The sequence below is a fragment of the Octopus bimaculoides genome, chromosome 9, assembly GCF_046866305.1.
Source record: "Octopus bimaculoides isolate indiv1 chromosome 9, ASM4686630v1, whole genome shotgun sequence".
Lineage (NCBI taxonomy): Eukaryota > Metazoa > Mollusca > Cephalopoda > Octopoda > Octopodidae > Octopus > Octopus bimaculoides.
This window is the reverse complement of record NC_142936.1, coordinates 68,164,959-68,453,260: the sequence shown is the minus strand read 5'-3', so window position 1 is coordinate 68,453,260 and position 288,302 is coordinate 68,164,959. Positions and strand designations below refer to the sequence as shown.

The window sequence follows — 288,302 nt, the reverse complement described above, 5'->3', positions numbered from 1 at the left end:
TATATATATATATATATATATATATATAGAATTTATATATATATATATATATATATATATATATATATATATATATAGAATTTATATATATATATATATATATATATATATATATATATATATAGAATTTATATATATATATATATATATATATATATATATATATATATAGAATTTATAATATATATATATATATATATATATATATATATATATATAGAATTTATATATATATATATATATATATATATATATATATATAGAATTATATATATATATATATATATATATATATATATATATATATATATATATATATATATATATATATATAGAGATTTATATATATATATATATATATATATATATATATATATATATAGAATTTATATATATATATATATATATATATATATATATAGAATTTATATATATATATATATATATATATATATATATATAGATATAGAATTTATATATATATATATATATAGATATAGAATTTATATATATATATATATATATATATATATATATATATAGAGAGAGAGAGAGAGAATGTATATATATATATATATATATATATGTATGTATGCATATATACGCACAACAGGCTTCTACTAAATCCACTCACAAGGCTTTGGTCAGCCCAAGGCTATAGTAAAAGACACTTGCCAAGGAGCCATGCAGTGGGACTGGACTTGGAACTATGTAGTTAGGAACCAAGCTTCTTACCACACAGCCACATCTGCACCTAAAAAAACAAACAAACGTGATGCAGATCAAACGTTATATTCAATAATCAATGGTCTTTGCTATTGATTGAGATATTTAACAAGTTCAAGCATATTTTTTTTTTTTGTACATGTAGGAAATTCTATGATTTTTGTACTTTTTTAAAATATTCTTTTAGCTATCATTATGTCTTGCTTTAATATATTTAATATTTGCTTTCCTGGCACGTGTAAAGACATTCGACCAAGATCGTTGCCAGTGCCGCTGGACTGGCTCCTGTGCAGGTGGCACGTAAAATACACCGTTTTGAGTGTGGCCGTTGCCAGTACCACCTGACTGGCCTTCATGCCCGTGGCACGTAAAAGCACCCACTACACTCTCGGAGTGGTTGGCGTTAGGAAGGCATCCAGCTGTAGAAACTCTGCCAAATCAGATTGGAGCCTGGTGTAGCCATCTGGTTCACCAGCCCTCAGTCAAATCGTCCAACCCATGCTAGCATGGAAAGCGGACGTTAAACGATGATGATGATGAATATTTATTCACTAAGAAGGTAGCAAGCTGGCAGAAGCATTAGCACACCGGGTGAAATGCTTAGCGGTATTTCACCTGTCTTTAATGTTCTGGATTCATATTCTGCCGAGGTTGACTTTGCCTTTCATCCTTTCAGGGTCAATAAATTAAGTACCAGTTGCATACTGGAGGTGGATATAATCAACTGGCCCCTTCCCCCAAAATTTTGTGCCTTGTGCAGAAAAGAATTTTTATTCACTAAGATTGTGGTTAGGAGTGCCAGTAACATTCCAGCCAATTATTTACATTAGAATCCACAACCAGGGAAATATTTGTTTAGTACTACTGATCATATAACTACTATCAATATTATCTTTTATACTGGTGACTGCATTTTACAGTGCTAATTTAAGACTTAGAGCTAAATAGAGTTAAAGTCGTGTCCTAGCTAACATCTATTCCACAGATAACTAACATACTTTAAATATATGCAGCTGTGACCCAGCTTACATCTGCTCTATTTCAGCTACTGCCTGCTACAAATCAGTTTATACTGGATTAACTGAGCTAATGAATGATGTCCCATCAACCATAACATTATCTGATGAATGGATGCAGAAGTCTTGCTATGGTCATTTGAATTGTAAGAAATAGTAATCAATTATCCTTTGAATCACATCCTACTTTTAAATCTTTTATCTTTTACTTGTTTCAGACATTAGACTGTGGCCATGCTGGGGTACCACCTTGAAGAATTTTAGTTGAATGAATCAACCCCAGCCTGGTACTTATTCTATTGGTGTTTTTTTGCCAAACTGCTAAGTTACAGGAATGTAAACACACCAGCATTGGTTGCAAAGCAGTGTAAAGATTCCATGGATTCTGGGTGTTATTTTAATTACAATTAAATATAGACAAGAATTTAAAAGAATAATAATCTCTCCAGGTATCAATTTCAAATAAAAATCAAAAATTTACCTTTGGTAAATTACCAACTTGATAAGCTGCTCTGGCAGGAAAGTCAGTTCCAGCAAAATCTAAAACAGAAATTTCATAACAGTATTGTAGTATCTCTTATTCACCTCCCCACATTTTCCCCAACACCAGTAGCAGGGATTTCGTCCCCGCAAGCCCTGCTAAAGTAGCATGAATTAAGTATTGGAGCAGGAACATAACACAACACAATAACTGAGATTTGACTTGATGACTCTTTTGGCTGCCATAGTCTAAAACAGTAGTTCTCAACTTTCTGTAGTTCAGTGCCCTCTCTCATTCAATGGCATTTCACAAGTAACCCTTTCCATTGTTTGTACCCCCAAGAAAAAATCCCAACAAATTATGTTAATCAAGCAGATGTTAATTTTGCACTGTGCCTTACAATCTATATTTTCTTATAGTATAATAGTATGTTCTTCTTTTTAGATATCTGCATGGAATAAATATCTTTTATATTAAATTTTCATGGAAATTATTAAAGAAAGCCAGTAGAGGGAAGTTGTGAAAGAGGGAGACCCAGGAAGATATAGGACGAAGTATTGAAGGCCAGTCTCAAAACACTGAACCTTAAAAAGGAGATGACGGGAGACTGAGATATGTGGTGCATAGCTGCACTTGAGAAGACCTGCCCACCGCAACAGAATTGGAACCCTAAAACCAAGGCGCTGCATAAAGAGCATTGGTGTAGGTGCTGGTCCCATGAAAAAAGCACTGGTGCTGGTGCCACATAAAAAGCACCCAGTACACTCTGTGGAGTGGTTGATGTTAGAAAGAGCATCCAACCGTAGAAACCAAGCCAAAACAGACTATGGAACCTGGTGCGGCCCACGACCTTGCTAGTTTCCTGTCCAACCCATGCTGGCATGGAAAACAGATGTTAAATTTTGTTGATGACAATGAATTGCACCTGGTTTATATATTTTATTTTTAAGAAAACTCACAGCCAATACATCCCTTGACATTTGTTACCTCCTTGTCAGCTTACTATACCCTCGAAGAGGTGCTACCACCCATATTAATAACCACTGGTTTAAAACAGTAGAAGAGTCTTTGATATACTTACATTTTGAGTAGATTTCATTAACTGCTTGGAAGTCGTTAATGTCAGCCAAGAGGACTGTGGTCTTCACAACTGAAATAATAAAGAGAATTACATCGTAAAGTTTTGGATGAAATGCACATTATTTTCATTATAATATATAAATAAAATAGAAATCAAAAAGCTCTATAATGTATAAATAGGACGGTGGATGGCGGAATAAATAAAGCACAAAATACTAGAGTTACGTCCCTTTATATTCTCCGTTCAGCTACTATTTTACGTAAAATGAGGATCAGTCATTGATATCACAATGTTAAATCGGTGGTTGCATGTAAAGACAACTGTTTTGTTAATCTGCGTAGTTTATATTCACATTGATATTTCATGCGACTTGCTGTGCTTGAGAAGACATGTGAAGCTAATTGTAGTTGTGGCTAGTGCTGGTGGCACATAAAAGGTACCCATGCCATAATCACCTAAAAGGCACCCATGCCAGTGGCACGTAGAAGGCACCCGTGCTGGTGACACATAAAAGGCACTCAGTACAATCTGTGGTGTGGTTAGCATTAGGAAGGGCATCTAGCTGTAGAAACCAAGTCAAAACAGGTTGAAGCCCAGTGCAGCTCTCCAGTTTACCAGCTCCAGTCAAGCTGTCTTACCCATGTTAGCATGGAAAATAGATGCTAAATGATGACGATGATGATGATGAAGAAACTAATTAAGTAGACTTAGCCTAGTAGTCATGTGCCTAAGATTCGCAAAGGCCAGAACTCAATTTGGTTTTCATGATGTATAAATGACTAGGATTACAACTCCAGCACAGAATGCCAGTCTATTGCAAGGTTAACTTCCCAGCTGTTACTGAGAGTCATTTACAGCTGAGTGGACTGATGCAAAGTTATAGGAAACCTTTTGCTCAAGAACTCAACATGCCAGCCAGTCTAGGAACTGAAACCACAATCTTAATACTGTGAATGCAACACCCAAACTACCAGGTCATGCACCTTTACTGATTAAAAAAAAAAGGAAAATAATTCACTTACCATTGTTTAGGGAAGCCCCAGCCTCTTTGAGAATTGCAGACATATTTTTGAGAGCCTGTAAAGAATCATGAAATTGCCAAATTGAAATCTTAAGTATTTTCATTGGATTCTCATTAAGATTGAAAATTGATAATTACAGAATACAATATAAATGCTATGATAAATATAAGATATAAGCAAAATATGTCATGATGAATTACAGCTCTTAGATCAGTGGTTCTCAACCGAGGTCTACATAGCCACTGAGGGTCCATACTAGATTCGGTGGGGGTCCTTATAATGATAAATTGGGGATCCACAATAGTATTTTAAGGGCCCCTGAAAAAATTTTGCTTTAGATGTATGTATTGGAAGAAACAGCTAGGTTTCTTTCTTTAATATTTTACATAGTTCAAGCTACACAAATTGTATGAAAAACAAAATAGGAATTTTAAAAGAAGTTTCTATAAAACATCAAATGACTATGGGGGATCCACCAGAATTAAATAGTAATCGAAGGGGTCTATAGAGAAAAAATGGTTGAGAATCCCTGCTTTAGATGATATTGTATTAAAAGGCAGGGCATGATTTCTGATGATGTAAAACAACAGTGATCAGTATATTCACATTAAAATTTATCAGAATGTACCATATTTTCCAGTATATAAGTCGACATAAAATATAGTGTAAACATGTGCAAATATTTAAACAGTATCACTATCTTTACAAATCCTACTGCATTTAACATGGAATTTTTGATTCTCTAAAGTTGTCTTGGTGTAGAAGTCAACCTAAAACGTTTTGACTGTAAACTTTGGGCTGAAAAATTCAACTTGTATAATGAAAAATATATTATGGAGAATTAATAGATATATTATTGTTTTGATTCTCACTGTTCTGCATGCATCGCATAGATTGTTATCAGTTTGGTAGATATCAGTATGAGATGTTATCATTTCTCCTGCCAACAAATCACCCACTGGGTTTGTGCCTTTGTGTAAGAATGAAATAAGACATCTCTTCCTTGAAAAACAGACATGGATTAGAGACAAGAAGGAAAACCAGCTGTAAAACAACAACAACAATAATAATATATTCTCATCTAACCCATGCTAGAATAAGAAAACATACCTGGTCAGCTTGTTCAGCAGCATTGTTGGAAGGAAACTCCATGGTGGTAGGATTAAGACCAAGCTGTCCTGAGACATACATAGTTTTATCAACCACTACAGCTTGGCTAAAATGATAATACATGTAATTATAAAAGAGTAGACAAGACAGGAATATTAATAACCGAATATATTAAACAATCATCAATCTAGAACAGCATCTAACACTATGGATTCTACCAATTTCTTCAGGAGAAACTCTGCTGAAGGTCATATTCTAAACTGGGGGTCAGCAAACTTCTTGTATATATATATATATATTATAGAACCTTTGATAACTTAACACCTATCATGTAATTTCTAAAATTAAATTAAGAAGTATAATTAATAAAACATTTATTGATTTAAAAACAATAATTCCTTTGTTTTTTTGTATCATTACTATTATTAGAAATATTAAAAGAAATTTAATGAGAATACTTAATGCAATTGATAAAGAACAATTCAGTCACATATTTATATAGTTGAAATATGTGTTTGGTGAATATAGTTATTGCAGCAATATTTGGATGCAAATTTGTGAATTTAGCCTTAAATTACAAAACTCTTCCAAATTCAGTTTGTTAATAGTTCAAGTTGTTAAAGGTTGTTTACTGATTTTTTGGATAGATACATAGACCCCTAGGAGTCAATACTGACCATGTTGCCTCTCCTAAAATTGCTGGTTTTGTACCAAAAATTTGAAACCGTATTATTATTACTATTATTTTTATTTTTGGCTACCTTAAGAGAGTCATAGTTACTTACCTGCCGTTTATTGTGTCTATAGAAGAAAGGATTATTATTATGAAGGCAGCAAACCGATAGAATCATTAGTGCATCAAGGCAAAATGCTTAGTGACATTTCTTCTGAGTTCAAATTCTGCTGAGGTCAACTTTGCCTTTCATCCTTTCAAGATCAATACAGTAAGTATCAACTGAGATCAACTGAATTGACTATCTACGTTCACAAAATTTCAGGCCTTGTGAAAGGATTATTTTATTATTATTATAATCATCATTATTATTATTATTATTAAAATGGGCTGACAACTCAAGTGTTATGAGAAAACCTAGATGTTTCATGAACAACTGAAAATGTATATTTTCTTATGTTAATCCACATTCACAATTTCTTTCTTGTTTCTCCATAATCACTCATTTCTTATAGTTTAATATAAAAAGTTAAAAAACTATCACTATTTCTCAAGTATCTATTTAATACAAAAATAAATCAAATTTTCAGTGTTAAAATGTATATCTTAAAGCTTAATTTAAGGTTTTAAAAATTCCAATATTTTTTCTTCACAGTAATGAAAAAATGTTGGTAAGAAGCTTGCTTCCTAACTACATTGCTCTGGGTTTAGTCCCACTGCATGGCACTTTTGGGCAAGTGTCTTCTACTATAGCCTTGAGCCAACCAATGCCTTGTGAGACAGCCTCAGGAGAAATACCTAGCCAAAGATAAACCTCCGTACCTGGCTTTCATTGACATGGAGAAAGCCTTTGACAGGGTCCCCCAATCCCTTATCTGGTGGTCATTGCAGAAACTAGGGATAGATGAATGGTTAGTGAGAGCTGTACAAGCCATGTACAGAGATGCTGTCAGTAAGGCCAACCAAAACCTTCTGAATGGATTTAGTAAATGGAAACTGAAAGAAGCCCATCGTATATGTGTGTGTGTGTTTTTGTTTGTCCTCCCATCATTGCTTGACAACCAGTATTGATGTGTTTATGTCCCTATAACTTAGCAGTTTGGCAAATGAGATTGATAGAATAAGTACCAGGCTTAAAAAGAAAAGTCCTGGGGTTGATTTGCTCCAACATGGCCACAGTCAAATGACTGAAACAAAAATAAAGGAATATATATATAGATGAAGAAGAATACCTCATTGTGAATCTCAACTGAACTTTCTAGAATGTATTAGCTGTTGTTGAGAGAGAGTGGTGGGGGCTGAAGTGCTTTCTGACCCAAAAGAGGAAGGCTGGTGTTTATGATGCCATTTTATCTATACAAAGTAGCCCAAAAGTAGGCTTACAGTTATTCAACTATCTCTTTCGCATTCATATATTAACAGTTTAGATCTTAATTATAAAAAAGATATGAACCCATTATTCTATGCTAATTTAGTTAATTTTGTCAAGCTCCTTTTTCAGTTTGTAAGATAGAAATTTAAATGTAATAAAATGTTTTACAAGAAATTTAAAGTGCCTACATGATAACTGTAAACTTACTTTTGGGCCACCCTGTATAGTGTACATGTACTTTTATTGGGTGTGTAGCTAGTGACCTTGAGGGTTCTAGGAGAGTGCTGTTCCTGCATGATGTAGGGTAGGAGTGAGATAATGTTTCTTGATTTGAATGGCAATTGCTTTTGTTGTGTTGTAGAAGGAGATAGTATTGGCAAGACTCCATTAGAGGAATTTATCAAGATTTCATTGTGTCAGTGGTGTGGTGTGAAGCATGTTGGTTGGATGGTTGGTTGGCTGAATGGATGGTTGGATAGATGAATGGTTGGTTGGTTTGAATAAACAGATAAAAAATAAGCAAAGAGAGAGAGAGAGAGAAAGACCTAGCTATCAGCACATACCTTAATGATATGTTCTGATAGGAAGCCACCAATCGCAGTGATGAGAGGTGAAAGGAGGCCTTAGCAGGCAGTTTTGCCATGAAATTCACATGTCAGACATTTTTTTGCTAATAGCGAATGCAACAATATTGCTTTCTCCATATTTCTCAAGGGCAAGGGCCCACTGATGAGTGATAGATACAGGAGAAAGTGTCTCCAGTAGCCATGAAGTAAAGAAAAAGACACAAGGGGTTAGAGAAGGTTGTAGTTAATGGCTGCTTCTAGGAAGTTTGTAATTTTGTAAGTAAGTGGAATTGAATGATAGGAGAGAATCAGAGATTGTCCTTCACTGGAATGGGACACACTCAGTGCTGGATTTACCATTGTGCTTAGGTGTACTTAAGCACAGGACCTCAATGACCAGGGGCCCCTAGTCAACGGGGCCGTCCATGTAAGGGGCCCTGTCTAAGTAAGGGACCTTATAACTTAACTAGCACAGGGCCTCAGTTGTCCTAAATCCGGCACTGGACACACTGTTGCATATTTCCAGGATGTGGTACGAGAGAGGTGGGGTGAGGAGGAAGACTGAAGTGCTTGGCAAGAATAAGGAGTAGAAATTTTGTAACCTTGCAGATATCAGATAGATGGAATCAAATAAATAACTCGAGAGATAAATTATTCCTCTTGATATCTTGGTAGTAGTTTGTACTAGTGGAGGCGCAATGGCCCAGTGGTTAGGGCAGCGGACTTGCGGTCATAGGATCGCGGTTTTGATTCCCAAACCGGGCGTTGTGAGTGTTTATTGAGCGAAAACACCTAAAGCTCCACGAGGCTCCGGCAGGGGATGGTGGCGAACCCTGCTGTACTCTTCCACCACAACGTTCTCTCACTCTTACTTCCTGTTTCTGCTCTGCCTGTAATTCAAAGGGTCAGCCTTATCACACTGTGTCACGCTGAATATCCCCGAGAACTACGTTAATTTCACGAGCAGGCTGTTCCGTTGATCGGATCAACTGGAACCCTCGACGTCGTAAGCGATGGAGTGCCAACAACAGTTTGTACTAGGAGAATAATTTCACTAGACAGTAGTGAGACCAAGACTTGGTTACTGGAAAAATATTTGTATTGTAAAAATAAACACTATGGTGAAACTACAGACTTGCCTCAAGGATAAGACATTAAAAAAAAAAACATATAATACATTCATTTTAAAAAGTCCTCCAATAATTGTCCATTGATTGCACATGGACCGGTTCAATTATGGTAAACATCACCTAGTCCATAAACTCTTTAACTGGAATACTAAGTTCTTAACAAGAAATAGAAGCTAAATTTCCCTCAAATCGCACTCAATGCAACAACAATTAAATGCATATGAAATCAGCCAATTTCAATCACATCTAACCATTTTAAATACAAAAGGACACATTGGATAATGTTGTCCTAGAAATACCCTTAAGCAGATGGAGTGGCCACGACTAGATTGCCTTTGATCATGAACTTTGTTGATCAGAGTTGACCTGGAACTTAACACACACACACACACACACACTAAATATCTCATTTCAGGTTATTTCCTCTCAAAAAGTAATTATAATAGCGGAAAAAACACACCAGAATGTAGAATTAGTGGAACCAAGAAATTTTGGCTTTGCTTCCTCTTTGGTCACTGGCTGTAATCAACATAGTCATAAATAGGAACAGTGAAAATATAATTGGAATATATTTTGGTAATGTGAGGAGATAGAAATCTGAAGGGGCTGTTTTTTGTTAGCAGTATTTTTTATCTGAGAAATAAAAGATTATTTTTTTCCTGCTGTCAAATGTTAAAGACATAAAGAAAGAGAGAATAAAGTATTAAAAGAAGACAAAGAGAAAGAACAATAAAAAACGAACGAAAGAAAGGGAAAGAGAGATAGAAATAATGAAAGAGGGAGAAGAGAAAGTAAAAGATAAAGAAAAGGAAAGTGAAGAAAGGAAAAAAAGAAAAAAGAGAAGGGAAAGAAGGAAAGGAAAAATTGATATATAAAAAGAAGAAAATGATATAGACATACAAATATTCTTTTCTACTCTAGGCACAAGGCATGAAATTTTTGGGGAGGGGGCCAGTCGATTAGATCGACTCCAATACGCAACTCGTACTTAATTTATAGACCTCGAAATGATGAAAGGCAAAGTCAACCTCGGTGGAATATGAACTCAGAATGTAAAAACAGACGAAATGCCGCAAAGTTTTTGCCTTGTGTGCTAACGTTTCTTATTTCTTTACTGCCCACAAGGGGCTACACATAGAGGGGACAAACAAGGACAGACAAACGGATTAAGGCGATTATATAGATCCCAGTGCGTAACTGGTACTTATTTAATCAACCCTGAAAGGATGAAAGGCAAAGTTGACCTCGGCAGAATTTGAACTCAGAACGTAACGGCAGACGAAATACTGCTAAGCAGGTCAAGCAACTATATACAGGTTTTGTTGCTAGATCAAGGTCATAGGTTTGCAGTTGACAGTACCGATAAGCTAAAGAAAAATAAGAACTGGAACTGATAAAGAAGCTGGTTAGAACCCAATTTTAAAAATCAGTTTAACTAACAGAGATAAAGCAGGTACAACTAATTTGTAATTATCACAATAATGAAATAAGAGATGGGTTTTACATAAAGTGGTTCTGACTTTAATGCAGATAATTTCTATGCCTGCTTTTCCATGTTGCCATGAGTTGGAGGGGACTTTTTGAAACTGTGTTTCATGGCTACCTATCCTTTCTGACACCAACCCTTTCACCTGCCTCTTTGTGACACGCAAGGATATAGTTTATCTCATCTAAAAACTGAGATACACATGGTGTATCTCAAGGAAATTCTTGCAAAAAACACTGTCACAAAACAACCATGCGGGCACAATCATTTCTTAACCCAAACATTAATCATAACCCATAGTCAAAGATTACAACTGAGGAGTTGAACTTCACTGATATTTAAGTGATAGGCCATGTACCCAGAAGACGGAGGGAAATGAAAATATTGGCTTCAAATTTTGGCACAATGCCAGCAATTTCAGGGGTGAGGAAGTTGATTACATTGATCCCAGTGCTTAGCTGGTACTTATTTTATCAACCCTGAAAGGATGAAAGGTAAAGTCAACCTCAGCTGAATTTGAACTCAGAACATAAAGACGAATGAAATGTTACTAAGCATTTTGCTAAAACACCCACAGAACTGCTTCACCACCTGATGAGACATTAACTCCTGCATTTGGAGAAGGAGTACAGCAGCATCTGCAGCATGCAAGTGTTTACCCTAGATATGAACTGACTATACTATACCTCTCATACACTGGTTTAACCCTCTAGCAATCAAACCAGCTATATCTGGCCTAAATATTCAACCTGTTTTATGTTCAAACCAGCCAAATGTAGCCTGTCACACCTACCTACATTGTCCTTCTAAAACTAAGCAACCACATCGTAAAAATCTCAAAGCTACAAGATGATGCATGATTAATTCAAAACAATGTGAATAAATAAGCATTTCATTTGACAGAATAATCTGAATGCTAAGGGGCTAAGGCTCTGTTTCAATATAAAAATTCTTCGGTGCAAGTGAAATCAAGCCTGGTTTGCAGACTGGGTGTCAGTCTTTTGTTTATCATGTATGATGAGTCAGACTCACCAATATGCGACGTTCCAAAGTAATTTTAGTGAAACTTTTAGAAAATATAATTTTTCTTATTTTATCAATGTCCCCAAACCCTATAGAGCAGTGGTTCTCAATTGGGGTCCATAAGGCCCTTGGAGTCCAAATAGGATTCTGTTGTTAAAATTTATTTGGAATAAATAGGTTATATTTCTACAATATACAAAATATTAAAATTTTTTATACAATACCTAACAATATTTAATGATGAAAATATAATATGATTAAAAAAAAAATGAATGGCTATTGGAGTTCACCTGAGTGAAATAGGATTCAAATGGTGAAATAGGTAAAAAATGGTTGAGAACAACAGCTCTAGACATTTCTACTTATGTAAAACTGATAATTTCATCTCACCGTTCCCCTACAGATGACAAAAACACTACAAAATGGTTTAACTAGCAAGAGACAACAAACAACCTTGTGACATTTACTATGCAATACTAACCCTTGTTGAAAAAGAATTTTTTAATCTCCCAAATGGTAGAAATACTTTTTTCTTTTGTTATTAACAGCAGAGGAAATATTAGTTCAAAACAGCATTCTGTATATTTGATTTAATCTGGATATATAGAATGCTATTTTGAACTAACGCTGCTTCTATCACTATTTGCAGCACTTAGATTTGCTAATCACTGTAGCTGTGTGGTTTATTTCCCAACTCTATGGTTCTGGATTCAGTCCCACTGCATGGTACCTTGGGTGAGTCTCTTCTACTATCACTTTGGGCTGCCTTGTGAGTGGATTTGGTGGACGGAACCTGAAAGAAGCCTATCATATGTATATGTGTGTGTGAGTCTTTGTGTAGGTGTTTGTTCTTCACCACCGCTTGACAACCAGTGTTGGTGTGTTTACATCCCTGTAACTTAGTGGTTTAGCAAAAGAATCTGATAGAATAAAGTACCAGGCTTTACAAAAAAAAAAAATAAGTACTGGAGTTGATAAGTTAGACTAAAATTCTTCAAAGTGGTGCCCCAGCATGGCTACAGTGAAATGGGTGAAACAAGTAAAATATAAAAGATAACAGTAGAAGCTAAAGTTGTCTAAGCATGTGGGTTGCTAGCGGATAGTAGCTACTGATGCCATTCAAAGAAGCAGAGACCCAGATACAGCTAGACATTTTATATTTACTACTGATATACTTCGGAGCTTTTTAGCACTATACATCTATATGAGATACTTTCTTGAGATGAATACTGTAGTTTTCTGGCTTTCTATAGTATATCCAGATATATATATATATATATATATATATATATATATACGACGAGCTTCTTTCAGTTTCCGTCAACCAAATCCATTCGCAAGGCTTTAGTCGGCTCAAGGCTATAGTAGAAGACATTTGCCCAAGGTGCCATGCAGTGGAACTGAACCCGGAACCATGTGGTTCGTAAGCAAGCTACTTACCACACAGCCACTCCTACGCCTATAAGATAAATTTTTTAAATGAAACAAAATTAACATTAAGATGGAAAATAATGTTTATTTTTGTATACTTCCACTTTATTTATATTTGGAAAGATCTCTCCTACTTATTAATTGCAAAGTCTTTGATCAGGTCCTCACAATCTTTCATAACATATCTGCTTCTATACTTAGTAGAGATAAGGCATCCCGATATTATTTCAGCAAGTTTAAAGTGATTTCTTTTGTGTCGTAAACCATTTACCATTTCTGTGGTGCCCCACTCCCTTGATGTCCTAAACACATGCTTATTTTGCTTAATGGTTAATCCAAAGCAGAGTGCATCCAGAGCTGAGTGCTTGTGCATTACCTTATAGCTTCCTTCTAAACCAGTGGTTCTCAACTGGGGTCCATATAAGATTTTTGGGGGTCCACACAAGCAAAATAGTAAATTGAGGAAACACAATAGTATTTTAAGGGTTACTGAAAAAATTTTGCTTTAGATGTATGTATTGGCATGTATTACAAAAGACAGCTAGGTTTCTTTCTCTAACGTTTATCATAGTTCAACAAGTGAATGAATATGTGATAAGCAAAACAGGAATTTTTGAAAGAAGTTTCTCCAAAACTAGTTTTTAAACCGTTATTGTATTTGGTTTGCAAGACTCTTTATGTGAATTCGTGTGTTGAAGCATATTTTATTGTGTCTGAGGGGAGTCATTCTCTTTTCGTGCCTTATTATTTAACACACTCACCAGTTCGATTTCCACTCATTTACTTATTTTTTTCTAAAATTTTCGTTGCAAGACGCAACGAAATTTTTAGAAGAAAAAAAAAAGTAAATGAGTGGAAATCGAACCGGTGTGTTAAATAATTATAACTCTCCCCAGACACAATAGTTTTTTAAACAATAAATGGCTATGGTGGTCCACTAGAATAAAATAGGTGAGAACCCCCCTGTTCTAAACAGAAGCTCAGTTATCATTTATTTAATTTCCTACCACGCTCTGTACAAGTCTAACGCTTTATTCCGAAGCAAACACACACAACATACATACGTGGACAGGTTTAGCAGTTAATATAAATATATATATATATATATATATATATATAATATTGTAACTTCTAATTGAGTATTGAAATATAATAACGAGTTTTAAAATAAATACTTCTTTTTACTCTAAAATACCATTTCACCTTTTACCCTGTATGTACCCTTTTAACCTAGAATTTCTATCATTAACTACAGGTTGGTGTCCCCTTTCCATCCGACTTTTGTTTCCTTGTGATTTTCGGAGAAATTTTTATTTTTGAATGAAATATTACAGAAATATGTCTTCGAGTTTTTACATTATGTATTGTTTAGGTTTCAAACATAATTCTAATAAATGAAAAAAAATGCAAAAGTTGGCGGAAATTGGCAGTAATGAATACGAGCCGAAAGAGGAAAAACGATCAAAGACTCTTCCATTTTTTTTTTTCTAAATTTCATTAACATAATCATAATCTATACCATCAAAAACACTTTCCTGCAAAATTTCATTAGAAAGTATCTATTTTTAAGAAACTTACGAAGGAGCAAAGTCGAGTGGGGTACTCAACTTTGGGTAGTTTATTGTGTAATGCCGATTTTCCCTACAGAGTTACAGTCCTCAATGCGAAGTTGAAAACTTTTAGAACTTCCTTAATTGAAATAAAATAGAAAGAAAGTTTCTCCTTTTCTTTCATAAACATTATAAATAAGGCGTAATTATTAAAATTTTAAAGACGGGTAATGTATTAAGGTCAATTTCCTTTTGTTTCAAGGACAGTAAAGGAGCGTAATTTTAACATTTATTGATATTTTACTACATCTTGGGGCGAAGGTAAAACATATATGCACACCCAGTTACACTGAAAACGGGTGGTATGTGTATTCTTTATCTCCGCCCAACATATATACCCATGTACCTGTAAGCGCATATTGTAAAGTTGTCGGGACCGCGGACAGAAAACAGAAAGGGATAAACGGTAACGACATGTTGCATTCTCCATCCAATTTACAAATAAATTATCATTTTTAACTTCAGTTAAATTATTTACATAAATTAAACTGAGTCAATTGTTGTTCTTTGGCGTATTTTATAAACAATAAAACAGATTCTACACATAGCAAAGTCAATGAGGAAACCTATGGCTAAGCTAACTTAATTACCATTTTATAATACATTTTATAAACAATAAAATCCTGTAATTTAGAATTCTTGAAGACATTAAGGGATTCCAGTAGGGTTTGTTTTTTTCTATGTGGTCCCTTCTGTTTTGTACTGGAGGTCGTTGATTACGTTCAGGTTTGGCAACTTTACAACGCAGCCCTAGATATCAGTTTTTAGACTAAGGCAGGTGCTAATGGTTGTAGGGTCTATAATCATAGGTCTACTCGATAGGGGCTGTCAGTATGCAGACACCGACATGTACCCAGCTGGCCATTTAACACACATACACATGGGTGTTGTTAGCCTAGACTTTCTACACGTTTGTCTAACTATTCACAAATGATTAACCAAAGAAATTAAGTTGGTTTTTACCTGTAAGCACCGATTGCTTTGGGTGCATTAACTGTGTTAATAATACGTTTACAGATACCAGCCATGCTTTCGTTGGTAGGGTATGTTCTGTCGGGGTTTTGGTACACGACACGGACACAATGAATCTCACTGGAGTCGCAGATTTGACTGACTACTGTCGTGTATGCAATGTTATTATCTACAGTGGGACGAGCTGGCAGAATCGTTAGATCAGTGGGAAAATACTTCGCAATATTGCTTCCTGTTCTTTACATTCCGAGTTCAAATCCTGCCGAAGTAAAATTTGCTTTTCATGCTTTTGGGGCCGATAAAGTTAGGTATTACTGCTCTCAAAGACTATTGGCTTTGTACTTAAATCAGAAACAATATTTCGTGCTATCGTGGGTAAGCTTTTTTTACTCTTCCCACCTGTCTTCTTTTCTTCGCCATTAACATCAGACGAGGCGAGCTATATAAATAGATATACCTATAGATTACAAGATTGTTGTTGTTGGCACTCCGTCGCGGGTTCCAGTTGATCCGATCAACGGAACAGCCTGCTCGTGAAATTAACGTGCAAGTGGCTGAGCACTCCACAGACACGTGTACCTTTAACGTAGTTCTCGGATATATTCAGTGTGACAAGGCTGACCCTTTGAATTACAGGCACAACAGAAACAGGAAGTAAGAGTGAGAGAAAGTTGTGGTGGAAGAGTACAGCAGGGTTCGCCACCATCCCCTGCCGGAGCCTCGTGGAGCTTTAAGTGTTTTCGCTCAATAAACACTCCCAACGCCCGGTCTGGGAATCGAAATCGCGATCCTATGACCGCGAGTCCGCTGCCCAAACCACTGGGCCATTGCGCCTCCACATATTACAACATAGACAAACACTAAATATACCAATTAACATCCTTCCAAAACTTTATATCCTTATTTAACAATACCTCAATAATGAAATCTGTAAAAAGGAAAACCACACAATGCTATATTAGAAATATTAAAAATAAAACTAGTCAAAGGTAAATTATAACTAACTCCCTTTAATATTCTGAATATCCTGAACAGCATTATAACTATGAATAATATTTCACCCACATATTAAGGCAGCAAGCTGGCAGAACCTTAGCAAAATACTAAGCAACATTTTATCTTTTTTTACACACTGCATTCAAATTCCACTGAGGTTGACTTTGCCTTTCTTCCTTTCAGGGTCGATAAAATAAGTGCCAGTAAAACGGTATCTGTGTATGTGTGGTGAATCGACTTAATCGCTGGTCTTGTGTCACAATTTCAAACCAAATCTCACCCACATATTAAGGCCACAAGCAGGCACTATCATAAGCATACTGGGCAAAATGTTTAGCAGCATTTTGTCTGCCTTTACATTCTGAGTTCAAATTCTACCAAGATTGACTTTGCTTTTCATCCTTTTGGGGTGGATAAAATAAGTACCAGTTGAGCATTGGAGGTCGATGTAATCGATTTACTTCACTTCCTTAAAATTACTGGTCCTGTGCCTACATTTGAATCCAATATTTCACACATATAAAAATAATAAAGCTTTAAATATGACATGAGTATATAAATGAATTAAAGCTAATAAAGACATTTTTGTATCTTATTATTATTACTCTCAAGGTCGACATTGCCTTTCGTCCTTTTGGGGTCAATAAACTAAGTACCAGTGAAACACTGGGTCGATGTAATTGACTCAATCCCCTCCCCCAAGCTGCCCTTGTGACAAAAATTTGAAATCATTATAATTACTCCCAACCATCTCAAATTAGACAATGCAATGATGCTCCTTATATCATACTCATATGATTTGAAAGTTTTTTGTTAGGTCATCTGAGAGAGATTACTCCATTCTAATAATAGTTTGGCTGAGATTTTGTACTCAGAATGCCCGATGTTGGAATGGGTGTCGCAAGGCGCCTTTTCTGACCCTATAACAATTCTGTCAAACAACTGCTTTGTACTGGTATCAGTTTTTTTTTTCTTGATCTCTAAAATACTGGTTTGAAATTTTGGTACAGGGCCAGCAACTTTAGGGGAGGGGTAAGTCAGTTACATTGACCCCAGTATTCAACTGATACTTCTTTTATTGACCCCCAAAAGTATGTAAAACAAAGATGACCTTAGCAGAATTTGAACTCAGAATGTGAAAACAGACAAAACACCACTAAGAATTTTGCCTGAAGTGCTAATGATTCTGCTAGCTTGCAGCCTTTTTTTTTTTTGATCCCTAAAATATTGAATGGAAATTTGACCGAGGCAGGATTTAGACAGTGAGAACAATGAAACATTCTGATGACTTTGCTCTCCTCCTCCTCCTCATCATCATCATTGTTTAACATCCATGTTTCCATGCTTGCATGGATCAGACAGAATTCAATGAAGTAGATTTTTTTATGGCTTGATGCCCTTCCTTTTGCTAACCCTCACCTGTTTCCAAACAAAGTAAACAGGTGAAGGGCATGTTTTTATGGAAGACTGGAAATGAACGATACCACTTGTATGATGGTGACACTCATTTACAACTATCACATGATGTCAAAGTAGGGCAACATGCATACACACACACACACACATAAATGTACATGTATAGCAACCTATCTGGGTGTGTATGTATGTATGCATGTATGGATGTGTATGCATGTACGTTTTCTTCAAGAACCCAAGTTCAGCCAAAGCATACTTGCTGAACTTGGGTTCTTGGAGAGAGAACACTAATCCTTAATTCATACACTACAAATGACCATGATATCTGGAACTATAAAACTCTGCAAGACTTCTTAAGATTTAAAAGGTGACAAACAAAACAAGATGCTTTCCTTCACAACCTTGTTAATAAGCAGGTAGCCAGTTGAAATTTCTAAATTAAAAAAGCAAAAGAGAACAGATACATACATACTCACACACACCCACACTTGTTGATAGATAAATAGATAGATAGATGGATAGATAAATAGATGGATAGATAGATAGATAGATGATAGATAGATAGATAGATGCATGCATGTACAAGGGGTTGTCGAAAAGTTCCTGGCTTTAAGGGTATTGTGAAAGGCTGGCCAGGCTGGAGGCCCAACCTTCCAAGTTATTTTACAGAGCTTAGAAAGACTGAAGGAATGCTACAATAAGTGCGTGAATCTGAGAGGGGAATATGTTTAATAAAATCATAATTAACCAATCCTTCGGTATGTTCTTTTACCCAAAGCCAGGAAATGTTCAGCATCCTCTTGTACAAGAAGCTGCTTTCAGTTTTCCTTCATCAAATCTGTTCACAAGGCTTTAGTCAGCCTGGGGCTATAGTTGAACATACTTGCAGTAGGACTGAACCATACCATGCAGTGGGCCTGAACCTGAAACCACATGGTTGTGAGGCAAACTTCTTATCAAGGTTTTTTAGGGCCATGTCTGGGACAACATTATCTAATGTGTCCTTTCTTTATGCAAGTGGATAAGAACTGCTAATGACCCTTCAGCTGATAACCCTATCAACTTAAATAGCTGGTGGTGGTTGAGACACAAAGAGAAGAAAGGAAGGTTAATTTTATATGGGAAGATTGGCAGGTGGTTTCCCCCTGTTAAATCTCAGCCCTCATACTTTTAATATTGTCTCTTATCAAAGCAATTTTTATAGGTGACTTTGTGTGATGGTAACTTGATTAATTGAGCCTACAGTTCTGTTTGATTAATGACTGAAACTATTTTAACTGACGCATGTGACAATGCTCTTAAGAATGGCATGAACATCACTGTTCTCTTTTCAGTGGAATTCTGGTTTAAGCATCCCTCATAACGCTTTTATTTATTTATTTTTTTATCCCTCATAACACTTATTTTTTATTTTATCCCTCATAACGTTTTTATTTTTTGAAATTTTCAGAAAACTTTTGCAAATTTGTGTTCTACACCTGGGAATTCATACAATATTGCAAAAAAAAAAAAAAAAAAAAAAAAAAAAAGGAAAAAATTTTTTGTGTGATTTAAAGGCGATTTAGCTGTTATTTTTAACACATCTCAAGATCACCTGATTCCTTTCTTGTTTCTTTATCACTCTGACACGTATTGATGTTTTTCAATATTTTTCTCTCCATAAATACATTTTGTGGAATGATGATGCACTCAAAGGTAGTCAATTGCTGGGATTTTTTAAGCAAAAACTTTGGACTGCCCATATTTTAAACTCTGATTTAAGGAAAAAAAATTGTAAATGAGTGGAATGTTTAGAATTTGAGGGAGGTGGGGTTAAAAAGTTAAAAAAAAATTTTTTTCATAATTGTATAAATTCCTGTGTGTAGAATATAAATTCATAAAAGTTTTCAGAAAATTCCCCAAAATAAGGAAACTACGAGGGGTTACATGGGGTGCTTAAACCCGAATTCCACCCTTTTTTCTCATTCTTCGAAAAGATTTCAAGCTCTGTACCAATGTAAGAAACCATTAACTCTTAGTCATGCAGCTCCTCTATAGCAAAAAGCCTCTTCTTGCAGGCTGCATGGTCACTTCACCTGTGCCAGTGGCATGAAAAAAACGCATAGTACATGTATTATGAAGGACATCCAATTGTAGAAACCATGCCAAAAGAAGACACTGAAGCATGATGTAGACCTTAGACCCATCAGATCCTGTCAAACTGTCCAACCCAAGCCAGAAAGGAACATGGATGTTAAATGATGTTAATAATGATGATGATTTCTGTTGAAAGATATTGAAATTAATGAAAAATTTAGTAAAAAACTTTGTTGCTATTAAGCATGAAATATTGATTTCAAATTTTGGCACTAGGCCAGCAATTTTGGGGGAAGGGATAAGTCAATTACATTGACCCCAGTGTTCAAATGGTACTTATTTTATCAACCTGAAAGGATAAAAGGAAACGTCAACCTTGGTGGGATTTGAACTCAGAATGTGAAGAAAGGTGAAATGCCACTAAGTATTTCACTCGAAGTGCTAATGATTCTGCTAGCTGGCCACTAAAATTAACCTGAAATATTGATGGAAAGTTTGAATTTTGATCCCTTTCAAACTGGTCATTTGTATCTTAGTAACAGAGGTGGTTTCAGGTGGACTGGTATCAAAAAGAATTAAAGAAAAATTTACTTTCAACTTGGCGATTATGATTGTTGTTAAGCCCCAGGTCAACCCTGATTCAACAGATTTATGATCAAAAATGTTCCAGCTGTTGTGACCATCCACTCTTTTTGTGACCATATACAATATTGTCCAGTGTATTCTTTTTCTTTTTTTTTTAATATGATAGGATATAAACTAACAAAGATTTGGCTGCTATTTCTACTAAGTCAAGGAACCACATTGAGGCTTACCTTTTATCTAAACAATACTAGTTACTGAGACAGTCATAAAATTTTAAGTTCATATCTAGCTCAAGCACTGATTCCTTGTCCAAAATAAAATATTTGTAATCATTGTTGGTGTTGTTGTTTAGCCGTGGGTCAGTCCTGATCAAGCTGTTGTTGTTGGCACTCCGTTGCTTACGACATAGAGGGTTCCAGTTGATCCGATCAACAGAACAGCCTGCTTGTGAAATTAATGTGCAAGCGGCTGAGCACTCCACAGACACGTGTACCTTTAACGTAGTTCTCGGGGATATTCAGTGTGACAAGGCTGACCCTTTGAATTACAGGCACAACAGAAACAGGAAGTAAGAGTGAGAGAAAGTTGTGGTGGAAGAGTACAGCAGGGTTCACCACCATCCCCTGCCAAGCCTCGTGGAGCTTTAGGTGTTTTCACTCAATAAACACTCACAACGCCCGGTCTGTTTGCTTGTAGCTAGAGGCTGACTCAACTAAAGTAAAATAACATTAGTCTCTATTATGGTATGAAGATCTCTTTTTTTTCTTCTGACAGTTAATACTAAACATATATGATATAGGGCTATAGTAGAACACATCAACCCAAGGTACCACACAATGGAACAGAACCAGACACCATGTAGTTGGGAAGCAAACTTCTGAACCATACAACTCTGCCTGTGCCTTTAGGTGCATAAAAAGAAATTCAAATTGGAATTATATTTGTGTAGTATAAACTCAAACACTTCAGTTGTAGGAAAAAACTGGCAATTTGAGAAATGGTCCTAACATTTGCATAGATTCTTTATCAGTTGGAATCAGGTTTCAAAAAGAAACAGAATATCATTTTACTTCTTATCCTCCAAATAAATAACAACAGCAATAAAACAAAAAAAAACTGAGTGTGTCACTTAAAAGATATATTGTGACCTTTCTTTAGAGAGGAGGAGGGAACAGAAGAAAAGGAGGAGGAGGAGGAAAGAAGAAAAAAAGAAATAATGACAATCATAGTATTAGCTGCATGAACCACTTATTGTGACCTAGTATATGGTTAACTGCCAGTGCACCATAAATTTTCCAAAGCTACTGTTACGTTCTAAAAATCAAAATTATATGCATATACATACACACATATAAACATGCATACATTTATCACCACCACCATCATCATCATTTTAACATCAACTTTTCCATGCTTGCATGGGTTGGACAGGAGTGGATTTTCTGCAGCCATATGCCTTTTCCTGTTGCCCAACACTCACCTGTTTCCAATATATATATATATATATATATATATATATATATATATATATATATATATATATATATATATATATATATATATATATATATATATATATATATATATATATATATATATATATCATTACATACCACTGTATATATGTATCATTACATACCAATATATATATATCATTATATATATGACAATGACAATTCTGAGCATGTTTAGGTCTTATTATTAAGTATGGTGAGCTGGAATAATTGTTAGCATACTGGGAAAAATACTTAGGGGCATTTTGTCTGTCTTTATATTCTGAGTTCAAATTCGGCAGAGGTTGATTTTGCTTTTCATCCTTTTGAGGTTGGTAAAATAAGTACCAAGTAAGCACTTGGATTGATGTAATTGACTTATCTCGTCCCTCAAACTTACTGGCTTTGTGTCAAGATTTGATGCTTAACAGCATTTCATTTGTCTTTATGTTCTGAGTTTAAATGCTACTGAATATCCACATATTTTCTATCAGCTAATCACACTTGCTGTACAAGTGGGATTAGCAAATGAGTGTGTAGGAGCGATGTGGGTTTTTGAGGCCAACGTCAAAAAGGATGATTGCATGCGAAAAATTGAAAGTCTTGAAATTTTAAAACTTAACTATCTCAAGCCACCCCATTTTCATGATACTTCAGCATCCCTTTGCAGTCTCCTAGAGGACTGCAGACCCCAGTTAGAGAACCACTGCATTAGAAGGTTCTAGAAAGTCAAATCATGTAATGGCTCAATGCTGACTGGTCGGTTAATTGGCTGATCATGTGAAACTATAGTGATCTCAACATGGCATTCAAATGGTTGTCCAGCACTTTGCTTTTGAATCTGCTACAATGGCTTAAAAGAATGATTGGGGAAAAATATATGCAATAATATTTATCTGATACAGGTATAATTTTGATTAATCAAAGTTATTGAACTCATCACATTAAATATATATTAAAATAATATTGAGCTTATTGTATATAGTATCAAGGTGTACTGTGGAGGCGCAATGGCCCAGTTGTTAGGGTAGCGGACTCGCAGTCATAGGATTGCGGTTTCGATTCCCAGACCGGGCGTTGTGAGTGTTTATTGAGCGAAAACACCTAAAGCTCCACGAGGCTCTGGCAGGGGATGGTGGCGAACCCTGCTGTACTCTTTCACCACAACTTTCTCTCACTCTTACTTCCTGTTTCTGTTGTGCCTGTAATTCAAAGGGTCAGCCTTGTCACACTGTGTCACGCTGAATATCCCCGAGAACTACGTTAAGGGTACACGTGTCTGTGGAGTGCTCAGCCACTTGCACGTTAATTTCACGAGCAGGCTGTTCCGTTGATCGGATCAAACTGGAACCCTCGATGTCGTAAGCGACAGAGTACCAACACACAACAAGGTGTACTACAAATCATCAGAAAAGGTTAAAAGAGGGGTCAGAAAACAAGCATATAAATTAAGTAAAGCAGCAATGAAAGCTTGAAGTATATGCTCAGTACACAGAGTAAAACATGAAAAGTAAGCATTAAGAGAGTCATAAAGAGGAAAGGCTGCATAGACGCATCAAGAGTAGTGTTGAAGAATTTTAGGAAGCCTGGAACCTCTGAAGGATGCAGTGCACTGATAGCTAATAAACAATGTAGATAGTTTATTTCATACTGTGACAATTCTGATCACATATAAAAAAAAAATGTTTGTATATTAGAAATTACTTCTTTCATATTGGCACCAGACATCTTGCTCCGGTTTGTCTTTGGATAATGTCAATAAAGTGGAGAGGGTCTATGAGGTGTTGTGCAAGCCTCACTGGACCTAAAACTCAGCACAGGCATTGCGGACCTCTGCTCGACATGTGAATTTTTTTCCTATATATATTTATCTTATTTTTAGTATATATTTATCTTATTTTTAGTATGTATTTTCTTCATTTTTAGTATATATATATATATTTTTTTTATCTCGAAGTCCTGCGGCGATGGCAAGGTGCTGAAGCATGCAAACCTGATGGGTTGGAAGCATGTAGTCAGCGACTTCTTTAATATTTATAATTGTTGTAATTAGCATTATATTTGAAACTGTTTTACAATAATACATTGCTACTGTAAAGAAAACATTGCAGTAATTATAATATAGGGTATGAGGGGGAAAATATATGGTCTATGACAAGCAAAGGGTTAATGGCAAATGTTGTAAACTACTAGTTGCTTATCAGAAACCAGAGCAGGTTGTTTGGAAAAGGTCACAATGTCATTTTGAAATGATTTGCTAAATAGAACCTTAGATTAGTTGTAAATGGTTAATGTTTCCTATCACATTATGGATAATACATAACATCCCTGCACAACACACAAAGATGTATCAGATTCTTTAGAGACAGGAATCATTAAACAGTGTTTACTTAGGCTTTTTAACATATTTCTGTGACAAAAATAGAGTGGCAAATATTTCTGGGTGCCATAAAAACTTCTACCAAGAGCAAACGTAACAGGCCTGATATAGTTACTTGGGATAGAAAGGAAGTCATGTAGAGCAGTGGTTCTCAACCTGGGACCATATAAGATTGTTGGGGGTTCACACAGCAAAATAATAAATTAGGGATCCAGAACAGTATTTTAAGGGTCCTTGAAAAAATTTTGCTTTAGTTGTATGTATTGCAAGAAACAACTAGGTTTCTTCCTCTAACATTTTACAAGTTAATGTGTTAAAAAGAAAATAGAAGCACCATTGCTGGTGGCACGGGAAAAACAACATTCGAGCAAGGTTGTTGCCAGTGCCACTGGAGTGGCTCCTGTGCAGGTGGCACATGAAAAACACCATTCGAGGATGGCTGTTGCCAGTACCGCCTGATTGCCCTCTTGCTACTGGCATGTAAAAGCACCCACTACACCCTCAGAGTAGTTGGCATTAGGAAAGGCATCCAGCTGTAGAAACTCTGCCAGATCAGATTGGAGCCTGGACGTTAAACGATGATGATGATGAATCTTGAAAGAAGTTTCAATAAAACTAGTTTTTAAGCATTGAATGTCGGTAAACTTCCAGTTTCAGGAGGTAAAAAAAGTAAATAAAATACAAAGGAAATAACTTAACGTCTTACTAGTATTATCCGTACTACTCTGAAATGTTTTTGTTTTTTTTTTAGCTGTTTATAAATAAAATCACACACGTGATTGAAGTTAACTGTTTATATATAAATCACACACGAGATTGAATATCATAGTACCGTCTGCACAACTTATGGTAATCTTCCAGTATAGGGAAATAACAGTCAAACTAAAGAGTTTGACCCGAGCTCAAAAATAAATTAGTGTAATAGGTGTAAAACAACTTGCTGTGAACGAATATGAAGAATGCGCGCTCGTGAACGGGTGGGGTGGGGAGAGTACGGATAATACTAGTAAGACGTTAAGTTATTTCCCTTGTATTCTTATTTACTTTTTTTACCTCCCAAAACTGGAAGATTACCTTGAATGTCTATGGAGGTCCACCAAAATAAAATAATAATAAAAGGGGTCCAGAGATAAAAAAAATGGCTGAGAACACCTGAGTCATAGAAGCTCGCTACCCTTCAGATGTGAACATGGACAAGAAGATTATCTATGGACTACTGCTTTGAAACCTGCAGTTCCTTTGCCTTGATTATAAATTTACATTTATACCAATAACAGTTGGTGCACTTGGTTATGTTAGTAAATGTTTATGTGGCAATTTGGAAAATCTGGGGCTTTCAAGTAAAAACAGCAATTCTTTGAGTGGGACAGAAAATAAATTATGTAAGACATTCTTAAAGTTTGATATATAACTGTAAAAGTTTGAATAGTTGTAATGGAGACTTTAGTCTCTCTCTATCACCTTTCAACATAAATATATCTTAAGGAACAGTAGAACAATTCAACAACATAATAAAAATAAGTTTTATTATTGATGATGCTTGGTTATAAAAATACTGTGTCACTCAGCTTAGCAGCCGTTGATTAAGTTGTAGTTGGTATTGGAAAGTTAAGAGCTTCCTTGATGCCTGCCAGAGAAGCAAGTAGCTATCACCATCGAAGGCATCGTGGTGAAGAGTGCTTCGTTGAGAAGCAAGAAGTTATCACGTAGAAGGTCTGTCGCTCAACTGGATTAAGAAGTGAAACAACTCATTAAGTACTAGTTTTACTATGCATGCGTACTCGAGGGGCTTCCGGTGGTGAAGTCCCTTGCACGTGCGCAGAATAGTACTTCCTCAATGGCGGCTATAATTTTGCGCCACTACATAATAATTATTGTTTTTGATATTCAAATTTCAGTGATAGAACTTTTGCTTCTTTGTCAGAAACTAGCACCCTTCTTACTTTTAAAAAAATTATGAATAAAAATGGAAGACATACATACACTTTTATTTATTCTTTTATATATTCTAACAACTTGTCTTCTCCATTTTTAACTAAATTGATGAGTTTTATGGGACTTCTTTCCATAAATTCACCAGACATCATATACACTTTTATTTATTAAGATTATTGATGATGATGATGTTGATGACCAAAGTGTAAGTTGTTTTTTTTAGAAACTTTGTCAACAAGCAGCTTTAAAGATGAATGCAAGGGAAGAGTTTTGCATCCATCCAGGTTGATAAAAAAAAGTATAAGTTAACAACTAGGATTGATTTAATATTCATTTAAGCATCCTACATGTGAAAGAAGTTTATATTAGAAGATTCGCTGTTACAGACAGTAGCATATCCAGAAATGGTTTGTCTAAGAGCCTTATAATGCCATAGAAATTGGAAATAAGCATCAACTTAAAAAATCTAGTAAAATCAGTGCTATTGTACTTGACATTGGCAAAGCATTTGACCATGTTTGGCATGTGAACTTCTTGTTAATCTACCCACCTTTGTACTCTGTTGTCTTTCATCTCCTGGATCAGTGACTTACTGTTAGATCATATGATCATTTTGTGTACTGATAAAACACTTACTGACCATCACTCTATCAACTTGTTTTCCAAGGTCTGTTTTTTTTTCTCTCACACCCTTCTTCCTATAGCATCTCCTTTAACAATGCAGACTCCTATGCAGATGATACCACCCTACTCTTCATTCCTTCTTGACTTTCCATACCCAAGCATCATCTGCATGTAAGCTAGGCACCTCCTGCCAAACCAACACTAATTTCTTGAACAGAGACCTTGAAAACAGCCTACAGCAAATTTTGTATCCTTCAACAGCAACATACAATTATTGTAATCACAAACATATTGTTCATTTTCACCTTCTAAACATAAACAGTATGTAACTACAACCCTCAGTGTTGCTACAAATGGTGGGCATCACCTCAGCTCATGATCTCTCTGAGCAATCATATATCCTTGACATAGCATAAACTCTACAATAATGACCGTCCCATCTCTTCAGGGTCAGAAAAAAGTCTAGCCTCCAGCAAGTGCTAACTCTAAGCTGTTAGATAAGCTGTCTCCTCTCTTCCTTTTCAACTGATACCACACTAGCTATCTACTCCTTGGTGTTGCTTGGTTTTGTATCATCTTCACTTAGGTACTCCTCCTCCCACAACCCATATGTGTAACTCACCCCCTCAACACCACACTATTATTACATTGTCCTTCCTTCAACAAGAGTGAACTAATTAGTTCTCTTATGTTGAAGTTATGATGAGGCGAGGAAAGCCTTGTTTTTAACTTTGGTTCACTCAGCTGAAAGTTCAGAGAGCTAAAATGAGATCTTCATCTATGTGAAAAAGTTCAATATAACTGGCTAGAATGACCTTTCTTTGCCTCATATTGGGAAGTTAAGTGGATGAGCTATGAGACAGAAGTCATGGAAGGTCAAGCCGAACTTCCCAATTGGTTGGAAGACACACAAAGAAAGTTTTCTTGTCTCTAATGTAAATAAAATATATCAAAAACAAACATAAATTGGGGATGCTGTGTTCTAATATAAGTAAATCAAGAAATTAATACGTTAGATTGTCGTTAAGTTTCCCATTACACCTTTTGGTGACAGCTTGTCTCACCTTTATTTTCAGTCACAACTACATGGGATGGAATACACAGTTCTTCATCATAATCTCTTCCAGTGTAGACTTTTGAATACTGTTCTCCAGTCTCCTGACAGACAATTGTTTCTTTAACAGCATGTTAATTTCAGAGAATTCTTGATTCTTGAAGTTATCTCTCATTCCCATTCAGAGTTGGCCACAATTACCACTTGAAGAGAAGGAAATTTCAATAAATCAAGACTTTACCATTTATGGTATTTAATATACCTTCATTAATCTTTATTGTCCATATTCATACCACTAATTACCCTGAGTTATTTCTCTTAGCTATTTATGTTGAAAAAAATATTGTTTTGATTATTGAGATGTTTTTATTTTTTGTAGAAAAAGGAAGCCAGGTTATAGACATTCCCACCAAGCCTATCAAAATTCTTTTATATTCGCCATTTATTAATTTTTTTCCCCATTTACTTTATGAGGGATAAGTGCCTCTTATTCCTCTGGCCTGCCTTAAAGGACAGATACATTAGTTAATGTAATCCTTGATACAACATATTGTCTGAAGGAAAAACAAAAAAAGGAAGCCGGACGGTCATGGTTAGAATACCTTCGCTCATTGATCTGCTCAATTAGAGCAATAATCCTTGTATCAATTTATATATCAATTGAAAAGCATTTTTACAAAAGGAAGCAATTGCTGATTGACACCGGTTTCTCACACTCGGTGACTGTCACTTTTTTTCCCTACCAACAAAAGGTTCTCATTTCAAGCCTACATTTTTACCACGTGAGTTCAAACATGTGTTCTAGAATTTTATTTTACATTTTTCTCTATTTCTCTTCCTGCTAGCGATGAGCATTGCTCAATTTCAAGTCAATATCGGCTTTAATTTTTAGGTGTCAACGATTATTTCCTGTTTATTTATATTTAACATTTGTTAAAGTTTATGAAAACGAACCACCTTGTTTTTGTTTGTTTAATGTTGTGAAACGTAACTTCTTGTTTAGGTCATACATTCGTAATTGAACAGGCCTATGGTTAAAAAGTTTTCCAGCCGTTACCATTCCGTCTTTTTATGCACATCGTTCAATGTGTGAGCCTTCGTTTGTGTAGAGGTATTATTTGAAGGAGATGTAGCTGCTGTGTGGTCGCTCGACTAGATAAGGACTATTTTGTTCGTGAAAACAAGTTACACGTGAGTGGCATTGGTCAGTGGGAAGCGACTGAAGTACTCTAGACATTTCTTTTACAATATTATCAATGAACTATGTCGCTAACTCTTGTACATAGAGACATGTGGATTTTACAAGCACACACATATCTATACGTACACAACATATATTATGTATGAGTTTATACATATGCCTGTCTACATAAACATTCCTCCATTATATAATTTCTGGTACAGATGGAGGTGAGGTGTACTTCGTGGTTCTTTAATATAGAACAGCAGTGGCACTGAAATAGATATTTATTTTGGTAATTTTTCAGATTAACACCCGCACGATCTTCAATAGGGGGTTACGGTTAGGGACGGAATTCCATAACCCAAACCCTAAAACCCTAACCGTAACCTCTAAGCCTAACCCAACCCTAAAACTAACCCTAAAACCCTCACCCTAACACCCTTGTGAAGATCGTGCGGGTGTTAATCTGAAAAATTACCTTTATTTTGAGCTGTCTGTTTAAACCAGTGCTCTACAACCTTTTTTCACTTGCGGTACACTTATATTCGTTTCAAAATTCGGTAGCACACCTGAACTAAAAATATAACTAAAAGTATAGGGAAAAAAATTATATTCAGGTTACACTGTGGCACACCAGTGTGCCGTGGTATACTAGTTGCAGAGCACTGGTTTAAACTAGTCTTGGGTAAACTGCGGCCCGCAGTCTTTCAGTAGCATACCAAACGAAAAATTGCCATTTTTTTTTTTAGTAGTGTGGCCCACCTAATGATGAGCCCTGACTCATGAGGTCTGCTTCTTGAAAAGAGTTGTGCATGCTTGGTTTAAACTATTCTCTTGGTAATGCTGTCAGAAATATTATACAAAACGGCGAGCTGGCAGTAATGTTAGCATACCGGGCGAAATGCTTAGCGGTATTTTATTTGCCGTTACGTTCTGAGTTCAAACTCTGCTAAGGTCGACTTTGCCTTTCATCCTTTCAGGGTCGATAAATTAAGTACCAGTTACTCACTGGGGCCGATGTAATCAACTTAATCCCTTTGTCTGTCCTTGTTTAGCCCCTTGTGCATTATGCAAGGTGTATCTGGCCACTCCAAAACAAAACAAAGAAACAAAGTAGAAAAAAAAATTCTCAGTCAAAATGGCATGTATTCAACTAGAAATAGACCATTCAACAAAACCACTCTCAACCTCAGTAGTTGTGCTGACGGGGCTATGGGAGCAATTATATGTTAATAATCAGCTGGTTTCGCTCACCATGGCAGCCCTCAAAGAATCCTGTGAACCGTAGGGCGAGAGGAGTGCAGGAACACCTACCCGTTCATTCCATTGCCAATGACACGTCAAATGTAGCAGTCCGAGGGATTCAAAGTATGGATGTCCATGATGCTGGGGTGGTGATGGAAGAATGTCACATAATCACACACATCTAGGTCTTGCTATTCATGAACTGAACTCTTCTCATCACATAATACTTGTTGATGTCCTCATGCCCTGAAGCGTAATAGCAGACTGTTCCACCTTAAGATGCTTGTTGATGGTCCTCGTCAACCCTTTGGGGTTGTCATTAATGATTTTTACCTGCCCTACTGGACAATTTCAGCCATATTAACAACATCTGATTATTGTAAATGTTTCTTTCTTTAGGCCACGGATGATACAGCTTTGTTGGAGGTCTCCAGCTCTTTCTTGATCTGAAGTATAAAGGATCTTGCTATATTCAAGAAGCTTGCAGTCTATGAGTTGCTGTGGTTGACCTTAAGCATGTTGAACCGTTTCATTTCCTGTATCAAATTGAGATGTTCCATGTTGATGCTCTCATTACATCTGAAAGAGAAATAAGGAAGTTGAAATATAGTGCATGGTGTGCTTTTTGTTAGGACTACTTCTGTTTATGGCCTGCTGAAGTTTACCCGCAAATATCCAGCCAGCTCTGTATATATGTCTTCCTCCATCAGGTTGTTGATGCTGAAGACAGTAGTTCATTTGAAAGTTCAGTTTTTTTTTTTTTTTGCATTATTATTTGTTTCTAGTAACTTTTTTTCACATTTCGAATTATTGTTTTTATTATTTGTTTGTTTCAGATAGATAGCTGATCAAAATGTGTGACAATAATGATAGGAAGAGAAAGTTTTCTAATGTTGAAGCAGGAAATCAATCAGATTTTGTATTGCCTTCAAGTAAGTATAATTAATGGTTTCTAGTTTTAGCACAGGACCAACAATTTTGAAGGGAAAGTGTTAAATGATACATCAGCCCCAATACCTGACTGGTACCTTATTTTATCAACCCAGAAAGAACAAAAGGCGAAGTTGACTTCTATAATATTTGAACTCAATATGTATTGTTGGCACTCTGTCGCTTACGACGTCGAGGGTTCCAATTGATCAGATCAACGGAACAGCCAGCTCGTGAAATTAACGTGCAAGTGGCTGAGCACTCCACAGACACGTACTCTTAACGTAGTTCTCAGGGATATACAGTGTGACAAGGCTGTCAGTATGTATTGGGTTGGTAGAAATGTTGTTAGGCATTTCAACTGATGCACTATTGATTCTGTCAATTTACTATCCTCATAATATTCTTTCTCATTTTGGTATGAGGCTAGCAATTTTGAGGGGAGGTGATAAGTTGGTAGCCTTAACCCAAGTACTTGACTGATATTTTATTTTATTGATTGCAAAAAGATGGAAAACTAAGTTGACCTCAGCAAGATTTGAACTCAGAACATAAAGCGCCAAAAGAAATGCTATTAAGATGGATGCCATTTGGAAAGCAAAAAAAAAATACATGGCATACAACAGTTCAAGATAAGCAGAAAGAACTGGATTTTACATGAAGCAAAGCACTGAGAGTCACTAAGAACTGGTCTGATTCTCCAACTGAGAAGAAGAGGATTAAATGAATAATAACGATGGCTTGTAATTTAGGCACAAGGCTAGCAATTTTCAGGGGAGGATGCTTGACTGGCATTTTATTTTGTCAACCCTGTAAGGCAAAGTTGACCGTGTCAGAATTTGAGCTCGGAATGTAAAGACCCAGAACAAATGCTATAATGCAGTTTTTCTTATTATTCTTAATTCTGCTAGCTTAACATCTTTAAATAGATAATGGTATTTATCTCATTCCAAACACATTTGAACTCTGATGAACTATTGTTTAATGATGGGACATTATAAAAATACCCCTTATATCAGAAATATAACAGCTTTCCTGGACATTTAGTATTTAAACATATGTATAATGTATGTAACTGAAATGTGTCATTTTAAAAAATTTTGATGTGAAACTGTATATTGAAACTGATGTACTTTGGGAAGGTGATACTGCCAGTCAACACAGGCACTGGTTGTACTTCACTTCAATAATTTTATAGTTAATAGGCATGGATGTGTTATTAAAGTCATGGGTGTGTTATTAAGTACCACCAAGCGGTTTTGTGCTCAGTCCCACTGGGTAGTACCTTGGAGAAGTGTCTTCTATAATTCCAGATTGACCAAAAATATGTGAGTTGATTTGGCAGACAGAAACTGAAAGAAGCTGGTTGTGTATAGATTACATATACACCCTTAACCTAAAAAATTATTAGCCTTGTGCTTAAATTACAAAACCATTGTCAATTATTCTGATAATGACGGAAATAATATTTGTTTTATATTTCTCAGGTTTGAACATTGTTCGATATGCTGAAACTCGGGCTCAAGAAATTGCAAGTTTAAACCTTCATGTCAAGACTAAAACAGTGAACAAAATGGTACTGGAGACTCTACCCAAACACATGAACAGACGAGCCATGAGTCATGATATCAGACGTTGGCCACGGCGTCTTCGGCAGTTGGTCAAAAAGCAGGTTTGTGTTCTCCATATTTTTGTAGTGTAATGGTTGTTGTCATGTTGTCCATGGTCAGTGCCAAGCAGACAGACCTACTATAATCAGTGTTATTACCTCTCTGACCATTTTGTAGTCTTCCAGTGGGTTTAGCCATGGGACTGGAACATTGTTGGTGAAGTGCTCTCAAAGGTTTTAGTTAATTAAATCAACCCTACGACTTATTTCAGCATTGTATATATTTTATCGATATCTATATATTGAATGGCTAAGTTACGTTATTTTAAACAAAGGGACATAACTTGATGCACCAATTTATACTGATTTTTTACAAACATTCATATACGAAGGGGTGCTGAAAAGTTCCTGGTGTTAAGGGTACTATGAAAGGCCTGGCTAGAGGTCTAACCTTCTGAGTTTTTCTACAGGGCTTTAAAAAACTGAAGGAAAGCTGCAATAAGTGTGTGCATCTGTGAGGAGAATATGTTGAATAAAATCATAATTAACTGATCCTCCTGTATTTTCTTTTACCCAAAGCTAGGAACATTTCAGCACTCCCTCATATGAGGTATCTGGCAGCTCACTGTAACTAAAATACGATGCCTGTCATCTTGGAAGTTCTCTTTGTCATAGTAATTCGTGTCTGTCTAGTTGATAGTGGTTTATGAAGCCTATTCTGACACAGAAAAATGACTTTAAGATAGGTTTCAATTATAACAGGTATTTGGCAGCTTGTTGCAACCAAAATTTGATGCCTATTGCCCTGGTAATTCCCCTTTCTATAGAAACTTGTTTCTGTTAAGGCAGCGAGCTAGTAGAAACGTTAGCACGCCGGACGAAATGCTTAGCAGTATTTCGTCTGCCGTTACGTTCTGAGTTCAAATTCCGCCGAGGTCGACTTTGCTTTCATCCTTTCAGGGTCGATAAATTAAGTACCAGTTGCACACTGGGGTTGATGTAATCGATTTAATCCCTTTGTCTGTCCTTGTTTGTCCCCTCTATGTTTAGCCCCTTGTGGGCAATAAAGAAATAAGAAACTTGTTTCTGTCTTGCTGACAGTGTAAATTGGGCTGACTCAAAAACCTGACACAAAATAAAAACTTCAAGTGTGAGGGTGGTGGTTGTTTACAGTTTTCATCATCTTTGATGAAAATGGATGAGGACTTGGCAGGTTCAGAGAAATTACTCTTCTCAGGAATGGGACATATTTCATGTTTGCATTGCTAAAAATATTTCTACCAACAGTAAGTCTTGCTGTTCAACATATTTATTCATATTACATGAATTAATACAAATGCTGGCATCTTCTGCATTGTGGAATCATTGTGCTCCTGAAAAATCTTCTTATAACATGTCGTTCTGTAAAGTGAAAGCTATTCTCCATTGATTGCACGTTTCTTGAAAGTCAGTAAAAACGTAAGTCATTGGAAAATATGTTATGAAACGCCACCGTACAGAAAGATTTTCATGAACTGAATGCTTCTGCTAAGCAAAGGATGCCTATGTAATACTTTAATAGGATTAAGAATGTTATTATATATAATAGATTTATTAATCTAGTTTTCTAAATCAATTGTTCATAGGCGAAGGTAAGGTTGTATGGCTAAGTACCAACCGTGTGGTTTTGTGCTCACTCAGTTCCACCCAGTGGGGTGCTGTAAAGTTCCTGGCTTTAAGGGTATCATGAAAGACCTGACTGGAGGCCCAATCTTCCAAGTTTTTTTTACAGGGCTTAGAAAAACTGTAGGACTACTGCAATAAGTGTGAATCTGAGGGGGGAATATGTTGAATAAAATCGTAATTAACTGATCTTCTTGTATTTTCTTTTACCCAAAGACAGGAAGTTTTCAACACCCCTTCATATATACATCCCTCACTTAAAAATTACTGGCTTTTTGCCTAAAATACAATATGATTAAGTATGTTGTATATATAATAGATTTATTAATCCAGTTTCCTGTACTGATTATTTTCATTTTAGTACGAGAACCAGGTGAATAAACGCCTACGTCGACCACCATCGAGAAAGCATCGCAGACAAACAAATAATCTGCTAGCTGACTATAATCGCCGTAAAAGAAAACAAGTTTGGCTTGAAACTCACATTTGGCATGCCAAGCGTTTTCATATGACTAAAAAGTGGGGATACCATTTAGCTAAGGAACCCACTTGCAAAACTAATCGAAGGACCTACAACTCTATTATGAAATATTGCTTATTACAGGTTGGTATACCATTTGGTAAACATTTGAAACATAAACAAGAGTGCATTGTGCACCAAAAGCTAATATGATAGTTTCTCATGGTAACTACTGCAGTAGTTTGTTCTAACTGAACATCCACGTTTAAATGAGGATAAAAATCAATTCTAGATATTTTATTGGTAGCATGATGATAATGATGATGATCCTCACTATTTTAACATCCACAACTGGCATAGGCATAGCTTTGTGATTGAGAAGTTTGTTTCTCAACTACATGGTTTTGGGTTCAGTCCCATTGCATGGCTTCTGGACAAGTATCTATTATATTCCCAGCCTACTTAAAGCCAATAAGTGCAGGTATAGCTTTGTGGTTAAGAAATTTGCTTTCTAACTACATAAGTTCATGTTCAGTCTTGTGTGGCACCTTGGGCAAGTGTCTTCTACCATAGCCCGAAGCTCACCAAAGCTAATAGCTTTGTGGCTAAGAAGGCTGCCTCCCAACCACATAACTTTGTGTTCAGTCCTACACTGTGTGGCACCTGGGGCAAGTGTCTTCTGCTCTTGCTTCCAGCTGACTCAAACCTTGTAAGTAAACTTCAAATTATTTATAACTTGTTTTTTCATAGTTTATTCTTTACTAAATGTATAAGTTCCATATTTACTCTTTCAATATATTGTTTTTGACACTATTAACAACTACATTTATTCAGACAAGTAGTGGTGGATTTATTAATATTTTTCTGGGGGTTTTTTTCTCTCTTTTTCAACCTCTCATATTTTAGGATGTGTCTTTTCTTTGTTGCATTGAAGTGAGTGGTCTTCAAAGTGAGATAACACTTGGGTTTTCTCATCTTTCTTCTCCTGCAACAGGTAAGTTTGGTAACATTTTTAGAAGTATTTATTAACTTAAGATTATCTGGCTTTTAAACTTTGCATTATGCACATCATCATCATCATCGTCATTATTTAATGTCCGTTTTCCATGCTGGCATGGGTTGGACGGTTTGACTGAGGTCTAGAGAGCCAGTGGCTGCACCAGGCTCCAATCTGATCTGGCAATGTTTCTACAGCTGGATGCCATTCTTAATGCCAACCACTCCAAGAGTGTAGTGGGTGCTTTTTACATGCCACTGGCACAGGAACCAGTCAGACTGTCCAGGCATCGATCACATTTGGATAGTGCTTTTTATGTGCTATCAATTTTAGAATTCTATTTAGTAAACAAAACAGTACCTCCTCCTCCTCCTTGTGTTAGAATTTTTTGAAACAGATCTTTGACAGCCAGATACCTTTCCTGTTGTCAACTCTCAACTGTTTCCAAACAAAATAATATTTCCTCGCGATCAATGCATGCTTCCACAGAAGAATGAAACAAACAACACTGCTTGTATCATGCCATTTCAAGATGAGGTATCTACACACACACACACACACACATATATGCATATACAATATGATTCTTTCACTTTATGTATGATTAAGAGGAGAAAAATGGAAAACTTTTTATTAATTTCCGGAAGCTTTTAAGTTAGATCATCATCATCATCATTTAGCTTCCATTTTCGATGCTGGCATGGGTTAGACAATTTGACTGGAACTGGTAAACCAGAAAGCTGCACCTAAGTGTCTGTTTCAGCTTGGTTTCTACAGCTGGATGCCTTTCCTAATGCCAACCACTCCATAGACTGTAACAAGTGCCTTTTACATGTCACTGGCATGGTTGTTTTTTATGTATTGGTGGCACTGGCTATAATTTCACTTAGTTTGACATGTCATCTCAAGCACAGCAAATTACCGAAAGTCTCGGTCACTTATCACCACTTCTGTGAGATTGGCATTTCTTTATACAGCTGTAAATATCAGTTCATGCATAATTAAAAACTAGATATTTCCTAAATACGTTTAGTCTAATTTATGCAGATATATTTATTGGTTTTACCATTCATATTTCTCTTTATAGGTCCTGGTATTGGTGCTAAATGTTATTTGAATGGAAGCCGAGAAGGCAGTATTGTTTTATACAAGTATGACCAATACCCATTTGATGCTATTGGTTTGGTAACATTCTTCTGGAAGCCTGTTTCTACAGAAGACAGCATCTCAAGCCAAGAACCTTGTGATACTGCAGAGTCTGAGAATATTCGATATCTCTGGCTGTGGTGCCATCCATCTTGTTATACTTTACTTTGGCAGGAACTCATAAAGGTATTCCAAAATGTTATTTCTACCCCAGAAGATAAGATCTTTGAGACTGTTACTGATAAAACATCGGATACACCAAAAATTAAAACATCAAGCAAACCTCATCGAGCCACTCAGACACTGAATGCTACAAGCACTAAAGAGAAAGTCTCTTCTAAACTTTCAAATGGTTATTCATCTGGATCAGCTACCAATACCAGTCAAGTCTTCTTGAAATCTTTGAAAGACAAATTAGTTCGATTTCGTTTAACTGGACCATTGACATTGAAAGTTTTAGGCAATGCTATTAGTGTGAGTTCAATTAATAAAACATCAAGTGACTCACCAGAGAGTCCTTGGTGGCACTCTTATTTTAATTCTGAAGATTGTTTGATGTCACATGAAACCAAAATGAAACTTTGGCAGAGACTAGGTGAAGCTTATGTACCCACAGAATTGCCCCAGCACTGGATACTGGGTTTGACAGTTATGGACCCAAGATTCCGATTACCACACAAGAAACAACGGGCAGAGCCCAGTTTAGAAGGTATGTACTAAAGATTATTAAATTTGCAAAAAATGAGTTTTGCACCTACTTTTCATTTCAGAACATAGTAATGTTGTGCTGGAAGTAGATAATAGAAAATAGACTTTCATCATCATCATTGTTGTAACATCCACTTTTTCATGCTTTCATGGGGCAGACAGAATTCAGTGAGGTAGATTTTTCGATGGCTGGATGCCTTTCCTGTTTCCAAACCTCGTAAGTTTTGAAGCAATGTAATATTTCCCTATGATCAGACATGTTTTCAAGGGAGATTGGAAATGAATGACATCACTTGTGTGACAGTAATGCTTGTATAAAACTCTCATGTAATACCAAGATGAGGAAGCACACGCATGCAAGTGTGTGATGGGCGTCTTTCAGTCCCTATCTACCAAATTCACTCACAAAGCTTTGTAAGGCTTGGGGTTATAGTTGAGGATACTTACCCCTGGTGTTACACGGCAGGACTGAACCCTAGGCCACATGGTTGGTAAGCAAGCACCTTAAACACTCAGCCATGCCTGTGCCTATAAAGCTTAGTTATTACACAGTTGACATTTTTCTCTTTGTCTTGCCATTTAAAAAAAAAATTTTTTTCAATATTACAGCACATGAACTCGACCAATCTATAGAAGCATCACCAGAATTGTCTACATCTCCTCTTTGGGATGAAGCGATCAGAACTGAGATTAAAAAAACCAAACTTTCAGAGCAGGAATTCAACAAGATGATCTCAGAAAGTCTAATTCCAGGTAGCGCTTTCTATTTAAAATTCATCATCATACCATCATTATTTATCATTCATTTTGCATGCTGGCGTAGGTTGTCATCAGAATTAAGGTCTCAATTTTTTGGATGATCAGATGCGTACCGTTGCATAGTTCTGGTGGTTCTACGTTTCTCAGCAGCATAACTGGAACACCAACCTTCAGTCTAAGGTCATGAGGTAGAAGTTCAGGATGTAGTTGGCTGTCGAGGAATTCAATAAGTGCAAATTTTCAACTCAATCCGACCACATTTAATAACACTTTTGCCTGCACAACTGCATGTGAGACAACGTCCGCCATTTTCACAAATATATATTAGAATAGCAGAGATACCTGACTTTGCTTGGGATTAAAATAGTTTATTATCGTTTTACTTGTTTTGGTATTATGACCCAATTTCATTCAGGTCTAGACAGGTCACATTTTAAAAGATGAGGAATTTTGCCTTTCAATTGAGCAAATTCAAAGTTGCCATGCAAACTCACCAGCACTTTGAACATAGGTGTGCAAATTTTCAGCTCAATCCGACCACATTTACTAACACTTTTGCCTGCACAACTGCTTGTGAGACAATGTCTGCCCTTTTCACAAATATGTAGTAGACTTACAGAGATATCTGGCCTTGCTCGGGATTAAAATGGCATAGTTTTTCATTGTTTTACTTGTTTGGTTATTATAACCCGATTTCATTTGGGTCTACTTGGGCCACATTTTAAAAGATGAGGAATTTTGCCTTAGAGGCCATGCCTTTCAATTGAGCAAACTCGCCAGCACTTTTAACATAGGTGTGCATATTTTCAGCTCAATCTGACCACATATGCACACATTATATGCACACATACACATTAAATATATATAAGTACATTATATATATATACACACACACATACATTTGTATACACATATATATATTTATATATAATATATATACACACATATATATAAATTAACACAAATATCTGATTAATAATATGTTATCATGATTGTGTGGTGGTGGTGGTGGGCGATAATAATTCACCATTCTAAAAGACCTGTGGCGGGAATATTTAAACTTTTGTGGCTGTCAATGCATTCTCTCTATAAATACACACAGACATAAAGAGAGAGACGGGGTGGGAGAAAGAGTGACAGAGAGGGAAAGAAGGTGGAAGCTGCCAAACGTCGTTATAGAGAGAAAGTGGAGGGAAGGGAGGAAAGAGAGAGATCGAGGAAGACGGTGATATCTGAAAGAGAGAAACAACAAGCACTTGTCAAAGTCTGGGTTTTGTTGCCCTAGTAACCACAGCTTTTGAGATGATTTCTAATCTAGTCCAGTCGCTTCCTCGCTTCATTTTACATGTCCCTGTAAATTTTCGCCGCCATCCGAGCACGCCTACTGCCAACGAACCCTGCGTAACAGCTAAATGAGACACGCAAGCATACAACTTTTGGCCATTTCACTTTTATATATAGAGATTAGGTGTGCTACAGTTCATTTTATTTATGACTGTGGTTTGGGCTTAGTTGCCTCCCTTTTGCTTGTTCACTATTGTTTTCACTACTACTGTTAGCCAAATAGTATCCTATTAGAATCATCATCATCATCATCATCGTTTAACGTCCGCTTTCCATGCTAGCATGGGTTGGACGACTTGACTGAGGACTGGTGAAACCGGATGGCAACACCAGGCTCCAATCTAAATTTGGCAGAGTTTCTACAGCTGTATGCCCTTCCTAACGCCAACCAGTCAGAGAGTGTAGTAGGTGCTTTTACGTGTCACCTGCACGAAGGCCAGTCAGGCGATACTGGCAACGGCTATGCTCGAAATGGTGTCTTTTATGTGCCACCCGCACAAGCCAGTCCAGGGGCACTGGCAACGATCTCGCTTGAAAATCCTACGGAGGCCAGTCAGGCGATACTGGCAACGGCCACGCTCAAAATGGTGCATCTTATGTGCCCTCCGCACAAGAGCCAGTCCAGGGGCACTGGCAACGATCTTGCTTGGCTTGCCGGGTCTTCTCACGCACAGCACATTTCCAAAGGTCTCGGTCAGCAGTCATCGCCTCGGTGAGGCCCAATGTATGAAGGTCTTGCCTCACCATCTCAGCCCGGGTCTTCCTGGGCCTACCTCTTCCACGGGTTCCCTCAACTGTTAGGGTGTGGCACTTTTTCACGCAGCTATCCTCATCCATTCTCACCACATGTCCATACCAGCGCAGTCGTCTCTCTTGCACACCACAACTGATGCTTCTAATGTTCAGCTTTTCTCTCAAGATACTTACACTCTGACGGGTATTCACATTGACATTACACATCCAACGGAGCATACTGGCTTCATTCCTTGCAAGCTTACGTATGTCCTCAGCAGTTACAGCCCATGTTTCACTGCCATGTAGCATGGCTGTTCGTACACATGCGTCATACAGTCTGCCTTTTACTCTGAGTGAGAGTCCCTTTGTCGCCAGCAGGGGTAAGAGCTCTCTAAACTTTGCCCAGGCTATTCTTATTCTAGCAGCTACACTTTCAGCGCACCCACCCCCACTACTAACTTGGTCGCCCAGATAGCGGAAGCTATCGACTACCTCTAGTTTTTCACCCTGGAATGAGATAGAAGTTGTTTCCTGTTTGTTTACAATCTTTATTGCACCTGAACATCTGCCACAAACAAAAACTAACTTTCTAGTTAACCTGCCTTTGATGTTGCTGCACCTCTTATGTGTCCATAGCTTGCACCGGGTACATCTTATAGAGTTACTACCTACTCTTTTACTACATACTGAGCAGGGCTATCTACCTGAAGGGGTTTGTGTTTTATCTACCTTCCTACTTATTAGGATTTTGGTTTTAGCTAGGTTGACTCTAAGGCCCTTCAATTCTAGACCTTGCTTCCACACCTGAAACTTCTCCTCTAGTTCTGATAGTGACTCAGCAATTAGGGCAAGGTCATCAGCATAGAGGAGCTCCCAGGGGCAACCTGTCTTGAACTCCTCTGTGATTGCCTGGAGGACTATGATAAATAAGAGGGGGCTGAGGACGGAACCTTAGTGGACCTATACCTCTACCCGGAATTCATTGCTGTACTCATTTCCAACCCTCACCTTACTGGCAGCATCTCTGTACATGGCTCGCACAGCTCTCACTAGCCATTCTTCTATCCCAAGTTTCCTCATTGACCACCAGATAAGGGATTGGGGGACCCTGTCAAAGGCTTTCTCCATGTCAACGAAAGCCAGGTACAGAGGTTTATCCTTGGCTAGGTATTTCTCCTGCAGCTGTCTCACTAGAAATAAGGCATCAGTAGTGCTTTTACCTGGCACGAACCCAAACTGCATCTCATCTAAATTGATTCACTCCCTAATTAGTTGGGCTATGACCCTCTCTGTAACTTTCATAACCTGATCTAACAGCTTGATGCCTCTGTAATTATTTGTATCTAAAGCGTCATCTTTACCTTTGTAGCAGTTGACTATGATGCTGCTACACCAGTCATTGGGTATGACTCCTTCGTGTATCACCTGGTTCGTAATACGAGTGACTAGGCTATAGCCAACACTGCCAGATATTTTGAGCATCTCTGCAGTGATTCCTGATGGGCCGGGGGCTTTCCCGGTCTTCATACTCTTAATTGCTTTATCTACCCTGGTACTATCAACTCGGATAGCTGATCCCTCTATTGGGTCGACATACGGCAGGCTCTCTTCCTCCCATTCATTCTCTTTATTAAGCAATCTATCGTAGTGGCATCTCCAGACCTCTTTCTTTGCATCCTCATTTAGTGCAAGCGTACCATCATCCATGCGAACACATTTCTCTCCTACAACATCACTATTTTCTCTCCTACACTGTCTTGCAACACGAAATACCTCGAGTCTTTGGTCCTCACGGTGCAGAACATTGGCAAATCTTTTCTTATCTGCTTCCCCTCTGGCTAAATAAACCCGTCGCCTAGCCTCCCTTCTGGCACATTGGTACAATTCCCTGCTACCACCGTTCTTCCAGTCCTTCCAAGCCTGTTTCTTTTGTCTAATAGCCCTGTCTACCTCCTTGTTCCACCACCACGTTATTCTGGGTCGAGAGGGGACCTTACACCAGCCACAGATCTGGTCGGTGGCTTTCAACAGGTTGTCCCGCAGAAATCTCCAATTGTCTTCCACGTTGTATGATGCTATATCCCCTTCTATTTCGTTAAATGCTTCAAGTAACTTGTCTCTAAGTCTCTGTCCATTTGCAGGGTCTTTAAGCTTCCACACCCTTCTTCTCCAAGCCGGTCTAATTCTGGGCACCCATTTTGCCTTGATCCCAAAGTCGCTAACTACTAATCTATGTTGTGGGGTACATTCTTCGCCAGGGTAGGTTTTGGCATTTATAAGCCGCCCTCTTTCCCTATTTCTGGCGAGGATGTAGTCGATTTGGCTAGAGTGTCTGCCGGAGCGGTAGGTGACTAGGTGACTGGCAGGTTTCCTGAAGTTGGTATTGCAGACCATAAGATCGGTTGCATCACAGAACTCCAGCAGTCTGGTTCCCTCCTCGTTGCGGGAACCGAAGCCATAGCCTCCATGTATGCCATGGAAGCCTCCAGCATGACGTCCGACATGACCATTGAAGTTTCCAGCCACAAAGAGAAGGTCCCTGTCACTCGTCGACGAGGTAGTTTGCAAGAGGGTGTCATAGAATTGGTCTTTCAGACCATCTGGTAGCCCTGGTTGAGGTGCATAGGCTGAGATGACAGTAGCTAATCTATGATGAAGCACTAGTCTAATCTTAAGTACTCTGTCACTTACTCTAACGACCTCGATTACCTTATCCACCCATTTCTCCGCTAGAAGTATTCCTACGCCCCCGACCCCGTCAGTGTTCCCTGCCCAGAAAATCTTGTACCTGTGTTCTTTGCCTGTGAGGAACCTCGCAGAACCTCCTCTCCACCTTACTTCCTGGATGCAGCACATATCTATGCGTCTCCGTTCAAGCATCTCAACAATTTCACCAGATCTACCTTTCAGCGTGCCGACGTTGAGAGTGCCAATCCTAACAGTATGGGTGTTGGGGGTGTGGGCCTGTAGCCTGGGAAGGGGAAAAGCAGTGTCGTGTACCTGAAAAGAAAACTTGCAATTGGAAGAATTCATAAGCAAAACAGTACCTACAACCTGCAAACATTACTCAAACTTTATGCGCTACCCAAATGTAGGGGAGACTATGGCCAAGGCCACTAGATGGGTTCCGGGAGACACATATTTATATTCTACATATCCACGTAGTTGTTGTTATAACCAGTCATATCATTACTATTTATGTTAGTTCTATTATTTGTGCTTATTAGGTTCCTACCAGTGAATTCTCTAATTCTCTTAAAATTGTGTCAAAGGATGCTAGGGCACTTATCTAGCAGAAACGTGTTGGATTGGAATTTGAGGAGAATAATGCTTCAATAAATAAATTTTTGGAGATGTATAATCCTCCATTCTCCTTTATGATTGTCTTGATTTAATTTTCTCTGTATGCAGCTCAGTGCAGATTCTAAATGTTCACACACATTCACACCTTTCAGTTTTCATCTATGAAATTCCATCACAAGGTATTGGTTAAACTAGGTCTATAAAGAAAAAAGCCAAGGTGTTGTGCGGTGAGATTGAGCTCAAAGCAACATAGTTGAGAAACTTCTAAGTCACATACAACCATTACTTTACATACATCAGACTGTGTGTGTTTTTATTGAACTGTCATATGTATTCTATGCTTAAAATATAAATTTTTGCTAACATTTTAAAATGGCTTTTAGAAAAATATTGATTTATATATTTTCTGTTTCAGGTTATCAGTTGCATCTTCTAGATTCTTCATCTCGAATTCCAATGCTTTTAATTCAGAGACCAGGAATACAGTCATTACATCAGCCTTGTAAGTCTACTTTTGCAAACCCTCGGCTTGGAAACGGCTGTGACATCATACTTCCGGCTGGATGGGGAATGGCATTTTGGATAGCTCTAGTGTATCAAGGTGCTCAGGTGGGTGCTCTTTCTGAAGCCTATCGGACATCATTAGAAGTAGGGGAGTTATATTTTCCATTTGACTATCCCGATACAGATGCTGGACTTGCTGAAATGTCTGTGATACAAACAAACAAACTGGAGGTTTATATGCAACGACCACCAAGTAAGCGACCCAATTTTGAGCGGCTTGGCATTCCCATTCCTTTTTATACGGATTATCTTTCCTTGGTACAAGGACTAAATAAAGACATCATTCAGAAGTTTTGTGTGTTGAGAGACCGTAAAAAACTAATTGCTCTAAGTAGATTAATATCATCTACTAATGATTCCAAATTGAAAATTTCAAAACATTTTGTTGGAGATGGTTTTTACAAGCAGGCCATAGTACCAGTAATTGTAGAAATGATATCTAAAGGGGTTCCAGAGCACTGTTCAATGATTTGTGTGCCCTTGAAAAGGGATCTTGTAAATCTGAAATCTCAGAAAGCAGCAGATGTTAAAGAACCACTACACAAAGTCAAAAGAGAGAGCAAAGAATGTGAAGAAAAGAAAATAACAAAGCCATCAAGATTGTGTGAAGCCCAACTAAAAAATGGGACGGGTCAGTTACTTCCATTGTCAAGTACATCACGAAAGATTATTGGATTTCTTACAACAGGGAGATACTCTTTTTTAAAGGCTTCTGGTGTTGGCATTGGATTTTGTTCTTTAGTTGGTTTGGAAGAGCTGTTACCAAATTCCAAATCGATAATTTTGGTCAGAAGTATTAAATCATTAGACTATCGTTATGCTAAATTATCTATTATTTCCTAACCTAACCACTTCCAATTTATTTTCTAAATCTATAAAAAAAAAAGAAAAATAATAAACATCATTTTAATAAACATATTTTTGGTTATATATATCTGACAAATGTGCTTTACACTTTGCATTTTGAATATATATGTTGTTTTTTTACTGCTGCAGCAATATTGATATGATATTAATGTACATTGGATTTGGTGAAATTGATGTGAGCACCTCTGATGAGAAATAAGTTTTAGAAATCGAGAAAGGCTGTTCATCAGTTTTCAATCTATGGAGAAATAACTTAATTAGCCCTGTTTATATATGTTCTAGGTACAGGCATGGGTATGTGGTAAGAAGCTTGCTTCCTAACCACATGGTTCCGGGTTCAGTCCCATTGTGTGGCACCTTGGGAAAGTGTCTTCTACTATAGCCTTAAGCTGATCAAAGCCTTGTGAGTGGATTTGGTAGGCAGAAACTGAAAGAACCCCATCATATATATATCTGTATTTGTCTTCCACCACTTCTTGACAACCAGTGTTGGTGTGTTTATATATGTATATACACACATGATGGGTTTGTTTCAGTTTCTGTCTACCAAATCCACACACAAGGCTTTAGTTGGCTCAAAGCTATAGTAGAAGACACTTGCCCAAGGTTCCACACAATGGGACTGAACCTGAGACCATGTGGTTGGGAAGCAAGCTTCTTGCCACACAGCCATATCTGTGCCTGTATTTTATAGCATAAAAGACACACTATCTCACTAATCTATCTTGGGTGTGTTTTACTCTTAAAGATATTGAACTCAGTAGTACAAGCTAATATAATACTCGTCAGCTATACAGTATCTGGTTGCTTATAAGAATGGCTGTTATGGTGACTTCATGATGCAAGACTATGGGAAGAACAGGTAGGATTTAGACAACAGTGGTCATGCTATCATCTCAATATAGGATATTATCAAGTAGTGTAGGAGTTCCTGTGACCATTGTCTATAGGCATTTGATAGCATTCATTGAGAATGTCTAATGGAGTATTGCAAAAACTTATGGTATCAAAGAGCACCACATTGCAAACTTCAGAAGCATTTATGTCTGACTACTGTGTAAAGATGGTAAAATGGAAACAAGATAGTTTGATTTTGCTATGGGGGTTCACTGGGGTTGTGACTTGTTGCTGTTTCTCTTTCTACAAACCATGGATTTCCTCATGTGAAAGGTAGTTGACAGTATTAAATTTGGCATCTGATGAAAAAATCAGAGATAGTTTGCTGTCTTGGACTTTATTGATGCTGTTGTATCGTCATTAGGATCTAGAGATGGTCTGAGAGAGCTGACTTGGTGCCTAAGTGAAGTAGCAAAGAAAACTGGTCTGATAATGAATGCAGAGAAACATGACTATGGAGACCAGCCAAGGAACAGGAAACCCCACCTTGATAGTTGAAGAGCAGGCTCTCAAAGATGTACTTTGACAGTGTTCTGTGTGATAATAGAAATGGAACCACTGTCAAATGCAGAAATGGAATGGTGACAGTGTTTTAGCGAATGTAGACAATCTTGTCTGTAAACACACTGGACATTATCCCATTATAAATATGCCTGTTTATTCGCACTGTTTTCATTTAATCATGCCTTATCTCTTAGTTTTGAGATTTTGATCATGTGATCACATGTTTTTGGAATGACATTGTAGGATAGGAGTGGCTGGTTTGAACATAAAACGGAATGTTTGGGCTGGATATGGCCGGTTTAAATGCTAAAGGGTTAATATCATGATCTACTTGTGCAGTACCATTGTACTATCAATGGTGATTCATGTGAGTCAAAATGTTGGATGCCTTCCATCAGAAATGCTTGAGAAATATCCTGAGAATCCCATACATAGATAAGAAATGAAATCATTCAAAGAAAAATATTGTTGGAGAAACTCCAAGACAGTAGCTACTTGAAAAATGTGAAAGGTTAAAGAATATGGTAGTTTGCTCATTCATAAGTGAAAGGAAGGAGAAAATGAAGAAGATTAGGGGTGATATGGCATCAACTATTTTAGCTGGAACTAAAGGCTGTGACCAGATACTAGCTAAACACGTGAGAATATGGTACTGATTAAGAACACTGGAGAGATATGACAGCTAAAATAAAGGCTAGATTTGATAATTTATGCCATTTTGGGTCAAGTACTGTTGGACCACTGTACTAACCTAGTGGCATTCCTGACTTTCGCATTAATTTTTTCCTAAAATTTCTTTACTAATAATGCCAAGTTCTGATTTAGCTGGGTTAATAAGCCTACATTTCGGATTAGATAGGAAGTTCTTTTTATGGTCTTTGATAGTTATAAAGGCCTCTTTTTTGGGGAGGACCTCTATTTTTTTAATCTAATTTAAGTCTGGCAGCGATATTACTAGCTTCTTTATTAATTTCGTTATAGGTTTGTGGTCTAGCCTTGGTGTAATTATTGACGATGCTGTTGTGTAGAAGTCGTGAATATGTGCCGTTTTCTACTAGGTATACGTTCTTGGTATTATCGGAAAAAAGTGCATTTTTTGGGAACTTTTATGTATATATGTATATATATATGTATCTATATATATCTATATATCTATATCTATATACATATATACAAACATATATATATATATATACACACACACACGCACACACATATATATATACACAGACAAACAAATTAGATAGTCAGACTGACAGACAGACATATGCTCTGACATAAAATCTATTACCAAATTATTGACAGATTTAAGATGAAAAGTTCACTTGACATCTATCCACTAATTGACAGGAATGTTATTTTCGTTGTGATTTTAAAAAACCATAACATGCCAAAGAAAATAACATTCCTGTCAATTAGTAGATGTTAGGCGAACTTTTCATCTTAAATCTGTCAATAATTTTGTAGTAGATCTTTATATCAGGGCATATCTGTGTATGTATATATATATATATATATATATATATATATATATATAAAGTAAAAGCTGTTTACCAACATAATGCGGCTGTCTCAAAAGAGACGATGTTACTGTTGTTTCAACCCCAAGAAACATCGTTTCTGGCTGGCTCTATGTCACACTATCTGTGTCCTTATATTTTCAAACAGGGAGCTCAGCGTTCCCATCAAGTTCAAAACATCTGCAGACTAGTTTATATATGTATATATATATAAACCATGATTCTGAAGTGACAAAACTAGAGCAAGAATTTTGCCAAAAAAATAAATGAGTAAATAAATAAAAAAAATAGAAATAAAAAAGACAATACCGTGCTCTCTTAAGAAAAGTAGTTTGGATAATATAGCATAGAACTAGATAAAAAAAAACAACAAAAACAATAAAACAAATCAAAAGCAAATATTTAAGAAATAAGAAACTTTTTTTGCTCTGTGATTTTATATCAAAGTTTTATTTTTTTACAGTTTTTTGGTAAGGAATGGTAAACAATATCAATATTTATTGATATTGTTTTTGATACAATATCTATATTCATTGCTCTTGTTTTCAGATTCAAAATAAAACGAGACTCTATATTATTTTATTTTTTTTATTCCTTTACTTGTTAGGTCATTTGACTGTGGCCATGGTCATGCTGGAGCACCAACTTAAAGGCTTTTCTTTTAGTCAAAGAAAGTGACCCCAGGATTTATTCTTTGAATAAAGAATAAATAGTACTAATTCTATTGGCCTTCTTTGCTGAACCACTAAGTTATGGGGATGTAAACACACAAACATTGGTTGTCAAGTGATGGTTGGGGGACAAACACAGACATAAAGACACACACACACACATACCCACAAATCCACAGAAAGCCTCTTTCATGTTTCTGTTTACCAAATCCACTCACAAGGCTTTGGTTAGACCAAGGCTATTGTAGAAGACACTTACCCAAGGTGTCACACAGTGGGACTGAACCTGTAACCATGTGGTTGGGAAGTAAACTTCTTTACCACACTGCCACACCTGTGCCTATCCACACAGTCATACCTAAAATTTTATCATTTAAGCAACAAAATATCTTTTACTGGTATGGTTGTGTGGTTAAGTAGTTTACTTCCCAATCATGTGGTTTCAAGTTCAATGTCCCCTTTTCTACACTTACATGGGTCAGATGGAATTTATTGGGGAAGACATTCTATATATGCACACACATTTACATCTATCTTTTGTCTGTCTGTCTTGGTCTCTCTCTCTCTCTCTCTCTCTCTCTGTCAGTATGGAGTCGTGTGCCATCATAATATACAGAATGGCTTGGGAATTTTTAACTTGTTGAGAATATCCCTTTCTAGATCTGACCACTGCTGATTTTGTTCTTTTTGTCCTTGTTAAAAAGAAAGACAAAGATAGATAGATAGACAGAGAGAGTGAGGGAGAGAGAGAATTGAACCTGTACTCTTTATCTATTGACTCTTTGCCTTCTACCCTACCAAAAATAAATAAATAAATAAAACCCAAAGTTGACTTCAGTGGGATTTGAAATCAAGGTATAGAGAATTAGAACAAATATTGCAATGTTCTAAAGACTACACCAATCCATTGCCTTAATACAGTCATATCTCTTCATTATAGTCAACTGCACCAATATTCTGCCACTGTTTTGTGATATCCAAGCTCCATTTTGTGTATAAATTACCTGAATAAATTAACACCACACACTCGTTAATCCATACCATAATAGAAATATATATAATAATTGCTCTGTTGCATTACCTTCATTGATTATATTCTTAATTTCTCTGGACATATTGATTTTTTGCTAATTACAGGTGTAGTATATTATTGATTTCCTACAAAAGCACATGGCCAATATTTGTGTGACATTGGAAAGATGTAGATGATTCATTCAACCTCAGTATATTACATATTCAAATTTTGTTGACCTTGGAGTGATGAATACTAAAGCCTGCCCAGGTGAGATTTGAATTCAGAAAGTAAAGGGAAAAACAACAACAAAAAACATCAAACAAAATAAAATAAAATAAAATATGTGTGTGTGTGTGTGTGTGCGTGTGTGAGTATGTGTGTGTGTGTCTTTTATCTTTTACTTGTTTCAGTCATTAGACTGAGGCCATGTTGGGGCACCACCTTGAAGAATTTTAGTTGAGCAAATCAACCCCAGCATTTTGTTGCACTTTTTTTTTAAGTTGGCTATTTATTCTATCCTTCTCTTTTGCTAAACCACTAAGTTATGGGGATGTAAACACACCAACACTGGTTGTCAAGCAGTGGTGGTGGACAAAAACTGACACACACACATATGCTCGCACACACACACACACACACACACATACACACTCACACACACATTCATATGATGGGTTTCTTTTAGTTTTTGCCTACCAAATCCACTCACAAGGTTATGGTAGAAGACACTAGCCCAAGGTGCCATGTTGTGGGACTGAACCTGGGACCACATGGTTGGGAAGCAAACTCCTTGCCATAAAGCCATATGTATTGGATCATCCCACAGATAATGCAGTTTTTTCAATTGCATGAACTAAAAGTCAGAGGGTGATAGGATAAACTATCTGCATTAACTTGCTATAAAAGCAGGTAGTAACTTTGCTTTGTACAAGTTGGTGTACTTTGCTTAGTGCAAGTTTTGAAGTATGCAGTTCGATTTTAACGATTATTTTTCCAAAGCTATAATGGAAGTGACAGAGGAGCATATTTTGCTTTATGAGTTTAATAATGGCCACAATGTAATGGAAAGTACAAGGAATATTAATGTAGTATATGGGGATCAGACAATAAGCACAACCCAATGTCAATGGTGGTTCCAGAAATTCCAAGCCAGAAACTACAGACTAGACAAATCACATCTTTGAAGATCTGTAGTGCTCTATGAGGATGTCCTGCAAACTATGGTGGAACAAACTGTTGAGGAACTAGCAGAGAAACTTGAATTTGGTCATTCAACCATTCATTGACACCAGCACTAGAAGACATACAACCATCTTTGCTTTCAAGATGAAAGGTGTTCCTCCATCAGGATAATGCTCGGCCACTTACAGAAGAAGATGACATTCTAAAGGCTGGAGCGGTTTGATTGGGAAACGATACCCCACCCACCATATCTGCCAGACATTATCCCATCTGATTATCATTTATTCCGCATTCTTCAAAATCATTTGGATGGTAAAAAATATGACTTCTGTAGACGACATCAGAACAGTACTGGACAAGTGAATTTTGGAAGAGGGACTTTGCAAGTCTACCCGATAGATGGAAGAGCATTGCAGAAAATGAAGGAGAGTATATTTTAGATTAAAAAAGAACTTTATCTTAATTTTAAAAATTAAAGTATAAATAAAACCCCACATTATTTATGGGATGACCCAATATATGTGTGTGTTTGTGTGTCTTGACATCACATGATGGTTGTTAATGAGCTTCACTGCCAATCATGTTTTGTTGTTTGTTTCAAGTCTTTCATGAAAAACATGGGGAAATATTTACCTTGAGTGGAAACAAGCAAGGTAATATTTTTCTATGGTAACCAGCAAAAGAAAACCTACTTCAACAAATTCCATCTGACACATGCAAGCAAGAAAAAGTGGATGTTAGAAGAAGATAGATAATTTTTTCAAATCTTTGTGTTGTGGGTGAACAATTTTCAGAGAATTTGCATAATGTCTTAAAACAAGTCATTTAATTCATATTATAAAAATTAACAAAACAAAACATGATAATTTACTCAGCAATGGCAACCAGCCACAGAAAATATACATCAACATATTCCATCTGACCCATGTAAGCAAGGAAAAGTGGATGCTAGAAGATAGATAATTTTTTAAAACCTTTGTGTTGTGGGTAAACAATTTTCAGAAAATTTGCATGTAAATATTTTGTCTTAAAACAAGTCATTTAATCATATATAAAAACTAACAAAACAAAACATGATATTTTTACCAAGCAATTACTTCATTTGTCATAATACAAAACCACGTGGAACATATTATCCAACTTGCAGACTGAATCAAAATCTTAGGGGTGTACAAGGCGGACCGTCACCACATTCACTTCCATTTTTTTTTCTACAGAAACCCAGGTTTTTATCTACAGAGATTCTGAATCTGTAAAAAAACTAGCATTTAAAAATTTCAATTCCCCCTCCAATTTCTTCATATTTCACTTTTTTCAGAAAGGAAAAGCATAGAATGTACTTGAAGGCTGCCTTTTGCAGATAGGCTGGCAAGAACCTCTCGGCACTGTTTATGTGCTTTTGTAGCATTTAAATCTTTAAATGTACTGTTATAATTATGTCATAATGACATATTAATGACATGCAAATCACAAAGAATTCTGCTGGGGTTCTCTAGCATTGTTTCAATACATTAACAACCGTTTAATACTCAACAATCAACCAAAATGAGAATGCTTTACATTGAGCTGTGACAAACATAATCAAAATGTAGTTCTGCCTGCAAAAGGGTTAACTCAATATGTGTGTGGGGGTGGGTGGGCGTATGTGTGTAAAATGAGGTTGCAGACAGTATATTATTCATTTTATATGTCAATTAAGAATAGAATTATAGAATTTATTCACTTCTATTCACAAACATCCTGATTAGTTTCTGATTTTGTTTCAAATCTACTGTCTTGAGTCTCTTTTAAGGATTCCTGATATTCTTTGGTCTCTACTGAATAATGGAACTCACTCCAGTATTTGTAGTTCTGTATTTTGTTATTCAAGAATTGGCAAATTAATCAAGTTTCTTTGCACTTCATTCAATTGTTGCTTTGTCGAAAGTATTTTTTGTGTTGTCTTTCTAAGTATGCTTTTCTATATGGCTGTGAATTCTGATCTCTGTCTGTCTGTCTATCTGTCTGTCTGTCTGTTCCTCCCTCTCTGTCTGTCTCATTCTTTCTCTTTCCCACTCTGTTTTGTCTCTGTCTATCCATCCTTCTGTCTCTGTCTCTCACTCTCTCTCTCACACCCACTCTTTCCTCATTTATTCATGTCATTATATTGGATGTCTTCTGTATGACGTTAACCCATTGATATAATAACACTTACAATATTTATTTTGCAATTGTTTAATGGCAAAGAAAAGTCTAATGCCATTATTTGATTAAATTTCTTGTTGGACTAATCCTCTCACTAACCACATTTACATAAAACACATTTTTGCTGACAAAATTAAGTAAAATAATTTTCTAATTATTAACCTTTTTGATACAAATCAGCCTGAGTTCAGCCCTCATTCTATGATACAAGTTTCCTGTTTTAAAGTGGTCTAAATTAAAAACGTTTCATTAAAATATCATGCTAATTTAAGTCCCAAACCCCAGATTAACCCTTTAGCATTCAGATTACTCTGTCAAGTGTAATGTTTATTTATTCACATTGTTCTGAATTAATTACACATTATCTTGTAACATCAAGATTTCAGTGATGTAACTGTATATTTTTTAGAATTACATTGCGGCATAGATGTGAGAGGTTGGACCTGGTTAGTTTTAACATAAAACAGGTAGAATATTTTGGAAGGATATGGGTGGATTAAATGCTACACGGTTAATAAAGACAAAGTTATTTCAATAAATTCTTCATTATTTTCAAAATTAATTGAAACTAAAGCAGTGTATTTCAGCAGGAATATGGTAATAAAAGGGTTAGCCCTTTTGATACCAATCTACTTAAACCACTCCTTGTTTTATGATACAAACTTCTTGTTTTAACCCTTTTGTTACTAATTTGCCTGAGACTGCCCCTGGTTGTATGGAACAAACTTTCTGTTTCAAAGTGATCTAAATTAAAATCTTCAATCAAAATTTCATGCTAATTTAAATTCCAAGTACCAGCTTAGTAATGATAAAATTAGTTTACTAAATTCTTAATTATTTAAAAAATAATTGAAATGAAGGGAGTATATTTCAGTAGAAATATGGTTATGAAAATGTAAAAGTGATCAAAAATTAAAACCGTCCATTGAAATTTCATATTAATTTGAACTCCAAACACTGGATTAACAATGACAAAGTTATTTTAATATGGTCTTCATTATTTTTGAAATTAATTGAAACAAAAGTAAGGTAATAAAAAAATTTAATCTGTGGTTTATAGCATGACAAATGGCTCATAAAATTATAAATGTTAAAATCTCACATAATTCTTTCCTACTCTAGGCACAAGGCCCGAAATTTTTGGGGGTAATGTCAGTGTGCACACATGACAGAGTGTAAGAGCCCCGAGAGAAATGTTGGATATAAGAAGCATCAAATGTGGCATGCAAGAGAGATGTTTGCATTGGTATGGAAATGTACTACAGATGGATGAGGAGAGATGTGTGAAGAAGTGCCACTCCCAAACAGTGAAAGGAATCCAGGGTAGAGAGAGACCCAGGAAGACATGGGATGAGGTGGTGAAGCATGACCTTCGAATGCTGGGCCTTGCAGAAGCAATGACAAAAGACTGAGACCTCTAGAGATATGCTGTGACTGAGAAGACCCAGCAAATAAACTGAGTTCACAGCTGTAACCTACACCAGTGTCGCATAGCCAGCCCATTCAAAAGCACCTTGGATCATAGAGTGACATGCTATGCTTGAGGAGACCTATTGAATCAAGTACATCAAAACCAAAATTAAATGGAAATTGTAGTTGTGATCCCCGTTTATCAATTTCAATGGATTTCACTCAAATTTGATGTTGGTGTTACTTAGTTTAGTTTGAAACAAAGCACTTGATTAGCTTAATAATCTCAACTTAATCCCGGGCAACGTCGGGCTATACTGCTAGTGTGTGTATATATATATATATATATATATAATACATACACACACACACACATATATATATTATATATATATATATGCAATGGGCTGCTTTCACTTTCTGTCTACCAAATCTACTTGCAAGACATTGGTTGGCCCAGCTGTCACACATCATAGATGTAAAATCCCACACGATCAAACATGTGACACACACACACACACACACACACACACACACACACACACACACACACATATGCACACACATGCACACCATCAGTTAATACTATCAGACATGCTGTTATTTTCTCATCAGTGTGTGTATGTCTCATTCTTGAAGCTGCTTTCACACTCACAGTTACATTAGCTTCACAACTAACTACATAACACTGACTTAATCAATTCATGTCAATTATTTCCAAGACAGAACTGGTTGCTGAATAAGAACAAATAAAACAACATGAAAATAAAAATACAAAATAATGGAAAAAAAAAAAAGTAAATAAAACATAAAGCAGGTAGGCTCCAATGAAATCCATTTTAAAATCCAGTATGTAAGTGGCAGGAACACAGCTGGAACAGTCTGTCTTTCTTGCAGGGGGGTTTCGGTCTGTAGTTAACTCCTCTAAATGAAATCAGTAGTTCATTCTCTCAACCCATTATTTTACAGATTTACAGCAACCTTTATTTTAATAATGAAAGAACATACAAACAATGCTTCCTTTTCAGTTTAATTACTTTTCCTATCATGGAGAACAAACAAACGCAAGAAGAGTTGAAATCCAAAATCAAGTTTCCTGATTCTACTCTCACAGAAACAAACAACTCAATACTCAATTGTTGACAGGAGGAATGAAGGATATATTTTTTTTGCATCTATATTATTTTGTTCCCCCATTAATCTACATTCACTTTTATCATGGCAATCTATCATCAATCCAGCTCTGAAGCAATTGATCTCATTGTGGGAGAAAATACTGAGGTAAAGAATATGTTGTTTGCACTATTGTTGTTATTGATGTTGTTGCTGTTGTTTCTGTTAATGATGATGATGAGGATGATGATGATACTGCTGACACCATTTATTTATTCATTCCAATCCAAGTTTTTGCTCTTTTAAATATAGTATCTTTTTGTACATACATATGTATAGACACACACACACGTGTGTGTGTGTGTATGTATATATATATATATATATATATATATATATATATATATATATATATATATATATACACATATATATATATAGCTGTATATATGTATATATATATGTATATATATGTGCATATATATTTATGTATATATACATATATGTATATATTTGAGCATATAAATATGTATATATGTGTGTGTGTGTATGTATACATATATATATGTATGTATATATATATATATATATATATATATATATATATATATATATATATATATATATATATATATAAATATATGCATATATATATACTTATACATATATATGTTTATATGTATATGTATATATAGATGCCTATATATGCATATATATAAATATATATGTGTATATGTATTTGCATATATGTGTTTATGTATATGTATGATAAATATATGTATATATGTGTGTGTGTGTGTGTGTGTGTGTGTGCGTGTGTGTGTATAATTCTTTCTTTTGGAACAGTGGATCTCTAAGCAGATGATAAATCTATAAACAATAGCATATAAATATTAGGTTAAAATCTTCCTTTGTATGGAAAAATTCTTAGTTATAAATATTCCAAATTTTGTTTTATATTTTACAAACATTTTATTCTCTCAAAATATCAATTTGGAATATTTGTATTTGTGAAGAAATCCTTACAAAGAATATTGATAAATTTCTTCATTTATTTATAGAACTAAGTAATGATTTTTTTGCCTCCCCCACTGCACCTCCACCCCCGTTTTATTTCTTTGATCTTTAAAAATGGTAAGCTGCTATATATTTTTTTTCCATCCAACTGTATTTAACGTTTTAAGATTTTAATTCCTGAGTTGTTTCAGATTATATTAATTCCTTCTTTTAATTTTCAACTATGTTAGAATTTAAAAATGGTAAAAATGAAAGCAATGTACTTTGTAGCAGACTTTAAAGTGAAAATATACCTAACTCTAACAATTCCAATAACAACAAGAGAAAGCTGCTATGCAGTTGCTCAACCTTCTAGAAATAACTGCCAAATCTCTCTCAAATTGCACTTTACCATCTCATCTTTACCTTTTTGTTACCATATCTCTATTGAAAAACACTACCTTATATTTTTTTTCAATTGGTTAAATAAGTAATCAAGAATTTAATAAAAAATCTTTGTCATTATGAAGCTGGTGTCCGGAAAATAAGTTTTAATTTAGGTTGCTTTAACCTTTTTGCCTGTCCAAAGCATTTTTATAAGTTTATCCCAAACGTTCATGTTTGTTTTCATACTTTTAGTTAATCCTTGTTTCAATGTTCTGATCAACATAAAGCTTTCCTTTCGTATGTAAATGTGTAAAATGTATGATGCATGAACATCACATTGTGATACACAGGATTGGCAAAAAATTAACCATTTAGAATTCAGGTTTCTTGGTCAAATATATTGCTTATATTATGTATTCACATTGTTTTGAATTAAGCACACATTATCTTGTGGCTTCAAGACTTCAATATTTTTAGAATGACATTTTATGGAATGTGTGAGAAGTTGGATCTGGTCAGTTTTTAACATAAAACAGGTAGAATATTTTGGCTAGATATGGCCGGATTAAACACTTAACGGTTAAAACAGGAAATTTGTGTCACAGAAGCAAGAGTAATCTCTAACAGGTTGGTAACAAAAGGATTAAAAAATGAGAGGGCACATTGTATAATGTTGTTCTTTCTACATTTACTATGCCTGAAATAAAGACTGGATGGTCATAATATAATGCATTTGATTATAAGGCTCGCTCAAGTAGGACTGACTTAAGAACTAAACTACAAGAACAATACCAACATCTGAATATTTTATTAAAATAATTTTGTACTTAAGTTATATTTTCAAGAACAATGCCAATAAAATCTAAGCATTTCATTGGGATAATTTTGTATTTCAGTTATATTTTCATATTTTAAAATAGATTTGAAACAGCTTATTTCCTTAATCTTTATCTTCATCCTTATCTAAATTCAACAATTAATAAAATTTATTTGGTTAAATGAGTTGAATGAGTTATAATATTTCAGTTCTGTTTCCATGTATCTATTTGTGTATTGTGTGACCTGAATATCTCTACTGTGTTCCTTCTCTACTTTCCATTTATCATTATTAAATTGTTGCTGTTGTTGTTGTTGTTGTTGTTCTCCTTCTTCTTCTTCCCCTCCTCCTCCTCCCCTCCTCCTCCTTCTTCTTCTCCTCCTCCTCCTTCTTCTTCTCCTCCTCCTCCTTCTTCTTCTCCCCCCTCATCCTTCTTCTTCTTCTTCTTCTTCCCCTCCTCCCCTCCTCATTCTTCTTCTTCTTCTTCTTCTTTGTATTAGTATTAGCATTATCTTTTCGATAGATTGATCTTTTGCCAGTTATTTATGTTGAAAGAGTAAGCCGTAACAAATAGCTGAGAGTTCCTCAAATTTTCCTTCTTCCTTTATATCTCAAAGCCCGTTCTTTGCATTTCACAATTCCAAACCAAATATTGTACCCGCTTATCCCTAGTACTGCAAGATCTAATAAAACCTTTCAGGGGTCAATAAAATTGAGGGATCAGTCAACAACTGGGGGTCAATGTAATTGATTTTCTGTCTCCAATCAAAATTGCTGGCCTTGTGCCAAAATTAGAAAGAATTATTATCGCTAGTGTTGTTGAAGTTGTTATTACTATTATTATTATTGTTATTATAATAATTATTATTATTATTATTATTAATATTTTTGAGTGAGAGAACAGTGCATACCATCAAATTGACACTGATGTATAATATATGAAGCCCAGTATACCCATTGTGACTATTTGATAAGGGTACACCAGGCACATGCATTACAACCATGTGTGCGACATGGCGATCTCATACCAAGATAAACAGTGCATAACCTTGCAGGTGGAGCCCAGTTAGAATTTTCTTCAGTTTGAGTAGCCCATCCCACTCAAAAGTTCATTATTATTATTATTATTATTATTATTATTATTATTATTATTATTATTATCGTTGTTGTCATCATCATCATCATCATCATCATTTTTACCCTGTGTGCATAAGTGAAAGCAAGGTATTGTAATCACTCATCTTCATCTGTTTGTCTGTGTGTTTGCAAAATTTCTGGGAAATGGCTGAATGAATTTTCACCAAATTTGGCAGAAATACTCATTGTGTGAGCGACTTGAGATGATGAAAATTTGGTTTGATCATCTTCAAATATGCATAAATACATACATAGATATGTGATTGTGTGTGTATGTGTGTGTGAGCATGCACATGTGTACAGTGATGGATTCAAGGGTTTTGTTTATTTATGAGCTGATTTCTTAATTTCACCAGAGTATAAATACTTCTAATGGTGATACTTAAAAAAAATAAATAACTGAAAAAAACATTGAACTTACAAATTTCCTGATAAGCAAGTTTAGTCAAACACTTACAAACCTAAATTCAGTTCAATTAAAAAGCATGGGTAAGCAACGCATTGTAGGCCACCCTATAATTTGCGACAAAAATTATCTGTGCACAGGGTATGCATTGCCTTTCTGATGCCTTTTTTTTCATTATTATTATTAAAATGTTCTGCAGTATTTCATATCTTTATGTTCTGGATTAAAATTCTGCTTCAGCTGACTTTGTCTTTCATCCTTTCGGGGTTGAGGAAATAAGTACTGGTTGAGCACTGGGATCAATGTAATTGAATAGCCCCCTCTACCCCTATAAATTTCAGGCCTTGTGCCTATAGTAGAAAGGATTATTATTTCTATTATCATTATATGTTTGACTTTTGCTTTGTATTTGTACAAGTTGACTCCAAGTCTCACCCAGAGACTTTGGAATTCACTTATATATTCCTGTGCCTTGTTTTGTTACTGAGTATGATGCTTTCTTGTTTTCATGCTTTGAGACAAGTTTTAACATCCAGTCTTCAGAGTTTTTCAGGTAGGTGTCTAGACCAATTGTGACAATCCTCATTGTTAATTCCAGTTGTAAAAGTCTACGGCCACCCTCTTTTCTTGGCAGGTAAAGTCATTCTATATCTGCATTTGGGTGGTGCATTCTATGCATTGTCAATGATTTTCGTATTTTTCTGTCAAGATTACACATTTCAGTAATTGGCCGGTTAATAATATCGAAACTGTAAGTCATGACTGATATGGCTAAAGTATTGATCGCTTTGATCCTGTTTCTTGCATTCAGCCCTGTCTTGAGTATTGTCCTTATTCTGTGATAACATTCCCTTCTGATCCTTTCCCTCATCATTGAATGTTTGATTCCATCACCTTCAAATACCCCTAGGTATTTGTAGCTCTCTGCTGGTTCTAACCTTTTTATGACATTCTGTTGGTCAAGATTAACGTTGAATTTTTCTGTCATTTTTCCTTTGACAAAAGTAGCTTTTGCACATTTATCAAGGCCAAATTGCATCCTGATATCATCACTGAATTGTTTAACAATTCCTTGTAAGCCCTGTAGTTGTTGGTCATTTTTGGCAAAGAGCTTTAAATCATCCGTGTATATGAAATGATATATATATGTACGCAAACACACATACATACACACACGTTATTTTCCTTCTATATTTATTAGATTTGGACTACCCAGAACATTCATTCATTCATAAACACAGATTTATTGAATATAAATATGAAGCAATGGTTCCTCTGGTGCCGATATTGATATTTCCATTCAGATCAGAAATAAATTTCTATGATAATACACATTTAATATAAACCAATATAAATGTTGGTTGGTCGGCTGGTTGGTCAGTCAGTTGGCTGGTTGGTCAGTTGATTGAGTTGGTGGCTGATCCTCCACTCATACTTTTTATTTATACAGAGCAGTGTTTCTCAACTGGGTTCTGCAAAAGGTTATTGAATGTTTTACCATATTTCTTGATATTATCCATAGTGGCAAAAATGTACTTCCAAAGTTACCCATCAGATCATGGTAATGCTTTAGTGTGTAAATAATATAAGAACATATTTTAAGGTGGCATGCTGGCAGAACCATTAGCACACCAGACAAAATGCTTAGCAGTATTTCGTCCATCTTCATGTTCTGAGTTCAAATTCAACTTTAGGTCAACTTTGCCTTTCATCTTCTTGGGGGTCGATAAAATAAGTACCAGTTGAACACTAGGGTCAATATAATCAACTTACCCACTCCCTTGAAATTACAGAATTTCTGCCAAAATTTGAATCAATATAAGAACATAATTTGACAGTGTTTAAGTGCTTTCTAAATGTATCAGGAATGAAAAGCTCGTAGAACTTTTAGACATGTCAGACATAAAAAGATTATAAACCTGCATTTAATGGATTGAATTTGAAGTTCTATTCCTGCAAATGAAGAATTCTTGTTTGATTGTTTTGCAATGACGGTGACATGAGTGTATATCTGTGTTTGATAGAATTGGTGGTTAACTTTAAACATCATTACCTTTGTCATCATCATTTAATGTCCATGTTCTTTGCTGATATGGGTGGAATGGTTTGATAGGATCTAAATAGTCCAGGTATTGTGTTATATGCCAGTGTCTGCTTTTGTATGGTTTCTATGACTGGATACCAGCACCAGCACTAGTGAGGCTGCTTTTACAATTTGGCCTGAGGTGGGCAGCTTTATGCTAGGAGTCGAAGGTTGAAGTATGAGAGAAAGGGCAAGAGCACAATATGTTTCTTGGTGTAGGGGAGCTTCATGACTATCTACCCTTCGGTGGTGTGTCTGGAAGAAGCCCAACATCTCCCTAACAACCAAGATCTGTCTTTTCCGCATGCTGGTTCTGCTTGTCCTCCTCTACAGCACTGAGGCCTGGACCATCCTTAAACAAGATCTGAACAAGCTTGAGGTGTTTCAAATGCAATGTCTTCATCAGATCCTTGGTGTCTCTCTACACAACCGAATCTCAAACAATAACATCTGAGAACAATATCAGCAGCAACCGACCATTGAAGACCAAGTCTGGCAGTACAGGTTAGAGTGGTTTGGCCACATCTACAGGAGGAGCACTGGAAGACTGCCACACCCACTTTTGTGATGGCAGTGACCCGCAAACTGGAGAATCTAGTGTAGTGCACCAAAGAAGATTTGGGTGAAGCTGCAGCAACTTGACCTAAAGCAAGCTAAGGCCAGTGCCAAGGATGGGAAAGCATGGTATAACATCACCACCAGAGTCCATTATCCAGTAGAAACCACGGCAGTGCATTTGGTTGAGAGGACAGCCTCCCCCTCTGGTCACCAGCTAGGGATTTTACAGCTTACTGCTTACTATATGACTACCCACATTTTAGAAAAGAAAGTGGAAGTGATCAGATGGTGCTGGAAAGAGATAATAATAGTGGTGATAAGGTATCCAAGTGGTTTCTTAAGTTTATCAAGGTGAGCAGAAGTGAGAGTGGTAGAGGAACCAAGAGAATGGGTGGGTGAAGTTAACAAGAGTGTATGGGAGAATGAGAGATGGGAATGGGTGAGGGGAGGGGAAATATGCAACAACAATGAATATTAGGTAGTGTTGGAGGATTGATGTAATGGATGGTGGATTGGGAATGGGGGATGACCAATAATGCATGAGTTGGGGAAGCGGGGAGTATGAGATGATTGACACTGCAGAAAAAAAATGGTGGTGTTAGTGGTAATGAAATATAATGTTTAATTAAATTCTTTTACATCGTCATCATCATTGTCATCATCATCATCATCATCATCACCATCATCATCGTCATTGTCGTTGTCGTCATCGTCATCATCATCATCCATCATCATCATCATCTTTTAGCATCTGTTTTCCATGCTAGCATGGGTAAGACAGTTTGACTGGAGCTGGAGAGCTGCACCAGTCTGTTTTGGTTTGGTTTCTATGGCTGAATGCCTCTCTTAATACCAACCACTCCACAGAGTGTACTGGGTGTCTTTTACATGTCACCAACACGGGTGTCTTGTACGTGTTACCAGCACAGGTACCTTTTCCATGTCACTGAAAATATGAAGTAGTGTTGGATTTTTCTATAGGCCGACCCCTAGAATCGCAAAACTCAGGTGACCTGTGGTCAATGTGTATAATATTTTTGACACTGTCATAAGTCTTTCGAGGGAGGCCTCAGGAAAAGAACAACCTAGGGCTTCTCTTCATCTAAATCTGGTTCTGAAAGCAGCATGATTGAGCAACAGAGGAACTGAAACATTTATTAATTCCAGTCAGATTTGGTTTTAACCCTATCAAGGTCAATCTGCCCAAGGCATAACTTACAAAATCCCTTATGTCTTTTAAATGTTTGTACTGGAATAAAAAATTTCATCAGGCACTGGAGTGGCTGTGTGGTAAGTAGCTTGCTTACCAACTACATGGTTCTGGGTTCAGTCCCACTACATGGCACCTTGGGCAAGTGTCTTCTGCTATAAGTCCTGGAGTCGATTTGCTTGACTAAAGGTGGTGCTCCAGCATGGCCACAGTCAAATGACTGAAACAGGTAAAAGAGTAAAAGAGAGTAAAAGAGTATCACATATTTATCATATATCAACCATTTGTTAAGTTAGGTTCTATACACTAACTTGATGTACCAATTAATGAAAAAATTAATTATTTCATTAAATCCTTTCTCATTGATGACTATTATTGGAATATAGGAGCAGTGTGCTTTGTTAGAAATGTGGTAACAAGAGGTTAAATGATAGTTTAACAACAAAAACGTACTAATCTGCCACACACACACACACGCGCACACACACACACGTGTGTGTATGTGTACATGTGTGTATGTGTGTTTGTGTTTCTTTGCCTTGATATCATGTGATTGTTGTGAATGAGTATTCCCAGCATACAAGTAGTTCTTCATTTCCAGTCTGCCAGGAAAACATATATATATATATATATATATATATATGATTGATGCCAGGACTGCCTGACTGGCCCCATGGGGAAGGGAATATTACTTTACTCTGAAACAGATGAAGGTTGGCCATAGGAAGGGCATCCAGCCATAGAAAATCTGCCATAATAAACTCTAACTGACCCATGCAAGCATAAAAAGTGAATATTAAAATGATCACATTGGTGATGATGATGATGAGGATACACACACACACACACACACACACGTATATGTATACATATATATGTAAGTTTACATGTACATACGTATGTATGTAAATATAAATGTGTATGTGTGTGTTTGTGTGTATGTATACATGTGCATAAACACACACACACACACATATATAAGGGAGGACAGTTGGATCAGTATATTTAGAACATACTTCCAGAAATACAGAAGAATAATTTCCTTAAAATAAAACTAAAGCTAAATTTCACAGAAGGTAAATCAGCAAAGTAAAATTTATTTAGTTTTGTAATATGTCTTGGCATAAATTCCCATGGAAGCATGAAGCAGTCAGAAAGTGGTTGATAGCTCTTATTATTGGTTTCGACAGCGTAAACACTTCCTTGTTATCAAGTGAATTAGCTATAGCTGCTGTGAATTCCTGCTAATAATTAACACCATTGCCAACCAAAGAAACCTGATAGGAATAGCAGTGTCAAATAACTTCAATAGAAATGATCTGTAATTGATTTCTGTGAACAGCAAGAAAGTAATACACTTTCCAGGTGTATTTATACCTGTTGTTAGCTGTTCTATATAATGGCACACTTTTGATTATATCTTTTAACATGTTTTTAAATGTTAAACACACTGAAAAAATATACATATGCATATATATATAAGTATATTAATATATATATATATATGCATGTATGTATGTGTGCGTGTGTGTGTGTGCATGTAGGAATATATATATATAAATATATTATACATATGTATATATATATATATATATATATATATATATATATATATATATATGATTGATGCCAGGACTGCCTGACTGGCCCCAGTGCTAGTGGCACGTAAAAAGTACCATCCAAACATGGCTGATGCCAGTACCTGCTGACTGGCTCTCGTGCCAATGTAAGAGCCACTATCTGAACATGGTTGATGCCAGTGCATCCTGGCTGGCTCCTGTGCCGGTGGCATGTAAAAAGCACCCACTACACTCTTGGAGTGTATGGCATTAGGACGGGCATCCAGATTGGAGCCTGGTGAAACCACTAGCTCACCAGACCTCAGTCAAACAGTACAGTCCATGCCAGCAGGGAAAACGGATGTTAAACGATGATGATGATGATATATATACATATATATATATATATATATATATATATATATATATATATATATATATATATATATATATATATGAATATACATATATCTATATGGACATATGCATCATCATCGTTTAACGTCCATTTTCCATGCTAGCATGGGTTGGATGATTTGACTGAGGACTGGTGAACCAGATGGCTACACCAGGCTCCAATCTGATTTGGCAGAGTTTCTACAGCTGGATGCCCTTCCTAACGGCAACCACTCTGAGAGTGCAGTGGGTGCTTTTCCGTGCCACCAGCATGAAAGCTAGTCAGGCGGTACTGGCAACGGCCACACTCGAAATGGGGTATTTTATGTGCTACCTGCACAGGAGCCAGTCCAGCGGCACTGGCAATGATCTCGCTCGAATGTCTTTTCATGTGCCACCAGCACAAATGCCAGGAAGGCGACGTTGGTAATGATCCCACTCAAATGGTACTATTTACGTGCCACCGGCACGGAAGCCAGGCAGCTGCTCTGGCATAGATCAAGCTCAGACGGTGCTCTACTGGTACAGGTGCCAACACAATTTCGTTTTCACGTGCCCCAAGAGGTCTTTGCAAGCCGAGTTTAGTGTTCAATGAAAGAGACGTTGGCATGGGTGCCAATCATCAAATTTAGTTTGATTTCGATTTCACTTGCCTCAACAGGTTTTCGCAAGTGGAGTTTAGTGTCCAATGAAGGAATGATGCGCATAAGTGGGCTGGCTACAGCCCTGGCAGAGGCCTTGGATTTTGGTCTCACTTGGCTTGCCGGGTCTTCTCACGCACACCATATTTCCAAAGGTCTTGGTCCCAAGTCATTGCCTCGGTGAGGCCTAATGTTTGGAGGTCGTGCTTCACCACCTCATCCCAGGTCTTCCTGGGCCTGCCTCTTCCACGGGTTCCCTCAACCGCTAGGGTGTGGCACTTTTTCACATAGCTATCCTCATCCATTCTCACCACATGCCCATACCAGCGCATTCGTCTCTCTTGCACACCACAACTGATGCTTCTTAGGTTCAACTTTTCTCTCAAGATACACTCTGTCAGGTATGCACACAGACTTTACTCATCCATTGGAGCATACTGGCTTCATTCCTTGCGAGCTTATGCATGTCTTCAGCAGTCACGGCCCATGTTTCACTGCCATGTAGCATGGCTGTTCGTACAAATGCGTCATACAGTCTGCCTTTTACTCTGAGTGAGAGGCCCTTTGTCGCCAGCAGAGCTAAGAGCTCTCTGAACTTTGCCCAGGCTATTCTTATTCTAGCAGCTACACTTTCAGTGCACCCTCCCCCACTACTAACTTGGTCACCCAGATATCGGAAGCTATCAACTACGTCCAGTTTTTCTCCCTGGAATGTGACAGAAGTTGTTTTCTGCACATTTTCAGTGTTTATTGCACCTGAACATCTGTCACATACAAAAACTAACTTCTTAGTTAACCTGCCTTTGATATTGCTGCACCTCTTATGTGTCCATAGCTTGCACTGGGTACATCTTATAGGGTTCCTACCTACACCTTTTCTACAGATCGAGCAGGGCCATCTACGTGTATCTTTTATGGGCCACTGGCACGGGAGCCAGTCAGGTGGCACTGGCATTGGCCATGTTCTTTTTACGTGCCACCAGCACAAGAGCCAGTCGGGGGGAGGGGGCTGGCATCTTTTAGGTAAACTGTTAAGTTATGGGGATGGGGTGGGAGAAAATGCAAACATCAAGATACATGCACACACACATGTACATATTATATATATATATATATATATATATATATATATATATATATATATATATATATATATATATATATATATATAACTAATTTAAAGACGAACCACCACTCTACAACTCAGAACCCATCCAAATCCATGCTGTGAGGCATATACTATCCTAATATCTAATATTTTAATCTAAAAATTTAAATTAAATAACATATTACATAAATAAATCATATACTAAATCATATAGGATAGGGAATAAATTCTGCTTATTATGTACTAACGAATTTAAAGAGATATTATTAATTAATAAAAAATTGATTAACTCCCACGAGGAACGTAATATTAAATGCAGACATAAATTAAATTACTTATATAATAAGTTTAGATAACTAATTTATTTTTAAACCTAGCATTAGGTACCAACTTATAGTTATGATCAGTATCGTAAAATACATCTACATAGCTTTAGAATACACTTTAATCATCACAATATTATACAATATTGGAACATATAACTACCTTTACTTTAAGTATTCAACGATAATATGAGCAGTCTTTTACAATGTTTCATAACATTATTTAAGTAATATATAACTTTCGTATTTGGCATAGTTATTATTCTACGTAAATCTGAGAGTTTTAAGTATTTTAGTATTATTAATCTTCATTAAACTTTTTATTCTAGGTAGATTTTCTTTTTTGATATTTTCGTTATTATTTTAGTAATTATAACACGTACTTACCTCTGTTTATCACGTGACTTTTCAGTATTAATTTTCATAGCATTATTTACGTAATATAGAATTTTCGTATGGGTTTTATTTTAGGTAGATTTTCTTTTTCGATATTTTCGTTATTATTTTAGTAATTATAACACGTACTTACCTCTGTTTATCACGTGACTTTTCAGTATTAATTTTCATAGCATTATTTACGTAATATAGAATTTTCGTATGGGTTTTATTTTAGGTAGATTTTCTTTTTCGATATTTTCGTTATTATTTTAGTAATTATAATACGCATGTACTTCTGGGTAATAGATGCCATATTTATCACGTGACCTTTTAGTATAAATTCTATAGCAAAGTCATTTTGTTTTAATTTACAGTTACCAACCGGCAGATAAGTCATGTTTTCTTATTTTAATTTTATAAACAATATTGACATCCGTCTTTTAGTAACTTTGTACACTAACACATTTTTTTACTATTATCTACTTATTCCATAATGTTTTAACTTTGTTTACTATAATACTATATTTTTAGATTGTAACTCTTAATAATTATATTAATACCGTTAATGTAGGGATTAGTCATAATGGATATATAATACTGTACATTTCGGATAATATACTCACTCTATTGACAGATATATGAGAGCATTTTTTCCTGACTTATGGACTCTTAGATGACTTACACACACACACACACAAATATAATCATCTGTGTCATTTTAACTTCCACTTTTCCAAGCTTGCATGGGTCAGATGACATTTATTGAGGTAGTTTTTTCATGGTCAAAAGCCTTTCTTATTACCAATCCTCATCTGTTTACAAACAAAATAGTATTTCTCCATGACCAGACATGTTTCTCCAGAATATTTGAAATAAATGACACCACTTATATATATCAGTTGAATAAAGGATGCAGAATATGCCAGTTGGTGTGTGACTGAGGCAGAGTGAATGAGCGTGTGCATGAGTGCAAAATGTGCCAGTCGTTGCGTGAATGAGCATGCAAGGGTGTATACATGAGTGCAAGAGAAAGTCCTGCAGCTGTGGAATAAGCTGTATTGAGTGTTTGCATTCTCAATCCATAATATCAGCAAAAGTTTTCTTGCAGGATTGCATTTTGTGCAAAATGCCTTGAAAAGAGTGCAGAAGTGAATTGTGTCTGGCGTTGTTGTCATGGGCATTTGCTAAGATTAGCCAGAACGATGACAGTGTGGCATGCTGGCACATTGAGGAAAAGGAATTGTGTTGCAGTGTATTTATGTGTTGTGATCCTGAATTTTGTAGGAGACGTATGGCACATGGTCCTGAGAATAGAGTTTCAATGCTTTAATGCAGTCTCAATAATTGAGATCAGTCATGTCCTTAATTCTTTTAGTGAATGCTCTTTGGGGTGATTCATTTCTTGAAATGTTTTGTTTTGTGTGGAGAGACCACAGGGGGCAGCAATATTCTAGGTGTGGCCATACAAAGGAGGAGAAAAGAGGAATGATGACATCTTGTTCTCTGGATTGGAAGGTTCTTAGGATCCAGGAGCTCATCTTATGAGCTATATTGACTTTATTGTTGATGTGGGCACTCCAGCTAAGATTGTTGTCAACAATTACTCTTAGATCTCTGATATTATTAGATGCTGTGAATGGTTTCCCCTGAAGGAAGAGAATATGGTTGTTTTAGCACAGTCTTTTTTCCAAAATGCATCAGTTCAAATTTTACCTTTATTTGTTGCATTTTATTTTTGTCTACCCATTGACTTACAGCATGTAGATCAGACTGGAGTTCAGTTCAGTCTTCTTCTCCATTGATAATTTTCTGGAGGTTGGAGTCATTGGTGAATATTTTCTCTTTGCTGTGTTTGATGATGCTTGAAATGTTGTTTATATAGACTATAAACAGTAGCAGGCCCAAGACAGTCCCCTGATATATATATCATCATCATCATCATCATCATCATCGTTTAATGTCCGCTTTCCATGCTGGCATGGGTTGGACGGTTTGACAGGGCTGGCGAGCCAGAAGGCTGCACTAGGCTCCAATCTGATCTGGCAAAGTTTCTACAGCTGGATGCCCTTCCTAACGCTAACCACTTCGAGAGTGTAGTGGGTGGTTTTTACGTGCCAGGGAAATAAATATTCGTACATGTCAAAATTCTTTATTTATTTAATTTCTAATGAACATAAATGAGATATACTAATACTATATTTGCATACACATGCATAAACTAAGAATATGCAAAAGGAACTAATAAATTATAGTAACTAATGAATTTATATACAAATATAAATATTTAGGGGTGAAAAAAGTATTCGTACAGAATAAATTTATGAGTTTCTATGCCACAAAATACTGTTAAAATAATTTTTTTTTTACTAGAACTTTCTTGTTTGTTCCAATAATCTTATCAGTGGTCATTTTTAAGTGTCAAAACACTAGCTTCTTCTTTCAGCACTGAGACAACATAAAGTAATAATGGTGAAAAGTAAAGAACTCACAAATTCAGTGAAAAACTTAATTATTGAACAGTGGAAAGCAGGTAAAAGTTACGGGAAAATATCAATGTTTTTGCACATCTACATTTTAACATATTTACTTCATTCTTAACGAAGAAAAGATTTTAGAAATATTGGTGTTATTTTTATAGTTAATTTTATTAATATTATTATTATTATTGAATAAATAGGCAAGCTGGCAGAGTTATTAGCACACTGGATGAAATGCTTAGCGGTATTTCGCCTGTCGTTGCCTTCTGAGTTCAAATTCTGCTGTGGTTGACTTTGCCTTTCATCCTTTCGGGGTCGATAAATTAAGTACCAGTGAAATTCTGGGGTCGATGTAATCGACTAGTCCCCTGTCCCAAAAAGCTTCGGGCCTTGTGCTTAAAATAGAAAGCATTATTATTATTATTGAGAAAGGGAGCAACGCATCAAAGTGACACTGGTGTGCAAATATACAAAGCCCAACATTCCCACCATGACTACTTGCCTGATAAGGGTACACTAGTAACATGCATCACAACCATATGTGTGTAACACAGTGATCTTATATCAAGATAAACAGTGCATGACCTTGCAGGGTGTGTGTGTGGGGGGGGGGGCAGTTAGAATGTTCTTCAGGTTGAGTAGCCCATCCTGCTCAAAAGGTCCCTGAATAAGGTTTGTTTGAAGATGTTTAACAAAACATTCATGTTTCTAGAGGTGAATTATTCAAACCCCAAAGAATTCCTCTCAACACATGGCTATGATGCTTCCCCCACTACTTTTGCTCATGGTCAGAGATGCACATATCATTGGCCACCAAGGGACATGCTCAACTAAGGTCAAACAACTGACAAGCAAATCTGTGGTATTGAGCAGAATATTTGCTGTAGCCCATCTTTTATACCAAGACAAAACAATGTACATGATAACACTTCCAATCAATTAAGATCAGAAGCCATGAGAGCCACTGCCTGGTACTGCATCTGGGCGTTTTATTATTATTATTATTATCATTATTATTATTATTATTATTATTATTATTATTATTAGTTTTATTATTATCATTATTTTTATTATTATTTTGTGTCCTTTTTTTCTTTTGTGTTATGACTAACTTCAGTTCTTAATCTATCTCTGACATTTCAAGAATGAAAGAATGTAATATTATCTAAGTTCTATATTCTGAAATTATTGATTCACACCTTAATATTAAGAGAATTGTTCATACTTGTTCACAAAGAATGGTAGAAGTAAAAGAATATTGAAAATATCTTGCAAAATATAATTAGGAATTAAGAAGAAAAAAAACACTAAAATCAAAAATAATTAGGAACTACAATATTATTAATAAATGCAAAATTATTAAAAAATATAATTAGCAATTATCAAAAATCAATTCAAAATTCCAGCTGAAAATAACCAAAAATAAGTGAAATGAGATCTATTTTATCATTTAACATTTTATCAACGAAATCTTAGATTTGTACAAGGTAGCCATAATGAAGTAAGTTTAACACCTTCAGTAGATGTCAATGATGATATATAAATTATACATTATCAAGGTACAGGCATGGCTGTGTGGTTTAGAAGTTCAATTTTCAACCTCATGGATTTGGGTTTAGTCTCATTGCATGGCAACATGGGCAAGTGCTTTCTAATATAGCTCTGGTTTGATAAAAAAAACTTGTGAGTGGATGTGGTAGACAAAAAGTGAAAGAAGCCCATTGTGTGTGTGTGTGTGTGTGTATTAAACATCAGGAATGTACAAAAGAAAAAAAAATGACTCCCTCAAATGTTAGGAGGGATCTTTAGAAGTAGTAGACAGTTTCTGTTACTTAGGTGACCAAGTTACTAGTGGGGGAAGTTGTTCTGAAAGCATTGCTACTAAAATAAGAATAAGTTATGTGCTCAGAGAGTTACTACCTCTGTTTGTAACGAAGGACCTCTTCCTCAGAGTCAAGGGCAGGTTGTATGATGCCCATTGCAGTGAGACATGGGCTGTGGCTATTCAGGATATGCGAAGTATTGAAAGAAATGAAGCCAGTATGCTTCGCTGGAGGAGCAGTTGTCAGTGTACACATATGACAGAGTGTAAGTGATTTGAGAGAAAAATTGGGTATACAAGGCATTAAATGTAGTGTGTAAGAGAGGACTGCACTGGTATGGCCATGTAATGTGTATGAATGAAGACAGTTGCACCAAGAAGTGCCAATCTCTAATTGCACAGGAAACATGTGGAAGGGGTAAACCCAGGTAGATGTGGAATGAAGTGGTGAGAAAGGATCTACAGATGTTGGGACTCACAGAGGGGATGACAAGGGACAAAGACTCCAGGCAGTTTGCTGTGTTTGAAAAGACATGTCAGACGCATCAAGTAACAGCATGGTGTCCTTCCATACAGGCTTGTCCTCTGCAACCCTTTCCAGCTGAGCATTTCTTATCTTGCAGGCTTGTAGGTGCTGGTGTCATGTAAAAAGCACCCATACTGGTGTCATGTAAAGTGGTTGGCATTAGGAAGGGCATCCAACTGTAGAAACCATACCAAAACAGACATGCAGCCTGGGCAGTTCTTTAGCTGGCCAGCTCCTGTAAAACTGTCCAACCCATGCCAACATAGAAAATGATTGTTAAATAATGATGATATTGATGATGATGATGATGACATATCATCATCATCATCATCATCGTTTAACGTTCGCTTTCCATGCTAGCATGGGTTGGACGATTTGACTGAGGACTGGTGAACCAGATGGCTACACCAGGCTCCAATCTGATTTGGCAGAGTTTCTACAGCTGGATGCCCTTCCTAACGCCAACCACTCCAAGAGTGTAGTGGGTGCTTTTAATTTGCATTAACTGCAATAATTAGGCTATTTTAACCATAAAAATATACTCTGACCTAATTTAAGGTCATTACAGTTGTCAACCTGATAACAGTTTTTATAGTTGTTTTAGGTTTCCAAATGTTCCTCTCACATTCTTTTCACTCAAAAACTATAATCACCTACAAAACATAATGCTAGCTAAATCTACGAATCATGAGTTAACTTCAAACCATGAAAAGTGGCTGGACCTTGAATAAAGTTGCATGGACAACTAACTAATCAAGTGAATGACTATGCAGCAGAAATGTGCATTGGATACATTTAAATCAAATATGCTGTATAATCAACTGTAGGAACAAAAGATATGCAAATGTATTAATCTTAGTATTCATTGTAATCATCTTATATATATATCCACTGCGTGGCACCTTGGGCAAGTGTCTTCTACTATAGCCTCGGGTCAACCAAAGCCTTGTAAGTGGATTTGGTAGACGGAAACTGAAAGAAGTCTGTTGTATATACGTATATATATATATATGTATGTGTGTCTGTGTTTGTCCCCCCACCATCGCTTGACAACCGATGCTGGTGTGTTTATGTCCCGGTAACTTAGCGGTTTGGCAAAAAGAGACTGATAGAATAAGTACTAGGCTTACAAAGAATAAGTCCTGGGGTTGATTAGCTTGGCTAAAGGTGGTGCTCCAGCATGGCTGCAGTCAAATGACTGAAACAAGTAAAAGAGTATATATAGACTAGTGTGACCATGGAAATTCTACAGAAAGAAAAAAATTAAGAGAAGCTATTTAAGAAAAAAAGAGTGATTTGCATTTATATTGTTATTTTGCCAAGTATTTCACTTTGAGTCACAATAATATATTATATGTTAAAATTTCCCTCTGCTAAGCTCTTTATATTTCTCTCTTTCTCTACCACTTCAACAAACTTTTAACCATGTGTGTGTGTATATATATATATATATATATATATATATATATATACACACATGTATGCATGTATGTATGTATATATAGGTGCATGTATCACTGTGTGGTAAGAAGTTTGCGTTCAAAAGTAATATTTTGAATGCAATATAGCTGTGAAAACAGCAGAAAGATTGTGAGAGAAAAAGTTGTAAGCAGCTGACAACTTTTCCCATCTTATAAGTGTAAAATACCCAGTCTTTCTGCTGTTTTCATGGTTATTCTGTGTTTGTAATATTACTTTCTTATCTGTATAATATGATACACATTTAATGCTTCCAAAAGCAACAACAACAAAAGTTTGTTTACATAAGTTGTTTGGATATATATGTGTATATATATATATATATATATATATACACACACATATATATATACGTATATATATGTACCGGGTGGGCTAAGACAAGTGTAAAAATGAAGTTGGTGCAATAAATGAAGCCACCAGATTATATCTTTAGATTGCAATATACAGTGAGACTTTGTGACTTTTGACCCAATCCATACATATATATATATATGTGTGTGTATATGTGTGTGTGTGTCCTTGTTTTGACATCATGTGCTAGTTGCAAATGAACATGACCTTTGTACGAGCAATGTCCTTCATTGCCAATCTTCTGTATAAACATGTCTGGCCATATTGAAATATTATTTTGTTTGAAAACAGGAGAGGGTTGGTGTCAGAAAGAAAATCTGCCTCAAAACATTTCATCTGACCTGTGCCTGTCTTGCCAGCATTCTTCCTACCTGCATGCCATATGTATATTTATGCACATACACCATAGGCATATGGTGATGATACCACAATTTTTGTGGAAGGATTAAGTTGGTTACATCAACCCCAGTGCTTGATTAATACTAAAGAGATCAAAGGCAAAGTCGATCTCAGTGGAATTTGAACTCAGAACATAAAGACAGACGAAATGCTGCTAAACATTTTTCCTGGCATGCTAACGATTCTGCCAGCTTGCTACCTTAGTCAAACTGTATATTGACATTTTGAATATATTCAAGATATCAATATTTGATCTCACTGTAAGGCGGCGAGCTGGCAGAAACGTTAGTACGCCGGGCGAAATGCTTAGCGGTATTTTGTCTGTCTTTACGTTCTGAGTTCAAATTCTGCTGAGGTCAACTTTACTTTTCATCCTTTCGGGGTCGATAAATTAAGTACTTTTTGTGTACTGAGGTTGATCTAATCAACTGGCCCACTCCCCAAAAATTTTGGGCCTTGTGCCTAGAGTAGAAAAAAAAAAGAAAAGAGAAGAAAAGAATATTTGGTTTGATTTTATTATTATATATTATACAACTCCATGCCACAAGCAAGCCAGTCCTTTTTTTTGCACAGATATTCTAAAAAGGATTTGGAGTGGTTTCTTCTACTGGATCTCAGTCTAAAAATTTTGATAAAGTGCATTGCTTCTAAGCATAATGGGATATATATATAAATATATATAACGAAGAATTCAAATGTCATGATGCAATGGAGAAATGAATGAGTGAAGAACAATATTGATTGCTTATTAAAATGGCCATTTATTTATAGCATTGTATTGATCATTACAGTGTTGAAGATAACTTCTTATAGTTGTTTGTTATTGCAAACAAATTATCTTTAGGTCTATACTTCATTGCATATGTCAGCTTCATCTGTGAACTACTACTAAAGAGAGAAAAAGTAATGAAATCTCGGGAAGAAGAGAGGGTGATAGATCTACTCTTGTGCATTGATCAGAATACTGAGAGAGCTGTGCTTCATGGCTGGACACTGTGTGACCAAAGAGAAGGAGCTGGCTTTTGGTTGTGTATTTATATTCTTCGTATAGAGGATTTCTCCTCTCTAATCAGCTTTGGTTGATGAATGCTTTGAGAAAGATCAAGAGGTTGGCTTATTCTCATAAATTTCCTAGTGCAAAAGGTGAAAATAATAGGCTGACACATGGTAAAAGTGTAGATTAGGTTTCAAATCCTAGCTTCGAAAGTTGGTAGCTGTTTGCTACACACGCATGCACACACACACACACAATAATAATAATAAAGATTTTGATGAAGTAGCATTAGCATTACCTTTAATTCATTTTTATATATAAATACAGCCTCAAATAGACCTACATATGTTTCTACTGCATCAGTTAGTAACCATTGCAATTGCAACCTTACTATAATACTGGTGCAGTGTCTTCAGGGTCTTCACTTTAATATCCTTTGAGATTTAACTGGCTAAAGTTTTATTTGGATTTTCTTTGCATTCTATGATGTGGAGTTGTATGTTAATTTAGACGTGAACTATTTTCAATTCCAAGTATTGATTGGATATTTAATATATATATATACATATAACTGCCAACCAAGTGTGGCGTCCTATACAAGAGAGTGCTACTGACGTCTATAGCCTCAGGAAGACATCTTTTCCAGCTGGCTAATGACACACATTCTGTGTCCAATTAGTATTTGTAAGGGGAGGTCATTGCTCCCATCTGTAGCCTTACGTGATACACATGGACTCGAGTTTCTGGGTGGTTACCCATCCTCAGTGTGTGTTAATCAGCAGCTAGTGATGAAAACTCATTCCACTTGAGAAACATTATATGCTTGAGAATGATGACTTCCCTTTGCGAATACTAATCGGACGCAGAATGTGTGTCGTTAGCCAGCTGGAAGAGATTTTTTCCTGGGGTTATAAACGGCAGTAGCACTTTCCTGTATAGGATGCCACACTTGGTTGACAATCATATGTTATGATTCTGTATTGCTACAGTTTATAGCTTGCTCAGAGATTTAATATAGCTTCGAGATGAGTGACAGTTTGTCACTGGAAAAAGCATATAGTATTTTGCGAGTGGAATGAGTTATCATCACTAGCTGGTGATTAACACATGCTAAGGATGGGTAAGGATTAACACATGTTAAGAAACTCAAGTCTGTGTGTATCATGTAAGGCTAGAGATGGGAGCGATGACCTCCCCTCGCAAATACTAATCGGACACAGAATGTATGTCATTAGCCAGCTGGAAAAGATGTCTTCCTGGGGCTATAAACGTCAGTAGCACTCTCCTGTATAGGACACCACACTTGGTTGGCAATTATATGTTATGATTCCATATTGCTACTGTTTATATCTTACACAGAGATTTAATATAGAGTATATATATATATATATATATATATATATATATATATATATATATATATATATATATATATATATATAAGAAACACCACTTACTGACCAAAGACAAAAAAAATGCTATTAACTAATAAGAAACACCAGCAAATAAGAAACACCACTTACTGACCAAAGACAAAAAAATGTTATTAACTAATTAACTTCAAGATTGTTCTTGGCAATTCTAATGAGACTTATAGATTTTGAAATCTTAATCAAATTTGAATGATTTTATTTTTTTAAATTACTGTTTTATTTCTATTTCAGAAATTTTTGGTCAAACAAAGTTTTAAATATTCAAACCATGGAAGTTTTATTTTGAACTGAAATGGTTCTTAATAAAAAAAACTACAGCAATATCAAGATTAAAAAAAATACAAGAATAAGTTATTTTGGTAAACAGAATTTTCACTGAGATATGAAGTTTTGAGAAAACATTGAAGCAATGACTTTTACTGAAATATTTTCAAGGTGTTTACAAGAATGGTTGCAGCTATGGTGTCACTCATTCAGCAGGATTTATTTTCCATCATCAAACAATAAATACGAAAAACTTCTAACAATACTGTTTGACAGAACTTACAAGATATAACAGAACTTGCATATGTTCTACTTTGGATACTGGCCGTCTACAATCAACAAGGTATCACATGAACTGAAATGCTTTTCATTCCTAACAATCATAAGTGCTTCAAGTTTAGTGCAATTTAATACAATTTACAAAATGTAATTTTGTATGAAGTTCACAAATGAAAATATACATTCTAGGTGATTAACATTATATGTTACCATCATTATAATTAGCATCTTAATATTCATCTTAATCCTCAATCAATATCATCAATAAAAAAATGGTTATTCAAAACAGTACCTCAAGTATGTTGGCTTTGTTGTGCAGAGGTTTCCCTAATCAGACTTTCCGAACAGTACAGTTTCCTCCTGAAAATTTCAGTAGGAAATATCCGGCTGTGCACAGACAAGGCCAAGCATCTGATAGCGGGGCATTAATATATATTGTAGCGGTCCTGGTGTTTTATTCTGCTGCTATAATTATCATGATTATCAAATACCTCAAATCTGAACGGAAAGATCAACTTGAAGATGCTTTGATTGAGAACTTTTTCCGAGATATGCCAAATGGTAAAGCAGAGAGAGAGAACCGTGTGAATCAAGTAGCAATCCATGCTTTCCATACCTTGACAACAGCTGTTTATAATGATGAATCTTTGCCTTCTACAAATGAGGTACTTATAACAGATGTGTAGAGTTGTACAAATCTTTTTCTTTTTTCTTTTTTTTGGTTTTTCTGATAATAAATATTTCTGAATAGATTTTAACTCGTTTTTATTTCAAGAAAAAAATTATTTTCTCAAAATTCAAACAAACACGATTCAGAATGGGCCACTTAAAGGTTTACTAAATATAATATATATAGTCACAGGTGTGACTCTGTGGTAAAAAGCTTGGTTCTTAGCCACATGGTCCTGGGTTCAGTCTCACTGCATGGCACCTTGGGCAAGTGTTTTCTACTATAGTCTCAGGGTGATCAGAGCCCTGTGAGTGGATTTGGTAGATGGAAATTGAAAGAAGCCTGTTTTATATATATATATATGTATACTCTTTTACTTGCTTCAGTCATTTGACTGTGGCCATGCTGGAGCACCGCCTTTAGTCGAGCAAGTCGACCCCAGGACTTATTCTTTGGAAGCCTAGTACTTATTCTATCAGTCTCTTTTGCCGAACCGATAAGTTACGGGGATGTAAACACACCACCATCAGTTGTCAAGCGATGTTGGGGGGACAAACACAGACACACAAACATACACACACAGATACATATATATATATATATATATATATATATATATATATATATACATATATACGATGGGCTTCTTTCAGTTTCTGTCTACCAAATCCACTCACAAGGCTTTGGTCGGCCCAAGGCTATAGTAGAAGACACTTGCCCAAGGTGCCACGCAGTGGGACTGAACCCGGAACCATGCGGTTCCTAAGCAAGTATCGTCAGTATCCCCTGTTTGTGAATAGATGAATGCAGGTTTCATTGGGTGATGGTAGAGATTAAGAACCAATGAAGAGAAGAGATGAAATCTAGAAGTCTATGGTATCCAGGAAAAGAGCATTAAGGTAGGAAAGAAACTAATTTACAAATTCTTCCAATAAATAAATAAACTGCAATTTAAGACATACAAAATACTGATTTCAAATTTTGGCACAATGTCAGCAATTTTAGAGGCAGGGATAAGTCAATTACATTGACTCCAGTGTTCAACTGGTACTTATTTCATTGACCCTGTAAGGATGAAAGGCAAAACTGACTTGGTGAAAATTGAACTAAGAATGTAAAGACGGCTGAAATGTGTCTAAGTATTTTGCCTGGCATGCTAACAGTTCTGCCAGCTCACTGCTTTGAAAACATACAAAATATTGGCAACAGAGGTAATAGTGATGATAATGGTGGTAGTAGTAGTGATGGTGGTGGTAATTGTAGTGGTGGAGGTGGTAGTGGAAGTGGTGATAATTGTGGTGGTGGTATTGTTGGTAATGGTAATGGTGGTGGCAGTGGTAGTGATAGCTCTGATGGTAGTGATGGTGATAGTGGTGGTGGTGGTGGTGGTGGTGGTGGTGGTAGTTGATAAAATGACAGTGATGGACAAATCTCACAAGAAAAGATGGATTAAACAATGAACAAATTCAACAGATTCATTTACAATTCTTTTTTATTCAAAAGAAATTCCAAGTGTAGTCTGCATCACATAAACATTCTAATACATATGAAGTAACAAGTTTACAGTTTTCATTGTTACAACAGAATATTTTGAAGGATTTTAGATACTTGTCTTATCATATCTTGTCCACAAGACTTACATTAAATTTGATTGAGACTTTGTATATTTATGCAATAATGTCTAAGGAATCTTCCCACCAAATTTCCAAAAGTTTGTTAAATAATGATGAATTTTAATGGAACTGAAAACTTCTTGGAAGGATGAGGTTAAGATTCAAACTGTTAAACTTTCCATATATATTAGAACTAAGAGATCATTTCAAAGAAGAATTAATCATGTAACACTCCAATAACAAAGAATATAAGAACCAACAGATATTTAGATTAGATTTAATAGTTTTGATACAGAGAATAAGAGACAGAATATTATAACTTCCATTTTATAGTTCCTGAGATTTTAGTCTGAGAGACACAGCTCAATGGTTCTGTCTATATACATATGTAAACATTACCTATTTTGAAAACTTAATAAATAGTCATCTATTTCAGCAAATTCTTCAAATATTCGACATATAAATTTCCTTTCAGATATGTTCATTTTTTTCTTTTTGTTTCTTTGTAGCACCATAAATGCCATCATTAGTATGAGTTACAACTGTTAAGTTCTTCATATTCAATCTTCCAGTTTCTGGCTGTTAACAACAGATGCCTGCTTTTCAAAGAGTCAAATTTATATATTATGTATTCTATTGAGGTACTTACTATGAAATCATTTTATTTGTATTTTTACAAGGATTTCTCTTTAACCCTTTTGTCACCACAATCCTCTTGAAATACATTGCCTTTGTTTCACTTACTTTTGAAAATAATGAAGAATTTAACAAAATATCTTCATCAGCATTAAACCAGTGTTTCGAACATAAATTAATATGAAATTCTGATGCAAGGTTTTACAAGGAGTATCATTGAATAAGGGACACTATAGGGTGGGTTGCTATCAAAAGGGTTACATTACAGTTTTTAACTTTTGTTTTATTTTCTATAGATGTGTCCTTAGAATAACCTGTGTGGATTTCTTGCTTTCAGCTTTACTTTAATGCTATATTTTTCTGTTTTAATTTGTAAATAGTTTCATTCTTTTTTTCTTTCCTGGTGTTATATAGTATTCAACCCTTTAGCATTCAGATTATTCTGTTGATGTAATGCTTATTAATTCACAGTCTTTTGAGTTAATCATGCATCATCTTGTAGCTTCAAGGTTTCAATGATGTAAATGTTTATTTCTAAAATTACATTGTAACATAAGTGTGAGGGGCTGGATCTGGCCAGTTTGAACATAAAACAGGCAGAATATTTGGGCCAGATATGGCCAGTTTAAATGCTAAAGCTGGAATTTCTCTAAGCTATACTTCCATTTCAATCCTGGCAGTTTTAATAAACATCTCCTTGCACAAAACACTCTACCACCTGTATATTTTTATATATACCCTGCCAACATCTGATTTTGTGATGTACTCTGTATATAATGACGAATTCCTGGTTAAATGATCATCATTAACATTATTATTATTTCATTAATAATATCATGTTAGGATAGGTACTTTCACTAATTGAGAAAACATTTTTTAAAAATATACAAGTATACAGTTCATAATTTAAAAAAAAATCAGTTACTTAAATATCAATATCCTCTTTGAATTATTGAAATACTATCCAAGAAGTAAGAATACATCACCACACTTAGCTTTTATGTGGAAGTCGAGATAATGTTCACCACGTATAGGGCCAATGTTTATTGCACCAATCTGTTTTTTCTGTTTATGAGCAGCCAAGAGAATTCTGTAGCTAGAATAAACCTAAGAGAAAATATAAACACTTTAGAATGGTAACAACCTAACATAAACCCCACCCAACAAAAAGAACATGCAACATTTTTAAAAGTAATAATACTTTAACACTTTTGTTATTATATTTGTTGAAATACATCTTTTTATTTTAATTGATTTTGAAAATAATTAAGAACATAATAAAATAATTAAAATATAATTAAGATTCTGTTGAATTAGGTACTTAAATTGAGACACACCTAAACAACATTAATTGAATAACAAGACTCTGTGCAGGGGTGTTTGTACCTGATATTCCTACCATGTGTGCAGACAATGCAACCCAGCGAAGTGAAGATATGCGCACTTGGTAATTCAGACATGTACTTTTTAAAAGGTACTTTCTATAGTATTTCGAAAGTGCAGATTCCAAGATAGATGAATAAAATATAAATGAGTAACAAAGATGTACAGGTGTCAATTCATTACAGCTGTTTCAAGTGACTCCTTTAATTGATTAATGAAAACATTACATCGTTTGAAAGAAACCTTTCACGTTAGATAACTGCATAGACTTCAAACATAGCCGATACAACCATTTCCTTAACATATTCACATCAATAATGGAACTCAAAATATTTACATTGTTTCTTTTGTCATATCTGTAGCAGAATGAGTTTAGAAAATAATGCATACCTTGTCAAGTCTACTATAATTTCAATTCTAAATTCTCTTATCCTTTAATTCTAAATTCCACCCGTGAAGTTTATATTACTTATCCCTTTGGTTTTTCATTAATTTCCCATTTGATATCATAATCAAAATAAGTATTGGCCATTCCTATCCTTCTTTCTTCTAATTATCACCCTTTCTCCATCAGGCATTCCCTTACTACTAACCCTATGCTTACCTTTTTGTGTAGATAACGCTAGATATATGGTTCCAGTACATTGAGAGTCTAGTAGATTGTCTGACATTAATTGATTTATCACCATTAACTGGAATACAGTTGACACCTCCCAATGGATTTGATTCTAAATGGTTGAAGACTACATTTTGCATAAAGTCTTCTAAGTGTAAATAACTAGGTCACTATCTTTTTATCCTGACCCCCACTATTCTGCTAGTACCGCCTGACTGGCCTTCGTAGGATTTTCGAGCGAGATCGTTGCCAGTGCCCCTGGACTGGCTCTTGTGTGGGTGGCACATAAAATACACCATTTTGAGCGTGGCCATTGCCAGTACCGCCTCACTGGCCTTCGAGATGACAAAAGAGACAATGTAAATATTTTGAGTTCCATTATTGATGTAAATATGTTAAGGAAATGGTTCCATCGTTTATGTTTGAAGTCTATGCGGTTATCTGACGAGAAAGGTTTCTTTCAAACGATGTAATGTTTTCATTACTCAATTAAAGGAGTCACTTGAAACAGCTGTAATGAATTGACACCTGTACATCTTTGTTACTCATTTAGAATTTAAAAAATTATATATCTATTTGTGTTTTTATGCTTGTTTAAGTTTGTTCCCCATTGCTGCTTGATAACTGGTGTTGGGTAGTTTATGTCCATGTAACTTACTGACTCGGCAAAAAAAAAAAAAGGAGACCAATAAAATAAGAACTAAATTTAAAGAAATAAATGGTGAGGTTGATTTCTTTGACTAAACTCTTCAAGGCAGCGCCCCAGCATGGCCACCGTCCAATGACATATATATATAGTAAGGAAAAGGAGGCAGTCAGAATTTTGGATAATTCTTTATTTAGCGCTTTCATCCATTGATGAGGATTTTTCAAAAAGAAAAAAAATTTTTCTTTGAAGAATCTTCATGAATAAAGAATTATCCAAAATTCTGACTGCCTCCTTTTTCTTAATATACAATATTTGTACATCACTTCAAACACTTTATACATGCATAGATACACACACACTAGAGTGTTACTTGTCTTACGAGAGGTAAAATAGGAAGTATACTTTTGTCACTATGGATAATATCAAGAAATATACAATAATACATACATATACAATAAGTTTAATTTGACTTTTCTCAAACTTCTTATTGCTTTTGGAAAATGATGAAATAAATGCTAATTTTTGAAAGAAAAAATTAACACAGAATTAAATAACATCATCATCATCGTTTAACGTCCGCTTTCCATGCTAGCATGGGTTGGACGATTTGACTGAGGACTGGTGAAACCAGATGGCTACACCAGGCTCCAATCTGATTTGGCAGAGTTTCTACAGCTGGATGCCCTTCCTAACACCAACCACTCAGAGAGTGTAGTGGGTGCTTTTACGTGCCACCGGCACAAAGGCCAGTCAGGCGGTACAGCAATGGCCATGCTCAAAATGGTGTATTTTATGTGCCACCCGCACAAGAGCCAGTCCAGGGGCACTGGCAATGATCTCGCTCGAAAGTCCTTACACATGCTGCGGGCACAAGTGCCAGAAAGGCGATGCTGGGCACAGGTGCCATCGCGATTTTGCTTTCGCTTGCCCCAATAAGTCTTCGCAAGCTGAGTTTCGTGTCCAATGAAGGAGACGACGTTGGCATGGGTGCCAGTCGTCAAATTTAACTCGATTTCGATTTCACTTGCCTCAACAGGTCTTCGCAAGTGGAGTTTAGTGTCCAATTTAACTCGATTTCGATTTCACTTGCCTCAACAGGTCTTCGCAAATGGAGTTTAGTGTCCAATGAAGGAAGGTACGCATAAATATATATATATATATATATATATATATATATATACACACATATACATACATACAAACACACACGACGAGCTTCTTTCAGCTTCCATCTACCAAATCTACTCAAAAGGCTCTGATCAATCCGAAGCTACAGCAGAAGACATTTGCCCAAAGTGCCACGCATTGGGACTGAAGCCAGAATCATATGGTTGGGGGTCACTCAATCTGTTAAAAACAGTAGCTGAATGCCTCTCAAACCACACGCTACTGTCTTGAATAAGGAATGGACAATGTAGTCCTACATAGGCCCCTAAAAGACACGATGGTTTATACCTGAAATACATTTAATTACAAGTCCATGGAAGCTGAGCTGAACTGCGATCATGGCAGTATTGTCAGAGTTATCTCCCTTTAGCTACCTGGAGTTGTCTTTTTATTGCCTTGAGACAGAAACATGTCTTCTTAAAACTATGGTTAACGTGATATGAAAAGAAACTAAATTACAGTAATGCTTTGATTGCCGAGTTAATTCGTTTCCGGAGACCGCTCGTAAAGCGAGCAATAATTTCCTATAGCAGCAATGTTATAAATCGTAATTCGTTCCCAGAAAAATATTGTAATAATAAAATTCATAATACTCGTAAATAAATGGCAATAAAACAACTGTAGACTGTAAAGAATATTTCATGTAAAATAAAAAGAATGTCAAGATCATTTATAACAAAAATTATTATTATTGTTGTTTTCTGAATCACTTTTACTCGCACTACACTTGCTGACGCGATCGCCGATTCACAAGCATTCGTAGACTGACTTGTAGATTTCTTTTAAAAAAAAAAAACAGATCTAGAGTTGTTTGCTTAGAAGAAGCTTTTTTTTTTTCGCTCTCTATAAATTTCTCGATAACATGCAGAAGCATTTGTTAGGGTAATAGAAACTTAAGCACTTCATTCAACATTTGGATCTTGTGCTTGGAAAGAAAAAAAAGAAAGAAAAATCGTTAACCTAGGGTCTCGAAAAGTGAGGTATTACTCTCTCTCTCTCTCGCTTATATATATATATATATATATATATATATATATATACATATATATATATATATATATATATATGGATCTTTTTTAAAACGGGGGCCACATTTTTCATTAACGAAACACTTTGAAACTTGGAACACTGGTAGAATGTGTCATATAAAACATCTTTTTCTCTTAGTCTTCTTAAAAAAAAAGAAATCCCTAAGTTATTCCATGTTAAAGTTGTCGTATTTCTGTAATTTCAACCAATCACTGACGTCCATTCAGCCGATATACATTAAGTGCCAACTACATAAACAAACGATTCTGAAACAATTCTATCGGTGATAGGGTTAGGGTTAGGGTTAGGGTAAAACAGCAAATTTAAAAAGAAGGCACTTAATGTATATCGGCTGAATGGACGTCAGTGATTGGTTGAAATTACAGAAATACGACAACTTTAACATGGAATAACTTAGGGATTTCTTTTTTTTTTTTTTTAAGAAGACTAAGAGAAAAAGATGTTTTATATGACACATTCTACCAGTGTTCCAAGTTTCAAAGTGTTTCGTTAATGAAAAATGTGGCCCCCGTTTTAAAAAAGATCATATATATATATATATATATGAATGTATTGTGTGTGTGTGTGTGTGTGTGTGTGTGTGTGTGTGTGTGTGTGTGTTTTCATCCGACGAGTCCCTTTTCCCCTCACTTTTCCTATGAAATCCAGAAAATGTGTCTCAATTAAAGATTAAAAGAAACGAAGTTAAGGCGGCGAGCTGGCAGAAACGTTAGCATGCAGGGCGAAATGCTTAGCGGTATCGTCTGCCGTTACGTTCTGAGTTCAAATTCCGCCGAGGTCCACTTTACCTTTCATCCTTTCGGGGTCGATAAATTAAGTACCAGTTACGCACTGAGGTCGATGTAATCGACTTAATCCCTTTGTCTGTCCTTGTTTGTCCCTTCTATATTTAGCCCCTTGTGGGCAATAAAGAAATAAGAAACGAAGTTACAAAGGTCTGATTTACCTTTCATCATTTGAAGGGCGACAAAATATAGTATAATACCAGTCATGAACTGGGGTCAATATACTCAACAGTACCCACACCTCACCCTCCAAACAGTTAGGCTTTCCATCCATCACCGTCTCTCAATACATATAACCACGGGAAACCTCACGTGGAATATTAAAGGGGTGCTTCATCTACATTCGAATCTCTTACGGAAAAAATCTCCTTTGCATTTGGATAGTAAATTCAATGAGGAGATGTCACAGACAAGGAAAATGGTTCGATCGTTACCTTCGCTAAATCCGTTCAAAAGCAGCCTGTATCGATTTGTGCTTCCATTTCTACAAAGTTTATTGAATTACGTCTTTGTAATATACTGGATTCTGATATACATAAATTAAGTCTTACCTGAAAGGTAAGACTAGATATAGTCCCTTGTTAAGTAACAGAAATCTTTCCTTGATCATTTCAATTGTCGTATATTTATGTCTAATACACTTGAGAACTACAAGTATTGCCGCAAATCGTCAATCCATCTATTTTCTTCACTCAATACTCCTTATGGGATCGAGGGACTAAAGACCTCAGGCTCCACTTCCGTAAAGTTCTATCGGAAGAAATTGTAACTGAGTGTGGCAGATGAAAATGACTCCAGGAAAGAAAGACAGTGGCCGAAGTTGTAGATAGCATATCTATTTCTCCATTACAGATAATTAAAGCCAAACCACGACGGCTAGGCGTGTCTGAAAACAGTGGGAAAGAACACTAGGAAACGAAGGTTATATTTTCTTGTAAAAGGGTAAATACCGTTAGCCTTATTCCCTGTCGTTCTAGTAGCCGTAACTAAATAGATCAAGCGATGTTGTCGAAAGTGAGCGAGTGAGAAAATAAGAGATAGATGGACAGGACAACTGTATTGTTGGTGAACTCCATAGCTGTCCCTCTATGACGTTTGGTTGAGACGGGATTTCGAACCGGTCGGCCTGCTCTCTGTTGGTTGCTCTCACAACTAACTTTCTGCTTGCGGAGCGCTGGTATTTATAATGGCCCATTCCAGCTAGGAAAATGGATATACCATTATAAGAATAGCCTATACACATTAATTTTCAACGAAGTGGATTATATGCGGGCTACAACATTTTGCCAAGCGTCGTAACGGTGGAGGAGTTGAGGCCATATATAATCATAAATGAACCATAAAAGGAAAAAAAAAAATGAATAAGAACTGTATAAGAAAACTGGTAAATGAAACTGCGAGCTTTGGGGGACTCGTAAGCCATTTCATCATCATATTGTAAGTTACTCATTTCATTTCATCATTCGCTTTATGTACCCCACGTTTTGTGTTGTCTGTCCTTGTAATGTCCCCCTTCTTTGTAATGAGGCCTTCGTGCCTATAATAAAGATATCACCTGCAGTCCATTTGAACTTTCCCTGACACAGCAAGGTCGCGGGTCAAATGGAAACACATCAATCAATGTTCCTTTTGACAGGACAAAGATTTTCTCGTTTGGTCAGCAAATAGCGGGTGGATTTGGCGAGCGAGAATTCTTAGATTCGATCTCGAATCCCAATCAGGCATGACCACGCGAGGTCCCTACAGAACCGTCATTACGATTTCAGTCTACATTCCCAAGTATTACCCTCTGAGATTATTAGTATTATTCAACCATCGCGTTCTTAGTTTACCTCTTTCCCTGCTGGTTGACTCGGCTCGAAGACTCCGTTTTGTGATTCTTCCCTGAAGAAAAGCTGTGGCCTCTCAATCCAGAGAATTGTTTCAACCTGGAGAGATTTCTTGATTCTCCGAGCTAAGCATCCTGAAAAGAAACGTTATTCCAGAGATCCCTCGCAGAAAACCTATTTCGGCAGCTTGTATTCGCGATCGTACTTTTCGATCACCACGTTATCCCTATTACAACTAACAATAATATAAATTGCCTCAACTCGCCATTTTCGAAAAAAAAAAGAAAACGAAATCGTAAAATTATTCTAAAATGACGCCATTTTGATATTCCAGAAGAAAATAAGGTAGTCTATTATGACGTCAGTCTATTATGACGTCATGACAGCCTGCCGGTTCACTTCTTGGCTTGTTCATTCTACTTCAAGGAACGGTGACGGACGCAGGTAAGTTTCAATATCTTATATTTTACTGCATTTCATATATTTATTCGAAACCCCCCCAGATCCCATCTCAATCACTGCACCACAATCACACAAAAAAATAAACAATCTTTCGAAAAAAATGTGCTTCCAGTCACATCTGTACAAGCAGATATAGGCGAGGAAAGAGAGAGAGGGGAGAGAGAAAGGAATTCACCCTCGTCGCTAACTGTAAATGCGGAGAGAGAAAGGAATCCTCGTCGCTAACTGTAAATGTGGAGAGAGAGAAAGGAATCCTCGTCGCTAACTGTAAATGCGGAGAGAGGCGAGGCTGACAGAGAAAGGAGAGAGAAAGGAATCCTCGTCGATAACTGTAAATGCGGAGAGAGAAAGGAATCCTCGTCGCTAACTGTAAATGCGGAGAGAGGCGAGGCTGACAGAGAAAGGATCCTCGTCGATAACTGTAAATGCGGAGTGAGAAAGGAATCCTCGTCGATAACTGTAAATGCGGAGTGAGAGGCGAGACTGATAGAGAAGGAGACTGAGAGCAAGAGAGACGGGAGAGGAAAGAGCTTACCCTCGTCGCTAACTGTAGATGCAGATAGCGGCGAGGCTGATAGAGAAGGATGGAGAGAGAGAGAGAGAGAGAGAGAGAGAGAGAGAGAGAGAGAGAGAGAGAGAGAGAGAGAGAGAGAGAGAGAGAGGAAGGAGCTCACCCTCGTCGCTAACTGTAGATGCAGACAGAGGAGAGAGAAAGAGAGAGATGGAGGGAGAGAGAGAGGAGGGAAAGGAGCTCACCCTTGTCGCTAATTGTAGATGCAAATAGACGAGAGGCTGACGGAGAAAAAGTGAGAGAGAGAAGAAGAGGGAAAGTAGCTCAATGTCGACTCTAAATGCGAAACTAGACAAAAAATAAAACAGAATATAAAAATTAAAAAAAGATAATAAATCTACCATTTCAAAGAATAAATGTGATGATTTACTACAAAACAACCATCTTCCCTCCTCAAGCCAACCCTCCCAATCTACTCCTCCACCTGTCCCCTCTACGTTTTCTTTGGTTGACCTCGCTTTCGCAGTTCATTCACTTTAAACTCAAGCACTCTCCTCAACACATGTTCATACCACCCTATTCGTCCTTGCCAGCTGCTCCACAGAATTCCTCCAACCCCAGCATCCCCATCAAGTCCTCAGCCCTCCTTTCATCCAATAGTTTCACACCAAACACTGATCTCTCGGTCCTTCTCAGAATTACCATTTCGCTTTCTCTCAAACACCATGTCCCACTCCCATACAGCATTGCCGATCTCATGCAACTCCGATAAACCCTTCCTTTCATCTTCAAAAACCTTTTCCCATCTCGCTCTTGCTGTCACATCTGCTTCACATTCACCACTTACATCCACACTATCTCCTCTCTCTCTATATATAAAAGTCAGCGTGTGTGTGTCTGTGCGTGTAAACTCGCATAAATTTTGAAGTTCACAACTAATTTTCTCCAAACTCGTAACATACATTATTTATGTACCTGGGTGACATGGAGAAGAGAGGTAACTCTTTGCGAAGTAACTTTCAGAAATTGATTGTCTCCCTTACAACCAATATGATTAATCCGCTGAATGTTTTTTTATCTTTTAAAATATTGATATTAATGTTTTTTATTGACATTTAATTATTAACATAACTGTCATCTCAGTTCATTGTATGTATTTCTTAAAATTTGCTACGATATTCGTATTATTTACCTTTTTTATAGACATTTCATTATTAACATACAATTATCTTAGTTTATAACACCACATTTCTTAACATAACGTCTCCAAAGAGGAGATCCTCCGTTGGTTGAACAATTATCACAATCTCAATTAGCTCAAATACTGGCTCAAAAAAACAGCACTATAAGTAAAATTAATGAGCAGCTACTTCAGTGCCTTCCTGGAAGTCCTCACATCTATAAGTCAGTTGATACAATTTCCAGATTGGAACTTAAAGTGGGAACTCCACCAACACTCTGCAATGGGACATGCCTGGTGGTAAAGAAGATGATGGCTCATATTATTGAGGTCACCATTCTCTCTGGATGTGAAAAAGGAGAAGATGTTTCCATACCCAGAATTCCTTTCATTCCATTGGGAGCAGAAATTCCTTTTTCATTCAGATGAGTGTAATTTCCTATTCGTATCAGCTTTGCAATGTCTATCAATAAACCCCAGGGTCAAACACTGCCTGTGGTAGAACTTCATTTGGAAGAGTTGTACTTCTCACCCGAGCAATTATGTGTTGACTGCTCTAGAGTGGAAAGCAAAAACAATCTATTTGCATTTGTTCCACAAGGGAAAACAAAGAATATTGTTTACCAAGAGGTTTTGTAGGAATTACTACATCTGACAGTATCCACTACTCTTTGTGAAAGGTAAAGATGGATACAATTTCGACATGATACCAACAAACTCGAAGACTGCATCAACAGAGCAGTTTCCTGCATGGACTTCAGTATTAAAGTGTATTCTCCAATAACTCCCACCATCCATGCAGCTAGCCATTACACCTTATTTTTACATGGAATTCATTACTGCATGTTCCCATGTGACTGCATAGGCTCAGTTTTATGTTTCTTAATCTACAACCACATCAGCAACCCAGTATCAACCCTTTGCCTTCTGCAACATTTCAACTGATCACTTCCCCACTGCCACCTCCCATTGCAGCTGCTTCCCAGAATGTATCCATTTACGTACAATATCTCCATTACACCTACATTCATGGGTCTTGTTAGACACAGCTCAGACTGCGGCAAAGTTAACTAAACTGTCTCACGGCTTTCCAGTGCGTTCAAAAATCACATCTCCCCCCGCCCGGTTTTTATCACAGATTACACCTTTGAATCCTCTAAACAGACACAAGACATATTGCTTAGTTGAAATCGCCAATTATTTACACCACAATTCTTTTGCAGGCACTGCTGTGTTTCGCGATATTACATGTTTAAACAGAACTATAATATGTGTGTGTGTGTGTGCTGGCATGTGTGTTGGTGTTTGTGTGTGTTGGTGTGTGTACATATATATATACAAACTACACCATTTTAACCCCGATTAAAACACCGAGTATCTCTTATAATACATAAATAAACATTAACAGATCACACATCTCCCATTTCAAACAATAGATGCAATAATTCATTACAAAAACAAGAGATTTCATTAAAGAACATATCTCATTTCACCTCATTAACTAACTTCCTTATACCTGCCACAACGCCACAATGCTGTTTACTATCCTCACCACTCATAATTATCATCAGCCACACAGGGACTGATAGAGAGGAAGTGTGTGAGAGAGACAAAGAATGTCGAGTAAAAGGATCTCACCATCATCGCTAACTGTAGATGCAGATAGAGGCGGGGTTGATCCAGAAATTGTGCGTGAAAGAGAGGAAGAATGTGGAGTGAAAGGAGCTCACCTTCGTCGCTAAATGTAGATGCAGATAGAGGCAGGGCTGATAGAGAAGTTGTGCTTGAGAGAGAGAAAGAATGTTGTGTAAAAGGAGCTCACCTTCGTCGCTAACTGTAGATGCAGATAGAGGCGGGGCTGATAGAGAAGATGTGCGTGAGAGAGAGGAAGAATGTGGAGTGACAGGAGCTCACCTTCGTCACTAACTGTAGATGCAGATAAAGGCGGGGCTGATAGAGAAGATGTGCGTGAGAGAGAGGAAGAATGTTGAGTAAAAGGAGCTCACCTTCGTCGCTAACTGTAGATGCAGATAGAGGCGGGGCTGATAGAGAAGATGTGCGTGAGAGAGAGAAAGAATGTTGAATAAAAGGAGCTCACCTTCGTCGCTAACTCTAGATGCAGATAGAGGCGGGGCTGATAGAGAAGATGTGCGTGAGAAAGAGGAAGAATGTGGAGGGAAAGGAGCTCACATTGGTCACTAACTGTAGATGCAGATAGAGGCGGGGCTGATAGAGAAGATGTGCATGAGAGAGAGGCAGAACGTTGAGTAAAAGGAGCTCACCTTCGTCGCTAACAGTAGATGCAGATAGAAGCGGGGCTGATAGAGAAGATGTGCATGAGAGAGAGAAAGAATGTGGAGTGAAAGGAGCTCACCTTCGTCGCAAACTGTAGATGGAGAAAGAGGCGGGGCTGATAGAGAAGATGTGCGTGAGAGAGGGAAAGAATGTTGAGTAAAAGGAGCTCACCTTCGTCGCGAACTGTAGATGCAGATAGAGGCGGGGCTGATAGAGTAGATGTGCGTGAGAGAGAGGAAGAATGTGGAGTGAAAGGAGCTCACGTTGGTCACTAACTGTAGATGCAGATAGAGGCGGAGCTGATAGAGAAGATGTGCGTGAGAGAGAGGAAGAATGTTGAGTAAAAGGAGCTCACTTTCGTCGCTAACTGTAGATGCAGATGGAGGCGGGGCTGATAGAGAAGATGTGCGTCAGAGAGAGAAAGAATATGGAGTAAAATGAGCTCACCTTCGTCGCTAACTATAGATGAAGATAGAGGCGGGGCTGAGTGAGAAGATGTGCATGAGAGAGAGGAAGAATGTTAAGCAAAAGGAGCTCAACTTCGACGCTAACTGTAGATGCAGAGAGAGGCGGTGCTGATAGAGAAGATGTGCATGAGAGAGAGAAAGAATGTGGAGTGAAAGGAGCTCACCTTCGTCGCTAACTGGAGATGCAGAGAGAGGCGGGGCTGATAGAGAAGATGTGCGTGAGAGAGGGAAAGAATGTTGAGTAAAAGGAGCTCACCTTCGTCGCTAACTGTAGATGCAGATAGAGGCGGGGCTGATAGAGAAGATGTGCGTGAGAGAGAGGAAGAATGTGGAGTGAAAGGAGCTCACATTGGTCTCTAACTGTAGATGCAGATAGAGGCGGGGCTGTAGATGCAGATAGAGGCGGGGCTGTAGATGCAGATAGAGGCGGGGCTGATAGAGAAGATGTGCATGAGAGAGAGGAAGAACGTTGAGTAAAAGGAGCTCACCTTCGTCGCTAACAATAGATGCAGATAGAAGCGGGGCTGATAGAGAAGATGTGCATGAGAGAGAGAAAGAATGTGGAGTGAAAGGAGCTCACCTTCGTCGCTAACTGTAGATGCAGAGAGAGGCGGGGCTGATAGAGAATATGTGCGTGAGAGAGAGAAAGAATGTTGAGTAAAAGAAGCTCACCTTCGTCGCTAACTGTAGATGCAGATGGAGGTGGGGCTGATAGAGAAGATGTGCGTGAGAAAGAGAAAGAATATGGAGTAAAAGGAGCTCACCTTCGTCGCTAACTATACATGAAGATAGAGGCAGGGCTGATAGATAAGATGTGCATGAGAGAGAGGAAGAATGTTAAGCAAAAGGAGCTCAACTTCGTCGCTAACTGTAGATGCAGAGAGAGGCGGGGCTGATAGAGAAGATGTGCATGAGAGAGAGGAAGAATGTGGAGTGACAGGAGCTCACCTTCGTCACTAACTGTAGATGCAGATAAAGGCGGGGCTGATAGAGAAGATGTGCGTGAGAGAGAGGAAGAATGTTGAGTAAAAGGAGATCACCTTCATCGCTAACTGTAGATGCAGATAGAGGCGGAGCTGATAGAGAAGATGTGCGTGAGAGAGAGAAAGAATGTTGAATAAAAGGAGCTCACCTTCGTCGCTAACTCTAGATGCAGATAGAGGCGGGGCTGATAGAGATGTGCGTGAGAGAGAGGAAGAATGTGGAGGGAAAGGAGCTCACCTTGGTCACTAACAGTAGATGCAGATAGAGGCGGGGCTGATAGAGAAGATGTGCGTGAGAAAGAGAAAGAATGTGGAGTAAAAGGAGCTCACCCTCGTCGCTAACTGTAGATGGAGATAGAGGCTGATAGAGAAGATGTGCGTGAGAGAGAGGATGGAATGTTGAGTAAAAGGAGCTCACCTTCGTCACTAACTGTAGATGCAGATAGAAGCGGGGCTGATAGAGAAGATGTGCGTGAGAGAGAGAAAGAACGTGGAGTAAAAGGAGCTAACCTTCGTCGCTAAAAGTAGATGCAGTTACAGGCGGGGCTGATAGAGAAGATGTGCGTGAGAGTGAGGAAGAATGTGGAGTGAAAGGAGCTCACCTTCGTCGCTAACTGTAGATGCAGATAGAGGTGGGGCTGATAGAGAAGATGTGCGTGAGAGAGAGAAAGAATGTGGAGTAAAAGGAGCTCACCTTCGTCGCTAACTGTAGATGGAGATAGAGGTGGGGCTGATACAGAAGATGTGCGTGAGAGATGGAAAGAATGTAAAGTAAAAGGAGCTCATCTTTGTCGCTAACTGTAGATGCAGATAGAGGTGGGGCTGATAGAGAAGATGTGCGTGAGAGAGAGAAAGAATGTGGAGTGAAAGGAGCTCACCTTCGTCGCTAACTGTAGATGCAGATAGAAGCGGGGCCTTTTGAGAAGATGTGTGTGTGAGAGAGAAAGAATGTGGAGTGAAAGAACTCACTTTCGTTGTTAACTGTAGATGCAGATAGAGGCGGGGCTGATAGAGATGATGTGTGTGTGAGAGAGAAAGAAGGTGGAGTGAAAGAACTCACTTTCGTTGTTAACTGTAGATGCAGATAGAAGCGGGGCTGATTGAGAAAATGTGTGTGTGAGAGAGAAAGAATGTGGAGTGAAAGGAGCTCACTTTCGTCGCTAATGGTAGATGCAGATAGAGGCAGGGCTGATGGAGAAGATGTGCGTGAGAGAGAGAAAGAATGTGGAGTAAAAGGAGCTCACCTTCGTCGCTAACTGTAGATGGAGATAGAGGTGGGGCTGATACAGAAGATGTGCGTGAGAGAGGGAAAGAATGTAAAGTAAAAGGAGCTCATCTTTGTCGCTAACTGTAGATGCAGATACAGGCGGATCTGATAGAGAAGATGTGCGTGAGAGAGAGGAAGAATGTTGAGTAAAAGGAGCTCACCTTCGTCGTTAACTGTAGATGCAGATAGAGGCGGGGCTGATAGAGAAGATGTGCGTGGGAGAGAGGAAGAATGTGGAGTAAAAGGAGCTCACCTTCGTCGCTAAAAGTAGATGCAGTTACAGGCGGGGCTGATAGAGAAGATGTGCGTGAGAGTGAGGAAGAATGTGGAGTGAAAGGAGCTCACCTTCGTCGCTAACTGTAGATGCAGATAGAGGTGGGGCTGATAGAGAAGATGTGCGTGAGAGACGGATAGAATGTTGAGTAAAAGGAGCTCACCTTCGTCGCTAAAAGTAGATGCAGTTACAGGCGGGGCTGATAGAGAAGATGTGCATGAGAGAGAGGAAGGAATGTTGAGTAAAAGGACCTGACCTTCGTCGCTAACTGTAGATGGAGATAGAGGCTGATAGAGAAGATGTGCGTGAGAGAGAGGAAGAATGTGGAGTGAAAGGAACCCACCTTCGTCGTTAACTGTAGATGGAGATAAAGGCGGGGCTGATAGAGAAGATGTGCGTGAGAGAGAGAAAGAATGTGGAGTAAAAGGAGCTCACCTTCGTCGCTAACTGTAGATGGAGATAGAGGTGGGGCTGATACAGAAGATGTGCGTGAGTGAGGGAAAGAATGTAAAGTAAAAGGAGCTCATCTTTGTCGCTAACTGTAGATGCAGATAGAGGTGGGGCTGATAGAGAAGATGTGCGTGAGAGAGAGAAAGAATGTGGAGTGAAAGGAGCTCACCTTCGTCGCTAACTGTAGATGCAGATAGAAGCGGGGCCTTTTGAGAAGATGTGTGTGTGAGAGAGAAAGAATGTGGAGTGAAAGGAGCTCACTTTCATCGCTAATGGTAGATGCAGATAGAGGCAGGGCTGATGGAGAAGATGTGCGTGAGAGAGGGAAAGAATGTTGAGTAAAAGAACTCACTTTCGTTGTTAACTGTAGATGCAGATAGAGGCGGGGCTGATAGAGATGATGTGCGTGAGAGAGAGAAAGAATGTGGAGTAAAAGGAGCTCACCTTCGTCGCTAACTGTAGATGGAGATAGAGGTGGGGCTGATACAGAAGATGTGCGTGAGAGAGGGAAAGAATGTAAAGTAAAAGGAGCTCATCTTTGTCGCTAACTGTAGATGCAGATACAGGCGGATCTGATAGAGAAGATGTGCGTGAGAGAGAGGAAGACTGTTGAGTAAAAGGAGCTCACCTTCGTCGTTAACTGTAGATGCAGATAGAGGCGGGGCTGATAGAGAAGATGTGCGTGGGAGAGAGGAAGAATGTGGAGTAAAAGGAGCTCACCTTCGTCGCTAACGGTAGATGCAGATAGAGAAGATGTGCGTGAGAGAGAGAAAGAATGTGGAGTAAAAGGAGCTTATCTTCGTCGCTAACTGTAGATGCAGATAGAGGCGGGGCTGATGGAGAAGATGTGCGTGAGAGAGAGAAAGAATGTTGAGTGAAAGGAGCTCACCTTCGTCGTTAACTGTAGATGCAGATAGAGGCTGGGCTGATAGAGAAGATGTGCATGAGAGAGAGAATGAACGTGGAGTAAAAGGAGCTCACCTTCGTCGCTAACTGTAGATGCAGATAGAGGTGGGGCTGATAGAGAAGATGTGTGTGAGAGAGAGAAAGAATGTAGATGTGTGTGAGCGAGAGAAAGAATGTTGAGTAAAAGGAGCTCACCTTCGTCATTAACTGTAGATGCAGATAGAGGCGGGGCTGATGGAGAAGATGTGCGTGAGAGAGAGAAAGAATGTGGAGTGAAAGGAGCTCACCTTCGTCGCTAACTGTAGATGCAGATAGAAGCGGGGCTGATTGAGAAGATGTGTGTGTGAGAGAGAAAGAATGTGGAGTAAAAGAACTCACCTTCGTCGCTAACTGTAGATGCAGATAGAGGCGGGGCTGATAGACAAGATGTGCGTGAGAGAGAGAAAGAATGTTGAGTAAAAGGAGCTCACCTTCTTCACTAACTGTAGATGCAGATAGAAGCGGGGCTGATAGACAAGATGTGCGTGAGAGAGAGAAAGAATGTGGAGTAAAAGGAGCTCACCTTCGTCGCTAACTGTAGATGGAGATAGAGGTGGGGCTGATAGAGAAGATGTGCGTGAGAGAGGGAAAGAATGTAAAGTAAAAGGAGCTCACCTTCGTCGCTAACTGTAGATGCAAATAGAGGCGGGGCTGATAGAGAAGATGTGCGTGAGAGACAGAAAGAATGTGGAGTGAAAGGAGCTCACCTTCGTCGCTAACTGTAGATGCGGATAGAGGCGGGGCTGATAGAGAAAATGTGCATGAGAGAGAGGAAGAACGTTGAGTAAAAGGAGTTCACCTTCGTCGCTAACAGTAGATGTAGATAGAAGCGGGGCTGATAGAGAAGATGTGCGTGAGAGAGAGGAAGAATGTTGAGTAAAATTAGCTCACCTTCGTCGCTAACTGTAGATGCAGATGGAGGCGGGGCTGATAGAGAAGATGTGCGGGAAATAGAGAAAGAATATGGAGTAAAAGGAGCTCACCTTCGTCGCTAACTGTAGATGAAGATAGAGGCGGGGCTGAGAGAGAAGATGTTCATGAGAGAGAGGAAGAATGTTAAGCAAAAGGAGCTCAACTTCGTCGCTAACTGTAGATGCAGAGAGAGGCGGGGCTGATAGAGAAGATGTGCATGAGAGAGAGAAAGAATGTGGAGTGAAAGGAGCTCACCTTCGTCGCTAACCGTAGATGCAGATAGAGGTGGGGCTGATAGAGAAGATGTGCGTGAGAGAGGGAAAGAATGTTGAGTAAAAGGAGCTCACCTTCGTCGCTAACTGTAGATGCAGATAGAGGCGGGGCTGATAGAGAAGATGTGCGTGAGAGAGGGAAAGAATGTTGAGTAAAAGGAGCTCAACTTCGTCGCTAACTGTAGATGCAAATCGAGGCGGGGCTGATAGAGAAGATATGCGTGAGAGAGAGAGAAAGAATGTGGAGTGTAAGGAGCTCACCTTCGTCGCTAACTGTAGATGCAGATAGAGGCGGGGCTGATGGAGAAGATGTGTGAGAGAGAGGGAAATAATGTGGAGTGAAAGGAGCTCACCTTCGTCACTAACTGTAGATGCAGAAAGAAGCGGGGCTGATAGAGAAGATGTGCGTGAGAGAGAGAAAGAATGTGGAGTAAAAGTAGCTCACCTTCGTCGCTAACTGTAGATGCAGATAGAGAAGATGTGCGTGAGAGAGGGAAAGAATGTTGAGTAAAAGGAGCTCACCTTCGTCGCTAACTGTAGATGCAGATAGAGGCGGGGCTGATAGAGAAGATGTGTGTGAGAGAGGGAAAGAATGTTGAGTAAAAGGAGCTCACCTTCGTCGTTAACTGTAGATGCAGATAGAGGCGGGGCTGATAGAGAAGATGTGCGTGGGAGAGAGGAAGAATGTGGAGTAAAAGGAGCTCACCTTCGTCGCTAACGGTAGATGCAGATAGAGAAGATGTGCGTGAGAGAGAGAAAGAATGTGGAGTAAAAGGAGCTTATCTTCGTCGCTAACTGTAGATGCAGATCGAGGCGGGGCTGATAGAGAAGATATGCGTGAGAGAGAGAGAAAGAATGTGGAGTGTAAGGAGCTCACCTTCGTCGCTAACTGTAGATGCAGATAGAGGCGGGGCTGATAGAGAAGATGTGCGTGAGAGAGAGGAAGAATGTTGAGTAAAAGGAGCCCACCTTCGTCGCTAACTGTAGATGCAGATAGAGGCGGGGCTGATAGAGAAGATGTACGTGAGAAAGAGAAAGAATGTGGAGTAAAAGGAGCTCACCTTCGTCGCTAACTGTAGATGGAGATAGAGGCTGATAGAGAAGATGTGCGTGAGAGAGAGGAAGAATGTGGAGTAAAAGGAGCTCAACTTCGTCGCTAACTGTAGATGCACATAGAGGCGGGGCTGATAGAGAAGATGTGCGTGAGAGAGGGAAAGAATGTGGAGTGAAAGGAGCTCACTTTCGTCACTAACTGTAGATGCAGAAAGAAGCGGGGCTGATAGAGAAGATGTGCGTGAGAGAGAGAAAGAATGTGGAGTAAAAGGAGCTCACCTTCGTCGCTAACTGTAGATGGAGATAGAGGCTGATAGAGAAGATGTGCGTGAGAGAGAGGAAGAATGTGGAGTAAAAGGAGCTCAACTTCGTCACTAACTGTAGATGCAGAAAGAAGCGGGGCTGATAGAGAAGATGTGCGTGAGAGAGAGAAAGAATGTTGAGTAAAAGGAGCTCACCTTCGTCGCTAACTGTAGATGCAGATAGAGGCGGGGCTGATTGAGAAGATGTGTGTGAGAGAGGGAAAGAATGTTGAGTAAAAGGAGCTCACCTTCGTCGCTAACTGTAGATGCAGATAGAGGTGGGGCTGATAGAGAAGATGTGCGTGAAAGAGGGAAAGAATGTTGAGTAAAAGGAGCTCACCTTCGTCGCTAACTGTAGATGCAGATAGAGGCGGGGCTGATAGAGAAGATGTGCGTGAGAGAGGGAAAGAATGTTGAGTAAATGGAGCTCACCTTCGTAGCTAACTGTAGATGAAGATAGAGGCGGGGCTGATAGAGAAGATGTGCGTGGGAGAGAGGAAGAATTTTGAGTGAAAAGAGCTCACCTTCGACGCGAACTGTAGATGCAGATAGAGGCGGGGCTGATAGAGAAGATGTGCGTGGGTGAGGGGAAGAATGTGGAGTGAAAGGAGCTCACCTTCATCGCTAACTTTAGATGCAGATAGAGGCGGGGCTGATAGAGAAGATGTGCGCTGGAGAGAGGATGAATGTGGAGTGAAAGGAGCTCACCTTCGTAGTCTACAGTAGATGCAGATAGAGGCGGGACTGATAGAGAAGAAGTTTATCAGAGAGAGGAAGAATGTTGAGTAAAAGGAGCTCACCTTCGTCACTAACTGTAGATGCAGATAGATGCGGGGCTGAGAGAGAAGATGTGCGTGAGAGAGAGGAAGAATGTTGAGTAAAAGGAGCTCAACTTCGTCGCTAACTGTAGATGCAGATAGAGGCGGGGCTGATAGAGAAGATGTACGTGAGAAAGAGAAAGAATGTGGAGTAAAAGGAGCTCACCTTCGTCGCTAACTGTAGATGGAGATAGAGGCTGATAGAGAAGATGTGCGTGAGAGAGAGAAAGAATGTGGAGTGAAAGGAGCTCACCTTCATCGCTAACTGTAAATGCAGATAGAGGCGGGGCTGAGAGAGAAGATGTGCGTGAGAGAGAGGAAGAATATTGAGTAATAGGAGCTCACATCCATCGCTAACTGTAGATGGAGAGACAGGCGGGGCTGATAGAGAAGATGTACGTGAGAAAGAGAAAGAATGTGGAGTACAAGGAGCTCACCTTCGTCGCTAACTCTAGATGCAGATAGAGGCTGATAGAGAAGATGTGCGTGAGAGAGAGAAAGAATGTGGAGTGAAAGGAGCTCACCTTCGTTGCTAACTGTAGATGGAGATAGAGGCTGATAGAGAAGATGTGCGTGAGAGAGAGAAAGAATGTGGAGTGAAAGGAGCTCACCTTCGTCGCTAACTGTAGATGCACATAGAGGCGGGGCTGATAGAGAAGATGTGCATGAGAGAGGGAAAGAATGTGGAGTGAAAGGAGCTCACTTTCGTCACTAACTGTAGATGCAGATAGAAGAGGCGCTGATAGAGAAGATGTGCGTGAGAGAGAGAAAGAATGTGGAGTAAAAGGAGCTCACTTTCGTTGTTAAATGTAGATGCAGATACAGGCGGGGCTGATAGAGATGATGTGCGTGAGAAAGAGGAAGAATGTGGAGTCAAATGAGCTCACCTTCATCGCTAACTGTAGATGCAGATAGAGGCGGGTCTGATGGAGAAGATGTGCATGAGAGAGAGGAAGAATGTGGAGTGAAAGGAGCTCACCTTCGTCGCTAACTGTAGATGGAGATAGAGGCTGATAGAGAAGATGTGCGTGAGAGAGAGGAAGAATGTGGAGTGAAAGGAGCTCAGCTTCGTCGTTAACTGTAGATGCAGATAGAGGCGGGGCTGATAGAGATGATGTGCGTGAGAGAGAGAAAGAATGTGGAGTAAAAGGAGCTCACATTCGTCGCTAACTGTAGATGCAGATAGAGGCGGGGCTTATAGAGAAGATGTGCATGAGAGAGGGAAAGAATGTTGAGTAAAAGGAGCTCACATTCGTCGCTAACTGTAGTTGATGATAGAGGTGTAGGCTGATAGAGATGATGTGCGTGAGAGAGGGAAAGAATGTTGAGTAAAAGGAGCTCACTTTCGTTGTTAACTGTAGATGCAGATAGAGGCGGGGCTGATAGAGAAGATGTGCGTGGGTTAGGGGAAGAATGTGGAGTGAAAGGAGCTCACCTTCGTCGCTAACTGTAGATGCAGATAGAGGCGGGGCTGATAGAGAAGATGTGCGCGGGAGAGAGGATGAATGTGGAGTGAAAGGAGCTCACCTTCATCGCTAACGGTAGATGCAGATAGAGAAGATGTGCGTGAAAGAGAGAAAGAATGTGGAGTAAAAGGAGCTCATCTTCGTCGCTAACTGTAGATGCAGATAGAGGCGGGGCTGATGGAGAAGATGTGCATGAGAGAGAGAAAGAATGTGGAGTAAAAGGAGCTCACCTTCGTCACTTACTGTAGATGCAGATAGAGGCGGGGCTTCTGGAGAAGATGTGCATGAGAGAGAGAAAGAATGTGGAGTAAAAGGAGCTCATCTTCGTCGCTAACTGTAGATGCAGATAGAGGCGGGGCTGACGGAGAAGATGTGCATGAGAGAGAGAAAGAATGTGGAGTAAAAGGAGCTCACCTTCGTCACTTACTGTAGATGCAGATAGAGGCGGGGCTGATGGAGAAGATGTGCATGAGAGAGAGAAAGAATGTGGAGTAAAAGGAGCTCATCTTCGTCGCTAACTGTAGATGCAGATAGAGGCTGGGCTGATGGAGAAGATGTGCATGAGAGAGAGAAAGAATGTGGAGTAAAAGGAGCTCACTTTCGTCGCTAACTGTAGATGAAGATAGAGGTGGGGCTGATAGAGAAGATGTGCGTGAGAGAGGGAAAGAATGTGGAGTAAAAGGAGCTCACTTTCGTTGTTAACTGTAGATGCAGATAGAGGCGGGGCTGATAGAGAAGATGTGCGTGAGAGAGAGGAAGAATGTGGAGTAAAAGGAGCTCATCTTCGTCGCTAACTATAGATGCAGATAGAGGCGGGGCTGATGGAGAAGCTGTGCGTGAGAGAGAGAAAGAATGTGGAGTGAAAGGAGCTCACCTTCGTCGCTAACTGTAGATGCAGATAGAAGCGGAGCTGAAAGAGAAGATGTGTGTGTGAGAGAGAAAGAATGTGGAGTGAAAGGAGCTCACTTTCATCGCTAACGGTAGATGCAGATAGAGGCGGGGCTGATAGAGATGATGTGCGTGAGAGAGAGGAAGAATGTGGAGTGAAATGAGCTCACCTTTGTCGCTAACTCTAGATGCAGATAGAGGTCGGGCTGATAGAGAAGATGTGCGTGAGAGAGAGGAAGAATGTGGAGTGAAAGAAGCTCACCTTCGTCGCTAACTGTAGATGCAGATCGAGGCGGGGCTGATAGAGACGATATGCGTGAGAGAGAGAAAGAATGTGGAGTGTAAGAAGCTCACCTTCGTCGCTAACTGTAGATGCAGATAGAGGCGGGGCTGATAGAGAAGATGTGCGTGAGAGAGAGGAAGAATGTTGAGTAAAAGGAGCTCACCTTCGTCGCTAACTGTAGATGCAGATAGAAGCGGGGCTGATAGAGAAGATGTGCGTGATAGACAGAAAGAACGTGGAGTGAAAGGAGCTCACCCTCGTCGCTAACTGTAGATGCAGATAGAGGCGGGGCTGATAGAGAATATGTGCGTGAGAGAGAGGGAGAATGTTGAGTAAAAGGAGCTGACATCCATCGCTAACTGTAGATACAGATAGAGGCGGGGCTGATAGAGAAGATGTGCGTGATAGACAGAAAGAACGTGGAGTGAAAGGAGCTCACCCTCGTCGCTAACTGTAGATGCAGATAGAGGCGGGGCTGATAGAGAAGATGTACGTGAGAAAGAGAAAGAATGTGGAGTAAAAGGAGCTCACCTTCGTCGCTAACTGTAGATGGAGATAGAGGCTGATAGAGAAGATGTGCGTGAGAGAGAGAAAGAATGTGGAGTGAAAGGAGCTCACCTTCGTCGCTAACTGTTGATGCAGATAGAGGTAGGGCTGATAGAGAAGATGTGCGTGAGAGACGGCAAGAATGTTGAGTAAAAGGAGCACATTTTTGTCGCTAACTGTAGATGCAGATACAGGCGGAGCTGATAGAGAAGATGTGCGTGAGAGAGAGGAAGAATGTTAAGCAAAAGGAGCTCAACTTCGTCGCTAACTGTAGATGCATAGAGAGGCGGGGCTGATAGAGAAGATGTGCATGAGAGAGAGAAAGAATGTGGAGTGAAAGGAGCTCACCTTCGTCGTTAACTGGAGATGCAGAGAGAGGCGGGGCTGATAGAGAAGATGTGCGTGAGAGAGGGAAAGAATGTTGAGTAAAAGGAGCTCACCTTCGTCGCTAACTGTAGATGCAGATAGAGGCGGGGCTGATAGAGAAGATGTGCTCGGGAGAGAGGAAGAATGTGGAGTGAAAGGAGCTCACCTTCCTCGCTAACCGTAGATGCAGATAGAGGTGGGGCTGATGGAGAGGATGTGCATGAGAGAGGGAAAGAATGTGGAGTAAAAGGAGCTCACCTTCGTCGCTAACTGTAGATGCAGATAGAGGCGGGGCTGATGGAGAGGATGTGCATGAGAGAGGGAAAGAATGTGGAGTAAAAGGAGCTCATCTTCGTCGCTAACTGTAGATGCAGATAGAGGCGGGGCTGATGGAGAAGATGTGCATGAGAGAGAGAAAGAATGTGGAGTAAAAGGAGCTCACCTTCGTCACTTACTGTAGATGCAGATAGAGGCGGGGCTGATAGAGAAGATGTGCGTGGGAGAGAGGAAGAATGTGGAGTAAAAGGAGCTCACTTTCGTCGCTAACTGTAGATGCAGATAGAGGCCGGGCTGATAGAGAAGATGTGCGTGAGAGAGAGGAAGAATGTTAAGTAAAAGGAGCTCACATCCATCGCTAACTGTAGACGCAGATAGAGGCGGGGCTGATAGAGAAGATGTACGTGCGAAAGAGAAAGAATGTGGAGTAAAAGGAGCTCACCTTCGTCCCTAACTGTAGATGCAGATAGAGGCTGATAGAGAAGATGTGCGTGAGAGAGAGGAAGAATGTAGAGTGAAAGGAGCTCACCTTCGTCGCTAACTGTACATGCACATAGAGGCGGGGCTGATAGAGAAGATGTGCGTGACAGAGGGAAAGAATGTGGAGTGAAAGGAGCTCACCTTCGTCGCTAACTGTAGATGCACATAGAGGCGGGGCTGATAGAGAAGATGTGCGTGAGAGAGAGAAAGAATGTGGAGTAAAAGGAGCTCACCTTCGTCGCTAACTGTAGATGCAGATAGAGGCGGGGCTGATAGAGAAGATGTGTGTGAGAGAGGGAAAGAATGTTGAGTAAAAGGAGCTCACCTTCGTCGCTAACTGTAGATGCAGATAGAGGTGGGACTGATAGAGAAGATGTGCGTGAGAGAGGGAAAGAATGTTGAGTAAAAGGAGCTCACCTTCGTCGCTAACTGTAGATGCAGATAGAGGCAGGGCTGATAGAGAAGATGTGCGTGAGAGAGGGAAAGAATGTTGAGGAAAAGGAGCTCACGTTCGTAGCTAACTGTAGATGCAGATAGAGGCGGGGCTGATAGAGAAGATGTGCGCGGGAGAGAGGATGAATGTGGAGTGAAAGGAGCTCACCTTCGTAGCCTACTGTAGATGCAGATAGAGGCGGGACTGATAGAGAAGATGTTCATCAGAGAGAGGAAGAATGTTCAGTAAAAGGAGCTCACCTTCGTCGCTACCTGTAGATGCAGATAGAGGCGGGGCTGATAGAGAAGATGTGCATCAGAGAGAGGAAGAATGTTGAGTAAAAGGAGCTCACCTTCGTCACTAACTGTAGATGCAGATAGAGGCGGGGCTGATAGAGAAGATGTGCGTGAGAGAGAGGAAGAATGTTGAGTAAAAGGAGCTCAACTTCGTCGGTAACTGGAGATGAAGATAGAGGCGGGGCTGATAGAGAAGATGTACGTGTGAAAGAGAAAGAATGTGGAGTAAAAGGAGCTCACCTTCGTCGCTAACTGTAGATGGAGATAGAGGCTGATAGAGAAGATGTGCGTGAGAGAGAAAAAGAATGTGGAGTGAAAGGAGCTCACCGTCGTCGCTAACTGTAGATGCAGATAGAGGCGGGGCTGATAGAGAAGATGTGCGTGAGAGAGAGGAAGAATGTTGAGTAAAGGGAGCTCACATCCATCGCTAACTGTAGATGGAGAGAGAGGCGGGGCTGATAGAGAAGATGTACGTGAGAAAGAAAAAGAATGTGGAGTACAAGGAGCTCACCTTCGTCGCTAACTGTAGATGGAGATAGAGGCTGATAGAGAAGATGTGCGTGAGAGAGAGAAAGAATGTGGAGTGAAAGGAGCTCACCTTCGTCGCTAACTGTAGATGGAGATAGAGGCTGATAGAGAAGATGTGCGTGAGAGAGAGAAAGAATGTGTAGTGAAAGGTGCTCACCTTCGTCGCTAACTGTAAATGGAGATAGAGGCTGATAGAGAAGATGTGCGTGAGAGAGAGAAAGAATGTGGAGTGAAAGGAGCTCACCTTCATCGCTAACTGTAGATGCACATAGAGGCGGGGCTGATAGAGACGATGTGCCTGAGAGAGGGAAAGAATGTGGAGTAAAAGGAGCTCACTTTCGTCGCTAACTGTAGATGCAGATAGAGGCGGGGCTGATGGAGAAGATGTGCGTGAGAGAGAGAAAGAATATAGATATGTGTGAGCAAGAGAAAGAATGTGTAGTGAAAGGAGATCACCTTCGTCGCTAACTGGAGATGCAGAGAGAGGCGGGGCTGATAGAGAAGATGTGCGTGAGAGAGGGAAAGAACGTTGAGTAAAAGGAGCTCACCTTCGTCGCTAACTGTAGATGCAGATAGAGGCGGGGCTGATAGAGAAGATGTGCGTGAGAGAGGGAAAGAATGTTGAGTAAAAGGAGCTCACTTTCGTTGTGAACTGTAGATGCAGATAGAGGCGGGGCTGATAGAGATGATGTGCATGAGAGAGAGAAAGAATGTGGAGTAAAAGGAGCTCACTTTCGTCGCTAACTGTAGTTGAAGATAGAGGTGTAGGCTGATAGAGAAGATGTGCGTGAGAGAGGGAAAGAATGTTGAGTAAAAGGAGTTCACTTTCGTTGTTAATTGTAGATGCAGATAGAGGCGGGGCTGATAGAGATGATGTGCGTGAGAGAGAGGAAGAATGTGGAGTGAAAGGAGCTCACTTTCGTCGCTAACTGTAGATGAAGATAGAGGTGGGGCTGATAGAGAAGATGTGCGCGAGAGAGGGAAAGAATGTGGAGTAAAAGGAGCTCACTTTCGTCGCTAACTGTAGATGAAGATAGAGGTGGGGTTGATAGAGAAGATGTGCGCGAGAGAGGGAAAGAATGTTGAGTAAAAGGAGCTCACTTTCGTTGTTAACTGTAGATGCAGATGGAGGCGGGGCTGATAGAGAAGATGTGCTTGAGCAAGAGGATGGAATGTTGAGCAAAAGGAGCTCACCTTCATCGCTAACAGAAGATGCAGATAGAGAAGATGTGCGTGAGAGAGAGAAAGAACGTGGAGTAAAAGGAGCTCATCTTCGTCGCTAACTGTAGATGCAGATAGAGGCGGGGCTGATATAGAAGATGTGCGTGAGAGAGAGGAAGAATGTGGAGTGAAAGGAGCTCACCTTCGTCGCTAACTGTAGTTGCAGATAGAGGTGGGGCTGATAGAGAAGATGTGCGTGAGAGAGAGGAAGAATGTGGAGTGAAAGGAGCTCACCTTCGTTGCTAACTGTAGATGCAGATAGAGGCGGGGCTGATAGAGAAGATGTGCGTGAGAGGCAGGAAGAATGTGGAGTGAAAGGAGCTCACCTTCGTTGCTAACTTGAGATGCACATAGAGGCAGGGCTGATAGAGAAGATGTGCATGAGAGAGACGAAGGAATGTTGAGTAAAAGGGTCTCACCTTCGTCGCTAACTGTAGATGGAGATAGAGGCTGATAGAGAAGATGTGCGTGAGAGAGAGGAAGAATGTGGAGTGAAAGGAACCCACCTTCGTCGTTAACTGTAGATGGAGATAAAGGCGCGGCTGATAGAGAAGATGTGCATGAGAGAGAGAAAGAATGTGGAGTGAAAGGAACTCACCTTCGTCGCTAACTGTAGATGCAGATAGAGGCGGGGCTGATAGAGAAGATGTGCTTGAGAGAGGGAAAGAATGTGGAGTGAAAGGAGCTCACTTTCGTCGCTAACTGTAGATGCAGATAGAGGCGGGGCTGATGGAGAAGATGTGCGTGAGAGAGAGAAAGAATATAGATGTGTGTGAGCAAGAGAAAGAATGTGGAGTGAAAGGAGCTCACCTTCGTCGCTAACTGGAGATGCAGAGAGAGGCGGGGCTGATAGAGAAGATGTGCTTGAGCAAGAGAAAGAATGTGGAGCGAAAGGAAATCACATTCGTCGCTAACTGGAGATGCAGAGAGAGGCGGGGCTGATAGAGAAGATGTGCGTGAGAGAGGGAAAGAATGTTGAGTAAAAGGAGCTCATCTTTGTCGCTAGCTGAGGATGCAGATACAGGCGGAGCTGATAGAGAAGATGTGCGTGAGAGAGAGGAAGAATGTGGAGTGAAAGGAGCTCAGCTTCGTCGTTAACTGTAGATGCAGATAGAGGCGGGGCTGATAGAGATGATGTTCGTGAGAGAAAGAACGTTGAGTAAAAGGAGGTCACTTTCGTTGTTAACTGTAGATGCAGATAGAGGCGGGGCTGATAGAGATGATGTGCGTGAGAGAGAGGAAGAATGTGGAGTGAAAGGAGCTCACCTTCGTCGCTAATTGTAGATGCAGATAGAGGCGGGGCTGATAGAGAAGATGTGCGTGAGAGAGGGAAAGAATGTTGAGTAAAAGGAGCGCACCTTCATCACTAAATGTAGATGCAGATACAGGCGGAGCTGATAGAGAAGATGTGCGTGAGAGAGAGGAAGAATGTGGAGTGAAAGGAGCTCAGCTTCGTCGTTAACTGTAGATGCAGATAGAGGCGGGGCTGATAGAGATGATGTTCGTGAGAGAAAGAACGTTGAGTAAAAGGAGGTCACTTTCGTTGTTAACTGTAGATGCAGATAGAGGCGGGGCTGATAGAGATGATGTGCGTGAGAGAGAGGAAGAATGTGGAGTGAAAGGAGCTCACCTTCGTCGCTAATTGTAGATGCAGATAGAGGCGGGGCTGATAGAGTAGATGTGCGTGAGAGAGAGGATGGAATGTTGAGTAAAAGGCGCTCACCTTCATCGCTAACTGTAGATGCAGATAGAGGCGGGGCTGATAGAGATGATGTGCGTGAGAGAGAGAAAGAATGTGGAGTAAAAGGAGCTCACTTTCGTCGCTAACTGTAGATGAAGATAGAGGTGGGGCTGATAGAGAAGATGTGCGTGAGCAAGAGGATGGAATGTTGAGTAAAAGGAGCTCACCTTCATCGCTAACTGTAGATGCAGATAGAGGCGGGGCTGATAGAGAAGATGTGCTTGAGAGAGAGAAAAAATGTGGAGTAAAAGGAGCTCATCTTCGTCGCTAACTGTAGATGCAGATAGAGGCGGGGTTGATAGAGAAGATGTGTGTGAGAGAGAGAAAAAGAATGTAGATGTGTGTGAGCGAGAGAAAGAATGTTGAGTAAAAGGAGCTCACCTTCGTCACTAACTGTAGATGCAGATAGAGGCGGGGCTGATAGAGAAGATGTGCGTGAGAGAGAGAAAAAATGTGGAGTAAAAGGAGCTCACCTTCGTTGCTAACTGTAGATGCAGGTAGAGGCGGGGCTGATAGAGAAGATGTGCATGAGAGTGAGGAAGAATATTGAGTAAAAGCAGCTCACCTTCGTCGCTAACTGTAGATGCAGATAGAGGCGGGGCTGATATAGAAGATGTGCGTGAGAGAGAGGAAGAATGTGGAGTGAAAGGAGCTCACCTTCGTCGCTAACTGTAGTTGCAGATAGAGGCGGGGCTGATAGAGTAGATGTGCGTGAGAGAGAGGATGGAATGTTGAGTAAAAGGCGCTCACCTTCATCGCTAACTGTAGATGCAGATAGAGGCGGGGCTGATAGAGATGATGTGCGTGAGAGAGAGAAAGAATGTGGAGTAAAAGGAGCTCACTTTCGTCGCTAACTGTAGATGAAGATAGAGGTGGGGCTGATAGAGAAGATGTGCGTGAGCAAGAGGATGGAATGTTGAGTAAAAGGAGCTCACCTTCATCGCTAACTGTAGATGCAGATAGAGGCGGGGCTGATAGAGAAGATGTGCTTGAGAGAGAGAAAAAATGTGGAGTAAAAGGAGCTCATCTTCGTCGCTAACTGTAGATGCAGATAGAGGCGGGGTTGATAGAGAAGATGTGTGTGAGAGAGAGAAAAAGAATGTAGATGTGTGTGAGCGAGAGAAAGAATGTTGAGTAAAAGGAGCTCACCTTCGTCACTAACTGTAGATGCAGATAGAGGCGGGGCTGATAGAGAAGATGTGCGTGAGAGAGAGAAAAAATGTGGAGTAAAAGGAGCTCACCTTCGTTGCTAACTGTAGATGCAGGTAGAGGCGGGGCTGATAGAGAAGATGTGCATGAGAGTGAGGAAGAATATTGAGTAAAAGCAGCTCACCTTCGTCGCTAACTGTAGATGCAGATAGAGGCGGGGCTGATATAGAAGATGTGCGTGAGAGAGAGGAAGAATGTGGAGTGAAAGGAGCTCACCTTCGTCGCTAACTGTAGTTACAGATAGAGGTGGGGCTGATAGAGAAGATGTGCGTGAGAGAGAGGAAGAATGTGGAGTGAAAGGAGCTCACCTTCGTCGCTAACTGTAGATGCAGATAGAGGCGGGGCTGATAGAGAAGATGTGCGTGAGTGGCAGGAAGAATGTGGAGTGAAAGGAGCTCACCTTCGTTGCTAACTTGAGATGCACATAGAGGCAGGGTTGATAGAGAAGATGTGCATGAGAGAGAGGAAGGAATGTTGAGTAAAAGGGTCTCACCTTCGTCGCTAACTGTAGATGGAGATAGAGGCTGATAGAGAAGATGTGCGTGAGAGAGAGGAAGAATGTGGAGTGAAAGGAACCCACCTTCGTCGTTAACTGTAGATGGAGATAAAGGCGCGGCTGATAGAGAAGATGTGCATGAGAGAGAGAAAGAATGTGGAGTGAAAGGAGCTCACCTTCGTCGCTAACTGTAGATGCAGATAGAGGCGGGGCTGATAGAGAAGATGTGCTTGAGAGAGGGAAAGAATGTGGAGTGAAAGGAGCTCACTTTCGTCGCTAACTGTAGATGCAGATAGAGGCGGGGCTGATGGAGAAGATGTGCGTGAGAGAGAGAAAGAATATAGATGTGTGTGAGCAAGAGAAAGAATGTGGAGTGAAAGGAGCTCACCTTCGTCGCTAACTGGAGATGCAGAGAGAGGCGGGGCTGATAGAGAAGATGTGCTTGAGCAAGAGAAAGAATGTGGAGTGAAAGGAAATCACATTCGTCGCTAACTGGAGATGCAGAGAGAGGCGGGGCTGATAGAGAAGATGTGCTTGAGCAAGAGAAAGAATGTGGAGTGAAAGGAGCTCACCTTCGTCGCTAACTGTAGATGCAGATAGAGGCGGGGCTGATAGAGAAGATGTGCTTGAGAGAGGGAAAGAATGTTGAGTAAAAGGAGCTCACTTTCGTTGTTAACTGTAGATGCAGATAGAGGCGGGGCTGATAGAGAAGATGTGTGTGAGAGAGAGAAAGAATGTAGATGTGTGTGAGCGAGAGAAAGAATGTTGAGTAAAAGGAGCTCACCTTCGTCACTAACTGTAGATGCAGATAGAGGCGGGCCTGATAGAGAAGATGTGTGTGAGAGAGAGAAAGATTGTAGATGTGTGTGAGAGAGAGGAAGAATGTTGAGTGAAAGGAGCTCACCTTCGTTCCTAACCGTAGATGCACGTAGAGGCGGGGCTGATAGAGAAGATGTGCGTGAGAGAGAGAAAAAATGTGGAGTAAAAGGAGCTCACCTTCGTCGCTAAAAGTAGATGCAGATACAGGGGGGGCTGATAGAGAAGATGTGCGTGAGAGTGAGGAAGAATGTTGAGTAAAAGCAGCTCACCTTCGACGCTAACTGTAGATGCAGATAGGGGCGGGGCTGATATAGAAGATGTGCGTGAGAGAGAGGAAGAATGTGGAGTGAAAGGAGCTCACCTTCGTCGCTAACTGTAGATGCAGATAGAGGTGGGGCTGATAGAGAAGATGTGCGTGAGAGAGAGGAAGAATGTGGAGTGAAAGGAGCTCACCTTCGTCGCTAACTGTAGATGCAGATAGAGGCGGGGCTGATAGAGAAGATGTGCGTGAGAGACAGGAAGAATGTGGAGTGAAAGGAGCTCACCTTCGTTGCTAACTGTAGATGCAGGTAGAGGCGGGGCTGATAGAGAAGATGTCCGTGAGAGTGAGGAAGAATGTTGAGTAAAAGCAGCTCACCTTCGTCGCTAACTGTAGATGCAGATAGAGGCGGGGCTGATATAGAAGATGTGCGTGAGAGAGAGGAAGAATGTGGAGTGAAAGGAGCTCACCTTCGTCGCTAACTGTAGTTACAGATAGAGGTGGGGCTGATAGAGAAGATGTGCGTGAGAGAGAGGAAGAATGTGGAGTGAAAGGAGCTCACCTTCGTCGCTAACTGTAGATGCAGATAGAGGCGGGGCTGATAGAGAAGATGTGCGTGAGTGGCAGGAAGAATGTGGAGTGAAAGGAGCTCACCTTCGTTGCTAACTTGAGATGCACATAGAGGCAGGGTTGATAGAGAAGATGTGCATGAGAGAGAGGAAGGAATGTTGAGTAAAAGGGTCTCACCTTCGTCGCTAACTGTAGATGGAGATAGAGGCTGATAGAGAAGATGTGCGTGAGAGAGAGGAAGAATGTGGAGTGAAAGGAACCCACCTTCGTCGTTAACTGTAGATGGAGATAAAGGCGCGGCTGATAGAGAAGATGTGCATGAGAGAGAGAAAGAATGTGGAGTGAAAGGAGCTCACCTTCGTCGCTAACTGTAGATGCAGATAGAGGCGGGGCTGATAGAGAAGATGTGCTTGAGAGAGGGAAAGAATGTGGAGTGAAAGGAGCTCACTTTCGTCGCTAACTGTAGATGCAGATAGAGGCGGGGCTGATGGAGAAGATGTGCGTGAGAGAGAGAAAGAATATAGATGTGTGTGAGCAAGAGAAAGAATGTGGAGTGAAAGGAGCTCACCTTCGTCGCTAACTGGAGATGCAGAGAGAGGCGGGGCTGATAGAGAAGATGTGCTTGAGCAAGAGAAAGAATGTGGAGTGAAAGGAAATCACATTCGTCGCTAACTGGAGATGCAGAGAGAGGCGGGGCTGATAGAGAAGATGTGCTTGAGCAAGAGAAAGAATGTGGAGTGAAAGGAGCTCACCTTCGTCGCTAACTGTAGATGCAGATAGAGGCGGGGCTGATAGAGAAGATGTGCTTGAGAGAGGGAAAGAATGTTGAGTAAAAGGAGCTCACTTTCGTTGTTAACTGTAGATGCAGATAGAGGCGGGGCTGATAGAGAAGATGTGTGTGAGAGAGAGAAAGAATGTAGATGTGTGTGAGCGAGAGAAAGAATGTTGAGTAAAAGGAGCTCACCTTCGTCACTAACTGTAGATGCAGATAGAGGCGGGCCTGATAGAGAAGATGTGTGTGAGAGAGAGAAAGATTGTAGATGTGTGTGAGAGAGAGGAAGAATGTTGAGTGAAAGGAGCTCACCTTCGTTCCTAACCGTAGATGCACGTAGAGGCGGGGCTGATAGAGAAGATGTGCGTGAGAGAGAGAAAAAATGTGGAGTAAAAGGAGCTCACCTTCGTCGCTAAAAGTAGATGCAGATACAGGGGGGGCTGATAGAGAAGATGTGCGTGAGAGTGAGGAAGAATGTTGAGTAAAAGCAGCTCACCTTCGACGCTAACTGTAGATGCAGATAGGGGCGGGGCTGATATAGAAGATGTGCGTGAGAGAGAGGAAGAATGTGGAGTGAAAGGAGCTCACCTTCGTCGCTAACTGTAGATGCAGATAGAGGTGGGGCTGATAGAGAAGATGTGCGTGAGAGAGAGGAAGAATGTGGAGTGAAAGGAGCTCACCTTCGTCGCTAACTGTAGATGCAGATAGAGGCGGGGCTGATAGAGAAGATGTGCGTGAGAGACAGGAAGAATGTGGAGTGAAAGGAGCTCACCTTCGTTGCTAACTGTAGATGCAGGTAGAGGCGGGGCTGATAGAGAAGATGTCCGTGAGAGTGAGGAAGAATGTTGAGTAAAAGCAGCTCACCTTCGTCGCTAACTGTAGATGCAGATAGAGGCGGGGCTGATATAGAAGATGTGCGTGAGAGAGAGGAAGAATGTGGAGTGAAAGGAGCTCACCTTCGTCGCTAACTGTAGTTGCAGATAGAGGTGGGGCTGATAAAGAAGATGTGCGTGAGAGGCAGGAAGAATGTGGAGTGAAAGGAGCTCACCTTCGTTGCTAACTTGAGATGCACATAGAGGCAGGGCTGATAGAGAAGATGTGCATGAGAGAGAGGAAGGAATGTTGAGTAAAAGGGTCTCACCTTCGTCGCTAACTGTAGATGGAGATAGAGGCTGATAGAGAAGATGTGCGTGAGAGAGAGGAAGAATGTGGAGTGAAAGGAACCCACCTTCGTCGTTAACTGTAGATGGAGATAAAGGCGTGGCTGATAGAGAAGATGTGCATGAGAGAGAGAAAGAATGTGGAGTGAAAGGAGCTCACCTTCGTCGCTAACTGTAGATGCAGATAGAGGCGGGGCTGATAGAGAAGATGTGCTTGAGAGAGGGAAAGAATGTGGAGTGAAAGGAGCTCACTTTCGTCGCTAACTGTAGATGCAGATAGAGGCGGGGCTGATGGAGAAGATGTGCGTGAGAGAGAGAAAGAATATAGATGTGTGTGAGCAAGAGAAAGAATGTGGAGTGAAAGGAGCTCACCTTCGTCGCTAACTGGAGATGCAGAGAGAGGCGGGGCTGATAGAGAAGATGTGCTTGAGCAAGAGAAAGAATGTGAAGTGAAAGGAAATCACATTCGTCGCTAACTGGAGATGCAGAGAGAGGCGGGGCTGATAGAGAAGATGTGCTTGAGCAAGAGAAAGAATGTGGAGTGAAAGGAGCTCACCTTCGTCGCTAACTGTAGATGCAGATAGAGGCGGGGCTGATAGAGAAGATGTGCTTGAGAGAGGGAAGGAATGTTGAGTAAAAGGAGCTCACTTTCGTTGTTAACTGTAGATGCAGATAGAGGCGGGGCTGATAGAGAAGATGTGTGTGAGAGAGAGAAAGAATGTAGATGTGTGTGAGCGAGAGAAAGAATGTTGAGTAAAAGGAGCTCACCTTCGTCACTAACTGTAGATGCAGATAGAGGCGGGCCTGATAGAGAAGATGTGTGTGAGAGAGAGAAAGAATGTAGATGTGTGTGAGAGAGAGGAAGAATGTTGAGTGAAAGGAGCTCACCTTCGTTCCTAACCGTAGATGCACGTAGAGGCGGGGCTGATAGAGAAGATGTGCGTGAGAGAGAGAAAAAATGTGGAGTAAAAGGAGCTCACCTTCGTTGCTAACTGTAGATGCAGGTAGATGCGGGGCTGATAGAGAAGATGTGCGTGAGAGTGAGGAAGAATGTTGAGTAAAAGCAGCTCACCTTCGTCGCTAACTGTAGATGCAGATAGAGGCGGGGCTGATATAGAAGATGTGCGTGAGAGAGAGGAAGAATGTGGAGTGAAAGGAGCTCACCTTCGTCGCTAACTGTAGTCGCAGATAGAGGTGGGGCTGATAGAGAAGATGTGCGTGAGAGAGAGGAAGAATGTGGAGTGAAAGGAGCTCACCTTCGTCGCTAACTGTAGATGCAGATAGAGGCGGGGCTGATAGAGAAGATGTGCGTGAGAGGTAGGAAGAATGTGGAGTGAAAGGAGCTCACCTTCGTTGCTAACTTGAGATGCACATAGAGGCAGGGCTGATAGAGAAGATGTGCATGAGAGAGAAGAAGGAATGTTGAGTAAAAAGATCTCACCTTCGTCGCTAACTGTAGATGGAGATAGAGGCTGATAGAGAAGATGTGCGTGAGAGAGAGGAAGAATGTGGAGTGAAAGGAACCCACCTTCGTCGTTAACTGTAGATGGAGATAAAGGCGGGGCTGAGAGAGAAGATGTGCGTGAGAGAGAGAAAGAATGTGGAGTGAAAGGAGCTCACCTTCGTCGCTAACTGTAGATGCAGATAGAGGCAGGGCTGATAGAGAAGATGTGCGTGAGAGAGGGAAAGAATGTGGAGTGAAAGGAGCTCACTTTCATCGATAACGGTAGATGCAGATAGACGCGGGGCTGATAGAGAAGATGTGCGTGAGAGAGGGAAAGAATGTTGAGTAAAAGGAGCTCACTTTCGTCGCTAACTGTAGATGCAGATAGAGGCGGGGCTGATGGAGAAGATGTGCGTTCGAGAGAGAAAGAATATAGATGTGTGTGAGCAAGAGAAAGAATGTGGAGTGAAAGGAGCTCACCTTCGTCGCTAACTGGAGATGCAGAGAGAGGCGGGGCTGATAGAGAAGATGTGCTTGAGCAAGAGAAAGAATGTGGAGTGAAGGGAAATCACATTCGTCGCTAACTGGAGATGCAGAGAGAGGTGTAGGCTGATAGAGAAGATGTGCGTGAGAGAGGGAAAGAATGTTGAGTAAAAGGAGCTCACTTTCGTTGTTAACTGTAGATGCAGATAGAGGCGGGGCTGATAGAGAAGATGTGCGTGAGAGAGGGAAAGAATGTTGAGTAAAAGGAGCTCACTTTCGTTGTTAACTGTAGATGCAGATAGAGGCGGGGCTGATAGAGATGATGTGCGTGAGAGAGAGGAAGAATGTGGAGTGAAAGGAGCTCACCTTCGTCGCTAACTGTAGATGCAGATAGAGGCGGGGCTGATAGAGAAGATGTGCGTGAGAGACAGGAAGAATGTGGAGTGAAAGGAGCTCACCTTCGTTGCTAACTTGAGATGCAGATAGAGGCAGGGCGGATAGAGAAGATGTGCATGAGAGAGAGGAAGGAATGTTGAGTAAAAGGATCTCACCTTCGTTGCTAACTGTAGATTGAGATAGAGGCTGATAGAGAAGATGTGCGTGAGAGAGAGGAAGGCTGTGGAGTGAAAGGAACCCACCTTCGTTGTTAACTGTAGATAGAGATAAAGGCGGGGCTGATAGAGAAGATGTGCGTGAGAGAGAGAAAGAATGTGGAGTGAAAGGAGCTCACCTTCGTCGCTAACTTTAGATGCAGATAGAGGCGGGACTGATAGAGAAGATGTGCGTGAGAGAGGGAAGAATGTGGAGTGAAAGGAGCTCACCTTCGTCACTAACTGTAGATGCAGATAGAAGCGGGGCTGATAGAAAAGATGTGCGTGAGAGAGGGAAAGAATGTAAAGTAAAAGGGGCACATCTTTGTCGCTAACTGTAGATGCAGATACAGGCGGATCTGATACAGAAGATGTGCGTGAGAGAGAGGATGGAATGTTGAGTAAAAGGAGCTCACCTTCGTCGTTAACTGTAGATGCAGATACATGCGGATCTGATAGAGAAGATGTGCGTGAGAGAGAGGATGGAATGTTGAGTAAAAGGAGCTCAGCTTCGTCGTTAACTGTAGATGCAGATACAGGCGGATCTGATAGAGAAGATGTGCGTGAGAGAGAGGAAGAATGTGGAGTGAAAGGAGCTCAGCTTCGTCGTTAACTGTAGATGCAGATAGAGGCGGGGCTGATAGAGATGATGTTCGTGAGAGAGAGAAAGAATGTGGAGTAAAAGGAGCTCACCTTCGTCGCTAACTGTAGATGCAGATAGAGGCGGGGCTGATAGAGAAGATGTGCGTGAGAGAGGGAAAGAATGTTGAGTAAAAGGAGCTCATCTTTGTCGCTAGCTGAGGATGCAGATACAGGCGGAGCTGATAGAGAAGATGTGCGTGAGAGAGAGGAAGAATGTGGAGTGAAAGGAGCTCAGCTTCGTCGTTAACTGTAGATGCAGATAGAGGCGGGGCTGATAGAGATGATGTGCGTGAGAGACGGAAAGAAGGTTGAGTAAAAAGTGCGCACCTTCATTGCTAAATGTAGATGCAGATACAGGCGGGGCTGATAGAGAAGATGTGCGTGAGAGAGAGGAAAAATGTGGAGTGAAAGGAACTCATTTTCGTCGCTAACTGTAGTTGAAGATAGAGGTGTAGGCTGATAGAGAAGATGTGCGTGAGAGAGGGAAAGAATGTTGAGTAAAAGGAGCTCACTTTCGTTGTTAACTGTAGATGCAGATAGAGGCGGGGCTGATAGAGAAGATGTGCGTGAGAGAGAGAAAGAATGTGGAGTAAAAGGCGCTCACTTTCGTCGCTAACTGTAGTTGAAGATAGAGGTGTAGGCTGATAGAGAAGATGTGCTTGAGAGATGGAAAGAATGTTGAGTAAAAGGAGGTCACTTTCGTTGTTAACTGTAGATGCAGATAGAGGCGGGGCTGATAGAGATGATGTGCGTGAGAGAGAGGAAGAATGCGGAGTGAAAGGAGCTCACCTTCGTCGCTAATTGTAGATGCAGATAGAGGCGGGGCTGATAGAGTAGATGTGCGTGAGAGAGACGAAGAATGTGGAGTGAAAGGAGCTCACCTTCTTCGTTAACTGTACATGCAGATAGAGGCGGGGCTGATAGAGAAGATGTGCGTGAGAGAGGGAAAGAATGTTGAATAAATGGAGCTCACCTTCGTCGCTAACAGAAGATGCAGATAGAGAAGATGTGCGTGAGAGAGAGAAAGAATGTTGAGTAAAAGGAGCTCACTTTCGTTGTTAACTGTAGATGCAGATGGAGGCGGGGCTGATACAGAAGATGTGCGTGGGAGAGAGGAAGAATGTGGAGTAAAAGGAGCTCACCTTCGTCACTAACTGTAGATGCAGATAGAGGCGGGCCTGATAGAGAAGATGTGCGTGAGAGAGAGGAAGAATGTTGTGTGAAAGGAGCTCACCTTCGTTGCTAACCGTAGATGCACATAGAGGCGGGGCTGATAGAGAAGATGTGCGTGAGAGAGACGAAGAATGTGGAGTGATAGGAGCTCACCTTCGTCGTTAACTGTACATGCAGATAGAGGCGGAGCTGATAGAGAAGATGTGCATGAGATAGAGAAAAAATGTGGAGTAAAAGGAGCTCACCTTCGTTGCTAACTGTAGATGCAGGTAGAGGCGGGGCTGATAGAGAAGATGTGCGTGAGAGTGAGGAAGAATGTTGAGTAAAAGCAGCTCACCTTCGTCACTAACTGTAGATGCAGATAGAGGTGGGGCTGATATAGAAGATGTGCGTGAGAGAGAGGAAGAATGTGGAGTGAAAGGAGCTCACCTTCGTCGCTAACTGTAGATGCAGATAGAGGCGGGGCTGATAGAGAAGATGTTCGTGAGAGACAGTAAGAATGTGGAGTGAAAGGAGCTCACCTTCGTTGCTAACTTGAGATGCAGATAGAGGCAGGGCTGATAGAGAAGATGTGCATGAAAGAGAGGAAGGAATGTTGAGTAAAAGGATCTCACCTTCGTCGCTAACTGTAGATGGAGATAGAGGCTGATAGAGAAGATGTGCGTTAGAGAGAGGAAGAATGTGGAGTGAAAAGAACCCACCTTCGTCGTTAACTGTAGATGGAGATAAAGGCGGGGCTGATAGAGAAGATGTGCGTGAGAGAGAGAAAGAATGTGGATAGAGGCGGGGCTGATAGAGATGATGTGCGTGAGAGAGAGGAAGACTGTGGAGTGAAAGGAGCTCACCTTCGTCGCTAATTGTAGATGCAGATAGAGGCGGGGCTGATAGAGTAGATGTGCGTGAGAGAGAGGATGGAATGTTGAGTAAAAGGAGCTCACCTTCATCGTTAACTGTAGATGCAGATAGAGGCGGGGCTGATAGAGATGATGTGCGTGAGAGAGAGAAAGAATGTGGAGTAAAAGGAGCTCACTTTCGTCGCTAACTGTAGATGAAGATAGAGGTGGGGCTGATAGAGAAGATGTGCGTGAGCAAGAGGATGGAATGTTGAGTAAAAGCAGCTCACCTTCATCGCTAACTGTAGATGCAGATAGAGGCGGGGCTGATAGAGAAGATGTGCTTGGGAGAGAGGAAGAATGTGGAGTAAAAGGAGCTCACCTTCGTCGCTAACAGAAGATTCAGATAGAGAAGATGTGCGTGAGAGAGAGAAAGAATGTGGAGTAAAAGGAGCTCATCTTCGTCGCTAACTGTAGATGCAGATAGAGGCGGGGCTGATAGAGAAGATGTGTGTGAAAGAGAGAAAGAATGTAGATGTGTGTGAGCGAGAGAAAGAATGTTGAGTAAAAGGAGCTCACCTTCGTCTCTAACTGTAGATGCAGATAGAGGCGGGCCTGATAGAGAAGATGTGCGTGAGAGAGAGGAAGGATGTTGAGTGAAAGGAGCTCACCTTCGTTGCTAACCGTAGATGCACATAGAGGCGGGGCTGATAGAGAAGATGTGCGTGAGAGAGAGAAAAAATGTGGAGTAAAAGGAGCTCACCTTCGTCGCTAAAAGTAGATGCAGATACAGGGGGGGCTGATACAGAAGATGTGCGTGAGAGTGAGGAAGAATGTTGAGTAAAAGCAGCTCACCTTCGACGCTAACTGTAGATGCAGATAGGGGCGGGGCTGATATAGAAGATGTGCGTGAGAGAGAGGAAGAATGTGGAGTGAAAGGAGCTCACCTTCGTCGCTAACTGTAGATGCAGATAGAGGTGGGGCTGATAGAGAAGATGTGCGTGAGAGAGAGGAAGAATGTGGAGTGAAAGGAGCTCACCTTCGTCGCTAACTGTAGATGCAGATAGAGGCGGGGCTGATAGAGAAGATGTGCATGAGAGACAGGAAGAATGTGGAATGAAAGGAGCTCACCTTCGTCGCTAACTGTAGATGGAGATAGAGGCTGATAGAGAATATATGCGCGAGAGAGAGGAAGAATGTGGAGTGAAAGGAACCCACCTTCGTCGTTAACTGTAGATGGAGATAAAGGCGGGGCTGATAGAGAAGATGTGCGTGAGAGAGAGAAAGAATGTGGAGCGAAAGGAGCTCACCTTCGTCGCTAACTGTAGATGCAGATAGAGGCGGGGCTGATAGAGAAGATGTGCGTGAGAGAGGGAAAGAATGTGGAGTAAAAGGAGCTCACTTTCGTCGCTAACTGTAGATGCAGATAGAGGCGGGGCTGATGGAGAAGATGTGCGTGAGAGAGAGAAAGAATATAGATGTGTGTGAGCAAGAGAAAGAATGTGTAGTGAAAGGAGATCACCTTCGTTGCTAACTGGAGATGCAGAGAGAGGCGGGGCTGATAGAGAAGATGTGCGTGAGAGAGGGAAAGAATGTTGAGTAAAAGGAGCTCACCTTCGTCGCTAACTGTAGATGCAGATAGAGGCGGGGCTGAAAGAGAAGATGTGCGTGAGAGAGGGAAAGAATGTTGAGTAAAAGGAGCTCACTTTCGTTGTTAACTGTAGATGCAGATAGAGGCGGGGCTGATAGAGATGATGTGCATGAGAGAGAGAAAGAATGTGGAGTAAAAGGAGCTCACTTTCGTCGCTAACTGTAGTTGAAGATAGAGGTGTAGGCTGATAGAGAAGATGTGCGTGAGAGAGGGAAAGAATGTTGAGTAAAAGGAGTTCACTTTCGTTGTTAATTGTAGATGCAGATAGAGGCGAGGCTGATAGAGATGATGTGCGTGAGAGAGAGAAAGAATGTGGAGTAAAAGGAGCTCACTTTTGTCGCTAACTGTAGATGAAGATAGAGGTGGGGCTGATAGAGAAGATGTGCGCGAGAGAGGGAAAGAATGTTGAGTAAAAGGAGCTCACTTTCGTTGTTAACTGTAGATGCAGATGGAGGCGGGGCTGATAGAGAAGATGTGCTTGAGCAAGACGATGGAATGTTGAGTAAAAGGAGGTCACCTTCATCGCTAACTGTAGATGCAGATAGAGGCAGGGCTGATAGAGAAGATGTGCGTGGGAGAGAGGAAGAATGTGGAGTAAAAGGAGCTCACCTTCGTCGCTAACAGAAGATGCAGATAGAGAAGATGTGCGTGAGAGAGAGAAAGAACGTGGAGTAAAAGGAGCTCATCTTCGTCGCTAACTGTAGATGCAGATAGAGGCGGGGATGATGGAGAAGATGTGCGTGAGAGAGAGAAAGAATGTGGAGTAAAAGGAGCTCACCTTCATCGCTAACTGTAGATGCAGATAGAGGCGGGGCTGATAGAGAAGATGTGTGTGAGAGAGAGAAAGAATGTAGATGTGTGTGAGCGAGAGAAAGAATGTTGAGTAAAAGGAGCTGACCTTCGTCACTAACTGTAGATGAAGATAAAGGCGGGGCTAATATAGAAGATGTGCATGAGAGAGAGGAAGAATGTGGAGTGATAGGAGCTAACCTTCGTCGCTAAATGTAGATTCAGATAGAGGCGGGGCTGATAGAGAAGATGTGCGTGAGAGACAGGAAGAATGTGGAGTGAAAGCAGCTCACCTTCGTTGCTAACTTGAGATGCAGATAGAGGCAGGGCTGATAGAGAAGATGTGCATGAGAGAGAGGAAGGAATGTTGAGTAAAAGGATCTCACCTTCGTCGCTAACTGTAGATGGAGATAGAGGCTGATAGAGAAGATGTGCGTGAGAGAGAGGAAGAATGTGGAGTGAAAGGAACCCACCTTCGTCGTTAACTGTAGATGGAGATAAAGGCGGGGCTGATAGAGAAGATGTGCGTGAGAGAGAGGAAGAATGTGGAGTGAAAGGAGCTCAGCTTCGTCGTTAACTGTAGATGCAGATAGAGGCGGGGCTGATAGAGATGATGTGCGTGAGAGACGGAAAGAATGTTGAGTAAAAGGAGCTCACCTTCGTCGCTAAATGTAGATGCAGATACAGGCGGGGCTGATAGAGAAGATGTGCGTGAGAGAGAGGAAGAATGTGGAGTGAAAGGAGCTCACTTTCGTCGCTAACTGTAGTTGAAGATAGAGGTGTAGGCTGATAGAGAAGATGTGCGTGAGAGAGGGAAAGAATGTTGAGTAAAAGGAGCTCACCTTCTTCGTTAACTGTACATGCAGATAGAGGCGGGGCTGATAGAGAAGATGTGCGTGAGAGAGAGAAAAACTGTGGAGTAAATGGAGCTCACCTTCGTCGCTAACAGAAGATGCAGAGAGAGAAGATGTGCGTGAGAGAGAGAAAGAATGTTGAGTAAAAGGAGCTCACTTTCGTTGTTAACTGTAGATGCAGATAGAGGCGGGGCTGATAGAGATGATGTGCGTGAGAGAGAGGAAGAATGTGGAGTGAAAGGAGCTCACATTCGTCGCTAACTGTAGATGCAGATAGAGGCGGGGCTGATAGAGATGATGTGCGTGAGAGAGAGAAAGAATGTGGAGTAAAAGGAGCTCACTTTCGTTGTTAACTGTAGATGCAGATGGAGGCGGGGCTGATACAGAAGATGTGCGTGGGAGAGAGGAAGAATGTGGAGTAAAAGGAGCTCACCTTCGTCGCTAACGGTAGATGCAGATAGAGGCGGGGCTGATAGAGATGATGTGCGTGAGAGAGAGAAAGAATGTGGAGTAAAAGGAGCTCACTTTCGTTGTTAACTGTAGATGCAGATAGAGGCGGGCCTGATAGAGAAGATGTGCGTGAGAGAGAGGAAGAATGTTGTGTGAAAGGAGCTCACCTTCGTTGCTAACTGTAGATGCAGGTAGAGGCGGGGCTGATAGAGAAGATGTGCGTGAGAGTGAGGAAGAATGTTGAGTAAAAGCAGCTCACCTTCGTCGCTAACTGTAGATGCAGATAGAGGTGGGGCTGATAGAGAAGATGTGCGTGAGAGAGAGGAAGAATGTGGAGTGAAAGGAGCTCACCTTCGTCGCTAACTGTAGATGCAGATAGAGGCAGGGCTGATAGAGAAGATGTGCATGAGAGAGAGGAAGGAATGTTGAGTAAAAGGATCTCACCATCGTCGCTAACTGTAGATGGAGATAGAGGCTGATAGAGAAGATGTGCGTTAGAGAGAGGAAGAATGTGGAGTGAAAGGAACCCACCTTCGTCGTTAACTGTAGATGGAGATAAAGGCGGGGCTGATAGAGAAGATGTGCGTGAGAGAGAGAAAGAATGTGGATAGAGACGGGGCTGATAGAGATGATGTGCGTGAGAGAGAGGAAGAATGTGGAGTGAAAGGAGCTCACCTTCGTCGCTAATTGTAGATGCAGATAGAGGCGGGGCTGATAGAGTAGATGTGCGTGAGAGAGAGGATGGAATGTTGAGTAAAAGGAGCTCACCTTCTTCGCTAACTGTAGATGAAGATAGAGGCGGGGCTGATAGAGATGATGTGCGTGAGAGAGAGGAAGAATGTTGAGTGAAAGGAACCCACCTTCGTCGTTAACTGTAGATGGAGATAAAGGCGGGGCTGATAGAGAAGATGTGCGTGAGAGAGAGGAAGAATGTGGAGTGAAAGGAGCTCAGCTTCGTCGTTAACTGTAGATGCAGATAGAGGCGGGGCTGATAGAGATGATGTGCGTGAGAGACGGAAAGAATGTTGAGTAAAAGGAGCTCACCTTCGTCGCTAAATGTAGATGCAGATACAGGCGGGGCTGATAGAGAAGATGTGCGTGAGAGAGAGGAAGAATGTGGAGTGAAAGGAGCTCACTTTCGTCGCTAACTGTAGTTGAAGATAGAGGTGTAGGCTGATAGAGAAGATGTGCGTGAGAGAGGGAAAGAATGTTGAGTAAAAGGAGCTCACCTTCTTCGTTAACTGTACATGCAGATAGAGGCGGGGCTGATAGAGAAGATGTGCGTGAGAGAGAGAAAAACTGTGGAGTAAATGGAGCTCACCTTCGTCGCTAACAGAAGATGCAGAGAGAGAAGATGTGCGTGAGAGAGAGAAAGAATGTTGAGTAAAAGGAGCTCACTTTCGTTGTTAACTGTAGATGCAGATAGAGGCGGGGCTGATAGAGATGATGTGCGTGAGAGAGAGGAAGAATGTGGAGTGAAAGGAGCTCACATTCGTCGCTAACTGTAGATGCAGATAGAGGCGGGGCTGATAGAGATGATGTGCGTGAGAGAGAGAAAGAATGTGGAGTAAAAGGAGCTCACTTTCGTTGTTAACTGTAGATGCAGATGGAGGCGGGGCTGATACAGAAGATGTGCGTGGGAGAGAGGAAGAATGTGGAGTAAAAGGAGCTCACCTTCGTCGCTAACGGTAGATGCAGATAGAGGCGGGGCTGATAGAGATGATGTGCGTGAGAGAGAGAAAGAATGTGGAGTAAAAGGAGCTCACTTTCGTTGTTAACTGTAGATGCAGATAGAGGCGGGCCTGATAGAGAAGATGTGCGTGAGAGAGAGGAAGAATGTTGTGTGAAAGGAGCTCACCTTCGTTGCTAACTGTAGATGCAGGTAGAGGCGGGGCTGATAGAGAAGATGTGCGTGAGAGTGAGGAAGAATGTTGAGTAAAAGCAGCTCACCTTCGTCGCTAACTGTAGATGCAGATAGAGGTGGGGCTGATAGAGAAGATGTGCGTGAGAGAGAGGAAGAATGTGGAGTGAAAGGAGCTCACCTTCGTCGCTAACTGTAGATGCAGATAGAGGCAGGGCTGATAGAGAAGATGTGCATGAGAGAGAGGAAGGAATGTTGAGTAAAAGGATCTCACCATCGTCGCTAACTGTAGATGGAGATAGAGGCTGATAGAGAAGATGTGCGTTAGAGAGAGGAAGAATGTGGAGTGAAAGGAACCCACCTTCGTCGTTAACTGTAGATGGAGATAAAGGCGGGGCTGATAGAGAAGATGTGCGTGAGAGAGAGAAAGAATGTGGATAGAGACGGGGCTGATAGAGATGATGTGCGTGAGAGAGAGGAAGAATGTGGAGTGAAAGGAGCTCACCTTCGTCGCTAATTGTAGATGCAGATAGAGGCGGGGCTGATAGAGTAGATGTGCGTGAGAGAGAGGATGGAATGTTGAGTAAAAGGAGCTCACCTTCTTCGCTAACTGTAGATGAAGATAGAGGCGGGGCTGATAGAGATGATGTGCGTGAGAGAGAGGAAGAATGTTGAGTGAAAGGAGCTCACCTTCGTTGCTAAAAGTAGATGCAGATACAGGGGGGGCTGATAGAGAAGATGTGCGTGAGAGAGACGAAGAATGTGGAGTGAAAGGAGCTCACCTTCGTCGTTAACTGCACATGCAGATAGAGGCGGGGCTGATAGAGAGGATGTGCGTGAGAGAGAGAAAAAATGTGGAGTAAAAGGAGCTCACCTTCGTTGCTAACTGTAGATGCAGGTAGAGGCGGGGCTGATAGAGAAGATGTGCGTGAGAGTGAGGAAGAATGTTGAGTAAAAGCAGCTCACATTCGACACTAACTGTAGATGCAGATAGAGGCGGGGCTGATATAGAAGATGTGCGTGAGAGAGAGGAAGAATGTGGAGTGAAAGGAGCTCACCTTCGTCGCTAACTGTAGATGCAGATAGAGGTGGGGCTGATAGAGAAGATGTGCGTGAGAGAGAGGAAGAATGTGGAGTGAAAGGAGCTCACCTTCGTCGCTAACTGTAGATGCAGATAGAGGCGGGGCTGATAGAGAAGATGTGCGTGAGAGACAGGAAGAATGTGGAGTGAAAGGAGCTCACCTTCGTTGCTAACTTGAGATGCAGATAGAGGCAGGGCTGATAGAGAAGATGTGCATGAGAGAGAGGAAGGAATGTCGAGTAAAAGGTTCTCACCTTCGTCGCTAACTGTAGATGCAGATAGAGGCTGATAGAGAAGATGTGCGTGTGAGAGAGGAAGAATGTGGAGTGAAAGGAACCCACCTTCGTCGTTAACTGTAGATGGAGATAAAGGCAGGGCTGATAGAGAAGATATGCGTGAGAGAGAGAAAGAATGTGGAGTGAAAGGAACCCACCTTCGTCGTTAACTGTAGATGCAGATAGAGGCGGGGCTGATAGAGAAGATGTGCGTGAGAGAGGGAAAGAATGTTGAGTAAAAGGAGCTCACTTTCGTTGTTAACTGTAGATGCAGATGGAGGCGGGGCTGATAGAGAAGATGTGCGTGGGAGAGAGGAAGAATGTGGAGTAAAAGGAGCTCACCTTCGTCACTTACTGCAGATGCAGATAGAGGCGGGGCTGATAGAGAAGATGTGTGTGAGAGAGAGGAAGAATGTTGAGTAAAAGGAGCTCACCTTCGTCACTAACTGTAGATGCAGATAGAGGCGGGCCTGATAGAGAAGATGTGCGTGAGAGAGAGGAAGAATGTTGTGTGAAAGGAGCTCACCTTCGTTGCTAACCGTAGATGCACATAGAGGCGGGGCTGATAGAGAAGATGTGCGTGAGAGAGAGAAAAAATGTGGAGTAAAAGGAGCTCACCTTCGTCGCTAAAAGTAGATGCAGATACAGGCGGGGCTGATAGAGAAGATGTGCGTGAGAGAGACGAAGAATGTGGAGTGAAAGGAGCTCACCTTCGTCGTTAACTGTAGATGCAGGTAGAGGCGGGGCTGATAGAGAAGATGTGCGTGAGAGTGAGGAAGAATGTTGAGTAAAAGCTGCTCACCTTCGTCGCTAACTGTAGATGCAGATAGAGGCGGGGCTGATATAGAAGATGTGCGTGAGAGAGAGGAAAAATGTGGAGTGAAAGGAGCTCACCTTCGTCGCTAACTGTAGATGCAGATAGAGGTGGGGCTGATAGAGAAGATGTGCGTGAGAGAGAGGAAGAATGTGGAGTGACAGAGCTCACCTTCGTCGCTAACTGTAGATGCAGATAGAGGTGGGGCTGATAGAGAAGATGTGCGTGAGAGACAGGAAGAATGTGGAGTGAAAGGAGCTCACCTTCGTTGCTAACTTGAGATGCAGATAGAGGCAGGGCTGATAGAGAAGATGTGTATGAGAGAGAGGAAGGAATGTTGAGTAAAAGGATCTCACCTTCGTCGCTAACTGTAGATGGAGATAGAGGCTGATAGAGAAGATGTGCGTGAGAGAGAGGAAGAATGTGGAGTTAAAGGAACCCACCTTCGTCGTTAACTGTAGATGGAGATAAAGGCGGGGCTGATAGAGAAGATGTGCGTGAGAGAGAGAAAGAATGTGGAGTAAAAGGAGCTCACTTTCGTCGCTAACTGTAGATGAAGATAGAGGTGGGGCTGATAGAGAAGATGTGCGTGAGAGAGGGAAAGAATGTTGAGTAAAAGGAGCTCACTTTCGTTGTTAACTGTAGATGCAGATGGAGGCAGGGCTGATAGAGAAGATGTGCGTGGGAGAGAGGAAGAATGTGGAGTAAAAGGAGCTCACCTTCGTCGCTAACGGTAGATGCAGATAGAGGCGGGGCTGATAGAGATGATGTGCGTGAGAGAGAGAAAGAATGTGGAGTAAAAGGAGCTCACTTTCGTTGTTAACTGTAGATGCAGATAGAGGCGGGCCTGATAGAGAAGATGTGCGTGAGAGAGAGGAAGAATGTTGTGTGAAAGGAGCTCACCTTCGTTGCTAACTGTAGATGCAGGTAGAGGCGGGGCTGATAGAGAAGATGTGCGTGAGAGTGAGGAAGAATGTTGAGTAAAAGCAGCTCACCTTCGTCGCTAACTGTAGATGCAGATAGAGGTGGGGCTGATAGAGAAGATGTGCGTGAGAGAGAGGAAGAATGTGGAGTGAAAGGAGCTCACCTTCGTCGCTAACTGTAGATGCAGATAGAGGCAGGGCTGATAGAGAAGATGTGCATGAGAGAGAGGAAGGAATGTTGAGTAAAAGGATCTCACCTTCGTCGCTAACTGTAGATGGAGATAGAGGCTGATAGAGAAGATGTGCATTAGAGAGAGGAAGAATGTGGAGTGAAAGGAACCCACCTTCGTCGTTAACTGTAGATGGAGATAAAGGCGGGGCTGATAGAGAAGATGTGCGTGAGAGAGAGAAAGAATGTGGATAGAGGCGAGGCTGATAGAGATGATGTGCGTGAGAGAGAGGAAGAATGTGGAGTGAAAGGAGCTCACCTTCGTCGCTAATTGTAGATGCAGATAGAGGCGGGGCTGATAGAGTAGATGTGCGTGAGAGAGAGGATGGAATGTTGAGTAAAAGGAGCTCACCTTCTTCGCTAACTGTAGATGAAGATAGAGGCGGGGCTGATAGAGATGATGTGCGTGAGAGAGAGGAAGAATGTTGAGTGAAAGGAGCTCACCTTCGTTGCTAACCGTAGATGCACATAGAGGCGGGGCTGATAGCGAAGATGTGCGTGAGAGAGAGAAAAAATGTCGAGTAAAAGGAGCTCACCTTCGTCGATAAAAGTAGATGCAGATACAGGGGGGGCTGATAGAGAAGATGTGCGTGAGAGAGACGAAGAATGTGGAGTGAAAGGAGCTCACCTTCGTCGTTAACTGCACATGCAGATAGAGGCGGGGCTGATAGAGAAGATGTGCGTGAGAGAGAGAAAAAATGTGGAGTAAAAGGAGCTCACCTTCGTTGCTAACTGTAGATGCAGGTAGAGGCGGGGCTGATAGAGAAGATGTGCGTGAGAGTGAGGAAGAATGTTGAGTAAAAGCAGCTCACATTCGACGCTAACTGTAGATGCAGATAGAGGCGGGGCTGATATAGAAGATGTGCGTGAGAGAGAGGAAGAATGTGGAGTGAAAGGAGCTCACCTTCGTCGCTAACTGTAGATGCAGATAGAGGTGGGGCTGATAGAGAAGATGTGCGTGAGAGAGAGGAAGAATGTGGAGTGAAAGGAGCTCACCTTCGTCGCTAACTGTAGATGCAGATAGAGGCGGGGCTGATAGAGAAGATGTGCGTGAGAGACAGGAAGAATGTGGAGTGAAAGGAGCTCACCTTCGTTGCTAACTTGAGATGCAGATAGAGGCAGGGCTGATAGAGAAGATGTGCATGAGAGAGAGGAAGGAATGTCGAGTAAAAGGTTCTCACCTTCGTCGCTAACTGTAGATGCAGATAGAGGCTGATAGAGAAGATGTGCGTGAGAGAGAGGAAGAATGTGGAGTGAAAGGAACCCACCTTCGTCGTTAACTGTAGATGGAGATAAAGGCGGGGCTGATAGAGAAGATATGCGTGAGAGAGAGAAAGAATGTGGAGTGAAAGGAACCCACCTTCGTCGTTAACTGTAGATGCAGATAGAGGCGGGGCTGATAGAGAAGATGTGCGTGAGAGAGGGAAAGAATGTTGAGTAAAAGGAGCTCACTTTCGTTGTTAACTGTAGATGCAGATGGAGGCGGGGCTGATAGAGAAGATGTGCGTGGGAGAGAGGAAGAATGTGGAGTAAAAGGAGCTCACCTTCGTCACTTACTGCAGATGCAGATAGAGGCGGGGCTGATAGAGAAGATGTGTGTGAGAGAGAGGAAGAATGTTGAGTAAAAGGAGCTCACCTTCGTCACTAACTGTAGATGCAGATAGAGGCGGGCCTGATAGAGAAGATGTGCGTGAGAGAGAGGAAGAATGTTGTGTGAAAGGAGCTCACCTTCGTTGCTAACCGTAGATGCACATAGAGGCGGGGCTGATAGAGAAGATGTGCGTGAGAGAGAGAAAAAATGTGGAGTAAAAGGAGCTCACCTTCGTCGCTAAAAGTAGATGCAGATACAGGCGGGGCTGATAGAGAAGATGTGCGTGAGAGAGACGAAGAATGTGGAGTGAAAGGAGCTCACCTTCGTCGTTAACTGTACATGCAGATAGAGGCGGGGCTGATAGAGAAGATGTGCGTGAGAGAGAGAAAAAATGTGGAGTAAAAGGAGCTCACCTTCGTTGCTAACTGTAGATGCAGGTAGAGGCGGGGCTGATAGAGAAGATGTGCGTGAGAGTGAGGAAGAATGTTGAGTAAAAGCTGCTCACCTTCGTCGCTAACTGTAGATGCAGATAGAGGCGGGGCTGATATAGAAGATGTGCGTGAGAGAGAGGAAGAATGTGGAGTGAAAGGAGCTCACCTTCGTCGCTAACTGTAGATGCAGATAGAGGTGGGGCTGATAGAGAAGATGTGCGTGAGAGAGAGGAAGAATGTGGAGTGAAAGAGCTCACCTTCGTCGCTATCTGTAGATGCAGATAGAGGCGGGGCTGATAGAGAAGATGTGCGTGAGAGACAGGAAGAATGTGGAGTGAAAGGAGCTCACCTTCGTTGCTAACTTGAGATGCAGATAGAGGCAGGGCTGATAGAGAAGATGTGTATGAGAGAGAGGAAGGAATGTTGAGTAAAAGGATCTCACCTTCATCGCTTACTGTAGATGGAGATAGAGGCTGATAGAGAAGATGTGCGTGAGAGAGAGGAAGAATGTGGAGTTAAAGGAACCCACCTTCGTCGTTAACTGTAGATGGAGATAAAGGCGGGGCTGATAGAGAAGATGTGCGTGAGAGAGAGAAAGAATGTGGAGCGAAAGGAGCTCACCTTCGTCGCTAACAGTAGATGCAGATAGAGGCGGGGCTGATAGAGAAGATGTGCCTGAGAGAGGGAAAGAATGTGGAGTAAAAGGAGCTCACTTTCGTCGCTAACTGTAGATGCAGATAGAGGCGGGGCTGATGGAGAAGATGTGCGTGAGAGAGAGAAAGAATATAGATATGTGTGAGCAAGAGAAAGAATGTGTAGTGAAAGGAGATCACCTTCGTCGCTAACTGGAGATGCAGAGAGAGGCGGGGCTGATAGAGAAGATGTGCGTGAGAGAGGGAAAGAACGTTGAGTAAAAGGAGCTCACTTTCGTCACTTACTGCAGATGCAGATAGAGGCGGGGCTGATAGAGAAGATGTGTGTGAGAGAGAGGAAGAATGTTGAGTAAAAGGAGCTCACCTTCGTCACTAACTGTAGATGCAGATAGAGGCGGGCCTGATAGAGAAGATGTGCGTGAGAGAGAGGAAGAATGTTGTGTGAAAGGAGCTCACCTTCGTTGCTAACCGTAGATGCACATAGAGGCGGGGCTGATAGAGAAGATGTGCGTGAGAGAGAGAAAAAATGTGGAGTAAAAGGAGCTCACCTTCGTCGCTAAAAGTAGATGCAGATACAGGCGGGGCTGATAGAGAAGATGTGCGTGAGAGAGACGAAGAATGTGGAGTGAAAGGAGCTCACCTTCGTCGTTAACTGTACATGCAGATAGAGGCGGGGCTGATAGAGAAGATGTGCGTGAGAGAGAGAAAAAATGTGGAGTAAAAGGAGCTCACCTTCGTTGCTAACTGTAGATGCAGGTAGAGGCGGGGCTGATAGAGAAGATGTGCGTGAGAGTGAGGAAGAATGTTGAGTAAAAGCTGCTCACCTTCGTCGCTAACTGTAGATGCAGATAGAGGCGGGGCTGATATAGAAGATGTGCGTGAGAGAGAGGAAGAATGTGGAGTGAAAGGAGCTCACCTTCGTCGCTAACTGTAGATGCAGATAGAGGTGGGGCTGATAGAGAAGATGTGCGTGAGAGAGAGGAAGAATGTGGAGTGACAGAGCTCACCTTCGTCGCTAACTGTAGATGCAGATAGAGGTGGGGCTGATAGAGAAGATGTGCGTGAGAGACAGGAAGAATGTGGAGTGAAAGGAGCTCACCTTCGTTGCTAACTTGAGATGCAGATAGAGGCAGGGCTGATAGAGAAGATGTGTATGAGAGAGAGGAAGGAATGTTGAGTAAAAGGATCTCACCTTCGTCGCTAACTGTAGATGGAGATAGAGGCTGATAGAGAAGATGTGCGTGAGAGAGAGGAAGAATGTGGAGTTAAAGGAACCCACCTTCGTCGTTAACTGTAGATGGAGATAAAGGCGGGGCTGATAGAGAAGATGTGCGTGAGAGAGAGAAAGAATGTGGAGTAAAAGGAGCTCACTTTCGTCGCTAACTGTAGATGAAGATAGAGGTGGGGCTGATAGAGAAGATGTGCGTGAGAGAGGGAAAGAATGTTGAGTAAAAGGAGCTCACTTTCGTTGTTAACTGTAGATGCAGATGGAGGCGGGGCTGATAGAGAAGATGTGCGTGGGAGAGAGGAAGAATGTGGAGTAAAAGGAGCTCACCTTCGTCGCTAACGGTAGATGCAGATAGAGGCGGGGCTGATAGAGATGATGTGCGTGAGAGAGAGAAAGAATGTGGAGTAAAAGGAGCTCACTTTCGTTGTTAACTGTAGATGCAGATAGAGGCGGGCCTGATAGAGAAGATGTGCTTGAGAGAGAGGAAGAATGTTGTGTGAAAGGAGCTCACCTTCGTTGCTAACTGTAGATGCAGGTAGAGGCGGGGCTGATAGAGAAGATGTGCGTGAGAGTGAGGAAGAATGTTGAGTAAAAGCAGCTCACCTTCGTCGCTAACTGTAGATGCAGATAGAGGTGGGGCTGATAGAGAAGATGTGCGTGAGAGAGAGGAAGAATGTGGAGTGAAAGGAGCTCACCTTCGTCGCTAACTGTAGATGCAGATAGAGGCAGGGCTGATAGAGAAGATGTGCATGAGAGAGAGGAAGGAATGTTGAGTAAAAGGATCTCACCTTCGTCGCTAACTGTAGATGGAGATAGAGGCTGATAGAGAAGATGTGCGTTAGAGAGAGGAAGAATGTTGAGTGAAAGGAGCTCACCTTCGTTGCTAACCGTAGATGCACATAGAGGCGGGGCTGATAGCGAAGATGTGCGTGAGAGAGAGAAAAAATGTCGAGTAAAAGGAGCTCACCTTCGTCGCTAATTGTAGATGCAGATAGAGGCGGGGCTGATAGAGTAGATGTGCGTGAGAGAGAGGATGGAATGTTGAGTAAAAGGAGCTCACCTTCTTCGCTAACTGTAGATGGAGATAAAGGCGGGGCTGATAGAGAAGATGTGCGTGAGAGAGAGGAAGAATGTGGAGTGAAAGGAGCTCACCTTCGTCGCTAATTGTAGATGCAGATAGAGGCGGGGCTGATAGAGTAGATGTGCGTGAGAGAGAGGATGGAATGTTGAGTAAAAGGAGCTCACCTTCTTCGCTAACTGTAGATGAAGATAGAGGTGGGGCTGATAGAGATGATGTGCGTGAGAGAGAGAAAGAATGTGGATAGAGGCGGGGCTGATAGAGATGATGTGCGTGAGAGAGAGGAAGAATGTGGAGTGAAAGGAGCTCACCTTCGTCGCTAATTGTAGATGCAGATAGAGGCGGGGCTGATAGAGTAGATGTGCGTGAGAGAGAGGATGGAATGTTGAGTAAAAGGAGCTCACCTTCTTCGCTAACTGTAGATGAAGATAGAGGCGGGGCTGATAGAGATGATGTGCGTGAGAGAGAGGAAGAATGTTGAGTGAAAGGAGCTCACCTTCGTTGCTAACCGTAGATGCACATAGAGGCGGGGCTGATAGCGAAGATGTGCGTGAGAGAGAGAAAAAATGTCGAGTAAAAGGAGCTCACCTTCGTCGATAAAAGTAGATGCAGATACAGGGGGGGCTGATAGAGAAGATGTGCGTGAGAGAGACGAAGAATGTGGAGTGAAAGGAGCTCACCTTCGTCGTTAACTGCACATGCAGATAGAGGCGGGGCTGATAGAGAAGATGTGCGTGAGAGAGAGAAAAAATGTGGAGTAAAAGGAGCTCACCTTCGTTGCTAACTGTAGATGCAGGTAGAGGCGGGGCTGATAGAGAAGATGTGAGTGAGAGTGAGGAAGAATGTTGAGTAAAAGCAGCTCACATTCGACGCTAACTGTAGATGTAGATAGAGGCGGGGCTGATATAGAAGATGTGCGTGAGAGAGAGGAAGAATGTGGAGTGAAAGGAGCTCACCTTCGTCGCTAACTGTAGATGCAGATAGAGGTGGGGCTGATAGAGAAGATGTGCGTGAGAGAGAGGAAGAATGTGGAGTGAAAGGAGCTCACCTTCGTCGCTAACTGTAGATGCAGATAGAGGCGGGGCTGATAGAGAAGATGTGCGTGAGAGACAGGAAGAATGTGGAGTGAAAGGAGCTCACCTTCGTTGCTAACTTGAGATGCAGATAGAGGCAGGGCTGATAGAGAAGATGTGCATGAGAGAGAGGAAGGAATGTCGAGTAAAAGGTTCTCACCTTCGTCGCTAACTGTAGATGCAGATAGAGGCTGATAGAGAAGATGTGCGTGAGAGAGAGGAAGAATGTGGAGTGAAAGGAACCCACCTTCGTCGTTAACTGTAGATGGAGATAAAGGCGGGGCTGATAGAGAAGATATGCGTGAGAGAGAGAAAGAATGTGGAGTGAAAGGAACCCACCTTCGTCGTTAACTGTAGATGCAGATAGAGGCGGGGCTGATAGAGAAGATGTGCGTGAGAGAGGGAAAGAATGTTGAGTAAAAGGAGCTCACTTTCGTTGTTAACTGTAGATGCAGATGGAGGCGGGGCTGATAGAGAAGATGTGCGTGGGAGAGAGGAAGAATGTGGAGTAAAAGGAGCTCACCTTCGTCACTTACTGCAGATGCAGATAGAGGCGGGGCTGATAGAGAAGATGTGTGTGAGAGAGAGGAAGAATGTTGAGTAAAAGGAGCTCACCTTCGTCACTAACTGTAGATGCAGATAGAGGCGAGCCTGATAGAGAAGATGTGCGTGAGAGAGAGGAAGAATGTTGTGTGAAAGGAGCTCACCTTCGTTGCTAACCGTAGATGCACATAGAGGCGGGGCTGATAGAGAAGATGTGCGTGAGAGAGAGAAAAAATGTGGAGTAAAAGGAGCTCACCTTCGTCGCTAAAAGTAGATGCAGATACAGGCGGGGCTGATAGAGAAGATGTGCTTGAGAGAGACGAAGAATGTGGAGTGAAAGGAGCTCACCTTCGTCGTTAACTGTACATGCAGATAGAGGCGGGGCTGATAGAGAAGATGTGCGTGAGAGAGAGAAAAAATGTGGAGTAAAAGGAGCTCACCTTCGTTGCTAACTGTAGATGCAGGTAGAGGCGGGGCTGATAGAGAAGATGTGCATGAGAGTGAGGAAGAATGTTGAGTAAAAGCTGCTCACCTTCGTCGCTAACTGTAGATGCAGATAGAGGCGGGGCTGATATAGAAGATGTGCGTGAGAGAGAGGAAGAATGTGGAGTGAAAGGAGCTCACCTTCGTCGCTAACTGTAGATGCAGATAGAGGTGGGGCTGATAGAGAAGATGTGCGTGAGAGAGAGGAAGAATGTGGAGTGAAAGAGCTCACCTTCGTCGCTAACTGTAGATGCAGATAGAGGCGGGGCTGATAGAGAAGATGTGCGTGAGAGACAGGAAGAATGTGGAGTGAAAGGAGCTCACCTTCGTTGCTAACTTGAGATGCAGATAGAGGCAGGGCTGATAGAGAAGATGTGTATGAGAGAGAGGAAGGAATGTTGAGTAAAAGGATCTCACCTTCATCGCTTACTGTAGATGGAGATAGAGGCTGATAGAGAAGATGTGCGTGAGAGAGAGGAAGAATGTGGAGTTAAAGGAACCCACCTTCGTCGTTAACTGTAGATGGAGATAAAGGCGGGGCTGATAGAGAAGATGTGCGTGAGAGAGAGAAAGAATGTGGAGCGAAAGGAGCTCACCTTCGTCGCTAACAGTAGATGCAGATAGAGGCGGGGCTGATAGAGAAGATGTGCCTGAGAGAGGGAAAGAATGTGGAGTAAAAGGAGCTCACTTTCGTCGCTAACTGTAGATGCAGATAGAGGCGGGGCTGATGGAGAAGATGTGCGTGAGAGAGAGAAAGAATATAGATATGTGTGAGCAAGAGAAAGAATGTGTAGTGAAAGGAGATCACCTTCGTCGCTAACTGGAGATGCAGAGAGAGGCGGGGCTGATAGAGAAGATGTGCGTGAGAGAGGGAAAGAACGTTGAGTAAAAGGAGCTCACTTTCGTCGCTAACTGTAGATGCAGATAGAGGCGGGGCTGATAGAGAAGATGTGCGTGAGAGAGGGAAAGAATGTTGAGTAAAAGGAGCTCACTTTCGTTGTTAACTGTAGATGCAGATAGAGGCGGGGCTGATAGAGATGATGTGCATGAGAGAGAGAAAGAATGTGGAGTAAAAGGAGCTCACTTTCGTCGCTAACTGTAGTTGAAGATAGAGGTGTAGGCTGATAGAGAAGATGTGCGTGAGAGAGGGAAAGAATGTTGAGTAAAAGGAGTTCACTTTCGTTGTTAATTGTAGATGCAGATAGAGGCGGGGCTGATAGAGATGATGTGCGTGAGAGAGAGGAAGAATGTGGAGTGAAAGGAGCTCACTTTCGTCGCTAACTGTAGATGAAGATAGAGGTGGGGCTGATAGAGAAGATGTGCGCGAGAGAGGGAAAGAATGTGGAGTAAAAGGAGCTCACTTTCGTCGCTAACTGTAGATGAAGATAGAGGTGGGGTTGATAGAGAAGATGTGCATGAGAGTGAGGAAGGAATGTTGAGTAAAAGGATCTCACCTTCGTCGCTAACTGTAGATGGAGATAGAGGCTGATAGAGAAGATGTGCGTGAGAGAGAGAAAAAATGTGGAGTAAAAGGAACTCAACTTCGTTGCTAACTGTAGATGCAGGTAGAGGCGGGGCTGATATAGAAGATGTGCGTCAGAGAGAGGAAGAATGTGGAGTGACAGGAGCTCACCTTCGTCACTAAATGTAGATGCAGATAGAGGCGGGGCTGATAGAGAAGATGTGCGTGAGAGACAGGAAGAATGTGGAGTGAAAGGAGCTCACCTTCGTTGCTAACTTGAGATGCAGATAGAGGCAGGGCTGATAGAGAAGATGTGCATGAGAGTGAGGAAGGAATGTTGAGTAAAAGGATCTCACCTTCGTCGCTAACTGTAGATGGAGATAGAGGCTGATAGAGAAGATGTGCATGAGAGAGAGGAAGAATGTGGAGTGAAAGGAACCCACCTTCGTCGTTAACTGTAGATGGAGATAAAGGCGGGGCTGATAGAGAAGATGTGCATGAGAGAGAGGAAGAATGTGGAGTGAAAGGAGCTCAGCTTCGTCGTTAACTGTAGATGCAGATAGAGGCGGGTCTGATAGAGATGATGTGCGTGAGAGACGGAAAGAATGTTGAGTAAAAGGAGCTCACCTTCGTCGCTAAATGTAGATGCAGATACAGGCGGGGCTGATAGAGAAGATGTGCGTGAGAGAGAGAAAGAATGTGGAGTAAAAGGAGCTCACTTTCGTCGCTAACTGTAGTTGAAGATAGAGGTGTAGGCTGATAGAGAAGATGTGCTTGAGAGATGGAAAGAATGTTGAGTAAAAGGAGGTCACTTTCGTTGTTAACTGTAGATGCAGATAGAGGCGGGGCTGATAGAGATGATGTGCGTGAGAGAGAGGAAGAATGCGGAGTGAAAGGAGCTCACCTTCGTCGCTAATTGTAGATGCAGATAGAGGCGGGGCTGATAGAGAAGATGTGCTTGGGAGAGAGGAAGAATGTGGAGTAAAAGGAGCTCACCTTCGTCGCTAACAGAAGATGCAGATAGAGAAGATGTGCGTGAGAGAGAGAAAGAATGTGGAGTAAAAGGAGCTCATCTTCGTTGCTAACTGTAGATGCAGATAGAGGCGGGGCTGATAGAGAAGATGTGTGTGAAAGAGAGAAAGAATGTAGATGTGTGTGAGCGAGAGAAAGAATGTTGAGTAAAAGGAGCTCACCTTCGTCGCTAACTGTAGATGCAGATAGAGGCGGGCCTGATAGAGAAGATGTGCGTGAGAGAGAGGAAGAATGTTGAGTGAAAGGAGCTCACCTTCGTTGCTAACCGTAGATGCACATAGAGGCGGGGCTGATAGAGAAGATGTGCGTGAGAGAGAGAAAAAATGTGGAGTAAAAGGAGCTCACCTTCGTCGCTAAAAGTAGATGCAGATACAGGGGGGGCTGATAGAGAAGATGTGCGTGAGAGTGAGGAAGAATGTTGAGTAAAAGCAGCTCACCTTCGACGCTAACTGTAGATGCAGATAGAGGCGGGGCTGATAGAGTAGATGTGCGTGAGAGAGAGGATGGAATGTTGAGTAAAAGGCGCTCACCTTCATCGCTAACTGTAGATGCAGATAGAGGCGGGGCTGATAGAGATGATATGCGTGAGAGAGAGAAAGAATGTGGAGTAAAAGGAGCTCACTTTCGTCGCTAACTGTAGATGAAGATAGAGGTGGGGCTGATAGAGAAGATGTGCGTGAGAGAGAGAAAGAATGTTGAGTAAAAGGAGCTCACTTTCGTTGTTAACTGTAGATGCAGATGGAGGCGGGGCTGATACAGAAGATGTGCGTGGGAGAGAGGAAGAATGTGGAGGAAAAGGAGCTCACCTTCGTCACTAACTGTAGATGCAGATAGAGGCGGGCCTGATAGAGAAGATGTGCGTGAGAGAGAGGAAGAATGTTGTGTGAAAGGAGCTCACCTTCGTTGCTAACCGTAGATGCACATAGAGGCGGGGCTGATAGAGAAGATGTGTGTGAGAGAGACGAAGAATGTGGAGTGAAAGGAGCTCACCTTCGTCGTTAACTGTACATGCAGATAGAGGCGGAGCTGATAGAGAAGATGTGCGTGAGAGAGAGAAAAAATGTGGAGTAAAAGGAGCTCACCTTCGTTGCTAACTGTAGATGCAGGTAGAGGCGGGGCTGATAGAGAAGATGTGCGTGAGAGTGAGGAAGAATGTTGAGTAAAAGCAGCTCACCTTCGTCACTAACTGTAGATGCAGATAGAGGTGGGGCTGATATAGAAGATGTGCGTGAGAGAGAGGAAGAATGTGGAGTGAAAGGAGCTGACCTTCGTCGCTAACTGTAGATGCAGATAGAGGTGGGGCTGATAGAGAAGATGTGCGTGAGAGAGAGGAAGAATGTGGAGTGAAAGGAGCTCACCTTCGTCGCTAACTGTAGATGCAGATAGAGGCGGGGCTGATAGAGAAGATGTTCGTGAGAGACAGTAAGAATGTGGAGTGAAAGGAGCTCACCTTCGTTGCTAACTTGAGATGCAGATAGAGGCAGGGCTGATAGAGAAGATGTGCATGAAAGAGAGGAAGGAATGTTGAGTAAAAGGATCTCACCTTCGTCGCTAACTGTAGATGGAGATAGAGGCTGATAGAGAAGATGTGCGTTAGAGAGAGGAAGAATGTGGAGTGAAAAGAACCCACCTTCGTCGTTAACTGTAGATGGAGATAAAGGCGGGGCTGATAGAGAAGATGTGCGTGAGAGAGAGAAAGAATGTGGATAGAGGCGGGGCTGATAGAGATGATGTGCGTGAGAGAGAGGAAGACTGTGGAGTGAAAGGAGCTCACCTTCGTCGCTAATTGTAGATGCAGATAGAGGCGGGGCTGATAGAGTAGATGTGCGTGAGAGAGAGGATGGAATGTTGAGTAAAAGGAGCTCACCTTCATCGCTAACTGTAGATGCAGATAGAGGCGGGGCTGATAGAGATGATGTGCGTGAGAGAGAGAAAGAATGTGGAGTAAAAGGAGCTCACTTTCGTCGCTAACTGTAGATGAAGATAGAGGTGGGGCTGATAGAGAAGATGTGCGTGAGCAAGAGGATGGAATGTTGAGTAAAAGCAGCTCACCTTCATCGCTAACTGTAGATGCAGATAGAGGCGGGGCTGATAGAGAAGATGTGCTTGGGAGAGAGGAAGAATGTGGAGTAAAAGGAGCTCACCTTCGTTGCTAACAGAAGATGCAGATAGAGAAGATGTGCGTGAGAGAGAGAAAGAATGTGGAGTAAAAGGAGCTCATCTTCGTCGCTAACTGTAGATGCAGATAGAGGCGGGGCTGATAGAGAAGATGTGTGTGAAAGAGAGAAAGAATGTAGATGTGTGTGAGCGAGAGAAAGAATGTTGAGTAAAAGGAGCTCACCTTCGTCGCTAACTGTAGATGCAGATAGAGGCGGGCCTGATAGAGAAGATGTGTGTGAGAGAGAGGAAGAATGTTGAGTGAAAGGAGCTCACCTTCGTTGCTAACCGTAGATGCACATAGAGGCGGGGCTGATAGAGAAGATGTGCGTGAGAGAGAGAAAAAATGTGGAGTAAAAGGAGCTCACCTTCATCGCTAAAAGTAGATGCAGATACAGGGGGGGCTGATAGAGAAGATGTGCGTGAGAGTGAGGAAGAATGTTGAGTAAAAGCAGCTCACCTTCGACGCTAACTGTAGATGCAGATAGAGGCGGGGCTGATAGAGAAGATGTGCGTGAGAGAGAGGAAGAATGTGGAGTGAAAGGAGCTCACCTTCGTCGCTAACTGTAGATGCAGATAGAGGTGGGGCTGATAGAGAAGATGTGCGTGAGAGAGAGGAAAAATGTGGAGTGAAAGGAGCTCACCTTCGTCGCTAACTGTAGATGCAGATAGAGGCGGGGCTGATAGAGAAGATGTGCGTGAGAGACAGGAAGAATGTGGAGTGAAAGGAGCTCACCTTCGTTGCTAACTTGAGATGCAGATAGAGGCAGGGCTGATAGAGAAGATGTGTATGAGAGAGAGGAAGGAATGTTGAGTAAAAGGATCTCACCTTCGTCGCTAACTGTAGATGGAGATAGAGGCTGATAGAGAAGATGTGCGTGAGAGAGAGAAAGAATGTTGAGTAAAAGGAGCTCACTTTCGTTGTTAACTGTAGATGCAGATGGAGGCGGGGCTGATACAGAAGATGTGCGTGGGAGAGAGGAAGAATGTGGAGGAAAAGGAGCTCACCTTCGTCACTAACTGTAGATGCAGATAGAGGCGGGCCTGATAGAGAAGATGTGCGTGAGAGAGAGGAAGAATGTTGTGTGAAAGGAGCTCACCTTCGTTGCTAACCGTAGATGCACATAGAGGCGGGGCTGATAGAGAAGACGTGCGTGAGAGAGACGAAGAATGTGGAGTGAAAGGAGCTCACCTTCGTCGTTAACTGTACATGCAGATAGAGGCGGAGCTGATAGAGAAGATGTGCGTGAGAGAGAGAAAAAATGTGGAGTAAAAGGAGCTCACCTTCGTTGCTAACTGTAGATGCAGGTAGAGGCGGGGCTGATAGAGAAGATGTGCGTGAGAGTGAGGAAGAATGTTGAGTAAAAGCAGCTCACCTTCGTCACTAACTGTAGATGCAGATAGAGGTGGGGCTGATATAGAAGATGTGCGTGAGAGAGAGGAAGAATGTGGAGTGAAAGGATCTCACCTTCGTCGCTAACTGTAGATGCAGATAGAGGCGGGGCTGATAGAGAAGATGTTCGTGAGAGACAGTAAGAATGTGGAGTGAAAGGAGCTCACCTTCGTTGCTAACTTGAGATGCAGATAGAGGCAGGGCTGATAGAGAAGATGTGCATGAAAGAGAGGAAGGAATGTTGAGTAAAAGGATCTCACCTTCGTCGCTAACTGTAGATGGAGATAGAGGCTGATAGAGAAGATGTGCGTTAGAGAGAGGAAGAATGTGGAGTGAAAAGAACCCACCTTCGTCGTTAACTGTAGATGGAGATAAAGGCGGGGCTGATAGAGAAGATGTGCGTGAGAGAGAGAAAGAATGTGGATAGAGGCGGGGCTGATAGAGATGATGTGCATGAGAGAGAGGAAGACTGTGGAGTGAAAGGAGCTCACCTTCGTATCTAATTGTAGATGCAGATAGAGGCGGGGCTGATAGAGTAGATGTGCGTGAGAGAGAGGATGTAATGTTGAGTAAAAGGAGCTCACCTTCATCGCTAACTGTAGATGCAGATAGAGGCGGGGCTGATAGAGATGATGTGCGTGAGAGAGAGAAAGAATGTGGAGTAAAAGGAGCTCACTTTCGTCGCTAACTGTAGATGAAGATAGAGGTGGGGCTGATAGAGAAGATGTGCGTGAGCAAGAGGATGGAATGTTGAGTAAAAGCAGCTCACCTTCATCGCTAACTGTAGATGCAGATAGAGGCGGGGCTGATAGAGAAGATGTGCTTGGGAGAGAGGAAGAATGTGGAGTAAAAGGAGCTCACCTTCGTTGCTAACAGAAGATGCAGATAGAGAAGATGTGCGTGAGAGAGAGAAAGAATGTGGAGTAAAAGGAGCTCATCTTCGTCGCTAACTGTAGATGCAGATAGAGGCGGGGCTGATAGAGAAGATGTGTGTGAAAGAGAGAAAGAATGTAGATGTGTGTGAGCGAGAGAAAGAATGTTGAGTAAAAGGAGCTCACCTTCGTCGCTAACTGTAGATGCAGATAGAGGCGGGCCTGATAGAGAAGATGTGCGTGAGAGAGAGGAAGAATGTTGAGTGAAAGGCGCTCACCTTCGTTGCTAACCGTAGATGCACATAGAGGCGGGGCTGATAGAGAAGATGTGCGTGAGAGAGAGAAAAAATGTGGAGTAAAAGGAGCTCACCTTCGTCGCTAAAAGTAGATGCAGATACAGGGGGGGCTGATAGAGAAGATGTGCGTGAGAGTGAGGAAGAATGTTGAGTAAAAGCAGCTCACCTTCGACGCTAACTGTAGATGCAGATAGAGGCGGGGCTGATAGAGAAGATGTGCGTGAGAGAGAGGAAGAATGTGGAGTGAAAGGAGCTCACCTTCGTCGCTAACTGTAGATGCAGATAGAGGTGGGGCTGATAGAGAAGATGTGCGTGAGAGAGAGGAAAAATGTGGAGTGAAAGGAGCTCACCTTCGTCGCTAACTGTAGATGCAGATAGAGGCGGGGCTGATAGAGAAGATGTGCGTGAGAGACAGGAAGAATGTGGAGTGAAAGGAGCTCACCTTCGTTGCTAACTTGAGATGCAGATAGAGGCAGGGCTGATAGAGAAGATGTGTATGAGAGAGAGGAAGGAATGTTGAGTAAAAGGATCTCACCTTCGTCGCTAACTGTAGATGGAGATAGAGGCTGATAGAGAAGATGTGCGTGAGAGAGAGGAAGAATGTGGAGTGAAAGGAACCCACCTTCGTCGTTAACTGTAGATGGAGATAAAGGCGGGGCTGATAGAGAAGATGTGCGTGAGAGAGAGAAAGAATGTGGAGCGAAAGGAGCTCACCTTCGTCGCTAACTGTAGATGCAGATAGAGGCGGGGCTGATAGAGAAGATGTGCGTGAGAGAGGGAAAGAATGTGGAGTAAAAGGAGCTCACTTTCGTCGCTAACTGTAGATGCAGATAGAGGCGGGGCTGATGGAGAAGATGTGCGTGAGAGAGAGAAAGAATATAGATGTGTGTGAGCAAGAGAAAGAATGTGTAGTGAAAGGAGATCACCTTCGTTGCTAACTGGAGATGCAGAGAGAGGCGGGGCTGATAGAGAAGATGTGCATGAGAGAGGGAAAGAATGTTGAGTAAAAGGAGCTGACCTTCGTCGCTAACTGTAGATGCAGATAGAGGCGGGGCTGATAGAGAAGATGTGCGTGAGAGAGGGAAAGAATGTTGAGTAAAAGGAGCTCACTTTCGTTGTTAACTGTAGATGCAGATAGAGGCGGGGCTGATAGAGAAGATGTGCGTGAGAGAGGGAAAGAATGTTGAGTAAAAGGAGCTCACTTTCGTTGTTAACTGTAGATGCAGATAGAGGCGGGGCTGATAGAGATGATGTGCATGAGAGAGAGAAAGAATGTGGAGTAAAAGGAGCTCACTTTCGTCGCTAACTGTAGTTGAAGATAGAGGTGTAGGCTGATAGAGAAGATGTGCGTGAGAGAGGGAAAGAATGTTGAGTAAAAGGAGTTCACTTTCGTTGTTAATTGTAGATGCAGATAGAGGCGGGGCTGATAGAGATGATGTGCGTGAGAGAGAGGAAGAATGTGGAGTGAAAGGAGCTCACCTTCGTCGCTAACTGTAGATGCAGATAGAGGCGGGGCTGATAGAGATGATGTGCGTGAGAGAGAGAAAGAATGTGGAGTAAAAGGAGCTCACTTTTGTCGCTAACTGTAGATGAAGATAGAGGTGGGGCTGATAGAGAAGATGTGCGCGAGAGAGGGAAAGAATGTTGAGTAAAAGGAGCTCACTTTCGTTGTTAACTGTAGATGCAGATGGAGGCGGGGCTGATAGAGAAGATGTGCTTGAGCAAGACGATGGAATGTTGAGTAAAAAGAGGTCACCTTCATCGCTAACTGTAGATGCAGATAGAGGCGGGGCTGATAGAGAAGATGTGCGTGGGAGAGAGGAAGAATGTGGAGTAAAAGGAGCTCACCTTCGTCGCTAACAGAAGATGCAGATAGAGAAGATGTGCGTGAGAGAGAGAAAGAACGTGGAGTAAAAGGAGCTCATCTTCGTCGCTAACTGTAGATGCAGATAGAGGCGGGGCTGATGGAGAAGATGTGCGTGAGAGAGAGAAAGAATGTGGAGTAAAAGGAGCTCACCTTCATCGCTAACTGTAGATGCAGATAGAGGCGGGGCTGATAGAGAAGATGTGTGTGAGAGAGAGAAAGAATGTAGATGTGTGTGAGCGAGAGAAAGAATGTTGAGTAAAAGGAGCTGACCTTCGTCATTAACTGTAGATGAAGATAAAGGCGGGGCTAATATAGAAGATGTGCGTGAGAGAGAGGAAGAATGTGGAGTGATAGGAGCTCACCTTCGTCGCTAAATGTAGATGCAGATAGAGGCGGGGCTGATAGAGAAGATGTGCGTGAGAGACAGGAAGAATGTGGAGTGAAAGGAGCTCACCTTCGTTGCTAACTTGAGATGCAGATAGAGGCAGGGCTGATAGAGAAGATGTGCATGAGAGAGAGGAAGGAATGTTGAGTAAAAGGATCTCACCTTCGTCGCTAACTGTAGATGGAGATAGAGGCTGATAGAGAAGATGTGCGTGAGAGAGAGGAAGAATGTGGAGTGAAAGGAACCCACCTTCGTCGTTAACTGTAGATGGAGATAAAGGCGGGGCTGATAGAGAAGATGTGCGTGAGAGAGAGGAAGAATGTGGAGTGAAAGGAGCTCAGCTTCGTCGTTAACTGTAGATGCAGATAGAGGCGGGGCTGATAGAGATGATGTGCGTGAGAGACGGAAAGAATGTTGAGTAAAAGGAGCTCACCTTCGTCGCTAAATGTAGATGCAGATACAGGCGGGGCTGATAGAGAAGACGTGCGTGAGAGAGAGGAAGAATGTGGAGTGAAAGGAGCTCACTTTCGTCGCTAACTGTAGTTGAAGATAGAGGTGTAGGCTGATAGAGAAGATGTGCGTGAGAGAGGGAAAGAATGTTGAGTAAAAGCAGCTCACCTTCTTCATTAACTGTACGTGCAGATAGAGGCGGGGCTGATAGAGAAGATGTGCGTGAGAGAGAGAAAAAATGTGGAGTAAATGGAGCTCACCTTCGTCGCTAACAGAAGATGCAGAGAGAGAAGATGTGCGTGAGAGAGAGAAAGAATGTTGAGTAAAAGGAGCTCACTTTCGTTGTTAACTGTAGATGCAGATAGAGGCGGGGCTGATAGAGATGATGTGCGTGAGAGAGAGGAAGAATATGGAGTGAAAGGAGCTCACCTTCGTCGCTAACTGTAGATGCAGATAGAGGCGGGGCTGATAGAGATGATGTGCGTGAGAGAGAGAAAGAATGTGGAGTAAAAGGAGCTCACTTTCGTCGCTAACTGTAGATGAAGATAGAGGTGGGGCTGATAGAGAAGATGTGCGTGGGAGAGAGGAAGAATGTGGAGTAAAAGGAGCTCACCTTCGTCGCTAACGGTAGATGCAGATAGAGGCGGGGCTGATAGAGATGATGTGCGTGAGAGAGAGAAAGAATGTGGAGTAAAAGGAGCTCACTTTCGTTGTTAACTGTAGATGCAGATAGAGGCGGGCCTGATAGAGAAGATGTGCGTGAGAGAGAGGAAGAATGTTGTGTGAAAGGAGCTCACCTTCGTTGCTAACTGTAGATGCAGGTAGAGGCGGGGCTGATAGAGAAGATGTGCGTGAGAGTGAGGAAGAATGTTGAGTAAAAGCAGCTCACCTTCGTCGCTAACTGTAGATGCAGATAGAGGTGGGGCTGATATAGAAGATGTGCGTGAGAGAGAGGAAGAATGTGGAGTGAAAGGAGCTCACCTTTGTCGCTAACTGTAGATGCAGATAGAGGTGGGGCTGATAGAGAAGATGTGCGTGAGAGAGAGGAAGAATGTGGAGTGAAAGGAGCTCACCTTCGTCGCTAACTGTAGATGCAGATAGAGGCAGGGCTGATAGAGAAGATGTGCATGAGAGAGAGGAAGGAATGTTGAGTAAAAGGATCTCACCTTCGTCGCTAACTGTAGATGGAGATAGAGGCTGATAGAGAAGATGTGCGTTAGAGAGAGGAAGAACGTGGAGTGAAAGGAACCCACCTTCGTCGTTAACTGTAGATGGAGATAAAGGCGGGGCTGATAGAGAAGATGTGCGTGAGAGAGAGAAAGAATGTGGATAGAGGCGGGGCTGATAGAGATGATGTGCGTGAGAGAGAGGAAGAATGTGGAGTGAAAGGAGCTCACCTTCGTCGCTAATTGTAGATGCAGATAGAGGCGGGGCTGATAGAGTAGATGTGCGTGAGAGAGAGGATGGAATGTTGAGTAAAAGGAGCTCACCTTCTTCGCTAACTGTAGATGAAGATAGAGGCGGGGCTGATAGAGATGATGTGCGTGAGAGAGAGAAAGAATGTGGAGTAAAAGGAGCTCACTTTCGTCGCTAACTGTAGATGAAGATAGAGGTGGGGCTGATAGAGTAGATGTGCGTGAGCAAGAGGATGGAATGTTGAGTAAAAGGAGCTCACCTTCATCGCTAACTGTAGATGCAGATAGAGGCGGGCCTGACAGAGAAGATGTGCGTGAGAGAGAGGAGGAATGTTGAGTGAAAGGAGCTCACCTTCGTTGCTAACCGTAGATGCACATAGAGGCGGGGCTGATAGAGAAGATGTGCGTGAGAGAGAGAAAAAATGTGGAGTAAAAGGAGCTCACCTTCGTCGATAAAAGTAGATGCAGATACAGGGGGGGGGGCTGATAAAGAAGATGTGCGTGAGAGAGACGAAGAATGTGGAGTGAAAGGAGCTCACCTTCGTCGTTAACTGCACATGCAGATAGAGGCGGGGCTGATAGAGAAGATGTGCGTGAGAGAGAGAAAAAATGTGGAGTAAAAGGAGCTCACCTTCGTTGCTAACTGTAGATGCAGGTAGAGGCGGGGCTGATAGAGAAGATGTGCGTGAGAGTGAGGAAGAATGTTGAGTAAAAGCAGCTCACCTTCGACGCTAACTGTAGATGCAGATAGAGGCGGGGCTGATATAGAAGATGTGCGTGAGAGAGAGGAAGAATGTGGAGTGAAAGGAGCTCACCTTCGTCGCTAACTGTAGATGCAGATAGAGGTGGGGCTGATAGAGAAGATGTGCGTGAGAGAGAGGAAGAATGTGGAGTGAAAGGAGCTCACCTTCGTCGCTAACTGTAGATGCAGATAGAGGCGGGGCAGATAGAGAAGATGTGCGTGAGAGACAGGAAGAATGTGGAGTGAAAGGAGCTCACCTTCGTTGCTAACTTGAGATGCAGATAGAGGCAGGGCTGATAGAGAAGATGTGCATGAGAGAGAGGAAGGAATGTCGAGTAAAAGGTTCTCACCTTCGTCGCTAACTGTAGATGGAGATAGAGGCTGATAGAGAAGATGTGCGTGAGAGAGAGGAAGAATGTGGAGTGAAAGGAACCCACCTTCGTCGTTAACTGTAGATGGAGATAAAGGCGGGGCTGATAGAGAAGATATGCGTGAGAGAGAGAAAGAATGTGGAGTGAAAGGAACCCACCTTCGTCGTTAACTGTAGATGCAGATAGAGGCGGGGCTGATAGAGAAGATGTGCGTGAGAGAGGGAAAGAATGTTGAGTAAAAGGAGCTCACTTTCGTTGTTAACTGTAGATGCAGATGGAGGCGGGGCTGATAGAGAAGATGTGCGTGGGAGAGAGGAAGAATGTGGAGTAAAAGGAGCTCACCTTCGTCACTTACTGCAGATGCAGATAGAGGCGGGGCTGATAGAGAAGATGTGTGTGAGAGAGAGGAAGGATGTTGAGTAAAAGGAGCTCACCTTCGTCACTAACTGTAGATGCAGATAGAGGCGGGCCTGATAGAGAAGGTGTGCGTGAGAGAGAGGAAGAATGTTGTGTGAAAGGAGCTCACCTTCGTTGCTAACCGTAGATGCAGATAGAGGCGGGGCTGATAGAGAAGATGTGCGTGAGAGAGAGAAAAAATGTGGAGTAAAAGGAGCTCACCTTCGTCGCTAAAAGTAGATGCAGATACAGGCGGGGCTGATAGAGAAGATGTGCGTGAGAGAGACGAAGAATGTGGAGTGAAAGGAGCTCACCTTCGTCGTTAACTGTACATGCAGATAGAGGCGGGGCTGATAGAGAAGATGTGCGTGAGAGAGAGAAAAAATGTGGAGTAAAAGGAGCTCACCTTCGTTGCTAACTGTAGATGCAGGTAGAGGCGGGGCTGATAGAGAAGATGTGCGTGAGAGTGAGGAAGAATGTTGAGTAAAAGCTGCTCACCTTCGTCGCTAACTGTAGATGCAGATAGAGGCGGGGCTGATATAGAAGATGTGCGTGAGAGAGAGGAAGAATGTGGAGTGAAAGGAGCTCACCTTCGTCGCTAACTGTAGATGCAGATAGAGGTGGGGCTGATAGAGAAGATGTGCGTGAGAGAGAGGAAGAATGTGGAGTGAAAGAGCTCACCTTCGTCGCTAACTGTAGATGCAGATAGAGGCGGGGCTGATAGAGAAGATGTGTGTGAGAGACAGGAAGAATGTGGAGTGAAAGGAGCTCACCTTCGTTGCTAACTTGAGATGCAGATAGAGGCAGGGCTGATAGAGAAGATGTGTATGAGAGAGAGGAAGGAATGTTGAGTAAAAGGATCTCACCTTCGTCGCTAACTGTAGATGGAGATAGAGGCTGATAGAGAAGATGTGCGTGAGAGACAGGAAGAATGTGGAGTGAAAGGAACCCACCTTCGTCGTTAACTGTAGATGGAGATAAAGGCGGGGCTGATAGAGAAGATGTGCGTGAGAGAGAGAAAGAATGTGGAGCGAAAGGAGCTCACCTTCGTCGCTAACTGTAGATGCAGATAGAGAAGATGTGCCTGAGAGAGGGAAAGAATGTGGAGTAAAAGGAGCTCACTTTCGTCGCTAACTGTAGATGCAGATAGAGGCGGGGCTGATGGAGAAGATGTGCGTGAGAGAGAGAAAGAATATAGATATGTGTGAGCAAGAGAAAGAATGTGTAGTGAAAGGAGATCACCTTCGTCACTAACTGGAGATGCAGAGAGAGGCGGGGCTGATAGAGAAGATGTGCGTGAGAGAGGGAAAGAACGTTGAGTAAAAGGAGCTCACCTTCGTCGCTAACTGTAGATGCAGATAGAGGCGGGGCTGATAGAGAAGATGTGCGTGAGAGAGGGAAAGAATGTTGAGTAAAAGGAGCTCACTTTCGTTGTTAACTGTAGATGCAGATAGAGGCGGGGCTGATAGAGATGATGTGCGTGAGAGAGAGAAAGAATGTGGAGTAAAAGGAGCTCACCTTCATCGCTAACTGTAGATGCAGATAGAGGCGGGGCTGATAGAGATGATGTGCGTGAGAGAGAGAAAGAATGTGGAGTAAAAGGAGCTCACTTTCGTCGCTAACTGTAGATGAAGATAGAGGTGGGGCTGATAGAGAAGATGTGCGTGAGCAAGAGGATGGAATGTTGAGTAAAAGCAGCTCACCTTCATCGCTAACTGTAGATGCAGATAGAGGCGGGGCTGATAGAGAAGATGTGCTTGGGAGAGAGGAAGAATGTGGAGTAAAAGGAGCTCGCCTTCGTTGCTAACAGAAGATGCAGATAGAGAAGATGTGCGTGAGAGAGAGAAAGAATGTGGAGTAAAAGGAGCTCATCTTCGTCGCTAACTGTAGATGCAGATAGAGGCGGGGCTGATAGAGAAGATGTGTGCGAAAGAGAGAAAGAATGTAGATGTGTGTGAGCGAGAGAAAGAATGTTGAGTAAAAGGAGCTCACCTTCGTCGCTAACTGTAGATGCAGATAGAGGCGGGCCTGATAGAGAAGATGTGCGTGAGAGAGAGGAAGAATGTTGAGTGAAAGGAGCTCACCTTCGTTGCTAACCGTAGATGCACATAGAGGCGGGGCTGATAGAGAAGATGTGCGTGAGAGAGAGAAAAAATGTGGAGTAAAAGGAGCTCACCTTCGTCGCTAAAAGTAGATGCAGATACAGGGGGGGCTGATAGAGAAGATGTGCGTGAGAGTGAGGAAGAATGTTGAGTAAAAGCAGCTCACCTTCGACGCTAACTGTAGATGCAGATAGAGGCGGGGCTGATAGAGAAGATGTGCGTGAGAGAGAGGAAGAATGTGGAGTGAAAGGAGCTCACCTTCGTCGCTAACTGTAGATGCAGATAGAGGTGGGGCTGATAGAGAAGATGTGCGTGAGAGAGAGGAAAAATGTGGAGTGAAAGGAGCTCACCTTCGTCGCTAACTGTAGATGCAGATAGAGGCGGGGCTGATAGAGAAGATGTGCGTGAGAGACAGGAAGAATGTGGAGTGAAAGGAGCTCACCTTCGTTGCTAACTTGAGATGCAGATAGAGGCGGGGCTGATGGAGAAGATGTGCGTGAGAGAGAGAAAGAATATAGATGTGTGTGAGCAAGAGAAAGAATGTGTAGTGAAAGGAGATCACCTTCGTTGCTAACTGGAGATGCAGAGAGAGGCGGGGCTGATAGAGAAGATGTGCGTGAGAGAGGGAAAGAATGTTGAGTAAAAGGAGCTGACCTTCGTCGCTAACTGTAGATGCAGATAGAGGCGGGGCTGATAGAGAAGATGTGCGTGAGAGAGGGAAAGAATGTTGAGTAAAAGGAGCTCACTTTCGTTGTTAACTGTAGATGCAGATAGAGGCGGGGCTGATAGAGATGATGTGCATGAGAGAGAGAAAGAATGTGGAGTAAAAGGAGCTCACTTTCGTCGCTAACTGTAGTTGAAGATAGAGGTGTAGGCTGATAGAGAAGATGTGCGTGAGAGAGGGAAAGAATGTTGAGTAAAAGGAGTTCACTTTCGTTGTTAATTGTAGATGCAGATAGAGGCGGGGCTGATAGAGATGATGTGCGTGAGAGAGAGGAAGAATGTGGAGTGAAAGGAGCTCACCTTCGTCGCTAACTGTAGATGCAGATAGAGGCGGGGCTGATAGAGATGATGTGCGTGAGAGAGAGAAAGAATGTGGAGTAAAAGGAGCTCACTTTTGTCGCTAACTGTAGATGAAGATAGAGGTGGGGCTGATAGAGAAGATGTGCGCGAGAGAGGGAAAGAATGTTGAGTAAAAGGAGCTCACTTTCGTTGTTAACTGTAGATGCAGATGGAGGCGGGGCTGATAGAGAAGATGTGCTTGAGCAAGACGATGGAATGTTGAGTAAAAGGAGGTCACCTTCATCGCTAACTGTAGATGCAGATAGAGGCGGGGCTGATAGAGAAGATGTGCGTGGGAGAGAGGAAGAATGTGGAGTAAAAGGAGCTCACCTTCGTCGCTAACAGAAGATGCAGATAGAGAAGATGTGCGTGAGAGAGAGAAAGAACGTGGAGTAAAAGGAGCTCATCTTCGTCGCTAACTGTAGATGCAGATAGAGGCGGGGCTGATGGAGAAGATGTGCGTGAGAGAGAGAAAGAATGTGGGGTAAAAGGAGCTCACCTTCATCGCTAACTGTAGATGCAGATAGAGGCGGGGCTGATAGAGAAGATGTGTGTGAGAGAGAGAAAGAATGTAGATGTGTGTGAGCGAGAGAAAGAATGTTGAGTAAAAGGAGCTGACCTTCGTCACTAACTGTAGATGAAGATAAAGGCGGGGCTAATATAGAAGATGTGCGTGAGAGAGAGGAAGAATGTGGAGTGATAGGAGCTCACCTTCGTCGCTAAATGTAGATGCAGATAGAGGCGGGGCTGATAGAGAAGATGTGCGTGAGAGACAGGAAGAATGTGGAGTGAAAGGAGCTCACCTTCGTTGCTAACTTGAGATGCAGATAGAGGCAGGGCTGATAGAGAAGATGTGCATGAGAGAGAGGAAGGAATGTTGAGTAAAAGGATCTCACCTTCGTCGCTAACTGTAGATGGAGATAGAGGCTGATAGAGAAGATGTGCGTGAGAGAGAGGAAGAATGTGGAGTGAAAGGAGCTCAGCTTCGTCGTTAACTGTAGATGCAGATAGAGGCGGGGCTGATAGAGATGATGTGCGTGAGAGACGGAAAGAATGTTGAGTAAAAGGAGCTCACCTTCGTCGCTAAATGTAGATGCAGATACAGGCGGGGCTGATAGAGAAGATGTGCGTGAGAGAGAGGAAGAATGTGGAGTGAAAGGAGCTCACTTTCGTCGCTAACTGTAGTTGAAGATAGAGGTGTAGGCTGATAGAGAAGATGTGCGTGAGAGAGGGAAAGAATGTTGAGTAAAAGGAGCTCACCTTCTTCATTAACTGTACATGCAGATAGAGGCGGGGCTGATAGAGAAGATGTGCGTGAGAGAGAGAAAAAATGTGGAGTAAATGGAGCTCACCTTCGTCGCTAACAGAAGATGCAGAGAGAGAAGATGTGCGTGAGAGAGAGAAAGAATGTTGAGTAAAAGGAGCTCACTTTCGTTGTTAACTGTAGATGCAGATAGAGGCGGGGCTGATAGAGATGATGTGCGTGAGAGAGAGGAAGAATGTGGAGTGAAAGGAGCTCACCTTCGTCGCTAACTGTAGATGCAGATAGAGGCGGGGCTGATAGAGATGATGTGCGTGAGAGAGAGAAAGAATGTGGAGTAAAAGGAGCTCACTTTCGTCGCTAACTGTAGATGAAGATAGAGGCGGGGCTGATAGAGAAGATGTGCGTGGGAGAGAGGAAGAATGTGGAGTAAAAGGAGCTCACCTTCGTCGCTAACGGTAGATGCAGATAGAGGCGGGGCTGATAGAGATGATGTGCGTGAGAGGGAGAAAGAATGTGGAGTAAAAGGAGCTCACTTTCGTTGTTAACTGTAGATGCAGATAGAGGCGGGCCTGATAGAGAAGATGTGCGTGAGAGAGAGGAAGAATGTGGAGTGAAAGGAGCTCACCTTTGTCGCTAACTGTAGATGCAGATAGAGGTGGGGCTGATAGAGAAGATGTGCGTGAGAGAGAGGAAGAATGTGGAGTGAAAGGAGCTCACCTTCGTCGCTAACTGTAGATGCAGATAGAGGCAGGGCTGATAGAGAAGATGTGCATGAGAGAGAGGAAGGAATGTTGAGTAAAAGGATCTCACATTCGTCGCTAACTGTAGATGGAGATAGAGGCTGATAGAGAAGATGTGCGTTAGAGAGAGGAAGAATGTGGAGTGAAAGGAACCCACCTTCGTCGTTAACTGTAGATGGAGATAAAGGCGGGGCTGATAGAGAAGATGTGCGTGAGAGAGAGAAAGAATGTGGATAGAGGCGGGGCTGATAGAGATGATGTGCGTGAGAGAGAGGAAGAATGTGGAGTGAAAGGAGCTCACCTTCGTCGCTAATTGTAGATGCAGATAGAGGCGGGGCTGATAGAGTAGATGTGCGTGAGAGAGAGGATGGAATGTTGAGTAAAAGGAGCTCACCTTCTTCGCTAACTGTAGATGAAGATAGAGGCGGGGCTGATAGAGATGATGTGCGTGAGAGAGAGAAAGAATGTGGAGTAAAAGGAGCTCACTTTCGTCGCTAACTGTAGATGAAGATAGAGGTGGGGCTGATAGAGAAGATGTGCGTGAGCAAGAGGATGGAATGTTGAGTAAAAGGAGCTCACCTTCATCGCTAACTGTAGATGCATATAGAGGCGGGCCTGACAGAGAAGATGTGCGTGAGAGAGAGGAAGAATGTTGAGTGAAAGGAGCTCACCTTCGTTGCTAACCGTAGATGCACATAGAGGCGGGGCTGATAGAGAAGATGTGCGTGAGAGAGAGAAAAAATGTGGAGTAAAAGGAGCTCACCTTCGTCGATAAAAGTAGATGCAGATACAGGGGGGGCTGATAGAGAAGATGTGCGTGAGAGAGACGAAGAATGTGGAGTGAAAGGAGCTCACCTTCGTCGTTAACTGCACATGCAGATAGAGGCGGGGCTGATAGAGAAGATGTGCGTGAGAGAGAGAAAAAATGCGGAGTAAAAGGAGCTCACCTTCGTTGCTAACTGTAGATGCAGGTAGAGGCGGGGCTGATAGAGAAGATGTGCGTGAGAGTGAGGAAGAATGTTGAGTAAAAGCAGCTCACCTTCGACGCTAACTGTAGATGCAGATAGAGGCGGGGCTGATAGAGAAGATGTGTGTGAGAGAGAGGAAGAATGTGGAGTGAAAGGAGCTCACCTTCGTCGCTAACTGTAGATGCAGATAGAGGCGGCGCTGATAGAGAAGATGTGCGTGAGAGAGAGGAAGAATGTGGAGTGAAAGGAGCTCACCTTCGTTGCTAACTTGAGATGCAGATAGAGGCAGGGCTGATAGAGAAGATGTGCATGAGAGAGAGGAAGGAATGTCGAGTAAAAGGTTCTCACCTTCGTCGCTAACTGTAGATGGAGATATAGGCTGATAGAGAAGATGTGCGTGAGAGAGAGGAAGAATGTGGAGTGAAAGGAACCCACCTTCGTCGTTAACTGTAGATGGAGATAAAGGCGGGGCTGATAGAGAAGATATGCGTGAGAGAGAGAAAGAATGTGGAGTGAAAGGAACCCACCTTCGTCGTTAACTGTAGATGCAGATAGAGGCGGGGCTGATAGAGAAGATGTGCGTGAGAGAGGGAAAGAATGTTGAGTAAAAGGAGCTCACTTTCGTTGTTAACTGTAGATGCAGATGGAGGCGGGGCTAATAGAGAAGATGTGCGTGGGAGAGAGGAAGAATGTGGAGTAAAAGGAGCTCACCTTCGTCACTTACTGCAGATGCAGATAGAGGCGGGGCTGATAGAGAAGATGTGTGTGAGAGAGAGGAAGGATGTTGAGTAAAAGGAGCTCACCTTCGTCACTAACTGTAGATGCAGATAGAGGCGGGCCTGATAGAGAAGATGTGCGTGAGAGAGAGGAAGAATGTTGTGTGAAAGGAGCTCACCTTCGTTGCTAACCGTAGATGCAGATAGAGGCGGGGCTGATAGAGAAGATGTGCGTGAGAGAGAGAAAAAATGTGGAGTAAAAGGAGCTCACCTTCGTCGCTAAAAGTAGATGCAGATACAGGCGGGGCTGATAGAGAAGATGTGCGTGAGAGAGACGAAGAATGTGGAGTGAAAGGAGCTCACCTTCGTCGTTAACTGTACATGCAGATAGAGGCGGGGCTGATAGAGAAGATGTGCGTGAGAGAGAGAAAAAATGTGGAGTAAAAGGAGCTCACCTTCGTTGCTAACTGTAGATGCAGGTAGAGGCGGGGCTGATAGAGAAGATGTGCGTGAGAGTGAGGAAGAATGTTGAGTAAAAGCTGCTCACCTTCGTCGCTAACTGTAGATGCAGATAGAGGCGGGGCTGATATAGAAGATGTGCGTGAGAGAGAGGAAGAATGTGGAGTGAAAGGAGCTCACCTTCGTCGCTAACTGTAGATGCAGATAGAGGTGGGGCTGATAGAGAAGATGTGCGTGAGAGAGAGGAAGAATGTGGAGTGAAAGAGCTCACCTTCGTCACTAACTGTAGATGCAGATAGAGGCGGGGCTGATAGAGAAGATGTGCGTGAGAGACAGGAAGAATGTGGAGTGAAAGGAGCTCACCTTCGTTGCTAACTTGAGATGCAGATAGAGGCAGGGCTGATAGAGAAGATGTGTATGAGAGAGAGGAAGGAATGTTGAGTAAAAGGATCTCACCTTCGTCGCTAACTGTAGATGGAGATAGAGGCTGATAGAGAAGATGTGCGTGAGAGAGAGGAAGAATGTGGAGTGAAAGGAACACACCTTCGTCGTTAACTGTAGATGGAGATAAAGGCGGGGCTGATAGAGAAGATGTGCGTGAGAGAGAGAAAGAATGTGGAGCGAAAGGAGCTCACCTTCGTCGCTAACTGTAGATGCAGATAGAGGCGGGGCTGATAGAGAAGATGTGCCTGAGAGAGGGAAAGAATGTGGAGTAAAAGGAGCTCACTTTCGTCGCTAACTGTAGATGCAGATAGAGGCGGGGCTGATGGAGAAGATGTGCGTGAGAGAGAGAAAGAATATAGATATGTGTGAGCAAGAGAAAGAATGTGGAGCGAAAGGAGCTCACCTTCGTCGCTAACTGTAGATGCAGATAGAGGCGGGGCTGATAGAGAAGATGTGCCTGAGAGAGGGAAAGAATGTGGAGTAAAAGGAGCTCACTTTCGTCGCTAACTGTAGATGCAGATAGAGGCGGGGCTGATAGAGAAGATGTGCGTGAGAGAGGGAAAGAATGTTGAGTAAAAGGAGCTCACTTTCGTTGTTAACTGTAGATGCAGATAGAGGCGGGGCTGATAGAGATGATGTGCATGAGAGAGAGAAAGAATGTGGAGTAAAAGGAGCTCACTTTCGTCGCTAACTGTAGTTGAAGATAGAGGTGTAGGCTGATAGAGAAGATGTGCGTGAGAGAGGGAAAGAATGTTGAGTAAAAGGAGTTCACTTTCGTTGTTAATTGTAGATGCAGATAGAGGCGGGGCTGATAGAGATGATGTGCGTGAGAGAGAGGAAGAATGTGGAGTGAAAGGAGCTCACTTTCATCGCTAACTGTAGATGAAGATAGTGGTGGGGCTGATAGAGAAGATGTGCGCGAGAGAGGGAAAGAATGTGGAGTAAAAGGAGCTCACTTTCGTCGCTAACTGTAGATGAAGATAGAGGTGGGGTTGATAGAGAAGATGTGCGCGAGAGAGGGAAAGAATGTTGAGTAAAAGGAGCTCACTTTCGTTGTTAACTGTAGATGCAGATGGAGGCGGGGCTGATAGAGAAGATGTGCTTGAGCAAGAGGATGGAATGTTGAGCAAAAGGAGCTCACCTTCATCGCTAACAGAAGATGCAGATAGAGAAGATGTGCGTGAGAGAGAGAAAGAACGTGGAGTAAAAGGAGCTCATCTTTGTCGCTAACTGTAGATGCAGATAGAGGCGGGGCTGATGGAGAAGATGTGCGTGAGAGAGAGAGAGAATGTGGAGTAAAAGGAGCTCACCTTCATCGCTAACTGTAGATGCAGATAGAGGCGGGGCTGATAGAGAAGATGTGTGTGAGAGAGAGAAAGAATGTATATGTGTGTGAGCGAGAGAAAGAATGTTGAGTAAAAGGAGCTCAACTTCGTCACTAACTGTAGATGCAGATAGAGGCGGGCCTGATAGAGAAGATGTGCGTGAGAGAGAGGAAGAATGTTGAGTGAAAGGAGCTCACCTTCGTTGCTAACCGTAGATGCAGATAGAGGCGGGGCTGATAGAGAAGATGTGCTTGAGAGAGAGAAAAAATGTGGAGTAAAAGGAGCTCACCTTCATCCCTAACTGTAGATGCAGATAGAAGCGGGGCTGATGGAGAAGATGTGCGTGAGAGAGACGAAGAATGTGGAGTGAAAGGAGCTCACCTTCGTCGTTAACTGTACATGCAGATAGAGGCGGGGCTGATAGAGAAGATGTGCGTGAGAGAGAGAAAAAATGTGGAGTAAAAGGAACTCACCTTCGTTGCTAACTGTAGATGCAGGTAGAGGCGGGGCTGATATAGAAGATGTGCGTGAGAGAGAGGAAGAATGTGGAGTGACAGGAGCTCACCTTCGTCACTAAATGTAGATGCAGATAGAGGCGGGGCTGATAGAGAAGATGTGCGTGAGAGACAGGAAGAATGTGGAGTGAAAGGAGCTCACCTTCGTTGCTAACTTGAGATGCAGATAGAGGCAGGGCTGATAGAGAAGATGTGCATGAGAGTGAGGAAGGAATGTTGAGTAAAAGGATCTCACCTTCGTCGCTAACTGTAGATGGAGATAGAGGCTGATAGAGAAGATGTGCGTGAGAGAGAGGAAGAATGTGGAGTGAAAGGAACCCACCTTCGTCGTTAACTGTAGATGGAGATAAAGGCGGGGCTGATAGAGAAGATGTGCGTGAGAGAGAGGAAGAATGTGGAGTGAAAGGAGCTCAGCTTCGTCGTTAACTGTAGATGCAGATAGAGGCGGGGCTGATAGAGATGATGTGCGTGAGAGACGGAAAGAATGTTGAGCAAAAGGAGCTCACCTTCGTCGCTAAATGTAGATGCAGATACAGGCGGGGCTGATAGAGAAGATGTGCGTGAGAGAGGAAAAATGTGGAGTGAAAGGAGCTCACTTTCGTCGCTAACTGTAGTTGAAGATAGAGGTGTAGGTTGATAGAGAAGATGTGCGTGAGAGAGGGAAAGAATGTTGAGTAAAAGGAGCTCACTTTCGTTGTTAACTGTAGATGCAGATAGAGGCGGGGCTGATAGAGATGATGTGCGTGAGAGAGAGGAATAATGTGGAGTGAAAGGAGCTCACCTTCGTATCTAATTGTAGATGCAGATAGAGGCGGGGCTGATAGAGTAGATGTGCGTGAGAGAGAGGATGGAATGTTGAGTAAAAGGAGCTCACCTTCATCGCTAACTGTAGATGCAGATAGAGGCGGGGCTGATAGAGAAGATGTGTGTGGGAGAGAGGAAGAATGTGGAGTAAAAGGAGATCACCTTCGTCGCTAACTGTAGATGCAGATAGAGGCGGGGCTGATAGAGATGTGCGTGAGAGAGAGAAAGAATGTAGATGTGTGTGAGCGAGAGAAAGAATGTTGAGTAAAAGGAGCTCACCTTCGTCGCTAACTGTAGATGCAGATAGAGGCGGGGCTGAGAGAGAAGATGTGTGTGTGAGAGAGAAAGAATGTGGAGTAAAAGGAGCTCACTTTCGTCGCTAACGGTAGATGCAGATAGGGGCGGGGCTGATAGAGATGATGTGCGTAAGAGAGAGAAAGAATGTGGAGTAAAAGGAGCTCACGTTCGTCGCTAACTATAGTTGAAGATAGAGGTGTAGGCTGATAGAGAAGATGTGCGTGAGAGAGAGAAAGAATGTTGAGTAAAAGGAGGTCACCTTCATCGCTAACTGTAGATGCAGATAGAGAAGATGTGCATGAGCGAAAGGATGGAACGTTGAGTAAAAAGAGCTCACCTTCATCGCTAACTGTAGATGCAGATAGAGGCGGGGCTGATAGAGAAGATGTACGTGAGAGAGGGAACGAATGTGGAGTGAAAGGAGCTCTCCTTCGTCGCTAATGGTAGATGCAGATAGAGAAGATGTGCGTGAGAGAGAGAAAGAATGTGGAGTAAAAGGAGCTCACCTTCGTTACTTACTGTAGATGCAGATAGAGGCGGGGCTGATAGAGATGTGCGTGAGAGAGAGGAAGAATGTGGAGTGAAAGGAGCTCACCTTCGTCGCTAACTGTAGATGCAGATAGAGTTGGGGCTGATAGAGAAGATGTGCGTGAGAGAGAGAAAGAATGTGGAGTGAAAGGAGCTCACCTTCATCGCTAACTGTAGATGCAGATAGAGGCGGGGCTGATAGAGAAGATGTGCGTGAGAGAGGGAACGAATGTGGAGTGAAAGGAGCTCACCTTCGTCACTAACTGTACATGCAGATAGAAGCGGGGCTGATAGAGAAGATGTGCGTGAGAGAGAGTAAGAATGTGGAGTAAAAGGAGCTCACCTTCGTCGCTAACTGTAGATGGAGATAGAGGTGGGGCTGATAGAGAAGATGTGCGTGAGAGAGAGGAAGAATGTGGAGTGAAAGGATCTCAGCTTCGTCGTTAAGTGTAGATGCAGATAGAGACGGGGCTGATAGAGATGATGTGCGTGAGAGACGGAAAGAATGTAGAGTAAAAGGAGCTCATCTTTGTCGCTAACTGTAGATGCAGATACAGGCGGATCTGATACAGAAGATGTGCGTGAGAGAGAGGATGGAATGTTGAGTAAAAGGAGCTCACCTTCGTCGTTAACTGTAGATGCAGATACAGGCGGATCTGATAGAGAAGATGTGCGTGAGAGAGAGGAAGAATGTGGAGTGAAAGGATCTCAGCTTCGTCGTTAAGTGTAGATGCAGATAGAGACGGGGCTGATAGAGATGATGTGCGTGAGAGACGGAAAGAATGTAGAGTAAAAGGAGCTCACCTTCGTCGCTAATTGTAGATGCAGATAGAGGCGGGGCTGATAGAGTAGATGTGCGTGAGAGAGAGGATGGAATGTTGAGTAAAAGGAGCTCACCTTCATCGCCAACTGTAGATGCAGATAGAGGCGGGGCTGATAGAGATGATGTGCGTGAGAGAGAGAAAGAATGTGGAGTAAAAGGAGCTCACTTTCGTCGCTAACTGTAGATGAAGATACAGGCGGGGCTGATAGAGAAGATGTGCGTGAGAGAGGGAAAGAATGTTGAGTAAAAGGAGCTCACTTTCGTTGTTAACTGTAGATGCAGATAGAGGCGGGGCTGATAGAGAAGATGTGCGTGAGAGAGAGGAAGAATGTTGAGTGAAAGGAGCTCACCTTCGTTGCTAACCGTAGATGCACATAGAGGCGGGGCTGATAGAGAAGATGTGCGTGAGAGAGAAAGAATGTGGAGTGAAAGGAGAACACCTACATTCCTAACGGTAGATGCAGATAGAGGCGGGGCTGATAGAGAAGATGTGCGTGAGAGAGTGAAAGAATGTGGAGTAAAAGGAGCTCACCTTCGTCGCTAACTGTAGATGCAGATAGAGGCGGGGCTGATAGAGAAGATGTGCGTGGGAGAGAGGAAGAATGTGGAGTAAAAGGAGCTCACCTTCGTCGCTAACTGTAGATGCAGATAGAGGCGGGGCTGATAGAGAAGATGTGCGTGAGAGAGGGAAAGAATGTTGAGTAAAAGGAGCTCATCTTTGTCGCTAGCTGAGGATGCAGATACAGGCGGAGCTGATAGAGAAGATGTGCGTGAGAGAGAGGAAGAATGTGAAGTGAAAGGAGCTCACCTTTGTCGTTAACTGTAGATGCAGATAGAGGCGGGGCTGATGGAGAAGATGTGCGTGAGAGAGAGAAAAAATCTGGAGTAAAAGGAGCTCACCTTTGTCGTTAACTGTAGATGCAGATAGAGGCGGGGCTGAGAGAGAAGATGTGCATGAGAGAGAGAAAGAATTATGGAGTAAAAGGAGCTCACCTTCATCGCTAACTGTAGATGCAGATAGAAGCGGGGCTGATAGAGAAGATGTGTGTGTGAGAGAGAAAGAATCTGGAGTGAAAGGAGCTCACTTTCGTCGCTAACAGTAGATGCAGATAGAGGTGGGGCTGATAGAGAAGATGTGCGTGAGCGAGAGGATGGAATGTTGAGTAAAAGGAGCTCACCTTCATCGCTAACTGTAGATGCAGATAGAGGCGGGGCTGATAGAGAAGATGTGCGTGGGAGAGAGAAAGAATGTGGAGTAAAAGGAGCTCACCTTCGTCGCTAACTGTAGATGCAGATAGAGGCGGGGCTGATGGAGAAGATGTGCGTGAGAGAGAGAAAAAATCTGGAGTAAAAGGAGCTCACCTTTGTTGTTAACTGTAGATGCAGATAGAGGCGGGGCTGAGAGAGAAGATGTGCATGAGAGAGAGAAAGAATTATGGAGTAAAAGGAGCTCACCTTCATCGCTAACTGTAGATGCAGATAGAAGCGGGGCTGATAGAGAAGATGTGTGTGTGAGAGAGAAAGAATCTGGAGTGAAAGGAGCTCACTTTCGTCGCTAACTGTAGATGCAGATAGAGGTGGGGCTGATAGAGAAGATGTGCGTGAGCGAGAGGATGGAATGTTGAGTAAAAGGAGCTCACCTTCATCGCTAACTGTAGATGCAGATAGAGGCGGCGCTGATAGAGAAGATGTGCATGGGAGAGAGAAAGAATCTGGAGCAAAAGGAGCTCACCTTCATCGCTAACTGTAGATGCAGATAGAGGCGGGGCTGATAGAGAAGATGTGCGTGAGAGAGAGAAAGAATGTGGAGTAAAAGGAGCTCATCTTCGTCGCTAACTGTAGATGCAGATAGAGGCGGGGCTGATGGAGAAGATGTGCGTGAGAGAGAGAAAGAATGTGGAGTAAAAGGAGCTCACCTTCGTCACTTACTGTAGATACAGATAGAGGCTGGGCTGAGAGAGAAGATGTGCATGAGAGAGAGAAAGAATTATGGAGTAAAAGGAGCTCACCTTCATCCCTAACTGTAGATGCAGATAGAAGCGGGGCTGATAGAGAAGATGTGTGTGTGAGAGAGAAAGAATCTGGAGTGAAAGGAGCTCACTTTCGTTGCTAACTGTAGATGCACATAGAGGCGGGGCTGATAGAGAAGATGTGCGTGAGAGAGAGGAAGAATGTTGAGTGAAAGGAGCTCACCTTCGTCCTTAACTGTAGGTGCAGACAGAGGCGGGACTGATAGAGAAGATGTGCGTGAGAGAGAGGAAGAATGTTGAGTGAAAGGAGCTCACCTTCATCGCTAACTGTAGATGCAGATAGAGGCGGGGCTGATAGAGAAGATGTGCGTGGGAGAGAGGAAGAATGTTGAGTGAAAGGAGCTCACCTTCGTCGCTAATGGTAGATGCAGATAGAGACGGGGCTGATAGAGATGATGTGCGTGGGTGAGGGGAAGAATGTGGAGTGAAAGGAGCTCACCTTCGTCGCTAACTGTGGATGCAGATAGAGGCGGGGCTGATAGAGAAGATGTGTGTGTGAGAGAGAAAGAATGTGGAGTGGAAGGAGCTCACTTTCATCGCTAACGGTAGATGTAAATAGAGGCGGGGCTGATAGAGAAGATGTGCGTGGGTGAGGGGAAGAATGTGGAGTGAAAGGAGCTCACTTTCGTTGTTAACTGTAGATGCAGATAGAGGCGGGGCTGATAGAGAAGATGTGCGTGGGTGAGGGGAAGAATGTGGAGTGAAAGGAGCTCACCTTCGTCGCTAACTGTAGATGCAGATAGAGACTGGGCTGATAGAGAAGATGTGCATGAGAGAGAGAAAGAACGTGGAGTAAAAGGAGCTCACCTTCGTCGCTAACGGTAGATGCAGATAGAGAAGATGTGCGTGGGTGAGGGGAAGAATGTTGAGTGAAAGGAGCTCACCTTCGTCGCTAATGGTAGATGCAGATAGAGGCGGGGCTGATAGAGAAGATGTGCGTGGGTGAGGGGAAGAATGTGGAGTGAAAGGAGCTCACCTTCGTCGCTAATGGTAGATGCAGATAGAGGCGGGGCTGATAGAGAAGATGTGCGTGGGTGAGGGGAAGAATGTGGAGTGAAAGGAGCTCACCTTCGTCGCTAACTGTAGATGCAGATAGAGAAGATGTGTGTGGGTGAGGGGAAGAATGTGGAGTGAAAGGAGCTCACCTTTGTCGTTAACTGTAGATGCAGATAGAGGCGGGGCTGATGGAGAAGATGTGCGTGAGAGAGAGAAAAAATCTGGAGTAAAAGGAGCTCACCTTTGTCGTTAACTGTAGATGCAGATAGAGGCGGGGCTGAGAGAGAAGATGTGCATGAGAGAGAGAAAGAATTATGGCGTAAAAGGAGCTCACCTTCAACGCTAACTGTAGATGCAGATAGAAGCGGGGCTGATAGAGAAGATGTGTGTGTGAGAGAGAAAGAATCTGGAGTGAAAGGAGCTCACTTTCGTCGCTAACTGTAGATGCAGATAGAGGTGGGGCTGATAGAGAAGATGTGCGTGAGCGAGAGGATGGAATGTTGAGTAAAAGGAGCTCACCTTCATCGCTAACTGTAGATGCAGATAGAGGCGGGGCTGATAGAGAAGATGTGCGTGGGAGAGAGAAAGAATGTGGAGTAAAAGGAGCTCACCTTCGTCGCTAACTGTAGATGCAGATAGAGGCGGGGCTGATGGAGAAGATGTGCGTGAGAGAGAGAAAAAATCTGGAGTAAAAGGAGCTCACCTTTGTTGTTAACTGTAGATGCAGATAGAGGCGGGGCTGAGAGAGAAGATGTGCATGAGAGAGAGAAAGAATTATGGAGTAAAAGGAGCTCACCTTCATCGCTAATTGTAGATGCAGATAGAAGCGGGGCTGATAGAGAAGATGTGTGTGTGAGAGAGAAAGAATCTGGAGTGAAAGGAGCTCACTTTCATCGCTAACTGTAGATGCAGATAGAGGCGGGGCTGATAGAGAAGATGTGCATGGGAGAGAGAAAGAATCTGGAGCAAAAGGAGCTCACCTTCATCGCTAACTGTAGATGCAGATAGAGGCGGGGCTGATAGAGAAGATGTGCGTGAGAGAGAGAAAGAATGTGGAGTAAAAGGAGCTGATCTTCGTCGCTAACTGTAGATGCAGATAGAGGCGGGGCTGATGGAGAAGATGTGCGTGAGAGAGAGAAAGAATGTGGAGTAAAAGGAGCTCACCTTCGTCACTTACTGTAGATACAGATAGAGGCTGGGCTGAGAGAGAAGATGTGCATGAGAGAGAGAAAGAATTATAGAGTAAAAGGAGCTCACCTTCATCCCTAACTGTAGATGTAGATAGAAGCGGGGCTGATAGAGAAGATGTGTGTGTGAGAGAGAAAGAATCTGGAGTGAAAGGAGCTCACTTTCGTCGCTAACTGTAGATGCACATAGAGGCGGGGCTGATAGAGAAGATGTGCATGAGAGAGAGGAAGAATGTTGAGTGAAAGGAGCTCACCTTCGTCCTTAACTGTAGGTGCAGACAGAGGCGGGACTGATAGAGAAGATGTGCGTGGGAGAGAGGAAGAATGTTGAGTGAAAGGAGCTCACCTTCGTCGCTAATGGTAGATGCAGATAGAGGCGGGGCTGATAGAGAAGATGTGCGTGGGTGAGGGGAAGAATGTGGAGTGAAAGGAGCTCACCTTCGTCGCTAACTGTAGATGCAGATAGAGAAGATGTGTGTGAGCGAGAGAAAGAATGTTGAGTAAAAGGAGCTCACCTTCGTCACTAACTGTAGATGCAGATAGAAGCGGGGCTGATGGAGAAGATGTGCATGAGAGAGAGAAAGAATGTTGAGTAAAAGGAGCTCACCTTCGTCGCTAACTGTAGATGCAGATAGAGGCGGGGCTGATAGAGAAGATGTGCGTGAGAGAGAGAAAGAATGTGGAGTGAAAGGAGCTCACCTTCGTCGCTAACTGTAGATGCAGATAGAGGCGGGGCTGATAGAGAAGATGTGTGTGAGAGAGAGAAAGGATGTGGAATGAAAGGAGCTCACCTTCATCACTAACTGTTGATGCAGATAGAGGCGGGGCTGATAGAGAAGATGTGTGTGAGAGAGAGAAAGAATGTGGAATGAAAGGAGCTCACCTTCGTCACTAACTGTTGATGCAGATAGAGGTGGGGCTGATAGAGAAGATGTGCGTGAGCGAGAGGATGGAATGTTGAGTAAAAGGAGCTCACCTTCATCGCTAACTGTAGATGCAGATAGAGGCGGGGCTGATAGAGAAGATGTGCATGGGAGAGAGAAAGAATCTGGAGTAAAAGGAGCTCACCTTCATCGCTAACTGTAGATGCAGATAGAGGCGGGGCTGATAGAGAAGATGTGCGTGAGAGAGAGAAAGAATGTGGAGTAAAAGGAGCTCATCTTCATCGCTAACTGTAGATGCAGATAGAGGCGGGGCTGATGGAGAAGATGTGCGTGAGACAGAGAAAGAATGTGGAGTAAAAGGAGCTCACCTTCGTCACTTACTGTAGATACAGATAGAGGCTGGGCTGAGAGAGAAGATGTGCATGAGAGAGAGAAAGAATTATGGAGTAAAAGGAGCTCACCTTCATCCCTAACTCTAGATGCAGATAGAAGCGGGGCTGATGGAGAAGAAGTGCGTGAGAGAGAGGGAGAATGTGGAGTGAAAGGAGCACACCTACATTCCTAACGGTAGATGCAGATAGAGGCGGGGCTGATAGAGACGATGTGCGTGAGAGAGTGAAAGAATGTGGAGTAAAAGGAGCTCACCTTCGTTGCTAACTGTAGATGCAAATAGAGGCGGGGCTGATAGAGAAGATGTGCGTGGGAGAGAGGAAGAATGTGGAGTAAAAGGAGCTCACCTTCGTCGCTAACTGTAGATGCAGATAGAGAAGATGTGCGTGAGAGAGGGAAAGAATGTGGAGTGAAAGGAGCTCACTTTCGTCGCTAACTGTAGATGCAGATAGAGGCGGGGCTGATGGAGAAGATGTGCGTGAGAGAGAGAAAGAATATAGATGTGTGTGAGCAAGAGAAAGAATGTGGAGTGAAAGGAGCTCACCTTCGTCGCTAACTGGAGATGCAGAGAGAGGCGGGGCTGATAGAGAAGATGTGCTTGAGCAAGAGAAAGAATGTGGAGCGAAAGGAAATCACATTCGTCGCTAACTGGAGATGCAGAGAGAGGCGGGGCTGATAGAGAAGATGTGCGTGAGAGAGGGAAAGAATGTTGAGTAAAAGGAGCTCATCTTTGTCGCTAGCTGAGGATGCAGATACAGGCGGAGCTGATAGAGAAGATGTGCGTGAGAGAGAGGAAGAATGTGGAGTGAAAGGAGCTCAGCTTCGTCGTTAACTGTAGATGCAGATAGAGGCGGGGCTGATAGAGATGATGTTCGTGAGAGAAAGAACGTTGAGTAAAAGGAGGTCACTTTCGTTGTTAACTGTAGATGCAGATAGAGGCGGGGCTGATAGAGATGATGTGCGTGAGAGAGAGGAAGAATGTGGAGTGAAAGGAGCTCACCTTCGTCGCTAATTGTAGATGCAGATAGAGGCGGGGCTGATAGAGAAGATGTGCGTGAGAGAGGGAAAGAATGTTGAGTAAAAGGAGCGCACCTTCATCACTAAATGTAGATGCAGATACAGGCGGAGCTGATAGAGAAGATGTGCGTGAGAGAGAGGAAGAATGTGGAGTGAAAGGAGCTCAGCTTCGTCGTTAACTGTAGATGCAGATAGAGGCGGGGCTGATAGAGATGATGTTCGTGAGAGAAAGAACGTTGAGTAAAAGGAGGTCACTTTCGTTGTTAACTGTAGATGCAGATAGAGGCGGGGCTGATAGAGATGATGTGCGTGAGAGAGAGGAAGAATGTGGAGTGAAAGGAGCTCACCTTCGTCGCTAATTGTAGATGCAGATAGAGGCGGGGCTGATAGAGTAGATGTGCGTGAGAGAGAGGATGGAATGTTGAGTAAAAGGCGCTCACCTTCATCGCTAACTGTAGATGCAGATAGAGGCGGGGCTGATAGAGATGATGTGCGTGAGAGAGAGAAAGAATGTGGAGTAAAAGGAGCTCACTTTCGTCGCTAACTGTAGATGAAGATAGAGGTGGGGCTGATAGAGAAGATGTGCGTGAGCAAGAGGATGGAATGTTGAGTAAAAGGAGCTCACCTTCATCGCTAACTGTAGATGCAGATAGAGGCGGGGCTGATAGAGAAGATGTGCTTGAGAGAGAGAAAAAATGTGGAGTAAAAGGAGCTCATCTTCGTCGCTAACTGTAGATGCAGATAGAGGCGGGGTTGATAGAGAAGATGTGTGTGAGAGAGAGAAAAAGAATGTAGATGTGTGTGAGCGAGAGAAAGAATGTTGAGTAAAAGGAGCTCACCTTCGTCACTAACTGTAGATGCAGATAGAGGCGGGGCTGATAGAGAAGATGTGCGTGAGAGAGAGAAAAAATGTGGAGTAAAAGGAGCTCACCTTCGTTGCTAACTGTAGATGCAGGTAGAGGCGGGGCTGATAGAGAAGATGTGCATGAGAGTGAGGAAGAATATTGAGTAAAAGCAGCTCACCTTCGTCGCTAACTGTAGATGCAGATAGAGGCGGGGCTGATATAGAAGATGTGCGTGAGAGAGAGGAAGAATGTGGAGTGAAAGGAGCTCACCTTCGTCGCTAACTGTAGTTGCAGATAGAGGCGGGGCTGATAGAGTAGATGTGCGTGAGAGAGAGGATGGAATGTTGAGTAAAAGGCGCTCACCTTCATCGCTAACTGTAGATGCAGATAGAGGCGGGGCTGATAGAGATGATGTGCGTGAGAGAGAGAAAGAATGTGGAGTAAAAGGAGCTCACTTTCGTCGCTAACTGTAGATGAAGATAGAGGTGGGGCTGATAGAGAAGATGTGCGTGAGCAAGAGGATGGAATGTTGAGTAAAAGGAGCTCACCTTCATCGCTAACTGTAGATGCAGATAGAGGCGGGGCTGATAGAGAAGATGTGCTTGAGAGAGAGAAAAAATGTGGAGTAAAAGGAGCTCATCTTCGTCGCTAACTGTAGATGCAGATAGAGGCGGGGTTGATAGAGAAGATGTGTGTGAGAGAGAGAAAAAGAATGTAGATGTGTGTGAGCGAGAGAAAGAATGTTGAGTAAAAGGAGCTCACCTTCGTCACTAACTGTAGATGCAGATAGAGGCGGGGCTGATAGAGAAGATGTGCGTGAGAGAGAGAAAAAATGTGGAGTAAAAGGAGCTCACCTTCGTTGCTAACTGTAGATGCAGGTAGAGGCGGGGCTGATAGAGAAGATGTGCATGAGAGTGAGGAAGAATATTGAGTAAAAGCAGCTCACCTTCGTCGCTAACTGTAGATGCAGATAGAGGCGGGGCTGATATAGAAGATGTGCGTGAGAGAGAGGAAGAATGTGGAGTGAAAGGAGCTCACCTTCGTCGCTAACTGTAGTTACAGATAGAGGTGGGGCTGATAGAGAAGATGTGCGTGAGAGAGAGGAAGAATGTGGAGTGAAAGGAGCTCACCTTCGTCGCTAACTGTAGATGCAGATAGAGGCGGGGCTGATAGAGAAGATGTGCGTGAGTGGCAGGAAGAATGTGGAGTGAAAGGAGCTCACCTTCGTTGCTAACTTGAGATGCACATAGAGGCAGGGTTGATAGAGAAGATGTGCATGAGAGAGAGGAAGGAATGTTGAGTAAAAGGGTCTCACCTTCGTCGCTAACTGTAGATGGAGATAGAGGCTGATAGAGAAGATGTGCGTGAGAGAGAGGAAGAATGTGGAGTGAAAGGAACCCACCTTCGTCGTTAACTGTAGATGGAGATAAAGGCGCGGCTGATAGAGAAGATGTGCATGAGAGAGAGAAAGAATGTGGAGTGAAAGGAGCTCACCTTCGTCGCTAACTGTAGATGCAGATAGAGGCGGGGCTGATAGAGAAGATGTGCTTGAGAGAGGGAAAGAATGTGGAGTGAAAGGAGCTCACTTTCGTCGCTAACTGTAGATGCAGATAGAGGCGGGGCTGATGGAGAAGATGTGCGTGAGAGAGAGAAAGAATATAGATGTGTGTGAGCAAGAGAAAGAATGTGGAGTGAAAGGAGCTCACCTTCGTCGCTAACTGGAGATGCAGAGAGAGGCGGGGCTGATAGAGAAGATGTGCTTGAGCAAGAGAAAGAATGTGGAGTGAAAGGAAATCACATTCGTCGCTAACTGGAGATGCAGAGAGAGGCGGGGCTGATAGAGAAGATGTGCTTGAGCAAGAGAAAGAATGTGGAGTGAAAGGAGCTCACCTTCGTCGCTAACTGTAGATGCAGATAGAGGCGGGGCTGATAGAGAAGATGTGCTTGAGAGAGGGAAAGAATGTTGAGTAAAAGGAGCTCACTTTCGTTGTTAACTGTAGATGCAGATAGAGGCGGGGCTGATAGAGAAGATGTGTGTGAGAGAGAGAAAGAATGTAGATGTGTGTGAGCGAGAGAAAGAATGTTGAGTAAAAGGAGCTCACCTTCGTCACTAACTGTAGATGCAGATAGAGGCGGGCCTGATAGAGAAGATGTGTGTGAGAGAGAGAAAGATTGTAGATGTGTGTGAGAGAGAGGAAGAATGTTGAGTGAAAGGAGCTCACCTTCGTTCCTAACCGTAGATGCACGTAGAGGCGGGGCTGATAGAGAAGATGTGCGTGAGAGAGAGAAAAAATGTGGAGTAAAAGGAGCTCACCTTCGTCGCTAAAAGTAGATGCAGATACAGGGGGGGCTGATAGAGAAGATGTGCGTGAGAGTGAGGAAGAATGTTGAGTAAAAGCAGCTCACCTTCGACGCTAACTGTAGATGCAGATAGGGGCGGGGCTGATATAGAAGATGTGCGTGAGAGAGAGGAAGAATGTGGAGTGAAAGGAGCTCACCTTCGTCGCTAACTGTAGATGCAGATAGAGGTGGGGCTGATAGAGAAGATGTGCGTGAGAGAGAGGAAGAATGTGGAGTGAAAGGAGCTCACCTTCGTCGCTAACTGTAGATGCAGATAGAGGCGGGGCTGATAGAGAAGATGTGCGTGAGAGACAGGAAGAATGTGGAGTGAAAGGAGCTCACCTTCGTTGCTAACTGTAGATGCAGGTAGAGGCGGGGCTGATAGAGAAGATGTCCGTGAGAGTGAGGAAGAATGTTGAGTAAAAGCAGCTCACCTTCGTCGCTAACTGTAGATGCAGATAGAGGCGGGGCTGATATAGAAGATGTGCGTGAGAGAGAGGAAGAATGTGGAGTGAAAGGAGCTCACCTTCGTCGCTAACTGTAGTTACAGATAGAGGTGGGGCTGATAGAGAAGATGTGCGTGAGAGAGAGGAAGAATGTGGAGTGAAAGGAGCTCACCTTCGTCGCTAACTGTAGATGCAGATAGAGGCGGGGCTGATAGAGAAGATGTGCGTGAGTGGCAGGAAGAATGTGGAGTGAAAGGAGCTCACCTTCGTTGCTAACTTGAGATGCACATAGAGGCAGGGTTGATAGAGAAGATGTGCATGAGAGAGAGGAAGGAATGTTGAGTAAAAGGGTCTCACCTTCGTCGCTAACTGTAGATGGAGATAGAGGCTGATAGAGAAGATGTGCGTGAGAGAGAGGAAGAATGTGGAGTGAAAGGAACCCACCTTCGTCGTTAACTGTAGATGGAGATAAAGGCGCGGCTGATAGAGAAGATGTGCATGAGAGAGAGAAAGAATGTGGAGTGAAAGGAGCTCACCTTCGTCGCTAACTGTAGATGCAGATAGAGGCGGGGCTGATAGAGAAGATGTGCTTGAGAGAGGGAAAGAATGTGGAGTGAAAGGAGCTCACTTTCGTCGCTAACTGTAGATGCAGATAGAGGCGGGGCTGATGGAGAAGATGTGCGTGAGAGAGAGAAAGAATATAGATGTGTGTGAGCAAGAGAAAGAATGTGGAGTGAAAGGAGCTCACCTTCGTCGCTAACTGGAGATGCAGAGAGAGGCGGGGCTGATAGAGAAGATGTGCTTGAGCAAGAGAAAGAATGTGGAGTGAAAGGAAATCACATTCGTCGCTAACTGGAGATGCAGAGAGAGGCGGGGCTGATAGAGAAGATGTGCTTGAGCAAGAGAAAGAATGTGGAGTGAAAGGAGCTCACCTTCGTCGCTAACTGTAGATGCAGATAGAGGCGGGGCTGATAGAGAAGATGTGCTTGAGAGAGGGAAAGAATGTTGAGTAAAAGGAGCTCACTTTCGTTGTTAACTGTAGATGCAGATAGAGGCGGGGCTGATAGAGAAGATGTGTGTGAGAGAGAGAAAGAATGTAGATGTGTGTGAGCGAGAGAAAGAATGTTGAGTAAAAGGAGCTCACCTTCGTCACTAACTGTAGATGCAGATAGAGGCGGGCCTGATAGAGAAGATGTGTGTGAGAGAGAGAAAGATTGTAGATGTGTGTGAGAGAGAGGAAGAATGTTGAGTGAAAGGAGCTCACCTTCGTTCCTAACCGTAGATGCACGTAGAGGCGGGGCTGATAGAGAAGATGTGCGTGAGAGAGAGAAAAAATGTGGAGTAAAAGGAGCTCACCTTCGTCGCTAAAAGTAGATGCAGATACAGGGGGGGCTGATAGAGAAGATGTGCGTGAGAGTGAGGAAGAATGTTGAGTAAAAGCAGCTCACCTTCGACGCTAACTGTAGATGCAGATAGGGGCGGGGCTGATATAGAAGATGTGCGTGAGAGAGAGGAAGAATGTGGAGTGAAAGGAGCTCACCTTCGTCGCTAACTGTAGATGCAGATAGAGGTGGGGCTGATAGAGAAGATGTGCGTGAGAGAGAGGAAGAATGTGGAGTGAAAGGAGCTCACCTTCGTCGCTAACTGTAGATGCAGATAGAGGCGGGGCTGATAGAGAAGATGTGCGTGAGAGACAGGAAGAATGTGGAGTGAAAGGAGCTCACCTTCGTTGCTAACTGTAGATGCAGGTAGAGGCGGGGCTGATAGAGAAGATGTCCGTGAGAGTGAGGAAGAATGTTGAGTAAAAGCAGCTCACCTTCGTCGCTAACTGTAGATGCAGATAGAGGCGGGGCTGATATAGAAGATGTGCGTGAGAGAGAGGAAGAATGTGGAGTGAAAGGAGCTCACCTTCGTCGCTAACTGTAGTTGCAGATAGAGGTGGGGCTGATAAAGAAGATGTGCGTGAGAGGCAGGAAGAATGTGGAGTGAAAGGAGCTCACCTTCGTTGCTAACTTGAGATGCACATAGAGGCAGGGCTGATAGAGAAGATGTGCATGAGAGAGAGGAAGGAATGTTGAGTAAAAGGGTCTCACCTTCGTCGCTAACTGTAGATGGAGATAGAGGCTGATAGAGAAGATGTGCGTGAGAGAGAGGAAGAATGTGGAGTGAAAGGAACCCACCTTCGTCGTTAACTGTAGATGGAGATAAAGGCGTGGCTGATAGAGAAGATGTGCATGAGAGAGAGAAAGAATGTGGAGTGAAAGGAGCTCACCTTCGTCGCTAACTGTAGATGCAGATAGAGGCGGGGCTGATAGAGAAGATGTGCTTGAGAGAGGGAAAGAATGTGGAGTGAAAGGAGCTCACTTTCGTCGCTAACTGTAGATGCAGATAGAGGCGGGGCTGATGGAGAAGATGTGCGTGAGAGAGAGAAAGAATATAGATGTGTGTGAGCAAGAGAAAGAATGTGGAGTGAAAGGAGCTCACCTTCGTCGCTAACTGGAGATGCAGAGAGAGGCGGGGCTGATAGAGAAGATGTGCTTGAGCAAGAGAAAGAATGTGAAGTGAAAGGAAATCACATTCGTCGCTAACTGGAGATGCAGAGAGAGGCGGGGCTGATAGAGAAGATGTGCTTGAGCAAGAGAAAGAATGTGGAGTGAAAGGAGCTCACCTTCGTCGCTAACTGTAGATGCAGATAGAGGCGGGGCTGATAGAGAAGATGTGCTTGAGAGAGGGAAGGAATGTTGAGTAAAAGGAGCTCACTTTCGTTGTTAACTGTAGATGCAGATAGAGGCGGGGCTGATAGAGAAGATGTGTGTGAGAGAGAGAAAGAATGTAGATGTGTGTGAGCGAGAGAAAGAATGTTGAGTAAAAGGAGCTCACCTTCGTCACTAACTGTAGATGCAGATAGAGGCGGGCCTGATAGAGAAGATGTGTGTGAGAGAGAGAAAGAATGTAGATGTGTGTGAGAGAGAGGAAGAATGTTGAGTGAAAGGAGCTCACCTTCGTTCCTAACCGTAGATGCACGTAGAGGCGGGGCTGATAGAGAAGATGTGCGTGAGAGAGAGAAAAAATGTGGAGTAAAAGGAGCTCACCTTCGTTGCTAACTGTAGATGCAGGTAGATGCGGGGCTGATAGAGAAGATGTGCGTGAGAGTGAGGAAGAATGTTGAGTAAAAGCAGCTCACCTTCGTCGCTAACTGTAGATGCAGATAGAGGCGGGGCTGATATAGAAGATGTGCGTGAGAGAGAGGAAGAATGTGGAGTGAAAGGAGCTCACCTTCGTCGCTAACTGTAGTCGCAGATAGAGGTGGGGCTGATAGAGAAGATGTGCGTGAGAGAGAGGAAGAATGTGGAGTGAAAGGAGCTCACCTTCGTCGCTAACTGTAGATGCAGATAGAGGCGGGGCTGATAGAGAAGATGTGCGTGAGAGGTAGGAAGAATGTGGAGTGAAAGGAGCTCACCTTCGTTGCTAACTTGAGATGCACATAGAGGCAGGGCTGATAGAGAAGATGTGCATGAGAGAGAAGAAGGAATGTTGAGTAAAAAGATCTCACCTTCGTCGCTAACTGTAGATGGAGATAGAGGCTGATAGAGAAGATGTGCGTGAGAGAGAGGAAGAATGTGGAGTGAAAGGAACCCACCTTCGTCGTTAACTGTAGATGGAGATAAAGGCGGGGCTGAGAGAGAAGATGTGCGTGAGAGAGAGAAAGAATGTGGAGTGAAAGGAGCTCACCTTCGTCGCTAACTGTAGATGCAGATAGAGGCAGGGCTGATAGAGAAGATGTGCGTGAGAGAGGGAAAGAATGTGGAGTGAAAGGAGCTCACTTTCATCGATAACGGTAGATGCAGATAGACGCGGGGCTGATAGAGAAGATGTGCGTGAGAGAGGGAAAGAATGTTGAGTAAAAGGAGCTCACTTTCGTCGCTAACTGTAGATGCAGATAGAGGCGGGGCTGATGGAGAAGATGTGCGTTCGAGAGAGAAAGAATATAGATGTGTGTGAGCAAGAGAAAGAATGTGGAGTGAAAGGAGCTCACCTTCGTCGCTAACTGGAGATGCAGAGAGAGGCGGGGCTGATAGAGAAGATGTGCTTGAGCAAGAGAAAGAATGTGGAGTGAAGGGAAATCACATTCGTCGCTAACTGGAGATGCAGAGAGAGGTGTAGGCTGATAGAGAAGATGTGCGTGAGAGAGGGAAAGAATGTTGAGTAAAAGGAGCTCACTTTCGTTGTTAACTGTAGATGCAGATAGAGGCGGGGCTGATAGAGAAGATGTGCGTGAGAGAGGGAAAGAATGTTGAGTAAAAGGAGCTCACTTTCGTTGTTAACTGTAGATGCAGATAGAGGCGGGGCTGATAGAGATGATGTGCGTGAGAGAGAGGAAGAATGTGGAGTGAAAGGAGCTCACCTTCGTCGCTAACTGTAGATGCAGATAGAGGCGGGGCTGATAGAGAAGATGTGCGTGAGAGACAGGAAGAATGTGGAGTGAAAGGAGCTCACCTTCGTTGCTAACTTGAGATGCAGATAGAGGCAGGGCGGATAGAGAAGATGTGCATGAGAGAGAGGAAGGAATGTTGAGTAAAAGGATCTCACCTTCGTTGCTAACTGTAGATTGAGATAGAGGCTGATAGAGAAGATGTGCGTGAGAGAGAGGAAGGCTGTGGAGTGAAAGGAACCCACCTTCGTTGTTAACTGTAGATAGAGATAAAGGCGGGGCTGATAGAGAAGATGTGCGTGAGAGAGAGAAAGAATGTGGAGTGAAAGGAGCTCACCTTCGTCGCTAACTTTAGATGCAGATAGAGGCGGGACTGATAGAGAAGATGTGCGTGAGAGAGGGAAGAATGTGGAGTGAAAGGAGCTCACCTTCGTCACTAACTGTAGATGCAGATAGAAGCGGGGCTGATAGAAAAGATGTGCGTGAGAGAGGGAAAGAATGTAAAGTAAAAGGGGCACATCTTTGTCGCTAACTGTAGATGCAGATACAGGCGGATCTGATACAGAAGATGTGCGTGAGAGAGAGGATGGAATGTTGAGTAAAAGGAGCTCACCTTCGTCGTTAACTGTAGATGCAGATACATGCGGATCTGATAGAGAAGATGTGCGTGAGAGAGAGGATGGAATGTTGAGTAAAAGGAGCTCAGCTTCGTCGTTAACTGTAGATGCAGATACAGGCGGATCTGATAGAGAAGATGTGCGTGAGAGAGAGGAAGAATGTGGAGTGAAAGGAGCTCAGCTTCGTCGTTAACTGTAGATGCAGATAGAGGCGGGGCTGATAGAGATGATGTTCGTGAGAGAGAGAAAGAATGTGGAGTAAAAGGAGCTCACCTTCGTCGCTAACTGTAGATGCAGATAGAGGCGGGGCTGATAGAGAAGATGTGCGTGAGAGAGGGAAAGAATGTTGAGTAAAAGGAGCTCATCTTTGTCGCTAGCTGAGGATGCAGATACAGGCGGAGCTGATAGAGAAGATGTGCGTGAGAGAGAGGAAGAATGTGGAGTGAAAGGAGCTCAGCTTCGTCGTTAACTGTAGATGCAGATAGAGGCGGGGCTGATAGAGATGATGTGCGTGAGAGACGGAAAGAAGGTTGAGTAAAAAGTGCGCACCTTCATTGCTAAATGTAGATGCAGATACAGGCGGGGCTGATAGAGAAGATGTGCGTGAGAGAGAGGAAAAATGTGGAGTGAAAGGAACTCATTTTCGTCGCTAACTGTAGTTGAAGATAGAGGTGTAGGCTGATAGAGAAGATGTGCGTGAGAGAGGGAAAGAATGTTGAGTAAAAGGAGCTCACTTTCGTTGTTAACTGTAGATGCAGATAGAGGCGGGGCTGATAGAGAAGATGTGCGTGAGAGAGAGAAAGAATGTGGAGTAAAAGGCGCTCACTTTCGTCGCTAACTGTAGTTGAAGATAGAGGTGTAGGCTGATAGAGAAGATGTGCTTGAGAGATGGAAAGAATGTTGAGTAAAAGGAGGTCACTTTCGTTGTTAACTGTAGATGCAGATAGAGGCGGGGCTGATAGAGATGATGTGCGTGAGAGAGAGGAAGAATGCGGAGTGAAAGGAGCTCACCTTCGTCGCTAATTGTAGATGCAGATAGAGGCGGGGCTGATAGAGTAGATGTGCGTGAGAGAGACGAAGAATGTGGAGTGAAAGGAGCTCACCTTCTTCGTTAACTGTACATGCAGATAGAGGCGGGGCTGATAGAGAAGATGTGCGTGAGAGAGGGAAAGAATGTTGAATAAATGGAGCTCACCTTCGTCGCTAACAGAAGATGCAGATAGAGAAGATGTGCGTGAGAGAGAGAAAGAATGTTGAGTAAAAGGAGCTCACTTTCGTTGTTAACTGTAGATGCAGATGGAGGCGGGGCTGATACAGAAGATGTGCGTGGGAGAGAGGAAGAATGTGGAGTAAAAGGAGCTCACCTTCGTCACTAACTGTAGATGCAGATAGAGGCGGGCCTGATAGAGAAGATGTGCGTGAGAGAGAGGAAGAATGTTGTGTGAAAGGAGCTCACCTTCGTTGCTAACCGTAGATGCACATAGAGGCGGGGCTGATAGAGAAGATGTGCGTGAGAGAGACGAAGAATGTGGAGTGATAGGAGCTCACCTTCGTCGTTAACTGTACATGCAGATAGAGGCGGAGCTGATAGAGAAGATGTGCATGAGATAGAGAAAAAATGTGGAGTAAAAGGAGCTCACCTTCGTTGCTAACTGTAGATGCAGGTAGAGGCGGGGCTGATAGAGAAGATGTGCGTGAGAGTGAGGAAGAATGTTGAGTAAAAGCAGCTCACCTTCGTCACTAACTGTAGATGCAGATAGAGGTGGGGCTGATATAGAAGATGTGCGTGAGAGAGAGGAAGAATGTGGAGTGAAAGGAGCTCACCTTCGTCGCTAACTGTAGATGCAGATAGAGGCGGGGCTGATAGAGAAGATGTTCGTGAGAGACAGTAAGAATGTGGAGTGAAAGGAGCTCACCTTCGTTGCTAACTTGAGATGCAGATAGAGGCAGGGCTGATAGAGAAGATGTGCATGAAAGAGAGGAAGGAATGTTGAGTAAAAGGATCTCACCTTCGTCGCTAACTGTAGATGGAGATAGAGGCTGATAGAGAAGATGTGCGTTAGAGAGAGGAAGAATGTGGAGTGAAAAGAACCCACCTTCGTCGTTAACTGTAGATGGAGATAAAGGCGGGGCTGATAGAGAAGATGTGCGTGAGAGAGAGAAAGAATGTGGATAGAGGCGGGGCTGATAGAGATGATGTGCGTGAGAGAGAGGAAGACTGTGGAGTGAAAGGAGCTCACCTTCGTCGCTAATTGTAGATGCAGATAGAGGCGGGGCTGATAGAGTAGATGTGCGTGAGAGAGAGGATGGAATGTTGAGTAAAAGGAGCTCACCTTCATCGTTAACTGTAGATGCAGATAGAGGCGGGGCTGATAGAGATGATGTGCGTGAGAGAGAGAAAGAATGTGGAGTAAAAGGAGCTCACTTTCGTCGCTAACTGTAGATGAAGATAGAGGTGGGGCTGATAGAGAAGATGTGCGTGAGCAAGAGGATGGAATGTTGAGTAAAAGCAGCTCACCTTCATCGCTAACTGTAGATGCAGATAGAGGCGGGGCTGATAGAGAAGATGTGCTTGGGAGAGAGGAAGAATGTGGAGTAAAAGGAGCTCACCTTCGTCGCTAACAGAAGATTCAGATAGAGAAGATGTGCGTGAGAGAGAGAAAGAATGTGGAGTAAAAGGAGCTCATCTTCGTCGCTAACTGTAGATGCAGATAGAGGCGGGGCTGATAGAGAAGATGTGTGTGAAAGAGAGAAAGAATGTAGATGTGTGTGAGCGAGAGAAAGAATGTTGAGTAAAAGGAGCTCACCTTCGTCTCTAACTGTAGATGCAGATAGAGGCGGGCCTGATAGAGAAGATGTGCGTGAGAGAGAGGAAGGATGTTGAGTGAAAGGAGCTCACCTTCGTTGCTAACCGTAGATGCACATAGAGGCGGGGCTGATAGAGAAGATGTGCGTGAGAGAGAGAAAAAATGTGGAGTAAAAGGAGCTCACCTTCGTCGCTAAAAGTAGATGCAGATACAGGGGGGGCTGATACAGAAGATGTGCGTGAGAGTGAGGAAGAATGTTGAGTAAAAGCAGCTCACCTTCGACGCTAACTGTAGATGCAGATAGGGGCGGGGCTGATATAGAAGATGTGCGTGAGAGAGAGGAAGAATGTGGAGTGAAAGGAGCTCACCTTCGTCGCTAACTGTAGATGCAGATAGAGGTGGGGCTGATAGAGAAGATGTGCGTGAGAGAGAGGAAGAATGTGGAGTGAAAGGAGCTCACCTTCGTCGCTAACTGTAGATGCAGATAGAGGCGGGGCTGATAGAGAAGATGTGCATGAGAGACAGGAAGAATGTGGAATGAAAGGAGCTCACCTTCGTCGCTAACTGTAGATGGAGATAGAGGCTGATAGAGAATATATGCGCGAGAGAGAGGAAGAATGTGGAGTGAAAGGAACCCACCTTCGTCGTTAACTGTAGATGGAGATAAAGGCGGGGCTGATAGAGAAGATGTGCGTGAGAGAGAGAAAGAATGTGGAGCGAAAGGAGCTCACCTTCGTCGCTAACTGTAGATGCAGATAGAGGCGGGGCTGATAGAGAAGATGTGCGTGAGAGAGGGAAAGAATGTGGAGTAAAAGGAGCTCACTTTCGTCGCTAACTGTAGATGCAGATAGAGGCGGGGCTGATGGAGAAGATGTGCGTGAGAGAGAGAAAGAATATAGATGTGTGTGAGCAAGAGAAAGAATGTGTAGTGAAAGGAGATCACCTTCGTTGCTAACTGGAGATGCAGAGAGAGGCGGGGCTGATAGAGAAGATGTGCGTGAGAGAGGGAAAGAATGTTGAGTAAAAGGAGCTCACCTTCGTCGCTAACTGTAGATGCAGATAGAGGCGGGGCTGAAAGAGAAGATGTGCGTGAGAGAGGGAAAGAATGTTGAGTAAAAGGAGCTCACTTTCGTTGTTAACTGTAGATGCAGATAGAGGCGGGGCTGATAGAGATGATGTGCATGAGAGAGAGAAAGAATGTGGAGTAAAAGGAGCTCACTTTCGTCGCTAACTGTAGTTGAAGATAGAGGTGTAGGCTGATAGAGAAGATGTGCGTGAGAGAGGGAAAGAATGTTGAGTAAAAGGAGTTCACTTTCGTTGTTAATTGTAGATGCAGATAGAGGCGAGGCTGATAGAGATGATGTGCGTGAGAGAGAGAAAGAATGTGGAGTAAAAGGAGCTCACTTTTGTCGCTAACTGTAGATGAAGATAGAGGTGGGGCTGATAGAGAAGATGTGCGCGAGAGAGGGAAAGAATGTTGAGTAAAAGGAGCTCACTTTCGTTGTTAACTGTAGATGCAGATGGAGGCGGGGCTGATAGAGAAGATGTGCTTGAGCAAGACGATGGAATGTTGAGTAAAAGGAGGTCACCTTCATCGCTAACTGTAGATGCAGATAGAGGCAGGGCTGATAGAGAAGATGTGCGTGGGAGAGAGGAAGAATGTGGAGTAAAAGGAGCTCACCTTCGTCGCTAACAGAAGATGCAGATAGAGAAGATGTGCGTGAGAGAGAGAAAGAACGTGGAGTAAAAGGAGCTCATCTTCGTCGCTAACTGTAGATGCAGATAGAGGCGGGGATGATGGAGAAGATGTGCGTGAGAGAGAGAAAGAATGTGGAGTAAAAGGAGCTCACCTTCATCGCTAACTGTAGATGCAGATAGAGGCGGGGCTGATAGAGAAGATGTGTGTGAGAGAGAGAAAGAATGTAGATGTGTGTGAGCGAGAGAAAGAATGTTGAGTAAAAGGAGCTGACCTTCGTCACTAACTGTAGATGAAGATAAAGGCGGGGCTAATATAGAAGATGTGCATGAGAGAGAGGAAGAATGTGGAGTGATAGGAGCTAACCTTCGTCGCTAAATGTAGATTCAGATAGAGGCGGGGCTGATAGAGAAGATGTGCGTGAGAGACAGGAAGAATGTGGAGTGAAAGCAGCTCACCTTCGTTGCTAACTTGAGATGCAGATAGAGGCAGGGCTGATAGAGAAGATGTGCATGAGAGAGAGGAAGGAATGTTGAGTAAAAGGATCTCACCTTCGTCGCTAACTGTAGATGGAGATAGAGGCTGATAGAGAAGATGTGCGTGAGAGAGAGGAAGAATGTGGAGTGAAAGGAACCCACCTTCGTCGTTAACTGTAGATGGAGATAAAGGCGGGGCTGATAGAGAAGATGTGCGTGAGAGAGAGGAAGAATGTGGAGTGAAAGGAGCTCAGCTTCGTCGTTAACTGTAGATGCAGATAGAGGCGGGGCTGATAGAGATGATGTGCGTGAGAGACGGAAAGAATGTTGAGTAAAAGGAGCTCACCTTCGTCGCTAAATGTAGATGCAGATACAGGCGGGGCTGATAGAGAAGATGTGCGTGAGAGAGAGGAAGAATGTGGAGTGAAAGGAGCTCACTTTCGTCGCTAACTGTAGTTGAAGATAGAGGTGTAGGCTGATAGAGAAGATGTGCGTGAGAGAGGGAAAGAATGTTGAGTAAAAGGAGCTCACCTTCTTCGTTAACTGTACATGCAGATAGAGGCGGGGCTGATAGAGAAGATGTGCGTGAGAGAGAGAAAAACTGTGGAGTAAATGGAGCTCACCTTCGTCGCTAACAGAAGATGCAGAGAGAGAAGATGTGCGTGAGAGAGAGAAAGAATGTTGAGTAAAAGGAGCTCACTTTCGTTGTTAACTGTAGATGCAGATAGAGGCGGGGCTGATAGAGATGATGTGCGTGAGAGAGAGGAAGAATGTGGAGTGAAAGGAGCTCACATTCGTCGCTAACTGTAGATGCAGATAGAGGCGGGGCTGATAGAGATGATGTGCGTGAGAGAGAGAAAGAATGTGGAGTAAAAGGAGCTCACTTTCGTTGTTAACTGTAGATGCAGATGGAGGCGGGGCTGATACAGAAGATGTGCGTGGGAGAGAGGAAGAATGTGGAGTAAAAGGAGCTCACCTTCGTCGCTAACGGTAGATGCAGATAGAGGCGGGGCTGATAGAGATGATGTGCGTGAGAGAGAGAAAGAATGTGGAGTAAAAGGAGCTCACTTTCGTTGTTAACTGTAGATGCAGATAGAGGCGGGCCTGATAGAGAAGATGTGCGTGAGAGAGAGGAAGAATGTTGTGTGAAAGGAGCTCACCTTCGTTGCTAACTGTAGATGCAGGTAGAGGCGGGGCTGATAGAGAAGATGTGCGTGAGAGTGAGGAAGAATGTTGAGTAAAAGCAGCTCACCTTCGTCGCTAACTGTAGATGCAGATAGAGGTGGGGCTGATAGAGAAGATGTGCGTGAGAGAGAGGAAGAATGTGGAGTGAAAGGAGCTCACCTTCGTCGCTAACTGTAGATGCAGATAGAGGCAGGGCTGATAGAGAAGATGTGCATGAGAGAGAGGAAGGAATGTTGAGTAAAAGGATCTCACCATCGTCGCTAACTGTAGATGGAGATAGAGGCTGATAGAGAAGATGTGCGTTAGAGAGAGGAAGAATGTGGAGTGAAAGGAACCCACCTTCGTCGTTAACTGTAGATGGAGATAAAGGCGGGGCTGATAGAGAAGATGTGCGTGAGAGAGAGAAAGAATGTGGATAGAGACGGGGCTGATAGAGATGATGTGCGTGAGAGAGAGGAAGAATGTGGAGTGAAAGGAGCTCACCTTCGTCGCTAATTGTAGATGCAGATAGAGGCGGGGCTGATAGAGTAGATGTGCGTGAGAGAGAGGATGGAATGTTGAGTAAAAGGAGCTCACCTTCTTCGCTAACTGTAGATGAAGATAGAGGCGGGGCTGATAGAGATGATGTGCGTGAGAGAGAGGAAGAATGTTGAGTGAAAGGAACCCACCTTCGTCGTTAACTGTAGATGGAGATAAAGGCGGGGCTGATAGAGAAGATGTGCGTGAGAGAGAGGAAGAATGTGGAGTGAAAGGAGCTCAGCTTCGTCGTTAACTGTAGATGCAGATAGAGGCGGGGCTGATAGAGATGATGTGCGTGAGAGACGGAAAGAATGTTGAGTAAAAGGAGCTCACCTTCGTCGCTAAATGTAGATGCAGATACAGGCGGGGCTGATAGAGAAGATGTGCGTGAGAGAGAGGAAGAATGTGGAGTGAAAGGAGCTCACTTTCGTCGCTAACTGTAGTTGAAGATAGAGGTGTAGGCTGATAGAGAAGATGTGCGTGAGAGAGGGAAAGAATGTTGAGTAAAAGGAGCTCACCTTCTTCGTTAACTGTACATGCAGATAGAGGCGGGGCTGATAGAGAAGATGTGCGTGAGAGAGAGAAAAACTGTGGAGTAAATGGAGCTCACCTTCGTCGCTAACAGAAGATGCAGAGAGAGAAGATGTGCGTGAGAGAGAGAAAGAATGTTGAGTAAAAGGAGCTCACTTTCGTTGTTAACTGTAGATGCAGATAGAGGCGGGGCTGATAGAGATGATGTGCGTGAGAGAGAGGAAGAATGTGGAGTGAAAGGAGCTCACATTCGTCGCTAACTGTAGATGCAGATAGAGGCGGGGCTGATAGAGATGATGTGCGTGAGAGAGAGAAAGAATGTGGAGTAAAAGGAGCTCACTTTCGTTGTTAACTGTAGATGCAGATGGAGGCGGGGCTGATACAGAAGATGTGCGTGGGAGAGAGGAAGAATGTGGAGTAAAAGGAGCTCACCTTCGTCGCTAACGGTAGATGCAGATAGAGGCGGGGCTGATAGAGATGATGTGCGTGAGAGAGAGAAAGAATGTGGAGTAAAAGGAGCTCACTTTCGTTGTTAACTGTAGATGCAGATAGAGGCGGGCCTGATAGAGAAGATGTGCGTGAGAGAGAGGAAGAATGTTGTGTGAAAGGAGCTCACCTTCGTTGCTAACTGTAGATGCAGGTAGAGGCGGGGCTGATAGAGAAGATGTGCGTGAGAGTGAGGAAGAATGTTGAGTAAAAGCAGCTCACCTTCGTCGCTAACTGTAGATGCAGATAGAGGTGGGGCTGATAGAGAAGATGTGCGTGAGAGAGAGGAAGAATGTGGAGTGAAAGGAGCTCACCTTCGTCGCTAACTGTAGATGCAGATAGAGGCAGGGCTGATAGAGAAGATGTGCATGAGAGAGAGGAAGGAATGTTGAGTAAAAGGATCTCACCATCGTCGCTAACTGTAGATGGAGATAGAGGCTGATAGAGAAGATGTGCGTTAGAGAGAGGAAGAATGTGGAGTGAAAGGAACCCACCTTCGTCGTTAACTGTAGATGGAGATAAAGGCGGGGCTGATAGAGAAGATGTGCGTGAGAGAGAGAAAGAATGTGGATAGAGACGGGGCTGATAGAGATGATGTGCGTGAGAGAGAGGAAGAATGTGGAGTGAAAGGAGCTCACCTTCGTCGCTAATTGTAGATGCAGATAGAGGCGGGGCTGATAGAGTAGATGTGCGTGAGAGAGAGGATGGAATGTTGAGTAAAAGGAGCTCACCTTCTTCGCTAACTGTAGATGAAGATAGAGGCGGGGCTGATAGAGATGATGTGCGTGAGAGAGAGGAAGAATGTTGAGTGAAAGGAGCTCACCTTCGTTGCTAAAAGTAGATGCAGATACAGGGGGGGCTGATAGAGAAGATGTGCGTGAGAGAGACGAAGAATGTGGAGTGAAAGGAGCTCACCTTCGTCGTTAACTGCACATGCAGATAGAGGCGGGGCTGATAGAGAGGATGTGCGTGAGAGAGAGAAAAAATGTGGAGTAAAAGGAGCTCACCTTCGTTGCTAACTGTAGATGCAGGTAGAGGCGGGGCTGATAGAGAAGATGTGCGTGAGAGTGAGGAAGAATGTTGAGTAAAAGCAGCTCACATTCGACACTAACTGTAGATGCAGATAGAGGCGGGGCTGATATAGAAGATGTGCGTGAGAGAGAGGAAGAATGTGGAGTGAAAGGAGCTCACCTTCGTCGCTAACTGTAGATGCAGATAGAGGTGGGGCTGATAGAGAAGATGTGCGTGAGAGAGAGGAAGAATGTGGAGTGAAAGGAGCTCACCTTCGTCGCTAACTGTAGATGCAGATAGAGGCGGGGCTGATAGAGAAGATGTGCGTGAGAGACAGGAAGAATGTGGAGTGAAAGGAGCTCACCTTCGTTGCTAACTTGAGATGCAGATAGAGGCAGGGCTGATAGAGAAGATGTGCATGAGAGAGAGGAAGGAATGTCGAGTAAAAGGTTCTCACCTTCGTCGCTAACTGTAGATGCAGATAGAGGCTGATAGAGAAGATGTGCGTGTGAGAGAGGAAGAATGTGGAGTGAAAGGAACCCACCTTCGTCGTTAACTGTAGATGGAGATAAAGGCAGGGCTGATAGAGAAGATATGCGTGAGAGAGAGAAAGAATGTGGAGTGAAAGGAACCCACCTTCGTCGTTAACTGTAGATGCAGATAGAGGCGGGGCTGATAGAGAAGATGTGCGTGAGAGAGGGAAAGAATGTTGAGTAAAAGGAGCTCACTTTCGTTGTTAACTGTAGATGCAGATGGAGGCGGGGCTGATAGAGAAGATGTGCGTGGGAGAGAGGAAGAATGTGGAGTAAAAGGAGCTCACCTTCGTCACTTACTGCAGATGCAGATAGAGGCGGGGCTGATAGAGAAGATGTGTGTGAGAGAGAGGAAGAATGTTGAGTAAAAGGAGCTCACCTTCGTCACTAACTGTAGATGCAGATAGAGGCGGGCCTGATAGAGAAGATGTGCGTGAGAGAGAGGAAGAATGTTGTGTGAAAGGAGCTCACCTTCGTTGCTAACCGTAGATGCACATAGAGGCGGGGCTGATAGAGAAGATGTGCGTGAGAGAGAGAAAAAATGTGGAGTAAAAGGAGCTCACCTTCGTCGCTAAAAGTAGATGCAGATACAGGCGGGGCTGATAGAGAAGATGTGCGTGAGAGAGACGAAGAATGTGGAGTGAAAGGAGCTCACCTTCGTCGTTAACTGTAGATGCAGGTAGAGGCGGGGCTGATAGAGAAGATGTGCGTGAGAGTGAGGAAGAATGTTGAGTAAAAGCTGCTCACCTTCGTCGCTAACTGTAGATGCAGATAGAGGCGGGGCTGATATAGAAGATGTGCGTGAGAGAGAGGAAAAATGTGGAGTGAAAGGAGCTCACCTTCGTCGCTAACTGTAGATGCAGATAGAGGTGGGGCTGATAGAGAAGATGTGCGTGAGAGAGAGGAAGAATGTGGAGTGACAGAGCTCACCTTCGTCGCTAACTGTAGATGCAGATAGAGGTGGGGCTGATAGAGAAGATGTGCGTGAGAGACAGGAAGAATGTGGAGTGAAAGGAGCTCACCTTCGTTGCTAACTTGAGATGCAGATAGAGGCAGGGCTGATAGAGAAGATGTGTATGAGAGAGAGGAAGGAATGTTGAGTAAAAGGATCTCACCTTCGTCGCTAACTGTAGATGGAGATAGAGGCTGATAGAGAAGATGTGCGTGAGAGAGAGGAAGAATGTGGAGTTAAAGGAACCCACCTTCGTCGTTAACTGTAGATGGAGATAAAGGCGGGGCTGATAGAGAAGATGTGCGTGAGAGAGAGAAAGAATGTGGAGTAAAAGGAGCTCACTTTCGTCGCTAACTGTAGATGAAGATAGAGGTGGGGCTGATAGAGAAGATGTGCGTGAGAGAGGGAAAGAATGTTGAGTAAAAGGAGCTCACTTTCGTTGTTAACTGTAGATGCAGATGGAGGCAGGGCTGATAGAGAAGATGTGCGTGGGAGAGAGGAAGAATGTGGAGTAAAAGGAGCTCACCTTCGTCGCTAACGGTAGATGCAGATAGAGGCGGGGCTGATAGAGATGATGTGCGTGAGAGAGAGAAAGAATGTGGAGTAAAAGGAGCTCACTTTCGTTGTTAACTGTAGATGCAGATAGAGGCGGGCCTGATAGAGAAGATGTGCGTGAGAGAGAGGAAGAATGTTGTGTGAAAGGAGCTCACCTTCGTTGCTAACTGTAGATGCAGGTAGAGGCGGGGCTGATAGAGAAGATGTGCGTGAGAGTGAGGAAGAATGTTGAGTAAAAGCAGCTCACCTTCGTCGCTAACTGTAGATGCAGATAGAGGTGGGGCTGATAGAGAAGATGTGCGTGAGAGAGAGGAAGAATGTGGAGTGAAAGGAGCTCACCTTCGTCGCTAACTGTAGATGCAGATAGAGGCAGGGCTGATAGAGAAGATGTGCATGAGAGAGAGGAAGGAATGTTGAGTAAAAGGATCTCACCTTCGTCGCTAACTGTAGATGGAGATAGAGGCTGATAGAGAAGATGTGCATTAGAGAGAGGAAGAATGTGGAGTGAAAGGAACCCACCTTCGTCGTTAACTGTAGATGGAGATAAAGGCGGGGCTGATAGAGAAGATGTGCGTGAGAGAGAGAAAGAATGTGGATAGAGGCGAGGCTGATAGAGATGATGTGCGTGAGAGAGAGGAAGAATGTGGAGTGAAAGGAGCTCACCTTCGTCGCTAATTGTAGATGCAGATAGAGGCGGGGCTGATAGAGTAGATGTGCGTGAGAGAGAGGATGGAATGTTGAGTAAAAGGAGCTCACCTTCTTCGCTAACTGTAGATGAAGATAGAGGCGGGGCTGATAGAGATGATGTGCGTGAGAGAGAGGAAGAATGTTGAGTGAAAGGAGCTCACCTTCGTTGCTAACCGTAGATGCACATAGAGGCGGGGCTGATAGCGAAGATGTGCGTGAGAGAGAGAAAAAATGTCGAGTAAAAGGAGCTCACCTTCGTCGATAAAAGTAGATGCAGATACAGGGGGGGCTGATAGAGAAGATGTGCGTGAGAGAGACGAAGAATGTGGAGTGAAAGGAGCTCACCTTCGTCGTTAACTGCACATGCAGATAGAGGCGGGGCTGATAGAGAAGATGTGCGTGAGAGAGAGAAAAAATGTGGAGTAAAAGGAGCTCACCTTCGTTGCTAACTGTAGATGCAGGTAGAGGCGGGGCTGATAGAGAAGATGTGCGTGAGAGTGAGGAAGAATGTTGAGTAAAAGCAGCTCACATTCGACGCTAACTGTAGATGCAGATAGAGGCGGGGCTGATATAGAAGATGTGCGTGAGAGAGAGGAAGAATGTGGAGTGAAAGGAGCTCACCTTCGTCGCTAACTGTAGATGCAGATAGAGGTGGGGCTGATAGAGAAGATGTGCGTGAGAGAGAGGAAGAATGTGGAGTGAAAGGAGCTCACCTTCGTCGCTAACTGTAGATGCAGATAGAGGCGGGGCTGATAGAGAAGATGTGCGTGAGAGACAGGAAGAATGTGGAGTGAAAGGAGCTCACCTTCGTTGCTAACTTGAGATGCAGATAGAGGCAGGGCTGATAGAGAAGATGTGCATGAGAGAGAGGAAGGAATGTCGAGTAAAAGGTTCTCACCTTCGTCGCTAACTGTAGATGCAGATAGAGGCTGATAGAGAAGATGTGCGTGAGAGAGAGGAAGAATGTGGAGTGAAAGGAACCCACCTTCGTCGTTAACTGTAGATGGAGATAAAGGCGGGGCTGATAGAGAAGATATGCGTGAGAGAGAGAAAGAATGTGGAGTGAAAGGAACCCACCTTCGTCGTTAACTGTAGATGCAGATAGAGGCGGGGCTGATAGAGAAGATGTGCGTGAGAGAGGGAAAGAATGTTGAGTAAAAGGAGCTCACTTTCGTTGTTAACTGTAGATGCAGATGGAGGCGGGGCTGATAGAGAAGATGTGCGTGGGAGAGAGGAAGAATGTGGAGTAAAAGGAGCTCACCTTCGTCACTTACTGCAGATGCAGATAGAGGCGGGGCTGATAGAGAAGATGTGTGTGAGAGAGAGGAAGAATGTTGAGTAAAAGGAGCTCACCTTCGTCACTAACTGTAGATGCAGATAGAGGCGGGCCTGATAGAGAAGATGTGCGTGAGAGAGAGGAAGAATGTTGTGTGAAAGGAGCTCACCTTCGTTGCTAACCGTAGATGCACATAGAGGCGGGGCTGATAGAGAAGATGTGCGTGAGAGAGAGAAAAAATGTGGAGTAAAAGGAGCTCACCTTCGTCGCTAAAAGTAGATGCAGATACAGGCGGGGCTGATAGAGAAGATGTGCGTGAGAGAGACGAAGAATGTGGAGTGAAAGGAGCTCACCTTCGTCGTTAACTGTACATGCAGATAGAGGCGGGGCTGATAGAGAAGATGTGCGTGAGAGAGAGAAAAAATGTGGAGTAAAAGGAGCTCACCTTCGTTGCTAACTGTAGATGCAGGTAGAGGCGGGGCTGATAGAGAAGATGTGCGTGAGAGTGAGGAAGAATGTTGAGTAAAAGCTGCTCACCTTCGTCGCTAACTGTAGATGCAGATAGAGGCGGGGCTGATATAGAAGATGTGCGTGAGAGAGAGGAAGAATGTGGAGTGAAAGGAGCTCACCTTCGTCGCTAACTGTAGATGCAGATAGAGGTGGGGCTGATAGAGAAGATGTGCGTGAGAGAGAGGAAGAATGTGGAGTGAAAGAGCTCACCTTCGTCGCTATCTGTAGATGCAGATAGAGGCGGGGCTGATAGAGAAGATGTGCGTGAGAGACAGGAAGAATGTGGAGTGAAAGGAGCTCACCTTCGTTGCTAACTTGAGATGCAGATAGAGGCAGGGCTGATAGAGAAGATGTGTATGAGAGAGAGGAAGGAATGTTGAGTAAAAGGATCTCACCTTCATCGCTTACTGTAGATGGAGATAGAGGCTGATAGAGAAGATGTGCGTGAGAGAGAGGAAGAATGTGGAGTTAAAGGAACCCACCTTCGTCGTTAACTGTAGATGGAGATAAAGGCGGGGCTGATAGAGAAGATGTGCGTGAGAGAGAGAAAGAATGTGGAGCGAAAGGAGCTCACCTTCGTCGCTAACAGTAGATGCAGATAGAGGCGGGGCTGATAGAGAAGATGTGCCTGAGAGAGGGAAAGAATGTGGAGTAAAAGGAGCTCACTTTCGTCGCTAACTGTAGATGCAGATAGAGGCGGGGCTGATGGAGAAGATGTGCGTGAGAGAGAGAAAGAATATAGATATGTGTGAGCAAGAGAAAGAATGTGTAGTGAAAGGAGATCACCTTCGTCGCTAACTGGAGATGCAGAGAGAGGCGGGGCTGATAGAGAAGATGTGCGTGAGAGAGGGAAAGAACGTTGAGTAAAAGGAGCTCACTTTCGTCACTTACTGCAGATGCAGATAGAGGCGGGGCTGATAGAGAAGATGTGTGTGAGAGAGAGGAAGAATGTTGAGTAAAAGGAGCTCACCTTCGTCACTAACTGTAGATGCAGATAGAGGCGGGCCTGATAGAGAAGATGTGCGTGAGAGAGAGGAAGAATGTTGTGTGAAAGGAGCTCACCTTCGTTGCTAACCGTAGATGCACATAGAGGCGGGGCTGATAGAGAAGATGTGCGTGAGAGAGAGAAAAAATGTGGAGTAAAAGGAGCTCACCTTCGTCGCTAAAAGTAGATGCAGATACAGGCGGGGCTGATAGAGAAGATGTGCGTGAGAGAGACGAAGAATGTGGAGTGAAAGGAGCTCACCTTCGTCGTTAACTGTACATGCAGATAGAGGCGGGGCTGATAGAGAAGATGTGCGTGAGAGAGAGAAAAAATGTGGAGTAAAAGGAGCTCACCTTCGTTGCTAACTGTAGATGCAGGTAGAGGCGGGGCTGATAGAGAAGATGTGCGTGAGAGTGAGGAAGAATGTTGAGTAAAAGCTGCTCACCTTCGTCGCTAACTGTAGATGCAGATAGAGGCGGGGCTGATATAGAAGATGTGCGTGAGAGAGAGGAAGAATGTGGAGTGAAAGGAGCTCACCTTCGTCGCTAACTGTAGATGCAGATAGAGGTGGGGCTGATAGAGAAGATGTGCGTGAGAGAGAGGAAGAATGTGGAGTGACAGAGCTCACCTTCGTCGCTAACTGTAGATGCAGATAGAGGTGGGGCTGATAGAGAAGATGTGCGTGAGAGACAGGAAGAATGTGGAGTGAAAGGAGCTCACCTTCGTTGCTAACTTGAGATGCAGATAGAGGCAGGGCTGATAGAGAAGATGTGTATGAGAGAGAGGAAGGAATGTTGAGTAAAAGGATCTCACCTTCGTCGCTAACTGTAGATGGAGATAGAGGCTGATAGAGAAGATGTGCGTGAGAGAGAGGAAGAATGTGGAGTTAAAGGAACCCACCTTCGTCGTTAACTGTAGATGGAGATAAAGGCGGGGCTGATAGAGAAGATGTGCGTGAGAGAGAGAAAGAATGTGGAGTAAAAGGAGCTCACTTTCGTCGCTAACTGTAGATGAAGATAGAGGTGGGGCTGATAGAGAAGATGTGCGTGAGAGAGGGAAAGAATGTTGAGTAAAAGGAGCTCACTTTCGTTGTTAACTGTAGATGCAGATGGAGGCGGGGCTGATAGAGAAGATGTGCGTGGGAGAGAGGAAGAATGTGGAGTAAAAGGAGCTCACCTTCGTCGCTAACGGTAGATGCAGATAGAGGCGGGGCTGATAGAGATGATGTGCGTGAGAGAGAGAAAGAATGTGGAGTAAAAGGAGCTCACTTTCGTTGTTAACTGTAGATGCAGATAGAGGCGGGCCTGATAGAGAAGATGTGCTTGAGAGAGAGGAAGAATGTTGTGTGAAAGGAGCTCACCTTCGTTGCTAACTGTAGATGCAGGTAGAGGCGGGGCTGATAGAGAAGATGTGCGTGAGAGTGAGGAAGAATGTTGAGTAAAAGCAGCTCACCTTCGTCGCTAACTGTAGATGCAGATAGAGGTGGGGCTGATAGAGAAGATGTGCGTGAGAGAGAGGAAGAATGTGGAGTGAAAGGAGCTCACCTTCGTCGCTAACTGTAGATGCAGATAGAGGCAGGGCTGATAGAGAAGATGTGCATGAGAGAGAGGAAGGAATGTTGAGTAAAAGGATCTCACCTTCGTCGCTAACTGTAGATGGAGATAGAGGCTGATAGAGAAGATGTGCGTTAGAGAGAGGAAGAATGTTGAGTGAAAGGAGCTCACCTTCGTTGCTAACCGTAGATGCACATAGAGGCGGGGCTGATAGCGAAGATGTGCGTGAGAGAGAGAAAAAATGTCGAGTAAAAGGAGCTCACCTTCGTCGCTAATTGTAGATGCAGATAGAGGCGGGGCTGATAGAGTAGATGTGCGTGAGAGAGAGGATGGAATGTTGAGTAAAAGGAGCTCACCTTCTTCGCTAACTGTAGATGGAGATAAAGGCGGGGCTGATAGAGAAGATGTGCGTGAGAGAGAGGAAGAATGTGGAGTGAAAGGAGCTCACCTTCGTCGCTAATTGTAGATGCAGATAGAGGCGGGGCTGATAGAGTAGATGTGCGTGAGAGAGAGGATGGAATGTTGAGTAAAAGGAGCTCACCTTCTTCGCTAACTGTAGATGAAGATAGAGGTGGGGCTGATAGAGATGATGTGCGTGAGAGAGAGAAAGAATGTGGATAGAGGCGGGGCTGATAGAGATGATGTGCGTGAGAGAGAGGAAGAATGTGGAGTGAAAGGAGCTCACCTTCGTCGCTAATTGTAGATGCAGATAGAGGCGGGGCTGATAGAGTAGATGTGCGTGAGAGAGAGGATGGAATGTTGAGTAAAAGGAGCTCACCTTCTTCGCTAACTGTAGATGAAGATAGAGGCGGGGCTGATAGAGATGATGTGCGTGAGAGAGAGGAAGAATGTTGAGTGAAAGGAGCTCACCTTCGTTGCTAACCGTAGATGCACATAGAGGCGGGGCTGATAGCGAAGATGTGCGTGAGAGAGAGAAAAAATGTCGAGTAAAAGGAGCTCACCTTCGTCGATAAAAGTAGATGCAGATACAGGGGGGGCTGATAGAGAAGATGTGCGTGAGAGAGACGAAGAATGTGGAGTGAAAGGAGCTCACCTTCGTCGTTAACTGCACATGCAGATAGAGGCGGGGCTGATAGAGAAGATGTGCGTGAGAGAGAGAAAAAATGTGGAGTAAAAGGAGCTCACCTTCGTTGCTAACTGTAGATGCAGGTAGAGGCGGGGCTGATAGAGAAGATGTGAGTGAGAGTGAGGAAGAATGTTGAGTAAAAGCAGCTCACATTCGACGCTAACTGTAGATGTAGATAGAGGCGGGGCTGATATAGAAGATGTGCGTGAGAGAGAGGAAGAATGTGGAGTGAAAGGAGCTCACCTTCGTCGCTAACTGTAGATGCAGATAGAGGTGGGGCTGATAGAGAAGATGTGCGTGAGAGAGAGGAAGAATGTGGAGTGAAAGGAGCTCACCTTCGTCGCTAACTGTAGATGCAGATAGAGGCGGGGCTGATAGAGAAGATGTGCGTGAGAGACAGGAAGAATGTGGAGTGAAAGGAGCTCACCTTCGTTGCTAACTTGAGATGCAGATAGAGGCAGGGCTGATAGAGAAGATGTGCATGAGAGAGAGGAAGGAATGTCGAGTAAAAGGTTCTCACCTTCGTCGCTAACTGTAGATGCAGATAGAGGCTGATAGAGAAGATGTGCGTGAGAGAGAGGAAGAATGTGGAGTGAAAGGAACCCACCTTCGTCGTTAACTGTAGATGGAGATAAAGGCGGGGCTGATAGAGAAGATATGCGTGAGAGAGAGAAAGAATGTGGAGTGAAAGGAACCCACCTTCGTCGTTAACTGTAGATGCAGATAGAGGCGGGGCTGATAGAGAAGATGTGCGTGAGAGAGGGAAAGAATGTTGAGTAAAAGGAGCTCACTTTCGTTGTTAACTGTAGATGCAGATGGAGGCGGGGCTGATAGAGAAGATGTGCGTGGGAGAGAGGAAGAATGTGGAGTAAAAGGAGCTCACCTTCGTCACTTACTGCAGATGCAGATAGAGGCGGGGCTGATAGAGAAGATGTGTGTGAGAGAGAGGAAGAATGTTGAGTAAAAGGAGCTCACCTTCGTCACTAACTGTAGATGCAGATAGAGGCGAGCCTGATAGAGAAGATGTGCGTGAGAGAGAGGAAGAATGTTGTGTGAAAGGAGCTCACCTTCGTTGCTAACCGTAGATGCACATAGAGGCGGGGCTGATAGAGAAGATGTGCGTGAGAGAGAGAAAAAATGTGGAGTAAAAGGAGCTCACCTTCGTCGCTAAAAGTAGATGCAGATACAGGCGGGGCTGATAGAGAAGATGTGCTTGAGAGAGACGAAGAATGTGGAGTGAAAGGAGCTCACCTTCGTCGTTAACTGTACATGCAGATAGAGGCGGGGCTGATAGAGAAGATGTGCGTGAGAGAGAGAAAAAATGTGGAGTAAAAGGAGCTCACCTTCGTTGCTAACTGTAGATGCAGGTAGAGGCGGGGCTGATAGAGAAGATGTGCATGAGAGTGAGGAAGAATGTTGAGTAAAAGCTGCTCACCTTCGTCGCTAACTGTAGATGCAGATAGAGGCGGGGCTGATATAGAAGATGTGCGTGAGAGAGAGGAAGAATGTGGAGTGAAAGGAGCTCACCTTCGTCGCTAACTGTAGATGCAGATAGAGGTGGGGCTGATAGAGAAGATGTGCGTGAGAGAGAGGAAGAATGTGGAGTGAAAGAGCTCACCTTCGTCGCTAACTGTAGATGCAGATAGAGGCGGGGCTGATAGAGAAGATGTGCGTGAGAGACAGGAAGAATGTGGAGTGAAAGGAGCTCACCTTCGTTGCTAACTTGAGATGCAGATAGAGGCAGGGCTGATAGAGAAGATGTGTATGAGAGAGAGGAAGGAATGTTGAGTAAAAGGATCTCACCTTCATCGCTTACTGTAGATGGAGATAGAGGCTGATAGAGAAGATGTGCGTGAGAGAGAGGAAGAATGTGGAGTTAAAGGAACCCACCTTCGTCGTTAACTGTAGATGGAGATAAAGGCGGGGCTGATAGAGAAGATGTGCGTGAGAGAGAGAAAGAATGTGGAGCGAAAGGAGCTCACCTTCGTCGCTAACAGTAGATGCAGATAGAGGCGGGGCTGATAGAGAAGATGTGCCTGAGAGAGGGAAAGAATGTGGAGTAAAAGGAGCTCACTTTCGTCGCTAACTGTAGATGCAGATAGAGGCGGGGCTGATGGAGAAGATGTGCGTGAGAGAGAGAAAGAATATAGATATGTGTGAGCAAGAGAAAGAATGTGTAGTGAAAGGAGATCACCTTCGTCGCTAACTGGAGATGCAGAGAGAGGCGGGGCTGATAGAGAAGATGTGCGTGAGAGAGGGAAAGAACGTTGAGTAAAAGGAGCTCACTTTCGTCGCTAACTGTAGATGCAGATAGAGGCGGGGCTGATAGAGAAGATGTGCGTGAGAGAGGGAAAGAATGTTGAGTAAAAGGAGCTCACTTTCGTTGTTAACTGTAGATGCAGATAGAGGCGGGGCTGATAGAGATGATGTGCATGAGAGAGAGAAAGAATGTGGAGTAAAAGGAGCTCACTTTCGTCGCTAACTGTAGTTGAAGATAGAGGTGTAGGCTGATAGAGAAGATGTGCGTGAGAGAGGGAAAGAATGTTGAGTAAAAGGAGTTCACTTTCGTTGTTAATTGTAGATGCAGATAGAGGCGGGGCTGATAGAGATGATGTGCGTGAGAGAGAGGAAGAATGTGGAGTGAAAGGAGCTCACTTTCGTCGCTAACTGTAGATGAAGATAGAGGTGGGGCTGATAGAGAAGATGTGCGCGAGAGAGGGAAAGAATGTGGAGTAAAAGGAGCTCACTTTCGTCGCTAACTGTAGATGAAGATAGAGGTGGGGTTGATAGAGAAGATGTGCATGAGAGTGAGGAAGGAATGTTGAGTAAAAGGATCTCACCTTCGTCGCTAACTGTAGATGGAGATAGAGGCTGATAGAGAAGATGTGCGTGAGAGAGAGAAAAAATGTGGAGTAAAAGGAACTCAACTTCGTTGCTAACTGTAGATGCAGGTAGAGGCGGGGCTGATATAGAAGATGTGCGTCAGAGAGAGGAAGAATGTGGAGTGACAGGAGCTCACCTTCGTCACTAAATGTAGATGCAGATAGAGGCGGGGCTGATAGAGAAGATGTGCGTGAGAGACAGGAAGAATGTGGAGTGAAAGGAGCTCACCTTCGTTGCTAACTTGAGATGCAGATAGAGGCAGGGCTGATAGAGAAGATGTGCATGAGAGTGAGGAAGGAATGTTGAGTAAAAGGATCTCACCTTCGTCGCTAACTGTAGATGGAGATAGAGGCTGATAGAGAAGATGTGCATGAGAGAGAGGAAGAATGTGGAGTGAAAGGAACCCACCTTCGTCGTTAACTGTAGATGGAGATAAAGGCGGGGCTGATAGAGAAGATGTGCATGAGAGAGAGGAAGAATGTGGAGTGAAAGGAGCTCAGCTTCGTCGTTAACTGTAGATGCAGATAGAGGCGGGTCTGATAGAGATGATGTGCGTGAGAGACGGAAAGAATGTTGAGTAAAAGGAGCTCACCTTCGTCGCTAAATGTAGATGCAGATACAGGCGGGGCTGATAGAGAAGATGTGCGTGAGAGAGAGAAAGAATGTGGAGTAAAAGGAGCTCACTTTCGTCGCTAACTGTAGTTGAAGATAGAGGTGTAGGCTGATAGAGAAGATGTGCTTGAGAGATGGAAAGAATGTTGAGTAAAAGGAGGTCACTTTCGTTGTTAACTGTAGATGCAGATAGAGGCGGGGCTGATAGAGATGATGTGCGTGAGAGAGAGGAAGAATGCGGAGTGAAAGGAGCTCACCTTCGTCGCTAATTGTAGATGCAGATAGAGGCGGGGCTGATAGAGAAGATGTGCTTGGGAGAGAGGAAGAATGTGGAGTAAAAGGAGCTCACCTTCGTCGCTAACAGAAGATGCAGATAGAGAAGATGTGCGTGAGAGAGAGAAAGAATGTGGAGTAAAAGGAGCTCATCTTCGTTGCTAACTGTAGATGCAGATAGAGGCGGGGCTGATAGAGAAGATGTGTGTGAAAGAGAGAAAGAATGTAGATGTGTGTGAGCGAGAGAAAGAATGTTGAGTAAAAGGAGCTCACCTTCGTCGCTAACTGTAGATGCAGATAGAGGCGGGCCTGATAGAGAAGATGTGCGTGAGAGAGAGGAAGAATGTTGAGTGAAAGGAGCTCACCTTCGTTGCTAACCGTAGATGCACATAGAGGCGGGGCTGATAGAGAAGATGTGCGTGAGAGAGAGAAAAAATGTGGAGTAAAAGGAGCTCACCTTCGTCGCTAAAAGTAGATGCAGATACAGGGGGGGCTGATAGAGAAGATGTGCGTGAGAGTGAGGAAGAATGTTGAGTAAAAGCAGCTCACCTTCGACGCTAACTGTAGATGCAGATAGAGGCGGGGCTGATAGAGTAGATGTGCGTGAGAGAGAGGATGGAATGTTGAGTAAAAGGCGCTCACCTTCATCGCTAACTGTAGATGCAGATAGAGGCGGGGCTGATAGAGATGATATGCGTGAGAGAGAGAAAGAATGTGGAGTAAAAGGAGCTCACTTTCGTCGCTAACTGTAGATGAAGATAGAGGTGGGGCTGATAGAGAAGATGTGCGTGAGAGAGAGAAAGAATGTTGAGTAAAAGGAGCTCACTTTCGTTGTTAACTGTAGATGCAGATGGAGGCGGGGCTGATACAGAAGATGTGCGTGGGAGAGAGGAAGAATGTGGAGGAAAAGGAGCTCACCTTCGTCACTAACTGTAGATGCAGATAGAGGCGGGCCTGATAGAGAAGATGTGCGTGAGAGAGAGGAAGAATGTTGTGTGAAAGGAGCTCACCTTCGTTGCTAACCGTAGATGCACATAGAGGCGGGGCTGATAGAGAAGATGTGTGTGAGAGAGACGAAGAATGTGGAGTGAAAGGAGCTCACCTTCGTCGTTAACTGTACATGCAGATAGAGGCGGAGCTGATAGAGAAGATGTGCGTGAGAGAGAGAAAAAATGTGGAGTAAAAGGAGCTCACCTTCGTTGCTAACTGTAGATGCAGGTAGAGGCGGGGCTGATAGAGAAGATGTGCGTGAGAGTGAGGAAGAATGTTGAGTAAAAGCAGCTCACCTTCGTCACTAACTGTAGATGCAGATAGAGGTGGGGCTGATATAGAAGATGTGCGTGAGAGAGAGGAAGAATGTGGAGTGAAAGGAGCTGACCTTCGTCGCTAACTGTAGATGCAGATAGAGGTGGGGCTGATAGAGAAGATGTGCGTGAGAGAGAGGAAGAATGTGGAGTGAAAGGAGCTCACCTTCGTCGCTAACTGTAGATGCAGATAGAGGCGGGGCTGATAGAGAAGATGTTCGTGAGAGACAGTAAGAATGTGGAGTGAAAGGAGCTCACCTTCGTTGCTAACTTGAGATGCAGATAGAGGCAGGGCTGATAGAGAAGATGTGCATGAAAGAGAGGAAGGAATGTTGAGTAAAAGGATCTCACCTTCGTCGCTAACTGTAGATGGAGATAGAGGCTGATAGAGAAGATGTGCGTTAGAGAGAGGAAGAATGTGGAGTGAAAAGAACCCACCTTCGTCGTTAACTGTAGATGGAGATAAAGGCGGGGCTGATAGAGAAGATGTGCGTGAGAGAGAGAAAGAATGTGGATAGAGGCGGGGCTGATAGAGATGATGTGCGTGAGAGAGAGGAAGACTGTGGAGTGAAAGGAGCTCACCTTCGTCGCTAATTGTAGATGCAGATAGAGGCGGGGCTGATAGAGTAGATGTGCGTGAGAGAGAGGATGGAATGTTGAGTAAAAGGAGCTCACCTTCATCGCTAACTGTAGATGCAGATAGAGGCGGGGCTGATAGAGATGATGTGCGTGAGAGAGAGAAAGAATGTGGAGTAAAAGGAGCTCACTTTCGTCGCTAACTGTAGATGAAGATAGAGGTGGGGCTGATAGAGAAGATGTGCGTGAGCAAGAGGATGGAATGTTGAGTAAAAGCAGCTCACCTTCATCGCTAACTGTAGATGCAGATAGAGGCGGGGCTGATAGAGAAGATGTGCTTGGGAGAGAGGAAGAATGTGGAGTAAAAGGAGCTCACCTTCGTTGCTAACAGAAGATGCAGATAGAGAAGATGTGCGTGAGAGAGAGAAAGAATGTGGAGTAAAAGGAGCTCATCTTCGTCGCTAACTGTAGATGCAGATAGAGGCGGGGCTGATAGAGAAGATGTGTGTGAAAGAGAGAAAGAATGTAGATGTGTGTGAGCGAGAGAAAGAATGTTGAGTAAAAGGAGCTCACCTTCGTCGCTAACTGTAGATGCAGATAGAGGCGGGCCTGATAGAGAAGATGTGTGTGAGAGAGAGGAAGAATGTTGAGTGAAAGGAGCTCACCTTCGTTGCTAACCGTAGATGCACATAGAGGCGGGGCTGATAGAGAAGATGTGCGTGAGAGAGAGAAAAAATGTGGAGTAAAAGGAGCTCACCTTCATCGCTAAAAGTAGATGCAGATACAGGGGGGGCTGATAGAGAAGATGTGCGTGAGAGTGAGGAAGAATGTTGAGTAAAAGCAGCTCACCTTCGACGCTAACTGTAGATGCAGATAGAGGCGGGGCTGATAGAGAAGATGTGCGTGAGAGAGAGGAAGAATGTGGAGTGAAAGGAGCTCACCTTCGTCGCTAACTGTAGATGCAGATAGAGGTGGGGCTGATAGAGAAGATGTGCGTGAGAGAGAGGAAAAATGTGGAGTGAAAGGAGCTCACCTTCGTCGCTAACTGTAGATGCAGATAGAGGCGGGGCTGATAGAGAAGATGTGCGTGAGAGACAGGAAGAATGTGGAGTGAAAGGAGCTCACCTTCGTTGCTAACTTGAGATGCAGATAGAGGCAGGGCTGATAGAGAAGATGTGTATGAGAGAGAGGAAGGAATGTTGAGTAAAAGGATCTCACCTTCGTCGCTAACTGTAGATGGAGATAGAGGCTGATAGAGAAGATGTGCGTGAGAGAGAGAAAGAATGTTGAGTAAAAGGAGCTCACTTTCGTTGTTAACTGTAGATGCAGATGGAGGCGGGGCTGATACAGAAGATGTGCGTGGGAGAGAGGAAGAATGTGGAGGAAAAGGAGCTCACCTTCGTCACTAACTGTAGATGCAGATAGAGGCGGGCCTGATAGAGAAGATGTGCGTGAGAGAGAGGAAGAATGTTGTGTGAAAGGAGCTCACCTTCGTTGCTAACCGTAGATGCACATAGAGGCGGGGCTGATAGAGAAGACGTGCGTGAGAGAGACGAAGAATGTGGAGTGAAAGGAGCTCACCTTCGTCGTTAACTGTACATGCAGATAGAGGCGGAGCTGATAGAGAAGATGTGCGTGAGAGAGAGAAAAAATGTGGAGTAAAAGGAGCTCACCTTCGTTGCTAACTGTAGATGCAGGTAGAGGCGGGGCTGATAGAGAAGATGTGCGTGAGAGTGAGGAAGAATGTTGAGTAAAAGCAGCTCACCTTCGTCACTAACTGTAGATGCAGATAGAGGTGGGGCTGATATAGAAGATGTGCGTGAGAGAGAGGAAGAATGTGGAGTGAAAGGATCTCACCTTCGTCGCTAACTGTAGATGCAGATAGAGGCGGGGCTGATAGAGAAGATGTTCGTGAGAGACAGTAAGAATGTGGAGTGAAAGGAGCTCACCTTCGTTGCTAACTTGAGATGCAGATAGAGGCAGGGCTGATAGAGAAGATGTGCATGAAAGAGAGGAAGGAATGTTGAGTAAAAGGATCTCACCTTCGTCGCTAACTGTAGATGGAGATAGAGGCTGATAGAGAAGATGTGCGTTAGAGAGAGGAAGAATGTGGAGTGAAAAGAACCCACCTTCGTCGTTAACTGTAGATGGAGATAAAGGCGGGGCTGATAGAGAAGATGTGCGTGAGAGAGAGAAAGAATGTGGATAGAGGCGGGGCTGATAGAGATGATGTGCATGAGAGAGAGGAAGACTGTGGAGTGAAAGGAGCTCACCTTCGTATCTAATTGTAGATGCAGATAGAGGCGGGGCTGATAGAGTAGATGTGCGTGAGAGAGAGGATGTAATGTTGAGTAAAAGGAGCTCACCTTCATCGCTAACTGTAGATGCAGATAGAGGCGGGGCTGATAGAGATGATGTGCGTGAGAGAGAGAAAGAATGTGGAGTAAAAGGAGCTCACTTTCGTCGCTAACTGTAGATGAAGATAGAGGTGGGGCTGATAGAGAAGATGTGCGTGAGCAAGAGGATGGAATGTTGAGTAAAAGCAGCTCACCTTCATCGCTAACTGTAGATGCAGATAGAGGCGGGGCTGATAGAGAAGATGTGCTTGGGAGAGAGGAAGAATGTGGAGTAAAAGGAGCTCACCTTCGTTGCTAACAGAAGATGCAGATAGAGAAGATGTGCGTGAGAGAGAGAAAGAATGTGGAGTAAAAGGAGCTCATCTTCGTCGCTAACTGTAGATGCAGATAGAGGCGGGGCTGATAGAGAAGATGTGTGTGAAAGAGAGAAAGAATGTAGATGTGTGTGAGCGAGAGAAAGAATGTTGAGTAAAAGGAGCTCACCTTCGTCGCTAACTGTAGATGCAGATAGAGGCGGGCCTGATAGAGAAGATGTGCGTGAGAGAGAGGAAGAATGTTGAGTGAAAGGCGCTCACCTTCGTTGCTAACCGTAGATGCACATAGAGGCGGGGCTGATAGAGAAGATGTGCGTGAGAGAGAGAAAAAATGTGGAGTAAAAGGAGCTCACCTTCGTCGCTAAAAGTAGATGCAGATACAGGGGGGGCTGATAGAGAAGATGTGCGTGAGAGTGAGGAAGAATGTTGAGTAAAAGCAGCTCACCTTCGACGCTAACTGTAGATGCAGATAGAGGCGGGGCTGATAGAGAAGATGTGCGTGAGAGAGAGGAAGAATGTGGAGTGAAAGGAGCTCACCTTCGTCGCTAACTGTAGATGCAGATAGAGGTGGGGCTGATAGAGAAGATGTGCGTGAGAGAGAGGAAAAATGTGGAGTGAAAGGAGCTCACCTTCGTCGCTAACTGTAGATGCAGATAGAGGCGGGGCTGATAGAGAAGATGTGCGTGAGAGACAGGAAGAATGTGGAGTGAAAGGAGCTCACCTTCGTTGCTAACTTGAGATGCAGATAGAGGCAGGGCTGATAGAGAAGATGTGTATGAGAGAGAGGAAGGAATGTTGAGTAAAAGGATCTCACCTTCGTCGCTAACTGTAGATGGAGATAGAGGCTGATAGAGAAGATGTGCGTGAGAGAGAGGAAGAATGTGGAGTGAAAGGAACCCACCTTCGTCGTTAACTGTAGATGGAGATAAAGGCGGGGCTGATAGAGAAGATGTGCGTGAGAGAGAGAAAGAATGTGGAGCGAAAGGAGCTCACCTTCGTCGCTAACTGTAGATGCAGATAGAGGCGGGGCTGATAGAGAAGATGTGCGTGAGAGAGGGAAAGAATGTGGAGTAAAAGGAGCTCACTTTCGTCGCTAACTGTAGATGCAGATAGAGGCGGGGCTGATGGAGAAGATGTGCGTGAGAGAGAGAAAGAATATAGATGTGTGTGAGCAAGAGAAAGAATGTGTAGTGAAAGGAGATCACCTTCGTTGCTAACTGGAGATGCAGAGAGAGGCGGGGCTGATAGAGAAGATGTGCATGAGAGAGGGAAAGAATGTTGAGTAAAAGGAGCTGACCTTCGTCGCTAACTGTAGATGCAGATAGAGGCGGGGCTGATAGAGAAGATGTGCGTGAGAGAGGGAAAGAATGTTGAGTAAAAGGAGCTCACTTTCGTTGTTAACTGTAGATGCAGATAGAGGCGGGGCTGATAGAGAAGATGTGCGTGAGAGAGGGAAAGAATGTTGAGTAAAAGGAGCTCACTTTCGTTGTTAACTGTAGATGCAGATAGAGGCGGGGCTGATAGAGATGATGTGCATGAGAGAGAGAAAGAATGTGGAGTAAAAGGAGCTCACTTTCGTCGCTAACTGTAGTTGAAGATAGAGGTGTAGGCTGATAGAGAAGATGTGCGTGAGAGAGGGAAAGAATGTTGAGTAAAAGGAGTTCACTTTCGTTGTTAATTGTAGATGCAGATAGAGGCGGGGCTGATAGAGATGATGTGCGTGAGAGAGAGGAAGAATGTGGAGTGAAAGGAGCTCACCTTCGTCGCTAACTGTAGATGCAGATAGAGGCGGGGCTGATAGAGATGATGTGCGTGAGAGAGAGAAAGAATGTGGAGTAAAAGGAGCTCACTTTTGTCGCTAACTGTAGATGAAGATAGAGGTGGGGCTGATAGAGAAGATGTGCGCGAGAGAGGGAAAGAATGTTGAGTAAAAGGAGCTCACTTTCGTTGTTAACTGTAGATGCAGATGGAGGCGGGGCTGATAGAGAAGATGTGCTTGAGCAAGACGATGGAATGTTGAGTAAAAAGAGGTCACCTTCATCGCTAACTGTAGATGCAGATAGAGGCGGGGCTGATAGAGAAGATGTGCGTGGGAGAGAGGAAGAATGTGGAGTAAAAGGAGCTCACCTTCGTCGCTAACAGAAGATGCAGATAGAGAAGATGTGCGTGAGAGAGAGAAAGAACGTGGAGTAAAAGGAGCTCATCTTCGTCGCTAACTGTAGATGCAGATAGAGGCGGGGCTGATGGAGAAGATGTGCGTGAGAGAGAGAAAGAATGTGGAGTAAAAGGAGCTCACCTTCATCGCTAACTGTAGATGCAGATAGAGGCGGGGCTGATAGAGAAGATGTGTGTGAGAGAGAGAAAGAATGTAGATGTGTGTGAGCGAGAGAAAGAATGTTGAGTAAAAGGAGCTGACCTTCGTCATTAACTGTAGATGAAGATAAAGGCGGGGCTAATATAGAAGATGTGCGTGAGAGAGAGGAAGAATGTGGAGTGATAGGAGCTCACCTTCGTCGCTAAATGTAGATGCAGATAGAGGCGGGGCTGATAGAGAAGATGTGCGTGAGAGACAGGAAGAATGTGGAGTGAAAGGAGCTCACCTTCGTTGCTAACTTGAGATGCAGATAGAGGCAGGGCTGATAGAGAAGATGTGCATGAGAGAGAGGAAGGAATGTTGAGTAAAAGGATCTCACCTTCGTCGCTAACTGTAGATGGAGATAGAGGCTGATAGAGAAGATGTGCGTGAGAGAGAGGAAGAATGTGGAGTGAAAGGAACCCACCTTCGTCGTTAACTGTAGATGGAGATAAAGGCGGGGCTGATAGAGAAGATGTGCGTGAGAGAGAGGAAGAATGTGGAGTGAAAGGAGCTCAGCTTCGTCGTTAACTGTAGATGCAGATAGAGGCGGGGCTGATAGAGATGATGTGCGTGAGAGACGGAAAGAATGTTGAGTAAAAGGAGCTCACCTTCGTCGCTAAATGTAGATGCAGATACAGGCGGGGCTGATAGAGAAGACGTGCGTGAGAGAGAGGAAGAATGTGGAGTGAAAGGAGCTCACTTTCGTCGCTAACTGTAGTTGAAGATAGAGGTGTAGGCTGATAGAGAAGATGTGCGTGAGAGAGGGAAAGAATGTTGAGTAAAAGCAGCTCACCTTCTTCATTAACTGTACGTGCAGATAGAGGCGGGGCTGATAGAGAAGATGTGCGTGAGAGAGAGAAAAAATGTGGAGTAAATGGAGCTCACCTTCGTCGCTAACAGAAGATGCAGAGAGAGAAGATGTGCGTGAGAGAGAGAAAGAATGTTGAGTAAAAGGAGCTCACTTTCGTTGTTAACTGTAGATGCAGATAGAGGCGGGGCTGATAGAGATGATGTGCGTGAGAGAGAGGAAGAATATGGAGTGAAAGGAGCTCACCTTCGTCGCTAACTGTAGATGCAGATAGAGGCGGGGCTGATAGAGATGATGTGCGTGAGAGAGAGAAAGAATGTGGAGTAAAAGGAGCTCACTTTCGTCGCTAACTGTAGATGAAGATAGAGGTGGGGCTGATAGAGAAGATGTGCGTGGGAGAGAGGAAGAATGTGGAGTAAAAGGAGCTCACCTTCGTCGCTAACGGTAGATGCAGATAGAGGCGGGGCTGATAGAGATGATGTGCGTGAGAGAGAGAAAGAATGTGGAGTAAAAGGAGCTCACTTTCGTTGTTAACTGTAGATGCAGATAGAGGCGGGCCTGATAGAGAAGATGTGCGTGAGAGAGAGGAAGAATGTTGTGTGAAAGGAGCTCACCTTCGTTGCTAACTGTAGATGCAGGTAGAGGCGGGGCTGATAGAGAAGATGTGCGTGAGAGTGAGGAAGAATGTTGAGTAAAAGCAGCTCACCTTCGTCGCTAACTGTAGATGCAGATAGAGGTGGGGCTGATATAGAAGATGTGCGTGAGAGAGAGGAAGAATGTGGAGTGAAAGGAGCTCACCTTTGTCGCTAACTGTAGATGCAGATAGAGGTGGGGCTGATAGAGAAGATGTGCGTGAGAGAGAGGAAGAATGTGGAGTGAAAGGAGCTCACCTTCGTCGCTAACTGTAGATGCAGATAGAGGCAGGGCTGATAGAGAAGATGTGCATGAGAGAGAGGAAGGAATGTTGAGTAAAAGGATCTCACCTTCGTCGCTAACTGTAGATGGAGATAGAGGCTGATAGAGAAGATGTGCGTTAGAGAGAGGAAGAACGTGGAGTGAAAGGAACCCACCTTCGTCGTTAACTGTAGATGGAGATAAAGGCGGGGCTGATAGAGAAGATGTGCGTGAGAGAGAGAAAGAATGTGGATAGAGGCGGGGCTGATAGAGATGATGTGCGTGAGAGAGAGGAAGAATGTGGAGTGAAAGGAGCTCACCTTCGTCGCTAATTGTAGATGCAGATAGAGGCGGGGCTGATAGAGTAGATGTGCGTGAGAGAGAGGATGGAATGTTGAGTAAAAGGAGCTCACCTTCTTCGCTAACTGTAGATGAAGATAGAGGCGGGGCTGATAGAGATGATGTGCGTGAGAGAGAGAAAGAATGTGGAGTAAAAGGAGCTCACTTTCGTCGCTAACTGTAGATGAAGATAGAGGTGGGGCTGATAGAGTAGATGTGCGTGAGCAAGAGGATGGAATGTTGAGTAAAAGGAGCTCACCTTCATCGCTAACTGTAGATGCAGATAGAGGCGGGCCTGACAGAGAAGATGTGCGTGAGAGAGAGGAGGAATGTTGAGTGAAAGGAGCTCACCTTCGTTGCTAACCGTAGATGCACATAGAGGCGGGGCTGATAGAGAAGATGTGCGTGAGAGAGAGAAAAAATGTGGAGTAAAAGGAGCTCACCTTCGTCGATAAAAGTAGATGCAGATACAGGGGGGGGGGCTGATAAAGAAGATGTGCGTGAGAGAGACGAAGAATGTGGAGTGAAAGGAGCTCACCTTCGTCGTTAACTGCACATGCAGATAGAGGCGGGGCTGATAGAGAAGATGTGCGTGAGAGAGAGAAAAAATGTGGAGTAAAAGGAGCTCACCTTCGTTGCTAACTGTAGATGCAGGTAGAGGCGGGGCTGATAGAGAAGATGTGCGTGAGAGTGAGGAAGAATGTTGAGTAAAAGCAGCTCACCTTCGACGCTAACTGTAGATGCAGATAGAGGCGGGGCTGATATAGAAGATGTGCGTGAGAGAGAGGAAGAATGTGGAGTGAAAGGAGCTCACCTTCGTCGCTAACTGTAGATGCAGATAGAGGTGGGGCTGATAGAGAAGATGTGCGTGAGAGAGAGGAAGAATGTGGAGTGAAAGGAGCTCACCTTCGTCGCTAACTGTAGATGCAGATAGAGGCGGGGCAGATAGAGAAGATGTGCGTGAGAGACAGGAAGAATGTGGAGTGAAAGGAGCTCACCTTCGTTGCTAACTTGAGATGCAGATAGAGGCAGGGCTGATAGAGAAGATGTGCATGAGAGAGAGGAAGGAATGTCGAGTAAAAGGTTCTCACCTTCGTCGCTAACTGTAGATGGAGATAGAGGCTGATAGAGAAGATGTGCGTGAGAGAGAGGAAGAATGTGGAGTGAAAGGAACCCACCTTCGTCGTTAACTGTAGATGGAGATAAAGGCGGGGCTGATAGAGAAGATATGCGTGAGAGAGAGAAAGAATGTGGAGTGAAAGGAACCCACCTTCGTCGTTAACTGTAGATGCAGATAGAGGCGGGGCTGATAGAGAAGATGTGCGTGAGAGAGGGAAAGAATGTTGAGTAAAAGGAGCTCACTTTCGTTGTTAACTGTAGATGCAGATGGAGGCGGGGCTGATAGAGAAGATGTGCGTGGGAGAGAGGAAGAATGTGGAGTAAAAGGAGCTCACCTTCGTCACTTACTGCAGATGCAGATAGAGGCGGGGCTGATAGAGAAGATGTGTGTGAGAGAGAGGAAGGATGTTGAGTAAAAGGAGCTCACCTTCGTCACTAACTGTAGATGCAGATAGAGGCGGGCCTGATAGAGAAGGTGTGCGTGAGAGAGAGGAAGAATGTTGTGTGAAAGGAGCTCACCTTCGTTGCTAACCGTAGATGCAGATAGAGGCGGGGCTGATAGAGAAGATGTGCGTGAGAGAGAGAAAAAATGTGGAGTAAAAGGAGCTCACCTTCGTCGCTAAAAGTAGATGCAGATACAGGCGGGGCTGATAGAGAAGATGTGCGTGAGAGAGACGAAGAATGTGGAGTGAAAGGAGCTCACCTTCGTCGTTAACTGTACATGCAGATAGAGGCGGGGCTGATAGAGAAGATGTGCGTGAGAGAGAGAAAAAATGTGGAGTAAAAGGAGCTCACCTTCGTTGCTAACTGTAGATGCAGGTAGAGGCGGGGCTGATAGAGAAGATGTGCGTGAGAGTGAGGAAGAATGTTGAGTAAAAGCTGCTCACCTTCGTCGCTAACTGTAGATGCAGATAGAGGCGGGGCTGATATAGAAGATGTGCGTGAGAGAGAGGAAGAATGTGGAGTGAAAGGAGCTCACCTTCGTCGCTAACTGTAGATGCAGATAGAGGTGGGGCTGATAGAGAAGATGTGCGTGAGAGAGAGGAAGAATGTGGAGTGAAAGAGCTCACCTTCGTCGCTAACTGTAGATGCAGATAGAGGCGGGGCTGATAGAGAAGATGTGTGTGAGAGACAGGAAGAATGTGGAGTGAAAGGAGCTCACCTTCGTTGCTAACTTGAGATGCAGATAGAGGCAGGGCTGATAGAGAAGATGTGTATGAGAGAGAGGAAGGAATGTTGAGTAAAAGGATCTCACCTTCGTCGCTAACTGTAGATGGAGATAGAGGCTGATAGAGAAGATGTGCGTGAGAGACAGGAAGAATGTGGAGTGAAAGGAACCCACCTTCGTCGTTAACTGTAGATGGAGATAAAGGCGGGGCTGATAGAGAAGATGTGCGTGAGAGAGAGAAAGAATGTGGAGCGAAAGGAGCTCACCTTCGTCGCTAACTGTAGATGCAGATAGAGAAGATGTGCCTGAGAGAGGGAAAGAATGTGGAGTAAAAGGAGCTCACTTTCGTCGCTAACTGTAGATGCAGATAGAGGCGGGGCTGATGGAGAAGATGTGCGTGAGAGAGAGAAAGAATATAGATATGTGTGAGCAAGAGAAAGAATGTGTAGTGAAAGGAGATCACCTTCGTCACTAACTGGAGATGCAGAGAGAGGCGGGGCTGATAGAGAAGATGTGCGTGAGAGAGGGAAAGAACGTTGAGTAAAAGGAGCTCACCTTCGTCGCTAACTGTAGATGCAGATAGAGGCGGGGCTGATAGAGAAGATGTGCGTGAGAGAGGGAAAGAATGTTGAGTAAAAGGAGCTCACTTTCGTTGTTAACTGTAGATGCAGATAGAGGCGGGGCTGATAGAGATGATGTGCGTGAGAGAGAGAAAGAATGTGGAGTAAAAGGAGCTCACCTTCATCGCTAACTGTAGATGCAGATAGAGGCGGGGCTGATAGAGATGATGTGCGTGAGAGAGAGAAAGAATGTGGAGTAAAAGGAGCTCACTTTCGTCGCTAACTGTAGATGAAGATAGAGGTGGGGCTGATAGAGAAGATGTGCGTGAGCAAGAGGATGGAATGTTGAGTAAAAGCAGCTCACCTTCATCGCTAACTGTAGATGCAGATAGAGGCGGGGCTGATAGAGAAGATGTGCTTGGGAGAGAGGAAGAATGTGGAGTAAAAGGAGCTCGCCTTCGTTGCTAACAGAAGATGCAGATAGAGAAGATGTGCGTGAGAGAGAGAAAGAATGTGGAGTAAAAGGAGCTCATCTTCGTCGCTAACTGTAGATGCAGATAGAGGCGGGGCTGATAGAGAAGATGTGTGCGAAAGAGAGAAAGAATGTAGATGTGTGTGAGCGAGAGAAAGAATGTTGAGTAAAAGGAGCTCACCTTCGTCGCTAACTGTAGATGCAGATAGAGGCGGGCCTGATAGAGAAGATGTGCGTGAGAGAGAGGAAGAATGTTGAGTGAAAGGAGCTCACCTTCGTTGCTAACCGTAGATGCACATAGAGGCGGGGCTGATAGAGAAGATGTGCGTGAGAGAGAGAAAAAATGTGGAGTAAAAGGAGCTCACCTTCGTCGCTAAAAGTAGATGCAGATACAGGGGGGGCTGATAGAGAAGATGTGCGTGAGAGTGAGGAAGAATGTTGAGTAAAAGCAGCTCACCTTCGACGCTAACTGTAGATGCAGATAGAGGCGGGGCTGATAGAGAAGATGTGCGTGAGAGAGAGGAAGAATGTGGAGTGAAAGGAGCTCACCTTCGTCGCTAACTGTAGATGCAGATAGAGGTGGGGCTGATAGAGAAGATGTGCGTGAGAGAGAGGAAAAATGTGGAGTGAAAGGAGCTCACCTTCGTCGCTAACTGTAGATGCAGATAGAGGCGGGGCTGATAGAGAAGATGTGCGTGAGAGACAGGAAGAATGTGGAGTGAAAGGAGCTCACCTTCGTTGCTAACTTGAGATGCAGATAGAGGCGGGGCTGATGGAGAAGATGTGCGTGAGAGAGAGAAAGAATATAGATGTGTGTGAGCAAGAGAAAGAATGTGTAGTGAAAGGAGATCACCTTCGTTGCTAACTGGAGATGCAGAGAGAGGCGGGGCTGATAGAGAAGATGTGCGTGAGAGAGGGAAAGAATGTTGAGTAAAAGGAGCTGACCTTCGTCGCTAACTGTAGATGCAGATAGAGGCGGGGCTGATAGAGAAGATGTGCGTGAGAGAGGGAAAGAATGTTGAGTAAAAGGAGCTCACTTTCGTTGTTAACTGTAGATGCAGATAGAGGCGGGGCTGATAGAGATGATGTGCATGAGAGAGAGAAAGAATGTGGAGTAAAAGGAGCTCACTTTCGTCGCTAACTGTAGTTGAAGATAGAGGTGTAGGCTGATAGAGAAGATGTGCGTGAGAGAGGGAAAGAATGTTGAGTAAAAGGAGTTCACTTTCGTTGTTAATTGTAGATGCAGATAGAGGCGGGGCTGATAGAGATGATGTGCGTGAGAGAGAGGAAGAATGTGGAGTGAAAGGAGCTCACCTTCGTCGCTAACTGTAGATGCAGATAGAGGCGGGGCTGATAGAGATGATGTGCGTGAGAGAGAGAAAGAATGTGGAGTAAAAGGAGCTCACTTTTGTCGCTAACTGTAGATGAAGATAGAGGTGGGGCTGATAGAGAAGATGTGCGCGAGAGAGGGAAAGAATGTTGAGTAAAAGGAGCTCACTTTCGTTGTTAACTGTAGATGCAGATGGAGGCGGGGCTGATAGAGAAGATGTGCTTGAGCAAGACGATGGAATGTTGAGTAAAAGGAGGTCACCTTCATCGCTAACTGTAGATGCAGATAGAGGCGGGGCTGATAGAGAAGATGTGCGTGGGAGAGAGGAAGAATGTGGAGTAAAAGGAGCTCACCTTCGTCGCTAACAGAAGATGCAGATAGAGAAGATGTGCGTGAGAGAGAGAAAGAACGTGGAGTAAAAGGAGCTCATCTTCGTCGCTAACTGTAGATGCAGATAGAGGCGGGGCTGATGGAGAAGATGTGCGTGAGAGAGAGAAAGAATGTGGGGTAAAAGGAGCTCACCTTCATCGCTAACTGTAGATGCAGATAGAGGCGGGGCTGATAGAGAAGATGTGTGTGAGAGAGAGAAAGAATGTAGATGTGTGTGAGCGAGAGAAAGAATGTTGAGTAAAAGGAGCTGACCTTCGTCACTAACTGTAGATGAAGATAAAGGCGGGGCTAATATAGAAGATGTGCGTGAGAGAGAGGAAGAATGTGGAGTGATAGGAGCTCACCTTCGTCGCTAAATGTAGATGCAGATAGAGGCGGGGCTGATAGAGAAGATGTGCGTGAGAGACAGGAAGAATGTGGAGTGAAAGGAGCTCACCTTCGTTGCTAACTTGAGATGCAGATAGAGGCAGGGCTGATAGAGAAGATGTGCATGAGAGAGAGGAAGGAATGTTGAGTAAAAGGATCTCACCTTCGTCGCTAACTGTAGATGGAGATAGAGGCTGATAGAGAAGATGTGCGTGAGAGAGAGGAAGAATGTGGAGTGAAAGGAGCTCAGCTTCGTCGTTAACTGTAGATGCAGATAGAGGCGGGGCTGATAGAGATGATGTGCGTGAGAGACGGAAAGAATGTTGAGTAAAAGGAGCTCACCTTCGTCGCTAAATGTAGATGCAGATACAGGCGGGGCTGATAGAGAAGATGTGCGTGAGAGAGAGGAAGAATGTGGAGTGAAAGGAGCTCACTTTCGTCGCTAACTGTAGTTGAAGATAGAGGTGTAGGCTGATAGAGAAGATGTGCGTGAGAGAGGGAAAGAATGTTGAGTAAAAGGAGCTCACCTTCTTCATTAACTGTACATGCAGATAGAGGCGGGGCTGATAGAGAAGATGTGCGTGAGAGAGAGAAAAAATGTGGAGTAAATGGAGCTCACCTTCGTCGCTAACAGAAGATGCAGAGAGAGAAGATGTGCGTGAGAGAGAGAAAGAATGTTGAGTAAAAGGAGCTCACTTTCGTTGTTAACTGTAGATGCAGATAGAGGCGGGGCTGATAGAGATGATGTGCGTGAGAGAGAGGAAGAATGTGGAGTGAAAGGAGCTCACCTTCGTCGCTAACTGTAGATGCAGATAGAGGCGGGGCTGATAGAGATGATGTGCGTGAGAGAGAGAAAGAATGTGGAGTAAAAGGAGCTCACTTTCGTCGCTAACTGTAGATGAAGATAGAGGCGGGGCTGATAGAGAAGATGTGCGTGGGAGAGAGGAAGAATGTGGAGTAAAAGGAGCTCACCTTCGTCGCTAACGGTAGATGCAGATAGAGGCGGGGCTGATAGAGATGATGTGCGTGAGAGGGAGAAAGAATGTGGAGTAAAAGGAGCTCACTTTCGTTGTTAACTGTAGATGCAGATAGAGGCGGGCCTGATAGAGAAGATGTGCGTGAGAGAGAGGAAGAATGTGGAGTGAAAGGAGCTCACCTTTGTCGCTAACTGTAGATGCAGATAGAGGTGGGGCTGATAGAGAAGATGTGCGTGAGAGAGAGGAAGAATGTGGAGTGAAAGGAGCTCACCTTCGTCGCTAACTGTAGATGCAGATAGAGGCAGGGCTGATAGAGAAGATGTGCATGAGAGAGAGGAAGGAATGTTGAGTAAAAGGATCTCACATTCGTCGCTAACTGTAGATGGAGATAGAGGCTGATAGAGAAGATGTGCGTTAGAGAGAGGAAGAATGTGGAGTGAAAGGAACCCACCTTCGTCGTTAACTGTAGATGGAGATAAAGGCGGGGCTGATAGAGAAGATGTGCGTGAGAGAGAGAAAGAATGTGGATAGAGGCGGGGCTGATAGAGATGATGTGCGTGAGAGAGAGGAAGAATGTGGAGTGAAAGGAGCTCACCTTCGTCGCTAATTGTAGATGCAGATAGAGGCGGGGCTGATAGAGTAGATGTGCGTGAGAGAGAGGATGGAATGTTGAGTAAAAGGAGCTCACCTTCTTCGCTAACTGTAGATGAAGATAGAGGCGGGGCTGATAGAGATGATGTGCGTGAGAGAGAGAAAGAATGTGGAGTAAAAGGAGCTCACTTTCGTCGCTAACTGTAGATGAAGATAGAGGTGGGGCTGATAGAGAAGATGTGCGTGAGCAAGAGGATGGAATGTTGAGTAAAAGGAGCTCACCTTCATCGCTAACTGTAGATGCATATAGAGGCGGGCCTGACAGAGAAGATGTGCGTGAGAGAGAGGAAGAATGTTGAGTGAAAGGAGCTCACCTTCGTTGCTAACCGTAGATGCACATAGAGGCGGGGCTGATAGAGAAGATGTGCGTGAGAGAGAGAAAAAATGTGGAGTAAAAGGAGCTCACCTTCGTCGATAAAAGTAGATGCAGATACAGGGGGGGCTGATAGAGAAGATGTGCGTGAGAGAGACGAAGAATGTGGAGTGAAAGGAGCTCACCTTCGTCGTTAACTGCACATGCAGATAGAGGCGGGGCTGATAGAGAAGATGTGCGTGAGAGAGAGAAAAAATGCGGAGTAAAAGGAGCTCACCTTCGTTGCTAACTGTAGATGCAGGTAGAGGCGGGGCTGATAGAGAAGATGTGCGTGAGAGTGAGGAAGAATGTTGAGTAAAAGCAGCTCACCTTCGACGCTAACTGTAGATGCAGATAGAGGCGGGGCTGATAGAGAAGATGTGTGTGAGAGAGAGGAAGAATGTGGAGTGAAAGGAGCTCACCTTCGTCGCTAACTGTAGATGCAGATAGAGGCGGCGCTGATAGAGAAGATGTGCGTGAGAGAGAGGAAGAATGTGGAGTGAAAGGAGCTCACCTTCGTTGCTAACTTGAGATGCAGATAGAGGCAGGGCTGATAGAGAAGATGTGCATGAGAGAGAGGAAGGAATGTCGAGTAAAAGGTTCTCACCTTCGTCGCTAACTGTAGATGGAGATATAGGCTGATAGAGAAGATGTGCGTGAGAGAGAGGAAGAATGTGGAGTGAAAGGAACCCACCTTCGTCGTTAACTGTAGATGGAGATAAAGGCGGGGCTGATAGAGAAGATATGCGTGAGAGAGAGAAAGAATGTGGAGTGAAAGGAACCCACCTTCGTCGTTAACTGTAGATGCAGATAGAGGCGGGGCTGATAGAGAAGATGTGCGTGAGAGAGGGAAAGAATGTTGAGTAAAAGGAGCTCACTTTCGTTGTTAACTGTAGATGCAGATGGAGGCGGGGCTAATAGAGAAGATGTGCGTGGGAGAGAGGAAGAATGTGGAGTAAAAGGAGCTCACCTTCGTCACTTACTGCAGATGCAGATAGAGGCGGGGCTGATAGAGAAGATGTGTGTGAGAGAGAGGAAGGATGTTGAGTAAAAGGAGCTCACCTTCGTCACTAACTGTAGATGCAGATAGAGGCGGGCCTGATAGAGAAGATGTGCGTGAGAGAGAGGAAGAATGTTGTGTGAAAGGAGCTCACCTTCGTTGCTAACCGTAGATGCAGATAGAGGCGGGGCTGATAGAGAAGATGTGCGTGAGAGAGAGAAAAAATGTGGAGTAAAAGGAGCTCACCTTCGTCGCTAAAAGTAGATGCAGATACAGGCGGGGCTGATAGAGAAGATGTGCGTGAGAGAGACGAAGAATGTGGAGTGAAAGGAGCTCACCTTCGTCGTTAACTGTACATGCAGATAGAGGCGGGGCTGATAGAGAAGATGTGCGTGAGAGAGAGAAAAAATGTGGAGTAAAAGGAGCTCACCTTCGTTGCTAACTGTAGATGCAGGTAGAGGCGGGGCTGATAGAGAAGATGTGCGTGAGAGTGAGGAAGAATGTTGAGTAAAAGCTGCTCACCTTCGTCGCTAACTGTAGATGCAGATAGAGGCGGGGCTGATATAGAAGATGTGCGTGAGAGAGAGGAAGAATGTGGAGTGAAAGGAGCTCACCTTCGTCGCTAACTGTAGATGCAGATAGAGGTGGGGCTGATAGAGAAGATGTGCGTGAGAGAGAGGAAGAATGTGGAGTGAAAGAGCTCACCTTCGTCACTAACTGTAGATGCAGATAGAGGCGGGGCTGATAGAGAAGATGTGCGTGAGAGACAGGAAGAATGTGGAGTGAAAGGAGCTCACCTTCGTTGCTAACTTGAGATGCAGATAGAGGCAGGGCTGATAGAGAAGATGTGTATGAGAGAGAGGAAGGAATGTTGAGTAAAAGGATCTCACCTTCGTCGCTAACTGTAGATGGAGATAGAGGCTGATAGAGAAGATGTGCGTGAGAGAGAGGAAGAATGTGGAGTGAAAGGAACACACCTTCGTCGTTAACTGTAGATGGAGATAAAGGCGGGGCTGATAGAGAAGATGTGCGTGAGAGAGAGAAAGAATGTGGAGCGAAAGGAGCTCACCTTCGTCGCTAACTGTAGATGCAGATAGAGGCGGGGCTGATAGAGAAGATGTGCCTGAGAGAGGGAAAGAATGTGGAGTAAAAGGAGCTCACTTTCGTCGCTAACTGTAGATGCAGATAGAGGCGGGGCTGATGGAGAAGATGTGCGTGAGAGAGAGAAAGAATATAGATATGTGTGAGCAAGAGAAAGAATGTGGAGCGAAAGGAGCTCACCTTCGTCGCTAACTGTAGATGCAGATAGAGGCGGGGCTGATAGAGAAGATGTGCCTGAGAGAGGGAAAGAATGTGGAGTAAAAGGAGCTCACTTTCGTCGCTAACTGTAGATGCAGATAGAGGCGGGGCTGATAGAGAAGATGTGCGTGAGAGAGGGAAAGAATGTTGAGTAAAAGGAGCTCACTTTCGTTGTTAACTGTAGATGCAGATAGAGGCGGGGCTGATAGAGATGATGTGCATGAGAGAGAGAAAGAATGTGGAGTAAAAGGAGCTCACTTTCGTCGCTAACTGTAGTTGAAGATAGAGGTGTAGGCTGATAGAGAAGATGTGCGTGAGAGAGGGAAAGAATGTTGAGTAAAAGGAGTTCACTTTCGTTGTTAATTGTAGATGCAGATAGAGGCGGGGCTGATAGAGATGATGTGCGTGAGAGAGAGGAAGAATGTGGAGTGAAAGGAGCTCACTTTCATCGCTAACTGTAGATGAAGATAGTGGTGGGGCTGATAGAGAAGATGTGCGCGAGAGAGGGAAAGAATGTGGAGTAAAAGGAGCTCACTTTCGTCGCTAACTGTAGATGAAGATAGAGGTGGGGTTGATAGAGAAGATGTGCGCGAGAGAGGGAAAGAATGTTGAGTAAAAGGAGCTCACTTTCGTTGTTAACTGTAGATGCAGATGGAGGCGGGGCTGATAGAGAAGATGTGCTTGAGCAAGAGGATGGAATGTTGAGCAAAAGGAGCTCACCTTCATCGCTAACAGAAGATGCAGATAGAGAAGATGTGCGTGAGAGAGAGAAAGAACGTGGAGTAAAAGGAGCTCATCTTTGTCGCTAACTGTAGATGCAGATAGAGGCGGGGCTGATGGAGAAGATGTGCGTGAGAGAGAGAGAGAATGTGGAGTAAAAGGAGCTCACCTTCATCGCTAACTGTAGATGCAGATAGAGGCGGGGCTGATAGAGAAGATGTGTGTGAGAGAGAGAAAGAATGTATATGTGTGTGAGCGAGAGAAAGAATGTTGAGTAAAAGGAGCTCAACTTCGTCACTAACTGTAGATGCAGATAGAGGCGGGCCTGATAGAGAAGATGTGCGTGAGAGAGAGGAAGAATGTTGAGTGAAAGGAGCTCACCTTCGTTGCTAACCGTAGATGCAGATAGAGGCGGGGCTGATAGAGAAGATGTGCTTGAGAGAGAGAAAAAATGTGGAGTAAAAGGAGCTCACCTTCATCCCTAACTGTAGATGCAGATAGAAGCGGGGCTGATGGAGAAGATGTGCGTGAGAGAGACGAAGAATGTGGAGTGAAAGGAGCTCACCTTCGTCGTTAACTGTACATGCAGATAGAGGCGGGGCTGATAGAGAAGATGTGCGTGAGAGAGAGAAAAAATGTGGAGTAAAAGGAACTCACCTTCGTTGCTAACTGTAGATGCAGGTAGAGGCGGGGCTGATATAGAAGATGTGCGTGAGAGAGAGGAAGAATGTGGAGTGACAGGAGCTCACCTTCGTCACTAAATGTAGATGCAGATAGAGGCGGGGCTGATAGAGAAGATGTGCGTGAGAGACAGGAAGAATGTGGAGTGAAAGGAGCTCACCTTCGTTGCTAACTTGAGATGCAGATAGAGGCAGGGCTGATAGAGAAGATGTGCATGAGAGTGAGGAAGGAATGTTGAGTAAAAGGATCTCACCTTCGTCGCTAACTGTAGATGGAGATAGAGGCTGATAGAGAAGATGTGCGTGAGAGAGAGGAAGAATGTGGAGTGAAAGGAACCCACCTTCGTCGTTAACTGTAGATGGAGATAAAGGCGGGGCTGATAGAGAAGATGTGCGTGAGAGAGAGGAAGAATGTGGAGTGAAAGGAGCTCAGCTTCGTCGTTAACTGTAGATGCAGATAGAGGCGGGGCTGATAGAGATGATGTGCGTGAGAGACGGAAAGAATGTTGAGCAAAAGGAGCTCACCTTCGTCGCTAAATGTAGATGCAGATACAGGCGGGGCTGATAGAGAAGATGTGCGTGAGAGAGGAAAAATGTGGAGTGAAAGGAGCTCACTTTCGTCGCTAACTGTAGTTGAAGATAGAGGTGTAGGTTGATAGAGAAGATGTGCGTGAGAGAGGGAAAGAATGTTGAGTAAAAGGAGCTCACTTTCGTTGTTAACTGTAGATGCAGATAGAGGCGGGGCTGATAGAGATGATGTGCGTGAGAGAGAGGAATAATGTGGAGTGAAAGGAGCTCACCTTCGTATCTAATTGTAGATGCAGATAGAGGCGGGGCTGATAGAGTAGATGTGCGTGAGAGAGAGGATGGAATGTTGAGTAAAAGGAGCTCACCTTCATCGCTAACTGTAGATGCAGATAGAGGCGGGGCTGATAGAGAAGATGTGTGTGGGAGAGAGGAAGAATGTGGAGTAAAAGGAGATCACCTTCGTCGCTAACTGTAGATGCAGATAGAGGCGGGGCTGATAGAGATGTGCGTGAGAGAGAGAAAGAATGTAGATGTGTGTGAGCGAGAGAAAGAATGTTGAGTAAAAGGAGCTCACCTTCGTCGCTAACTGTAGATGCAGATAGAGGCGGGGCTGAGAGAGAAGATGTGTGTGTGAGAGAGAAAGAATGTGGAGTAAAAGGAGCTCACTTTCGTCGCTAACGGTAGATGCAGATAGGGGCGGGGCTGATAGAGATGATGTGCGTAAGAGAGAGAAAGAATGTGGAGTAAAAGGAGCTCACGTTCGTCGCTAACTATAGTTGAAGATAGAGGTGTAGGCTGATAGAGAAGATGTGCGTGAGAGAGAGAAAGAATGTTGAGTAAAAGGAGGTCACCTTCATCGCTAACTGTAGATGCAGATAGAGAAGATGTGCATGAGCGAAAGGATGGAACGTTGAGTAAAAAGAGCTCACCTTCATCGCTAACTGTAGATGCAGATAGAGGCGGGGCTGATAGAGAAGATGTACGTGAGAGAGGGAACGAATGTGGAGTGAAAGGAGCTCTCCTTCGTCGCTAATGGTAGATGCAGATAGAGAAGATGTGCGTGAGAGAGAGAAAGAATGTGGAGTAAAAGGAGCTCACCTTCGTTACTTACTGTAGATGCAGATAGAGGCGGGGCTGATAGAGATGTGCGTGAGAGAGAGGAAGAATGTGGAGTGAAAGGAGCTCACCTTCGTCGCTAACTGTAGATGCAGATAGAGTTGGGGCTGATAGAGAAGATGTGCGTGAGAGAGAGAAAGAATGTGGAGTGAAAGGAGCTCACCTTCATCGCTAACTGTAGATGCAGATAGAGGCGGGGCTGATAGAGAAGATGTGCGTGAGAGAGGGAACGAATGTGGAGTGAAAGGAGCTCACCTTCGTCACTAACTGTACATGCAGATAGAAGCGGGGCTGATAGAGAAGATGTGCGTGAGAGAGAGTAAGAATGTGGAGTAAAAGGAGCTCACCTTCGTCGCTAACTGTAGATGGAGATAGAGGTGGGGCTGATAGAGAAGATGTGCGTGAGAGAGAGGAAGAATGTGGAGTGAAAGGATCTCAGCTTCGTCGTTAAGTGTAGATGCAGATAGAGACGGGGCTGATAGAGATGATGTGCGTGAGAGACGGAAAGAATGTAGAGTAAAAGGAGCTCATCTTTGTCGCTAACTGTAGATGCAGATACAGGCGGATCTGATACAGAAGATGTGCGTGAGAGAGAGGATGGAATGTTGAGTAAAAGGAGCTCACCTTCGTCGTTAACTGTAGATGCAGATACAGGCGGATCTGATAGAGAAGATGTGCGTGAGAGAGAGGAAGAATGTGGAGTGAAAGGATCTCAGCTTCGTCGTTAAGTGTAGATGCAGATAGAGACGGGGCTGATAGAGATGATGTGCGTGAGAGACGGAAAGAATGTAGAGTAAAAGGAGCTCACCTTCGTCGCTAATTGTAGATGCAGATAGAGGCGGGGCTGATAGAGTAGATGTGCGTGAGAGAGAGGATGGAATGTTGAGTAAAAGGAGCTCACCTTCATCGCCAACTGTAGATGCAGATAGAGGCGGGGCTGATAGAGATGATGTGCGTGAGAGAGAGAAAGAATGTGGAGTAAAAGGAGCTCACTTTCGTCGCTAACTGTAGATGAAGATACAGGCGGGGCTGATAGAGAAGATGTGCGTGAGAGAGGGAAAGAATGTTGAGTAAAAGGAGCTCACTTTCGTTGTTAACTGTAGATGCAGATAGAGGCGGGGCTGATAGAGAAGATGTGCGTGAGAGAGAGGAAGAATGTTGAGTGAAAGGAGCTCACCTTCGTTGCTAACCGTAGATGCACATAGAGGCGGGGCTGATAGAGAAGATGTGCGTGAGAGAGAAAGAATGTGGAGTGAAAGGAGAACACCTACATTCCTAACGGTAGATGCAGATAGAGGCGGGGCTGATAGAGAAGATGTGCGTGAGAGAGTGAAAGAATGTGGAGTAAAAGGAGCTCACCTTCGTCGCTAACTGTAGATGCAGATAGAGGCGGGGCTGATAGAGAAGATGTGCGTGGGAGAGAGGAAGAATGTGGAGTAAAAGGAGCTCACCTTCGTCGCTAACTGTAGATGCAGATAGAGGCGGGGCTGATAGAGAAGATGTGCGTGAGAGAGGGAAAGAATGTTGAGTAAAAGGAGCTCATCTTTGTCGCTAGCTGAGGATGCAGATACAGGCGGAGCTGATAGAGAAGATGTGCGTGAGAGAGAGGAAGAATGTGAAGTGAAAGGAGCTCACCTTTGTCGTTAACTGTAGATGCAGATAGAGGCGGGGCTGATGGAGAAGATGTGCGTGAGAGAGAGAAAAAATCTGGAGTAAAAGGAGCTCACCTTTGTCGTTAACTGTAGATGCAGATAGAGGCGGGGCTGAGAGAGAAGATGTGCATGAGAGAGAGAAAGAATTATGGAGTAAAAGGAGCTCACCTTCATCGCTAACTGTAGATGCAGATAGAAGCGGGGCTGATAGAGAAGATGTGTGTGTGAGAGAGAAAGAATCTGGAGTGAAAGGAGCTCACTTTCGTCGCTAACAGTAGATGCAGATAGAGGTGGGGCTGATAGAGAAGATGTGCGTGAGCGAGAGGATGGAATGTTGAGTAAAAGGAGCTCACCTTCATCGCTAACTGTAGATGCAGATAGAGGCGGGGCTGATAGAGAAGATGTGCGTGGGAGAGAGAAAGAATGTGGAGTAAAAGGAGCTCACCTTCGTCGCTAACTGTAGATGCAGATAGAGGCGGGGCTGATGGAGAAGATGTGCGTGAGAGAGAGAAAAAATCTGGAGTAAAAGGAGCTCACCTTTGTTGTTAACTGTAGATGCAGATAGAGGCGGGGCTGAGAGAGAAGATGTGCATGAGAGAGAGAAAGAATTATGGAGTAAAAGGAGCTCACCTTCATCGCTAACTGTAGATGCAGATAGAAGCGGGGCTGATAGAGAAGATGTGTGTGTGAGAGAGAAAGAATCTGGAGTGAAAGGAGCTCACTTTCGTCGCTAACTGTAGATGCAGATAGAGGTGGGGCTGATAGAGAAGATGTGCGTGAGCGAGAGGATGGAATGTTGAGTAAAAGGAGCTCACCTTCATCGCTAACTGTAGATGCAGATAGAGGCGGCGCTGATAGAGAAGATGTGCATGGGAGAGAGAAAGAATCTGGAGCAAAAGGAGCTCACCTTCATCGCTAACTGTAGATGCAGATAGAGGCGGGGCTGATAGAGAAGATGTGCGTGAGAGAGAGAAAGAATGTGGAGTAAAAGGAGCTCATCTTCGTCGCTAACTGTAGATGCAGATAGAGGCGGGGCTGATGGAGAAGATGTGCGTGAGAGAGAGAAAGAATGTGGAGTAAAAGGAGCTCACCTTCGTCACTTACTGTAGATACAGATAGAGGCTGGGCTGAGAGAGAAGATGTGCATGAGAGAGAGAAAGAATTATGGAGTAAAAGGAGCTCACCTTCATCCCTAACTGTAGATGCAGATAGAAGCGGGGCTGATAGAGAAGATGTGTGTGTGAGAGAGAAAGAATCTGGAGTGAAAGGAGCTCACTTTCGTTGCTAACTGTAGATGCACATAGAGGCGGGGCTGATAGAGAAGATGTGCGTGAGAGAGAGGAAGAATGTTGAGTGAAAGGAGCTCACCTTCGTCCTTAACTGTAGGTGCAGACAGAGGCGGGACTGATAGAGAAGATGTGCGTGAGAGAGAGGAAGAATGTTGAGTGAAAGGAGCTCACCTTCATCGCTAACTGTAGATGCAGATAGAGGCGGGGCTGATAGAGAAGATGTGCGTGGGAGAGAGGAAGAATGTTGAGTGAAAGGAGCTCACCTTCGTCGCTAATGGTAGATGCAGATAGAGACGGGGCTGATAGAGATGATGTGCGTGGGTGAGGGGAAGAATGTGGAGTGAAAGGAGCTCACCTTCGTCGCTAACTGTGGATGCAGATAGAGGCGGGGCTGATAGAGAAGATGTGTGTGTGAGAGAGAAAGAATGTGGAGTGGAAGGAGCTCACTTTCATCGCTAACGGTAGATGTAAATAGAGGCGGGGCTGATAGAGAAGATGTGCGTGGGTGAGGGGAAGAATGTGGAGTGAAAGGAGCTCACTTTCGTTGTTAACTGTAGATGCAGATAGAGGCGGGGCTGATAGAGAAGATGTGCGTGGGTGAGGGGAAGAATGTGGAGTGAAAGGAGCTCACCTTCGTCGCTAACTGTAGATGCAGATAGAGACTGGGCTGATAGAGAAGATGTGCATGAGAGAGAGAAAGAACGTGGAGTAAAAGGAGCTCACCTTCGTCGCTAACGGTAGATGCAGATAGAGAAGATGTGCGTGGGTGAGGGGAAGAATGTTGAGTGAAAGGAGCTCACCTTCGTCGCTAATGGTAGATGCAGATAGAGGCGGGGCTGATAGAGAAGATGTGCGTGGGTGAGGGGAAGAATGTGGAGTGAAAGGAGCTCACCTTCGTCGCTAATGGTAGATGCAGATAGAGGCGGGGCTGATAGAGAAGATGTGCGTGGGTGAGGGGAAGAATGTGGAGTGAAAGGAGCTCACCTTCGTCGCTAACTGTAGATGCAGATAGAGAAGATGTGTGTGGGTGAGGGGAAGAATGTGGAGTGAAAGGAGCTCACCTTTGTCGTTAACTGTAGATGCAGATAGAGGCGGGGCTGATGGAGAAGATGTGCGTGAGAGAGAGAAAAAATCTGGAGTAAAAGGAGCTCACCTTTGTCGTTAACTGTAGATGCAGATAGAGGCGGGGCTGAGAGAGAAGATGTGCATGAGAGAGAGAAAGAATTATGGCGTAAAAGGAGCTCACCTTCAACGCTAACTGTAGATGCAGATAGAAGCGGGGCTGATAGAGAAGATGTGTGTGTGAGAGAGAAAGAATCTGGAGTGAAAGGAGCTCACTTTCGTCGCTAACTGTAGATGCAGATAGAGGTGGGGCTGATAGAGAAGATGTGCGTGAGCGAGAGGATGGAATGTTGAGTAAAAGGAGCTCACCTTCATCGCTAACTGTAGATGCAGATAGAGGCGGGGCTGATAGAGAAGATGTGCGTGGGAGAGAGAAAGAATGTGGAGTAAAAGGAGCTCACCTTCGTCGCTAACTGTAGATGCAGATAGAGGCGGGGCTGATGGAGAAGATGTGCGTGAGAGAGAGAAAAAATCTGGAGTAAAAGGAGCTCACCTTTGTTGTTAACTGTAGATGCAGATAGAGGCGGGGCTGAGAGAGAAGATGTGCATGAGAGAGAGAAAGAATTATGGAGTAAAAGGAGCTCACCTTCATCGCTAATTGTAGATGCAGATAGAAGCGGGGCTGATAGAGAAGATGTGTGTGTGAGAGAGAAAGAATCTGGAGTGAAAGGAGCTCACTTTCATCGCTAACTGTAGATGCAGATAGAGGCGGGGCTGATAGAGAAGATGTGCATGGGAGAGAGAAAGAATCTGGAGCAAAAGGAGCTCACCTTCATCGCTAACTGTAGATGCAGATAGAGGCGGGGCTGATAGAGAAGATGTGCGTGAGAGAGAGAAAGAATGTGGAGTAAAAGGAGCTGATCTTCGTCGCTAACTGTAGATGCAGATAGAGGCGGGGCTGATGGAGAAGATGTGCGTGAGAGAGAGAAAGAATGTGGAGTAAAAGGAGCTCACCTTCGTCACTTACTGTAGATACAGATAGAGGCTGGGCTGAGAGAGAAGATGTGCATGAGAGAGAGAAAGAATTATAGAGTAAAAGGAGCTCACCTTCATCCCTAACTGTAGATGTAGATAGAAGCGGGGCTGATAGAGAAGATGTGTGTGTGAGAGAGAAAGAATCTGGAGTGAAAGGAGCTCACTTTCGTCGCTAACTGTAGATGCACATAGAGGCGGGGCTGATAGAGAAGATGTGCATGAGAGAGAGGAAGAATGTTGAGTGAAAGGAGCTCACCTTCGTCCTTAACTGTAGGTGCAGACAGAGGCGGGACTGATAGAGAAGATGTGCGTGGGAGAGAGGAAGAATGTTGAGTGAAAGGAGCTCACCTTCGTCGCTAATGGTAGATGCAGATAGAGGCGGGGCTGATAGAGAAGATGTGCGTGGGTGAGGGGAAGAATGTGGAGTGAAAGGAGCTCACCTTCGTCGCTAACTGTAGATGCAGATAGAGAAGATGTGTGTGAGCGAGAGAAAGAATGTTGAGTAAAAGGAGCTCACCTTCGTCACTAACTGTAGATGCAGATAGAAGCGGGGCTGATGGAGAAGATGTGCATGAGAGAGAGAAAGAATGTTGAGTAAAAGGAGCTCACCTTCGTCGCTAACTGTAGATGCAGATAGAGGCGGGGCTGATAGAGAAGATGTGCGTGAGAGAGAGAAAGAATGTGGAGTGAAAGGAGCTCACCTTCGTCGCTAACTGTAGATGCAGATAGAGGCGGGGCTGATAGAGAAGATGTGTGTGAGAGAGAGAAAGGATGTGGAATGAAAGGAGCTCACCTTCATCACTAACTGTTGATGCAGATAGAGGCGGGGCTGATAGAGAAGATGTGTGTGAGAGAGAGAAAGAATGTGGAATGAAAGGAGCTCACCTTCGTCACTAACTGTTGATGCAGATAGAGGTGGGGCTGATAGAGAAGATGTGCGTGAGCGAGAGGATGGAATGTTGAGTAAAAGGAGCTCACCTTCATCGCTAACTGTAGATGCAGATAGAGGCGGGGCTGATAGAGAAGATGTGCATGGGAGAGAGAAAGAATCTGGAGTAAAAGGAGCTCACCTTCATCGCTAACTGTAGATGCAGATAGAGGCGGGGCTGATAGAGAAGATGTGCGTGAGAGAGAGAAAGAATGTGGAGTAAAAGGAGCTCATCTTCATCGCTAACTGTAGATGCAGATAGAGGCGGGGCTGATGGAGAAGATGTGCGTGAGACAGAGAAAGAATGTGGAGTAAAAGGAGCTCACCTTCGTCACTTACTGTAGATACAGATAGAGGCTGGGCTGAGAGAGAAGATGTGCATGAGAGAGAGAAAGAATTATGGAGTAAAAGGAGCTCACCTTCATCCCTAACTCTAGATGCAGATAGAAGCGGGGCTGATGGAGAAGAAGTGCGTGAGAGAGAGGGAGAATGTGGAGTGAAAGGAGCACACCTACATTCCTAACGGTAGATGCAGATAGAGGCGGGGCTGATAGAGACGATGTGCGTGAGAGAGTGAAAGAATGTGGAGTAAAAGGAGCTCACCTTCGTTGCTAACTGTAGATGCAAATAGAGGCGGGGCTGATAGAGAAGATGTGCGTGGGAGAGAGGAAGAATGTGGAGTAAAAGGAGCTCACCTTCGTCGCTAACTGTAGATGCAGATAGAGAAGATGTGCGTGAGAGAGGGAAAGAATGTTGAGTAAAAGGAGCTCATCTTTGTCGCTAGCTGAGGATGCAGATACAGGCGGAGCTGATAGAGAAGATGTGCGTGAGAGAGAGGAAGAATGTGGAGTGAAAGGAGCTCACCTTTGTCGTTAACTGTAGATGCAGATAGAGGCGGGGCTGATGGAGAAGATGTGCGTGAGAGAGAGAAAAAATCTGGAGTAAAAGGTGCTCACCTTTGTCGTTAACTGTAGATGCAGATAGAGGCGGGGCTGAGAGAGAAGATGTGCATGAGAGAGAGAAAGAATTATGGAGTAAAAGGAGCTCACCTTCATCGCTAACTGTAGATGCAGATAGAAGCGGGGCTGATAGAGAAGATGTGTGTGTGAGAGAGAAAGAATCTGGAGTGAAAGGAGCTCACTTTCGTCGCTAACTGTAGATGCAGATAGAGGTGGGGCTGATAGAGAAGATGTGCGTGAGCGAGAGGATGGAATGTTGAGTAAAAGGAGCTCACCTTCATCGCTAACTGTAGATGCAGATAGAGGCGGGGCTGATAGAGAAGATGTGCGTGGGAGAGAGAAAGAATGTGGAGTAAAAGGAGCTCACCTTCGTCGCTAACTGTAGATGCAGATAGAGGCGGGGCTGATGGAGAAGATGTGCGTGAGAGATAGAAAAAATCTGGAGTAAAAGGAGCTCACCTTTGTTGTTAACTGTAGATGCAGATAGAGGCGGGGCTGAGAGAGAAGATGTGCATGAGAGAGAGAAAGAATTATGGAGTAAAAGGAGCTCACCTTCATCGCTAACTGTAGATGCAGATAGAAGCGGGGCTGATAGAGAAGATGTGTGTGTGAGAGAGAAAGAATCTGGAGTGAAAGGAGCTCACTTTCATCGCTAACTGTAGATGCAGATAGAGGCGGGGCTGATAGAGAAGATGTGCATGGGAGAGAGAAAGAATCTGGAGCAAAAGGAGCTCACCTTCATCGCTAACTGTAGATGCAGATAGAGGCGGGGCTGATAGAGAAGATGTGCGTGAGAGAGAGAAAGAATGTGGAGTAAAAGGAGCTGATTTTCGTCGCTAACTGTAGATGCAGATAGAGGCGGGGCTGATGGAGAAGATGTGCGTGAGAGAGAGAAAGAATGTGGAGTAAAAGGAGCTCACCTTCGTCACTTACTGTAGATACAGATAGAGGCTGGGCTGAGAGAGAAGATGTGCATGAGAGAGAGAAAGAATTATAGAGTAAAAGGAGCTCACCTTCATCCCTAACTGTAGATGTAGATAGAAGCGGGGCTGATAGAGAAGATGTGTGTGTGAGAGAGAAAGAATCTGGAGTGAAAGGAGCTCACTTTCGTCGCTAACTGTAGATGCACATAGAGGCGGGGCTGATAGAGAAGATGTGCGTGAGAGAGAGGAAGAATGTTGAGTGAAAGGAGCTCACCTTCGTCCTTAACTGTAGGTGCAGACAGAGGCGGGACTGATAGAGAAGATGTGCGTGGGAGAGAGGAAGAATGTTGAGTGAAAGGAGCTCACCTTCGTCGCTAATGGTAGATGCAGATAGAGGCGGGGCTGATAGAGAAGATGTGCGTGGGTGAGGGGAAGAATGTGGAGTGAAAGGAGCTCACCTTCGTCGCTAACTGTAGATGCAGATAGAGAAGATGTGTGTGGGTGAGGGGAAGAATGTGGAGTGAAAGGAGCTCACCTTTGTCGTTAACTGTAGATGCAGATAGAGGCGGGGCTGATGGAGAAGATGTGCGTGAGAGAGAGAAAAAATCTGGAGTAAAAGGAGCTCAACTTTGTCGTTAACTGTAGATGCAGATAGAGGCGGGGCTGAGAGAGAAGATGTGCATGAGAGAGAGAAAGAATTATGGCGTAAAAGGAGCTCACCTTCATCGCTAACTGTAGATGCAGATAGAAGCGGGGCTGATAGAGAAGATGTGTGTGTGAGAGAGAAAGAATCTGGAGTGAAAGGAGCTCACTTTCGTCGCTAACTGTAGATGCAGATAGAGGTGGGGCTGATAGAGAAGATGTGCGTGAGCGAGAGGATGGAATGTTGAGTAAAAGGAGCTCACCTTCATCGCTAACTGTAGATGCAGATAGAGGCGGGGCTGATAGAGAAGATGTGCGTGGGAGAGAGAAAGAATGTGGAGTAAAAGGAGCTCACCTTCGTCGCTAACTGTAGATGCAGATAGAGGCGGGGCTGATGGAGAAGATGTGCGTGAGAGAGAGAAAAAATCTGGAGTAAAAGGAGCTCACCTTTGTTGTTAACTGTAGATGCAGATAGAGGCGGGGCTGAGAGAGAAGATGTGCATGAGAGAGAGAAAGAATTATGGAGTAAAAGGAGCTCACCTTCATCGCTAACTGTAGATGCAGATAGAGGCGGGGCTGATAGAGAAGATGTGCGTGAGAGAGAGAAAGAATGTGGAGTAAAAGGAGCTCATCTTCATCGCTAACTGTAGATGCAGATAGAGGCGGGGCTGATGGAGAAGATGTGCGTGAGACAGAGAAAGAATGTGGAGTAAAAGGAGCTCACCTTCGTCACTTACTGTAGATACAGATAGAGGCTGGGCTGAGAGAGAAGATGTGCATGAGAGAGAGAAAGAATTATGGAGTAAAAGGAGCTCACCTTCATCCCTAACTCTAGATGCAGATAGAAGCGGGGCTGATGGAGAAGAAGTGCGTGAGAGAGAGGGAGAATGTGGAGTGAAAGGAGCACACCTACATTCCTAATGGTAGATGCAGATAGAGGCGGGGCTGATAGAGACGATGTGCGTGAGAGAGTGAAAGAATGTGGAGTAAAAGGAGCTCACCTTCGTCGCTAACTGTAGATGCAAATAGAGGCGGGGCTGATAGAGAAGATGTGCGTGGGAGAGAGGAAGAATGTGGAGTAAAAGGAGCTCACCTTCGTCGCTAACTGTAGATGCAGATAGAGAAGATGTGCGTGAGAGAGGGAAAGAATGTTGAGTAAAAGGAGCTCATCTTTGTCGCTAGCTGAGGATGCAGATACAGGCGGAGCTGATAGAGAAGATGTGCGTGAGAGAGAGGAAGAATGTGGAGTGAAAGGAGCTCACCTTTGTCGTTAACTGTAGATGCAGATAGAGGCGGGGCTGATGGAGAAGATGTGCGTGAGAGAGAGAAAAAATCTGGAGTAAAAGGAGCTCACCTTTGTCGTTAACTGTAGATGCAGATAGAGGCGGGGCTGAGAGAGAAGATGTGCATGAGAGAGAGAAAGAATTATGGAGTAAAAGGAGCTCACCTTCATCGCTAACTGTAGATGCAGATAGAAGCGGGGCTGATAGAGAAGATGTGTGTGTGAGAGAGAAAGAATCTGGAGTGAAAGGAGCTCACTTTCGTCGCTAACTGTAGATGCAGATAGAGGTGGGGCTGATAGAGAAGATGTGCGTGAGCGAGAGGATGGAATGTTGAGTAAAAGGAGCTCACCTTCATCGCTAACTGTAGATGCAGATAGAGGCGGGGCTGATAGAGAAGATGTGCGTGGGAGAGAGAAAGAATGTGGAGTAAAAGGAGCTCACCTTCGTCGCTAACTGTAGATGCAGATAGAGGCGGGGCTGATGGAGAAGATGTGCGTGAGAGATAGAAAAAATCTGGAGTAAAAGGAGCTCACCTTTGTTGTTAACTGTAGATGCAGATAGAGGCGGGGCTGAGAGAGAAGATGTGCATGAGAGAGAGAAAGAATTATGGAGTAAAAGGAGCTCACCTTCATCGCTAACTGTAGATGCAGATAGAAGCGGGGCTGATAGAGAAGATGTGTGTGTGAGAGAGAAAGAATCTGGAGTGAAAGGAGCTCACTTTCATCGCTAACTGTAGATGCAGATGTGCATGGGAGAGAGAAAGAATCTGGAGCAAAAGGAGCTCACCTTCATCGCTAACTGTAGATGCAGATAGAGGCGGGGCTGATAGAGAAGATGTGCGTGAGAGAGAGAAAGAATGTGGAGTAAAAGGAGCTGATTTTCGTCGCTAACTGTAGATGCAGATAGAGGCGGGGCTGATGGAGAAGATGTGCGTGAGAGAGAGAAAGAATGTGGAGTAAAAGGAGCTCACCTTCGTCACTTACTGTAGATACAGATAGAGGCTGGGCTGAGAGAGAAGATGTGCATGAGAGAGAGAAAGAATTATAGAGTAAAAGGAGCTCACCTTCATCCCTAACTGTAGATGTAGATAGAAGCGGGGCTGATAGAGAAGATGTGTGTGTGAGAGAGAAAGAATCTGGAGTGAAAGGAGCTCACTTTCGTCGCTAACTGTAGATGCACATAGAGGCGGGGCTGATAGAGAAGATGTGCGTGAGAGAGAGGAAGAATGTTGAGTGAAAGGAGCTCACCTTCGTCCTTAACTGTAGGTGCAGACAGAGGCGGGACTGATAGAGAAGATGTGCGTGGGAGAGAGGAAGAATGTTGAGTGAAAGGAGCTCACCTTCGTCGCTAATGGTAGATGCAGATAGAGGCGGGGCTGATAGAGAAGATGTGCGTGGGTGAGGGGAAGAATGTGGAGTGAAAGGAGCTCACCTTCGTCGCTAACTGTAGATGCAGATAGAGAAGATGTGTGTGGGTGAGGGGAAGAATGTGGAGTGAAAGGAGCTCACCTTTGTCGTTAACTGTAGATGCAGATAGAGGCGGGGCTGATGGAGAAGATGTGCGTGAGAGAGAGAAAAAATCTGGAGTAAAAGGAGCTCACCTTTGTCGTTAACTGTAGATGCAGATAGAGGCGGGGCTGAGAGAGAAGATGTGCATGAGAGAGAGAAAGAATTATGGCGTAAAAGGAGCTCACCTTCATCGCTAACTGTAGATGCAGATAGAAGCGGGGCTGATAGAGAAGATGTGTGTGTGAGAGAGAAAGAATCTGGAGTGAAAGGAGCTCACTTTCGTCGCTAACTGTAGATGCAGATAGAGGTGGGGCTGATAGAGAAGATGTGCGTGGGAGAGAGAAAGAATGTGGAGTAAAAGGAGCTCACCTTCGTCGCTAACTGTAGATGCAGACAGAGGCGGGGCTGATGGAGAAGATGTGCGTGAGAGAGAGAAAAAATCTGGAGTAAAAGGAGCTCACCTTTGTTGTTAACTGTAGATGCAGATAGAGGCGGGGCTGAGAGAGAAGATGTGCATGAGAGAGAGAAAGAATTATGGAGTAAAAGGAGCTCACCTTCATCGCTAACTGTAGATGCAGATAGAAGCGGGGCTGATAGAGAAGATGTGTGTGTGAGAGAGAAAGAATCTGGAGTGAAAGGAGCTCACTTTCATCGCTAACTGTAGATGCAGATAGAGGCGGGGCTGATAGAGAAGATGTGCATGGGAGAGAGAAAGAATCTGGAGCAAAAGGAGCTCACCTTCATCGCTAACTGTAGATGCAGATAGAGGCGGGGCTGATAGAGAAGATGTGCGTGAGAGAGAGAAAGAATGTGGAGTAAAAGGAGCTGATCTTCGTCGCTAACTGTAGATGCAGATAGAGGCGGGGCTGATGGAGAAGATGTGCGTGAGAGAGAGAAAGAATGTGGAGTAAAAGGAGCTCACCTTCGTCACTTACTGTAGATACAGATAGAGGCTGGGCTGAGAGAGAAGATGTGCATGAGAGAGAGAAAGAATTATAGAGTAAAAGGAGCTCACCTTCATCCCTAACTGTAGATGTAGATAGAAGCGGGGCTGATAGAGAAGATGTGTGTGTGAGAGAGAAAGAATCTGGAGTGAAAGGAGCTCACTTTCGTCGCTAACTGTAGATGCACATAGAGGCGGGGCTGATAGAGAAGATGTGCGTGAGAGAGAGGAAGAATGTTGAGTGAAAGGAGCTCACCTTCGTCCTTAACTGTAGGTGCAGACAGAGGCGGGACTGATAGAGAAGATGTGCGTGGGAGAGAGGAAGAATGTTGAGTGAAAGGAGCTCACCTTCGTCGCTAACGGTAGATGCAGATAGAGGCGGGGCTGATAGAGAAGATGTGCGTGGGTGAGGGGAAGAATGTGGAGTGAAAGGAGCTCACCTTCGTCGCTAACTGTAGATGCAGATAGAGAAGATGTGTGTGAGCGAGAGAAAGAATGTTGAGTAAAAGGAGCTCACCTTCGTCACTAACTGTAGATGCAGATAGAAGCGGGGCTGATGGAGAAGATGTGCATGAGAGAGAGAAAGAATGTTGAGTAAAAGGAGCTCACCTTCGTCGCTAACTGTAGATGCAGATAGAGGCGGGGCTGATAGAGAAGATGTGCGTGAGAGAGAGAAAGAATGTGGAGTGAAAGGAGCTCACCTTCGTCGCTAACTGTAGATGCAGATAGAGGCGGGGCTGATAGAGAAGATGTGTGTGAGAGAGAGAAAGGATGTGGAATGAAAGGAGCTCACCTTCATCACTAACTGTTGATGCAGATAGAGGCGGGGCTGATAGAGAAGATGTGTGTGAGAGAGAGAAAGAATGTGGAATGAAAGGAGCTCACCTTCGTCACTAACTGTTGATGCAGATAGAGGCGGGGCTGATAGAGAAGAAGTACGTGAGAGAGAGGAATGAGCGAAAAGTAAAAGGAACTCAACTTCGTCGCTAGAGGTGGGGCTGATGGAAAAGGAGAGTGTGAGAGAGAGGGAGGAACAAAATGTGTTCAACCTTGTCAACTAACTGTAGATGCAGATATAGGCATGGGTGAGTGAGAATGAGGTGAAATTAATGGGAGGAGAATTGTTGGGAATGGGGTTATAATGCAAGCTGATGAATATGTCTGTCTACCTAACATCTAATTACATTCATCAACTAACCCACCACCCTGACCTACCCATGCCCTTATCCTTGCCACGCCCTCTCCTTTTGTCATTCAAATCACTTTATTCCTTGCCACACCCAAGCCCTTTCTGTCCCACCCTTTCCTTCCCTCAATATTATTGCACATTTCTTGCTCCCTTTTCTCCAACCCAACACATCCTCATGTTCATTATCATCTGGCCCCTGAAATCCTCTGAAACCCAAGTCCCACTCTCTTGTTGGCGTGACCTTGTCGTGGTAAGAGAGCTTATGCCTTTGATTCTTAACAACTAATGGCAAACTAACAACGCCTAAACACATCATCTGGCCATCGAAATCCCCCAACACATAATCCCTCTGTCTGTTGTTGGCATTGCCATGTCATGGCAAGAGAGCTGACACCCATGGTTCCCAACAATTAGGGCAAACAAACTATGGCTAAACTCCGATCATATGGATTTCAATTATTTTTTCAGATTATTCTTAAGTTCGCTAAGGGTTTTCAAGTTTGAGTAGGTCCTGGCAGACTACTTAGATAGATATACACACATACTCACATAAACATAATACATACATAAATAAATATATTTTCATACACACACACAATTATACATACACTTTTATAATTTATGTACGGTAATGCCTTGATATAGGAGTTAATTTGTTCCTCGAGATCTCTTGTAAAGTGAAAACTTGTGAAGCAGAACAATAATTTCCTATAGTCGTGACATGCCGTCGGTTACGACGACGAGAGTTCCAGTTAATCCAATCAACAGCACAGCCTGCTCATGAAATCAACATGCAAGTGGCTGAGCACTCCACAGACACGTGTACCCTTAAAGTAGTTCTCGGGGAGATTCAGCATGACACATAGTGCGACAAGGCTGACCCCTTTGAAATACAGGTACAAGAGAAACAGGAAGAAAGAGTGAGAGAAAATTGTGGTGAAAGAGTACAGCAGGGTTCGCCACCACTCCTTGCTGGAGCCTTGTAGAGCTCAAGGTGTTTTCGCTCAATAAACTCTCACAACGCCTGGTCTGGGAATCGAAACCGTGATCCTACGATAGCGAATCTGCTACTGTAACCACTGGGGCATGCAACCTCCACATTTCCCATAGGCATGACAATTTGCTGATTGAATACAACTGACAAACTTATTTCCAGCACTCAACTTGCTGGAAATAACAGTTATATATAGTGTTCCTTTGTGGAGGCGCAATGGCCCAGTGGTTAAGGCAGCAGACTCGCAGTCATAGGATCGTGGTTTCGATTCCCAGACCGGGCGTTGTGAGTGTTTATTGAGCAAAAACACCTAAAGCTCCACGAGGCTCCGGCAGGGGATGGTGGCGAACCCTGCTGTATTCTTTCACCACAACTTTCTCTCACTCTTACTTCCTGTTTCTGCTGTGCCTGTAATTCAAAGGGTCAGCCTTGTCACACTGTGTCACGCTGAATATCCCCGAGAACTACGTTAAGGGTACACGTGTCTGTGGAGTGCTCAGCCACTTGCACGTTAATTTCACGAGCAGGCTGTTCCATTGATCGGTGCAACTGGAACCCTCGACGTAAGCGACGGAGTGCCAACATAGTATTCCTTTACTCATTACCTGTCACCAAGTATAGTATGTGCACTCACCTAGCACCTCTTATTTTAACTCGCTCTCTGCATCTCTCTATTTCTCTCTCTACTTTCTCCCTATACAATGTAAACCAGTCAACCAACCAACATTTATATTGGCCATTATTACACACATACACACACATACATACATGCATTTCTCAAACACCTATTTCTTGGATGTGTAAAACAATCTTACATTATTAGCTGAAAGCTGAAATGAAAGGACTTAAAACAACATACCTGAAGTGATGTCCCGAGTATTAATAATGCATCACTTTCACTGACTTTGTCATATACAAAGTCTACCTTTGACTTTTCTACATTGTCACCAAAAAACACGACCTCTGGTTTCAACAAACCACCACAATTTGGACATGGCGGAACCTAAAAAAAAAAACATGCAAATGAAATTTAATTTTAACTGTTTACTAAAACAACTCACTATATCTGATCAAATTTTTCAATGTAAAATGCTTAGAATTAGCAAAAAATATCATCTCTGGCACAAAATGTCAAACTGCTGGATCAGTGGAGGAATGATGAAAACCACTATTGGCTATTAGCTACTCTTTCATTTTTCCTCAAAATAGCAGTTAAATCTTCCTAGTAACATTGAGAAATCTTTTTTTTTCCCCAGCTCATGAACAGCCAGTATTTTTGTCTTTCCATATTTTTCATTTCTTAATGACACTATAATGGCAACTTCTCTTATTCCTTCAATTTCCTTGGAAAACAATGACAGTCTAACAATGCAAACAACAACATCATCATCATCATTGTTTAACGTCCGCTTTCCATGCTAGCATGGGTTAGACAATTTGACTGAGGACTGGTGAAACCAGATGACTACACCAGGCTCCAATCTGATTTGGTAGAGTTTCTACAGCTGGATGCCCTTCCTAACGTCAACCACTCCGAGAGTGTAGTGGGTGCTTTTACGTGCCACCGGCACAAAGGCCAGTCAGGCAGTACTGGCAACGGCCTCGCTCAAAATGGTGTATTTTACATGCAACCTGCACAGGAGCCAGTCCAGTGGCACTGGCAACAATCTTGCTCGAATGTCTTTTCACGTGCCAGGAAGGCGATGCTGGTAACGATCACACTCAAATGGTGCTATTTACGTGCCAAACAGCTGCTCTGGCAATGATCGTGCTCAAACGGTGCTGTTAGCGCTCCACTGGTACAAGTGCTATCACGATTTCGCTTTTGCTTGCCCCAACAGGTCTTCGCAAGCCGAGTTTAGTGTCTAATGAAGGAGACGTCGGCATGGGGGCCAGTCGTCGAATTTAACATAATCATTCATATCATCACTTTACACAGGGGACCCTTTGATTTGGCTTTTGAAGCTTGAAGCCAACTTTGTGGCTAACAAGATATTCTCTGATACATGTCAGTTCCATCTACTAATCAGTGTTTTGCCACCTGTTTTTGGCAGCAAAGTTAAGCACTTGGTTACTAGTCATTCAATCTACCGGTCATATCAAAGTATGGAGGCAGAAATTTTGAGACATACTTTTATGTTCAAGCAGAAGAAATTCCCATCAACTCCTCCATAAGGAAACCCTAGGTGATAATTGATCTTCTCAACTATTGAGAAGAATGCATGATTTGGCTGAAGACAACCCATTCAAAGAATCTATGTTATGGTAGCTTTTCTTTTTCTACCTTCCACCTAATGTACAAACTATTTTAACAACCATAAGGGAACAGAGTTCTGTTTACCAGTTCGTGGAATTAGCAGATGGTATTATGGATATTTTATCTCTAAACACCAGTAATACTGAAACTAATTCTCTTGTATCTTTGATATCCTTCAAGCTGGCATTGTTCTGTAAGATGACTGATGAGAAAATACAAACCCTAAAGGACAAGCTTGAGTTTCCAAAGTTCTGTTTGTGCTTGAATTCTTGAGGCTGGAGGATTTTGAGAAAGAGATTTTACAGCACTTGCAGGAATTCTTCACCTTTCTGTCGGTATCACAGTCATTTTGGAAAGGATGTGCACACACATTTATCTTTTCTTGCACTTTAAGTCATCTACTCAATACCAGGAACACTGCATTGCTAGAGATTAAATGTGACCAGATCACTGGATCTAGTCCCATTTTGACACCTCCAAGTCACATTTATGACACCTTCCCCAAGTAATGTTAATTAGTCTACCCTGAAGCAGCTTGTAGCATATGGCCTGTCAAAGGGATCCTCTGTTTCATTTTGATCCAAATGTGTCACCATGGACAAGTTTAAAATTGTGAAGGAAGAATTTAGTCAGGTGCTTGACTTCGGAATAATTTGACCTTCTAGCAGTAACTGGTCTTCTCCACTACATTTAGTCCCCAAAAAGTCTGAGAGAGTTGGTGTCCTTGTGGAGATTACAAGTGTTTAAATGCTTTAACAGTTCCTGATAAGTATCCTATTCCACATATTTATCACTTTTTAGTTTCTTTACATGACTGTACCGTCTTTTCAAAGATTGATTTACTCTACGTTTATAACCAATTTCTGATAGAACCAGCTGACATTTCTAAGACAGTAATAACTACTCCTTTTGAACTACTCAGATTTATTAAAATGCCTTTCACTCCCCATAATGTAAAGGTTTATTGATGAAGTCACTCATGGTTTAGATTTTGCTTTTGCCTACATTGATGACTCATTAGCTGCTAGTAACATAATACACAACATCTCCTGTGATGTTAGTAATCTGACAATAACACTTTGTAATAATGGTATCAACTTATCACCCTCTCCACTCCCCTAAAAATTGCTGACCTTGTGCCTAAATCAGAAACATTGAGTACACATATGGGCAGTGGTTAGGTAGAATTATTAGGGCATCAGACAAATCTGCCTTGTGGTTTCTGGTTTGGGTCTTTACATTTTGAGTTCAAATCCTACTGAAGTCAACTTAGCATTTCCTCTTTATGGAGTCAATAAAATAAAGTATTCAAGTACTGGGGTCAATGCAACTGACTAACCTTAACCCTCCAAAATTTTTGGCCTACACCTATGTTTGAAATACTTACTATTATTGTTGTTATTGCAAGGTGGTGAGTTGGCAGACTTGGTACTGTGCTAGATACAACGCTTTATGTCCTGAGTTCAAATGCCACCAAGATCGGCTTTACCTTTCATCCTTTCAGGGTTGATAAAATAAATACCATTCAAGTACTGGGGTTGATGTAATCAATTAGGCCCTTTCTTCAAAATTTCTGATATTGGTGTCAGGTTAGCAGAACCAATACTGCATCAGGCAAAATACATAGAGGCACTTTTTCTGACTCTTTATGCTCTGAGTTCAAATGCTGCCAAAGTCAACTTTACCTTTCATTCTTTTGGCTCAATGAAATAAGTCCCAATTGAGCACTGGGGGTGATGAAATCAATTGGCCTCTTCCCCCAAAATTTCAGATCTTGTACCCTAAGTACAATGATGATAATAATAATAATAATAATAATAATAATAATAATAATTATTATTATTATTATTTAGGCGGTGAACTGGCAAGATTGTGAGCACAGAGGGCAAAATGCTTAGTGACATTTTGTACTGTGTCTTTATGTTCAGAGTTCAAATTCTGCTGAGTTGTTGATAAAATAAGTGCCAGTTGATCACTGGGGTCGATGTAATTGGCTTTACCCTGCCCCCGAAATTTCTGGCCTTGTGCCAAAATTCAAAATCATTATTATTATTGTTGTATTCTCCACTGACATACTACGACGAAGTCTCCAAGATGCAGATAAGATAGAGATTTTTATTTATTTACGGCCTCAAACATCTCATACCTTTCGCGCTTTAGTCTGCCCTCTATTATTTATCTTGTCTCTCTCCATGAAATTCAATTGAATTCAGTTTTTGTCTTAAATTCATACTTATTCATTTTCTAAGCTTCCTAAATTCATGCTACGTATATATTCTATTCACCTAGATTTCATTGCTCTTTTAAAAATTACGATTTATGCATTGTTGTCTCTCAAATATTTAAAATCTACGATTAAGAGGCCTATCCTCTTGCTGACGGTACCTACCCACCCCTACCCATTTTCCTTTATTCAAAAATTCTTATCGCTCCTTTAAAATTATGGCTTTTAAGTGTTGATTTCTCAGCCCAAGAATTACAGCGTGATGTGCTGCTTGACTGGTCCCCCATCTCTCTCTCTCTTTATATCATCATCATCATCATCATCGTTTAACGTCCGCTTTCCATGCTAGCATGGGTTGGACGATTTGACTGAGGACTGGTGAAACCGGATGGCAACACCAGGCTCCAGTCTGATTTGGCAGAGTTTCTACAGCTGGATGCCCTTCCTAACGCCAACCACTCAGAGAGTGTAGTGGGTGCTTTTACGTGTCACCCGCACGAAAACGGCCACGCTCGAAATGGTGTCTTTTATGTGCCACCCGCACAAGCCAGTCCAGGGGCACTGGCAACGATCTCGCTCGAAAATCCTACAGGAGCCAGTCAGGCGGTACTGGCAACGGCCACGCTCAAAATGGTGCATCTCATGTGCCACCCGCACAAGAACCAGTCCAGGGGCACTGGCAACGATCTTACTTGGCTTGCCGGGTCTTCTCACGCACAGCCCATTTCCAAAGGTCTCGGTCCGTAGTCATCGCCTCGGTGAGGCCCAATGTACGAAGGTCTTGCCTCACCACCTCAGCCCAGGTCTTCCTGGGCCTACCTCTTCCACGGGTTCCCTCAACTGTTAGGGTGTGGCACTTTTTCACGCAGCTATCCTCCTCCATTCTCACCACATGTCCATACCAGCGCAATCGTCTCTCTTGCACGCCACAACTGATGCTTCTAATGTTCAGCTTTTCTCTCAAGATACTTACACTCTGACGGGTATTCACATTGACATTACACATCCAACGGAGCATACTGGCTTCATTCCTTGCGAGCTTACGTATGTCCTCAGCAGTTACAGCCCATGTTTCACTGCCATGTAGCATGGTTGTTCGTACGCATGCGTCATACAGTCTGCCTTTTACTCTGAGTGAGAGTCCCTTTGTCGCCAGCAGGGGTAAGAGCTCTCTAAACTTTGCCCAGGCTATTCTTATTCTAGCAGCTACACTTTCAGCGCACCCACCCCCACTACTAACTTGGTCGCCCAGATAGCGGAAGCTATCGACTACCTCTAGTTTTTCACATATATATATATATATATATGATGATGATGATCTTTTCTCCCGCCATGCCTCTGTCTACCCCTCCATCCTCTCTAAATCAGTCCCTCTCCCTCTCTCTCTCTCTCGTAGTTTTTCCTTAAGGTTTTCAGGTTCTGGGTATATATAAATGAGAAATCCATTCTAAATTATCTCAATCTCTTCTCCGCTGACATACTACGACGAAGTCTCCAAGATGCAGATAAGATAGAGATTTTTATTTATTTACGGCCTCAAACATCTCATACCTTTCGCGCTTTAGTCTGCCCTCTATTATTTATCTTGTCTCTCTCCATGAAATTCAATTGAATTCAGTTTTTGTCTTAAATTCATACTTATTCATTTTCTAAGCTTCCTAAATTCATGCTACGTATATATTCTATTCACCTAGATTTCATTGCTCTTTTAAAAATTACGATTTATGCATTGCTGTCTCTCAAATATTTAAAATCTACGATTAAGAGGCCTATCTCCTTGCTGATGGTACACTCGCCCTCCCACCCCCTCCACCGGAAGTGCATTCCTCTGTCATCCTGTCATCCTCGGCTGTCTCCCGGAACCCATCTAGTGGCCTTGGCCATCCTCTCCCCAACCTTTGGGTAGCGCATTAAGTTTGAGTAATGTTTGCAGGTTGTAGGTACTGTTTTGCTTATGAATTCTTCCAATTGCAAGTTTTCTTTTCAGGTACACGACACTGCTTCCCCCTTTCCCAGGCTACAGGCCCACACCCCCAACACCCATACTGTTAGGGTTGGCACTCTCAACGTCGGCACGCTGAAAGGTAGATCTGGTGAAATTGTTGAGATGCTTGAACGAAGACGCGTAGATATGTGCTGCATCCAGGAAGTAAGATGGAGAGGAGGTTCTGCGAGGTTCCTCACAGGCAAAGAACACAGGTACAAGATTTTCTGGGCAGGGAACACTGACGGGGTCGGGGGCGTAGGAATACTTCTAGTGGATAAATGGGTGGATAAGGTAATCGAGGTCGTTAGAGTAAATGACAGAGTACTTAAGATTAGACTAGTGCTTCATCATAGATTAGCTACTGTCATCTCAGCCTATGCACCTCAACCGGGGCTACCAGATGGTCTGAAAGACCAATTCTATGACACCCTCTTGCAAACTACCTCGTTGACGAGTGACAGGGACCTTCTCTTTGTGGCTGGAGACTTCAATGGTCATGTCGGACGTCGTGCTGGAGGCTTCCATGGCATACATGGAGGCTATGGCTTCGGTTCCCGCAACGAGGAGGGAACCAGACTGCTGGAGTTCTGTGATGCAACCGATCTTATGGTCTGCAATACCAACTTCAGGAAACCTGCCAGTCACCTAGTCACCTACCGCTCCGGCAGACACTCTAGCCAAATCGACTACATCGTCGCCAGAAATAGGGAAAGAGGGCGGCTTATAAATGCCAAAACCTACCCTGGCGAAGAATGTACCCCACAACATAGATTAGTAGTTAGCGACTTTGGGATCAAGGCAAAATGGGTGTCCAGAATTAGACCGGCTTGGAGGAGAAGGGTGTGGAAGCTTAAAGACCCTGCAAATGGACAGAGACTTAGAGACAAGTTACTTGAAGCATTTAACAAAATAGAAGGGGATATAGCATCATACAACGTGGAAGACAATTGGAGATTTCTGCGGGACAACCTGTTGAAAGCCACCGACCAGATATGTGGGCGGTGTAAGGTCCCCTCCCGACCCAGAGTAACGTGGTGGTGGGACAAGGAGGTAGACAGGGCTATTAGACAAAAGAAACAGGCTTGGAAGGACTGGAAGAACGGTGGTAGCAGGGAATTGTACCAATGTGCCAGCAGGGAGGCTAGGCGACAGGTTTATTTAGCCAGAGGGGAAGCAGATAAGAAAAGATTAGCCAATGTTCTGCGCCGTGAGGACCAAAGACTCGAGGTATTTCGTGTTGCAAGACAGTGTAGGAGAGAGAATAGTGATGTTGTAGGAGAGAAATGTGTTCGCATGGATGATAGTACGCTTGCACTAAATGAGGCTGCAAAGAAAGAGGTCTGGAGATGCCACTATGATAGATTGCTTAATAAAGAGAATGAATGGGAGGAAGAGAGCCTGCCGTATGTCGACCCAATAGAGGGACCAGCTATCCGAGTTGATAGTACCAGGGTAGATAAAGCAATTAAGAGTATGAAGACCGGGAAAGCCCCCGGCCCATCAGGAATCACTGCAGAGATGCTCAAAATATCTGGCAGTGTTGGCTATAGCCTAGTCACCCATATTACGAACCAGGTGATACACGAAGGAGTCATACCCAATGACTGGTGTAGCAGCATCATAGTCAACTGCTACAAAGGTAAAGGTGACGCTTTAGATACAAATAATTACAGAGGCATCAAGCTGTTAGATCAGGTTATGAAAGTTACAGAGAGGGTCATAGCCCAACTAATTAGGGAGCGAATCAATTTAGATGAGATGCATTTTGGGTTCGTGCCAGGTAAAAGCACCACTGATGCCTTATTTCTAGTGAGACAGCTGCAGGAGAAATACCTAGCTAAGGATAAACCTCTGTACCTGGCTTTCGTTGACATGGAGAAAGCCTTTGACAGGGTCCCCCGATCCCTTATCTGGTGGTCAATGAGGAAACTTGGGATAGAAGAATGGTTAGTGAGAGCTGTGCGAGCCATGTACAGAGATGCTGCCAGTAAGGTGAGGGTTGGAAATGAGTACAGCAATGAATTCCGGGTAGAGGTAGGGGTCCACCAAGGTTCCGTCCTCAGCCCCCTCTTATTTATCATAGTCCTCCAGGCAATCACAGAGGAGTTCAAGACAGGTTGCCCCTGGGAGCTCCTCTATGCTGATGACCTTGCCCTAATTGTGTAGTCACTATCAGAACTAGAGGAGAAGTTTCAGGTGTGGAAGCAAGGTCTAGAATTGAAGGGCCTTAGAGTCAACCTAGCTAAAACCAAAATCCTAATAAGTAGGAAGGTAGATAAAACACAAACCCCTTCAGGTAGATGGCCCTGCTCAGTATGTAGAAAAGGAGTAGGTAGTAACTCTATAAGATGTACCCGGTGCAAGCTATGGACACATAAGAGGTGCAGCAACATCAAAGTCAGGTTAACTAGCAAGTTAGTTTTTGTTTGTGGCAGATGTTTAGGTGCAATAAAGACTGTAAACAAACAGGAAACAACTTCTATCTCATTCCAGGGTGAAAAACTAGAGGTAGTCGATAGCTTCCGCTATCTGGGCGACCAAGTTAGTAGTGGGGGTGGGTGCGCTGAAAGTGTAGCTGCTAGAATAAGAATAGCCTGGGCAAAGTTTAGAGAGCTCTTACCCCTGCTGGCGACAAAGGGACTCTCACTCAGAGTAAAAGGCAGACTGTATGACGCATGCGTACGAACAGCCATGCTACATGGCAGTGAAACATGGGCTGTAACTGCTGAGGACATACGTAAGCTCGCAAGGAATGAAGCCAGTATGCTCCGTTGGATGTGTAATGTCAATGTGAATACCCGTCAGAGTGTAAGTATCTTGAGAGAAAAGCTGAACATTAGAAGCATCAGTTGTGGTGTGCAAGAGAGACGATTGCGCTGGTATGGACATGTGGTGAGAATGGATGAGGATAGCTGCGTGAAAAAGTGCCACACCCTAACAGTTGAGGGAACCCGTGGAAGAGGTAGGCCCAGGAAGACCTGGGCTGAGGTGGTGAGGCAAGACCTTCGTACATTGGGCCTCACCGAGGCGATGACTACTGACCGAGACCTTTGGAAATGTGCTGTGCGTGAGAAGACTCGGCAAGCCAAGTAAGATCGTTGCCAGTGCCCCTGGACTGGCTCTTGTGCGGGTGGCACATGAGATGCACCATTTTGAGCGTGGCCGTTGCCAGTACCGCCTGACTGGCTCCCGTAGGATTTTCGAGTGAGATCGTTGCCAGTGCCCCTGGACTGGCTTGTGCGGGTGGCACATAAAAGACACCATTTCGAGCGTGGCCGTTTTTGTGCGTGTTGCCATCCGGTTTCACCAGTCCTCAGTCAAATCGTCCAACCCATGCTAGCATGGAAAGCGGACGTTAAACGATGATGATGATGATGATGATGTAGTTGTTATTACTTTCAGGGTCAATAATTTAAGTACCAGTTGAGTACTGAGGTTGATATAATTGACTATCCCTCTCCCCCAAATTTCAGGCCTTGTGCCTATAATAGAAAGGGTTATTATTATTATTATTATTGTCAGGGTCAATAAAACAAGTACCAGTTGGGCACTGCCATTGCTGTAATCAACTCATCTCCATCCTGTCAAATTTCAAGCCTTGTGCCAATAGTAGAAAGAATTATTATTATCATAGTTGTTATTGTAAGTTGGCAAACTAGCAGAGTCATTACCACACTGGAAAAAATGCTTAGCAACATTTCTTCTGGCATTATGTTTTGCATTCAAATGCCACCAAGGTTGAGTTTGCTTTTCATCCTTTTCCATTTGGCAAAATAAGTGTAGTGATCTTGCAGGCGTGAAGTGGATTCGATCCACTATACCCAAATTTGAATTAACACTGAGTCAGAACTTTTCCTGCGGTGGAACAACGGTTCTGATCTGACAACAGTTAGATATGTCCCAGATGCCTTTAGCTAGGCTGAAGCAGTGTCCCCACCACTTGACCCTTTTCTGACCTCTTTTTAGTCACCGGTCGGTGACGACTGGGCATCTGGAGCCATGGACACAAGCAGGCATACGAGCTCGCATCCTTTTCTCTTTAACACTACCATCTCTCTCTATATAAATACTACTATGAAAAAGTGTACATACAGATACAGGCCGAAATTCTTTACTCAGCATGATTTACGTACAAACTGTTGGGTGGACATTGGAATTAGACACTGAGGGAAAATGGCTGTAACTTTTTTATTTTTTAATTTTGACGATTTTCGTTTTCGATAATGTGTTCTATATGTCACGTTCATGCGATTCCCCCTAAAAAAAAATTTTGGACCCCCCCACTTACGGGGGAGGGGGGGTTTCTGGCGATTTTCATTTTTGACATTGTGTTCTACATGTCCAGGTCGTACGAATAGCCTTCTCGCAACTTAGATGTGAAAATGAACGGCTTACATTTATATTGAAACAGAAAAAGGATCATATGTGGAGTCCCCACCACGAAACTTGATATGCTAGAAATAACAGCTAAACGCGGACAATCCAAATTTTGCATTGGTCCAGATGGACTATATGTAAATAAATATGAAGGAAAAATTGCGCTTTGGCAAACGGGGTTAGGGTTAGGGTAACCCTAACCCTAACCCGCAGGTCCAGATGGTCTATATGTAATCTGAACCTTCCCCCCCCCTTATTTATTTATTTATTTTTACGGAATCCCACGTTTTAGGCTATGGAAATTCCGATTCTGAAAAAAAATTGTTTGAAAAATTTCAACCCACCCCCTCACCAAGCAGGTTATTTACATGATAGAAATAACAGCCAAATCTGGTTAGGGTTAGGTTTACCCTAACTCAAAACCTAACCTTAACCCCGACCCTAACCCTAACCCCGTTTGCCAAAGCGCATTTTTTCCTTCATATTTATTTACATATAGTCCATCTGGACCAATGCAAGATTTGGATTGTCCGCGTTTAGCTGTTATTTCTAGCATATCAAGTTTCGTGGTGGGGACTCCACATATGATCCTTTTTCTGTTTCAATATAAATGTAAGCCGTTCATTTTCACATCTAAGTTGCGAGAAGGCTATTCGTACGACCTGGACATGTAGAACACAATGTCAAAAATGAAAATCACCAAATTAAAATTTTTAAAATCACCCCCCCCCCGTAAGTAGGGGGGGGGTGATTTTAGGGGGAATCGCATGACTGTGACATATAGAACACATTATCGAAAACGAAAATCGTCAAAATTAAAAAATAAAAAAGTTACAGCCATTTTCCCTCAGTGTCTAATTCCAATGTCCACCAACTGTTGTACTATTACACTGGCCTACCCGTCGTGGTATGGCAACATATAAAGTAACGGTAAATAAATATTTCTATAAAAATGTCGATCATCTTCATCATTCATCTTATAACCAGTACAATTGGTAAATAATACTTATCGTTACAATGGGTGATACATCGACTACACAACACAAAAACATCAACCGTTACATAAGTACCAACTGAGCACTGAGGGCAATATCAACTTACCTCTTCCCCTAAAATTGCTGGCCTTGTGCCAAAATTTGAAACCATTATCATTATTGTTGTTGTTAATAATAAAATTAATCTCCCAAAGTCATCTTTGCTTTTCATCCTTTAGAGGTCAACAGAATACTATATCAGGTAAGGTAGAGGGTGAGGTCAATGTAATAAACTAACCCCTTACCCTAAAAAATTGCTGACTTTGTGCCAAAATTTGAAAGAATTATCAAAGTGGCAAGCTGGCAAATTCGTTAATGTGTCAGACAAAATGTTTAGCAGCGTTTCTAAAAGTACTATTAATCAATTATATTGACTAATTCTTTCCTCCAAATTTTTGACCTTGCACTTATATTTTTAAAACATTCATTGTTTATGCTTTACTTGTACGGTTTTGTTTAGTTAGTCAGCAATAGAACCGATAATTCAATAAACCATCTGGGATATAGTTAAAAACTTGAAGTTATAAATACATAGATGTTTTGTAGAAGCAGTGAAGTTACATAAGATGATTCCATAGATGTTGTTGTCCTCACTGACCCAATGAAACATTTAAGGGAAACGTAAAACATATCAAGAAGAGAGCCTCTATGTGGTCGATAGATCTGCTAGAAATTGCAACCAAAATTTCTTCCAACATCATGCAATCGTGTTAAAAATAGTAAAAAGGAATTGTACTACTAAAGCAGAGTGGTCCCGAACGCGCAGTCGCGCGTCCGCGCTAGCTAGTCGTGAGTGGTCGATCCTAATCCTATCCCTAACCCTAAACACACGTATTCATTTTGAACACGCGCACTTTTTGTAGGATCGACCATTCACAACTGCGCGGGTGCGCATTCGGGACCACTCTGCTTTAGTAGTACCAAAAGGAATAATACATTGAATAATTGTAGTCGAAGGCATCTAATGTCTGGTGAAAGATGGAGTTGTTACGGCTGGAACAGTTTTGATTATAAGTCTGCTCGTCAGAGCTGGCCAATGGGAGAAGAAGATGATGATGGTGGTGGTGGTGATAAAACGCGACGCGGGCTAATAAAACATGTTTGGTTCTGGCGAATACTGGCCGAAACTTACACCAGATATATGTCAGTGTGTTGTTGCTATATAGTCCCAGGTAAGCCCTAATCGAGCAGAGCTATGATTCAAGGCATTCCAAGCCTTGACCATGTTACATCTTCTTCTTCCAGACAGGTGGAGATGGAGTATATGTAATCTGGGTATACCCCCCACCCTTTAAAATTTTTTTTTTTACGGAATCCTATGTTTCAGACCATGGAGAATCCGATTTTGGAAATTTTTTTTCAAAAATCTCAATTTCAAAATTTCGACCCCCCCCCCCCCGGTTTTTATATAGATCCACAGGGTAAACCTAACCCTAACTCAAACCCTAACCCTAACCCTGACCGTAACCCTGACCCTAACCCTAAACCTAACCCTAACACTAGTGTTGTGAGATTTGGCTGTTATTTCTAGCATGTAAATAGCCTGCTTGGTGGGGGGGTGGATTGAAATTTTTCAAATTTTTTTTTTTCAGAATCGGAATCTCCATAGCCTAAAACGTGGGATTCCGTAAAAAAAAAAAAATAAGGATGGGGGGAAAGGTTCAGATTACATATAGTCCATCTCTACCTCCAGACTTACATAATTAAGTCACTTTGTTGAACGATATGATCTGGATCTTTGGTGCTTGTAGCCGAGTTCATTCTGTAAACATTCGGGTTACGTTTCCAGTTCTAAAACAACTCTCTTCCTTCCTCCTAATTTAGGAGACCCTATAAAAAAAACCTTGGGCTTTACCCTTCCTTCTCTATGTCATGTAAAAACAACAGCAACAATACAAACAAAGGTATCCTTCTATTAAGACTGCGAGGTTTGATTTCAAGGAGATTTGGCTGTACTGTTTAGCAAATTGAACAACCACACAGAATACTCTTGCCCTCATTGTTTATAACATTGATTTGTTCGTGCAATGTTTCGGTTATATAACGAAAGTGGTTAATGACCGTGATTAAATAACTGCTAGTGTGTATGAACAACAAATATATTTCGATAGTACACAACTCGCGCCACCAAAAGTTTTCGCATTTTGATAAACTTTAGAACAAAAAAATGTAGGCAATGTTTTCAAATATTTGTAGGGCAGAAACGGTTTAGGAATCTAACATCTATCGAATTGTTTTATTTGCATTATAAGCTTATACTTACCTTGAATGACTGCACTAGTTTATCAGCAAGCTGAACATCACCATCTGGAGCAATAGCAATGTACTCGGCTTGCCAGTCAGAGTTTAAGTTGTTTAAAAGTACTTGCATTTCAGTGCGGGGCATCTTCATGTGACAAGACAAACAATGGACACGATGAGAACAACCGTGCAGTTCTGTTAATCGTTTACTACCAGCTTTTGAATGTAAAGCATCAACATTTTGTGTGATTAACCAGTATAACTGGCCAGATTTCTCCCAGGACGATAGAATATAATGAATAATATTGGGCTGGAATGAAGAAAACTGGGGCCAGGCAACAAAGTTTCTTGCCCAATATCGCTGTCGCCGGTCGCTATATTTAAGGAACTCTTGGTATCGTATAGGCGTATGGTTACTTCGTGCATACATCCCAACTTCTTCGGATCGGTAATCAGGAATTCCACTTTCGGTGGAAACACCTGCTCCCGTCAGCACTGTTATCGTTTTGTTGTTTTGCAGAAAATTCCTGATAATATCAAGGTGGCGGTTTTCCACAGCCTTGCTTTTGGGAACGAACATACCTCGGTAACGTTTGAAAACGAATATATCATTGTTTCTTAATACAGAAAGTAAATTCGCACAGAAAGTATCTTTGATTGCTCTGGTGATCATTTTAGTTCGATAAACAGGGCCCGCTCGTACGTTACATAACATCGAAAACTTAAAAACAGCAAAAGTCGTTTTGATTAAGAAGAGAAGGGAAATAACTATGTCTTCCTCACAACAAAACCTGGAGTTGTCTTCCAATTGCGGGAAGGGTTAATCAATGACGTTTAGGCTGTACTTTTACTAAATATTCAAAATATTTAAAACAAGCCTAATGGTTTTATTTTGATTGCACGTGCCGTGAGTAAAATAATCTAACTAGACTATAGACAAATAAATTATCAACGAATTACCTTATCATTATAAGAAAACATGTAAATATATGTTTTGACAATGTTTTCATTTCATCATATTCCTGTACATTTGTCACTTATCTCAATTTGACCTGCTCGTTGTGTGTAAAAATAGAACAAAGAAGTACTTCTGTCACGCTGCTTCGTTGAACTTAAGGTTAGTTTACAGCCCATAACAGCCGGGTGTAATTTGAGGTAACTCACATCGTGTGTTTGTTATTGGTCCGCCATCACCTCTTATCGGAATTCACACCTGTTTAACAGTGAGTTGGTACTAGAATGGGGCGTGAAGAAGCCGTTCGCGTCACAGGGACATTCGTACACGCTCCCGATATTTCTGTTTTCTTACTGATAACTTTCGTAAAGACTAAAATTATTCTAAAAGGCATTATTTCGTATCTTCTGAATTTCATATCAGCTAATATCAATAGCGGATAGAAGAAACGCAAAGAGAAACAAAATACTTTTACTAAAAAAACAAACAAAACGGAAATGGGATTAATGGCTTTACAAAACTGAACAGTAAGAAAACTTAATGAAAAAATAAAAAAAATTAAATAAAAAATAAATAATAAAAACAGAGATAACACTAAATAATTATTAGATGTATTGAATGAAGTGATGGAAAATAGTCAGTAACATAGGCGCAGGCGTGATTGTGTGGTAAGAAACTTGCTTCCCAACCACTTGGTTCCGGGTTCAGTTCCACTACATGGCACCTCGGGCTAACGTCTCTTATTACAGCCTAGCGAGGAATTTGGCGGACGGAAAGAGAGAAAGCGTGAGAGAGACTGTGTCAGTGTTTGTCCCCTACTACCACTGGACAACCGGTGTTGGTTGGTGTGTTTACGTCCCTGTAACTTAGCGGTTCGGCAAAAGACACCGATAGAATAAGTACCAGGCTTTAAAAAAAAAAGAGAAAAAGTACTGGGGTCGGTTCATTCGACTAAAAATTCTTCAAGGCGATGCCCCAGCAGAGCGGCAGTCTAATGATTAAAACAAGTAAAAGATATACGTAAGATAACTTATTTCAGATTTTATTCAGTTGTTAAAACAACCGTCTGTTTACACCCTGTCAATAAGCGTGTGGACGGAGGAAGGTAAAGAGTCAAGGCTCGCGTGGAAGAAGCGTGTTAGCGTGTAGGCGACATGCTCTTTGAACCTGACAGAAGGTAGTTGCTTGTTCCCTCTCTCTTTCTCTCTGTCAGAAATTACCAGTATGCTCACTTGGTTCACTTGGCTCGAAGCTGAAATAGGTTATCTAAGGCAGCTGATGAAGGAAATGTTCTGTATGTGGCCTGTGTTTTCTGTACTCTGTTTATCATTTTGTCCACGTTTTTTTTTGCAACGTCCTGTACCCAGATATGCATCTATATATACATGTAGGGTACTACTAAAGCAGCGCGGATTCGAACGCGCAGTCGCGCGTCCGCGCTAGCTAGTCGTGAGTGGTCGATCCTAACCCTAACCCTAAACACGTATTCATTTGCACACGCGGGTTAGGGATAGAGTTAGGGATAGGGTTAGGGTTAGGGTTAGGGTTAGGGATAGGGTTAGGGTTAGGATCGACCACTCAAGACTAGCTAGCGCGGACGCGCGACTGCGCGTTCGGGTCCGCGCTGCTTTAGTAGTACCTACATGTAGATGTAGGTATGTACATACATGTACGTATATATGCAAATACTCATATAGGATCTTTTTTAAAACGGGGACCACATTTTTCATTAATGTTTTACGTAGTGTTTTTGGTACCGAAAGACTTTCAAACTTCGTATACTTATCTATTTTGTGTTATAGAACAGAAAAATATTTTTGTATTCGAATTTATTTCATGTAAAAAATTGTCTTATTTCGATAATTTCAACCAATCACTGACAAGTATTCAGTTGTTTATATTTACTCCTTTCGCTGATTAAGCGATGTAAAGCGTATTTAATCTCCATACCTTCGTTTTATTTGCTTTTTTCATTTTAAATTTGCTTTAACCCTAACCCTAGAGTTAGGGTTAGGGTTAGAGTTAGGGTTAGGGTTAATTGTTTCAGAATCGTTTGTTTATGTAGTCGGCACTTAATGTATATCGGCTGAATGGACGTCAGTGATTGGTTGAAATTACAGAAATACGACAACTTTAACATGGAATAATTTATGGATTTCTTTTTTTTTAAAGAAGACTAAGAGAAAAAGATGTTTTATATGACACATTCTACCAGTGTTCCAAGTTTCAAAGTGTTTCGTTAATGAAAAATGTGGCCCCCGTTTTAAAAAAGATCCCTCATATATTATTTGTATGATCTAAGTTCATCTCTGTTTCACCTTCGATAATGGTTACTGGATTGCAAGTGCGCAATTAGAAAATACAGAAAACGGATGTGAAAACTCGAGCTTTTGATCCTTGATCACGATTTTTTTTTTGTTTTTTTTTGCAACCCCCTTTAAACATTCACGGAATTACGTCGGGGATTGCAAGGCCGAAGCGTAGGAACAGCCAGGCGCCTTCCTGAATACCATCTGATATTTTAGGGTGGTGGGACGTTAACTAAGGCAAACACTTTCTTGTGAGCAGTCCAGTATCCTCACAGCGCCTCAAAATATACGTGTTGGAAATGTAATTAAAGAATTTTTTTTTATAGCATTGCCCCCAAATTTTTATTTTATAAATACTCCATGAAAATTAAGATTTGAATTTAATAATTGTATATATAACACGTACATATATGATACATAGTGGAGGCGCAATGGCCCAGTGGTTAGGGCAGCGGACTCGCGGTTTCGATTCCCACACCGGGCGTTGTGACTGTTTATTGAGCGAAAACACTTAAAGTTCCACGAGGCTGTACTCTTTCACCACAACTTTCTGTTGCACCTGTATTTCAAAGGGCCAGCCTTGTCACACTCTGTGTCACGCTGAATCTCCCCGAGAACTATGTTAAGGGTACACGTGTCTGTGGAGTGCTCAGCCACTTGCACGTTAATTTCACGAGCAAGCTGTTCCGTTGATCGGATCAACTGGAACCCTCGTCGTCGTAACCGACGGAGTGCCAACCAACCATATGATACATATATAATGCAAAACCACATTAAAATACAAAGCTAAAAACCGAAGAAAACATGAGCGAAGTAGGAAAACAAAGAAAATGAAAGAAGAAAAAGGAAAGAATAAAAAAGCACCAGTTCAACACTAAGTGCATCAATTGGTCGAATACCACAAAGCTCAACGGAACCTACTGAAGCAAGCCAATGTCGCGAGCGAATGCCGTGGGCGAATGTCGCGTGCAAATGTCGCGAGCGTGTACTCGCGGCGTTACTGCAGATAATGGTGAGGTTAAGGCATTGGTGCAGCCAAGCACTCTCACGGGTATCACCTGATACCTCGGTGAGGCAAGCTGCTAACGATGACAAGAGCTACGCTGTTACTGGCCCAGCCCCTTCAAACGTCATAGGCTGGAAGAAATGGCTCACCAACAAGTCCCGATACTTAAGGATTCTGTTCCGTTCGGCTACGGAAGCAGTGACCTTCCAATTTACCTCAGCGGATGCAAAGGAGTCACAGATTGTAGCCTCCCAGATGAGGTACCTATCTTTCACTGTGGTACAAATGGTAAGACCACCTGGTCTCTTCCTATCGCATCTGGATAATCCTGTCGGCCTCAGAACTGAAGGGATATCAACGCAAGTCAGGGTCGGCTTAATGATAAGGTTTAGTTCGGTGTGACGAGTGAAACGACCAGCATTTAAGCGGCAAGACAAACCTCGAAAGCCTGTGGAATCGAGAAGCCTACCACAGCAACATCCCAACCGCCCATAAACGTCGACTCCCACTCTGAGTGCAATGGAGATGCGGAGCTCATTCAGACTGAGTAGACGCCAATGTTGGCCACTAACGGCATCAATCCAGTTCCTCGAGAATTTCGCACTTGCGGAAAGTAGGCGACACTTTGAAATTGATCAAAGAGAGAGAGAGAGAGAGTTGAACGCAGCACCTGAGCGCAGATTGTCCTATATTCTCTGCTTCCATCTGTAGCGTATACTCGAGTGAAATTCCTCTCTCCTTTATTGTATATACGCATATAGGAAAGTGGGTTATACATCTTTAGATTGTATACCTGACTTTCCTACTATAGAATTAAGAATATAACGGAACGCTGAACTCCAGACTAAACAACTTAAACAACATTTATTCAGGTGGTAAACATATAAACACATCTTTAGTTCTTGTTGTTACAGCTTCTGTGTGTATGAGCATAGTGCTGGGACGTTGTTCTATAGATGTGAGCGAGCTGTCGAGCGTAAGTCCGAAAGATGTAGAGAGACAGCTTAAACACACGTCCATGCTCAATCGCTGGCCAGCGAGAAAGAGAATGAATTGAGCGGGAAACGCTTGCTTGTTTAATTCTACGCATGCGTAAGACTACGCATGCGCAGGCGTTACTACAGAGCTCCCTTGCCAGTGCGGAAACGCACGATAAATGAAATCTGTTAGAACGCCTGAGGCAGGATGGCCACTGAAAAACCACCCACAAGATGTGGTACAAACACACACAAAGAAAATTCAAAGAAATGAAATGTACACTTGTGAAATACATGCATGCAACATATAAATGAAATGACAATGACAAAACAACCGTGATGACAACTGTCCAGGAAACTGGAATCACGCGATGTAAAAGTCTGAGTGTTTGTTTTCCCTGAAAGGAAAGAAAATGTATGAGTGCACAAGTGTGTGTGTGAGAAAAAACACAGAACATGCAATGTATAAATGAAATGACAATGACAAAACAACCGTAATGACAACTGTCCAGGAAACTGGAATCACGCGATGTAAAAGTCTGAGTGTTTGTTTTCCCCGAAAGGAAAGAAAATGTATGAGTGCACAAGTGTGTGTGAGAGAAAAAACACAGAACAAGTGAAAGTGTCTGTAGTATAGACTGCGAAAAATCCCAAAACACCGAGATAGAGTACATTGATGAAGACGTCGGCGCAAGAACTGCTATAGCTGTGTTCTGTATGTGTGGTGGCAATAATGTTGACAGTGGTAATGATTCAGTTGAAACTTGGCGACGTCGGGGGGAATGCTTGTAGTTGGTAGTAGTAATTGTTGTCGTCACGGTGGTAATCTTGGTTGGCACACGACGCTGGTGGCGAAAAGACTGTTTGGTGATGAGTGTTTGAAGAGGTACGCTTTTACAGAACGATCGACAGACAAATCTCTGTACGACCATTAGCGAAAACCTCGAAGAAAAGTTTTCTTAACCCAAGATGAAAAAAAGGACCGTGTGAAATGAATAACAAGAGTTATTGTGTGGCATAAAATATGTATGTATAATGTGAGAGTGTGAATGCGACATATAAGAACATAAAAAGCAGACTGTAATTCTTGTCTGTTTTTCGTGAGTGGAAAAAAATCCACTCTAACAGAGGCAAGAATAAAAACCGCTCTTGTTGAGTCGTGTTGACTATGGTTGGAGATGTTGGTAATCCGTAGTTCAGTCTCCATGGTCGTAATTTGTTCTTTAGTCGAGTACACCAGTTATAAGTTGGTAGTCCAGAGTCCATGCTGCGTTTTTTCTTCGTCGGGGGTCACCAGTTATAGGAAAGTGGGTTATACATCTTTAGATTGTATACCTGACTTTCCTACTATAAAATAAGAATATAACGGAACGCTGAACTCCAGACTAAACAACTTAAACAACATTTATTCAGGTGGTAAACATATAAACACATCTTTAGTTCTTGTTGTTAGTAGCAGATAACAGCTAGCCTTTGGCCGCTATTTGGACTCCGTTGTGTCCACTACTCTGATTAGTTGGTTTTGGCGCAATTTGTCTCTTACATGCTGGTAGGAGAGGAACCATAATTATACTCTGGCATTGCGAAGATAAATAAATGGTTGAATACTCAAAGTTTCCGTAGGGAATAATTTATTTCAAGGTCCCAACAACTAAGTTTCTCAATCATTAATTTCATCGTAGCACGGACTCTTCTGGGATGGGTAGCAGCTCTTAAACTAGAATCTTTCAGGCACCAGACGTTTAAACCAAAATTAAATCCCGACCTTGCAGTATCATCGCTTTCCAATCTAATAGTACAGGATTAAATAGGTCACCGTTGAACTCCCGAGGCAGAAAGAATATGCTTCTCATCAAATGATTGATAAAAGAGCTCACGATAAACTAACCAACTCTTCATAAAAAATATGACACTCAATGTCCTGTGGTGACTTAGTGGTTAGGGTGTTACACCCACGATCATAAGACTGTGGGTTCAGTTCCTGGACCTGCCCATGCGTTGTGTTCTTGAGCAAAATACCTCATTTCACGTTGCTCTAGTCCACTCAGCTAGCAAACAATGAGTCATATGGTGAAGTTGCGACAGGCGTGACAAGCTGACGATGGATTGTGAACATACCAAGAAAACAAACAGAAGGCCTCAGTATAGACGGTAACTTCTAGACTGACAAGCCTTGAGCATCCTTGGTGTTGGATATTACGTTTTTAATTTTTATCCCATGTCCTAGAGGTTCATAATCAAATCAAGAAAATTGTCTGGGAACAATTTTTTTTCCATTCCTTGAATACTTCTGAACCCAAGAGATTCAACATTTTGATTTCAAAAGCCTGCCATGATAATCGTTATAACGGTATAAATAATTGGATTAAGTAAGAGGAGACTTTACATGTGGCTTATTAAACAGGCGGCCAATGCTGGTTTGACCGGTATTCAAGATCTTAAATATAATTCGTTAAATAAAACACTAACGTAATTTTGCAATTAAAGGGAATTAACTCAATCCATTACAATCATCAATAAATTTCAAGAACAATTATTGAAAGTTGTAAGACTGAACCCAATGGATTCTGAATTTCCACAGGGTTAGTTTTGTGTTGGTACTTCAAGCATTCCGATTCTCTTTCCAGTACAACACCACAGGACAAAAAGAAGAAAATAATTTATCTTCGGGGTTTTGAATGAACAAATGAACTAGAAAATCTTATTGCAATTCCTGCTTTAGTCAAAATACACAGATCTTTAAACTTTATTAGTTGAAATGTTTGAAGTATGTGTGGTACTTTGATATATGTGGGCATCACTGAGTACTTCTGGTAGTGTGTGCATTTCTTTTACTTGTTGAGTCTGGAGGAAAGGGTACAACCCATAACCCTTGCAAGACCTCCGAAACTGGTGAAATCCATATCGGAAAGTTATAAGCAGGGAAGCGATTCCATTGAGGCGATGTTTTAGGGGAGCGGGGGAGGGGTTGTCAGATATGGCGGAACAAAAGGCTTTGGCGCACCATGAGTGATAAGAGGTGGAGAGACTATTGAATCGAGAGTCCGTGTGGGGGTGGTACAAGACCAATCAACTCCAAAGTAACTATTACAATAGCTACAGAAAAGATTAATAGAGGAGACAACTCACCTGTGAGCAAGAGATTGAGGTGTGTCTGTCGGTGATGGAACGCCAAGTCAAGTGGTTTTTCTCTAGATGCGGTCCAGGATGTCAGTTTGTGTTGTAGATAACAGCGTCCTAGACGAGGGCGTAACATTCCATTGCGGCTTCATTCGAGCTTTGTAGAACGTCAGCTGCTGTTTGATGACTGGAATATCTCCTGGTCCTAAAGAGAAGGGCTAGTCTTTTGGATGCAGTCCCAGCTAGGGAAAGGATATGCTTTTGCTGGACGAGATCCTCGGCGATAGTGAGGCGCCGCATTTGGAGCAATTTAGAGCAGGGTGTCTGAGTGCAAGTCATGTTTAAAGAGGGTGTCGTACAATGGTGTATCCTTGATACGAGTAGTGCTTGAGTGCACTAGCGTAGCTAGAGTGTGTGCCGCCCAGTACAGCCCTTCCGTTTGTCGCTCCCGGACCCACAGAAAACATATTGCTTATAGCAGACCCAAAAGTGTCGCCCGGAGCGGACCGCCCCTACCGCCTTCCTTAGCTACGCTAGTGCTTGAGTGTTTTTTTTTTTTTGGTCGGCTGTTAAAAGAGACACCCTTTCAGAGGAGGATGCTTTCAAGGTCTCCCTTTATAAAATCATTGCAGGTTTGATGTGTGATAGCTAGGCTGCGTGTGGATGATGCACAGCTAAGGAAGGACGGAGAAGAACGAAGGGTCATGTTATCTGCATAGCAATAGGCATTGTTGGATGTGATACATGCCCATCGCTAAAAGGGATGGGGTACTGGACGGTATTTCACCCTCGCTATTTAACGGTGCACCCTCAGATTTAGAAAATACAGTTTACAAAAATCGTCCTGCAATATATTTCTTGAAGTCTAACTAACATGCCCGTCGCTAAGGGGTGGGGCACTGGATGGTAATGCCCTCCTCACTATTCAATGGTGCACCCTCAGATTTAGAAAATACTGTTTACAAAAATCTTCCTGCAATACAAATTTGTGCCCACTCAGAATGTTCTGAAGCACCCCCTGGCACCAAAGTCTGGCGACAGGCCTGATTTGACAGCAAATAGGTCAATGATATACAGTGGAGGCGTTTTCCAGTGGGTATTGGTGACAAATGCTTCATTGTTTAGAAGAAAATGAATAGAGTACTCTACAAAGTTGGTGGAAATTATTCTGGCAAGGGACCAGACGGATCGGTTGCAGACTGGATAGTAGGAAAGATTGAGGGTTGTGTGATGCATGAAGGCATCTTTTGCACATCAGATACTGTGTCATTGGATCTGCACCCCTGGGTGAATGGTACCCAGTTTTGTGGGAGTAGGCAAGATTCTTTAGCGGCTGTATGTGTTTTTCTTTTTTCCTTTTCTCTCTCTCTCTTTTTTAAAAAAAAATTATTACCCTAAAAACCGCAGAGCAACTACGAGTGAACCATTTGGAGGATTTTTTTTTACTGTGGAGAATATGAAGATCAGGTCTAAAAGGATGGTTTCAGCCGCTAGTTTAGCTGTTTCTGAAGTGTCACAGGGAAACATTGACAGTGCTAGGGACAGATGGTACGAAAGAAAAACAACAAAAACTAGCGGAGCTGACAGTGTGTGTGTGTGTGCGCACGCGTGTAAATCTTTTACATACACACACACACACACATCGGAAATTGTGGAACATCATTCAATAGCTGCTGATGAAGAGATATTTGAGTCTGTTTTTTCCCCCCTTTGTCCTATTGGTGTGACATATTTTGCCTGCTTAGACACCCATACAACCACACACACGCGACGGAAACTGAAAGAAGCCCGTCCTCTGTGTGTGTGTGTGTGTCTTTGTGTTTGTCCCCTACTATAACTTGACAACCGATGTTGGTGTGTTTACATCCCCGTAACTTAGAGGTTCGGCAAAAGATATCGATAGAATAAGTACTAGGCTTACAAAGAATTAGTCCCAGGCTCAATTTTTTGGACTATATATCCTTAAAGGCGGTGCTCCAGCATGGTCGCAGTCAAATGACTGAAACAAGTAAAAGAATAAAAGAACACACACACACACACACACTGGCCAAAAGTCAACCGGCAATAAATTAAAATTCTATAAAAATACTATCTGTAAATCTGTATTGACTCAAATGGAAAAATGTTTCGCTCAAGGACTTCAGTTTGAACTATTTTCATGATGTTTCATATTTAGATGCTTTTATTAAATTTCTTCAGTTGTCAAATATAAATAAACCTCGGAATTAAATTGTTTTGATTTACTGTCAGGTCACTTTTGGCCAACCCTGTACATATACATATATGTATTGCATATATGAATGTGTACACACACACACACACATGAATATAGGCAATCTTTATATTTAATATAATTTTAAAAAACTGCATCAATAACAACAACTATAATAATAAACCGCATCTAGAATGTTCTTGTGGAGAAAAGAAATGTCATTCACGTGCATTTCGTTTCGTTAAACACGTTCCTATATTTAGAGGAAACCTTTGCCAGCACATGTGTTGTTCGTCCATTAAACCAGTCATTTGTTTAGAACAGAAATAAAGCTCAGGATACAGAATATTCCACAATGGATCCAAAGAAGTTAGCAGATATGCTCAACAGATTTCGAGGTGGAAGTAAACCTCTTACAGCTGGACTAAGCCTTTTTGCAATGGCTGGTGGTTTAGCTTACGGCATTTCCCAGTCCATTTATACCGGTATGCTCTCTCTCTCTTTCCTTCTCCCGTACATCTTCAATTAACCTTTAGAATTAACAAGTTTAACCCTTTTAAAAAAGTCAAAAAAAAACAAACCTGTATGTTTATTTTTGTTTAAATTCTTAAAACAGAAAGATTTAATTGATTTTTTTTCTTCTGTCGACATTATAATATTTGGTACAATTTCTGCAATGTTGTCATTTATATACACATTTCTGCTCCTTGTAAAGAAATCAACCCTCCGAAGGTCATTTACCTATCACCTTTTTTCCGCCCCATTTTTCTTTCTAATTAGGTTGTAGTTATTATAGCCTTCCAAAATGAGTTTATAAAACAATTTGGTATGGTATATTCCGAAGAAAATAGACTGAAATATTTTTATTATTAACTTCCGAATTATTTATTGTTGAGAATCAAGTCAACGAGGGAGCCAACATGTGGGCCTCGACTGGCTGAAAAAAAGAAAAAGAAAAAAACCCAGTCAAAATATCTTTAAATCATATTCCCATCCTTAGAAAAGCAAGAACACGTTATATAATATATTCCAAGATATCACTAAAATTGATGGTTTGGTCACTTTTGGAACATCTTTGATCATAGATCTGCTCGAACCAGAGCTGACCTAGGAGCTAATGAATAATCCTCGAACCTAACCTTACGAGGCCAGTCTTCACATTTACCTATTAGTGACAATAAAATAATTGCTTTTTAGGTCCAGATGGACTATATGTAATCTGAACCTTCCCCCCTTATTTATTATTTTTTTTTTACGAATCCCACGTTTTAGGCCATGGAGATTGCATATAGTCCGTCTCCGCTGCTTTTTATATAATAGAATGTCACTGATTAGTGAAAGTAATTATATTTTATATTATGTCATTTTTTAAAGTTCCCAGAACCATAAAAATTGCAGCAAATGGTTAGTTTCATCCAGTGCACGGACCGGGACCTACACTTCCATTTGTTTAGTCCTATACATACATACATACGACTAGTTTCATCATTGGACTTCAGGCATACTTGGGCTGAGGCAACGCCTTCAAGCATTTTAAGCTATCTGATCGACCTCAGCACTTACTTAAGTTTGGCTCTTATTTGTCGAGTTGCTAGGTTATGGGGGCTTGAAAAGGACATAACACAACATCAGTTTTTATACCAGTGTAAACATAATCACACATGACAAGCATCTGCGCTATATATATATATATATATATATATATATATATATATATATATATATATATATTTAAATAACACACACCGCGTTAGATATATGAATTAAACACATGAGTTCGATATAGTTTTCAATCGGGCAAAGTATATGTTTCGTTTCACCGGTTTAGGAAAGCCAATGTTCATATTTGAATTAAAGGCACTGCATTAGCCTCGGACTAAATACTTTACGTTCGCAATTTCCTGTTGTCGTCTTTACTTTTATTTTCTTGTGGGGTCAGTAAAATAAGTAAATAATTACTAGACCACTTCTGTTTCCCTACCACACGTGTTGTGGGCTCCGTATCTCTCAATGTTAGAAATCAATGTTTAAGTTGCACGTCGTGTTTTGCGTTCAAATCTTGTCAAGGTCAATTTTGCATTTCTTTTGCGGGTCATTAAAATAAGCGTATGTAAAGAGCTGAAGTGGAGTGAACTCTCACTCTTGGGAGCCTGTGTTTATTTCAATTAATTACGTCAAATTATTACTACAGTTTTACTTGCAAGTATTTTGGTGACGAGCCGTAGCCCAATCGGTAATGGGGGTTCTACCGAAAATTTCGTCATTTTTTTTTTATTGTTAACCGAAAGAAAACGTCGTCTCTTTTTAAATTATTTTAACTTGACTGTTTTCAGCACAGTACAGCTAGCGATTTCGTAACTTTTACTAATAGAACTGGTTCATTTGAAAGTTGAACGTCCTAACCACATTCATAGACTGAATATGAACACTGACTTTTGATTAGTTTTGCCTTTCACCCCTATCAGCATAACCGAGTATTTCCGTCTGTTAACCAGCTTACATATACTTTTATTTTAGTGGAAATTAATGTTTGCAATGTAGAATAAATCGATTCAGGTTCAGAAGGAGTGGGCAGTTAATATATACATCATTTCCGTCTATTTAATTGTGTTTGTGTGCTGGGGAGGTTAAATAACGGAGTTCTGATATTTTTGCTCGAAATACCAGAACTATCTCGCAACACAGACATCCTAACTCTATCTTTTTTACTGATGCTTGCCTTCACATACCATCACTAAATTCCTCACACGGCCATTTAACCACGTAATGTACACCAAGTCAGATGGGAGGATCCCAGAACGCCTATATAGTGAGTGAACTGGTTTCTGTCAAGAGAGCAGATTGATGCCCCCCACCTCACCCACCATCATCGTTTTAAAGATGCTTGTAAGAGCGACATGAGGCCTCTTTACATAAACGTTGTAAAGTGGGAAGATATTACCGATGATTGCTTCTGTTGGTGTGAGAAGTGGACAAGGGTTTAAAAAGATAAGAAAAATATATTTGAAGAAAATGCAACATCAAGACAAGACTAATAGACATTGTCTTCAACTGTAGCTGGGACCGCCACTCGCATGTGGGTTTCTAGTCACAACATATACTGTTCTGCCAAACAAGACTTTCCATATGCAGATCTTACAAGACCATTGATGACTCGACAGTTCTGCATATAATTATTGATGATTTAAACAGTGTATATTCAATGATCTGAAATGCACTATTTAACTTTTTTAGTTAAGCCATGATATTCTTACCAAAATATCAGACTTCACTAAGACAGCCCAGAGAACTTTTTTCGCTAAAAATAGCCCTAAAAGTTCCTTTCTATGGACACATAGATACATTGTCTTTAAGCAGATCCCCAGTAGGACTGAAACCAAGTGAAGCTAGTTTTTCTGTCCACAGAGAGGTTAAACAGATATTTGTTTACATTCATGCAAGTATTCAGTTCTGAGATGGTTATGAAATTTACATTGCTTACAAAAGTTACTTCTCCATGTAAATTTCTACATGTCTTGTTTAAGTACACATATTCCCTCACAATGGTTATTTGCTCTTTAATTTATAATTATATTAAAGGATATTTTATTGCTTTATTTATCCCTCTTTCAAGCTCCCTCTCAGTTACACCCATCCCCTCTTCCATTATATAAGTAGTCATGTAGCTCATCTCTAGTACAAAACCATATTCTATTCTATTCTCTTACTTCAGCATCTCATCTCCTAGTGTAGAGTTGCTTACCTCTCTATTGTAGCCCAAATTAGTTAAAAGGGATCTTAGACTTAGGAGCTGCATGACAACCTGATTTTGCTGGCACCACAAACAAAGCATTGCAACCATTTTGCAGTGGTTGGCATTAGGAAGGGCATCCAGCCATAAGAGACAGACATGGGAACATGATGCAGTTCTTGGACTCAATAGATCCTGTTAAATCATCTGGCTTATGTTAGTATGGAAGATGGACCCTAAAAGAGAAGGATATTCATGCTTAAAGTAGTATTGAGAATTTCATGGTACAACAATCTTCTTCAGGTTTTGTCTCTAGTGAACATCTGCGTAAGCCTGTTCAGATTTTTCTTACTTGATTATGCCAGCCAAATAATCAGAATAACGTCTTGTGTCCTTACAGGATTATTTGGGATGTTTTAGGAGTGTATCACTAATGATATTTCTCTAAACCAGAATAAAGAAAAGATGGTCACAATTAAGAGAAAAATTTAACTAGTGGGTCCCTTAGTGGCTGGTAGCAGAATGATCTTCAAATATTGGGGCTGATGATGAATATAGAAATAAACAGCCTTAAATCAGACACTGACTCATTTTGGCAAGGCATAGCACCCAGCAGCCACCTGGCCTTATGTCTGGGGTGACAAGTTAAAGATTGGAAAGAAACATGGTAGTTGTGCAATCCTGATGGAAAATTCATCTACTGACCATCAGCAAAACTTACATCTGTAGTCAAAGGCTAGGATCACCAAGTTCCTGAAGTGTTTTACAGCTAATGTCTAGCTCTGGCAACCATAAAGGTTATTAAGCTTATGAAATATTTAATAGACTCCCAATCAAATCCGATCTTTGTCTCACATTGTCCACATGACGCTAACAAAAGAACACATATTGTTCTGGTATTGACTATAATCCAGTGTTATAACTTCTTTCTATCAAGTGCAAGAAGAGTTGTCATTATCACCACCCCAGTACATCCTCTTTTCCATGTTGGCATTGGTTTGGTAGGGTACCATGATCCAAGTCACTTCGTATTGAGAGCTACCGATCCTAAAAGACTGGTTCTTTTACTTGTCAATTGGCTACCTTTCCTAATGCTAATCCTTTTCCAATGTCAGCCAGGTGCATCTTCTCATAGCACCAGCACTAAGGAGGTTGAATATATCTTTGCAAGACAGAATTAAAGAGACCTCACAGTCCCATACATCATTTGCCAATCACTTTACACATTATGATTGGTGCATTTTCATGGCACCAACTCAATAGAGTGTGAAATATGAATAGTTTAGTATAAGCAGTCTTTGTGAGTTTGGTTTTAAAAGGGGCTGATACTGTCGTTAGAGAGGGTCAAGTTACAGGTTACTTTCAACATTTTTTTTCCCATACTGCGATAACATTGCAATAATATTGAAGTTTTAACTTTAAGATGTCATCATTGTATGATGGTTAGTTAGTTTCTTATAGCCTGAATCAGTTAGTCTGTGATTCTGGCCTTCATTCTCACATTCTCAACAATGATGGTAGGAAATGTTAGACTTTCTCCAAAATTACTAGTTAGTTGTTCTTGTTTAGACTCAGATTAGTCCAGAGATCAGATTTCTCATCAAAGGTGATTCAGCCACAATCATCCTATCTTATTTTCATTTACAATATAACCAACACTACTTTATACAATGTATCCTTTTAAGATGGTAAGGTGTTATTGAAGGGAGATTTAGTTGCTATTTCCAACACATCAAGCAAGTGTATGGAAGCTCCTTGAGTGATGGAATGGAAATCTCTTTTATTTTCATATTTATGGTGCTTTGATGCTGAGAAAATTTGTTTGAAAACAAATGCTCTGTTCTTAGTCTTCTATTATGTTATAGGGTGCATTTTAGGGCTATAAATTAACCCTTTTGATACCAGTCCACTTGAGACTACCCATGGTTCTATGATAGCGACTTGTTTTTTTTTAAGTGTTCTACATTAAAAGCTTTCATTAAAATTTCATGATAACTTATGTTCTGAAGACCAGCTAGATAATTCTTTCAATTATAGGCACAAGACCTGACATTTTAGTAGTGGAGTTTAGTTGATTTCATCAACCCTAGTGCTAACTGGTACTTTATTTTATTGAACCTTGAAAGAATGAAAGGCAAAGTTGACCTTGGCGGAATTTGAACTTGGAATGTAAAGACAGATGAAATTCCTCTAAGCATCTTGTCCAGAGCACTAACAGTTCTATCAGCTTGCTGCCTTAGTGAACCAGCTAAACTCTCTCAGACCTGGGCTCCCGTGTCTAACTTTACTCTCCACTTGGAGTCCTGAGTTAAGAAATAAATTGTTATATATACAGCTCAAGAGGAACAATTGCAGGCAAACTAATGGATAGAATCAGCTGCATGTACTTTTTCTACTTCTGTTGTTCATTACTGCTTTACTGGGAATCTAGCTGAGATGATGTTCTGCCTATTCCTACTAGAGTGGGGACATAGCATGGCAATGTTAATAATCCTTTCTACTATAGGCACAAGAGCTGAAATTTGGGGGTAGGGGCCCCAGTTGATTAGATCGATCCCAGTATGCAACTGCTACTTAATTTATTGACTCTGAAAGGATGAAAGGCAAAGTTGACCTCAGTGGAATTTGAACTTGGAACGTAGCGACTGGTGAAATACCACTAAGCATTTAGTCCAGCTTGCTAATGATTCTGCCAGCTCGCCGTCCTTTGGCAGGGTTAATAATGACAATAATTTTACTAAATTCTTCATTATTTTCAAGATTAACTGAAGTGAAGGCAAGGTATTTCATTTAGAACAGTGGTTCTCATCTGGGGTTTATATGGCCCCTTGTGGTCCATATAAGATTTTAAGGGGTTCACACAAGGTAAAGAGCAGATTGCGTCCACAGTATTAAACAGCTAGGTACTTTTTATCTAATGTTTTACATATTTCAGCCTACACAAACAAGTGAATGTGTGATAGATGAAATTGGAATTTTGAAATAAGTATCTATAAAACTAGTTTTTAACCTTTTAGCATTTAATCTGGACATATCTGATCCAAATATTCTACCTTTTTTTTTTATGTCAAAACTGATCAGATCTATCCTCTCATACCTACCCTACAATGTCATTCTAAAAATATACAATCACACCATTGAAATCTCTAAGCTACAACATAATGCATGATTAATTCTGCTCACAAAGTATTGCTTCACCTGAGACTGTAGTAGAAGACACTTTCCCAAAGTACTATGTTGTGAGATTGAAACCTAATTATTATAATGCATGTTCCTTTAATACACATACTATACTTTTGAAGGTGCATGGTTCAGTGGTTAGTGTTGGGCTTATAATCATCAGGTAGTGAGTTTGATTCCCGGACTGGGCTGTGTGTTGTGTTATTGAGCAAGACACTTAATTTCACATTGCTCCAGTTCACTCAGCTGTAGAAACGAGTTGCGATGTCACTGGTGCCAAGCTGTATCGACCCTTACTTTTCCCTTGGATAACATCAGTGGCGTGGAGAGAGGAGGCTGATATGCATGGGCGACTGCTGGTCTTCCATAAACAACCTTGCTTGGACTTGTGCCTTGGAGGGTAACTTTCTAGGTGCAATCCCATCGTCCTTCATGACTGAAAGGGTCTTTTATACCTGCACCCATGTTAATTTTTCCCTTTATGGATATTTACTTGTATTTTTATTTAATTTAATTCTTTTTTTGTCTTTTGACAGTTGATGGTGGTCATAGAGCCATTATTTTCAGTCGAATTGGCGGTATTAAAAAGGACATTTATGCAGAAGGGCTGCATTTCAGGTGAGAATTAATTTGTTTTTGCACTTTTGAGCTTATGTTGTGGCACATAAATTAATTGCTTTCATAATTCTAGGCCATGGTGCTTGGTCTTGCATCTGTTATGCAGCTGCATTAAATGCAGAGCAATTTTGTTATTCACCCAAAATTTTAGAAAATGCTTCTTAAAAACTGGCAAATATTGTAAATTTTGTTTTATATTATAAGCTAATACTTTATAAACTGTAATATTTTATACATAATCTACTAATTTTGAGAAATATAAATTGAAAAAGCATTTTCAGTTGTTTCCTTCTTCATAAGACATTTTTGGTGATGGAACTCTTGAATTATTTATTTCTAGGATTCCATGGTTTCATTACCCTATTATTTATGATATTCGGGCTCGGCCAAGGAAATTGTCTTCTCCAACTGGTAGTAAAGGTAAGAAGAGCTTCACATTATTATATTTTTGCATGTTTGGATGGTGCTTTTTATGTGCCACCGGCACAGGAACCAGTAAAGGTGTACTGGTGTCGGTCATGATTGGTTGGTGCTTTTTACGTGCCATCGGTACTGGAGCCAGTAAGGCGGGCCTGGCAACGAACACGTTTGGATGGTCCTTTTTAAGTGCCACTGGCACAGGAGCCAGTCAGTGGGCATTGGCATTGGTCATGATCGGTTTGTGCTTTTTACATGCCATCGGCATGGGAGCCAGCCAAGGGGCACCGGCCCCAGCTACAATATTGGTTTTACTTGACTCAACAAGTCTTCTCAAGCATATCATATCGCCTGACACATCAGGAGTATTTTTTAACAGGGCTGAATGTGAGTGGCTGCCATCTCACTTTAGTTGCTGGGTCTTCTCAATCATAGTGTGTCTCCAAAGGTCCCTGTCTCCTTTCATTGCCTCTGTGAGGCCCAATGTTCGAAGGTCATCCCTCACCACCTCATCCCATGTCTTTCTAGGTTTACCTCTTCTACAGGTTCCTTCTACAGTTAGGGAGTGGCACTTCCTCACAGCTGTCTTCATTCATACGTAACACAGCCATACTAGCGCAGTCGTCTCTCTTGCACACCACATTTGATGCTTCTTCTGCCCAATTTTTCTCTCAGGACGCTTACACTGTTGTGGATCATACTAGATTCATTTCTTTCAAGCCTACACGTCCTCAGCATTCATGGCCCATGTTTCACTGCCGTGTAGCATGGCAGTTTGCACACATGCATCATACAATCTACCTTTCACCCAGAGCGAGAGGCCTTTAGTTGCCAGCAGAGGTAGGAGCTCCCTGAACTTTGCCCATGCTATTCTTACCCTAGTATTCTTACACTCTCTTGGCAACCACCCCCTCTGCAGACTTGGTCGCCTAGGTAGCAGAAACTAATAACTACTTCTAGTTTCTTCCCCTGGCATGTGATGGAATCTGTTTTCTGTACATCTTCAGTGTTTAATGTCCCATTGCATCTGCCACACACAAAAACTATTGTCCTGGTTAACCTTCATTTGATATTGCTTCACCTTTTATGTGTCCATAGCTTACACTGGGTACATCGTATGGAGTTTCTACCCATGCCTTTTCTACAGACTGAGCAGGGCCATCTACCTGAGGGGGGTTGTGATTTGACAGCCTTCCTACTTACTAAGACTTTGGTTTTGGCTAGGTTAACCCTAAGGCCCACAGAATTCAGTTAGGCTGGTGACCAGTGTAAAAATGAGGTTCTTATTAGCAACAGGTAAATTATAACCATATAACAGTAGCCTGGTGTAGTCTTTTACCTGGTCGCCTCATGTCAAACTGTCCAACCCATGACAGCATGGAAGGTGAACGTTAAATGATGATTACACACACACACACACACATTCAAGACTTTTTGAAATCTTTAACATTGCTAGCAGGAGTGAGATGTGGTTTATATTTTTGATTGAAAAAAAAAAAAAGAAGAAAAACTCTTGTAATTTCATGTATGCTTATATATTCTATTTTCTAACTGCAAACATTCTTCAGTTTGCAGTTCTGTTGTTTTGAAATAGCATAAAATAAATCTACCTTTTATTTTCTAATTATATCAATTGATGTTTTTTCGTTTGTAGATTTACAAATGGTTAATATTTCTCTTCGAGTTCTCTCTCGGCCAGATGCTTTGCATTTACCTGCCATGTACCGACGATTGGGATTAGATTATGAAGAGCGGGTGCTACCATCAATTTGTAACGAGGTAAGGAACGAGTATTTGTTTTAAATTAGGTGCATGGTTAATTTTTTTTGTTATAGATGGGATTTTGTCAGTTGAATCAGTAGTCATGTAAAAGCTGTAGTAATCTAATTTCATTTGATATAATGAGCTTATTTCAGATCTACTCAAAAATTTAAGGTTTGAAGTCATTATGTAACACTTGTTTTCCATGCTGGCATGGGTTGGATGGTTTGACAAGCTGGCCAGCTGAAGAGCTGCCTAGGTTCCAGTCTACAACTGAATGCTCCTCCTAATGTCAACCACTTTGTAAAGTGTATTGGGTTTTTTTATGCAGGATCGGCATAGGTATATTTTTGTGGTACCGGTATGGGTGTTTTTTACATGGCATCAGCAGCCACAAGACCACAAGATTAGGAATGCTCAGCTGGGGAGAGATGCTGGGGACATGCTGGTACGCAAGGACAACCATACTTTTACTTAGCTTGACTTGTCTTCTCAAGCACACCAAACCACCAGGAATCTCAGTCCCTGTCATCCCCCCTGTGAGGCCCAATGTTTGGAGATCCTTTCTCATCAGTTCACCCCATGTCTTTCTGGGGTCTACTCCTCCTACATGTTCCCTCCACAATAAGAAATTGGCACCCCTTGATGCAACTATCTTCATTCAAATGCATTACATGAGCATAACAGCACAGTCTTCTCTCTTGTACACTACATCTGATGCTACGTATACCCAGTTTTTCTCTGAAATCACTTACACTCTGCTGTATATGCACACTGACATTACCCATCCAGTGGAGCATACTGGCTTTATTTCCTTCAAGCCTTTGCATATCTTCAGTAGTCACAGCCCATGTTTCACTGCCATGTAGCATAGCTGTTTGTACACATGCATCCTACAATCTGCCTTTCACTCTGAAGGAGAGGCCCTTTGTTACTAACAGAGGTAGTAGCTCTGAACTTTGCCCTGCCTATTCTTAGTCTAGCAGCTATGCTTTTGGAACAGTCTCCACCACTACTAACTTGGTCACCTATGTAATGGAAACTGTCTACTATTTCTAAGGATTCCTCCTGATATTTAGAGGGGTCTATTTTCTGCTCATTTCTGGTGTTTAATGTATCTGCACATCTGCCACACATAAAGACTACTTTCTCTGTTAGTCTTCCAGTGATACTGCTTCACCTCATGTGTCCACAGCTTGCACTGGTACACTGTATGGAGTTTCTTTACAGTAGTTATAAAGAATGTCACTGTTATAAGAGCAGTGTCTTCTGTTTTCTGTCTTCTGTGAAACCATCTCTAACTATGGGGACAATATTGATTTCAAATTTTGGCACAAGGCCTGCAATTTTTCGGGGGAAGGAATAAGTTGATTACATTGACCCAAGTGCTCAACTCAACTGGTAAATTCGCCCTCGACAAAATTTGAATCTAGAATGTTGTTGGCACTCCGTCGCTTACAACGTCGAGAGTTCCAGTTGATCCGATCAATGGAACAGCCTGCTTGTGAAATTAACGTGCAAGTGGCTGACCACTCCACAGACACGTGTACCCTTAACGTAGTTCTCGGGGGAGATTCAGTGTGACAGTGTGACAAGGCTGACCCTTTGAATTACAGGCACAACAGAAACAGGAAGTAAGAGTGAGAGAAAGTTGTGGTGAAAGAGTACAGCAGGGTTCGCCACCATCCCCTGCCGGAGCCTCGTGGAGCTTAAGGTGTTTTCGCTCAATAAACACTTACAACGCCCGGTCTGGGAATCGAAACCACGATCCTATGACCACGAGTCTGCTGCCCTAACCACTGGGCCATTGCGCCTCCACATCTAGAACGTAAAGACAGACGAAATGCAGCTAAGCATTTCATCCGGCATGCTAATGATTTTGCCAATTCTCTACCTTAACTATGAAGAAATATTGATTTCAATTTTTAGCACAAAGTCAGCAATTTTGGGGGAAGGACTAAGTTGATTATATCAACCCCAATGCTCAACAGGTATTTATTTTATTGACCCCGAAAAAATGAAAGGCAAAGTCAGTCACAGCGGAATTTGAACTTAGAATGTTAAGACGGACGAAATGCCAGTAAGCATTTCGTTCTGTGTGATAATTTTACCTTAACTATGAGGGAAATATTACTTAGCTTGTAAACGGTGAGGGTTGCCAACAACAAAAATACATTGAAACGATGATGAATGGTCTTGAATGATTATGCTAATTGTATAATGGAATGAGTAGTGAAGTCATGTCTCAGAATGTTCAAATTCACTGTAGAGATGCTTTCAAGAGTCGGGGTTTTTTTTTTTACTCCCTGAAAGTATTGTATGAAAAATTAAGCAAGGTAGGGTCGTTTTAGGTTTTTTTTTTTTTTTACAAACAGATTTAGAAAGAGTTGTTTCCCTTTAGCCTGCTCTGATTTTAAATAACACCTAAATGGTTTAAACTTGCGAATTTAGCAACACACGTTTTAACTCCCCCCCCCCACGCTCTCTCTTCTTTGAAGCAGCACCAGTTATTTAAAAGAGCATTTGCTAAAGCCTTTTTTGAAGTTACAATTACGTTTAAACATATATACATACATACACATACTTCATACAATGTGTGTGGTATGTTTATAAACATATAAAGTATATATGGCAATGTGTATGGTGTATGCATGTTTATAGATATACATATGTGTGTGTGTGTATATATATGTATATATATGTATATATATATATATATATATTTATAAGTGTATATAGTGTGTATTGGTATGTACATGTATGTGTGTACACACACACACACACACACTGTTTTGAAGAATGCAAAGCAAGCACAGTATAGATATCTATGAGGTCGTGTTCAGATAGATGGAAACTAATATACACTTTAAAAAGATGGAAAAAACGGCGGGGTGTGTGTGTGTGTGTGTGTGTGTGTGTGTGTGTGCAAAGCAGCTGAAGATAGAAGGGGAGTGGTGATGGGCTACATATTCCAGTGTGTCTCTAGCATAGAAAGTTAGGCATACTCTTCTGATGAGGGTGACCTGGCTTCCCCTAAAAGATCCATAAGAACTTGAGTTATTATATACACTTATAACATCATGGGTGTTTATTATGTATGAATGGTCAAAGCATAGGTCATGGTGCCCTTGAAACAGCTGTCAAGATAAGACTTACATAACTTGTTTTGTTTACTTTGTATTCTTTATTCTGTATATTGTATTCCATGTAAATATATGTATTAAGCCTATTTGTGATTATCAACCTTTGTACTTATGTGTAAAAGCCTTTTTCGTCTGTCTTTATGTTGTGGGTTCAAATTCCACTGAGGTTGACTTTACCTTTCATCCTTTCGGGGTCGATAGATTAAGTATCAGTTACACTCCAGGGTTGCTGTAATCGACTGTCCCTTCCCCTAACTTTCAGGCCTTATTTCTATAGTAGAAAGCATATGTAAAAGCCTTTTATTTTTCTTTTCTCTCCAGGTTCTGAAAAGTGTCGTTGCCAAATTTAATGCCTCTCAACTGATAACTCAGCGACAACAGGTCAGTGTGCTTATTCGACGAGAACTACACAACCGTGCAAAGGATTTTAACATCATTCTTGATGATGTCTCTATTACAGAGCTGAGTTTTGGTCGGGAATACACAGCTGCTGTAGAATCCAAACAGGTTAGCTTCAGAAGGTTTTTCTCTTGTCTGTCTGTCTGCCTACCTCCCTCCCCAACATTTTAACCCTTTTAATGTCAACCTGCCTAAGACCACCTCACTGGTTTTATGGTACAGACTTCCCATTTTAATATGACCTAAACTAAAACCTTCAAAATTTCATTCTAATTTATGTTCCAAACTCCACCTTAAACTGGTCAAGTTATTTTATTAATTTCTTCATTATTTTTCAAAATTAAATGAAACAAAAGCTGTGAAGTTTGAAAGCGGTATGGTAACTAAAGGGTTAAAACAAGAAATTTTTGTCTCATGAGGTGGCACTAGAAAAATCAAATGTTATAAAGTTTACCTCTCACCACACAACAATTTCGTTAGTCACTGCTTATACTACAATCTCACCTCTCCTCTCTCCCATTGTCATTAATCTCACCTCTCCACTCTCCCATTGTCATTTCCTCTGTTCTTTTCCATCGTAATTCTTATTGCTTTCCCTCATCTTCCACTATCATTTCCTCTATGTATTCTCCCATTGTTATCTCTTCTCATCCCAATGAAGTACCATAGTTTAATTTAACCCCTCTGTGTGACGTTTCTAATGGTCTCCTGTTTATTTTGGTCTTTTTAGGTTGCCCAACAAGAAGCTCAGCGAGCTCAGTTTGTTGTAGAAAAAGCCAAACAGGAACGTCAACAGAAGATCGTACAGGCTGAAGGTGAAGCTGAAGCTGCAAAGATGATATCCTTTTATTCTGTTTGTGTGTTTTCCTTTCTATATTTCAGCTGATTGATCTTGAAGAAAGAAACCTTGCCTTATTTACTGATAATTGATACGGTCTTTATTGATGATTGACTCCTGATGATTTCACAATAATGTTGACTTATTAGTTTAACCATTTTTTTTCTGTTCCCTACTTCATGTGAGACCAGCAGTACCCAATGTTCTTTAATCCTTTAGCATTTAAATTGGCCATATCCGGCCAAAATATTTTACCTGTTTTATGTTTAAACTGGCCATATTTAACCTCTGCCATCTACCCTATTATCTCATTCTAAAAATATCCAGTCACATCATCAAAATCTGAAAGCTTTAAGATAATACACGATTAATTCAAAGCAATGGGAATGAATAAGCATTACATTTGACAGAATAATCTGAACACTAAAGGGTTAAGGTTTTCCTAAACTAGTGAGGTTGATATTGATGTTTAAGATGAACTGCTGGAAGTGGATAGCTGTAGGGGAAATTGTGTGGAGGTGTGAGTTGTTGAGGGCTTGCAGTTCTGAGAGGAAAGATTAGTTGAATTATGTTGAGGGTGAGGTACAAAAAAGTATACAGCTTGCTAGTTCAGAGGTGCTGTTGTAGTGATTTACCTGCCATGTACCTACGATTGGGGTTAGATTATGAAGAGCAGGTGCTACCATCAATTTGTAAAATTGATACAGTACACTAATATTGTTCTAGAGCAGTGGTTCCCAACCAGGGTCCATATGGCCCTTGGGGGTCCATGTAAAATTTTGTTAAAATTTATTTGCAATAAGTTATACTTCTACAATACACAAAATATATTAATTTTTTCTGTAACAATTCCTAATAATATTTAATTATAAAAATATTTTTTAAAACATTGAATGGCTAGAAGGGTCCATCCAAAGGTAAAATAGGAATCAAAGGGATCCACAGGTAAAAAATGGTTGAGAAGCGCTGTTCTAGAGGTTGCAGTATGTTGGGAAAAGATTTATTAATTGGTCAAACCGTTTGCTTTTTACTAATGCAGACTAAAATATTGTTTAGCAGCTGCAGTTTCCTTTAAAATTCAGTTTTAGGTATGGTATGTGTGTTTGATTGTCATGAAATTCATCAGAAATTATGAGGTCTAGTGCTCTTGTTGTTTGTGAAGATTTTAGTTGTGTGATCTTCATGAGAAGGAAATTGTAGGGCAGGTATGCACAACCTTTTTTGTTCAAAGGGCCAAATTGTGAATTCAGTTATTCGAGGCAGGCCACAAGGTATATCATAATTTGGATGATCAAGAAAGATACAAAACAGTAGCATAGAAAAGGTTATTGAAAATTTTAGGTAACAAACATCTTAAAATTGCTTAGAACGCCTAACAAGTTTATATCATGTATTCCACCAAAAAGGAGTGTGTTTTGATGGATATGGCAATTTACTCAAAGACATGAAAGGAAATATAATAATAAAAGTTAATAAATAGGTACTATTATGTGTGTTTTCAGTGTGATTGTGGTACCTTGTTCACTGTTAATTTTCAGTTATTAAAATTAGAAAGTTTTTGTAAAATGGTTTTGTGGGCTGCATAAAATGCCCTTGTGGGTTGCAGGTTGTGCATTGCTGTTGTAGGGATTTTCTTTGACATGTGTAGGAAGATTTCATTTTATTGTTTAGACAAAGGGACTAATAGTTATGTCATTATTGGAGGATAATTAAGGTGGTGAGTTGGCAAAATGATTGTCTGTCTTTTATGTTCTGAGTTCAAGTTCCGCCAAGGTCGACTTTCTTTTGCCCTTTTGGAGTTGATAAAATGAGTACCAACCAAGTACTGGGGTCCATGTAGTTAACTCCTCACTCCTCTCAGAAACTGCTGGCCCTGTACCAAAATTTGAAACCATTCTTGGAGGATGTTTTCTGACTTTCTTCCTGTTCATGGAGGTAATGTTTGTATAGTATGAAGTATCTTCAATGAATCTGAAAAGTGCCAATGTGAAAAATGGTATTAAGATGTGAAGGGCAGGATATCATCTGCATACAAGTATGTACAGTCAGAAGTAAGGATGAGGAAATTGTTATGTACAGAAGGAAGAATATGAGAAGGACATGGCTGAGTCTTAGGTTAAACCAGAAATGATGAAATAGAGGTTGGAAGGAGAAAGAGCTTGTCAATAGATGAAGATGATCATCTGAATCGGAGATGAAAGATAGAGGTTGTTGAAAGATGGGTAACTATATTATAAGGTTCTTTGATCTGGACTGGGCTGAAGGCTTAGTAGCATTGTTTACACTGAAGTCTTAGAGAAATGTAGAGGAGATGGCTTTTGTCTGCATCCAGAAAGATAGCTTTACTCTTTGATGACAACTTGCAAGAAAAATCATAATCCTGAAGGTAGTATTGATGTGAAAGGACTGACTAAGAGCTGAAAGAATGAGATAAAGGAGACCAAAAACTGACCTCATCATTTATACTCTAAAAGACTGATCCCTAATAGTTTTCAGACTTCACATGGCATTCATTTTTTTCACAGGGACTGTTATATTTCAAGCAGGTTTTATGCTCATATTTTACGCAGTAAAATATTTATTATTTAAAAATATGAAATATTGTTTTCTTTAACCTTGTTACCTTGGAAATGCTATATCTATAAACCCTGGATATTTAAAGTTGAGGAAGATACGGGCTGCACAATCAATTTCTAAAACTGTATGTATCTTTGATTTATTGTCTTTTCTTAACTGTTTGGATATTTTTTTTTCCCAACTAAGTTTCTTTAGAATATTATACTTTAGAATATTATACTTTTCAAATGATTTTTCAGCTTTGCTATGTATTTGAATAGGGACAATAGGTCCAACCCATGCCAGCATGGAAAGTGGACGTTAAATGACAATGATGATGACAATGTAAAGTAAAACAGACACTTGCGGTGTAGTTGGGCATAACATCTTTAGTGTTAGTGGAATGATAAAAAATATACTCAGTCCACACTGAAGTGGTTTGTATTTGGAATTAACCAACAGAGGTGATATAAGTTAAAAAGAAGACAATGACAACTGTTCTAGTGTTGCCAATGACAACTGTTCTAGTGTTGCCAATGACAACTGTTCTAGTGTTGCCAATGACAACTGTTCTAGTGTTGCCAATGACAACTATTCTAGTGTCGCCAGTGGCAACTATTCTAGTGTTGCCAGTGACAACTATTCTAGTGTTGCCAGTGACAACTATTCTGGTGTTGCCAGTGACAACTATTCTAGTGTTGCCAGTGACAACTGTTCTAGTGTTGCCAGTGACAACTGTTCTAGTGTTGCCAGTGACAACTGTTCTAGTGTTGCCAGTGACAACTGTTCTAGTGTTGCCAGTGACAACTGTTCTAGTGTTGCCAGTGACAACTGTTCTAGTGTTGCCAGTGACAACTGTTCTAGTGTTGCCAGTGACAACTGTTCTAGTGTTGCCAGTGACAACTGTTCTAGTGTTGCCAGTGACAACTGTTCTAGTGTTGCCAGTGACAACTGTTCTAGTGTTGCCAGTGACAACTGTTCTAGTGTTGCCAGTGACAACTGTGCTAGTGTTGCCAGTGACAACTGTGCTAGTGTTGCCAGTGACAACTGTTCTAGTGTTGCCAGTGACAACTGTTCTAGTGTTGCCAGTGACAACTGTTCTAGTGTTGCCAGTGACAACTGTTCTAGTGTTGCCAATGACAACTGTTCTAGTGTTGCCAATGATGACCACTCTAGTGTTGGTGGTATTTAAAGTGGAATATAAAGTGGTTGGTGATAGGAAGAACATCCAGTTATAAAAACCAATGCAAAAATGATGTATATAAAATCAAAATTATCTTGTTTTCCTCTGTTCTTGTGTATGTTGAGTGAGACAAAGGAGCATGGCTGGTTGCAAGATAAAGGCGTATGGCTGGTTGTGAGATGAAGGGGCATGGTGGGTTGCAAGATGAAGGACCATGGTGGATAGCAAAATAAAGGGCCATGACTGGTTGTGAGATAAAAAAATCATGGTGCTTATGAGACAGCAGACTCTGGTGGGTTGTGAGACAGGACTGTGGCAGGCCACAAGGCAAGTAGACTGTGGCAAGTGAGGGGGCTGTAATGGGTTTGCAAGACAAGATTCTTGTGGGTTGCGAGAGATGGAGGACTGTGGGGGTTTGGTGGGGTTGTGAGACAACACCAATTCACTCCATGTCAACATGAGAAGAAAAACTGATGTGGAATGGTGATGATTATGATAATCACCCTTGATGACATGATTATGATATATGCATCTGTGATCGAGAGGTGAACTTTACAAGCCAACTATTTCCTCTAAGAGGGCAATAACTCAGAATATAAGAACTGAAAAAGGAGATAGGTTGTTCTTTAGTCTTATTGAATAGGACAATCTGTCTGGTATTGGTGGCACAATAAAATGCATCCTGTTGACACTGTGACATATGCAACAAAGCTGGTTGTTTTTTTCTCTGTTGCTGTGTGTTTGATGACAACTGCAATGAGGGATGAGTCCTGTCTGATTCATGCTACTGTAGTATTCCTGCTTGTGATATTTATATCATGTTTTCATCAACCAATGTGTGAAGTTTATGTGCAGGTAGTCAACTTGCTAGAAATAGCAGTTAATCTCTCGTATGCCTTAAAAAAATAGATTTTTTTTTACAATATAGTCTCTAAGACACAAAATGATTTGATGATCACAGTTGGAACATTTTTTAGCATAAGACTGCTGGACCAGTGTTAACTTGGTGTGTGTGTGTATCATCTTCAACAGTGTATTTCATCACAAGTTTCAATGCATTTTATTTTGTACTTTTTTTGCAGATTGCTTCTTCCCAGAATCGGGCTTTCTTGAATTCCAATTCCTTGATGTTAAACATTATGGATCCTTTATTTGGAGAGTCTGCCAACAGTCTGAAAAAGTAAAAATTCATACCATTATTCCTTTTTGGAAAAATAATTTCCAGATGTAATCACGTGAATACATAATCCACTACAGTAGTGAGAAAGGTTTGAAAAATTGAAATTTTTTTTTATTCTCTAAAATATGTGTAAACAAAAGTAAATAAAACCAAAATATATAATTACTTAATACATTTTGTTTTTGTGTTTTTATTTTGAAAATCTTAATTTGATGGAAGATGTGCTGATCTCTAATTTGGAGGATGGAGTGCTGATTTCTAATTGTGGTGGGAACCTGTGGAATGGGTAGACCCAGGAAAATCTGGAATGAGGTGGTGAAATATGATCCTCATTTGTTGAGTCTCACAAAGGCGATCACAACTGACACTTCTAGTGATCTGCTGTGCTTGAGAAGACACATGAAGCTAGGTGAATTCATAGTTGTGACCAGTGCTGGTGACATGTAAAAGACACCAGAACACTGTGTAAAGTGGTTGGCGTTAGGTAAGGCATCAAGCTGAAACATGACTGGAGCTCAGTACAGCTCTCCGACTTACCAACTCTGGCCAAACTGTCTAACCCATGTCAGCATGGAAAAAGGACATTAAATGATGATGATGATGATATAAGTACACTTTTCTTTTCTCTTTCTATCCTTTTTGTTTTTGTTTACCATGTCTATAGTAAATGTACAACTTCAATATAAGGCAGTTGAGTGGCAGAATTGTTAGAGCATCAGATAAAATACCTTTTGAAATTTAGTTACAACCCTCTGTTTTAAGCTCAAATTCTGTCAATTTTAATTGCACGCCTAACGTCACAATTTTCCCATGACCGGTCTCAACCATTTAAACAAAAGAAAACACTCTATGGCAAGGTCCAGTAAGGGTAAAGCGCAAAGACCACCTTCAGTTATGAATGACCATCGGATTGCACTTAGAAAGTTACTCTCTGAGGCACAAGTCCTGATAAATTTGTTTATAGAAGACCAGTAGTCACCCCTGCATGCCAGCCTCTTTTCTCTTCACTCCATCAACGTTATCCAAAGAAAAGTGAAGGCCGATACAGCTTGGTACCAATTACGTCGCAACTCATTTCTACAGCTGAGTGAATTGGAGCAACGTAAAATAAAGTGTCTTGCTTAAGAACACAGCACACAGCCCAATCCGGGAATCGAACTCATTACCTCATGACTGTGAGCCCGACCACTGAGCCATGCACCTTCATATTGCAAGATCCAACAAAGTCTCTGTGGCTATTCAACTATTCGATAAACACCTGAAACGATCTTGAACATTAAAGGTGCTGAATTACTAGTGAATTGAATCTGGAGGAGTCTGATATTTTAAGGCAAACACATACCAATTTCCAACCAAATATCAATGCAATATTCACCAAACACATATTAGGTTAGAAAGAATGTCCTGTAGTATTTGTGACTAGATCACATTGAGGGTAGTTTTTCAACGATGATGTTGGCAGTTCTTTGTGTCTGAAGATCACGAGGAAGAGAGCAAGATCTTTTTCAGTTGTTGGCACTGCGTCGTTGACGTCGAGGGTTCCAGTTTATCCGATCAACGGAACAGCTTGCTCGTGAAATTAACGTGCAAGTGGCTGAGCACTCCACAGACACGTGTACCCTTAACGTAGTTCTCGGGGATATTCAGCGTGACACAGTGTGACAAGGCTGACCCTTTGAAATACAAGCACAACAGAAACAGGAAGTGAGAGAAAGTTGTGGTGGAAGAGTACAGCAGGGTTCGCCACCATCCCCTGCCGGAGCCTCGTGGAGCTTTAGGTGTTTTTCGCTCAATAAGCACTCACAACGTCCGGTCTGGGAATCGAAACCGCGAGTCCGCTGCCCTAACCACTGGGCCATTGCGCCTCCACTCTTTTTCAGTAGTTACGGTAAAATCATCATCATCATCATCATCGTTTAACTTCCGCTTTCCATGCTAGCGTGGGTTGGACGATTTGACTGAGGACTGGTGAAACCGGATGGCAACACCAGGCTCCAATCTAATTTGGCAGAGTTTCTACAGCTGGATGCCCTTCCTAACGCCAACCACTCAGAGAGTGTAGTGGGTGCTTTTACGTGTCACCCGCACGAAAACGGCCACTCTCAAAATGGTGCATCTCATGTGCCACCCGCACAAGAGCCAGTCCAGGGGCACTGGCAATGATCTTACTTGGCTTGCCGAGTCTTCTCACGCACAGCACATTTCCAAAGGTCTCGGTCAGTAGTCAGTCTCGGTCAGTAGCAATAAACATTAATTTTTACATTCTATTGTATTTTTCTTTATAGATTACTTTATATTACAGTGGTTAAATTTGCATCGATTATGAGCTTATAAAATGATCAGATCCGTATCACACATTACATGCCGTTTGAATTTTAAAGTTCTTCAGCAATGGAAGCAACAAGAAATATTCGTTCCGTTAATGGGAATGAAACTTCATGTGTCTTGATATGCCAAGTATAGTTTGGCTAGTTACATTCAGGAAGCTTGTCTCTCGCAGATTCCCCTCGATCTGGACGACTGAGTGTCGTCAATATCGAGCTTCTGAAAACCGTAGTTGGGGAAAATCCAAAGCAAATTGAACGAGAATTAGCAAAACGGCTCAATTCTAGTCACGCTTTGTTCATAAAACATATCAACGAGACAAAGTGCTTACAATTGGCTCAAAGAGTTGCTCTCTACTCGTCATAAAAGGGTAGACTTGCTACCAAATCTTTCCTGAGTAGAATCATCACAAGTTTCTCTATATCCATATTCAAAGAAAACAGCAATGGATAACACCTAATGAAAAAGAATTCACCCCCAAATCAATGAGAATTCTCTCTCAAGTCAAGACTATACCATCAAAAAGTTATGCTCTGCGTTTGGTGGGACGTGAAGTGTGTTGACTATTATGAAACAATAAACCGTAACGAAACAGTTAATGTAGAGAAGTATTGTCATCAATTGGATGCATGGCACACACATTTACAGGAAGAAGACTATCAATGGCCAGTTGTAAAAGGTGTTACTATTTCACATTAAATATTCCAACTGTTCTTGGCACTCCATCGCTTACGACGTCTAGGGTTCCAGTTGATCCAATCAACGGAACAGCCTGCTCGTGAAATTAACGTGCAAGTGGTTGAGCACTCCACAGACACGTGCACCCTTAACGTAGTTCTCGGGGATATTCAGCGTGACACAGTGTGACAAGGCTGACCCTTTGAATCACAGGCACAACAGAAACAGGAAGAAAGAGTGAGAGAAGGTTGTGGTGGAAGAGTACAGCAGGGTTCGCCACCATCCCCTGCCGGAGCCTCGTGGAGCTTTAGGTATTTTCGCTCAATAAACACTCACAACTCCCGGTCTGGGAATCGAAACCGCGAGTCCGCAGCCCTAACCACTGAGCCATTGTGCCTCCACATATTCCAACTATATCAGTATAATATGATTAAATTTTTATTGTTCTTTATAAATTTGGTTTAGCACTTTCATTAAATTTCTCTATTTTGTATTGAAAAGCGGTAATCACACACACATACATACATACGCGCTCGCTCGAAAGAATAATTGATAAAATGTAAAATAAAATAAAATAAATCTGGATCTAGTTCAAAACGGGGGCACCAGTATTTTCTTAACGAAACACTTTGAAACTTGGGACACTGGTAGAATGTGTCATATAAAACATCTTTTTCTCTTAGTCTTCTTAAGAAAAATTATTATATTGCAACTTATTTTAGGTTAAAGTTGTCGTATTTCTGTAATTTCAACCAATGACTGACGTCCATTCAGCCGAATAGAGTAAGTGCTGACTACGTAAACAAACGATTCTCAAACGATTCTGGCGGTGATAAAATTAATTCCTTGTCAAAAAATGGCTGAAGCATATTGGCAGTAGCTAATAAACCTTTCTATTATAGGCACAAGGTCTGGTTTTTGAGGGAAGGAGCAAGTCAATTAGGGTTAGGGTTAGGGAAAACGAACACACGTGTGTTGCCTCTCTGCAAAATGTCAGAAGTAATGGAGATTAAATACGCTTTACACCGCTTAGGAGTAACTGTAAACAGCTGAATACTTGTCAGTGATTGGTTGAAATTATCGAAATAAGACAATTTTTTTTACATGAAATACAAAATTTTTTTGTCTGTTCTATAACACAAAATAGATAAGTATACGAAGTTTGAAAGTCTTTCGGTACCAAAAACACTACATAAAACATAAATGAAAACTGGTGCCCCCATTTTGAACTAGATCCAAATTTTCTTGAGGTTAGATTTGAACTCAGCATTCCACACTAACAGATCACATGTCAGTTATGTTAGTGCGGCTGCTGTTTACAGCGGTGAATTATGTCTGCCTATCATTCAACATCATATGACATCTTTTTTGTTTCTCACAAAAGGTTTTGCCAAGATGCTTGAATTCTCTTCTTCATAATATAAAATATATTTCACTCCATTAATTATTTGTATTATTTACAGTAAAAACACGTATTTCGGGAAACTAAATGTCATTACTACAAGCATACTTCGTCACAGTTGACAAAACACATCATGTCAACTGACTGATTTAGTCCGTGGACCTATATCTTATTGACTCGGCTAAGCGTGCTTCCATATATCAGAGTAAAATAGTAGAATTGAAGAAAACTAGCGATGTGGTGTCTATTTTGGAAAGCAGTAAATACAAAAAGTTTACAAATAGGAAATAAATCCTTTTACCGTAAAAAAACAAGCACCCCACCCCCACCTAAAATCCCCAAACAAAAACAAACAAAACGAAAGTAAAATTTTTCCGGCAGGCAACTACGTTGGAGAAAGGTGAAATGTTTTCTGAAAGCGATGGAACAAAATAGGTCGGAAAATCACTTCCAGTCTATAAATTTTTGTAGAGGTCCTTACCAATTCTTTTCTACATATTTAACAGTGTAAAGAGTGTCATACATTTTGTTGAGTTTCTTACCAACTCTTGTTGAAGCAATCTATAAATTTAACAGAAGATACGCAGTGTTGTACCTTCCGTAGATTTTCTGCCAATTCTTGTTTAAGACAGCTAATCTATCATTGGCTCTCAATTAGCATCCAGCTCTCACCCGTGAGTCCAAGAACTGTCTGTATACAGCAGTGCATAACCTCTTAAGCAACGGTATTGGCAGGTATTGGCTGGACGAGTCACTCTATGCATGCATATGAAAACTGGATTGCCGAAGGAACTAGGCACAGGAATCTCAACCATCACTGGTATATTTTCAAAGGGTAGAAAGACGAGATCCAACAATTCGCTGCATGTTTCTCAGAGCACGGTGAAACATGTAGATTTCCCTGGTCATCCCACTGCATCTCTGGTTAATCTCTAATTCTTTTTTACCTGTTTTATTACTGCCCTAAGAGGATGAACTAGAGTGAGGCTAGTCGTCCAATGCACTCTACATCTTTATAATCCAACTCTAGCACAAGTCAAGACTCGAACTTCTTAAAAGCACAAATAGACGGTACATCTTTTGTTGCCGAGGCCGGAGAGCCACGCGCATCTGCGATAATGAAATATTACCTCTTCTGTAGTTTCTATGTTCGTGAGGGTTACGAAAGGTGGGAGAGGTCTTGATTTGCAGGTCACCCTTACGACTGTGTCCTTCGTCACTTATACCCTGTAAGTGCTGCTGGTATCAAAGTGATGGAGTCTTGGTCATCTTGGAAAACGGAAGGCGAACAAATTATTAAGCACAATTTTAAAAATAAATATTTTTTCTAAGGAAAGTTACTTTATCCTAAATATTTGACTTTCTTATAGCAAACTAATTTGTGTTAGTGAATTTCTGACATTTTCATGTTTATGGTTGTCAGGGATAAAATGCCGTTGAATGATATTCATTTAAAATATGGGAAATTTTAGCTTCTGCATTAGCTATGCCTAAATAGTCAAAAGAAAAAAAAAAGAAGTTGGAGGATTAGCAGAGGTTGTGGATGTACGTCTCTTAATAAGATTATCTGGGTTAAGCCTAACAGTTTTAATATCTGTTTATTTTGTGATGTTATCAAATATTCAATATTATATTTTTCTATCGAAAATATTTGTGGTATCTAAATAGCTGTTTAGTCTCAAGCGAAACCTACCTGAGCAGATCTATGCTCAAAGGTGTTATATCTATGACCATAATATCCTTTCAGGTATTTCATATTTAGTTTTACATTATCCAGTATATTCCTTCATTTCAAAGATAGTCACGTGTAATTCAAGGAAGATATTTGGCTGCTATTTCTAGCTGTTCGAATGTTCACATAAAGCAGAAATCGGATACCATTTTAGCACCAAGGGAGCATAAGAATATGTAGGGGAGGCGCATTTGTGCCGGGCAAAATAATGAATTTGTAAACTCGGTGTACATAACTAAAACATCATTAAGTCGAAATAGTCATCTGTGTATCCATATTTAATATATATATATATATATATATATATATATATATATATATATATATATGCATCATTGAAAGACATGGTGTTGTGAGAAGATCGAAACATATCTGACGTTCTCGTGAGTTACTGCTGCGACGATATTCACCTGGCTCCGATATATATTGCGCTTTTAACATACGAGGGTGGGTTGAAAAATTCATAGGTTGACTATGAAGAAGAGATGCTAGAGCTGTGAAATCTTGCCTGTATTAATTCCAACTTTTCCTATTAATAACTGCATTGCTTCTTTCCAAATAAACTGACATCTAGCTGTTCAAAGAAGACCTGAAAAGTAACAAGTAGCGACTTCTCTTGAAAATGGCACAAAATTTGGCATCGCGCTGTCATCAAGTACCTTTAGAAAAATGGTTTTGTCCCCAGCGACATTGATTCTGACAATGCTGCTGCATTAGGGGGTAACATTTCAGCTTCATCAACAGTGCAAAAGTGGGCAGCTGAATTTAGGAGGAGAAGGGAGAGTTGTAAAAATGACCCTAGGTTTGGACGTCCCACAACTTCCACAACCGAAGAAAAACATTGATCGTGTTCATCACATACTGATGGATGACAGGTGATTGACAATAAATCAAACAGCCGATGCTATTAGCATAGCCCATAAGAGAGTAGAGAATATTCTGCACAATGAACTTAGCATGACGAAGGTTTCTCCACGATGGGTGCCACGTCTTCTGACACCTGATGAAAAGCACACCAGGCTGATCATATCGCAGGAAAATCTGACATTGTTTGAAGCAGATGCAGCTGGTTTCCTTGAACGTTTCGTAAGTCTAGATAGGTGATGGATTCATCACTTTGTGCCAGAGACAAAGAGACAATCCATGCAGTGGAAACATTCCTCCTTTTCTCACCTATTCCAAAGAAGGCCAAGGTTGTTTCATCTGCAGTGAAGGTAATGGTCTCAATTTTTTGGGATACAAAAGACATATTGTGCTTATTGACTACATTTAAAAGGGTCACACCATCAATGGAAAGTGCTGTGCCAACCTGCTGAGGTAGTTACGAAAGGATATCAAGACAAAACGCCCCAGAAAACTTTCGAAATGGGCCTTGTTTCATCAGGACAATGCTCCAGCACACAAGATCTTGGTTTCAATGGCTGCTGTGTGTGGCTGTAGCTTTGAACTAGTTGATCGCCGTCCTTATTCTCCTGATTTGGCCTCATCTGACTATCACCTGTTCCCAAACATGATAAAACGCTTAGCTAGGAATTAGTGTCGCAGTGTTGATGACGTCATATCTGCTGTTAATGATTTTTTTTGAGCAACAGGATGAAATATTCTTCACCAATAGGATCCAAGCATTGCAATACTGATGAAAGAAGTGTGTGGACCCAAGGGGGATTATGTTGAAAAATAAACCTCATTTGGTCACATTCTATGAGAGTATCTTGGTTAGCCTATGGACTTTTCAGCCGACTTTCGTATCTCTTTGAAGAGATTTTCTCTCAGATGAGGACAAATATCTGTCAAATGTAAATAATGTAAATAATGTGCAAAATTCTTCATCTCTTAAATATAGAACTGTATCTCATGTTAGTTTCACCACTCATACTCTTCTGTACTGGCTTACAGCATGTTGGAAGAGGGTATTAATTTTTGAGTTATTCTTCTCTTAGATTGATTGCTTTCAAAGCAGCTAAGGAGCTCAATCTATCCTTACAAAAAGGTCTATTTAACCCATTAGTGGGACGCTGATAGGTACTACCGTTCCGAATCTGAATGGACCTGGGAGTAATGGTAATTAAGAGATGACTCCACGCTCCCCACAACCCCAGAACTCTCAAATTGGAGCCTCACCAGCGGATGCAGTTTATTGTCAAACCCAAGATCAGTTTGGAAGGCATGATTAATGGAAAGGAAAACAGAGGTCGACAACCTAAGAGATGGACAGATGACATCACAGTATGGACAGGTCTTGATATGGTTTCCCTGAATGCTCTTGCCAAAGATAGAATATCTCATATTAGTGCGCATTCTGCTGCAAGCGGAGATAATGGGAAATGATGATGATGTCTATGAAGAAATTTTTTCTTAGACAAATGATTTTCTCTCAGGAATAAGGCATAACATTATGTCTTTCAATGGTATATATACATTAAATATGGTACATAGATAGCTATAATTATCATTATTGATATTATAAATATCATTATTTTTTTTACAAATCCATAGTATGAAGTCAATATTTTGGTCTTAAAGATTAAACAACGATTATTTTTGCATATGGAATTGTAGAGATATTGTCATTGACCACTTTCAAATTTTGAATGCAGACGAAATGTCACTCACGGTTGAAGGGTTTCCATCTCATGACATAGAGAAGCTCGCTGATTTGTTCATATTTTAGTGGGCTTAATCATTAAATCGTTGTTAGTACTACACAATATTATGTTGGTTGTAGGTGAAGGTGAAAATGACCAAATTAATATTTATACAAGTTTCCATATTTCTTTTATTACTCGGCACATTTACATTTGCATAAATACAGCAATCGTTTGAATAAAACTGTATAGAGTATACACAAGATAATGAATGTGACAGTTAAAAATCTTTATTACATAAAATATTTTAGTTATATGAGAAACCTTCGTGGTTATTGTAGACAGAAAACTTAGCAAAAATGAGAATACCTTGTCATAAAACTGACCGACAGATTTCTGTGTAGCTCTTGAGGTTGTTCTGTTCGGGAGTTCAACATACTAGCTTTTTATAAAATTTAGTCAAGCTTCTAGAATATTGGGCAGAATTATTTGGCGGAAAAATTCTCAAAATTTACTTTAAGTCTACTGCTTAACTGATTTCACACCGGCCTATTTGATTAGTCAAGCCACGTTCATGTTGGCGTTATGCGTTTTAAGCCCTTTATGACGACATAATGCCTTTTATGATGACACAGTTAATTTCTCGTAACTGATCTTACCTTTTATACAATATAGTTAGGCTGTAGTCCTAAATTGGGGAGTCTGAGTGAGATGGATCAAAACTCAACTGAAGCCTCTACGATATTTGTTATTAATGAAAAATGTTGGTAAGAGTGAACATGAACCCATTTTCTTTTATTTATTTGTTAAGTTGATCTTATTTTTTTCTATTTTACTAGAGAAATTCATTATAAAAAAAAATTGGTAAAGTCATTAGATGCCCGTTGGTCAAGATATATATAAGCTGACCACAAATGCGATCAATTGGCAGAGTTGTTAGACCAGGTAGAATGCTTTTTTTGGTTCTTTGTGCTCTGAGTTCAAATCCTGCAGATTTCAACTTTGCTTTTCCTCCTTTCGGGGATCAACGAAATAAAGTACCAGTCCAGCCCTCAGTCCGACTATTCCCCACCCTCTCGTTCGCTCTGGATTTTACCTGTAATTCAAAGGTCCAGACTTGTCACTGTGTAACAAAACCGGACTTTGAATTACAGGCTTGAGAATTGCATTCAGGGTAAACGTGTCTATGAAATACTCACCCGCTTACACGCTAATTTCTTTAATAGGATGGGATTCCGTTGGTTAACCAACTGAATGAGTATCGTCGAAACTGACGGAGAATTCACCTAAGGAACCGTATCTAAATATACTGTGGCGTTTCTGTACAGCCGGCCTCATTCTGTACAGCACTTGTTTCAAAAAATCTTGGTTTGTTGCAGGTAAAAAATCTATTTTCTTTCCCAACTTCCCAATCCAGCGAATACGTATTGATTTTCAGTTTAAGATTAATTGGACCAATAAGATCGAAATGCCACCCGTTTAATCTTCTCTTCTGTTTTTGTTGCTAGTTTTTTTTTTTTGGTACGTGGTTCTTTGAAATAAAAATCTGGTTTCTTCGTATTTTATGCGCTCATGTCAGTTTTGCGTGAACATACTTAATGCTCAAAAGCTGGTGAACCCAATTTTACAAGAATATCGTATGTAGGACAAGACTTGATTAAAACAAACTGTTAAGAACAGCCAGAAAAAAAAACAAACAAAAACGGTGCCTTCTCGATCCTTCGAACGATAAAGCCAAATAAAGAACAACAAATTATGACACAAAATGGACTGAGATCTTTCACTTGTCAATCATCTATGAAACTTTTTTTCCGGATATCTCAAAACATGGAAGCCACAGAATCTGATTGCCCTAATTTACAAAGCATCCTTCAAAGTATCTGAATACTTAAGATGATAACATTGGCATTTATGAACGAGTGGCGACTAAAATCAAATAAACAGGATGTGTTGGAACCATTGTTGAAATGACCGATGGCTATATATTTCTCTGAAATGACAGAAAACCCCACAAGAATGATATTTTCCGGAAATCTTTTCTCTCTTTGGAAGATGTTTGGATTCTAATTCTGTTAGATGGTAACTAAAATAATCTCTGTGTGACGGTTAGCGTCGGAAGAAACAGTTACTTATATGAGACAACTTTCAGTTTTCATGATATATCATTTTTAGATACAGATTCCTAACACTCCATATATATATATATATATATCCCTCCTACCAACGGCTTGTGTCCTCCACAATCCATGACCTCATCTCCTCCTCTGCTCTCCCCGCTACCGCCACCAACCTCATCGTCCGCACACCTCGCACCTCCTCCATCTACTTCCTTCCCAAGATCCACAAACCTAACAACCCTGGCCGCCCCATTGTCTCTGCTTGCAATTGCCCCACCGAACTCATTTCAAAATACCTCGACCATATCCTATCCCCGTTAGTTGCTGCCCTCCCATCCCACATACACGACACCAACCACGCCCTTCGCCTCTTCAATTCCTTTTCCTTCCCTCCCGGCCCCTCACACCTCCTCTTCACCCTGGACATCAAATCCCTATACACGGTGATTCCACACAACGATGGTCTCTCAGCCTTCCAATACTTCCTTGACCGCCGCCCTGACCCCACACCTAGCACCCCTACCCTGCTTCGTCTGGCAGAACTCGTCCTCACCCTCAACTGCTTCACGTTCGCCGGAGATACCTACCAACAGGAATCTGGGGTCGCGATGGGGACGAGAATGGGGCCCAATTACGCCAACCTCTTTGTTGGTTACATTGAGGCCCAAGTATTCTCCCAATTCTCCGGTCCGACCCCGGAACTATGCGGTCGCTACATAGATGACTGTATAGGAGCCACCTCCCTCTCCCGCGAACAGCTCTGCCTTTTCATCTCCTTCCTCTCCAACTTCCACCCCGCTCTTGACTTTACTTCCACCATCTCTGACACCTCTGTCAACTTCCTCGACATCTCTCTTTCCATCAACCCCCCCTCTAACTCTCTCACTACCTCCGCCTTCTTCAAACCCACTGACTCCCACCTCTACCTCAACTTCTCCTCCTCCCATCCATTCCACACCAAACGAGCCATCCCCTACTCCCAGTTCCTCCGCCTCCGACGTTTGTGCAGCCTGGACCAGGATTTCGAGACCCAGTCCCAGTATCTTGCTCGTCTGTTCATGCATCGAGGATACCCCTCCCACCTTGTCCAATCCGCCCTCGCCCGCGCTCGTCGAATCGACCGCACCA

The 288,302-nt window shown here is 42.5% G+C and overlaps 5 protein-coding genes and 1 long non-coding RNA gene across 12 annotated transcripts in view; 4 read left to right on the top strand and 2 right to left on the bottom strand.

The window, feature by feature from the left end:
* LOC106870597 (2-iminobutanoate/2-iminopropanoate deaminase) overlaps positions 1-16,361 on the bottom strand; it is a 22,780-nt gene extending 6,419 nt beyond the window's left edge. The window contains exons 1-5 of the mRNA XM_052970729.2: positions 15,691-16,361; positions 5,437-5,542; positions 4,327-4,381; positions 3,305-3,373; positions 2,224-2,282 (exon numbers count right to left, since the gene is read on the bottom strand). Of these exons, the coding sequence (XP_052826689.1) occupies positions 2,224-2,282; positions 3,305-3,373; positions 4,327-4,381; positions 5,437-5,542; positions 15,691-15,755 (354 nt within the window). The 5' untranslated portion in view covers positions 15,756-16,361. The remainder of the gene's footprint in view (positions 1-2,223; positions 2,283-3,304; positions 3,374-4,326; positions 4,382-5,436; positions 5,543-15,690) is intronic.
* Positions 16,362-28,626: 12,265 nt separating this feature from the next.
* On the top strand, positions 28,627-45,817 carry LOC106870598 (ribonucleases P/MRP protein subunit POP1). 6 transcript variants are annotated; one of them, XM_014916727.3, is made up of 8 exons: positions 28,627-29,040; positions 31,527-31,618; positions 33,104-33,288; positions 35,249-35,491; positions 36,254-36,341; positions 37,432-38,199; positions 38,808-38,951; positions 44,755-45,817. In XM_014916727.3, the coding sequence occupies exons 2-8, from the start codon at positions 31,540-31,542 to the stop codon at positions 45,744-45,746; spliced, it is 2,499 nt and encodes an 832-aa protein (XP_014772213.1). In that variant the 5' UTR covers positions 28,627-29,040; positions 31,527-31,539; the 3' UTR covers positions 45,747-45,817. The 6 variants fall into 6 exon arrangements, with proteins under 6 accessions (XP_014772213.1, XP_014772211.1, XP_089213770.1 ...); XM_014916725.3 differs by having other exon boundaries at positions 28,913-29,040; positions 31,523-31,618; XM_089357644.1 differs by having other exon boundaries at positions 29,039-29,150; positions 31,523-31,618.
* Positions 45,818-55,714: 9,897 nt separating this feature from the next.
* On the top strand, positions 55,715-79,045 carry LOC149134184 (uncharacterized). Its single transcript, XR_016243171.1, has 2 exons — positions 55,715-56,434; positions 77,981-79,045. It is a non-coding gene; the product is annotated as an uncharacterized LOC149134184 (long non-coding RNA).
* A 1,391-nt stretch (positions 79,046-80,436) lies between these two features.
* Positions 80,437-248,806, bottom strand: LOC106870039 (NAD-dependent protein lipoamidase sirtuin-4, mitochondrial). The gene is made up of 3 exons (XM_052970728.2): positions 246,774-248,806; positions 233,491-233,634; positions 80,437-82,318 (listed from the first exon to the last, which is right to left on the bottom strand). The coding sequence occupies exons 1-3, from the start codon at positions 247,464-247,466 to the stop codon at positions 82,172-82,174; spliced, it is 984 nt and encodes a 327-aa protein (XP_052826688.1). The 5' UTR covers positions 247,467-248,806; the 3' UTR covers positions 80,437-82,171.
* Positions 248,807-257,591: 8,785 nt separating this feature from the next.
* Positions 257,592-276,505, top strand: LOC106870041 (prohibitin-2). 2 transcript variants are annotated; one of them, XR_016243170.1, is made up of 8 exons: positions 257,592-257,815; positions 264,777-264,858; positions 265,199-265,278; positions 266,930-267,054; positions 270,501-270,686; positions 271,309-271,416; positions 274,040-274,643; positions 274,765-276,505. XR_016243170.1 is itself a non-coding variant. In XM_014916012.3 (8 exons), exons 1-8 carry the CDS (start codon positions 257,686-257,688, stop codon positions 276,337-276,339), a joined length of 891 nt encoding a protein of 296 aa, XP_014771498.1. In that variant the 5' UTR covers positions 257,592-257,685; the 3' UTR covers positions 276,340-276,505. The 2 variants fall into 2 exon arrangements, 1 of the variants encoding a protein (XP_014771498.1); XM_014916012.3 differs by having other exon boundaries at positions 274,040-274,117; positions 276,238-276,505.
* A 9,213-nt stretch (positions 276,506-285,718) lies between these two features.
* LOC106870040 (protein SLC31A2) overlaps positions 285,719-288,302 on the top strand; it is a 161,882-nt gene continuing 159,298 nt past the window's right edge. The window contains exon 1 of the mRNA XM_089357641.1: positions 285,719-285,824. Within this exon, the coding sequence (XP_089213767.1) occupies positions 285,819-285,824 (6 nt within the window). The 5' untranslated portion in view covers positions 285,719-285,818. The remainder of the gene's footprint in view (positions 285,825-288,302) is intronic.

Excerpts from the sequence above, each read along its gene's own strand:
- LOC106870598 (XM_014916727.3), top strand. The coding sequence starts at position 31,540 with ATGTGTGACAATAATGATAGGAAGAGAAAGTTTTCTAATGTTGAAGCA. Across the intron at positions 38,200-38,807 it reads GGCAGAGCCCAGTTTAGAAG|CACATGAACTCGACCAATCT; the intron begins GTATGTACTAAA and ends TCAATATTACAG. Across the intron at positions 38,952-44,754 it reads CTCAGAAAGTCTAATTCCAG|GTTATCAGTTGCATCTTCTA; the intron begins GTAGCGCTTTCT and ends TTTCTGTTTCAG.
- LOC106870039 (XM_052970728.2), bottom strand. The coding sequence starts at position 247,466 with ATGTTATGTAACGTACGAGCGGGCCCTGTTTATCGAACTAAAATGATC. Across the intron at positions 233,635-246,773 it reads AACTAGTGCAGTCATTCAAG|GTTCCGCCATGTCCAAATTG; the intron begins GTAAGTATAAGC and ends TTTTTTTTTTAG. Across the intron at positions 82,319-233,490 it reads TACTCGGGACATCACTTCAG|GTTTATTCTAGCTACAGAAT; the intron begins GTATGTTGTTTT and ends ATTTTCTCTTAG.
- LOC106870041 (XM_014916012.3), top strand. The coding sequence starts at position 257,686 with ATGGATCCAAAGAAGTTAGCAGATATGCTCAACAGATTTCGAGGTGGA. Across the intron at positions 265,279-266,929 it reads TTCTCCAACTGGTAGTAAAG|ATTTACAAATGGTTAATATT; the intron begins GTAAGAAGAGCT and ends TTTCGTTTGTAG. Across the intron at positions 271,417-274,039 it reads AAGCTGAAGCTGCAAAGATG|CTTGGAAATGCTATATCTAT; the intron begins ATATCCTTTTAT and ends TAACCTTGTTAC.